This window comes from Rhinolophus sinicus, linkage group LG01 (genome assembly GCF_036562045.2).
Source record: "Rhinolophus sinicus isolate RSC01 linkage group LG01, ASM3656204v1, whole genome shotgun sequence".
Taxonomy (NCBI): Eukaryota; Metazoa; Chordata; class Mammalia; order Chiroptera; family Rhinolophidae; genus Rhinolophus; species Rhinolophus sinicus.
Window position 1 is genome coordinate 110,135,415 of NC_133751.1, and position 288,358 is coordinate 110,423,772.

At 42.6% G+C, this 288,358-nt stretch overlaps 2 protein-coding genes and 1 non-coding gene across 7 annotated transcripts; 2 read left to right on the top strand and 1 right to left on the bottom strand.

Annotated features, from left to right (window-relative positions):
* The first annotated feature begins 36,000 nt into the window (after positions 1-36,000).
* On the top strand, positions 36,001-36,105 carry LOC141568049 (U6 spliceosomal RNA). The gene has a single exon (XR_012491067.1). It is a non-coding gene; the product is annotated as a U6 spliceosomal RNA (small nuclear RNA).
* Positions 36,106-38,769: 2,664 nt separating this feature from the next.
* UGGT1 (UDP-glucose glycoprotein glucosyltransferase 1) lies at positions 38,770-163,656 on the top strand. 5 transcript variants are annotated; one of them, XM_019717989.2, is made up of 42 exons: positions 38,770-39,029; positions 41,900-41,974; positions 44,090-44,225; positions 51,155-51,237; positions 54,119-54,249; positions 60,575-60,687; positions 62,273-62,447; positions 63,535-63,631; positions 64,548-64,626; positions 66,892-66,992; positions 67,752-67,851; positions 68,924-68,984; positions 72,495-72,586; positions 73,889-74,039; positions 76,090-76,209; positions 79,344-79,429; positions 83,302-83,437; positions 86,552-86,683; positions 98,726-98,890; positions 110,797-110,917; positions 113,735-113,833; positions 116,964-116,987; positions 117,495-117,589; positions 120,101-120,307; positions 121,042-121,173; positions 121,954-122,084; positions 125,383-125,478; positions 131,725-131,827; positions 132,806-132,885; positions 134,238-134,427; positions 138,105-138,263; positions 138,780-138,865; positions 141,085-141,169; positions 142,427-142,515; positions 143,079-143,183; positions 144,409-144,493; positions 145,503-145,685; positions 146,345-146,505; positions 148,019-148,133; positions 157,199-157,315; positions 157,678-157,843; positions 159,385-163,656. In XM_019717989.2, the coding sequence occupies exons 3-42, from the start codon at positions 44,104-44,106 to the stop codon at positions 159,408-159,410; spliced, it is 4,599 nt and encodes a 1,532-aa protein (XP_019573548.2). In that variant the 5' UTR covers positions 38,770-39,029; positions 41,900-41,974; positions 44,090-44,103; the 3' UTR covers positions 159,411-163,656. The 5 variants fall into 5 exon arrangements, with proteins under 5 accessions (XP_019573548.2, XP_019573551.2, XP_019573550.2 ...); XM_019717990.2 differs by having other exon boundaries at positions 38,935-39,022; XM_019717992.2 differs by lacking the exon at positions 41,900-41,974 and having other exon boundaries at positions 38,809-39,029.
* A 52,436-nt stretch (positions 163,657-216,092) lies between these two features.
* On the bottom strand, positions 216,093-263,727 carry HS6ST1 (heparan sulfate 6-O-sulfotransferase 1). The gene is made up of 2 exons (XM_019718003.2): positions 262,888-263,727; positions 216,093-219,536 (listed from the first exon to the last, which is right to left on the bottom strand). The coding sequence occupies exons 1-2, from the start codon at positions 263,412-263,414 to the stop codon at positions 218,828-218,830; spliced, it is 1,236 nt and encodes a 411-aa protein (XP_019573562.1). The 5' UTR covers positions 263,415-263,727; the 3' UTR covers positions 216,093-218,827.
* Between the last annotated feature and the right edge of the window lie 24,631 nt (positions 263,728-288,358).

Here is a 288,358-nt window from a genome sequence, read left to right on the forward strand (position 1 = left end):
GAGGGTTGGGGTATATTTTGTACAAGTTGTTATTTGATTGGTTCTCTTGTGTGTGTGTGTGTGTGTGTGTGTGTGTGTGTGTGTGTTATGTGCCCTTGAGTCAGCTCAAACTCCTGGCAACACTATGAATGAGTGATGTCCACAATGTCCTGTCCTCTATGATGAGACAAGTAAAGACTTAACGGGAGTGGGCTTGTGAATTTGCAGGGTGGGACAGGCAAAGAATTAACAGGAGCGAGCTTGTGGGCTAACAAAAAAGAGCTTAAACATTAACTGCCCGGCTCTGAATTCCCTGGCTCGCACTGCACCTGCAGGCTGACAAGCACCTTACATCCATCATAGGTGAGAACAGAACAGTTCCCAATCGCAACAGCAACCCCCTACAAGCTGACATCCATCATAGATGGGAACAGGACAGTTCCCAGGAGAAGACAATTGTAATGGCAGGCCCTCCTTGCCCCAAGCCGACAAGCAACCTACATCCTGCTTAGAAAAATATAAAACTTGAGCTAAACAGAAACTCAGCGCAGCTCTCTCAGACTGCCCTGGCTAAACTCCTTTTGCCAGTTCCCAACAGAACTCTCTCTCTGCCTGACTTTCAATAAAGCTCTCTTGCTTTCCCACTTTGTAGAGTCTCATGAATGCTTTCACATTCTATGAATGACCAGGGGTTAATTCTAGGCCAATACACTCTACAGACCTGCTCAGCTCCTGTAGACTCATGCCTGTGTATCCTTTTCTGGAGTCAGTCCACCTCATATTTGGTATTCCTCTTTTCCGGCTGCCTTCCGTTTTTCCCAGCATTCTTGTCTTTTCCAAAGAACCCTGCTGTCTTATGATGTACCTGAAGGACAGCTTCATTCAGTATTGTCATTTTTGCCTCCACTGATGTTTAAGACTTAAGTTGCTCGAGGACCCACTTGTCTATCTTTCTAGTGGTCAAAGTTATCCACAGAGTTCTCCTTCGGAACTTGATTTCAAATGAATCAAGTTTTTTCCTATCAGCATTCACTGTTCAACTTTAGCATCTGTACATAGTAATTGGGAATATGAGGGTGTGGATGACCTTAGCCTTGGTTTCTAATGACACATCTTTGTTACTTTTACTAATTCTTCTTCTGTTGCTGCTCTTCTGAGTCTGAGCCTTCTCATGATTTCTTGGCTACAGTCTCCATTTGAATTGATGATGGAACCAAGATAAGCAAAATCTTTAACAATTTCAGTGTCTTCATTGTCTATGTTAAAGTTGTGTATTTTTTCTGTAGTCATGATTTTTGTCTTCTTGATGTTCAAATGCAGTCCTGTTTTGGCACTTTGTTCTTTCACTTTCATCAGAAATCATTTCAAATCATTGCTACTTTCTGCCGGTAAGATAATGTCATCTCCGTATCTTAAGTTACTGATATCATGTTTCCCCGAAAATAAGACCTAGCCAGACAATCAGCTCTAATGCGTCTTTTGGAGCAAAAATTAATATAAGATCCAGTATTTTATTATTTTGTTTCATTTTATCTTATCTTATTTTATTTTATTTTAAAGACTGGGTCCTATATTATGGTAAAACAAGACCGGGTCTGTCATGCAGGGGATCCTGCCGACTATGCCATGTGTCGTGTGGGGCGTCCGGTGGGGTCTCTGCTCCCGCTCCCCACATAAGAACGCAGGACATGGTGAGGCCAAAAAGGAACACCCACGGAGCCATAGGCAGGGGAATCATACCACTATATTCTCGCTGGCGGCATCCGCCTCTCTGCAATCCGCTCTTGCCAGCCAGCCACCATTGCCTTTGCTAGCCCCCTATTTTCTTGCTAGTGTAGCCACGGCAGTTATATTAGTGGCTAATGGCTCACTGGTTACAGCTGACGGCCAAGTAGCCACAGCTGATGGCCATGCAATCACAGTTGACGGCCATTTACTACCTGAGCCAGCACCTTTCTATGTGAGGCTGAGAGCCTGGAAACTGCTTTCTGGGGCTCTCTCCCCACACTCCACCCCTACAGGCTCTCACCTCACAATCTACATGACAAGCATCTTCCGACAGGGGCCCTGTGCGAGGAGCCTGGAGGTGAATGCAATATCCTGGACATAGCCAGGCTCTCTGGGCACAGCCAGGGTATCTCAGGCCACCACCAGTGCTTCTGGGCACAGCCAGACTTCCTGGGCTTCTTAGGGTACCACTAGTTTCCCCGGGTACAGCCAGGACTCTCAGGGCACTGCCACTCTCTCTCTGGACACAGCCAGCCTTCCTGGACTCAGCCAGGGCTCTCAGGGCATTGCCACTCTCTCTGGGCTCAGCCAGCCTTCCTGGACACAGCCAGGGCTCTCAGGGCACTGCTACCCTCTCTGGGCACAGCCAGACTTCCTGGACTCAGCCAGGACTCTCAGGGCACTGCCACTCTCTCTCTGGACACAGCCAGCCTTCCTGGACTCAGCCAGGGCTCTCAGGGCATTGCCACTCTCTCTGGGCTCAGCCAGCCTTCCTGGACACAGCCAGGGCTCTCAGGGCACTGCTACCCTCTCTGGGCACAGCCAGACTTCCTGGACTCAGCCAGGACTCTCAGGGCACTGCCACTCTCTCTCTGGACACAGCCAGCCTTCCTGGACTCAGCCAGGGCTCTCAGGGCATTGCCACTCTCTCTGGGCTCAGCCAGCCTTCCTGGACACAGCCAGGGCTCTCAGGGCACTGCTACCCTCTCTGGGCACAGCCAGACTTCCTGGACTCAGCCAGGACTCTCAGGGCACTGCCACTCTCTCTGGGCCTCTCAGGGTACCCTGCTCTGGAACAACAGCGATTCACAATCAAGGTGCTTACATATTCTCGATGGCGGCCGGTCAAGACACAAAAGCAAATATCCCCCAGTTCCACTACATGGTGGTATGTTCCCAAACAAACAGTCAAGCGGTCCATTAAATTAGGGATGGAAGGCAAGTCCCCATAATCCATAGTCATTCGCCAGGGCTGTCCTGGGGGTGAGGGATGACCTTGAGCTCACCCTCATCTCCCACGGAGGACTCAGCAAGTGTTTCCTCCTGGGACTACAAGTCTTCATCAGGCTGCCTCAGCAAGCACTTCCCAACCCACAGGGCCGCAACGACCTTTGCTTTCTCCGGCCTATGCTGGTTGGGGAACCGTCCACATCTTCCCACCTCTCCACGGGGTCCAGCTCTCTGGCAGCTGCTCCTCCTGGTCTTCCTGAGACTGAGTGTTCATACCCAGAAACTGCTCCACCGCACTTCGGAGAGCTTTGGCCGTCACCGTATCCTGCCGACTACGCCATGTGTTGTGCGGGGCGTCCGGCAGGATCTCTGCTCCCGCTCCCCACATAAGAACGCAGGACATGGTGAGGCCAAAAAGGAACACCCACGGAGCCATAGGCAGGGGAGTCATACCACTATATTCTCGCTGGCGGCATCCACCTCTCTGCAATCCGCTCTTGCCAGCCAGCCACCATTGTCTTTGCTAGCCCCCTATTTTCTTGCTAGCGTAGCCACGGCAGTTATATTAGTGGCCAATGGCTCACTGGTTACAGCTGACGGCCAACTAGTCACAGCTGATGGCCATACAATCACAGTTGTCGGCCATTTACTACCTGAGCCAACACCTTTCTATGTGAGGCCAAGAGCCTGGAAACTGCTGTCTGGGGCTCTGTCCCCACAGGGTCTTATACTAATTTGTGCTCCAAAAGATGCATTAGAGCTGATTGTCTGGCTAGGTCTTATTTTCGGGGAAACACATTACTTCTTCCACCAAGTTTCACTCCTTTGAGTCTAGCCCAGTTTTTCATATGATATGTTTTGCTCACAGATTAAATACATAGGGAGATAAAATGCACCCTCATCTGACACCTTCACCCATAGGAGACTGTTCTGTCCTGCATAACCTGTCCTGACAGTGACTTCATATCCACAACATGGGTTATGCATCAGGACAGTCAAGTGCGGAGGCGCGCCCTTTCCTTTCAGAGCAACCCATAGCTTTTTCATGTAGTCAAGGCTTTACTGTGGTCCATAAAACATAGACTAACCTTTTGAAATTTTCAGGAGGACTCTGGTATCCAGTTAATGTTTGCAATCAGATATCAAGTATCTCTTCCTTTGCTGAATTCAGACTGAACATCTGGCATTTCTTGCTCCACTTAAGGTAGACGCCTTTGTTGCATCACCTAGAACATCACTTTATTTGCACGGCAGAGTAGAGCAACGGTCCTATAGTTATAGCACTCCGTGGCATCTCCTTCCTTGAAAATTGGGATGGATATTGAATGTTCCTGCTCTGTAGGCTGCTTATTTTCCATATTTGTTGACAGATTCAGTCTCTGTGTCTTGAAATAATTCTGTTCGTATCCCATCTACCCCTGATGATTTATTTCTTCCTAATCCTTTCAGGGCAGCTTTCACTTTGCTTTCCTGAATTACAGGTTCTTCCTCATAGGAGTCTTCTTCAAAGGTTTCTGTCGTCCTTTTGCCTCTTCTGTATAGATTTTCAGTGTACTCTCTCCACCTTCCCTTTGTTTTCTCCTGGTCAGACAATGTGCTGCCTTGTTGGTTGTTCAGCATCTCTTGTTAGTCCTTTATTTTTGTTATATTGACTATTGTAATAGTCTTTTTTATAGCTATGTGATAGTCATTGAAAAACTGTGTCAGGATTCTAATACTACTTTTGTCACCTTTAACTTTGGCCTCTTGCCTGTCTTCAACAATTTTTTTTTTTTAATTTATTGGGGTGACAATTGTTAGTAAAATTACATAGATTTCAGGTGTACAATTCTGTATTACATCATCTATAAATCCCATTGTGTGTTCACCACGTAGAGTCACCTTCCATCACCATATATTCGATCCCCCTTACCCTCATCTCCCACCCCCCACCCCCCTTACCCTAGGCTAACCAATAAACTGTTGTCTGTGTCTATGAGTTTTTGTTTCTCACTTGTTTGTCTTGTTCTTTTGTTGTTTTTGGTTCATATACCACATATCCGTGAAATCATATGGTTCTCTGCTTTTTCTGTCTGACTTATTTCGCTTAGCATTATACTCTTAAGATCCATCCATGTTGTCACAAATGTTCCTATACCATCTTTTCTTACCACCGAATAGTATTCCATTGTGTATATATACCACAACTTCTTTATCCATTCATCTATCGAGGGACATTTTGGTTGTTTCCATGTCTTGGCCACCGTAAACAAAGCTGCAATGAACATTGGAGCACACGTGTCTTTATCTATAAATGTTTTCAGATTTTTTGGGTAGATACCCAGGAGAAGGATTGTTGGGTCATATGGTAATTCTATTTGTAATTTTTTGAGGAACCTCCACACTGCCTTCCATAGTGGCTGCACCAGTCTGCATTCCCACCAACAATGTATCAGGGTTCCTTTTTCTCCACAGCCTCTCCAACACTTGTTACTATTTGTCTTGTTGGTGATAGCCATTCTGATTGGGGTGAGGTGATAGCTCACTGTGGTTTTTATTTGCATTTCTCTGATGATTAGTGATGTTGAGCATTTTTTCATATGTCTGTTTGCCATTTGTATGTCCTCTTTGGAGAAATGTCTCTTCAGGTCCTCTGCCCATTTTTCAATTGGGTTGTTTGTTTTTTTGTTGTTGAATTGCATGAGTTCCTTGTATACTTTGGATATTAGCCCCTTATCGGAGGAACTGTTTGCAAAAATCTTCTCCCATTCAGTTGGTTGCCTCTTTATTAGGTCGATGGTTTCTTTTGCTGTGCAGAAGCTTTTAAGTTTGATATAGTCCCATTCATTTATTTTAGCTTTTACTTCCCTTGCCTTTGGAGTCAAATTCATAAAATGCTCTTTGAACCCAAGGTCCATAAGTTTAATACCCATGTTTTCTTTTATGCAGTTTATTGTTTCAGGTTTTATGCTTAAGTTTGATCCATTTTGAATTAATTTTGGTACATGGTGACAGAAAGCAGTCCAGTTTCATTCTTTTGCACGTGGCTATCCAATTCTCCCTGCACCATTTATTGAAGAGGCTTTCTTTCCTCCATTGTATGTTTTTAGCTTCTTTGTCAAAAATTATCTGTCCATATTTTTGTGGTTTTATTTCTGGGTTCTCAATTCTATTCCATTGGTCTATGTGTCTGTTTTTCTGCCAATACCATGCTGTTTTGATTATTGTAGCCCTGTAGTACAAGCTAAAGTCACGGAATGTGATACCTCCAGTATTGTTCTTTTTTTTAAAGATTGCTTTGGCTATTCGGGGTCTTTTGTGGATCCAAACAAATCTGATGATTTTTTGTTCCATTTCTTTAAAAAATGCCATTGGGATTTTGATGGGATTGCATTAAATCTGTATATTGCTTTGGGTAATATGGCCATTTTAACTATGTTGATTCTTGCGATCCATGAACACGGAATGTCTTTCCATTTCTGTGTGTCTTCTTCAATTTCTTTCAAAAATGTCTGATAGTTTTCAGCATATAGGTCCTTCACATCCTTGGTTAAGTTTATTCTTAGGTATTTTATTCTTTTTGCTGCAATTGCAAAAGGAATTGTTTTTTGTACTTCTTTTTCTGACATTTTATTGTTAGTATATAGGAAGGCAATGGACTTTTGTACTTTGATTTTGTAGCCAGCAACTTTATTGTATTTGTTGATTGTTTCTAATAGCTTCGGTGGAGTATTTAGGGTTTTCTATATATAGCATCATGTCATCGGCAAAGAGTGACAGTTTAACTTCTTCATTCCCAATTTGGATGCCTTTTATTTCTTTCTCTTGCCTGATTGCTCTGGCAAGGACTTCCTACACTATGTTGAAAAGCAGACGTGATAGGGGACAGCCCTGTCGTGTTCCTGAATGTAGAGCAAAGGGCTTCAATTTTTCACCATTAATTATGAGATTAGCTGAGGGCTTGTCATATATGGCCTTTATTATGTTAAGGTATTTTCCTTCTATACCCATTTTATTAAGTGTTTTAATCATAAATGGATGTTGTATCTTGTCAAATGCTTTTTCTGCATCAATTGATATAATCATATGATTTCTGTCCTTTATTTTGCTTATGTGATGTATCTCATTGATGGATTTGCAGATGTTGAACCATCCTTGTGCCACAGGGATGAACCCTACTTGGTCGTGATGAATAATCTTTTTAATGCATTGTTGTATTCGATTCGCTAGAATTTTGTTTAGGATTTTTGCATCTGTATTCATCAGAGATATTGGTCTGTAGTTTTCTTTTTTGTGTTGTCCTTACCAGGTTTTGGTATCAGGGTAATGTTGGCCTCATAAAAAGAGTTAGGGAGTACTGTCTCTTCTTCAATTTTTTGGAAGAGTTCGAGCAGGATTGGTATTAGATCCTCTTTGAAGGTTTGGTGGAATTCACTAGTGAAGCCATCTGGTCCCGGTCTTTTGCTTTTGGGAAGGTTTTGGATGACTGATTCAATTTCGTTACTGGTGATCGGTCTGTTCAGACCTTCCAGCTCGTCATGGCCCAGCCTTGGAAGGCTATATGTTTCTAAGAACTTGTCCATTACTTCTAGGTTATTGAATTTGGTGCCATATAGTCCTTCACAGCATTCTTGGATGATCCTTTGTATTTCTGTGGTGTCCGTGATAACTTCCCTTTTTTCATCTCTGATTTTGTTAATTAGTGTCTTCTCTCTTTTCATCTTAGTGAGTCTAGCCAAGGGTTTGTCAATTTTTTTAATCTTTTCAAAGAACCAGCTCTTTGTCACGTTAATTTTTTCTATTGTCTTTTTGTCTCTCTATTTTATTTAGTTCTGCTCTGATTTTTGTTATTTCCTTTCTTCTGCTGACCTTGGGTTTCACTTGTTCTTCTTTTTCTAGTTCTTTAAGATGTAACGTGAGGTTATTTATTTGGGAGTTTTCTTGTTTCTTGAGATAGGCCTGTAATGATATAAATTTCCCTCTTAAAACTGCTTTCACTGCATCCCCAAAATTTTGGTAGGATGTATTTTCATTGTCATTTGTTTCTATGTATCTTTTGATCTCTCCTCTAATTTCTTCTTTGACCAGGTCGTTCTTTAAAAGTATGTTGTTTAATCTCCATGTATTTGTGTTTTTTCCCACTTTCTTTTTGCAGTTGATATCCAATTTCAAAGCCTTGTGATCAGAGAATATGCTTGGTATGATTTCAATCTTCTTAAATTTGCTGAGGCTGATTTTATGTCCCAATATATGGTCTATCCTTGAGAATGTTCCGTGTACACTAGAAAAGAATGTATAGTCTGATGTTTTAGGATGAAGTGCTCTATGTATGTCAATTATGTCCATTTCATCTAATGTGTCATTTAGGGCTGCTATTTCGTTATTTATTTTCTGTTTGGATGATCTATCCATAGCTGTCAATGATGTATTTAAGTCCCCTAGTATAATTGTGTTTTGGTCAATTTCTCCCTTTAGTTCTGTTAGTAGTTGCTTGGTATTTCGGTGCTCCCTGATTGGGGGCATAAATATTGATGACTGTTATGTCTTCTTGTTGTACAGCCCCTTCACCATTAAGAAATGTCCATCTTTGTCTCTTGTTATCTTTTTCACCTTGAAGTCTGTTTCATCTGATATCATTATGGCTACACCTGATTTTCTCTGGGTACCATTTGCTTGGAGTGTCAATTTCCACCCTTTCACTTTGAGTCTCTGCTTGTCCTTGTAGCTGAGATGTGTCTCTTGGAGACAGCATATGGTTGGGTTTAGTTTTTTGATCCAATCTGCTACTCTGTGCCTTTTTATTGGTGAGTTCAGTCCATTTACATTTAGGGTGATTATTGATATGTGGGGATTTCCTGTCATTCTATCTTTACTTTTTTGATAAGGCTGTGTCTCCAGTGTTTCTTTGCCTTTTTTTGTTGTCTATTATTTCTGTGTGGTGGTATTCTATGATCTTTCCCTCTGTTTCTTCTTTTATTTAGTATATGTTTCAGTTCTGGATTTTTTTGAGTGGTTACCCTTAAGTTTATGTAAAAGAAAGTTTGATATTTAGAGTATTCCATTTTCTTCAGCACGCTTACTTTCTCCATTCCCATATTCCAATTCAGGCCTTTACTCTCCTCCCTTTTATGTTTTGTTGCCACAAATTATCCCTGTTGATGGTGGTCGAATAGCCTCCGTTAGTATTTCTTGTAGTGCAGGTCGTTAGAAAATTCCCTCAGCTTCTGTATGTCTGGAAAGGCCTTTATTGCTCTTTCATATCTAAAGGAAATCTTTGCTGGATATACTATTCTTGGCTCATAATTTCTCTCTTTCAATAGTTGAATATTGAGTTCCACTGCATCCTGGCTTGTAGAGTTTCTGCTGAAAAATCTGATGATAATCTAATAGGCTTTCCTTTGTAGGTTACCGTCTTCTTTTCCGTGGCTGCCTTGAGGATTCTTTCTTTGTCGTTGATTTTAGACAGTTTCAATACAGTGTGCCTTGGAGAAGGCCTGTTGGATTGAGGTAACTAGGTGTCCTATTTGCTTCTTGGATTCAAGGATCCAGTTCTGTCCACAAGTTTGGGACGTTCTCATCAACAATTTGTTTGAATATATTCTCTGTTCCCTTCTCTCTTTCTTCTCCTTCTGGTATTTCTGGTATGCCCATTATTCTTTTTTTTTTTTTTTTAATTAAATTTATTGCGGTGACAATTGTCAGTAAAATTACATAGATTTCAGGTGCACAATTCTACATCACATCATCTATAAATCCCATTGTGTGTTCTTCACCCAGATTCAGTTCTCCTTCCATCACCATATATTCGATCCCCCCCACCCTCATCTCCCACCCCCCACCCCCCACCCCCGTTACCCTCTGGCAACCACCAAACTATTGTCCGTGTCCACGAGTTTCTGTTTCCCATTTGTTTGTCCTGTTCCCTTGCTGCCTTTGGTTTATATACCACCTATCAGTGAAATCACACGGTTCTCTGCTTTTTCTGTCTGACTTGTTTCGCTCAGCATTACTCTCTCAAGATCCATCCATGTTGTCACAAATGTTCCTATATCATCTTTTCTTACCTGAATAGTATTCCATTGTGTATATATACCACAACTTCTTTATCCATTCATCTATCGAAGGACATTTTGGTTGTTTCCATGTCTTGGCCACCGTAAACAAAGCTGCAATGAACATTGGAGCACACGTGTCTTTATCTCTAAATGTTTTCAGATTTTTGGGTAGATACCCAGGAGAGGGATTGCTGGGTCATATGGCAATTCTATTCGTAATTCTTTGAGGAACCTCCACACTGCCTTCCATAACGGCTGCACCAGTCTGCATTCCCACCAACAGTGTATGAGGGTTCCTTTTTCTCCACAGCCTCTCCAACATTTGTTACTATTTGTCTTGTTGATGATAGCCATTCTGACTGGGGTGAGGTGATATCTCATTGTGGTTTTGATTTGCATTTCTCTGATGATTAGTGATGTTGAGCATTTTTCATATGTCTATTTGCCATTTGTATGTCCTCTTTGGAGAAATGTCTCTTCAAGTCCTCTGCCCATTTTTCAATTGGGTTGTTTGTTTTTTTGTTGTTGAGTTGCATGAGTTCCTTGTATATTCTGGATGCCTTATTGGAGGCACTGTTTGCAAAAATCTTCTCCCATTCCGTTGGTGGCCTCTTTATTTTGTCAATGGTTTCTTTTGCTGTGCAGAAGCTTTTAAGTTTCATATAGTCCCATTCGTTTATTTTAGCTTTTACTTCCATTGCCTTTGGAGTCAAGTTCATAAAATGCTCTTTGAACCCAAGGTCCATAAGTTTAGTACCTATGTTTTCTTCTATGCAGTTTATTGTGTCAGGTCTTATGCTTAAGTCTTTGATCCATTTTGAATTAACTTTGGTACATGGTGACAAATAGCAGTCCAGTTTCATTCTTTTGCACGTGGCTATCCAATTCTCCCAGCACCATTTATTGAAGAGGCTGTCTTTGCTCCATTGTATGTTTTTAGCTTCTTTGTCAACAATTATCTGTCCATATTTATGTGGTTTGATTTCTGGGTTCTCAATTCGATTCCATTGGTCTATGTGTCTGTTTTTCTGCCAATACCATGCTCTTTTGATTATTGTAGCACTGTAGTACAAGCCAAAGTCAGGAAGTGTGATACCTCCATTATAGTTCTTTTTCCTTAAGATTGCTTTGGCTATTGGGGTCTTTTGTGGTTCCAAACAAATCTGATGATTTTTTTGTTCTATTTCTTAAAAATATGCCATTGGGATTTTGATAGGGATTGCATTGAATCTGTATATTGCTTTGGGTAATATGGCCATTTTAACTATGTTCATTCTTCCAATCCATGAGCACGGAATGTCTTTCCATTTCTTTGTGTCTTCTTCAATTTCTTTCAAAAATGTCTTATAGTTTTCAGCATATAGGTCTTTCACATCCTTGGTTAAGTTTATTCCTAGGTATTTTATTCTTTTTGCTGCAATTGCAAAAGGAATTGTTTTTTGTATTTCTTTTTCTGAGATTTCATTGTTAGTATATAGGAAGGCAATGGACTTTTGTGCGTTGATTTTGTAGCCCGCAACTTTACTGTATTAGTTGATTGTTTCTAATAGCTTTTTGGTGGAGTCTTTAGGGTTTTCTATATATAGCATCATGTTATTTGCAAAGAGTGATAATTTAACTTCTTCATTCCCAATTTGGATGCCTTTTATTTCTTTCTCTTGCCTGATTGCTCTGGCAAGGACTTCCAACACTATGTTGAAAAGCAGAGGTGATAGGGGACATCCCTGTCATGTTCCTGAACGTAGAGCAAAGGGCTTCAATTTTTCTCCATTAATTGTGAGATTAGCAGAGGGCTTGTCATATATGGCCTTTATTATGTTAAGGTATTTTCCTTCTATACCCATTTTATTAAGTGTTTTAATCATAAATGGATGTTGTATCTTGTCAAATGCTTTTTCTGCATCAATTGATATAATCATATGATTTTTGTCCTTTATTTTGTTTATGTGATGTATCACATTGATGGATTTATGTTGAACCATCCTTGTGCCCGGGATGAACCCCACTTGGTCGTGATGAATAATCTTTTTAATGCATTGTTGTATTCGATTTGCTAGAATTTTATTTAGGATTTTTGCATCGGTATTCATCAGAGATATTGGTCTGTAGTTTTCTTTTTTGTGCTGTCCTTACCAGGTTTTGGTATCAGGGTAATGTTGGCCTCATAAAATGAGTTAGGGAGTACTGTCTCTTCTTCAATTTTTGGAAGAGTTTGTGCAGAATTGGTATTAGATCCTCTTTGAAGGTTTGGTAGAATTCACTAGTGAAGCCATCTGGTCCCGGACTTTTGCTTTTGGGAAGGTTTTGGATGACTGATTCAATTTAGTTACTGGTGATCGGTCTGTTTAGATTTTCCAGTTCTTCATGGTTCAGCCTTGGAAGGCTATATGTTTCTAAGAACTTGTCCATTTCTTCTAGGTTGTTGAATTTGGTGGCATATAGTCCTTCATAGTATTCTTGGATGATCCTTTGTATTTCTGTGGTGTCCGTGATAACTTCCCCTTTTACGTTTCTGATTTTGTTAATCAGTGTCTTCTCTCTTTTATCTTAGTAAGTCTAGCCAAGGGTTTGTCAATTTTGTTAATCTTTTCAAAGAACCAGCTCTTTGTCACATTAATTTTTTCTATTGTCTTTTTGTTCTCTATTTCATTTAGTTCTGCTCTAATTTTTATTATTTCCTTTCTTCTGCTGACCTTGGGTTTTACTTGTTCTTCTTTTTCTAGTTCTTTAAGGTGTAACATGAGGTTATTTATTTGGGAGTTTTCTTGTTTCTTGAGATAGGCCTGTAATGAGATAAATTTCCTCTTAAAACTGTTTTCGCTGCATCCCAAAAATTTTGGTAGGATGTATTTTCATTGTCATTTGTTTCTATGTATCTTTTGATCTCTCCTCTAATTTCTTCTTTGACCCAGTCCTTCTTTAAAAGTATGTTGTTTAATCTCCATGTATTTGTGTTTTTCCGCTTTCTTTTTACAGTTGATATCCAATTTCAAAGCCTTGTGATCAGAGAATATGCATGGTATGATTTCAATCTTCTTAAATTTGTTGAGACTGATTTTATGTCCCAATATATGGTCTATCCTTGAGAATGTTCCATGTACACTAGAAAAGAATGTATAGTCTGATGTTTTAGGATGAAGTGCTCTATAAATGTCAATTATGTCCATTTCATCTAATGTGTCATTTAGGGCTACTATTTCGTTATTTATTTTCTGTTTGGATGATCTATCCATAGCTGTCAATGATGTATTTAAGTCCCCTAGTATAATTGTGTTTTGGTCAATTTCTCCCTTTAGTTCTGTTAGTAGTTGCTTGGTATATTTTGGTGCTCCCTGATTGGGGGCATAAATATTGATGACTGTTATGTCTTCTTGTTGTACAGTCACCTTCACCATTATGAAATGTCCATCTTTGTCTCTTGTTATCTTTTTCACCTTGAAGTCTGTTTCATCTGATATCATTATGGCTACACCTGATTTTCTCTGGGTACCATTTGCTTGGAGTGTCAATTTCCACCCTTTCACTTTGAGTCTATGCTTGTCCTTGTAGCTGAGATGTGTCTCTTGCAGACAGCATATGGTTGGGTTTAGTTTTTTGATCCAATCTGCTACTCTGTGCCTTTTTATTGGTGAGTTCAGTCCATTTACATTTAGGGTGATTATTGATATGTGAGGATTTCCTGTCATTCTATCTTTAGTTTTCTGGTAAGGCTGTGTCTCCATTGTTTCTTTGCCTTTTTGTTGTTGTCTATTATTTCTGTGTGGTGGTATTCTATGATGTTTCCTCTGTTTCTTCTTTTATTTCAGTATATATTTCAGTTCTGGATTTTTTTGAGTGGTTACCCTTAAGTTTATGTAAAAGAAAGTTTGATATTTAGAGTATTCCATTTTCTTCAGCACGCTTACTTTCTCCATTCCCATATTCGGTTCAGGCCTTTACTCTCCCCTTTTTGAGTTTTGGTTGCCACAAATTGTCCCTGTTGATGGTGGTCGAATAGCCTCCTTTAGTATTTCTTGTAGTGCAGGTCGTGTATTAGAAAATTCCCTCAGCTTCTGTATGTCTGGAAAGGTCTTTATTCCTCCTTCATATCTAAAGGATATCTTTGCTGGATATATTATTCTTGGCTCATGATTTCTCTCTTTCAATAGTTTGAATATTTGGTTCCACTCCCTCCTGGCTTGTAGAGTTTCTGCTGAAAAATCTGATGATAATCTAATGGGCTTTCCTTTGTAAGTTACCGTCTTCTTTTCCCTGGCTGCCTTGAGGATTCTTTCTTTGTCGTTGATTTTAGACAGATTCAATACAATGTGCCTTGGAGAAGGCCTGTTGGGATTGAGGTAACTAGGTGTTCTATTTGCTTCTTGGATTCGAGGGTCCAGTTCTGTCCACAAATTTGGGAAGTTCTCATCGACAATTTGTTTGAATATATTCTCTGTTCCCTTCTCTTTCTTCTCCTTCTGGTATGCCCATTATTCTTATATTGCTCTTTCTGATGGAGTCAGAAAGTTCTTGTAGAGTTCTTTCATTTCTTTTAAGTCTCAAGTCTCTTTCTTCTTCTATCTGTGTCATTTCCAGGTTTCTATCTTCGATGTCACTGATTCTTTCCTCCATCTGGTCAACTCTACTACCTAAGCTGGTTATTTCATTCTTAATTTCTTCTATTGAGTTCTTAATCTCCAGAAATTCTCTTTGGTTCTTTTTTAAAATTTCAATCTCTTTCGTAAAATGCTCATGCTGTTCTTTGATTGAGTTTCTGAGTTCATTTAACTGCCTATCTGTGTTTTCTTGTATCTCGTTGAGTTTTTTCAGAACTGCAATCTTGAATTCTCTGTCATTTAAGTCACATATTTCTGTATCTTTAAGTGCCTTCTCTGGAGATTTTTCACTTTCTTTCTGAGCTATCTTGTTGCCTTGGTTATTCATGGCGATTACTGGTTTACTATTTCTCTTCCTAGACATCTACAGGAGTGACTTCTGCAACAGGTTGATAGGAAGAGGTCTTTCTTTTGTTTTCCAGTACTTGTTGGTAGAATATCTTATTATTTCTCCAACTGCAATTTATTTTTCTTCTCCCACACGGTAGTGCTGTTTTCTCTGCACTATTCCTGCTTCTCACACAATGGGGGGATTCCCTGGGAGACGGGCTTCTCCTCTGTTAATAGTTCGTCTAGGTCACAGGGCGCAGTGTCCCGGTGGGTATGCGGAGAGCTTTTGATGTTCCAAAGCTCTTCCAGCTCCTGATTCAGAGCCCGTATGTTTCAGCAGTTCTGTTTACTCCTGCAGGGATCTGCCCAGATAGGTGGGGCCAGGGGCAGGGTGAGCTGTGAGAGGTGGCCCAGAGCAATTGCGGCGACCACCACCACAGCTGGTCCTGCTTCCACAGATCTCTCCCCTTTGCCGGAACTAGTTGGGCTGTGAATTTGTGTTTGTGTGCCACAGTTCTCAAATATAGCAAATTTTCTGTTGTTTTGATCTGACACTGCTACTGTTTCGCTTCTAGCACCGGGCAGGTGGGGGCGGGGCGAGCTCTGGGAGGGGGGGGAAGGGGGCGGCTAGTCTCAGTGCCTAAGGCTCCGTTCTCTGCTCAGCAGTGTGGGCTTAAACCACCGTTTTCAGCCTTTTTCCCTCAGTCTTTTCTCCGAGGTCTCTGCCGTGAGCGTTGGGTTCAGCCGTGGTATATGCTGCCCCCTCAGCCCTATGGAGCCCTGGCGGAGCCCTAGCAGTCCGAGTTCTTCCCTCACTCGCAGCTGCGGTGGTTCCGGGAAGCAGCGAGCTCGGAGCACTGAGCTAGGTCTGCGTCCTGAGCCCGCGCGGCTCCGTCTCCGCGCGCTTCTCCCTTTCCTCCTCCCCCCGCTCTCGCGCGAATCTCCCACCTGTAGGTGATTTCAGTAGGTAGTGGGCCTCTTCGTGTTGCCTGTCTGCTGTGCAGGGAGTCCTTTGTGGAGTTTTTGTTGTTCGATTCGTTGTAAATTCCAGGGGAGCTTTACAGAGGCTCTCCTCACGCCGCCATTTTTCCGGAAGTCCCATTATTCTTATATTGCTCTTTCTGATGGAGTCAGAAAGTTCTTGTATGTTCTTTCATTTCTTTTAAGTCTCAAGTCTCTTTCTTCTTCCATCTGTGTCATTTCCAGGTTTCTATCTTCGATGTCACTGATTCTTTCCTCCATCTGGTCAACTCTACTACCTACGCTGATTATTTCATTCTTAATTTCTTCTATTGGGTGCTTAATCTCCAGAAATTCTATTTGGTTCTTTTTAAAAATTTCAATCTCTTTCGTAAAATGCTCATGTTGTTCTTTGATTGTGTTTGTGAGTTCATTAAACTGCCTTTCTGTGTTTTCTTGCATCTCGTTGAGTTTTTTCAGAACTGCAATCTTGAATTCTCTGTCATTTAAGTCACATATTTCCATATCTTTAAGTTCCTCTTCTGGAGACTTCTCACTTTCTTTCTGAGCTGTCTTGTTGCCTTGGTTATTCATGGCAATTACTGATTTATTATTTCTCTTCCTAGACATCTACAGGAGTGGCTTCTACAACAGGTTGATAGGAAGAGGTCTTTCTTTTGTTTTGTAGTACTTGGTAGAATGTTTTATATTCTCTCCGACTGCAGCCTTTTTTTCTCTCTCACATGGTAGTGCTATGTTTTCTCTGCACTATTCCAGCTTCTCACACAATTGGGGGATCCCTGGGAGATGGGCTTCTCCACTGTTAATAGTTCATCTAGGTCACAGGGCGCAGTGTCCCAGTGGGTATGCGGAGAGCTTTTGATGTTCCAAAGCTCTTCCAGCTCCAGATTCAGAGCCCATGTGTTTCAGCAGTTCTGTTTACTCCTGCAGGGATCCGCCCAGATAGGTGGGGTCAGGGGCGGGGTGAGTTATGAGAGGTGGCCCAGAGCAATGGTGGCGACCACCACCACAGCCGGTCCTGCTTCCACAGCTCCCTCCCCTTTCCCAGAACTACTTAGGCTGTGAATCTGTGTCTGCGGACCACAGTTCTCAGAACAGCAAATATACTGTTCTTTTGATCTGACACTGCTACTGTTTCGCTGCTAGCACCGGGCAGGTGGGGGCGGGGCGAGCTCTGGGAGGGTAGGGAGCAGGCGGCTAGTCTCAGTGCCTAAGGCTTCTGTTCTCTGCTCAGCAGTGAGGGCTTAAACCCCCATTTTCAGCCTTGTTCCCTCAGTCTTTTCTCCGAGGTTTCTGCCATGAGCATTGGGTTCAGCCATGTTATATGCTGTCCCCTCAGCCCTGTGGGCCATAAGCGGAGCCCTAGCAGTCCGAGTTCTTCCCTCTCCCGCAGCTGCGGTAGCTTCGGGAAGCAGCGAGCTCGGCGCAGTGAGCTAGGTCTGCGTCCTGCGCCCGCGCGGCTCTGTCCAGGCTTCTCCCTCCCCCACCCCCACGCTATTCGTCAACCTTTTGGTGAATTCAGTAGTGGGCCTGTTCGTCCTGCTTGTCTGCTGTGCAGGGAATTCTCTGTGGAGTTATTGGTGTTCGATTACTTATAAATTCCAGGGGAGCTTTACAGAGGCTCACCTCACGCCCCCATTTTGATCTGGATAATCAACAATTTTTAGTGTTTCTTCTGTCATCCACCTCAATTTTTCTTTCCCTTTTACTTTTGGCATCTTCTTTCCTTTTTTCCTTTGTAATATTTCTAGTTTCAGTCCACAGTTCTTCTGGTTCTCCACCAATTAAGTTTAACAGTGCAAATTATTTTTTTGTGTGAACTTCAAATTGCTAAGTCCGGGAATCTTTCACCCCTCAGAAAGACAGAGACACACACGATAAAGCAAGTCACACAGCGAGGTTTATTTCCAGCTAGCTGGGGTCCCCGTCTCTGCCCGACGCAGCGGGTTTTAACAAGGACCCCTAGCCTACAAAGCTAGGGGTTTTTATAGCAGTTCTAAGGCACTTAGTAATTTCTAAAGTCTTAGGGAGTACAGGTTGTGCTATGCTTCAAAGAGTTTACAATAGATACGAGTCAAAAGCTTCCATATCAGGAGATAAAACATCTGGTCTCTATGCCCACATCCTGGAACTAACAATTAGGCCATTAGGTTGTTTTAAGCTCAAGGCTGTTAATCTTACTCTGACTTTAAAGTAGCAGTTCTCATGCTAACTTGAGCCCAGGGCTGCCAGGGCTGTTAACCCTATCTTAACCGTAAAGTGGCAGTCCTTATGCTAACAGTCTCTTACAAAATGCATCAGGAATGTTATTTATATTATATTTTAACTTTCATTTACTTAAGTGTGTTTTCCCAGGACCCATAGCTCCAAGTCAAGTAGTTGCTTCAATCCAATTGTGGAGGGCACAGCCCGCAGTGGCCCACGTGAGGAATGAACCAGCAACATTGTTGTTAAAAGCACTGCACCGCGCTCTAACCAACTGAACTAACCGGCCGTCCCTTTGTATTATATTTTGGCACTGTGAATTTTTTTTTTTTAATTAAAAAAAATTTTTTTTTTATTGGGAACAGTGTTTTTCCAGGGCCCATCAGCTCCAAATCAAGTCGTTGTCCTTTAATCTAGTTGTGGAGGGCGCAGCTCAGCTCCAAGTCCTGTCACTGCTTTCAATCTTAGTTTTAGGGGTCGCAGCCCACCATCCCATGCGGGAAATGAACTGGCAACCTTATTGTTGAGAGCTCGCACTCTAACCAACTGAGCCATCCAGCCACCCCCTGGCACTGTGAATTTTTTAGTGCTCTTCTTCAGCTTTACTTTAACGTTCGATGTTTACAGTTTGTGGCCAGTACCACAATCTGCTTCTGGTCTTGTTTTGGCAGAGAGAACACAGTTTCTCCATCTCCTGCTTCCACTGCATAGTTTATTTGGTTTCTATATTGGCCATCTGGTGATGTCCATGTGTACAGTTGTCTGTTCAGCTATTTGAAGCATGTGCTTGCAAATGTACAAGTTGTTGGTTTTGCAGAAATCCATGACTGATTGCCTGCTTCATTTCTGACCCCTAGTCCAAACTGTCGAACCACATTTGATTCTGCTTTATTTCCAACTTTTGTATTGCAATCATCTATAGTTATCAGCATATCTTCTTTTGGTGTGTGATCAGTTTCTTCTTGCATACTTTCATAAAAACTTTCAATTTCCTATTCTTCAGCCTCGGTAGTTGGAGCACAGACTTCAATGAGGGTTATGTTAATAGGTTTTCCTGGAAGTCTGATTGATAGTATTTGGTCACACCTTGCAACGTAGCCCCTAATAGCCTGCCCTACATCTTGCCTCAGAATTAAAACCACTTGGTTTCTTATGAGTTTGTCATTTCCAAAGTAGCACACTCTGTAGTTGCCTCATAGGAAATGTCCCATTGCAGTCCATTTTAGTTCACTAACACTAAGCACAGTGATGTTTAGTGTTGCCACGCAACAGGTTAATCGTTTGTTTCCTTCTACTTGCCCCCAAAGAAAAGAGAGTCTGTAAGACGGATCCTTTCAGGGACTTTGCTAAACCTTTGGGTTTGCACCTTATGCCTCCCTGTTTGGTCCCAGAAAGATGACTGTACAGTCAATGACGAGGAAGATTCCTCACGGAAGGAACAACTCAAGCCAGATGCAGTCATGTGGGGACCAACAGGAGAACCCACGAGGTTCACAGAGGTGGGCACAGCCCCCCACCTTCCACAGGCTAAGGAGACCCTCAGCCTCTATGACTGCATTCCTTCCCAAAACCTGCAAGGGAAGAGATTCAATGATGTGCTCTCCATCTATTCATATGCATATAGGTTTTGTCCCTTGGGGCAGTACAAACGTCCTGAGACTTAAGGTCCAGGTGTCTGCAGGCAAGGGTGGTTGACTTAAATAGGTTTCCTATTATGATGTGTGGGATTCACAGATCTTGAGATTGACAATCTTTGTCTCCTTTACTTCCCCACCAAACTAATAAAAGGTGATGGGAAGCTCGATTCGGGGCTTCCAGTCCTTGAGATTGGGGGTTCCTTGGCCTCCGCAGTTAAACGCTATTCATGACTACTGTCTTTTCTTAACCCTGCGCAGCCCTCCTCGCTCCCCACAACTCTCGCTGCGTGGGACACGACAATTTAGTTGTTTCATTTCTTGCTTTATAATATCCAGTTTCCCATGGTTCATACTTCTTATGTTCCATGTTCCAATTACATGTGTTGTGCAACATTGTATATTCCTTTCACCTTTCTACACATCGGCCACTAGATGTCCTTCCGGCCTTGGTCTAGTTGCATCATTAGCAATGTTATTCATACCTTTTCTCTGCTCTTTGCAGTAACTGAGTGCTTCCCGATCTAGGAGTCTCATCTTTCAGCACTATCTTTTCTTAATTTATTATTTTTCAAAATAGTTTTTTTATTTTTCAATTGCAGTTGACATAGAATATTGTATTAGTTTCAGGTATACAATATAGTGGTTAGACATTTATATAACCTATGAAGTGATCAACCCAATAAATCTAGGACCCATCTAACACTATACATAGTTATTATAATATTATTGGTTATATTCCTTATGCTATACTTTACATAAACATGACAATTTTGAAACTACCAGTTTGTATTTCTTAATCCATTCCCCTTTTTCATCCATCCCCCCCCAAGCCCCGCTCTCATTTGGCAACCATCATAGTGTTCTCTGTATCTATGAGTTTGTTTCTGTTTTGTTCATTTTGTTCTTAGATTACACATGTAAGCTAAATCACATTGCATCTGTCTTTCTCTGTTTGACATAGTCCAGTCAGCACAGTACCCTCCAGGTCCTTCCGTGCCGCTGCAGATGGAAAGAACCCATTCCTTTTCATGGCCAAGCAGCATTCCATTGTATATATGTACCACCTCCTCTTTATCCATTCTTCCATAGACAGACACCCAGGCTGCCTCAAAATCTTGGCCATTGTAAACAATGCTGCAATGAACATATGGATGCTCACGTCCTTTCGAAGCAGTGCTTTGGGTTTCTTCTGAAGGGGGATTACTGGGTCCTTGTCTCTTTTTATAGCCTTTGTTTTCAGGTCTATTTTATCTGGTATAAGCATTGCTACAGCAGCTCTTTCTGTTTGTTTGGCTTTCAATTTAAGTGAGTCTCTTATAGGCAGCATATGTAAGGGTCTTGTTTTCATATGCATTCAGCCACCCTACCTTTTCTTTGGAACATTTAATCCATTTACATTGAAAATAATTGTTGATAGATATGTAGTTATTGTCACTTTATTATTAATATTTTTTAATCTTTTTTTTTTCTTCTTCTTAAAGAAGTCCCTTTAACATTTCTTATGATACTGGTTTGGAGGTGATGAACTCCTTTAGTTTTAAAGTGGCTAGATTTATACTATTGTTTATAGTTCGTAAAAATTTTGTTTTATTAACTATTACAAATTTCACAAACAGCTTTGCATGCCATACCTATTTTTATGCCTCTTTGTAATCTGAGTATGCTTGTACTACTTTTGTGGATGTAAATGGTACTTCTATTTCAACACTAGTTCAGTATAAAGCAAATAAACCCAGTTGTATAATTTTTAATAGTCATCAGTAGAAAACTTGTAAAAGCACCTAAAGCTATGGTCTTAGTTTTAGCTTCTAATTTCCTTCAGTCTCTTCCTTTTAACTCTTCTCAGAGGTAGCTGGATCTTGATCATTCCAAGATGATGGCAGGTAAAAATTTGAGATTAATATGGGAACAAATGCCTCCATGGAATTGTAAGCTCATGGTCTGGGCTTTCACTGCTTAGTTCGATATAAGACTGTGAAATTTAACTAGAACAATTAACAGAATAGCCATTCAGCCACTAGAATCATCAGAGCTCAACCAAGATCTTTAGATTCCCCAGCTTGATTAGATCTTGACACTAGCATTGACTTACATTATTTGCTTGTAGCCCAAGGAGGTGTTTGTACCATAGCCAATGTCTCCTGCTATACCTGGAGAAACACCTCTTCCTGGGTAAAATTAGAGACAACCAAACTCCTTAACTTGCAAGATCTCTTAAGGGTCATTCTAATTTCACCTCTAATATCACTGACTGGTTATGATTTAGGTTTTCTGATATTTTCAGCTAGCTCCCAGCTGGGCTTAGAGCTCTTTTAAGATCTGGATTACAAATTGTTCTACTCATTGCTCTTCTAATTTGTTTAATGTACCTTATTTTTAGGTTACTGATGTTCTGTCTGACCAAATGTTTAAGCCCCCTACAAAACTTGAGCAATGGTTGCATGAAAGCTATAAATGACCCACCAGGCCACTGCATTCCCTCCATGTTTGTAATCCACTTTAGTTAAAACTTTTACTTCTGATGCTAAATATCTTTTACCAATTACTCATGATTTTTCTTGATGTTACAAATTAAGTGCCTTTGTTTGCTCTCTATTGCTTCCTAAAATGTTTTGGCCATTTTACAGAAGAGCGTAAATTTATTTGAATTTGGCAGGTACCTAAAAGTCCTCTTGTAAGCAAATGTCTCTGGTAGCTCTATTGGCTGCTGCCCAACCACAGGAGTGCCACTGAGGGTCCAGACCGACCTGGAGCACGCAGCCAAACCACTCCGGCCTCAACATGGGATAAGCTGGTCTCATTGATCATCGACATTGTCTGCCAACAGGTTTTGACTGAAAAAAGGAAATGTTAATAACTATGTGTGGTGCTTACTGGGTACTAGATTTATTGGAGTGATAAGGTATTTAATGTCTAATCTCTATGTGTACACCTGGAACTGATATTATATTGTGTGTCAATTATAACTGAAAAATGAAAAAGGAAAGAAGAAAATGTTGAGCTTGAGAAGGCATATATCTATCCAAAGGGACTCCTTGTAGTTAACTGGGCCCAAATTTATAACCAGAGTCTAGCAGCCATTTTATAGGATATTTCTCACATGTGCTGCATTTCAGGGAAAAGCCACAGACTGGGCTGCAAAGGCTCCTGCACTGTGTTCCTGCTGTCTAACAAGGGTTTGCAAACTCTCCACTTGAATAAAGTCTCTCCTTTTTCTGCACCACAGACTAGGGACTCCTGTTGGCATTGGATTGGTGGCGGTGACCCTTTGTTGATTCTAGTCATAGAATTATGGGACACTTTCCCTCCCATCTACCATATCACCACATCAGTAGGGCTCTTGTATAATAATGTAGATTATAGCTAAAAGAAATAAATGAGGAGACTTCCGGAAAAATAGCGGTGTGAGGTGAGCCTCTGTAAAGCTCCCCTGGAATTTAGAAAGAATCGAACAACAAAAACTCCACAAATGACTCCCTGTACAGCAGACAGGCAAGACGAAGAGGCCCACTACCGAAATCACCTACAGGTGGGAGATTCGCGCGAGTGGAGGGAGGAGGAAAGGGAGAAGTGCGCGGAGACGGAGCCGCGCGGGCACAGGACGCAGACCTAGCTCAGTGCGCCGAGCTCGCTGCTTCCCGGAACCACCGCAGCTGCGGGAGAGGGAAGAACTCGGACTGCTAGGGCTCCGCCAGGGCTCCACAGGGCTGAGGGGACAGCATATAACACAGCTGAACCCAACGCTCACGGCAGAGACCTCGGAGAAAAGACTGAGGGAAAAAGGCTGAAAACGGTGGTTTAAGCCCGCACTGCCGAGCAGAGAACGGAGCCTTAGGCACTGAGACTAGCCGCCCCCTCCCTCCCCTCCCAGAGCTCGCCCCGCCCCCATCTGCCCGGTGCTAGAAGCGAAACAGTAGCATTGTCAGATCAAAGCAACAGAAAATTTGCTGTTTTGAGAACTGTGGAACGCAGACACAGATTCACAGCCCAACTAGTTCCGGCAAAGGGGAAGGAGCTGTGGAAGCAGGACCAGCTGTGGTGGTGGTGGCCGCCATTGCTCTGGGCCACCTCTCACACTCACCCCGCCCCTGGCCCCACCTATCTGGGTGGATCCCTGCAGGAGTAAACAGAACTGCTGAAACATACGGGCTCTGAATCAGGAGCTGGAAGAGCTTTGGAACATCAAAAGCTCTCCGCATACCCACCGGGACACTGTGCCCTGTGACCTAGATGAACTATTAACAGTGGAGAACCCATCTCCCAGGGATCCCCCAATTGTGTGAGAAGCTGGAATAGTGCAGAGAAAACATAGCACTACCGTGTGGGAGAAGAAAAATAAGCTGCAGTTGGAGAAAAAATAAAACATTCTACCAACAAGTACTGGAAAACAAAAGAAAGACCGCTTCCTATCAACCTGTTGGAGAAGTCACTCCTGTAGATGTCTAGGAAGAGAAATAGTAAACCAGTAATCGCCATGAATAACCAAGGCAACAAGATAGCTCAGAAAGAAAGTGAAAAATCTCCAGAAAAGGCACTTAAAGATACAGAAATATGTGACTTAAGTGACAGAGAATTCAAGATTGCAGTTCTGAAAAAACTCAACGAGATACAAGAAAACACAGATAGGCAGTTAAATGAACTCAGAAACTCAATCAAAGAACAGCATGAGCATTTTACGAAAGAGATTGAAATTTTAAAAAAGAACCAAATAGAATTTCTGGAGATTAAGAACTCAATAGAAGAAATTAAGAATGAAATAACCAGCTTAGGTAGTAGAGTTGACCAGATGGAGGAAAGAATCAGTGACATCGAAGATAGAAACCTGGAAATGACACAGATAGAAGAAGAAAGAGACTTGAGACTTAAAAGAAATGAAAGAACTCTACAAGAACTTTCTGACTCCATCAGAAAGAGCAATATAAGAATAATGGGCATACCAGAAGGAGAAGAAAGAGAGAAGGAACAGAGAATATATTCAAACAAATTGTCGATGAGAACTTCCCAAATTTGTGGACAGAACTGGACCCTCGAATCCAAGAAGCAAATAGAACACCTAGTTACCTCAATCCCAACAGGCCTTCTCCAAGGCACATTGTATTGAAGCTGTCTAAAATCAACGACAAAGAAAGAATCCTCAAGGCAGCCAGGGAAAAGAAGACGGTAACTTACAAAGGAAAGCCCATTAGATTATCATCAGATTTTTCAGCAGAAACTCTACAAGCCAGGAGGGAGGGGAACCAAATATTCAAACTATTGAAAGAGAGAAATCATGAGCCAAGAATAATATATCCAGCAAAGATATCCTTTAGATATGAAGGAGGAATAAAGACCTTTCCAGACATACAGAAGCTGAGGGAATTTTCTAATACACGACCTGCACTACAAGAAATACTAAAGGAGGCTATTCGACCACCATCAACAGGGACAATTTGTGGCAACCAAAACTCAAAAAGGGGGAGAGTAAAGGCCTGAATTGGAATATGGGAATGGAGAAAGTAAGCGTGCTGAAGAAAATGGAATACTCTAAATGTCAAACTTTCTTTTACATAAACTTAAGGGTAACCACTCAAAAAAAATCTAGAACAGAAATATATACTGAAATAAAGAAGAAACAGAGGGAAACTTCATAGAAGACCACCACACAGAAATAATAGACAACAACAAAAAGGCAAAGAAACAATGGAGACACAGGCTTACCAGAAAACTAAAGATAGAATGACAGGAAATCCTCACGTATCAATAATCTCCCTAAATGTAAATGGACTGAACTCACCAATAAAAAGGCACAGAGTAGTAGATTGGATCAAAAAACTAAACCCAACCATATGCTGTCTCCAAGAGACACATCTCAGCTACAAGGACAAGCATAGACTCAAAGTGAAAGGGTGGAAATTGACACTCCAAGCAAATGGTACCCAGAGAAAATCAGGTGTAGCCATAATGATATCAGATGAAACAGACTTCAAGGTGAAAAAGATAACAAGAGACAAAGATGGACATTTCATAATGGTGAAGGGGACTGTACAACAAGAAGACATAACAGTCATCAATATTTATGCCCCCAATCAGGGAGCACCGAAATATACCAAGCAACTACTAACAGAACTAAAGGGAGAAATTGACCAAAACACAATTATACTAGGGGACTTAAATACATCATTGACAGCTATGGATAGATCATCCAAACAGAAAATAAATAACGAAATAGTAGCCCTAAATGACACATTAGATGAAATGGACATAATTGACATTTATAGAGCACTTCATCCTAAAACATCAGACTATACATTCTTTTCTAGTGTACATGGAACATTCTCAAGGATAGACCATATATTGGGACATAAAATCAGTCTCAACAAATTTAAGAAGATTGAAATCATACCAAGCATATTCTCTGATCACAAGGCTTTGAAATTGGATATCAACTGTGAAAAGAAAGCAGGAAAAACCACAAATACATGGAGATTAAACAACATACTTTTAAAGAAGGACTGGGTCAAAGGAGAAATTAGAGAGATCAAAACATACATAGAAATAAATGACAATGAAATACATACTACCAAAATTTTGGGGATGCAGCGAAAGCAGTTTTAAGAGGGAAATTTATCTCATTACAGGCCTATCTCAAGAAACAAGAAAACTCCCAAATAAATAACCTCATGTTACACCTTAAAGAACTAGAAGAAGAAGAACAAGTAAAACCCAAGGTCAGCAGAAGAAAGGAAATAACAAAAATTAGAGCAGAACTAAATGAAATAGAGAACAAAAAGACAATAGACAAAATTAATGTGACAAAGAGCTGGTTCTTTGAAAAGATTAACAAAATTGACAAACCCTTGGCTAGACTTACTAAGATAAAAACAGAGAAGACACTAATTAACAAAATTAGAAACGAAAAAGGGGAAGTTATCACGGACACCACAGAAATACAAAGGATCATCCAAGAATACTATGAAGGACTATATGCCACCAAATTCAACAACCTAGAAGAAATGGACAAGTTCTTAGAAACATATAGCCTTCCAAGGCTGAACCATGAAAAACTGGAAAACTTAAACAGACCGATCACCAGTAAGGAAATTGAATCAGTCATCCAAAACCTTCCCAAAAGCAAACGTCCAGGACCAGATGGCTTCACTAGTGAATTCTACCAAACCTTCAAAGAGGATCTAATACCAATCCTGCTCAAACTCTTCAAAAAATTGAAGAAGAGACAGTACTCCCTAATTCATTTTATGAGGCCAACATTACCCTGATACCAAAACCTGGTAAGGACAGCACAAAAAAAGCAAACTACAGACCAATATCTCTGATGAATACCGATGCAAAAATCCTAAATAAAATTCTAGCAAATCGAATACAACAATGCATTAAAAAGATTATTCATCACGACCAAGTGGGGTTCATCCCCAGGGCACAAGGATGGTTCAACATCCGCAAATCCATCAATGTGATACATCACATAAACAAAATAAAGGACAAAAATCATATGATTATATCAATTGATGCAGAAAAAGCATTTGACAAGATACAACATCCATTTATGATTAAAACACTTAATAAAATGGGTATAGAAGGAAAATACCTTAACATAATAAAGGCCATATATGACAAGCCCTCTGCTAATCTCATAATTAATGGAGAAAAACTGAAGCCCTTTGCTCTACGTTCAGGAACACGACAGGGCTGTCCCCTATCACCTCTGCTTTTCAACATAGTGTTGGAAGTCCTTGCCAGAGCAATCAGGCAAGAGAAAGAAATAAAAGGCGTCCAAATTGGGAATGAAGAAGTTAAATTATCACTCTTTGCAGATGACATGATGCTATATATAGAAAACCCTAAAGACTCCACCAAAAAGCTATTAGAAACAATCAACGAATACAGTAAAGTTGCTGGCTACAAAATCAACGTACAAAAGTCCATTGCCTTCCTATATACTAACAATGAAATCTCAGAAAAAGAAATACAAAAAACAATTCCTTTTGCAATTGCAGCAAAAAGAATAAAATACCTAGGAATAAACTTAACCAAGGACGTGAAAGACCTATATGCTGAAAACTATAAGACATTTTTGAAAGAAATTGAAGAAGACACAAAGAAATGGAAAGACATTCCGTGCTCATGGATTGGAAGAATCAACATAGTTAAAATGGCCATATTACCGAAAGCAATATACAGATTCAATGCAATCCCCATCAAAATCCCAATGGCATATTTTAAAGAAATAGAACAAAAAATCATCAGATTTGTTTGGAACCACAAAAATCCCCGAATAGCAAAAGCAATCTTAAGAAAAAAGAACAATAATGGAGGTATCACACTTCCTGACTTTGGCTTGTACTACAGTGCCCCGACCAGCGGGGCATTCAACAGGGACCGAAGGAGACACCCTGAAAACAGAAAATAGGAGGCGCGAATAAATGGAGGCAAGACAAAGTTCTGATCAAGCCTCAAATTTTTTATTGCAGCTACAAGATTATATGGGTTTGGGTAAACTGGGCGGGGAGTGAATGAGGAAGGAGAGAGCGGAATGAGGAAGGGGCTTTACTTATCAGAGACGTGACCTTTTAAGGGCAAACTGACGGTTCCAGGAATTAGGTCATGTGCTGCCGGATAGCATAGTTTCTCTGAGTCAGGCTCCTACATCTCCTCTCTCTTTATCTTTTTAAGAGAGTGAGCCTTAACCGAGTCGGGAACTCAGGGGTCTCAGACTGCCCGAGTAACGCGCAAGGCGTAGCTTCTGGTGTCTCTTTTGGACCAGGTGTGAGGCAATTGTTTTGACTTAGGCACCAACCCCTATGTAGTCTGGACATGAGTTCAGGGAGAGTTGAAATTGGGTCAATCGGGACCCTCCCTTGCAGTACCCAGTCGCTGCAGCCGTCTGGTGCTCAAGCCCTTTAGATCGGGCCGACACGTTTTCAGCCACCGTGTCTGCTATATGTTTATATAGCTGGAGCCTGTTTGCAACTGGTTGTAATTACCTTCTGGATGGTCCATCGTGGCCAGGCGTTGATAATGAATATGGATAGGTTTGGCCAGAATGTTATCTATTTGTTGTTTGATGAATCCTGTCAGTTTATTAAATGCCCAAGGTCCGAGGGAGACAAGTAGGAGTAATCCTAGAATGGGGCCAAGGATGGGGAGGAGGACAGGCAAGAGACCATTAAAACTGGTTAGAAAGGGGTTGTCAAGAAGTTGTTTTTTGCGTTGAAGAAGATCTTCTTGGAGTCTCTTGACCTTGTCTCGCACTATGCCGGATTTGTTGGCATAGAAGCAGCATCGTTCCTGTAAAGCTAAACAGATCCCCCCTTGTTCCGCTGTTAGAAGATCAAGCCCTCGTCTGTTTTGGAGTACTACTTCTGCTAAGGAATCGACCTGGTCTTGAAGGTCATTAATAGTATCTGATAGTGTGGTAACATCATCAATAAGTTGGAGAGAAAGCCGTTGATAAGTGTCTACGGACACTCCTACCCCGGCAGCACCTGTGGCCATAGCGGCGGTTATACCTAGTCCTGCCATAAGGGGAATGAACGCGAGGGCCCGTTTTTGTCGCCCAGGGAAAAGATCAAGGGCTGGTATAGGAAGTGACTGATCTCCGGGTAGAATATCTATATCTGGTAAGAGAAAAGCCAGCGCACAGAGGCCAGTCCAATTGGTGGGGAGGGCCGTGAAGGCCAGGCCGTTGCCGCAGATGAAAACATGATTAGGAGCGGGGCAGGCAGGAGCAGTGGAATTAACAATAGCGGTGCAGTTTAAGGGGAAGAAGCCTACATCAAGGGCATTCCCGGACAAAATGACCAGGTTGTTTACAATTGTAACAGGATTTTTGATTGTCCTGTGTGAAGCTTTTTAGTGCAGCTCCAATGGGTAGACCGATGGCGTGAGACGCCCCGACACCAGAACAAAGTTTAATATAGTCTGAGAGGGAGCCATTGCGATGGGGGCGGATGGCGTTTTGGCATGTGGCATTGGCATTTTCAAATGCAAGATGTTTAATAAAGGCGCTATCTGACTCTTCTTTTCCAATTAAGCGCTCGGCAGCCTCAGTTAGGCGGCTGATGAAATCGCAATAGGATTCGTCAGGCCCTTGATGGATTTTGGCCAAGGAGGTGCTGGCGGGCCCTTTGGGTGGGAGTTTACGCCAGGCCTTGAGGCCGGCATTTTGGACTTGAGCTAATAAGCCTGGGGGGAAGGCGGCCTGAGTCTCATTGGTGTTATAGGGCGGTCGGCCGAGAAGGCGATCTCTAGTCCAGGAGCGGGAGGACTGGCTCTGAGTATTTCGTTCAGCCATTTTTTGTGCGTTCTCTGCATACTCTGTGCGCCATAAAACAAAATCACCGCCAGACAGGGCGGCGTGAGCTAAAGTGAACCAATCATTTGGCGTTAGCCAACGGTCGGTGAGGCTTTCCAGCAAGGCTACCGTGAAGGGAGCCACAGGGCCATAAGCGTGGACCGCAGCCTTTAAGTCTTTTAAATATTTAATGTTTAAAGGGCGGTAGCGCTGTCTGTCTCTTGGGGGTTCCGTTTCTTCCTCTGAGGGGGGGTTATCCTGTTCCTAAGCTTCATTATCGGATCCCTCCGCGGTATCCTCCTCTTGGGGGTCCTCAGGGGTCTGAGTATCGGGACCTACCTCTGCAGCCTGTCTGTGAGTGACCGGAAAAGCGAGGACAGGTTTTTGTTTGGGAGCTCGTTTTAGGGGTAGACGGGGGGAAAAGGGCAGCCCAGAGAGTGCAGCGAGTTCAGCCTCAAGGGCACGGAGTTCTTTGAGAAGACTAATGTGTTGGCCTTTTTCCTGGAGGGCCTCTCGAAGAGAGGCAATCTGTTGTGTTAGGGAAGCGGCTGTTTGAGTAGGGGGATTGGAGTGAGGAATAGTAGAAGGGGGACCATGGACGATGGGAGCGAGGAATGGAGGGTGTTGAGGGATGATATAAGGAGGTGGCCGGAAGGGTGGAGGAGACGATACAGAGGGGTCCTTCTGATGGTAATGAGCGGCCGCATCCTCAAGGGTAGCCTGGTCCTCAGGAGGGAGGGTTGTGTCTGAATCTTGGGGAAGGTTTTTAAGGCAGGGATAAAGTCTTAATGAGGGATGACTAGGGGGTTCAGCCGAATTTTGGGTAGGGCCTTCCTCGAGACAGGGCTTGGGCTTAGAGTCAGTAATAGGGATATCTATAGACATGGAGTTATTTTCAGACGGGGGATGGGACGATTCCTTTAAGAGGCTCTCCCCCTTTTTTATAACTTCTCTAACATCCGGGTCATGGGAGTGAACCCTGAGGACGTAATTTATGAGATTCCAGTAAGTTAAAGTAGAAACGGGGACCTTTTCAGGCCCAAAGGCTTTATAAAAATCTTGGAACGCATCGCCGACGCGCTTCCAAATTCTAATATCAATCGTTCCTTCTTGGGGGAACCAGGGACAAATATCTGTCAGAAACTCGAAAAATTCACGGAGATCCTTTTTTCTAGCCTTAATTCCACGCACCTTGAGGGAACTCTTTAACCCAGAAATGAACAGTTCATGAGAACTTAATGTCTGACCCATGGTCCCCTTCTCGGCCCTTCAATCAACAAGCGAAACAATCAGATGCCCATCTGGCCGTGACCCTCGCGGGACTAAATCTGTCTTAGCTAAGGCGCTTCGGTATAAACTCCCGAACTGGTGGACCGGAGTCCAGTCGCTGTTATGCCGTATGACAGAACCGGAACCGCAGATTAGGGCCCAAGCAAGCTCCGTGACAAGAAGTCGTGGAACTATCACTCATTCATACATTCAATCGACCGAGGGGTAATATTAAATCTAAAATCATCCCAAAACATCTATTTTCGTCTGTCTGCTTACCTCTATCAGATCAGGCTCATGGATAGGCTTGTATCCGCGGAGATCAGGAAACGAGTCAGGCTCGCGCGATAAAATCGCGCGGAGACTCAGCAACGCGTCCGGCTGGACTTAAGGCAGACAGTTTTTCAAGGGGTCTGGGATCTTCGAGCCCCACGTTGGGTGCCAGAAATGCCCCGACCAGCGGGGCATTCAACAGGGACCGAAGGGAGACACCCTGAAAACAGAAAATAGGAGGCGCGAAGAAATGGAGGCAAGACAAAGTTCTGATCAAGCCTCAAATTTTTTATTGCAGCTACAAGATTATATGGGTTAGGGTAAACTGGGCGGGGAGTGAATGAGGAAGGAGAGAGCGGAATGAGGAAGGGGCTTTACTTATCAGAGACGTGACCTTTTAAGGGCAAACTGACTGTTCCAGGAATTAGGTCATGTGCTGCCGGATAGCATAGTTTCTCTGAGTCAGGCTCCTACACTACAGGGCTGCAATAATCAAAAAAGCATGGTATTGGCAGAAAAACAGACACATAGACCAATGGAATAGAATTGAGAACCCAGAAATAAAACCACATAAATATGGACAGACAATTTTTGACAAAGAAGCTAAAAACATACAATGGAGCAAAGACAGCCTCTTCAATAAATGGTGCTGGGAGAATTGGATAGCCACGTGTAAAAGAATGAAACTGGACTGCTGTCTATCACCATGTACCAAAGTTAATTCAAAATGGATCAAAGACTTAAGCATAAGACCTGACACAATAAACTGCATAGAAGAAAACATAGGTACTAAACTTATGGACCTTGGGTTCAAAGAGCATTTTATGAATTTGACTCCAAAGGCAATGGAAGCAAAAGCTAAAATAAACGAATGGGACTATATGAAACTTAAAAGCTTCTGCACAGCAAAAGAAACCATCGACAAAATAAAGAGGCCACCAACTGAATGGGAGAAGATTTTTGCAAACAGTGCCTCCGATAAGGGGCTAATATCCAGAATATACAAGGAACTCATGCAACTCAACAACAACAACAACAAAAACAACCCAATTGAAAAATGGGCAGAGGACTTGAAGAGACATTTCTCCAAAGAGGACATACAAATGGCAAATAGACATATGAAAAAATGCTCAACATCACTAATCATCAGAGAAATGCAAATCAAAACCATAATGAGATATCACCTCACCCCAGTCAGAATGGCTATCATCAACAAGACAAATAGTAACAAATGTTGGAGAGGCTGTGGAGAAAAAGGAACCCTCATATACTGTTGGTGGGAATGCAGACTGGTGCAGCCGCTATGGAAGGCAGTGTGGAGGTTCCTCAAAAAATTACGAATAGAATTGCCATATGACCCAGCAATCCCTCTCCTGGGTATCTACCCAAAAAATCTGAAAACATTTAGAGATAAAGACACGTGTGCTCCAATGTTCATTGCAGCTTTGTTTACGGTGGCCAAGACATGGAAACAAGCAAAATGTCCTTCGATAGATGAATGGATAAAGAAGTTGTGGTATATATACACAATGGAATACTATTCGGCAGTAAGAAAAGATGATATAGGAACATTTGTGACAACATGGATGGATCTTGAGAGTGTAATGCTGAGCGAAATAAGTCAGACAGAAAAAGCAGAGAACCATGTGATTTCACTGATATGTGGTATATAAACCAAAAAGAACTAAAGAACAAGATAAACAAATGAGAAACAGAAACTCATAGACACAGACAATAGTTTAGTGGTTACCAGCGGGTAAGGGGGGAGGGGGTGGTAGATGAGGGTAAGGGGGATCAAATATATGGTGATGAAAGGAGAACTGACTCTGGGTGATGAACACACAATGGGATTTATAGATGATGTAATACAGAATTGTACACCTGAAATCTATGTAATTTTACTAACAATTGTCACCCCAATAAATTTAATAAAAAAACATTAAAAAAAATAAAAAATAAAAAATAAATAAATGATCTGGTTCTATTTAAGAAGCCAACAAAGGAGATAAAAACAAGGACACTAGAGGAAATTGAGGTCTTTGACACTTATAGCTATGGAAGAAAGTAAACGCAGACCAATTCCTGGCGAGGAAAACATAAAACTTCAAATGAAGGCATATTGATCTTAGTTCCTTTAACCCAGTACATCTACATCACGTTTGGCTTTAAGCAAAAATACAGCCATACTAAAAGGCAAGAAAAAAATACAATCTGAAGAGACAGACAAAGCATCAGAATCAGACTCAGATATGGCAGAGATTTTAGAATTATCAGACTGGGATTTTATCTTTTTTTTGCCTCCTCACCCCCAACTCTGAGTCAAGCCATTGTTCTCAGTCTAGTTGTGGAGTACGCAGCTCACTGGCCCATGTTGGTCTTATGAGCCTTGCACTCTACCCAGCTGAGCCAGTCCGTCACCAGCCATTGGCTCACGGCAGCCCAGCTCTAGGTTGAGTCATTGTTCTCAGTCTAGCTGTAGATGGCGCAGCTCACTGGCCCATGTGGGAATCGAACCAGTCACCTTGGTGTTAGGAGCCTGGCGCTACAACCACCTGAGCCACCCGGCCATCCCAAACTGGGATTTTAAAGTAACTTTCATTAACGTGCTACAAGCTCTAATGGAAAACATGGACAACATGCAAGAACAAAGGGGTAATCGTTTTGATGGAAACTAAGGAAATTAAAAGGTAATGCTAAAAATTACAAACACTGTAACAAAAATGAAGAATATCTTTGATGGGATCATCAGTAGATTGGATATAGATGAGGAAAGAATCAGTGAGCTTGAAGATATGTCAGTAGAAACTTCCCAAAATTAAATGTAAAGAGAAAAAAGAATTTAAAAACTAGAACAGAATATTCAAGAACTGTTGGATAATTACAAAGGTTTAACATTTGCATAATGGGAATACCAGAAGAAGCAGATAAAATATTTGAAGTAAGAATGGCTAAGAATTTTCCAACATTAATGAAAGAAACCAAGTCACAAATCCAGGATGCTCAGAGAACACCATGTAGGATAGAAAATAAAAAAATCTACACCTAGGTATATCCTATTCAAACTGCAGAAGCCAAAGAGAAAGAGAAAAATCTTGATCAAAGCCAGAGAGAGAAACAACTTTACCTATAGATGAACAATGATAAGAATTACATCATACTTCTTTTCACAAATTTTGCAGGCAGAAATAGTATGGAGTGAAATATTTAAAGTCTTGAAAGAAAATATTCAGTACCAGAGAATTTTGTATGCTGTGAAGTTATTTTTCAAAAGTGAAGGAGAAATAAAGATTTTCTCAAATAAAAATGGAGAGAATATTTCTCTAGCAGACCTGCCTTGAAATAAATATTCAAAGAAGTTCTTTAAAGAACAGGAAAATGATGTAGTTCAGAGGCTTGAATCTATAGAAATAAAGGAAGAACATCAGAGAAAGAATAAATGAAGGTAAAATAAAATTTTATATTTTCTATTGCTATCTAATCTAATAAATAACTGTCTCCAAAGTAATAACAGCAACAATACATTGGTTGGTTATAGCATACAGATGAGTGAAAGGAATGGCGGCAATGCAGTAATAGATAGGATGTAGAAATTGGTAATATTCTGTTGTAAATCAGTAGCACCCTGAGGTAGTATAGTGTTATTTGAAAGTGCATATGGACTAGTTGCAAATGTGTATTACAAACTCTAGGGAATCCACTAAAATTTTTTTTTTTTAAGTTTAGTTCATATGCTGAGAGGACATAAAATGGAATCATCAGAAGACATATGAGTATAATGCTCAATTCCATATATCATCACATTGGGCATTGGGTTTCAACATATCAATCTTGGGGAGGGAGACAAACATTTGGACTATGGCAGATGGTGAAAAGGTCACTTGCTAGGGATTTGGGGAAGAGATGAACAGTTGAAGCACTGGGTTTTGTTAGAGTGGTGAAACTATTCTGTATAAAACTGTAATGGTGGATACATGTTGTTATGTATTTGTGAAAATCCATAAAACTGTGCAATGCTAAGAGTAAACCCTGATGTAAACTATAGATTTTAGTTAATAATAATCTAACAATGTTATTTCCACAATATTGAGTTTTGAGAGTCCTTTATATATTTTAAATACAAGTCCTTTGTCAGATATGTGGTTTGGAAATTATTCCATTTGAAAATTATTTTAAATATTCCATAGTATGAATGTAACCTTAATGTACCACACTGATGCAAGATGTTAATAATAGAGGAAATGTTGTATTGGGGGTTAGGTGTTGGGCATACGAAACTGTATGTTCAATTATTCTGCAAAATTAAAACTGTACTAAAAATAAAGAATATTATTTATTTTTAAAGTGTGAGTCTCATTTTTCTTCATTTTACAGTGAGGATAGAGAATTAGGTTATCTTTATATTTCTTCCATCTTAACATTTATGATTTCCCCCTTTTCAATGTACTTTAGTGCTTACTTTGGCAGCACACATACTAAAAATTGGAATGATACAGAGTTTAGTGTGTCCTCTGCTCAAGGATGATATCCAAATTCATGAAGTGTTCCACATCTTAAAAGTGCACCTATACTTTATTTTTAGAACAGTTTTAGATTCATGGTAAAATGAGTTCTTTTCCATCCTCCCCGGCATATCTTCCCCCACTATCAACATCTCACACCAGAGAGATATATTTGTTACAATCGACGAACCTACATTGACACATCATCACCCAAAGTTCATAGTTTACATTAGGGTTTACTCTTTTAATTTCTATGGATTTGACAAATGTACAAATACATGTATCCACCACTAGAATTCCATACAGAATAGTTTCACTGTCCTAAAAATCCTCTGGACTCCACTTATTTGTCCCTTCTTCCCTCTAACCCAACGGAACTATTCCAGCACCACAAACGTCTGTATCTTGATTTTGGTTGTAGTTACACAAATCTACACATGTGATAAAATAACAGAACTACACAGACACTGTACCAATGTCAAATTTGTGATTTTGATATTGTACTATAGGTAAGATGTAGTCATCAGGGGAACTCGTTGAAGGAAACATGGGAACTCTTCACTATCTTTGCCACTTCCTTGTGATTCTATAATTATTTCAAAATAAAAAGCTTTAAAAATTGTATCTGTCTTTGTTCACAGTAAACAGCACTGAATTTTTTGAGAAGGATTTGGAAAAAGAGAAACCCAACTTTCTTGGGAGCTCTGCACTTAGTTTTATAAGTAAGCAAACTGGCATTGTTGACAAAAGTTCTCTGTCACTAATTCAGTGCCATCAGGAGTCCCCGACCTGGGGTTTGATGAAGAGAGACTTTACTTGAGTGATGCTGCTCAAATGTTGCAGCTCTGGTGTTACAGCTGAAGCTGGCGAAATGGAGCAGAAAGCACACTCCATTGAGACAAAGGGAAGGCTTACTGTCTTATATATGGAGAAGTTCCTTCCCCCAGTCCCTGATTGGTTCATTTCTAAGCAAAGTAGGACTCCAAATCCACATAGTTTGATCCAAATAGCACTGTCCTGATTGGCGGGCTCCACATGTTCTTATTGGTTGTTGTGGAGCCACTCCAATTGGTCATTAAAGATGCAAAAGAGGACATAGCTATGCAGCTCTGATTGGATGGGGAAGGTCTCACTCCTATTGGTCAAAATACTATTCCAGAAACTCCTTTATAAGGGTAGGCTCAGCAAGCAGGAGCACAATGCAGGAGGCTTGGCAGCCCTCCTCTGTCGGTTTTCACTGAAATGGAGCTCGCATGCGTGCGTGTACCTGTTAATAGCTTCTTGACCCTGATTATGAATTTCGGCTCAATTAACTGTAAGGAGTCCTTCTTAGCAGGTTCATTCTTTCTCAGAATCAACAGTGGTGTTCATGTATCACAGAACAAAAGACCAAGTGTCATGCAGGGTGTCACGCGGGGTCTCAGCTTCCGCTCCCCACATAAGAACGCAGGATATGGTGTGGCCACAAAGGAACACCAACGGAGCCATAGATAGGGGAGTCATACCACAATATTCCCGCTGGTGGCTGGGTTGGAGACACAAAGTAGGATCCACACAATCAGCAATCCCTGCCTGCCAACCAGCCAACCAACCAACGCAGTCACAGCAGTTATATCAGCAGCCAATTGGCCAACTGGCTACAGCCAACGGCCAACCACCACCCGAGCCGGCACCCTGCCACGTGAGGCTGAGAGCCTAGAAATTGCGCTCTGGGACTCTGTCCCCACACCAAGGTAAACCAAAAAAAAAGGAAAAAAAAAAAAGAGAAAAATCAACTCCGTAATGTGGTGAATTAAAAAACATTTCGTTTTTAATGGAAACTCCACCTGAAGTAATTTAAAGGGTGGTAGAAAACACAATGGAAATCCACTAACACAAACGTTTACTCAAGAAATGAATTTTAAAATGCTTATTTTCATTCCTTAAAGTTATTTTAACTCCATTTGTACTAGCAAGGAACAGAAAACCCAGTAGTCAGCTCTGAAGTTCTTAAGCACAGTATTTAGTTGTTGTTCTGGCATTCTCGGGGGAAGGGCTGTTTAAGTCAGTCAAAATTTTACACTTTTTATGTAATTTTTAATGCATTTTTGGTTTTCAGTTCACTTTCACATAAAAGTTAAAAATATACCCTCTAAACACATTCATTTCTGGATGGGTAAAATGATCTGCCCAGTGTCACATATTCAAAACAATTTTACATAATGATTTATAGTTGTCAATCAATCGATCAATCAAGTAATCCCAGCAGATTAAGTTGCCAGTGCCAGTATAAAATAAGAAAAATTCTCTCATAAAATTTAAAGTCTTGTTTTCCCCATGCTACCTAGAACGGATGCTACCACAGTTTATGGCTTCAAATAAAGCCTAAGATGCAAGAAACATTGTCATTTTGTTCTTTATTGTGTCAAAAGTGCTTTTTTTCTTTTTTTAACGGTGCTTTTAATAGAAGGATTTAAGGAAGCAGACTCTGAAATGCTCATAGTTCAAATGGGAAAGAAGGTTGAAACCCTCCACCTGGTAAAACTTTTGGGTCTCAGCCCACCGTCCCATCACACACCCTCTCCAGACCTGGCACACTTAGGCCTCCCTAACCACGCCAAACTGGAAAAAGCAAGCAGGGAGGCGGGGCCTCCGCCCAAATAAGATGGCGGCTCTCTCCGTGACGCTCTAGGCTGCCCAAGCCGTGACTCGGTAGCCGGAAGTCCTCCGGAGCTCGGCAATGGGAAGCGGAAGTAAAGGGCCGTTGGCAGCTGTGCTGTTGCTGCGCGAGGCCGGCTTATGAACTGAACCGCGGAAAGGCGCGTGTCGGCTGCTCACTGGCGCAGCAGCTGCCGCTACCGCCGCCGTCGCCGCTGCCCCCGCCCTTCCCCCTCCGCCCCGGCGTTGTCGCAAGCGCAGTCACGCACCGAGCGCGGCCCCGGCTTGGGCAGGAAAGGGGACACGAGTGGCGGGTGTCGCGGCTGCGCGGCAGGTGACAGGTACCCCTGGGGTGGTATGGGGTGGTATGGGGCGATCTCGTGGACTGGAAGAGGGTTCGAGGCGCGGGCGACCTTGTGCCTCGATCTCCTGAGCTTCCGGTTCTTCCCTGACTCAATTTCCCTTCCCGTGCCCCAGCCCTCACCTTTTTTGCGAGTGGCCGGATTGTCCCTCACTGGTCTTGTGTGCAAAGTACAGGTTCTGTGAAGGCGGCCGCGCGCTGTCTTTAGCTGTTTTGAGCTTTCATTGAAGAGCTTTGAGATCCATGTGCCCAAGTGCACTAACATGAATTTAGACCAAAGCTGACCTTACGTAGGTCGAGAACCTGCAGTTTGCGGGACTCTGGAGAACGACGTTATCTTTTTTTTATGGATTTCTGTTTTCCCTAACATGACTTGGGGTGATGCACACTGGCTGCCGTTTTCATTTAATACAAGGGTCTGTCGGCTGGAAATTAGATGATCCGGTTTCACTTTTAGTCTGGGAGCTGCCAGAAGAATAAGATCTGCGTATGCCAATAAGTTACGGATGTGAATTGTTCTTGTTCGTTAGTCTGAATCTCTAGATTGTTTTGCCTTTCTTGCCAGATTTGGTAACCGGCGCATTTTGTTCATTTGAAGTTCTAGGGTCTTATGCCTTACTGTGCTTCACTGTTTTGGAAACATTCATTGTGCACTTGCCAGCTAATTTTAGTGTGGGGTTTGGAGACATTTAAAACAGCTATTTAACAACACCGCGAAGTTTAGGATGATGGTAGCCTTTCTATTTGACTTGCTTTTAATAAACTTAGCTGAAACTCATTGTTATTAAAGGAAATGAACATTGCTTTGTACAGGAGCATGGTGCCTTCGCAGTGCACATTTAATTTGAGGCGAATAAATTGAACTGTGGAGAAAATTCTGTTAGATTTTTCTCTGCGGTTAACTGTGACCATTTTCATATTAGATGTATAGTAACTGCTTGTATCAGAAATTAGATGTATGTGGTTCACAACAAATGGTTTTGTAATAGGTGTAAATGTATATTAAGTTTAATTATTTGAGAAGTAAATTTATTTCACAAGAAGGGTACTTTCTAATATTTTTCCTCACTTTTATATATGTTGAAACTCAGATGGCTTTCTGTAAACTTGCAGCACGAAAGTTATTTTGTTTGTTAGCTATTAACGTCAGTTGAAAAATAGAAGAAAAAGTTGGTGATTACCTAGAATTTCATTCCTCTTCTGCTTTCCATAAAGTGAGAAGCATTTTCCATATTATAACTTTTTAATGTTTCCAATATCTTACTATAGATCAATAAGCAAGAAATAGGTGTATCAGTCATGCCACAAGCATCTTGCCTATAATCATGTAGTGCCACACTACAGAGTCTACAGATGTTATTTCTTAGACTATTCATTGTTACAAGCAACATTTAAAGGTTACTAATCAAAGTGATAAGGGATCTTGTAAAATGAAGGCATCCTCAAACAAAAGGCCACTTCACTGAGGTCTTTACCTTTGCTTCTCTGTACATCGTTTTCCTCTGGTGTTACCTCTGGAATCAAGGAAGTGGGCTCAGGGTGGAAAAGCTTTTTAATGTATACCTTTCCTCCCCTTCTCGTTTCTCACGGTGCTGTACCTTGCCCCAAGAACTCTCGCTGTTGCTGTTTTCTAAAAACAGTGCAAGAGGATCTCTGGTGTATCGCAGGATATAATTTTCATTTTTACCCTTTTTAAGTTCTAGGCTTTTTGTAGTGTCTTTCTCTTGGTGCCACACTCCTTTCTTTCTGGTTTCTTTCATTTATCCCTTAATGAATGAAGCCTGTATTTGTTTATTTTATTTTGAGAACCTCCTATGTTCCAGGCAGTAAGCTAGGCATATAATAGTGAAAGACACAACTCCCTGCTCTTGAGAGCCCACACTCAGTCCCTAAAGGCAGCCTAGGTATGGCTCTGTCAGGCTGGTTGGATGGTTTGCTTTGGTCCCAACTTCAGACCCGCCCCCTTGGTTTCAGGAGGAAACTGTTCCTCTCTCAGTCACCTGTGTCCCAAGGATTCTGCTCTCAGAAAATCCTTAGACTTGTCTTGGTTCTCACAAGAAAGCACCTTGCTTGGTCTGGGTTTGCACGGTTTGCATCTTTACCACTCTTAAAGCCAGAGAACCAGGGGAGCTAGCTTGGTACTGCAGAAATTTTAAAAGCAGGCAGATGTGGGTTCCAAGCATTGCAGTTTAGTCGGTGAAGCTACTCAGCCTGTCTGAGCTTCCATTTTCTTATTGTTAAGCAGGAATGATAGTGTTTCATCCATTATGTAGCATACTCATGGAGTATCTACTGTTTGCCAGGCACTGCTATTCGCTGTGCTGAGCAAAGTACACATGGCTGCCACCCGCCCTCAAGGAACTGCGGTCTCTTGTGTGGAAGGACTCAGTGACACGCATACACAGCGCCTGATGCAGTGCTGCTGGGAGTAATGGCTCAGCAAATGCTCGTGTTTCCTCAGGGCCCTGGCCAGTCTCAGTCCCTTAACTTCACTGTGCGGTGGTGCCCAACTTGTTCTCCGGAATCCTCACCTGGGGGATGACACATCTAGGCCCCTGCAGGAAAAACCGCAAACAGCCATAGCATAATACTGCTTCAGTATAGTTCATATACTCTCTGTCCAGTTTAGAAACTTAGTGAGTTTGGGGAGGGTTTATTTTTATTTTTTTCCCTAGCCAAGAGGATAGGTTTCTGAGGCATATTTTGAGGCTATGTAATAACAGTGATGTATTAGTCTATAATTTAAAAGATAGTTCTTATTTCTTTCCCCTTATGATGTATTTTACTAAAACAGTTAATGTATTTGGCACTTTATGAAGTGATTTTCATATTGCCTTTTCATTTTCACAGTGACCCGGTGTGGCACGCACTGGTGATGTTCCTGTTTTAGAGTCTGGGAGACAAAGGGGCCAGAGATATTATTAGGTAACGTGCTAATGATTAAAATGTTAGTAAGTAGCAAACTCCAGGAATTGATCATAGGTACCTGCTCCAAAAGGTTTTCTCTTTTCAATAACCATGTTTGTTCTATGGTGCAGGCAGGTTTCCGAGACTACAGTCCATGGACCTGTAGGGAAGGGTGTCTAAAGATACTCCTAGGAGAATTCTTGTGTGGTCCGAAATTTGTAAAAGTTTGGGTCCTTGCTTGTAAATCTGTAGGAAATGGTGGTAACTTCTGCTAGCTTCCAAAAGGGGTCTACATCGTCTACTCTGCATCCTTCCACCCGCCAGCAGTCCCCCACCACTGACCCCTAAGGCAGGACTCACCGCTTGCAGGTTTCATTGTCAAAAGTCTAGTTTGATTAGTCCTCGTCTTTACAAATGTTGATTTAAAAAATATTTATTTAAAAAAAAATTTTTTATTGGGGAACAGTGAGTTTTTCCAGGGCCCATCAGCTCCAAGTCAGGTTGTCCTTCAGTCTAGTTGTGGAGGGCGCAGCTCAGCTCCAAGTCCAGTCGCCCCTTTTCAGTCTTAGTTGCAGGGGGCGCAGCCCACCATCCCATGCAGGAATTGAACTGGCAACCTTGTTGTCAGGAGCTAGCGCTCTAACCAACGGAGCCATCCGGCCACCCCCCCAAAAAATATTCATATATGGAATGTTCATATGAATTTTTTGTTTCCAAAGAAGCTGGCAGAGCCTGAGCTTAAAACTCATCTAAAAGCAATTTTTCTATTTGGTATAATTTATTTTGCTTTTGACCATTGTCCTTTAGAGATGTTGTGTGTTATATGAACAGAATGTTGGCATAAATGATAATGCTTTTATAAAAAGACAATACTGACTGGTTCCCCGCAATATGGACTGTCCCCCAACAATAGATTTTATAGCCAGTGTTGACAAATTGGGGTGAGCCTTTCCAGATGTTAACGTCCAGAAGCACAAGTTTGGTTTAGTGTTTCCTACATATTCACATCCTCTTTGGGTTCCCATTCAAACGGGTGGGACTTGGATGTTGATTTTTATTTAGCCTGGAGTAAGTCTGGTTAGGGTTCTTCATGTTAGACTTCTGGGATGAAAAACCAGATAAAGAAGTCGGCAGCTAGAGAAACTTTTATGGAATGATCTGGACACTGTGAGATCATTGTGCTTGGGGAGGCTGTCGCTGAGAGCTCGGGAGCCCTGCATTCTATGGTCACACAAATTTACCAGGAACCCCAGCTTCTCTAGTGTGTATATGGGGACCCTTTGGGTTCTTAACCTTTCCTCATTCCAGGACCTATCTTTGGGTTTATGTTGGAGAACCATCATATTAGCTTCCTAGGGCTCCCAAGACAAAGTGCCACAACCCAGGAAGCTTAGAACAACCACAATTTATTGTCTTACAGTTTTGGAGGCTACAGGTTCTAAATGAAGGTGTCACAATACCTTTTTCATGCCTGTTTGTAGAGGAGGGTCTTTCCTGGCCTCTTCCTGCTTCTGGTCACAGCCGACATTCCTCGGCCTGCAGTAGAATCCCAGTATCTGCCTGTCTTTACCTGGTATTCTGTCTGTGTCTCCTCATAGAGCCTTCCCTCTGTGCTTGCCTGTCTCTGGGTCCAAGTTACCCCTTTCCCATAAAACCAGTCATATTGGATGAGGGCCCACCCTCATGACCTCATTTTAGGTTGATCACCTCTGTAGAGACCTGATTTCCAAATAAGCTCCCATTCTGAGGTACTGGGGCTTAGGACTGCAAGGTAACACCCATCATTTATGTGTTTTCTGTCTCAGGTTTATTTACTCTCTCGCTTGGTGAGGGATGATTGTGTGCAACCTGCTGTGCACCAACACTGACTTGTATCCCTCCGTATAGGATAGATGCCCCAGGAAGTGAACTGGAGCCTTTGTGGGAAAGAGTGGGCATAATGGGCTCCACACGTCTCCGTAGGTGTCCATTAGTCAGGAAATAGCTGTTCAACTCTCTAGGTATTAGATGCTGCCACGGTTTGGAAGCATTTCTAGTTCTGTAATGTTCATGTTGTTTTGTGTCTCTAAGTATTAAGAAACAGGTTTCAACATTTCTCTGTAGCAGAACCTTTTTTTCTTTTTCCTTTTTTAGGGGTTTGCTGTAAAATGGGACTTCTGATTGTAGTCACTGGACTCTGGCTCTTTTCCTCAGTAAAGGCAGATTCAAAAGCCATCACAACCTCTCTTACGACAAAATGGTTTTCTACTCCGTTGTTGTTAGAAGCCAGGTAAGAAGACATTTTTTTCTTTCACATGTTTGAGCAAAAATGTAGGGTCTGCTAGTGAATATTCAGGCACTTTTTAGGAAGTGAGAGTCTCATCATTAAATGCATTTAGTGAGAGCCTCTTTCAGTGTGCACTGAGCTGTTAGAATCTGTCAGTAGGATAGGATTCATAGGGATACTTGGGGACTTCTTTAGACAAATATATTGAACTGGTTAAATTATTCTGCTATCTTCCAGGAAAAGTATAAATGTGGTAATAAGGGAAGAGAGAGAAGTACTTAAAGGAAATTTTTTCTTTATTTAGAAGGAAGACAAGAGAGCTTGGCTAGATGGGGTAAATAGGACATGTTGCTCTTAAGAACATGGACTAAGACCCCCAAGATAAGAGAGCACAAGGAGGCAGCTGAGTAAATGTCTAGATTTTATCTGTCCTAAGATGTACACGTTCTATATTTTAACATCTGCAAAAATCAGGATGCATTCTAATTAAATCAAGATGTTGTCTTACAATTAGAATAGGTAGCATCTTTCATTCTTAGTGTTTCATAAATTATGTCTTAAAATCCATAGTATCTTAAAAATCAATAAAGTACAGTATAGTCAATGATTTCTTGGGAAGTTTGTCTTCCAAGTACACTTATTACTTATATTTATAATATAAATATAACCAGATACCTCTCTTTTAGTCAGTTTTTTAATGTTTATAGATGGAAACTTACTGTGTCTCAAACAATTTTTAGCTAGGACTTGCAGAGAATCTTCGTAAAGTGTAAATTAGGTGGATTGAATGTCAAATGCTTGGTAAATCTGAGAATTTGATAGTGTTAGAAATTTGAACTTTTGGGTTCTTCAGTTAACTTTTTGGTCTTCAACTTAGAATTTCATCTTCTAACATTTTCTGTTTAATGCCTAGAAAAATGGGAACGAAGAGGTTATTTCTGTAGACTGTGTATGTGAATAGTTGCATCTCCTAAGGGAAAAGCCTCACTTGGCCTTGGTGAGAGGACAGGTAGGCAAGTGGGACAAGTGGGAGCCGGTCTCGACTTGCTGAGGAGCAGATTCTGCGGAACAGACTTCCTTCCGTTTCTTCTCTGGATCTCCCTTCTCTCAGCAATAAAATGGCAAAAAACAAAACGAAACAAAACAAAACAAAAACAAACAAACCCAACCCAAACCAAATCAAACCAAACACTAAGTGTACTTCATCGTGATGTGACAATAACTAATTTGATAAATAGGATGAGTTCCTCAAATCTTAGAACTTTATTAGATATAGGGTAGTTGTGAAAGTGAAATGACCGAAGGTCTTTTGATTAGAGACTGCCTGAGCCAGGACTCTAATAACTGAACTTTGTTTTCTCTTTTTGCTAATCTGATTTTTGATGATTTGGCTGGTGTAAATCTAGGTCATTGAGATTTATTATCACTTTCAAGAATGTTGTACAATGAACTGTAATGGATGTTTTATGATATCCTACTTAACATTCTTAACTGAGTTATATTCCATTACTCTTACTTACACTAACTAACTCCTTAGTTTTGCATTGTCGTAGAAGATTCTTATGGCATATAGCTATGGACTTCTGAGAAAGTATGCTAAAATTGTTAGCCTCGATTTACCAATTTTTCCAGTTTCTTAGCTGTCTGTGAAGTGAGTATTGGATATTTCACCAACTTGCGCATGTCAAACATCTCCCCTTTTTATGGTATCCTGGCCACATGCCATTCTGGTGCAGTTTTTAGTCCTCTTCTGTGACTATTTGCAGATAATTTGCCAAAGTTATTGGCATGCAGGCAACTCACAAGTGAGCTGTGGTTGTTTGAAACCACTCCCTCCATAGTCACTTCCAGAGCTGGCTGAGGCCACCGTTCTTCCCTCCTGGATTCCTGATGAACATTCTTGGTGGGTTGTGGCGTGGTCCGTGTGTGGCTGAGGGGAAAGGGTAGGTGAAGGGCACACTCTGTCCCCAAAAACCGACACATGCAGCTCCAACAGGCCATTTGCCTTCCTTGCATCTAGCCCTTGGGGATTAAAACTATTCCCGTGTGTATTTTCAGATCAATCCTGATGCTGCTGGAGGGGTTGTAGCTTTGTGCTTATGCATGAAGTGATATATATTTAATTGAAGTAAAACTCTGGGTGTGGTTTGGGCAGCTATAAACAGAAATATGTGTAAGTAAAGTACTAGTATTAAAACAAAACTGATAGTCATTTATTGAGTGCTAGATATTATAAAGCCCAAGAGTGCAGCACGATGGAGACGTAAATCAAACAGATTGGAGTTTACATTCCAGATTTTTCACTTAACTAACCTCACCTTGAAGCAAGTTAATAGCCCCTCTGAATTGCAGTTTCTTTATTCTAAAAATGGTTGTAACTCAGAGTTGCTGTGAGGATTTGGGGATGTGGGTGAATATGCTGAGCGGAGTGTCTGTCACACAGTAGACCTTTTTTAAATACTCATTTTCCTTCCAGTCTAGTTCTGTATAGGAGGGAGACAATTCTTTTTTTTTTTTTTAACATTTTTAAAATTAGTTTCAGGTGCACAAAACAAAGTAATACTTAGACATTTATCATTTATATCCCTCACAGTATGTGAACCCCCCTCCCCCCATCCACTACCACTCTGACATCGCATACAGCTATTACATTTCCACTGTCTCTATTCCTAATGCTGTACTCCGCTTCTTGTAACTATATATATAAAGTTGTAGTTGACATTCCTTATTGTTCAGCTTCAGCTTCAGGTGCACAGTGCAGTGATCAGGCATCCACATCATCCCTGAGGTGGTCTCCCTAATGAGACAAGTGTCCATCGGATACCCTACAGAATCTTTACAACATTATTGATTACATTCCGCAAATTGACTTTCGTAACCCCGTGGAAATCTTGTTACCAACTGTGCTTTCTAATCCCCTCACCTTCCCCCTTATCCCATCTAGCAGCCCTCAGTTTTTCCTCTGTGTCTCTGAGACTGTTTCTGATTGGTTCATTCATTTGTTCTTTTCTTTAGATTCCACGTATAAGTGAGGCCATATGGTATTTGTCTTTCTCTGTCTGACTTATTTCACTAAGCGTAATACTCTCTATGTCCATCCATATTGTTGCAAATGGCAAGATTTCATTCTTTATGGCTGTGTAATACTCCATTGTATAAATGTATCACAGTTTCTTAATCCAGTCGTCTACCGATGGGCATTTCGGTTGTTTCCATGTCTTGGCTATTGTGTATAGTGCTGCAATAAACATAGGGGTGCATAAATTTTTTTGAATTAGAGTTTTGGATTTCTCTGGATAAATACCTAGGAGTGGAATTGCTGGGTCATAAGGTAGTTCCGTTTTCAGACTTTTGAGATACCTCCATACTGTTTTCCATAGTGGCTGCACCAGTCTGCAATCTGACCAACAGTGCATGAGGGTTCCCTTTTCTCCACATCCTCGCCAGCACTTGTTGTTTGTTGATTTATCGATGATAGCCATTTTGACTGGGGTGACGTGATATCTCACTGTCGTTTTTATTTGCATTTCTCTAATGATTAGTGAGGTTGAGCATTTCTTCATATGTCTGTTTGCCATCTGTATGTCCTCTTTAGAAAAATGTCTCTTCATGTTCTCTGCCCATTTTTTAATTGGATTGTTTGTTTTTTTTTGGAGTTGAGTTGAGTGAGTTTTGTATACATTTTGGATATTAACCCCTTATTGGATATATCATTGGCAAATATGTTCTCCCATTCAGTAGGATCCCTTTTTGTTTTATTGATAGTTTCCTTTGTTGTGAAAAAACTTTTTATTTTGATGTAATGCCACATGTTTATTTTTTTCTCTTACTGCCCTTGCCCGAGGGGATATATCAGTAAAAATCTTATTCTGGGTAATGTCTGTAAAGTTTCTTCCTATATTTTCTTCTAGGAGTTTTAGGGTTTCAGATCTTACGTTTAAGTCTTTAATCCATTTTGAATTTATTCTTGTATATGGTATAAGGAGGTGGTCCAGCTTCATTTTTTTGCATGTGTCTATCCAGGTTTCCCAGCACATTTATTGAATAGATTGTCTTTACCTGACTGTAATGTTCTTGCTTCCATTGTCGTAGACTAAATATAGGCATGGATTTATTTCTGGGCTGTCTATTCTGTTCCATTGATTTATGTGTCTGTTTTTATGTCAGTACCATGCTGTTTTGATTACTGTAGCCTTGTAGTATAATTTGATGTCAGGTATCGTTATACCTCCTACTTTGTTCTTATTTCTCAAGATTGCCGAGGTTATCCGTAGTCTTTCATGGTTCCATATAAATTTTAGAATTATATGTTCTATTTCTGTGAAAAGTGTCCTTGGTAGTTTGGTAGGAAATGCATTGAATCTTTATATTGCCTTAGGCAGTATGGACATTTTAACTATATTAATTCTTCCTATCCATGAGCATGGTATGTGTTTCCATCTATTTGTATTTTCTTTAATTTTTCTCCTCAGTGTCTTATAATTTTCTAGTACAGATCTTTTACTCCTTTCGTTAAATTTATTCCCAGATATTTTATAGTCTTGGAAGCAATTGTAAATGGGATTGTTTTCTTAATTTCTCCTTCTGATATTTTGTTATTGGTATATACAAATGCAACTGATTTCTGAATTTTAATTTTGTATCCTGATACTTTACTAACTTCATCTATCAGTTCTAATAGTTTTTTGGTGGAGTCTTTAGGGTTCTCTCTATGTAATATTATCTGCATATAGTGACAGTTTTACTTCCTCCTTACCGATTTGGATGCCTTTTATTTCTTTTCCTTGTCTGATTGCTGTGGCTAGAACTTCCAGCACTATGTTGAATAGAAGTGGAGAAAGTGGGCAACCTTGCCTTGTTCCTGATCTTAAGGGGAATGGTTTTAGCATCTATTGATATGACCATATGATTTTTATTTTTCATTTTGTTAATGTGGTGTATCACATTCATTGATTTGTGGATGTTGAACCACCCTTGCATACCAGGAATGAATCCCACTTGATCATGGTGTATAATCTTTTTAATGTATTGCTGAATTCTGTTCACTAATATTTTGTTGAGGAGTTTTGCATCTATGTTCATTAGGGATATCGGCCTGTAGTGTTCTTTTTTTGTAATGTCTGTCTGATTTTGGGATCAGGGTGATAGTGGCCTCGTAAAAAGTGTTTGGGAGCCTTCCCTCCTTCTGGATTTTTTGGAATAGTTTGAGGAGAATAGGTGATAATTCTTTTTTTTGAATGTTTTGTAAAATTCACTTGTAAAGCCATCTGGTGGAGGGAGACGAATTCTGATCTCCCACAATAACTTTGGGAGTCAGGTCCAGTAACCAGCACCACTACACCCTCCTCCTTTCCCCTGCTGGAATATTTTAAAGCAAATCCCAGACATCGAATAATTTCATCTGTAAAATTATAGTTTGTCTACTCAGTGGAATAGGTATAAGCTGAAAAACAATTCAGGACAGAAAGCAAACAAACTAAAAAAAAAAAGCAAACAAACAAGTATACTGTGAACAAATGGTTAGCACTCTTTTGCATAGTATCTTGTGTTGTTCTTACCTTCCCTGGATTAGTTCAATGATCCATAATTAATTTTCTTAAGACTGTTTGAAAGTTAGACATTGTAGGACTTATGTATGCAGTGGGATGAAAAAGAATGTGTGTTCCAAGAAGTTTTCCTGTTTGTAACTGAAAAGCATGTATTTTTGCATACGGCCTTTCGAGGAGGGTCTGAGCCTCAGTGAATCCTTGTTCTTACCACTGCAACTGATGATTTGCTTATCTGTGAATGAAGCTTTAACTCGTGATCTTCGTGTTTATTTGCATATCATAATCTGTCTTAGTACCTGCCTATAAACTATTGTAAGGTTGGTATGAAGTCTGTATCAGTTCCAGAAAGCCTAGAAAAATGCCACACTCCAGGGGGCTCCATATAATTTAATTATGATAGTGGGTATTTTCAGAAACCTGTTTTTAGAGAAGCTGTGCATTACCAGGAAATGTTTCTTATTTTCCCCATATTCCTGTGTCGAGCTGTGGAGTAGAGTGAGAATTGTGCACCTGGTTGTTGACAAGGGGAGAGTCTTCCCGAGGCTAGGGAAGCTGAGGTCTAGGTCTGTGGTGCACTTGAGGACAGGGAAAGGTCACCACTGCGTTAGTGTCATGGCTGAGAGAAGAGAATCAATTTGCGTTAAACGTTCATTTAGTACATGCATTTTCTGTTAGGGATAAATGACTCTTGAATGAAGGGGAATTTAGCATAGCCATTATTTTAGGTCAGTAGTGTAAAGTCAAGGAAAAATAATTAAGACAGCATTAAGGTCTTAAGACCTTAATGGTCAGTGTTATTTTATTAGGTCAGTGTTAACTTTTTAGTTAACTTTAAACTAAAATTTGGTGATTTTGAAATTTTGGATTTATGGATATTAAACGATTACAACATGCTGCCTTTTATCTCCTAGAAATTTTTCTAGGGTTCATGTTTTCCTTGGAAGACCCTTAGTCGACGCATATTGTTTTTGTTCTTTGTAAGGTCTTTCAGAAAATAAGTGAGCAGAGCTAGTGCTAGAATGATCAATTTCTAATTCTGCTGCCACTACGGAGGGCATTTCCACATCCTGGGGTTTCATAGCCTTCTTGATATTGGCACTTTTCTATTGTTACAACATTTCTATTCTAGATTTTTAAAGAAATACCCATTAAGCTATTAAGTGAATCATCTAAGCTAATTAGTTATTAAGCGCTAATGGGCTAGTAAGACTTTCTTATCATTAAAAATATATGTTATGCATGTTTGTGTAATGTATACTTAAATTAAAAGTCAGACTACGGACATTTGGAAACTTAAAAACCTATTTTATTATCTTTAGTAATAGCGTTTATATTAGATTTTATTAAGTTGTTGTATTCTGATATTTCCCCCTTTTTTCCCAGTGAGTTTTTAGCAGAAGACAGTCCAGAGAAGTTTTGGAATTTTGTAGAATCCAGCCAAAATATTGGATCATCAGATCATCACGGTAAAATTGAAGCAAACGCTTCTTTGACTTTGGTGTCTGGGAAAATAGTAGAAAAAATGGTTTCTTTCAGAGCATGTGTGGCATGGCAGCTAATGGGAAACATTTTTATCTTAATGATTAGAGTTATGACAATAGCTAGCAGAGCCAATACAGGCTAATAATTATTTTTGAAGCAGTTTATAACTTTGGCTATAAGCAGTATCCTTGACTCCCCCACCCTGTGTGTGTGTGTGTGTGTGTGTGTGTGTGTGTGTGCTTTTATTACAAGTGTTGTTTGAATATTTTGTGGCAGTAAGACTCATTTAAAATCATTTAGTATTAACTTAATAACTATCAGGTTTGACTCACTCTTTTTTTTGTTATGAAGTAATTACATAACTGATCTATTACCCATTAAGTTTGTCATCATTAAGTTAGTGCCATCCAAAATGTTTTCCATGATGCCTGCCAGCCACCCACAGCTTGAGTGGCAAGGTATCAAATTAATTACAGTGTAAATTCTAGCATTTGTTTATAGTTGATGATGTGCTTTCATAAACATTTTCTAATTCAATGTAAGCTATATAGAGTATAAACATTAGTTGTCAAAGATGCTGATACATAGCATCTAAAAACCTTGATAATACATTGACATGCGTTTAAGTCTTGTTGCAGAGGAAATGGGTGAAAATTTTGTGACTGCTGTTAATATTGAACCAAACTGATGTCTAACTCTGATTTTTATTAATATTATACATATTTTAAAAGTTAAGTCTGAATTTCTTTTGCCGTGTAAATAAATACATAAAGATTTTTAACAAGCGTTTGTTTTAGTTATACATGTAATTTGGCATCAACTAGAATTGTTTGAGTTATCAAACGAATCATTTTACTTTTAGTTTATGATTTCATAAAACACATTTATTTATTTTTTTACATTTTTTTTATTAGTTTGAGTTGTACAAAACATAATGATTAAACATTTACACACCTCACAAAGTGATAACCCCAACAAAAATAAATTTATTCAAGTGGGTTTCATAATGAATTTGCACTCTGACATTTAAAATGAGATTTCTTCAGTATAAATGATAATGTGTTGTTGGTTAGAATTAGAGGCATATGGATTCTTGGAAGTGATCATAAGTATGTTAAACATTTGATTTGAAATGTTATTTGTAGTCCCACCATCCAAAGATATTCACCATTAACATTCTGGTAACATTTTGAGGTATTTCTTTCTGATCTCTTTTTCTACTTAGAAGATGTTTATGCAATGTAGAACCTTTTATATTTTGCTTTTTAGAATGTTAATATTTTCTTTAAAAATAATTTTTGATAATATGTGATTTAAAAGTCAAAGATAGGGCAGATGGGTGGCTCAGTTGGTTGGAGCGTGTCCTCTCAACCACAAGGTTGCCGGTTCGACTCCCGCAAGGGATGGTGTGCTGTGCCCCCTGCTACTAAGATTGAACAACAGCAACTGGACTTAGAGCTGAGCTGCGCCTTCCACACTTTAAAGATTGAAAGGACAACAACTTGACTTGGAGCTGATGGCTCCTGGGAAAAACACAGTGTTCCCCAGTAAAGTCCTGGAAGTACACACTGTTCCCTAATAAAGTCCTGTTCCCCTTCCCCAATAAAATCTTAGAAAAAAACCCCAAAAAACCAAAGGTATATAAAAGTCTATACTTACACAGAAAAATCTTATTGTCTCCCTGTCTCTGTTTTTCCCCTGCTTTTTATAACCATTTAAATTAATTTGTTTAGCCTTCAATGTCTTTTTTTTAAACAACAAATACATAGATGTGTATTCTTATTTCTCATTCTTTCTTATGGTAAAAAAAGATAGCATACTATATATACATTGTTTTCTATCTTGTGCTTTTTACTTACTATTTCCTGGGGATTTTTTTCATACTGGCACATGTGTTTTTTTCCCTCAGATAATTTTTTTCTCTCTCCTTTCTTCTGCCTCCCCCCGCCATTCCAGTTCAAGCCATTGTTTCTCAGTCTAGTTCTGTAGGACACAGCTCCCTGGCCCATGCTGGTATTATGAGCCTTGCGCTCTCCCGGCTGAGGTAGTTGGTCACCAGTCGTCGGTCAGCCGCTCACAGCAGCTCACGCCAACCTCCAGCTATTCACAGCAGCCCAGCTCCAGGCCATTGTTCACAATTTTAGCTGTAGAGGGTGCAGCTCACTGGCCCATGTGGGAATCGAACCGGTGACCTCGACGTTAGGAGTATGGCGCTACAACCACCTGAGTCGGCCTCCCTCAGATAATTTGTTCTAATTATTTGATTAAATGCTTTGCCCCAAACTACAATTTCATGAGTATCCTTTAATACCTTGTACTTCCTTATCACACTGCTCAGTTTTGTTGGATTATTTGAGGAGATAATGTGCTAAGCACTGGGGAATACAAAGATAAATAAGTCATAGCTTCTACTTGTGGGGACTCAGAGACTATTTGGGGAGGGATAGATAGTGAATACATGATTTAATAAATGATGTGATAAGTGAAAGAGGAAAGCAAAGAAATATTATGAGAACAAAGAAGAGATGTGCTTGGTCCAGTGAGGCATGGGGTAGGGTTGGGCTGCCTCCCTGCAGTGGTGGTCTCACAGCTGAATTCTTGCTCAGGAAGTCAGAAGGAGTTAGTCATCCTGGGAAGTGAGAAAGTAGCAGCCTAGGGGGAAGGAAGAGCTGACAAAGGGAAGAAGAGGAAAAGTCCAATTGCAATGTGTACTCCTGGGAGTTCTAAGCATTTGACAAGACAGTATGGTGTTACTATTTTGTGATCATATGCCTTTGTAACACACAGCTTTACACTTCTGGAACTGTCTTATTTGGATATATCTAGTCATATATGATTATTTTGGTTACTGTTCTTCCTTGACAGGTACTGATTATTCCTATTATCATGCAATATTGGAAGTTGCATTTCAGTTTCTGTCACCTCTACAGCAGAATTTGTTGAAATTCTGTCTGTCGCTTCATTCGTACTCAGCTACAATTCAAGCCTTTCAGCAGGTGAGTTCAGTGCTTGCATGTAACAGTATGTTTTAGGGGTTTATAACATGATTGGTTTATAACATGATTGGTTTATAACCCTGGCATTGGGTTACAGAGCTGTAACTTTTCTGCCTGAAATTTCCTAGGATTTATGTTTTTTTAATAAATAACAGGCACAGTTGATGTTAAATCTTCAAACCATGGATTATAAAAAAAATAATTTGCACTTATTTTCATTTACGAAATTCAAAAAGTATGCACACACAAAAGAGGCTACGAGACCTCATTTACAAAACAGCCTAGGAGGTGGTCTTGTTAAGCTAGTTGAGCCTGAATCTGATCACAGCTTATAAATCTCAAAGCAGCTCATAGGAAACACAGGAGATGGGAAGCATGAAGCTGTATGACGGGACACAGTCAGGTAAATCCAGAATGCAAGAAACTTTGTAGTAAAGTGATGTGATTTCTTCAACAAGTAAGTTAAAAGGAAAAGGAAAGAGGGAGGGAGGAACTCCAAGAGAAACTTTAAAAATGTGTCAGTTTAATGCAATTTGTTGATCTTGTTCAATTTTGAGTTGAACAAACTCCTATTATACAAAAAAGACCGAGAAACCTGTGTACACTGATGGCATATTTGATATAAAAGAAATATTAATTTTAAACCCATGTTTCAATTATGAAATAAAACAGGTATAGAAAACCATTCACAAGAAGTAGGAATTATGATAAAGTGAACAGTCTTGTAATTTTCAGTCAGGTCAAGAACTAGAACTTATCCAGCCACACTGCAGGGTTGCCAGTACTGTGGCCGCATCGCAGATTACTCTTGCCCTCCAAAGGAACCACTTTCCCGATTTTTTGTAGGAGTCAAGGAATCACTTGCTGTGGTTGTTATTTTATTGCCCAAGAGTATGTCTCCATACAGTAGAGTTTAGTCTTGCCCATTTAAAAAATTTTGATAATTTTTTTGTTTTTGGGTATGTGTGTGTGTGTGTGGGGGGGGGCGGTCTCTTAATTTACAGGTTCTTTCTTTATCCCTTTCTTTTCTGTTGAGTAACTTGGGCTGTTTGCCCTATACATTATTTCACAATCTACATTTGGTTGATCACATACTCATGATGCAGTTCAGCGTATTTCTCTGTCTTCTGTTCCCTGCAACTCGGCTGCTGGATCCCAGGGCTTGATCATAATAGTGTTTCATCCCTCTGGCAAGTCTGTAGGTAGTGTTCTCTTCTTCCATTAGGAGGCACCTACTGCTGAGTTCCTCTTTTTGATTTAGCTGCCTTTACTGCTCTATGCTTAATCCATTCATTCTTGGGGATTAGAAAGTGGTGACTGATTCTGTTGTTTCTCTTTCATTTGTTCTTGGAACTTGGATATAAAGAAGTACGTATTCTCCCCCTCTGGCACTATTTCATGGTACTGTTCACATAGAGTAGGCAGAATACCTGTTTGATTCTTGCTTTTTATACCAGGTTTCTGAATGAGTTTGATTCACTATTCTTTTTGACCATTTAGGTCTTTTTTCCATTTTGTTTTTATTGTGCTAAAATATACATAAAATTAATTTATTTTCCTGTCCTTTTCTGAGTTTACAGTTTAGAGATATTTAGTTCATTCATATTGTTGTGCAGTCATCACTGCCATCCATCTTCAGAACTTCTTTCATCTTGCAGAACTGAACCCATCAAATAATAGCTCCTCACCCCCTTTCCTTCCCACCAACCCCTGGCAACCACCATTTTACTTACTATCTATGAATTTGCCCATTCTAGAAACCTCACATAAGTGGGATGATGAGTGTTTATCCTTTTATGTGTGGCTTATTTCATATAGCATGATGTTTTTAAGGTTCATCCATGTTGTAGCTTGCATCAGGATTTCATTTCTTTTTATGGCTGAATAATGATGCGTCGGCTGCATACACCACATTCTGTTCATCTACTCATATGTTGATGGACACTTGGATTGTTTCTGCATTTTGGCCGTTGTGAAGAATGTTGCTATGAACATTGGTGTGTAAGTATCTGGTGACATCCTTGCTTTCAGTTCTTTTGGGCATGTACATAGGAGTGTTATTCATGGATCATGTGGTGATTCAATGTTTAACATTTTGAGGAATGGCCAAACTCTTTCACATAGCAGCTGCACCAGTAATGCACCAGGATTCCACTTTCTCCACATTCTTGCTGACAATTGCTGTTCTGTTTTTTTACTTTTTTATTATTTTTTAAATAATGGCTGTCCTAATGGGTGGGAAGTGGTATCTTGTGGTTTAGAATCTCAGTTCTCATTTTCCTAATGACAAATGATGATGAACATCTTTTCATGTGCTTATTGGCCATCTGTGTATCTTCTTTTGTAGATATGTCTATGTAAGACGTTTACCCATTTTTGATTTGGACTGTTCCGTGTTTTTGTTGTTGAGTTGTAGGAGTTCTTTATACACTTTGGATATTAATCACTTGTTGGACATATACTTTACAAATATTCTCTCCCATCTTGTGGATAGCCTTTTCACTCTGTTGATAGTATCCATTTATGTATAGAAGGTTTTAATTTTGATGAAGTCCATTTTATTTTTCTTTTGTTGCCTGTGCTTCTGGTGTTATATCCAAGTACTCATCACCAAATCCAATGTCATGAATCTTTTGCCCTGGTTTCTTCATGAAGCTTTCCCCTATGTTTTCTCCCTAGAGTTCTATAATTATAGCATTAGCTCTTAAATTTAGGTCTTTTATCCACTTTGAATTAGAGTAAGAGTCCAACTTCATTCTTTTACGTGTAGATAACCAATTTTCCCAGCGCCATTTTCGAAAAGAATATCCTTTCTCCATTGAATGGTTTTGGCATCCTTGTTGAAAAACCTGTTGACCGTATGTATATTTACAAATGCTGGTTTACATGTTTGCACTTATGACAGTAGCACACTGTTTTGATTGTTGTAGCCTTGTACTACTTTGGGAAATCATAAAGTGTGAGTCTTCTGCTGAGTTCTTTTGTTGCTACCCTAGTAGTCTTTGGTTGCTTTCTTGCTATCTGGTATGATAAGAAGTTTCACATTCATTTTGTACATCTCTGGCCCTAGATTTGTGATCAGCTGTTTTCTAAGAGGCTCGTTAAAGAGTTTTTTTTAAAAGGGTGTATGTGGAAGGTGGTATTTTAAGAGCACAGTCTAGGCACTGGGGATAGTGTTCTCAGGCCTCTTAAGTGGGCAGAGATAGGAAATAACTGCACATATATCTAGAGACCAAATACATAAAGCCATGTAAAAATGAAATACTTTGTGAGTTCATATGTATATTTTCAATTTAAATTAAGGACTACTTTGTTACATGTATATCTGTTTTCCTCTGCATTAGAATCTCAGTTCTCAAGGGTATAACAGATGATAGAATTAGACTATTTCTTAATGACTTATTTGTTTTACCCATGTTATATACACAGTAGTATTAATAACAATAGTCATTCTGTTGCCACAATTACATTTACTGAAAATAGTCAGAAAATTTTCTTTTGGCCTAGTGATTCCCATTCTCCATCCCTCCATTTAAAAAATGAGTACAGTCTATGTAGAACATAGATATTTCATATTATACTGTCTCCCCGTTAGTCCCCATTTAGTCTAGTTTCTACGGATAATTTATATTTTTAATGCTCACCACCAGTCCCTTTGCCAAACGTCTCTACTCAGTTGACTTTTCTGACATGTGCTGACTGGTAGGTTCTTCAAGAAGGGCTCACGGGAACAGTATTTCCTTGATTTTTGCATGTTTATATAACAATCTAGCTATAAAATACTTAGTTTATATTTTTCTCCCTTGACTATATTAAACATATTATTTCATTTACTTTCAGTATAAAGTTTTACTGCAGAAAGTGTGATGATAATACAATGATTTTTCCCTTAAAAGTCTCTTGCTCTTTTTATCTGGAGACCTAGGGGTTTTTTTCTTTTTATTTAAAGTCATAATGTACTAGAATATAACTTAGCAGTGATTGTTCTGGGTCAGTATTTTCAGGTATATAGTATGTTGTTTTAATATAGAATTTCAAATAATATTTTATTTCAAGAAAGTTCTCTTAAAAACTTACTGTTCTGTTCTCTTGTTTTGGAATTCATATCATCTATATGCTGAATTTTCTTTGCCTAACTTCATTTTTTTGTCACTTTCTCTTGGATCTCCCTTTTCTTTCTTTTTGATTTAAAAGATTTTTGTTCTTTCATCTTCTGTTTAATCATTACTTACTGTGTTTGTTTTTGTGCTCATTCTGGTTTAGTCTTCATTTCTAAAATGATTTACTTATAAGTTTTGCTTCAGTCTGTCACCTCATTTCAGTTTTTCTCTAATTCTGATTTAGATTATTCTTTATATTTTATGTAGTTTTCTTCATGTATTTTTACTTGAAATAGTAGGTTACATTTTTATCTGTTTTCTGGCTATGTATTTCTGACATGGTTTTATTGACTATAGCTCTGCTGTCCAATATGGTAGCCACTAGCCACATGTGGCTACTTAAATTTAAGTCAATTAAAATTAAATGAAGTAAAACTTTTCGCTCTTCAGCGGCACTGGCCACATTTTCAGTGGCTACCATATTGGACTGTGCAGATATAGATTTCTGTCATCGCAGCAGTTTTTCTTGTGTAGCGCTCATCTGGGAGAGGAAGAGCTATTCTGTCCCTCGCCCCTTTTCTTACAGTAGCTTTGGATGGGATCAGACATCGAGACTTTTCTGCTCATTTTGATGTGGAATTAGTTTTCTTTAACTTGTAGAGGTTGGCATGGCTCCCCCTTCTGTTGTTTAATGTAAATGTTAAACAATAATGGTGGCTTAAAAAAAGGTGGCTTGCTTTTTGAAATTTTCTGACTCTGTTCCCCTTCTACACTTTTATTTGTACTTTGTCTTTCATTGTCTCTATATCTCTGTCCTCTTCAAGTTTCATTGTACCTTCAGCAGTTTCTCCTTAGAGTGGGGCCCTTTCCTAGAAGGGCATCCTCGCTTGTGAGTCTGAGGGGTCAGAGTGGCAGAACTGCCTGAACCCTTTTAAACTTTACCATGGATCCCTGTGCTCACCTGATATTAGCACATTGACCCACCATACTTTCCAGTGAAGCCTGTTGACTGTTTGGGGTTTTCTTGCTCTCAGGAGCATCAGAATTTCGTTTCCCTCTGTGTCCTTCTCCACGGCATTCTGATAACTGCAGGTCTCGTTTGTGTTCTGTATCGTGGGGATTGCCTTCCAACTAGTTTTGTCAGAAATGTGATCCATTGGTGTTTGCTATCTAGTTGCTCTATTTTTATGGGGAAGGTTGAAAAACTGTGCTGTCAGTTGCCATTTATGCAGAATTTTATTACTTTTATTTAGAATTCATGTGGAAACGATTCAATAGAGTGTGGTAGAAAGGTAGATGAAATAAGATTGGCTATGAGTTGATAATTATTGAAGCTGACCCATGGGTATGGGCCATGGGGGTTTATGGTACTATTCTTTGTTCTTTTCTTGTGTTTGTAAGTTTTATAATTAACAGAAAAATAAAGAACGTAATGAAAAGTTTTAGTATCAGTTTTTCATAGCAAGCTTTCTGTTTCTTCTTTTATTATTTTTTTGGATTCCATCTATGGAAAAGGACATCTTAATATTAATATGTTACATAAAAGACATTAGTTCATACACCAGTGCTTGTCATTGTATCCTTTCCTTTACTCATCACACTCGCTCTCCTCAGTGTGCCTCTCATTAAAGGTGCAGATTGACTTGTCTCATTATGTGTTGGCATTAATGCGTTTCGCTCTAAACATAAATTCACGTCTCATTCAGCCTTTCTTTGAATATCTTACTATGCCTGTTAGATAATTTTACCTTTCCAGCAATAATCTTTTCTTAGGCACAGTTGTTTTTTTAGATTCTATGTCATTCTTTCTATTTCAGTGAGGGGCTTCATGTTAATTTGCATATTATACTTAACCCTTAATACTATAAGACTGCATCCTTATACTTTAGCATTTAAAACTTAAAATCGACATTTGTAAGCTTAGTTTTCTACAAGGTATATATTGTATTCCCTGGCTATCTTTTGATATAGTCTGAGAGAATTTCAAGGTCCTGTTTTGGGGATAATAATAACATCTTTCTCATGGGATGATACTGGGAGGAACTAGAAAAAGATGACACGTAAAGTTCTTACTTCCTGTCACATAATGGGTATTCAGTAGATGTTAATTTTTGCTTTACGGATGTTGTTTTATTATCATTTTATTACCTATTTGGAATATTTATGTCTTTAGCTTGTTTTTGGTTAGAAGTTATTTAAAAAAAATCTTGTGTCTTAAATGACAGATAGCAGCTGATGAACCTCCACCAGAAGGATGTAATTCATTTTTTTCAGTGCATGGAAAGAAGACTTGTGATTTTGATGCCCTTGAGACTCTTCTACTTACAGCGCCTGAAAGGTAGACTCTGTGTTTCTCTTTATAGTTGTCATGTATGCATTGTGCTTTCTGTATCAAGTCCACCTGCTGATTTCTTTTTTTTAATGGGTCTATAGGTGTGGATTCTGGAACCAAACTGACTAGATTTGAATTCCAGCTCCATCACTTAAAATGTTTTGTGAACTTAGGCAATTTATTTAATCTTTCTTTCCTCATCTCATTTTAAAATGGAGATAAGAGTATTTAATATTACTGTTATTATTTAGCAATGACTGTATCTTAGAAATTATATAGACTTTGTCATCAGTTTAGTAAAGAATACTCTGTGTATTAAAGCCGTTGCCTGAGTGAATTATGTTAATGATCTCTCAGGATATTACTGGTTTCAGACAAAGTAGACTATTTAAAAGATAATCGCAAGCTTAATTTCAACATTAAATTGGCAGTTAATGGGCTGGCTTTCTGCTGACAGTTCAGTTTCCTTTGTGGACAAATATAATAAATAGTACCTCTTGCTGTCTGGTTGGGCAGTACCCATTGTCCTTCCTGCTCTGGTGGCCTTATAAATAGGATACTAGTTATCTCTCTGCTGTGTTGATCTGCTCTATCAGAAGTGCTAAGGGTGCTGTAGGTGGGGGTAGTTCTTCTTCAGTGAGGTTACCTGCCCAGCACTGTTCTCTGCCCACCAAATGGCATGAGTGCTTCTTACTCGGGGTGACACCCAAAAACTCAGCGTGCATTTCAGCCAGCTCAGGGTCAAGGTGGCTGCACGGTAAAGTGGTGGTCCTTTGGGGAAAACAAAGTGCTTAATTCTTTGGTTAATTTTTTACAATATGCAATCTTTGTAAAGAAAAGAGTGATAGTGTATCCTCTTCTGAAAGGTCATAGCTATTTTTAATGGTTTAGCAGGTATCCTTTTTGACTTTTTTTCTGTGGTTATAAATTTATACAGGTAGGTAGGCTTGTTTTAACAAGAGTCATCTTCCTTTTAGTGCATATAGGTGTACCTCATTAAGAGGAGTTGGTAGGTCATAAAGTCTATGTTAATATCTGTTAACATCTGGATGCCATTCTTAGAGAATTTTTGAGGTGGCAAGTTTTAAAATTTATGAGGAAAATTCAAATGCTAAACCTATTAATAGGAAGATCATAGTAGTAAAGATGACAGAGAAGGGAAATGCTATGCATAACTGGCAAGTTACATGCTTAAAGTAGTCCTGTACTTTTTTGTATTATTTGTACTTATGTTTTCAGATAAAAGGATAATTATTTGCTATTTGTGGGGTGGAATAATTTATTAAAGTTTTAGTACTGTAAGATCTGGATATACATCCTTTTTCTGGTTTTTCCCCCCTTCTCTACGAATTGGTTCACAATTATTAATCAAAGTCTGTATTTCAAGTTAGTATTTATGTAATGTACTTTTATTACTATTTTTAATGATGAACAAATAAGACTTATACCTGATAGCATTCTTACTTACTGAAAATGATTTAAAAATTTGATACCTTTTATATTAAGATGCTTATAATCTTACATCATCAAGCTGCATTTTGTTTAAAAACTTTGTTAAGTTTAGATTTAAGCTTTTAATATTTGTTTTCAGACCCAAACCCTTATTGTTCAAAGGCGATCACAGATACCCCTCACCTAATCCTCAAAGTCCAGTGGTGATTTTCTACTCTGAGATCGGCTGTGAGGCATTTTATAATTTCCACCGCCAGCTTGTATCAAAAAGTGATGCAGGCGAGATCAATTACATATTCAGACATTATATATCTGTAAGTATTGACTTATTTTATAATGTTTTAAATATTAATTTGCCCAGCATGACCTTAGCACATAAGCTAATAATTTCCCCCTTTATGAAAGTATTTGTATTTTTTTGAGAAGTGTAATACTTTCATCAAATCTATTATTTGCACACAGGAGGCACTTCGCTTGCCTTTCTCAGGAAATGTAAAATGGTTATGCTTAAAAAATAGTTTAATTTTCCAGTCTATTTAAAAAATGAACCATGTAGATCGTATTTAATTTGGTCCAGATATGGTCATTATACTATGAACTGATTCTTGAATTCAGTTCCTTTTCAAACCTTTTTTTTTCTTTTTGTAATCTTTTCATTAGATGTAAAAGGAAGGGTTTCTAAAGAGGTGAAATTAAGCTTTTAAAACCTTGTGTAATATTTAGCATTTAAAGTATTTATATGTAAAGATTGTTAGCCCTAGAGTTTCTGTGTCATAATAAGTTCAATAAATATTGGATACTAAGTCCATGCACGTAAAATAAAAGTTTTAAATGAAAATTTGTGTGAGCAGCAACGGATTTATTAATATTTAATTTTGACAACTGCTCTCCTTTCCAGTGTCCCCCAAGCTCTGTGGCTGGTATCCAAGATTTAAAATGTCTAAAGGGTCACCCTCATTCAGGATGGTGGTGAGCCGGTGACGTTTGCTCAGCCCAAACCCTGATTACAGACATTTAAATTCAATAAAAAACATACACGCACACATTTACACACATGCTCCGCACAGAGCACTTCTGGTGAGGTTTGAAACCTCACCAGTTTCAACCCTGCTGCATAGGTCTGGAACTCTTTTTCTTTCTCCATTTCTTTACACGGTTTGGTTATCTTTCCCTTTCTATTTTCCCTTCCTCTGGTTTTGCTTCTGTCTTGGAATCCTTGTGCTCACACTAGTGGCATGATGCAAAATCTAGAGGAGGCTGGGAGTCCCGTGGCAGTTGAAGGGTATTTGAGCATATAATCCTAGGTGACGGCTACGCAGCATTAGCATAGTCACGTTGTGTGTACACCGTGACATGTGAAGGCCTCGGTGGTCATGCTGGAATCGCTTGCTCTGCCTGCAGAATCCTAAGCGGGAGCCTGTTTATCTCTCCGGCTATGGTGTGGAACTGGCCATGAAGAGCACCGAGTACAAGGCCAAGGATGATACTCAGGTGAAAGGTGAATTTGTAAATTAGACCAATGTGTTTTCTTTTTCTTAAACATAAAGGGGAACTCATTTCTTTAATGAAAAAGAATAGATTTAGGAATATGATGAACCTGTGAATCCTGGTTCTCTGACATCCAAGTTGGGTGACATTAAGGAAATTCTCTACGTCCTAATTTTTTGCTTTGTGAAGTACAGATAATGATATATGCCTCTTAAAGTATTTGTGAGGAGAAAATAAGATGTATAGGTAAAGGCATTAGTACAGTTTTTTGCACAAAAATGTTCAGTAAGTAGTAACGATTGTTACTGATGACATGTAGTTCACAAATAGCTGTTAATTTGTGGCCCAATGTGAAATCTTAAACTCTCCTATAATTAATGAATTATTTAATGGTTTTTATTATTTTCTGCTCTTGGAACAGTTTGCTATGGATATGTGCGTTGACTCTAGGGTTTTGAATTCATTATTTCAATTAAAACAAGTTTCATGTACTGTGTCTTTTGAGATTATTTTAAAGATACAAATGATTGGCTTGAGTACATGGAAGATAACCTAGTAAATCATCATTATGGTCTCAATAATTCTACTTAGGATTAAGTTGCCTGGTTACATAGTGTTCAGAATTTTCATATTGAAAACTCCATTTATAATTTTAAAGGCATTAATTTTGAAAGTTTTAACATGTAGTTTCCCCAAGTTTAAGGGAAAAATGCTTTCTTTATCCAGGAATATAGGATATATTAAAAACACATTTATTCTGTTTGTCACCATGCAAAATGTTATTGAAGTGTTCAACAATTTCAGTGGTATCACAATTTCAGGTGTTCCTAAATTTTTTCACATTATTCAGACTTCATCAGGTTAGTAGTAGTATATTTTCATTTCTAATCTGAGTGATTATACATGTATTTGCTGTGCTTTTGTAGGAACTGAAGTAAACACCACAGTGATTGGTGAAAATGATCCTATTGATGAAGTTCAAGGATTCCTTTTTGGAAAATTAAGGTATATATATTTTTTGGGGAAATGGTTTTATTCTCTTTAAACCTCCAGGCATAGGAGCGCTGAATTCTGCTTTTTTTAAAAAAAGATTTTATTGGGGAAGGGGAACAGGACTTTATTGGGGTATAGTGTGTACTTTCAGGACTTTTTTTGCAAGTCAAGTTGTCCTTTCAGTCTTAGTTGTGGAGGTTGCTGTTCAGCTTCAAGTTGTTGTCCTTTCAGTCTTAGTTGTGGAGGGCGCAGCTCAGCTCCAGGTCCAGTTGCCGTTGCTAGTTGCAGGGCGCAGTCCACCATCCCTTGCGGGAGTCGAACCGGCAACCTTGTGGTTGAGAGCCCACTGGCCCATGTGGGAATTGAACCGGCAGCCTTCGGAGTTAGGAGCATGGAGCTCCAACCACCTGAGCCACTGGGCCGGCCCCTGAATTCTACTTTATCTGGAAATCTTAATTAGGACATCTGTGTGCTTATCTTTCCTTTTCTTTTTTTTTTTTTTTTTTAAGGAAGGGCTCATATAGAAATAATATGTGTAGGTTCAGTTTCATATACTCAGCTTTAACATTTGGCTGAGTGAAGAATTTAGTAGGGATGACTGAATTCATGTTGAGTCACTGTGGGCATGTTGAGTTCATCCCAGGCACATGTACATTTCTGAGTGTTTCACGTCAGTTTTGGCCTAGTTACTAGGTAATCAGGTTCCATTTTTTATTGGCCCCAGGTTTCCAGAATCTCTTCAAATATTCATGTTTTTTGTGTTTGTCGTTTTGAAGAGCATTATGATTTTATGTTTTTATAGCACAAGGTAGACAATTGAAGAATTTGGACATTCAGAATAGTTATTTAGCTAAAGTAATGGGACTGTAATTTTGGTCTTTTTATTATGAAGAGGAGTTTGTAGCAGCTGATAGGAAGTGGATTTGTTGGCAGGTGAAGAATATGAGTAAATATTTCACTTTCTGCATGTTGTATTTATGAAATTTTGAGTTTCTATCATTTAAAAGAACATAATGACTCTTACCACCCATCTGTCTGTCTGATCTAAATGATACATCCCTGCTTCTGATAACTTCTGTTATACTAGCTTTAAATAGAATGCACTATACAGTGGTATCTCGGTTTTCGAACATAATCTGTTCCAGAAGACTGTTCGAGTTCTGAAACGTTCAAAAATTGAGGTGCGGTTTCCCCATAGAAAGTAATGCAAAATGGATGAATCCATTCTAGACCTTTAAAATCAACCCCTAGAACTGCAAATTTAGCATGCATTTTACTATCTCATGATACCATAGATTCATAAAATTTATGGCGTTCGTAAACCGAAAAGTTCGTCAACAGAGACTTTTGAAAACCACGGTACCACTGTATTTCAAGATAAAACTAAACAAAACCCAGTAATCTTGGTTAGATATAATCTTGAATTATATTCATGTGACCAAAGGATTTATGAGCATGTTGCTGAAAGAAATTCATTTTGGGATCAGTAGCAATATATATCCAATTTTTTTTTTAAATTAAAATTTGGGGTGACAATTGTTAGTAAAGTTACATAGGTTTCAGGTGTACAATTCTGTAATACATCATCTATATATCCAATTTTATTTTGAGAAATTATAAAGATACAGGAAAGTATGGAGAATAATACAACATACCCATATACTCACCACGCAGAATTGATTATTGCTATTGTACTTGCTGTTCTCTACCAAAGAGCCATTTATCAAGGTTTTTTTCCCCGAATGTACTTCTCCTTTTAATTTAAAAAAGAAAGAAAGAAACAAGGTGAGTAAAACACTGCAGGTAGAGTTGAAGTTCCCTTTGTTCCCTACTTCCAGTGTCATTCCTCTCCCTCCCTGAAACATAGAGAATCACTGTTATAGTGATTCATTATTTATCTGTAAATATTATGGTTTTTAAATTAACCTTTACTCACAGGATTTAATGTACAACATAGGGAATATAGTCAATATAGTATTGTAATAGCTATATACGATGTCAGGGGGTAGTAGATTGCAGGGGGAGTTATCACTTTGTGAGGGGTATAAATGTCTATTATGTTTTGTATACCTGAAACTAGTAAAAAAAAAATTGATCTTTTCTATATTAACTGATCTTTTCAGAAACATAATTCTACTTTAAGTTTTTCCCCTATATTGTAGGAATTTTCCCAATGATTAGAGGGGAAAATCATGAATATAAAATTGAAGCCAACTTCTAAGTGTGCTTTGAGAAAGAAAAGACACATGAAAAGGACTGATTTTATGTTTCTTTCAGAGATCTGCATCCTGACCTGAAGGAACATTTGAAAGAACTTAGAAAGCATCTTGTGGAGAGCACCAATGAAATGGCACCTTTAAAAGTTTGGCAATTGCAAGGTAATAAAAATAAAAAGCATAGAGGAATCACTGGCCTACTTTTTGAGTAAATTTTGTGGTACTAAAAAAATGTAGAATTTAGATAATTGCATTTATTCACGTGATTCTAAGGGTACCATAGATTTTAAAAACAGAATGATGTATTATGATTAATCAGAAAAGAAAGGCAAATCCTTTTGTAGACAGATAACACTATGCAGAAGTAATGTATGTAAATGAGTGCCAGATCTTTCTTTGTGTGACCAGATACATAAGGTAGATACAAGCTTATGTATCTGGTTACACAAATACTAGAAACATATTTGCCTTGGTCTTTATTGTCCATATGTACACATTTATTAAACAGTGTATCTACGGAATGTTCGAGGCATGTCAATATGGGAGAATGCATCCGTGCTTTTCTGGTCCAAAGGACTATTTATCAGGTTTTACCCAACATAATTTATAGTCTTTTGTTATACTTTGTGATTTGTTGTAAATTCAGAAGAGGGAAAAGGACTTGGGATGGATTTATCTTGTGCTAAATGTTTTAATATATGCATTAATGTTTTATGCAGGTAGATCAAGAAACTGTTAAAATAAATATTCTAGGGACCTATAAAGAAAATAAAACGAGAAATTAAACCATGGGCACTCTCTGAAATGGTTGCCTCATGAGGCATTCTTAATTACCAAGAAAATGGTGGGAAATAAATGTTTTTTCCTATTTCTCATTGCATTAGATTAATACATTTTATATTATATTTGATGATGTTGCAGATCTAAGCTTCCAGACTGCTGCCCGAATCTTGGCTGCTCCTATTGAATTAGCTTTGGTGGTTATGAAGGATCTTAGTCAAAATTTTCCTACCAAAGCCAGGTAATTAGAGTAATAAAGCTTTGAGGCGTTCTTCTTCTTGACATATACCTAGTACTTCATGTTTAGATGCAAAATTAAACAATTAAAATATGGAAATGCTTAGAAAATGAGAGTTCTCTTACTACCAGCACTATACTGCTAATGGTACTCTCTTTCTGAGAAGGTGGCAAGACTGCATTGTGTGGTTGTGTGAACTTTGTAAATAAACACTTTCCTCAGCACTGAAATGCAAATAACAACACCAGCCTTTCAGAATTGGTTGAGTTAACAAAATGTAACGTACGCAGGTATAACCGATCTGGGGTCTCACAGGGATAATAGTGTTTTTCTCCCTGAGGAGTTTCATGTACATCATATTTAACCTTTATGAAGAAAATGTTCATCCTGACAGAATAAGGTTTTGAGTGCAGCTTTTCTGATACTGCTTTCAATTATATAACGACCCTTTACATCACATAAATGCAAGGCAAAATTGCTTTAAAAACCAAAGTTTTAGAGACTAATGACTTAAATGAGTGTCAGTCTTTCTTGAGTCACTGAGTCAGGTGTTTTGACTTCTGATGTGAGATGTTTTGTAAATAAATTTGTTTATTTGATTAGTCTTGAAAATGCTTTCTAGACAGGACTTACATATCATACATAGTACAGTTTCCTTTAGTTCAGTGTGCTATTGATGATGCACATGTAGGATTCCGCCTCCACTGTAAGTGCTTAAGTAGGACGAGCAGTCTGTTGCCTTATTTCATTTATATTATCCTTTAGCCTGTGAGCTGTGGACATCATATATAGGAATGGAGCTACATCTGTTTAACTAAGATCTTGGAAATAACTGCACTTGCGTTAAAATGCTGCCATTACTGCTACTTTTCCTTAGTATTGTATCTTGTAAAAATGGAAATATATTTCAGTTGTAAAGATTTAAGGTTTTTTTCCATTTAGTTTGTGTGTGTGTGTGTGTGTGTGTGTGTGTGTGTAGTTTATTAAACAATTTGTTGTTTCGTACTTAAATATAGCGAAATTGAAGACATATCAAATGTTAAACTAAGCATTGACCATATTTTTATTTCCTTAGAGCAATAACAAAAACAGCTGTGAGTTCAGAACTTAGAACTGAAGTGGAAGAGAATCAGAAGGTATTAACCAATGGAAAATAGTGGCCTTTCTGTTTTGTATTATGTCTTTAAAGATAAAGAATTGTAAGTTAAATCAGTGACATTAATGGTTTTAATCTCTTTTTATCAAAGATGGTGGTATTTGGATTTATTTCTGTAATCTTTTTTTGTATTTTTAGTTTTTTAAAAAAATATTTTATAAGCATTCATTTATTCATTTTTATACTATTAAAATGTTTAATGTCATATTTTTAGTTTTTAATCAAAGTTGAATATCAATATAATTCAGAGCACCAGTCGTGCCACCAATTTACTTGGAAAAATAGCACCTCCCAACACATCTCACTCCCTGTTATGTTCCCCTTCCCAGAAATATCTGCTTGCAAATCTTAGCTGACTCTTTTGATATTTGTCTCCAGACTTCTAGCAAGCTTAGATTGGTACTTTAGTTTTCAGTGTCAGCCCTCATGTATTGGCCTCCTATTACAAGGATGAGGTTTCCCTTTCTTTCACTGACTCTTTCCCCCCATGTCTACCAGAACTCCATATTGGCATTTTCCCCATCTCTTCACTTTCCCTGTAGTTTTATGTCATGATTTTATCAATTCTTGATTTGCTCCACTATGGATGGTTGTGCTTTATGTCTAGTGCATAGCAGTTATCCTGGGGACCTTCCTTTAACTTCTTTTGTTGCATCTCCTATTTCTTGGATTCCAAGTCTTTGTTTTGGGTTTATTCACTTATTTTGGTACAGCAAATCATTCTTCATGAGAAAAGTTGCATGCAAGGTAAATTTCAGACTCTGAGAAATCAGTTTTCCATTTCTGTTTTTATTCGTAGCTTGGGTGGGTATAGAATTTTAGATTGGAAGTCATTTAGAAGTTTAAAGGCACGATCCTTGTAATTTTGGTTTCCATTGTAGCTATTGAGAAGTCTGAAGTTTTTGTATGAGATCTGATTTTTCTTTCTGGAGTCATCTAGGATCTTTCCTTTGACCCTAATCATTTGAAATTTCACAGTGATATGCAATTTTAAAAATTCTCTGTATTGATGGGTGGTTGGTGTGCCCTTTAAATCTGGAAAATTGTTTTCTCTAGTTTGGAGAAATTTTCTTGAGTTATTTATTTGCATTTCTTCCATCTGGTTTCTCTTTTCTGTTTTCCTAAAACTCTATTTATTTTTAAGATTTCACACCTTCTTGACTAGCATGGCCTTATTTAAAAACATCTTTTCTTTCCTATTTTCCAATTCTTTTGTCTTTTATTTTTAAGTTTTCTAGGAGGGATTTTCAACCCCTTTGTTGAGATTTTTGCTGTAGTTCTCAAATTTTTAATTTCCTAGGGTTATTTTTGTTCTTGGATTCTTTTTATAGTCTTCTCATTTGTTTCTGAAGGTATAAGTGGTGCATGTGTATGTTTTATTCTCTTTGCACAGTCTGTTTCCACTTAAGTTGTCTTCCTTTTTGTCTTGATCTCTTGTCTTTTATATTAGAGGCTTTCCAAGATGTTTAGTGATCTGTGGCTAGCTGTTCATATTGAAGAATGAGACAGTCTAAAGCTGATTGAACAAAAAAAAGCTGATTGGGAACCCTAACGATGAGACCTTTTCACTTTAGGCTATCTTGGAATGGCTATTTCTTAGGAACCCCAGAGACAGTATCTTTAAACCGTTCCTCTTGAGTCTTTCAATCTTCAGAAAAGGATCTAGTCTTCTGTCTGGAGGGTGAAGTCTGGTGGTCAGAGTTGTAGAAGCCAAGTAGGGAAGAGCACTCAGAAACTTCTACTCAGTCCCCTATTTTCAATGTGGGATCCTCATACTCAGTTGTGCTTCACTTCCCACAGTTCCCAGATTCTCTGTTTTACTCTTTCCAGGGATGAGCCTCCATTGTTTTGGAGTAGTGGGAGTTGTGACAGCAGCTACCTGCTGTATGAAATCAAGGGGGTCTGCAGGCTATTATCTTAAAAAGGCCCTCTATCAGAACTAATTTTTTAAACTCATAGTTAGCCCAAAGTCCCCTCATACATGTGTTCCTTGTGCTGCCAGTTCCCGGGGTCCTTGTTGGCTTTCTCCTCTGTCAGCCTAGCATTCAGCTTTCTCAGGATTGCTAAGACAGTTGCTGCTCACACATCTCCTTTTCAGGTTGCAAAATTAGTTACCTTTCTTCTTTTCTGGTCTCCTTGTCATTGTGGATTTATAACTTTAAGAGAGTCCATTTTAAAAAAAACTGACATTTCAAGAGAATTTCAAAAGGGAACAAAAAATGCTTGTGTTCATAATCTTTATGTATATTAGTTACTTAAATAGACTTGACGAATAAGTAAACCAAATATATCTCAAATATTTGCTAAATTGAAGAAACCTATGACAGTTTTTATTTACTTAATTTTTAACTTCCAGGTTAACAATATCAAATATTACCTTAATTTTAGGGCTTCCCCCCACCCCTACGAAGAAAAAACATTAAATTATACAGGTTATATATTGGTACTTCCTGAGTTCTTCATTTTTTGGAGTGAAATATTTTATTAAAGTATAAAATACAAAAATATAAAACAAATACAAAAACAAAAAATATTTTAGTGTGATGAATTTGCAGAAGCCAAACCAACCTGTGTAGCCTACGTAGATCTAGAAATATGATCTGTGTTTACCAGTTGAGACTCCAATTTTCCTAGAGTCAAAGGGTGCTGTACTTGCAGTCTGGGAGTGAGTGGACATGGAGATTTTTCTCTCCCATGTAAAGAATTCTGATTCTCATTGATGCAGCTTTCCATTGTCCACTTAGCTTGCTTGCCATTTAATCCTAGTAGGGCAAAGAAGCAGAAGCTGTGGCTTCCTTGTCGTTTTTTTACCCCCATGCAATCCTAGATCTTAGAGTGTATTTCTGTGAATCCACTGACTACTGGGAAATGAAAGGAGCAGAGCAGTCCCTGTCCTTCCTCCCCCAGCCCTGGGAGAACCAGGGGGCCACTGTCTCATGGAGCAGCAGCCAGGTTTTGGAGAGCTAGGTTGCATGTAGGTGCTGTCCTTAGCACAGCAACTCAGAGTTTCTTGGTGGACCTTAGCTTGAAGGTTTAAGGGAGTGTGGGGTTTTGAAACCCTTTTAGATTAGGTCTATGAACTTCATCACGAAGGCCAAGCTGTTGTGACTGCTGTCACAATCTCGGTTGGCATCACAAACAGGGAAAAGAAACAGGACTCCTCTTTTATGAAAAGTGTCCCTCAGCACTTGGCTTACTTGACACCCACCCCACCACCACCATTATAGGAAACAGTCATATTAATTATTGTTGGAAGGACAGAGGAAAGGAGGAAAGGTGTGTGCCACATAAACCAGCAGTGTCATTACAGTGTAGTGAATGCTAAGAAGGGTATGTGGGAATACACAGAAGGAAATCTTAACCCAGCCTTAGGCTTTCCTATGGTACATAAGAGGATGTCAACATTAAAATATAATAAAGTCAGAAATGTGGAAATTTCAATTAAGCATTCTTTTCCTGCTCTTTAATAATTTTTTTTTTAACATTTCAGTATTTCAAGGGAACGTTAGGATTACAGCCTGGAGATTCAGCATTGTTCATCAATGGACTTCATATTGATTTAGACACGCAGGATATATTCAGGTATAGGTAATCTTTTTCATTCTCTGAAAAGTTTTTACACCTGGTAGCTCTTTGGGATGCATTCAGATTGTCCTCCTTGCTGTGGCATGTTGGGAAGCCTGATGGCTCACTAGCCCCATTGCGTGCGTTTGGGTACGACCGTGTTCTGACCGAGATGGGTATGATGACACTTGGCCATTTTTTATCATAATGTACATTGAAGGCCTTGGACACTTAAGGCCCAAGTGTCTTTTCAGGATGCCCTTTTAGAAGCTGTAGTTTTCCTGTTAACCAGGGAAACAAATGAGCAGCTTCTTTTGCTTTTGGGAACATTCTGAAGTAGGTTTGTTTATTCAAAATGCTGCCTCTAGTTTCTCAGAACGTGTTCTGTCTTACATATGTTATTTGCATGCCTACCTTTTTGTTTGTTAAAATGTGATTCAGGGCTGAATTGCTCTAAATTGTCCTTGTGAATTTTTGGAGTGGGGTAGTAGACAGTCAGGTGGAATTCACATTTAATCCTTGGAATTAACATTGGCACAGATGACACTATGGCTTCGTAACAGTAAAAACAAAAGCTATTGCTAATGCTTCGGAAGAGGTGGTTTCCACAGTAAGATTATTGTAATTGAGCTTATGTTTACATTACTGCTTTATAGAGCTAGTAAAAAATTAATGAAGGACACTTTAAAAGGTTTTGTTTTGTTTTTTATTAAAAAAACATATATACCTCATTGTAAAGAGTTTTAAATAATACAGAGATAAAGGAACTGAAAAGTAAAGTCTTCATCCTGTCTTATTTCTTCCTCCTCCCCAGCAAACGTCTCTGTTGGGTGTGACTTCTCCAGACCTTTTTCTGTGGTCATATGTGTGTGTAAATTGTAAATTGATTTACAATCTATGTAAATTGATACTGAAGCATATATTAGACATATGGAATCTAGTAGTTCTTTTTGGTGTTTTTTAAATAAATCCTTTATTTTGAGATGATTGTAGATTCATGTGCAGTTGTGAGAAGTAACACAGAGTACTGTAGTGTTTTTAAAAACGTGTGATGTAAAATCCACATTTAGGATTATTTCATCCTCAATATGTCTATATTTAGAGATAATTTCTGTATACAATATGTTGATAAATATGAACAAACATGAACAAGAAGCAGATCCCACCTGCTTTGTCCTACATACTTTTACAGGATGAAGCAGAGGAAAGTGCTCCCTTTTTTGATTTCTCAGCAGGCTTGATGGGGATTTGAGTTTCAAGTGATATATTTTTTTTCATGGCAGGGATTCTTTTTAAAGCTTTTTCTACCATTTTTTTCAGTCTGTTTGATGTCTTGAGGAATGAAGCTCGGGTCATGGAGGGTCTGCATAGACTGGGGATAGAAGGCCTTTCTCTGCATAATATTTTGAAGCTGAACATCCAGCCCTCTGAGGCTGACTATGCTGTTGACATCAGGAGTCCCGCTATTTCTGTAGGTATTCTGTGAGTGCATCCGGGGCATCTGCCAGGCATTTTGTTATGATGTCCTCACTTGGTTTTTATGAGAGGTAAGGTATTCCTGCCATCTCTCTTGTTGGCATCAAAAATGGACCACACCTGCTTACATGGGGCTATGTGTGTATAATAAAGTAGGCTCTTGGATGCTCCAAAAGCTGAGTTACTACGTTTGATATGGTTAAGGCAGTGATTTTCCCACTTTTGTATCCTCCAAGGATTCAGCTGAGCATCTGTTGGGAAAGAGTGTTTAGTTTTTTTTTTTTCTGTTGCATACAAGTCTTGTGTGATTTTGTTTAAAAACATCAATTTTTAGCCAATAAGCTTCTTTACAAGGCATTTGAGATTTTATATGTGAAGGATTTATATAGATTAATATCTGCTCTGGTGTCTGGGTCTTTGTCTTCTCATCTGTGAAAGAGGATGGAAGGAACAGAGCTAACCTGGGCAGTCATAGTGAACCTGAGACCAGTGGTAGAACTGTGCCTGGCACACCCTTGGCATGCCAGGTTTCTGTAGAGTAAAATTTTTCTGTAGTGTAAAATTTTTTTGAAAGAGAGATCATGTAGAATCTAGATAGTCATCACTTGGTGATATAATGGCTATTTTGGTTAATACTGTTGTGTTTGTTTTTCTGTTAAAATTACAAAGAGTAAAGACACATCATTAGCAACATGTGCCCCATCACCATACTTACTAAGTGTTAACATTGAGTCATTTAGTGTCAGATGTATTGTTTTCTTGGAAGAAAGTATGTTTCAGTTAAAGCCCTCCTTGCATCTCTTCCCAGTACCACCTCTCCCTCCCTGAGGGTGATTCCTCTTCAGGAGTTGGTGTGTGTTCCTCCTGTCCCTTATTTTATTTATTTTTTAATTAAAGTTTATTGGAGTGACAATTGTTAGTAAAGTTACATAGGTTTCAAGTGTACAATTCTGTAATACATCATCAATATATTATGCTGTGTGTTCACCTGTCCCTTATTTTTTATCATTTGATTCCCTACTGTATGTTCTAAAATTTTGAAAAATGCCATATCAGTATCCTTAATCAGTTTCCTTTATTATTCAATAATTTTTTTCAAGACATATGTAGGTTGATACCTATAGATCTAATTTTATCATATTATATTTTATATTTTACTTATTTTTAAAAAATCTCTTATACATTCATAGTTGTTAAGATATACAAGAATATGTATTGAAATCTCATCACCCAGCTGTCCAGTTTTTCTTCTCTATTATTTGTATTCCAGAAATACTCTGTGTTTACATGAGCAAGGTAATACACTCAGATTCCCTCCCTGCCCTTTTCCTATGAATGGTACGTATGTTTATGTACCTATTACTCTCTTTATGGGCATTAAGCTGGGCATCTAATTTTTGGCTGTTAGAAGCAGTATGCTAATGGCTCTTTCTGTACCTCTGTCTTCGTGCACACATGTAGACTTTATTTGGTGTAGAGCTAGAATGGCAGGACTTAGTGGTGAGGTAGAAATGAAGTCTTACCTATATTCGGTCTTCTCTAAAATGACTGCTCCAGACACCAGCAGTGGGTGCAAATTCCCAGTGCTCTGTATCTGCCTCCTCTTGGATAGTGACAGACTTTAAAGTTTTTTCAGTTAAATGAATATGGAATTTTATTGTGGCTTTAGTTTATATTTCTCAGATGACTAGTGCCGATGTACATCTTTCTTTGTGTTAATTGCCTATTTGAATTTCTTCTGTAAGTTTCTTATTCATATTCTTGATTCAATTTCACTTCTCATTTGTTGCTTGCCTTTTTTTATTGATACGTTAGATTTCTATACATATTCTTGACACTAGTCCTTTATTGCTTTTGTAGGTTGCAAATATCTTCCATTCTGTGGCTTATGTTTTAGTCACTCATTTTTCTACTTGATCTTTATATTTTTGAAAATGGTCTTTTCCTGTGTAATTTTTCTTAAAATATTGAAAGTCTTATTATTTCTGCAAATTTCACTAACGGTGACTAAACTGTATGCACAATGTTGTTTTATTTTTTTCTAGTGGATCAACAACCTGGAAGTCGATAGCAGATATAATTCATGGCCTTCTAGTCTACAGGAGTTGCTTCGACCCACCTTTCCTGGTGTTATCCGGCAGATCAGGAAAAATCTGCATAATATGGTAAGTAAAACTTATTGTCTGGCCATAAATTCCATTTCTGCCTTGCCTTCTCTCATATGACCCCTTTGTCATATCTAGAATGTTCACTTCTCTCCTTTACTAGCCGCTTCTCCCCACCACTACCACTACTAAATAGACTCTTTTTCTAACTCCATATCCAAACTGAAAGGGTTTTGAAATGTATCGATCGTTTGTAGAGCTGTGAGGTGTCAGTGTGTGTGGAAACGCTCCTCATCCTTCACCTGAAGATTCAGACTGTGTTAGTTCTAATACCCCTTTTTTTACTCAGAAGATGAATACATTGCTACTATTTTTCTTGACTATCTTTTCCCTCCCCCTTTATTCTCACCTTCCCCCCCACCCCCCCGCACTCCGATTCAAGCTGTTGTTTCTCAGTCTATTTGTGTAGGACACAGCTCCTTGGCCCATCCAGGTATTATGAGCCTTGCGCTCCCCCGGCTTGGTCTGCCGCTCTCAGCGGCTCATGGCAGCTCTCGCCGGCTGCTGGCCGCTCACGATGGCTGCCAGCCACTCATGCTGGCTACTGGCCACTCATGCTGGCCACCGGCCACTCATGGCAGCACACGGTAGCCCACGGCAGCACACAGCAGCTCACACTGGCTGCCGGGTACTCCCACCTGGTCACCAGCCACTCATGGCGGCACAGGGTAGCCCACAGCAGCACACACAAGCCCACGGCAGCACACACAAGCCCACGGCAGCACATGCCAACCTCCGGCTCCTCACGGCAGCCCGCTCCAGGGAGAGCTGTTGTTCACAATCTTAGCTGTAGAGGGCGCTGCTCACTGGCCCATGTGGGAATTGAACCAGTGACCTTGGCGTTAGGAGCACAGCCCTCCAACCGCCTGAGCCACCGGGCCGGCCCTTTCTTGAATATCTTAATCCCTAAAATTTAATAGTCCAATTATTCCCTTAAATAAGTCTTCCTGTCATCTCCTGCTCATTATTCCTTATTTCACTGCTATAGGAGATAGAGGAAGAGGGTTCTTAGCTGGCCCTCTTTTCCCCTCTCATTTTTGTCTCTTTCCTTATGTAGCTCCTAAAGAGACAGGGGGCCAGTTAGTGCCAAGGTCAGCTTCTGCAGAATGTGCAAGGGAAACTGTCCTTTGTACTTTCTTGGCTCTTGAAACCAACTTTTTTTGCCTTCCCAGTCAAAATTGCAGTCTGGTTCTCTCCTACCTCATGTCTGAAGTTTACTGAATGAGATATATATACATATATATATATATATATATATATATATATATATATATATATTTTTTTTTTTAATTAAAGTTTATTGGGGTGACAATTGTTAGTAAAGTTACATCGATTTCTGGTGTATAATTCTGTATTATATCATCTATAAATCCCATTGTCAGTTCTCCTTCCATCACCATATATACTTGATCCCCTTTACCCTCATCTACCACCCCCCCTCCCCCTTACCCTCTGGTAACCACTAAACTATTGTCTGTGTCTATAAATTTTTGTTTCTCATTTGTTTGTCTTGTTCTTTTGTTGTTTTTGGTTTATATACCACATATCAGTGAAATCATACAGTTCTCGGCTTTTTCTGTCTGACTTATTTCGCTTAACATTATAGTCTCAAGATCCATCCATGTTGTCACAAATGGTCCTATTTCATCTTACAGCCGAATAGTATTCCATTGTGTATATATACCACGACTTCTTTATCCATTCATCTATCGAAGGACATTTTGGTTGTTTCCATGTCTTGGCCACCGTAAATAAAGCTGCAATGAACATTGGAGCACATGTGTCTTTATAAATAAATGTTCTCAGATTTTTTGGGTAGATACCCAGGAGAGGGATTGCTGGGTCATATGGTAATTCTGTCCGTAATTTTTTGAGGAACGTCCATACTGCCTTCCATAACGGCTGCATCAGTCTGCATTCCCACCAACAGTGTATGAGGGATCCTTTTCTCCACAGCCTCTCCAACACTTGTTACTATTTGTCTTGTTGATGATAGCCATTCTAACTGGGGTGAGGTGATAGATATCTCATTGAGGTTTTTATTTGCATTTCTCTGATGATTAGTGATGTTGAGCATTTTTTTCATATGTCTATTTGCCATTTGTATGTCCTCTTTGGAGAAATGTCTCTTCAGGTCCTCTGCCCATTTTTCAATTGGGTTGTTTGTTTTTTTGTTGTTGAGTTTCATGAGTTCCTTGTATATTTTGGATATTAGCCCCTTATCGGAGGAACTGTTTGCAAAAATCTTCTCCCATTCAGTTGGTTGCCTCTTTATTAGGTCGATGGTTTCTTTTGCTGTGCAGATGCTTTTAAGTTTGATATAGTCCCATTCATTTATTTTAACTTTTACTTCCCTTGCCTTTGGAGTCAAATTCATAAAACGCTCTTTGAACCCAAGGTCCATAAGTTTAATACCCATATTTTCTTTTATGCAGTTTATTGTTTCAGGTCGTATGCTTAAGTTTGATCCATTTTGAATTAATTTTGGTACATGGTGACAGATAGCAGTCCAGTTTCATTCTTTTGCACGTGGCTTTCCTGTTCTCCCAGCACCATTTATTGAAGAGGCTGTCTTTTCTCCATTATATGTTTTTTGCTTCTTTGTCACAAATTATCTGTCCATATTTATGTGGTTTTATTTCTGGGTTCTCAATTCTATTCCATTGGTCTATGTGTCTGTTTTTCTGCCAATACCATGCTGTTTTGATTATTGTGGCCCTGTAGTACAAGCCAAAGTCAGGAAGTGTGATACCTCCATTATTGTTCTTTTTTCTTAAGATTGCTTTGGCTATTCAGGGTCTTTTGTGGTTCCAAACAAATCTGATGATTTTTTGTTCTATTTCTTTAAAAAATGCCATTGGGATTTTGATGGGGATTGCATTAAATCTGTATATTGCTTTGTATAATATGGCCCTGTTAACTAGCATAAGACCACGAGAACATCACTCGTCCTTTCAGTTCCATATTCTTTGGACGTAGGGGAGAGTAACTGCTATTTGTGTATCTCCTCTCTTACGTGATTCAAGAGTAGCTGGGAAATATTGCCTTCAAGTGTAAAGACTAAGGGCATTTTTATTGGCCCAGTGGCATTTTGATGAATGTCATTTCAAGTGTTCCTTTCCCTCTCCCTGCAGATTTTCATAGTTGATCCTGCTCATGAGAGCACAGCAGACCTGATGAGCACCGCTGAGATGTTCCTCAGTAATCACATCCCACTAAGGTAACACCAATACAGGTTTGAGGATGTGTCTAATTTAGTCCAGGTTTGTGTGTCATCTTAAATGCAGTTCTGGTGCCACTGAATTGTATGGTAATTAGTAATGGGGATCGTAATGGTAGTTTTATCTTTTGCTCAGTAGAAAACCAGTATCTTTTGGGATAAATAATTTGATTCTCAAGGAATAGAAGCTTGCCACCACTGGATTATTAATAAATAGCTCATGTGAAATACAGAGGGTGCCAGCAAAATGTATACACATTTTAAGAAAGGAAAAAACCTGTATTAAAATTGTAATACAATTGTAAAATTGTAACATATGCTGATAACAAAAGATGAATACAAGTTATATGTTTTCATTTTTTGGCTCCCCCGGTAGTTTGTGGTGTGAGCTCCTTCCCAACGAAAGGGAGTTTTTCCAAGTTGAGTGTCCACATCCCTAAGCCTATCTCCACTTCCAGTGGAGATAAAGAGCTTTGCTGGCATCTTTGGTTAGAGTGTCAAGGACTAAATGTCTATGTACACCTATATAGATGCAGACAGACACATTGATTTCATTTGTGCTGCCAGTTATGCCAACAGGGTACTTGAATGGCTGGCTTTCCATTGTGCGTTTGAAAAACAATATTTTAAGGTTTTTGCATATAAGTGTTGAGATATTCTCATTTACCTTCTGAATAATATCTGGTAATTTTACATGTTGACAAAATTTAAATTCTTAGAAAAAATGAGAATAAAAAAGAAAATAACTCTTTAGCTAACAAATGTTATTGTGTATTCCGTACCTAGCACTGAGCTAAATATTGTGAAGTATATAAATCACATTTCTACCTTCTTCGAAAAAATACTGTGCATACTTTTAGACAGTTTAAGAAGAAAGTTTATCAAGTGTTAGGTTATGTCCTATTAGTTACAAGTGCTTTAGAACTTCAGGGAAACAAAAGCTTATAGACAGATATTTGGGAGGACAAAAGTTTCATGGAAAAATTGGATTTTAGATAGACTTTGAAGAAAATAGAGGGTTTTTATTAATGGAAAAGCAGAGATTTTGAGTTGAATGAACTTTTTCCTGTAAAACATGCATACCACCTGGTTAGATGGAGTGATAAACTACTGGATTACAGCCAAAGCTATGTTTTGGTTAAGAGGGAAATAAAGGACACAGAAGAAGGTGGCTCATGATACACAGTGGACACTAATGAAATATTTATTGACGTGCGCTGCGGGACAGGAAGAAGGAATGCAGGCTGAGGCTGTGTTGGTAGGTGAGAGGAAGGCGGTAGACAGGATGCTGTGAGCAGTGGGAGGAGCCTACGGCAGGCAGCTGTTGCTTCACCCTTTGTTTGGGTTGATGTGTGCAGCAGATGTTGATGGGGTCAAGGAGAGGAGGGGACAAATCTGAGAGGCTCCTCAGTGATTTGGTGAAGGGCTGGGAGAAACACAAGTCAGAGTTTGGGTGCTTTGCTAACAAAAACTGATGTTCTTTCTAGAAATTGAAATCTTAGGAAGAGGAATTACTTCGTGAGAAGATAATTAGGCTCTAGCCATTATTTTAGTTTTTGTGGGAATAATATTTAGGTTATTTCTGCCTGGAGTCTACTCATGATTTCTGTCATTAGTGGGATTTTAACAAACAAAGCCAATTTTCATCTGAAAACAAACCCTCTCGCTAACCCCATCCATGTATACACACCTTGTACACATACATCCTGAGAACTTGAAGTTTGATATTTCTATTTTTAGGCTATACCTTTCTAAAAAAATTAATAGACTTTGTATTTTTTAGAGTAATGTTAATTAATTAACTGGTATTTATAATTGTTATTTAAAGTCCATAGTTTACTATTTGAGCTATACATTCTGTGGGTCTTGACAAATGTATTATGATGTTTCCACCATTATAGATTCATACACATGAGTTTCCCTGCCTTAAAAGTCCCTGTGCTCCACTGATTTGTTCTGCCCTCCTTGCTGCCCCTGGCAACCACTGGTCTTTTTATAGTCTCCATAGTTTTGTCTTTCCCAGAATCCTGACCTATGTAACTTTTTCATATTGGCTTCTTTCACTTAGCAGGATGCTTTTAAGGTTTGTCCATGTCTTTCTGTGGCTTGATAGCTCATTTCTTTTATCACTGAATAATACTCCATTATATGGATGTACCATAGTTGTTGTTTTTTTTTTTTTTTTTTTTTAATCCATTCACCTGTTGACAAACATCTTGGTTGCTTCTAAGTTTGAGCAATTATGAGTAAAGCTGCTATAAACATCTGTATGTATGTTTTTGTGTGCATGTAAGTTTTCAGCTCATTTGGATAAATACCAACTAGCATGATGGCTTTATCTTATGATAACATGTGTTTGGTTTTATAAGAAACTGCTGAACTGTCTTCCAAAGTGGTTGTACCAGTTCACATTCTCATCAGCAATGAGTGACAGTCCCTGTTGCTCCAGAATTTGGTGGTGTCAGTGTTTTGGATTTTAGCCATTCTAATTGGTATATCTCATTGTGGTTTTAATTTGAAATTCCTTAATGATATGTGATGTTGAGCATCTTTTTATGTACTTATTAAACAAGACAAGCTGTATGTCTTGTTTGGTGAGGTGCCTATTCAGACTTTTTGCCCATTTCTAACTTTTTTTTAAATTGCGCTTTAAGAGTTCTTTGTATGTTTTGGATATCAGTCCTTTATCGGATACGTGTTTTATATAGGTTTTTCTGCCAATTTGTGGCTTGTCTTTATTCTCTTAATAGTTTCTTTTGCAGAGCAGAAGTTCTTAATTTAAATGAAGTCCACTTTATCAATTCTTTTTGTTATGGGTCGAGCTTTTGATGTTAGATCTAACAAGTCATTAACAAACAGAAGATCACCTAAATTTTCTCCTATTGCATTTTCTAGGAGTTTTATAGTTTTGTAATTTGCATTTATGTCTGTGATCCATTTTGAGTTCATTTTTGTGAAGGTTATAAGGTCTCTGTCTAGATGCATTGCTTTGCATATGGGTGTCCAGTTGTTCCAGCACCATTTGTTAAAAAGACTATCCTTTCTCCATTGAATGGCTTTCACTCCAATATGGAGGATAGTGGCCTCTGTTGGCCAGTGCAAGGGTTTTGTTTTTTGCGTCTGTAGATGTGTAATGGTATCTCTTTGTGGTTTATTCCTTTATTTAAATTTTTAAAATGTAATTAACTTTAACCTTGGTTGTAGCTTTTTGCTCAAGGACAATAATACATGTTTTTATGCTTTCCATTCATCTATGATTGTCATTGCCTGTTAAATCGCAAAATCCTCCCCCCCATATAGTTTCACATTGTGAAATTTTTCACTTACCCTAATTTTTGTTGAAAAACAGAACAAAATCTTTATATAAAACTATAGCAATACCCTTCATGTAAGTAAAGGCCTAATTTCACAAGGTGGAAATGGCTTCCTTGAACAGTTGAAAGCCTAAGCCCCTTTGGGGACTTGCTTTTCTTTAAAAAAATTTTTTTTTAAATTGGGGAATATTGAGGAACAGTGTGTTTTTCCAGGACCCATCAGCTCCAAATCAAGTCGTTGTTTTCACTCTAGTTGTGGAGGGCGCAGCTCACTGGCTCATGTGGAAATTGAACCAGCGCCCTTCGTGTTATGAGCACTGTGCTCTAACCAATTGAGGCAACTGGCTGCCCCGGGAACTTGTTTTCTTATTCTGTAACTGATGAAAGCGTTTGCAAACCATCTCAGACTTAAGTGTGAGCCGTGCTTTTCAATAGAGGATCATTTTCCTCTATCAGCTACTGTATTTGTGTGGGGTACGAGGATGCCATTCCTTTTAACCAGTTGTATTCTTTGAGATAAGTTTCTTTTTCTTCTTTTCCCTTCCTCCTCTGCCTCAGACTTGGTTTAATCTTTGTGGTTAATGATTCTGAAGATGTGGATGGGCTGCAGGATGCCGGAGTGGCTGTACTGAGAGCGTATAATTACGTTGCCCAAGAAGTGGATGACTATCACGCCTTCCAAATTCTGACGCATGTATGTGTTCATTCCAAATGTTGAATAACTTTTAAAAGTCAAGCTTACTGTAAGTATGTGGTAAGGGGATTCGATATTTCTGTACAAAGAAAAAGTAAGAAATTGTTCATACAACCTTTATGTGTTTGATATTTTAGGAGTTGTCTCTATTTTTATTATTTTTTTACATTAAAATCTTTAATGATTTTTTTTTCTTTTTTAAAGATTTTTATTGGGGAAGAGGAACAGAACTTTATTAGGCAACAGTGTGTACTTCCGGGACTTTTCCAAGTCAAGTTGTCCTTTCAATCTTAGTTGTGGAGGGCACAGCTCAGCTCCAGGTCCAGTTGCCGTTGTTGGTTGCAGGGGGCACAGCCCACTATCCCTTGAGGAAGTCGAGGAGTTGAACCGGCAACCTTGTGGTTGAGAACCCGCGCTCCAACCAGCTGAGCCATCTGGCTACCTGGGAGCTGAGCGGTAGCTCATTAATTTCATTCTAGTTGTGGAGGGCGCAGCTCGCTGGCTCATGTGGGAATCGAACTGGCAGCCCCGTTGCCCAGAGCTCGTGCTCTAACCAACTAAGTCACCCATCCGTCCCTGTCTCTACTTTATGGATTCACCAGTGTTAATAAAGATTGCTGTGGTTTCAGCCAAGATAATCTTCCTTCCGTTAGGAGCCACACTAACGTCCGTTAGCCTCTGTCTTCTTATGGTTTGAAATCACTCATTCATGCCTTTTGGTAAATGTGATGTTCTCTACTTGTTTAAAAAAATGTTTGCTCCCCCTCCTTTAATACCATCATAATCTTTTCATTAGGATTCAGTTTACTATTGAAGTCAAAATTCTTAATTATTTGTTTTCTCCATATTAACTGGAGATTTTGAAATGCCCTGATTTTTATATATATTTGAAATACTGCTCAAATTCAAAGAACTCTCCTTGTTTTCCTTTTTTTTCTATGTTTGAATATAAAAAACTTCATTTTCAATACATTCAAAAAAGTTCAATTCAGAAGTAACAATTCTTTTGTTTACAGATTAGTGGTAATTATTGAATTTTACCTATAAACATGTCAGTCTGCTGTTTATTATGTTTGTTATGTTCATTGTTTAGAGATTCAGTCAGGGGCATTTTTTATTAGTTAAAATGTGCATTTATATATTCGGCTAACATTCACCAAGGACCTACCACTTATCAGACCTGGTCCTATCTGTGAGGGATACAAAGAAGAGTAAGACATCACCTCTGTTTTCAAAGACTTTACAGTCTAGTGGGGACACCTCCACACAGAGGATCTAATAGTGTGGGGAGCACAGCTGGCTATGATAGCACCAGGCCCTCCCTCCACTAGAGGTGGCTATGGGCATTTTTGTGGAGTAGGACATTGTCCCAGCTGAGTGTAGGAGGAAAAACAGGAGTTGGATGAACAGTGGCTTTAAGTCACAGGTGCTGATTCCAAGTTGTTAGTGTAACTTGAGCAGAGTATTGTGAGAGCAGAGTGGAGAAGGGAACCTGGTCGTTGAAGCCTTGAGGGGAGGTAACAGGTGTCTAATCACAGAGTTGAACTGTAATTTAAAAGATCATTCCGATGCGTGTGTGGAGATGGATCTGAAGCAGGGCAAAGACCGTGGCAGGGTACTAACTGATTAGCCGTTGCTGTGACCGCTGAGCAGTGATGGTGATGGGAGTTACTAGCAAGAACTTTACGGGGAATGAAATTAGTTCAGAAGTTGCTAAGCTAAGAAGTATTTTAAAGTCTGCTTTTTAAAGTTTTTCCCCCTCATAGCCATGAAGGAAAGGATAATGTGAGTTTTAATTTTTTTGTTTTTGAAAAAGTAAAAAAAATTTCACTGTAAAAAATTTTCAAATAATATTAAAGTGTGTCAATTTAAAATTTCTCTGTCCCTTACCCTCCCTAATACTGCTCCTTGAAGGTAGCCACTATTAAAAGATTGCTGTTATCCTTCTAGATATTTAACTGTACATGTATAGACATGGTGGTGGTGTTTGTTTTATGTCTCCTTTTTCAATTAGCAATAATTACATCTTGGATAAACCTTGTTGGCTATGATATTGCCACTGTGTAAAGCTATGTCTGCTTTTTAAAAACGGAATTATACCATACATGTTTTGCAACCTGTTTCCCCTAAATATCAGGGACATGAATTCTTTTTTTTTTTTTTTTTTTTTTTGGAATTTTTAATTTTTTATTTATTTTTTTTTGTTATTGGGGAAGGGGAACAGGACTTTATTGGGGGAGCAATGGTCAAATTGTTGTTCTTTCAATGGTCAAATTGTTGTTCTTTCAATCTTAGTTGTAGGGGGTTCTGTTCAGCTTCAAGTTGTTGTTCTTTCAGTCTTCGTTGTGGAGGGCGCAGCTCAGCTCCAGGTCCAGTTGCCGTTGCTAGTTGCAGGGGGCACAGCCCACCATCCCTTGCGGGAGTCGAACCGGCAACCGTGTGGTTGAGAGGACAGGCTCCAACCAACTGAGCCATCCGGGAGCTCAGCGGCAGCTCAGCTCAAGGTGCCCTGTTCAATTTTAGTTGCAGGGGGCGCTGCCCACCATCCCTTGCGGGAGTCGAGGAATTGAACTGGCAACCTTGTGGTTGAGAGCCCGCGCTCCAACCAACAACTGAGCCATCCGGGAGGCAGCTCAGCTCAAGGTGCCGTGTTCAATCTTAGTTGCAGGGGGCAGAGCCCACCATCCCTTGCGGGACTCGAGGAATTGAACTGGCAACCTGGTTGAGAGCCCACTGGCCCATGTGGGAATCGAACCGGCAGCCTTCGGAGTTAGGAGCACGGAGCTCTAACCGCCTGAGCCACCGGGCCGGCCCCCAGGGACATGAATTCTTATTTCAAGGATTACTTGTAAATATTGAGATTTTAAAAAATTAACATATTTTTGCATTTGGTACTTAATATGAGCATGAACTGATTGTGTCATTTTAAAAGTATATATAGTTTCTAATGTAAGAAGGCATGTTGAGGTATATGGAAAAGGGAGAATTGCTAGTCCCATTGGACCTTTTAAGAAAAATAGCCATGTTTTCCTCTACATTCAGAAATCTTTTTAATAAACACTCTCAAATTTGAATTTAAAAGTGTAGTTGGTTACCTGATTTTCCTTTCTTCAGATATACAACAAAGTAAGGACTGGAGAAAAGGTGAAGGTTGAGCATGTGGTCAGTGTCCTGGAGAAGAAGTACCCGTATGTGGAAGTGAACAGCATTTTGGGGATTGATTCTGCTTATGATCAGAATCGGAAGGTAACACATTCTTTCTTTGGCACTTCTCGTGTGACTGCAACACTGCACTCTCCTCACCTCCCTTTTTAGGTTGTCATTAACAAAGGTGGTCATGGTTCAAGTATTTAGGTACTTAGCATTTATAAATTCAGAAACCTGATCACTTTTCTTTGTTTACAAATGTAGTTTATATTTCAGTTTTGTGAATATATCATTGATAGTTAGCTGGCATGTTAAATATTAAAATGTAAACCCATTTCTTTTTCACAATGCCCTGGTAGTACTTGTATGACATATATTCTGTATGAAATCTATTGGACATATGATGTGTGGTTGTCAGGATATGAGGTATAGCTTAATATCTGTCACTTATAGTTCAGGTTAAAGATGGGAATGTATTAAGAAATGTAATAAATAGAATGGTAAAATGTGGTAGTAAGGATATAGAGAAACACTTAAAATATTTATTTAAAAATAATAGTGTTTCTTGTGAGATATTAAGTGCAGTAAAGGTCTCTTATCTATTGCAAACAGGAATGAGGTAGTAAGTTTATTGAAAATAAATGTTAAAACAATGAATCAAAATACATTCCCAAAACATTTTAATTTAAAACAAAAATGTATTTGTTTACCAACTTTTTTCTTTTTTTCAAATGAAGGATAAGGCCTTTGGTTATTCTGTTTGGAGATTGGAGCTATTATTCCTTTAGAAACCATACTCATAATAAATTGTTTATAATTTCTTTTTCATCTGAGTGCTGAATCCTTTGAGATTTTTGTAATCTCCCTCCCGTGTTTTATAGTTGTCTTACCCACATCTCATTAAGAAAAATAGTTGGTTTGGAAACAGACACAGCTAGTCTTTGATAAACATACAGCTCAAACGAGGAGAGCAAAAGTGTGTGCATTCTAGAGAGTAGCTCACCAGTGTAAGAGCTTGACATGCTTTAATGGCAAGTGTTTGTTGCTATTAACTTGGTTAATTTAGATTGGTTAAGAGATCTGTTACTGTAAATTGATCCATTTTTTACGGGCTTAAACAAAACACTATTTAGTGAGAACAAAACACAAGAACTTAACTAGAGACACTCCTGAAATACTTTGAAATAAGGAATAAAGTTTTAATTTTAAACACATATGGTAGTACTTGATAACTTCTCTGTGCCAGCCCTGGTACTAGAAAGTTGAACAAGAGAGTGTGCCTGTACTTGGGGCGTCACACAGCCTGTTGGCAGGTGATACAATAAAAGCAGTGAGGTTTTGGTGATTGTGAGGTAGTAGGGTTTGCTTTGTAGGTGACAGGCCTAGAGGAGGGAGGGGTGGGCGGGCCTGCCAGTTTAGGACAAGGTGACTGTTGAAGGCTTCCTAGAGGTGGTGACACCTGCCTACCCTGCAATGAAAGTTTTTAGGGAGATGAATGTAAAATCAAAACAAAACACAAACTCACAGGTTATTATCTATGTAAATTGATAGTGAGTTCAGCACTGATTAAAATACTGGCTCTCTACCAATACTTTTGTAAAGGTAAGTTCATACCAGGAGCTAGTGGATCTGTGAGAGTGAGCCGGTTTGCCTTTTTCCTCATTACTGTTTTTGATTATGTGCTTTAGTGTTTTTTATTTTTTTAACAGCCAATGATAAGGATTTCCCCCCAGCATTATCGAGATATTATTGACATGTCACATTGTATAAGTTTGAGATGTACAGCGTGTTGATCTGATGCATAGTTACCACAGGAGGGTTAGTTAACACCTCCATCACCTCACATACTTGCCATTGCTTTTGTGGTGAGACTATTTAAGATCTACTCTCTTAGTTTTCAAGTGTACAGTACAGTATTGTTAACTAAAGTCACCATGCTGTACATTAGATCCCCAGAACTTATTCATCTTATAACTGGACATTTGTGCTCTTTGACCAACATCTCCTCATTTCCCCCATGCCCCAGCACTTGACAATCATCACTCGACTCTCTTTTTATGAGTTTGGCTCTTTTAAATTCCACATACAGGTATCTGTCTTTTTTTTTCTGACATATTTAAATTAATTAGCATGCCCTCAAGGTCCATTCGTGTTGCTGCAAATGGCAGGAGTTACATCTTTCTCATTGCTGAATAATATTCTGCTGTACAAGTGTGTGTGTGTGTGTGTGTGTGTGTGTGTGTGTTTGTGTGTTTGTGTGTGTGTATACACACCTTATCTTCTGTATCCATTCAATTGCTGACACACACTTAGGTTGTTTCCTTATCACTGCAATAAACATGGGAGTGCAGATATCTCTGAGATCCTGACTTCATTTCCTTTAGATACATACCCAGAACTGAGATGCTGAATCATATCACAGTTTAACTTTAAAATTTTTGCGGAACCTCCATACTGTTTTCCATAATGGCTGTACCAATATACATTCCCACCAACAGTGCACAAGGGTTCCTTTTTCTCCACACCCTCACCAACATTTGTTATCTCTTATCTTTTTGATGATAGCCATTCTAACAGGTATGAGATGATATCTCATTGTGGTTTTGATTTGCATTTCTCTGATAATTAGTGATATTGAGCGTCTTTTCATGTACTTGTTAGCCATCTGTATGTCTTCTTTGCAACAATCTCTTTTCAGTTCCTATGCCCATTTTTTTTTTTTTTTTAAAGATTTTATTGGGGAAGGGGAACAGGACTTTATTGGGGAACAGTGTGTACTTCCAGGACTTCTTTTTTCCAAGTCAAGTTGTTGTCCTTTCAATCTTAGTTGTGGAGGGTGCTGTTCATATTCAAGTTGTTGTCTTTCAGTCTTAGTTGTGGAGGGCGCAGCTCAGCTCCAGGTCCAGTTGCCGTTGCTAGTTCCTATGCCCATTTTTTAAGCAGAGGTTTTTTCCTTACATATTTTAGATATTAACCCCTTATCAGATATATGAAATGCAAATATTTTCTTTTATACCATAGATTGCCTTTTTGTTTTGTTGATTGTTTCTTTTGCTGTATAGAAGCTTTTAATTTTTCATGTAGTCCCATTTGTTTATTTTTGCTTTTGTTGCTTATGTTTTTGTTGTCTTATCTAAAAAAATCATTGCCAAGACCCGTGTCAAGGAGCTTTTTACATAGGTTGTCTTCTAGGAAGTTTACGGTTTCAGGCCTGTTTCAGTCTTTAATCTATTTTGAGTTAATTTTTGTGAGTGGTGTAAGACAGGGGTCCAGTTTCATTCTGCATGTATTTCTCTAGTTTTCCCAGCACCATTTATTGAAAAGACTGTCCTTTCCCCATTGAGTATTCTTGGCTCCCTTGTCAAACATTTATTGACTGTATATGCAAAGGTTTATTTCTGAGTTCTTGATTTTGTTCCTTTGGTCTCTGTGTTTATTTTTATTCCAGTACCATGCTGTTTTGATTACTATAATATTATAGTATAGTTTGAAATCAGGAAGTATGCCTCCAGCTTTGTTCTTTCTCAGGATTGCTTTGGCTATTTGGGGTCTGTTTGAATTTTAGGGTTGTTTTTTCTTTATTTCTGTGAAAGACAGCATTGGAATTTTTATGAGGATTGCATTGAATCTATAGGTGACTTTGGGTAGTGTGGATATTTTAATTAATCCTTCTGAATCATGAGCATGGGATAGCGTTTTTGTTTTGTTTTTTTAAATTCAAAGCCGTATAGTTTTCAGTATACAAATATTTTGCCTCCTTGGTTAAATTTATTTGTAAGTATTTTATTGTTTTTGATGCTATCGTGAGTAGGGTTTCCCCCTGCCCCCACCCCCCAGATATTTTGTTGTTGGTGTATAGAAAGGCAAATGATTTCTGTATGTTGATTTTGTTTCCTGCAACTTAACTAATTTTTTCGATTATTTCTAGTAGTTTTTTTATGGAGTCTGTAGGATTTTCTACATATAAGAGCATATCATCTGAAAACAAGGGCAATATTACTTCTTTCTTTCTGATGTGGATGTCTTTTGTTTCTTGTTCTTGCCTGATGGCTTTTGTGAGGACTTCCAGTACTATGTTAAATAGGAGTGGTGAGAGTGGGCACACTTGTGTTCTTCCTGATCTTAGAGGAAAAGCTTTCATTCTTTACCTCTGAGTATAATGTTACCTGCGGGCTTGTTATATACAAGCCTTAATTATGTTTAGGTATGTTCCTTCTATATCCAATTTGTTGATTATTTTTTATCATGAAAGGGTATTATATTTTGTCAAATGTTTTTTCTGCATCTATTGAGATGATATGACTTTTATCTTTCATGCTATTGTTATAGTATATCACATTTATTGGTTTGCATATGTTGAACTATCCTTGCATCTTAGGGATAAATCACACTTGGTTATAGTGTATGATCCTTTTAATGTGTTGATAAATTTGGTTGGCTAATATTTTGTTGAGAATTTTTGCATCTGTGTTCAGGGATATTGGTCTGTAGTTTTCTTTTAGTGCCCTTATCTGTCTTTGGTATTAGGATAGTGCTGTCCTCATTAAATGTTTCTGGAGTGTTCTGTCTTCTTCAATTTTTGGAAGAGTTTGAGAAAGATTGGTTTTAACTCTTCTTTAAACATTTGGCAGAATTCACCAGGAAAACAATTTGGTCCTGGGCTTTTCTTTATTGGGAAGTTTATGATTACTGATTGTTACTCGTTATTCATTGGTCTGTTCAGATTTTCTATTTCTTCATGAGTCAGTGTTGGTTGATTTTATGTTTCTAGAAATTTATCCATTTATTCTAAGTTGTCCAGTTTGTTGGTGTGTAATTATTCATAGTAGTTTCTTTATTTCTGTGGTATCAGTTGTAATGCTTCTTCTTTCATTTTAAATTTTATTTACTTGAGCTTTTTTCTCTCTTTTTTCTTGGTCTAGCTAAAGGTTTGTCAATTTTATTTTTTAAAAAACCAGCTATTAGTTTTGTTTATCTATTTTATTGCTTTTCTGGTTTCCATTTTTATTGTTTTTTGCTCTGATGTTTATTTTCTGCTGATTTTATAATCTTTATTTCTGCTAACTTTGGGCTTAGTTTGTTTTTTTCCTACTGCCTGGAAGTGTAAAAGTTGATTGTTTGAGATCTTTCTTTTTAAAAAATATTTTTATTAAAAAATATAGCTAACATACAATATTATATTAGTTTCAGGGCTACACCATAGTTAGTCAACTTTTACATACCTAAAGAAGCGATCACTACGATAAGTCCAGCAACCGTCTGACACCATACCATGCTGTCACAATATTATTGACTATATTCCCTATGCTGTACATTACATCCCCATGACTTATTTGTTTTATACCTGGAACTTTGGACCTCTTATTCCCCTTCACCTTCCCCCTCTTTTTAAAATTTTCAGTTACAGTTGAAATTCAGTATTAGTTTATATTAATTTCAGGCATACAGCACAGTGGTTAGACATTTGTATAATTTAAGAAGTGATCCCCCTGATTAGTACCCACTTGGCACTATGCATAGTTATTATCATATTATTGACTGTATTCCCTATGCTTTACTTTACATCTCCATGACTGTTTTGTAATTACCAAAGTGTACTTTTGTTTTTTTTAAACTTTTATGTATTTTAAGTGTGTTTTTCCAGGACCCATAAGTTCCAAGTCAAGTAATTGCTTCAATCTAGTTGTGGAGAGTGCAGCTCACAGTGGCCCATGTGGGGATCGAACCAGCAACCTTGTTAAGAGTACCGTGCTCTAACCAACTGAGCTAACCAGCTGCCCCCCAGTGTGTACTTCTTAATCTTTTTCACCATTTATACCCTGCTCCCCAACCCCCACTTCTATCACCGTAATAAATTGAGTACCCATCTGACACCATATATAGTTATTACATTATTATTGACTATATTCCTTATGCTATACCTTACATCCCCGTGACTACTTTTTAACAACCAATTTGTACTTCTTAATTCCTTCCCTTTTGTGACTCACACCCTTGCACCCCACTTACTGGCAACCATCAAAATGTTTTCTGTGCCTATGAGTTTGTTTCTATTCTTTTTGTTTATTTTGTTCTTTAGATTGCATGTGTAAGTGAAATCACATTGCATCTGTCTTTCTCTATCTGACATACTCCACACAGCATAGTACCTTCCAGATACATCCATGCTGCTGCAGGTGGCAAAAACTCATTCCTTTCCATGGCCAAGCAGTATTCCATTGTATATATGTACCACCTCCTCTTTATCCATTCATTCATCGATGGGCACCCAGGCTGACTCCACATCTTGGCCACTGTAAACAATGTTGCAATGAACATATGGATGCCCATGTCCCCTCGAAGTAGTGTTTTAGGTTTCCTTGGATAAATACCCAGAAGTGGGATTACTGGATCCTTCTTTGTCTTTTATTATAGCCTTTGTTTTAAAGTCTATTTTGTGTGGTATAAGTATTGCTACCCCAGATTTTTTTTTGTTTTTTTCATTTCCATTTTCATTAAATAACTTTTTCCATCCCTTTACTTTCCATCTGTGTGTGTTTTTCAATCTGAAGTGAATCTTTTGTAGGCAGCATATGTAAGTGTTTTGTTTTCTTATCCATTCAGCTCTCCTGTGTTGTTTGATTGGAGCATTTAATCCGTTTACATTGAAAGTAATTATTGATAGATATGTAGCTATTGCCATTTTATTATTCATTTTTTTGTATCTTTTTTTTTCTTCGAAAAGAAGTCCCTCTAACATTCCTTGTAATACTGGTTTGGTGGTGATGAACTCCTTTAGCTTTTTCTTGTCTGGGAAGTTCTTTATCTGTCCTTCGATTTTAAATGCTAGCCTTTGCTGGGTAGTGTAGGTTGTAGGTCCTTGTTTTTCATCACTGAATGTTTTCTGCCAATCCTTTCCGGCCTGCAAAGTTTCTGTTGAGAAATCAGCTAACAATCTTATGGGGGTTCCCTTATAAGTTACCAGTTGCCTTTCTCTTGCTGCTTTTAGGATTCTCTTTGTGTCTTTAACCTTTGCCATTTTAACTGTAATGTGTCTTGGTGTGGGCGTGTTTGGTTTCATTTTGTTTGGGACTCTCTGTGCTTCCTGGCCTTGTATGTCTATTTCCTTTGCCAGGTTAGGAAACTTTTCAGTCATTATTTCTTCAAGTAGATTTTCAATCCCTTGCTTGCTTTCTCTCTTTTCCTTCTGGTGCCCCTATGATTTGAATGTTGTTGTGCTTGATATTGTCCCAGAGGTCTCTTAAACTAGCCTAATTTTTTTTGATTCCTTTTTCTTTTTGGTGTTTCCTGCTACTTTGTCTTCCCAGTTGCTGACCTGATCCTCTGCTTCATCTAGTCTGCTGGTGATTCCCTCTAGTGTATTCTTCATTTCAGTTATTGTATTCTTCAGTTCTCACTTTTTTTTTTATTATGGTTTTAATGTCCATTTTTATGCTTGCTGTCTCTCTGTTGAAGATCTCACTGAGTTCCTTGAGCATCCTTATAATCATTGTTTTGAACTCTGTCTCTGGTAGGTTGTTTACTTCCATTTCTTGTAGTTCTTTTTCTGGAGTTTTCTCTTGTTCTTTCATTTGGGATGTATTTCTTTGTTTCCTCATTTTGGCTGCCTCTCTGTGTTTGTTTCCATGTATTAGGTAGATTTGCCATGTCTCCCAGTCTTAGCCAGGTGGCCTTATGTAGTAGGTACCCTGTGGGGCCCAGTGGTCACCTGCTCTGATTGCTCCAGGGGTGTTCTATGTGTGTGTTGTGTGTCTCCTGTTATAGTTGAGCTTTGATTGCTATTGGCATGCCAGTGGGTGGGATTCAACTTTAGGCTGATTGGCTGTGGGGTTTGGTCATGTCCACAGCTTGCAGGCTGTTGGGTGGGTGGGGGGGCTTACTCTGCCATGTGGGATTCACCCTACCAAGTTGGGTGCCTATTGAGACTGCGCTTTGTGTGAGCCACTTGTGGGGCTAATTGGGCAGAGCTCTGCTGGGGTCTGAAGCCAACCTCTAACTATGTGGTTCTGGGGCCTCTTGGAAGGGGCTCTGTTACAGGCCCAACTGCCCCACTGCCTGTGAGTGGCCAGGGACCACCTGGTAGGAGCTCTGGTTGTTTGCACCTGTGCTAAAGTTGGAGGCATGTAGGAGAGGACACACTGCAAACCGAAGACAGCTACCACCAGTACCAGGCCAGGGATAGCTCTGCAAAAAGCCAGGACACCCTGATGCCTGCTGCCACCTGCTGGCCTCCTTAATGGTCAGGCACTAATAAAGCCTCGTATGGTACGCGAGTTGGGTCCCACGGAGTCACTAGAGTGGGAAGAGTTGTAATCACCAGGTTAATGTGGACTGGTTTGCTGCCCGTGCTGAGCCTGGAGCAATCAGCAAAAGTCGCCGAGCACACCAAGGCCAGTCACTGCTCACCTGGGGCCTGTAAACTCTGATAGTTTTCCAAGAATGAGTGCAGTGTGAGTGGGGCTGGCTGCAGGAGGTGTAAGGAGGGGTCCCAGTGAGTCAGCAGCAGCAGAGCTCACCAGGCCAATCAGATTCAGATCTGGGTGTGGTGGGGATAGGCTGTAACAAAGGAAAGATGGCACCTGCCTGCAGGATGAATGGGAGAAGGACCCCACACAGGGACAATGGTGACTGTCCTCCAGCCCTGTCCCAAAGACACACAACTCAGTTTGTCCCCCGTATGCCTCCCATGCCTCCAGAGTCATCGTCCCTCCACTGGAGCCCAGGGAGAGTGCCTGCGAATGAGTGAGTCTGTTCAGGCCATTTAAGAGGGCATCTGGATTTCCCGCAACTTTTCATCCCACCTGGATGGTCGTAATCCCCACTGTGTTTCACAGCCAGATGTAGTGAGGGCTCCTCGGCACCAGCACTCTGGGTCGGGGAGTCTGGTGTGGGGGGCTGGAGTCCCTCGCTTCTTTGTGGGGAACCTCTGTGGCCAGGATGTCCCTCCCAGTTCTCAACTGCCACATGGAGGTTTGGGGCCAGTCCATTTCACGTCTCCATCCCTCCTACCAGTCTCGACGTGGCTTCTTCTTTTATCTTGAGTTATAAAACTTCTGTTCAGCCAGACTTCAGATGGTTCTGTAGGTTGATTTTCTTATACTTTAGTTGTAATTTTAATGTGTTCACGGAGGGAGCAGGCACAATGTAAACTACTCCGCCATCTTGGGTCTCCTTTCTTTTTTCTTTATGTAGGTATGTATCTCTTAGAACTCATTTGCTGCATTTCATAAGTTTTAGTATGTTGTATTTCAATTTTTGTTTGTTTCAAGATATTTTTTATTTTCCTTTTGATTTCTTCTTGATCCATTGATCGGTAAGATGTGTGTTGTTTAATTTCCGCATACTTGTGAATTTTCCAGGTTTCCTCCTGCTATTGATTTTTAGAATGTTACTTGGGTGCTTGAGAAGAATGTTATTCTGCTGCTGTTGGATTAAATGCTATGTAATGGCTGTTAGGTCCTTTGATCTAAAGTATAGTTCAGTCCAACGTTTCCTTATTGGTGTTCTGTCAGGATTATTTATCCATTGTTGACAGTGAGGTGTTGATCTCCCCTACTAGTATTGTATTTTTGTCTATTTCTCTTTTGAGATCTGTTAGTATTTGCTTAATATATTTAGGTGTTTCGATGTTGGGTGCATATATATTTTTGATTGTTACATCTTCTGTTTATCATTATATAACGACCTTTTTTCTCCTTACAGTGTTTGTCTTAAACTCTTGTTTTGTCTGATACAAGTATAGTTATCCCGGGCTGCCCAGTGGCTCAGGTGGTTGGAGCTCCTAACGCCAAGGTCGCCAGTTTGATTCCTACATGGGCCAGTGAGCTGCGCCCTCTACAGCTAAGATTGTGAACAACAGCTCTCCCTGGAGCTGGGCTGCTGTGAGCAGCTGGAGGTTGGCGTGGGCTGCTGTGGGCTGCTGTGAGTGGCCGACCAACGACTGGTGACTGACTCCCTCAGCCGGGGGAAGCGCAAGGCTCATAATACCAGCATGGGCCAGGGAGCTGTCTTACACAACTAGACTAAGACACAGCGACTTGAACCGGAGTTGGGGGCGGGGGCAAGGGGAGGGGCGGAAGAAGGGGGGGAAAAAGTGTAGCTATCCCTCCTCCCTTTAGTTTCCTGTTGCATAGACTATCTTTTTTTTAAATCTCTTTACTTTGAGCTTGTGTGTGTCCATAAAGCTGCAATGACTCCAATGCTGGGAGTCTAATCTCTTGCGAGCTCATATAGTTGGATCTTGTTTTTTTAATTCATCCTGTTAGTCTTTGCCTTTTGATTGGAATATTTAATAGTTACATTTAGAGTAATTATCGGTATACTAATGCCATCTTATTAGTTAATTTGTGGAACTGTTTTATAGTTCTCTTATTTCTTTCTTCTGCTCTTGTTTTCTCCCTGGGTGAATTGATGATTTTCCGTGGTGGTATGCTTTGATTCCTTTATCTGTAGTGAATCTACTGTAGATTTTTGCTTTGTGGTTACTGTGAAGCTTATATAAAACATCTTATAGATAGAACGGTCTGTTTCACACTGGTAAAATCTTAGTTGTCATTTGTGAGTGGCTCATTCATAGATTTTTGAGTATAATTAATGTTTTTAAATTGTTTATAATTAGCATTTTTAGTGATCAGTTGATAGAAATTCTCACATGTAATTTTTAAACTTCGCTCTTTGATAATTGGGCTATTCTGTTATTTGGTCTGGTAAACTGTTTACAAGTTGTAAAAATGAAAGCTATAGTCAAAACATATCCCTCCCACTCCTGACTTTCACTTAGTTGCTATTTCTAGAGACAACCATTGTTACTTACCTCTTATTGTCACCTTGAGTTAGAATATGGGCTTTATAACTCTTAAAGTTTTGTTGGGCAAATGAGTTTTCAAAGGTCAAAATATATTAAAATTGAGTTTTTATGAACTTCTTTGAAACAGTTAAGATGTCAAAGAACAGAACTAACATGGTTAAAATTTTGGGAGTGCAAATTTTAAAAGTTTAAACAATGATATAGAGAAATGGCAGAAATCAACGTAGAAGGCACTTCTGTCTGTGCTCTATTTAGTCCCTCAGATAGGTTTGTACCATCAGTTAGTGCTGTGGCTGGATCTGATTAGAAACTAAGCAGTCTATGGCTGATGACTGGTCTTAGTTACCCAGTTGAAGAACTTCTCTATTTGTGCTATCTAAAAAGATTACATGTAAAAAAATTTCTGCTATTTTCAGAAAATATCTGTTATAAGATGTCTAATAAGAAAGTTTTAAGGAACTCTTTTTAATATCTTACATAGTAATACAGTTTTTACTCTGAAAACTTAGTCTTGGGGCTGTGGTTGATATTTGAGGAATGGACCTATGTTGCAGGGAAAAATGACAGGAAAAAAATGTATTCATCTCAGATATATTTGCCATTTTGTTGGCCTAGCATTTCCCTGCCAAAGAATCTCTTTTGTCCTGGAGAAGGAAAAAGATTGAACTCAGCATATTGTAGAACAGTGTTTGAACACTGTTTCCTCACTAATCTTGTTTTGTTTTCTGTAGGTGCAAAATTTTTTTTGTTTTTTTTTTTTTTTTTTTTAGTGATATGGATGGACCCTTTTACATTTAGAATTGGGTGTAAATATTTCTTCTCAGGATATCTGCCCAGGAGCACGAATAATCAGTCTGTTGTTGTGCTGCCCATTATGGGGAGCTTCTAGCCACATGCGACTTTTAAAATGGAAATTCATTTCACGTGTTTAATAGCCACGTGGTTAGTGGCTACTGCATTGGACAGCAAAAATAAAATGTCTCCATCACTGCAGAAAGGTGTGTTGTATAGTTTGGGTTATAGTATATGTAATTTAGGTTTGGTAGTTTGGCTGCTTAAAATTACCCCAACCTCTACCTCCAAACCACTTCCTAATTTGCATGGTTTTGTGTTTTTATAAAAACTCTGTAACTTAACTTCACACTTGCCCAGTAGGATATTAACTATGATGTCACCTTGGGTATTTTAAAAAAGAAATTTGTTTAAGTATTTCTTGGCAACTATATTTCTGTTGATTTTTTTTCGTGTTGGAAAAAAATACGTATGTTTGAAAAATATGCTTCATTCCATTTTGAAGGACCAAAATGTGCTGTTTGTGGTCCCTTGTGTTTTAGGAAGCAAGAGCCTACTATGAGCAGACCGGAGTTGGCCTACTGCCTGTTGTTCTGTTCAATGGGATGCCCTTGGAAAAGGACCAGCTAGATCCTGATGAGTTGGAAACCATCACAATGCACAAAATCCTGGAGACCACAACCTTCTTCCAGAGAGCAGTGTACTTGGTGAGTGGTTTTTGAAGGCTGATTTTGAAAGAGAAGGTTTACTTACATTTTTGTAGTCTCTGTAGTAGGCAATGAAATTCATTAAATATCACTGTTTTCTATAAACCACTTGTAATTGATTTGCAGACTCCCAGCAGCTTCTGCTGTAATGAAAATAGTCATTAGACTTTCTCTACATTGTTTTTGAAATAACTAATTTTATTGGTTTCAGGATTACATTTTATTTTAAAAATACTTGAGAAGTTAGCCATTCTAGGACACATTTGTTCTACTTGTAAGGAATTTTGACTTAGAAAAGGTTAAATTATTATATACATGTATAGTTATTGTTGAGACAATAACTCAAACTTTTAAAATGGACTATTCAGTGGGTTTTAGTAAATACAGAGGTATGCAGTTATCACCTCTAATTTCAGAATGTTATCATCACCCCCCGCAAATAAACCCGACACCCAGTAGCAGTTGCTCTCCATTTTTCCGTACCCTACCCCCTGGCAACCATGAATCTGTTTTCTCTCTCTATGGGTTTGCCTGGTTTGGGCATTTTGTATAAATAGACTCATACAATATGTGGTCTCTGTGACTGATTTCTTTCACTCACCATAACATTTTCAAGGTTTATCCTTGTCGGAGTATGTGTCAGTACGTACTTCATTCCTTTTCATGGCCAAATAATAGTCTCTTGAATGGATATAACATATTTTGTTTATCCATTCATTGTTTTTTTCCACTTTTTTTGCTACTAGGAATAATGCTGCTATAAACATTTTATGTACAAGTTGTACTGGGTATATATCCAGTAATAGAATTGCCTGCTTATTTGAATAGCTTGATGAACTACCAGACTGTTTTCCAAAGCAGCTGCACCATTAAACGTAATGCATCCAGTTTCCACTTTCTTGGCATTCTAGTCAGCACTCGATCTTGTCTGTCTCCTTAAGTATAGCTAGTGGGGTGGTGTGTGTCTCACTGTGTTTGGATTTGTATTACTCTAACAGGAATGCTGTTGAGCATTGTTTCCTGTGCGTATTGACCATTTATATCTTCTTTGGAGAAATATCTATTCAAATTACTTGCCCATGTTTCATTGGGTTACTTGTTTTGTTACTGTTGAGTTGTAAGAGTTATTTATGTATTCTGGATACCAATCGCTTATTATATGTATTATTTTCAAATATTTTCTCGCCTTTTGTGATTTTTCTTTTCACTATTTGGTGGGGTCCTTTAAAGCTCAAAATGTTTTGAATTTTAAGTCCAATTTACTTCTTTTTCTTTTGTTGCTTATGCTATTTGTATCATATGTAAGAAACTATTGCTTAATTCTAGGTCATGAAGATTTATACCTATGCTTTCTTCTGAGCATTTTTAGTTTTTCGTCTTAACATTTAGTTCTTTGATCCATTTTTAGTTAGTTTTTGTATATGGTGTGAAGTAGGAGTCCATCTTTTTTTCCATATCGAATTTGGCATACAACCGGGTATATTTTGGGATAATCAGTTGTTTCAGCACCATTTATTGAAAAAAATGCTCTTTCTTCATTAAATTGTCATGGCACCCTTATTAAAAATAAATTGCCTCTTAATGTATAGGCTTACTTTGGGACTGTCTGTTGTCTGTTGTTCTCCAATGACCACTGTATCTTTTCTTAGGTAAGTTCCTCATAGCCTTGTTTATTGTTGTAATCTTTCTTTCTGTCTTTCTTTCTTTTTTTTAGATTTTATTGGGGAAGGGGGAACAGGACTTTATTGGGGAACAGTGTGTACTTCCAGGACTTTTTTCCAAGTCAAGTTGTTGTCCTTTCAGTCTTAGTTGTGGAGGGCGCAGCTCAGTTCCAGGTCCAGTTGCCGTTGCTCATTGTAGGGGGCGCAGCCCACCATCCCTTGTGGAAGTCGAACCGGCAACCTTGTGGTTGAGAGGATGCACTCCAACCAACTGAGCCATCCGGGAGCTCAGCGGCAGCTCAGCTCAAGGTGCTGTGTTCAATTTTAGTTGCAGGGGGTGCTGCTCACCATCCCTTGCGGGAGTCAAGGAATCGAACTGGCAACCTTGTGGTTGAGAGCCCGTGCTCCAACCAACTGAGCCATCCGGGAGGCAGCTCAGCTCAAGGTGCTGTGATCAATCTTAGTTGCAGGGGGCAGAGCCCACCATCCCTTGTAGGACTTGAGGAATTGAACTGGCAACCTTGTGGTTGAGAGCCCACTGGCCCATGTGGAATTGAACCAGCAGCCTTTGGAGTTAGGAGCATGGAGCTCTAACCACCTGAGCCACCGGGCCAGCCTTTGCTTTCTTTTTTTAAAAAGAATTGTTTGAATCTTCAATGTCCTTTTCATTGTCATATGAATCTAAAGATCAGCTTGTCAGTGTCTGCAAAAAAAGGGCTATTGTGATTTTGATAGGAATTGCTTAAAAATCTGTGAATCAATTTGGGCAATAGTGACATCTTTTAACAATACTGAATCTTCCAACCCATGAACAGGATATGTTTCTGTTTATTTTGGTCTTGTTACTTTCTTTCACCAATATTTTGTTGTTTTGAATGACGAAGTCTTACACTTCTTTCCTTAAATGTATTCCTTAATATAGTTATTTTTTATGCTATGTAAATGGAATTGTTTTTTAAATTTAATTTTTGGATAGTTCATTGATAGTGAATAGAAGTACAGTTTGTATATTGATCTTATATGTTGCAACAATGTTGAACTTTTTTGTTAGCTCTAATAATAGTATTTTGTGGATTCTTTACCACTTCCTATGTAGAAAATATTGCCATCATGTGAGTACTTCTTCGGCAAAAAGAGATAGTGTTGATTCTTCCTTTTTAATCAGATGCTTTTTAACCTCTTTATATTTCTTCTGTTCTTGTCTAATTGTCTAATTGCTGCACTATGCTGAATAGAAGTAGTATTGAGTGAACATCTTTGTTTTGTTGCTGATCTTGGGGCTGGGGCAAGAAGGGTTGGGGGGTGAAGCTTTCAGTCTTTCACCAGTAAGTATGATGTTAGCTGTTGGTTTTTTTTGCAGATTCCCTTTATTGATTTATGAAAGTTTCCTTCTATTCTTAGTTTGTTGAGTGTGTTTTATCATCAAAATGTGTTAGAATTTGTCAAATACTTTTTCAGTGTTTATTGATATGATCATGTGGTTTTTGTCTTTTATCTATTAATGTGGTATATTATATTTGTTTGGGGGTATTTTTTTGAGAGTGTGTATGTTTTTCTATAAGTTTCAGGTGTACAAAACAACATAATAATTAGACATTTACACACCTCACAAAGTGATAACCCCACCAAAGTTCCCTACCCCTCTAGCATCATATATAGTTGTTACTATGCCATTGACTATATTCCCTGTGCTGTACTTTACATCCTGTGACCATATATATATTTAATTACAGTTGACATTCAATATTATTCTACATCAGCTTCAGACATGCTGTTGTGTGGGTTTTTTTTTAAGTTTATTGGGGTGAAAATTGTTAGTAAAATTACATAGATTTCAGGTGTACAATTCTGTATTACATCATCTATAAATCCCATTGTGTGTTCACCACCCAGAGTCAGTTCTCCTTCCATCACCATATATTTATCCCCCTTACCCTCATCTCCCACCCCCCACCCCCTTACCCTCTGGTAACCACTAAACTATTGTCTGTGTCTATGAGTTTTTGTTTCTCATTTGTTTGTCTTGTTCTTTTGTTGTTTTTGGTTCATATACCACATATCAGTGAAATCATATAGTTCTCTGCTTTTTCATGTCTGACTTATTTCACTTAGCATTATACTTTCAAGATCCATCCATGTTGTAACAAATGGTCCTTTTTAATCTTTTCTTACCACTGAATAGTATTCCATTGTGTATATATACCAAAACTTCTTTGTGCACTCATCTATTGAAGGACATTTTAGTTGTTTTCATGTCTTGGCCACTGTAAATAAAGCTGCAATGAACACTGGAGCACACGTGTCTTTATGGATAAATGTTTTCAGATTTTTTGGGTAGATACCCAGGAGAGGGATTGCTGGGTCATACGGTAATTCTATCCGTAAGTTTTTGAGGAACCTCCACACTGCCTTCCATAGCGGCTGCACCAGTCTGCATTCCCACCAACAGTGTATGAGGGTTCCTTTTTCTCCACAGCCTCTCCAACACTTGTTACTATTTGTCTTGTTGATGATAGCCATTCTGACTGGGGTGAGGTGATATCTCATTGTGGTTTTTATTTGCATTTCTCTGATGATTAGTGATGTTGAGCATTTATTCATATGTCTATTGGCCATTTGTATGTCTTCTTTGGAGAAATGTCTCTTCAGGTCGTCTGCCCATTTTTCAATTGGGTTGTTTGTTTTTTTTGTTGTTGAGTTGCATGAGTTCCTTGTATACTTTGGATATTAGCCCTTTATCGGAGGCACTGTTTGCAAAAATCTTCTCCCATTCAGTTGGTTGCCTCTTTATTTTGTCGATGGTTTCTTTTGCTGTGCAGAAGCTTTTAAGTTTCATATAGTCCCATTCATTTATTTTAACTTTTACTTCCCTTGCCTTTGGAGTCAAATTCATAAAATGCTCTTTGAACCCAAGGTCCATAAGTTTAGTACCTATGTTTTCTTCTATGCAGTTTATTGTGTCAGGTCTTATGCTTAAGTCTTTGATCCATTTTGAATTAATTTTGGTACATGGTGACAGATAGCAGTCCAGTTTCATTCTTTTGCACGTGGCTTTCCTGTTCTCCCAGCACCACTTATTGAAGAGGCTGTCTTTTCTCCATTGTATATTTTTTGCTTCTTTGTCACAAATTATCTGTCCATATTAATGTGGTTTTATTTCTGGGTTCTCAATTCTATTCCATTGGTCTATGTGTCTGTTTTTCTGCCAATACCATGCTGTTTTGATTATTGCAGCCCTGTAGTACAAGCTAAAGTCACGGAATGTGATACCTCCAGTATTGTTCTTTTTTTTAAAGATTGCTTTGGCTATTCGGGGTCTTTTGTGGATCCAAACAAATCTGATGATTTTTTGTTCTATTTTTTTAAAAAATGCCATTGGGATTTTGATGGGATGGCATTAAATCTGTATATTGCTTTGGGTAATATGGCCATTTTAACTATGTTGATTCTTCCGATCCATGACCACGGACTGTCTTTCCATTTCTTTGTGTCTTCTTCAATTTCTTTTAAAAATGTCTTGTAGTTTTCAGCATGTAGGTGTTTCACATCCTTGGTTAAGTTTATTCCTAGGTATTTTATTCTTTTTGCTGCAATTGCAAAAGGAATTGTTTTTTGTATGTCTTTTTCTGAGATTTCATTGTTAGTATATAGGAAAGCAATGGACTTTTGTACGTTGATTTTGTAGCCAGCAAGTTTATTGTATCCGTTGATTGTTTCTAATAACTTTTTGGTGGAGTCTTTAGGGTTTTCTATATATAGCATCATGTCATCTGCAAAGAGTGACAGTTTAACTTCTTCATTCCCAATTCGGATGCCTTTTATTTCTTTCTTTTGCCTGTTTTCTCTGGCAAGGACTTCCAACACTATGTTGAAAAGCAGAGGTGATAGGGGAGAGCCCTGTCGTGTTCCTGAACATAGAGCAAAGGGTTTCAGTTTTTCACTGTTAATTATGAGATTAGCTGAGGGTTTGTCATATATTGCCTTTGTTATGTTAAGGCATTTTCCTTCTATACCTATTTTATTAAGTGTTTTAATCATAAATGGATGTTGTATCTTGTCAAATGCTTTTTCTGCATCAATTGATATAATCATATGATTTTTGTCCTTTATTTTGTTTATGTGATGTAGCACATTGATGGATTTGCAGATGTTGAACCATCCTTGTGTCCCAGGGATCAACCCCACTTGGTCGTGATGAATAATCTTTTTAATGCATTGTTGTATTCGATTCGCTAGAATTTTGTTTAGGATTTTTGCATCTGTATTCAACAGAGATATTGGTCTGTAGTTTTCTCTTTTTGTGTTGTCCTCACCAGGTTTTGGTATCAGGGTAATGTTCACCTCAGAAAATGAGTTGGGGAGTACTGTCTCTTCAATTTTTTGGAAGAGTTTGAGCAGGATTGGTATCAGATCCTCTTTGAAGGTTTGGTAGAATTCACTAGTGAAACCATCTGGTCCCGGATTTTTCCTTTTGGGAAGGTTTTGGATGACTGATTCAATTTGTTACTGGTGTTTAGATTTTCCAGTTCTTCATGGTTCAGCCTAGGAAGGCTATACGTTTCTAAGAACTTGTCCATTTCTTCTAGGTTATTGAATTTGATGGCATATAGTCCTTCATAGTATTTTTGGATGGTCCTTTGTTATTCTGTGGCTTCCATGTTAACTTCCCCTTTTTCATTTCTGATTTTGTTAATTAGTGTCTTCTCTCTTTTTAATCTTAGTAAGTCTAGCCAAGGGTTTGTCAATTTTGTTAATCTTTTCAAAGAACTAGCTCTTTGTCACGTTTTTTTCTGTTGTCTTTTTTTCCCTCTATTTCTTTTATTTCTGCTGTGATTTTTATTATTTCCTTTCTTCTGCTGACCTTGGGTTTCATTTATTGTTCTTTTTGTAGCTCCTTAAGGTGTAATGTGAGGTTATTTATTTGGGATTTTTCTTGTTTCTTGAGATAGGCCTGTAATGATATAAATTTCCCTCTTAAAACTGCTTTCACTGCATCCCAAAAATTTTGGTAGGATGTATTTTCATTGTCATTTGTTTCTATGTATCTTTTGATCTCTCCTCTAATTTCTTCTTTGACCCGGTCATTCTTTAAAAGTATGTTGTTTAATCTCCATGTATTTGTGTTTTTTCCTGCTTTCTTTTTGCAGTTGATATCCAATTTCAAAGCCTTGTGATCAGAGAATATGCTTGGTATGATTTCAATCTTCTTAAATTTGCTGAGGCTGATTTTATGTCCTAATATATGGTCTATCCTTGAGAATGTTCCATGTACACTAGAAAAGAATGTATAGTCTGATGTTTTAGGATGAAGTGCTCTATGTATGTCAATTATGTCCATTTCATCTAATGTGTCATTTAGGGCTGCTATTTCGTTATTTATTTTCTGTTTGGATGATCTACCCATAGCTGTCAATGATGTATTTACGTCAAACTTTCCGCAGGTCAAACTTTCTTGACTTTGGATTTGGCAATGATTTCATGGATATGACATCAAAAGCACAGGTGACAAAAGAAAAACAGACATAAAGTGGACTTTATAGAAACTGAAAGCTTTTGTGAATCAGACAATACTATCAAGACTGTGAACAGACAGCTCACAAAATAGGAGAAAATATTTCCAAAGTGTGTACTCCTAAGGGATTAATATTCGTCCCCTAGTATAATTGTGTTTTGGTCAATTTCTCCCTTTAGTTCTGTTAGTAGTTGCTTGGTATATTTCAGTGCTCCCTGATTGGGGGCATAAATATTGATGACTGTTATGTCTTCTTGTTGTATAGTCCCCTTTATAATTATGAAATGTCCATCTTTGTCTCTTGTTACCTTTTTCACCCTGAAGTCTATTTCATCTGTTATCAGTATGGCTACACCTGATTTTCTCTGGATACCATTTGTTTGGAGTGTCAATTTCCACCCTTTCACTTTGAGTCTATGCTTGTCCTTGTAGCTGAGATGTGTCTCTTGGAGACAACATATGGTTGGGTTTAGTTTTTTGATCCAATCTGCTACTCTGTGCTTTTTTGTTAAGTGAGTTCAGTCTATATACATTAGGGTGATTATTGATATGTGAGGATTTCCTGTCTTTCTATCTTTAGTTTTCTGGTAAGGCTGTATCGCCATTGTTTCTTTGCCTTTTTGTTGTTGTCTGTTATTTCTGTGTGGTGGTATTCTATGCTGTTTCCCTCCGTTTCTTCTTTTATTACAGTATATATTTGAGTTCTGGATTTTTTTTGAGTGGTTACCCTTAAGTTTATGTAAAAGAAAGTTTGACATTTAGAGTATTCATTTTTCTTCAGCATCTCCATTCCCATATCCCGGTTCAGGCCTTTACTCTCCCCCTTTTTATGTTTCGGTTGCCACAAATTGTCCCTGTTGATGGTGGTCGAATAGCCTCCTTTAGTATTTCTTGTAGTGCAGATCATGTATTAGAATATTCCCTCAGCTTCTGTATGTCTGGAAAAGTCTTTATTCCTCCTTCATGTCTAAAGGATGTCTTTGCTGGATATATTATCCTTGGCTCATAATTTCTCTCTTTCAGTCGTTTGAATATTTCGTTCCACTCCCTCCTGGCTTGTAGAGTTTCTGCTGAAAAATCTGATGATAATCTAATGGGCTTTCCTTTGTAGGTTACCGTCTTCTTTTCCCTGGCTGCCTTGAGGATTCTTTCTTTGTCGTTGATTTTTAGACAGCTTCAATAGAATGTGCCTTGGAGAAGGCCTGTTGGGATTGAGGTGATTAGGTGTTCTATTTGCTTCTTGGATTCGGGGATCCAGTTCTGTCCACAAGTTTGGGAAGTTCTCATCGACTATTTGTTTGAATATATTCTCTGTTCTCTTCTCTCTGTCTTCTCCTTCTGGTATGCCCATTATTCTTATATTGCTCTTTCTGATGGAGTCAGGAAGTTCTTATAGAGTTCTTTCATTTCTTTTAAGTCTCAAGTCTCTTTCTTATTCCATCTGTGTCATTTCCAGGTTTCTATCTTCGATGTAACTGATTCTTTCTTCCATCTGGTCAACTCTACTACCTAAGCTGGTTATTTCATTCTTAATTTCTTCTATTGAGTTCTTAATCTCCAGAAGTTCTATTTGGTTCTTTTTCAAAATTTCAATCTCTTTCGTAAAATACTCATGTTGTTCTTTGATTGTGTTTGTGAGTTCATTAAACTGCCTTTCTGTGTTTTCTTGCATCTCGTTGAGTTTTTTCAGAACTGCAATCTTGAATTCTCTGTCATTTAAGTCACATATTTCCATATCTTTAAGTTACTTTTCTGGAGACTTTTCACTTTCTGTCTGATCTGTCTTGTTGCCTTGGTTATTGATGGAAATTGCTGATTTATTTCTTCTCTTCCTAGACATCTACAAGAGTGGGTTCTGCAACAGGTTGATAGGAAGAGGTCTTTCTTTTGTTTTCCAGTACTTGTTGGTAGAATGTTTTATTTTCTCTCCGACTGCAGCTTTTTTTCCTCTCTCACCCAGGAGTCCTATGTTTTCTCTGGACTATTCCAGCTTCTCACACAATGGGGGGATTCCCTGGGAGACGGGTTTCTCCTCTGTTAATAGTTTGCCTGGGTCAGAGGGCTCAGAGCCTGTGTGGGTGTGCGGAGAGCTTTTGAAGTTCCAAAGCTCTTCCTGCACCAGATTCAGAGCCCTTATGTTTCAGCAGTTCAGTTTACTCCTGCAGGGATCCTCCCAGATAGGTGGGGCCAGGTGCAGGGTGAGTTGTGAGAGGTGGCCCAAAGCAATGGTGGCGACCACCACAGCCAGTCCTGCTTCCACAGCTGTCTCCCCATTGCTGGAACTAGCTGGGCTGTGAATCAGTGTCTGCGGACCACAGTTCTCAGAACAGCAAATATTCTGTTCTTTTGGTGTGACACTACTACTTTCCGCTTCTAGCACCGGGTAGGTGGGGGCGGGGCGAGCTCTAGGAGCGTAGGGAGGGGGCGGCTAGTCTCAGTGCCTAAGGCTTTCGTTCTCTGCTCGGCAGTGAGGGCTTAAACCACCGTTTTCAGCCTTCTTCCATCAGTGTTTTCTCCGAGGTCTTCTGTGAGCGTTGGGTTCAGCCGTGTTGTATGCTGTCCCCTCAGCCCTGTGGGCCATAAGGGGAGCCCTAGCAGTCCGAGTTCTTCCCTCTCCCACAGCTGCAGTAGTTCTGGGATGCAGGGAGCTTGGAGCACTGAGCTGGGTCTGTGTCCTGCGCCCGTGCGGATCCCTCTCCATGCATCTCTGTTCCCTCCTTCCCCGCTTGCGCGATTCGCCCACCTTTAGATCAATTCAGTGGTGAGACTCTTCATCTTGCCTGTCTGCTGTGTAGGGAGTCCTTTGTGGAGTTATAGTTGTTCCGTTTGTTGTAAATTCCATGGGAGATTTACAGAGGCTCACCTCACGCCTCTGTTTGATGACATCTTCAGTTGTTTGGTTTTATATGTTGACTTAACTTTGAATTCCTGGGGTAAACCCCACTTTGTTATGGTATATAATCCTTTTTATATAGCATTTATTTAGTTGTTAAGTTTCTTACACCAACTTAATTTCAATAGTAGAGAAAAACTTTGCTCTTCTATAGCTCTAGCCCCTCCTTTACGTTGTTATTGTCATATAGATTACACCTTTCCCTATAATATGTCTATCAGCTTCGATTTATAACTGTTACCTTATTTTATAGTTGTTTTTTAAGTGAAGTAGATAAAGAGTCACAGACAAAAATATATGTTTATACTCTTTATATTTACCTGTGTGGTTACCTTTACTCGTGCTCTTAACTTTTTGTGTAGATTCGAGTTATTGTCTTGTGTCCTTTCATTTTAGCCTAAAGGAATCCCCTTAGTATTCATAGGTTAGACCTGCAAGTGAAAAATTCCCTCTGTTTTTGTTTATCTGGGAATGTATTCATTTACCCTTCATTTTTGAATGGTTGTTTGCCTGGGTATGGAATTCTTGGTTGGCAGTCCTTTCAGCACTTTGCATATATAATTCCACTGCCTTTTGATTTCTGATTTGTTTTGAGTATCGGGTCTATAAGATTGGGTAATATGTCTCTTCTCTTTCTGTTTTCATGATCCTCTCTTTGGTTGATTTCAGGATCTTTCAGGATCCTCTTTCATTTTTGACACTTCATAATTATGGCTAGGTGTGGAACTGTGAGTTTTTCCTCGTTGGAATACGTTTCCTCTTTCCTTCCTTCCTTCCTTCCTTCCTTCCTTCCTTCCTTCCTTCCTTCCTTCCTTCCTTCCTTCTTGCCTGCCTGCCTGCCTGCCTGCCTGCCTTCTATTCTTTCACAATAAACTACAGTTAACCTATGAGCAATGCAGGTGTTAGTGATGCTGACCATTCTACACAGTAAAAAATCCACATACAACTTTTGATTCCCCAAAACTTACTACCAATAGCCTGTTGTTGACTGGAAGCTTTAATAGTAACATAAACAGTTGGTTAACACGTATTTTGTATGTTGTATGTATTATTTACTGTATTCTTATAATAAAGTAAGCTAGAGAAAAAAGGTTATTAAGAAAATCATAAGTACAAGAAAATGCATTTACAGTATTTATTGAAAAAAAAAATCCACATATAAGTGGACCTGTATATTTCAAACCTGTGTTATTCAGGGTTAACTATACACATGTTTTTATAATATGAGAAGTACAAAAGGGAAGAATAAGTGGTAAATGATTTCTCATCCCCCCAATGTAATTGTGACTCTGGAAATGTAGGGTTGCTTGAATTCCTGAGGCTGAAAAAAGCTTGGGGTGATTTTTATAACAAAGTGTAGTAACTGCTTGACAGAATGCATTTGGCTTTCTTTGGAGAGAAGCGAATAATAATAAACAGATTCAGAGTGGATTTCTGCTTACATTAACTCTTAACTAGTTTGTAGAGCTTGCTTATTTCTGGGGAAGCACAATGGTATGTGGAGAGATCACATACACCTGGATTTACATTTGTTTCTCACTTCTTATCAGCTCTGTGACTTTGAGTCAGCTGTTTAACCTTTCTGTGCCACAGCTTCTCATCTTTAAACTGGATGTTAGTAACATCTGCCTCACGTTGTTGAAAGAGTTAGCGATACTATTCATACAGCGCCAAGCTGTGCTTGGCAATGGTGGGACCTGCAATGTGGTAACTCTTGTTTTTAGCTGTTACCAGGACATAAGAAGATATTATAAAGTTAATGATTTCTTAGATTCTCATAAATTATTTTTGATCACATTTGTTTAACACTCATTTACCTCTGTCCTGTTTCTTTTTTTAGGGTGAACTGTCCCATGACCAAGATGTGGTAGAGTATATTATGAATCAGCCAAATGTTGTTCCACGAATCAATTCTAGGATTTTGACAGCCGAGCGAGAATACCTGGACTTAACAGCAACCAGTAAGGAGCGTTTCAGGAACAACTTTGAGTTGTTTTTGGTTTGTCCTTCAGAATCTTTGCATTTACTGGGTTTTCAAATTCAGAAAATAATCTGAGATTGTGATACAATTTTATGTTTAAACTCATTGCACTTTGAGTTTATAATACATGCTTCTAAATTCACAGAAGTTTCCTCCAAAAGGAGAGAAATTCTTCCTGGATAAATCCTTGTAAACTTTGAAAAATACTCAGTGCCTTTTAAATACCAACTAAACAGACATTAGATGATAAAACGTACCTGTATTGTTGACTTTCTTAGTCATAAAGGTCTTAAGCAATTATCTTTTCTTCATCTTCCTTCTGGAATCAGGCTGCAATAACGTCGACAAATATCTTAAGTAGTTTTACTCTGAGAACATAAGAATGCCTTTCTAAAAAATAAAGCTTAATTAAGAAATAGTGCCATGCCATAAAACAATCAATTAAAAGTGTGCACTTTTACAGTGTGTATTTTAGTATATTTTTAAAGTTGTACGATCATTACCACTATCTAATTTTAGAACATTATCATCACCCCAAAAGGAATGATGTACCCATTAGTAGTCATTTTCCCCTTTTCCTATCCTCCATGAACCACTAATGTAGTTTTGTTTCTGTGGATTTTTCTGTCCTGCATATGGTAGTGTTTGTGCCTGGCTTCTTTCACTTAGCAGAATATTTTTCAGGTTCATCCATGTTGTAGCCTGTTCCAGCACTTCACGCCTCTTTGTGGCTGATAGTATTCCACTGTATAGATATTCCACAGTTGCTTATCCTCAATTGATATTCCTCAGTTGGTGGAAGTCGGGGTTGTTTCTACAGAAATACCATTTAAGAGGTAGCTATGGTAAACCCAGGTGCAGTTTGTTCCTTTTGCCTTTAGTGAGATTCTGAAGGCCACTTTAGCAAACAGATGGAAATAAGGTAGAACTATCATCACTTGCCCAAGAAAATCTCACTGGAGGAGAAAAGATAACGTGTACTGGTGAAGTCAAAACCAAGTGGATTCATTATTGTAGTTGAGAATGATGAATATATAGGTCTGTTTATGGATGTTACTTTATGGTAACTATCTCTAACTTGAAACTGAATTCCTTTTCTTGTAGGTACGTATATGCTTACACTTGAAACGTTTATATGCTTATATATATGCTTATACTTGAAAAAGAAAGTAGTTAGAATGTGAGCTGCAGTCTTTGTTCACAGCTAGGTTTTAGCTTTTCTCCAGTTTTTCCCCCCAATTCTTTTATTTATTTATTTATTTATTTATTTATTTATTTATTAGTTTCAGGTGCACAAAACAGCATTTTTTTTTTTTTTTTTAAGAACTGGTCCCAAGTTTTTTTTTGTGTTTTTTTTTTTTTTTCAATTTTTGTTGTGGAGTATTGGGAAAGAGTATGTTTTTCCAGAATCCGTCAGCTCCAGGTCAAATCATTTTCATTCTATTTGTGGAGGGCGCAGCTCACTGGCCCACATGGGAATTGAACTGTCGACCTTGGTATTATGAGCACTGCGCTCTAACCAACTGAGCCAACCAGCAGCCCTTCTCCAGGAGTTTTAATACAGCAAGGCAGAGTCAGTGTCATGAGTCTGTGTCCTAACTTTTTGTTGTTTTCATCATTTAAATTAAACTGAATGGTTATCTTCAGATTGCGCATGAATAAGGAGCACACGAACAGTTCTGTGTGTTGGATACTTTGTCCTTTGGGCACCGTGGTCATCACTGAAATGTGCTAGGCCATGGTAGCAAAGCTGCAGCCTCTGCTGAGCATTGGGAGCCTCAGGGAGGGAGCAGTGGGCAACCTCCCGGCCCAGTGGTCACAGCTCTACCCCCACGCTGCCCTGGCCCTTACTGTCCTGGGGCCTTTTTAGACAGTACTGTTTTAAGGCCATCGTGCGTCCTCCCCTCCCACGCATGATGGCCTGGCCGGGTCTGTCTGATTTACTATTGTTGTCCTTTACTAGACTATTGACAGAAAGGAGAGTAGGCCCTTCGTGTGCCTTGGTGAATGAAAGGCTAGGTGGGTGAGTGGGTGAACAGACAGATAAATGGGGGGTGGGCAACAAGCTGAGCTGGGAGGACAGAGAAGAATGGCTTCTGGGTTGGGGTGTAATAATCCGTAAGACTGGAGACCTTACTGGAGATAGAGCACTTATGGCACCAGGCTGGAGACATTTTGTAGGTGGGAAGAAATTACTGGGGAGTTTAGAGCAAGGGGGTAACTTGATGAACTGGAATTTTGGCAAGAATAACCTGAGGGGGAACATTGCCCAAGGGCACTAATCAGAGAAGATATGGATCTGAAAATGACCTTTTGTTTCTGCAAGGGCTAAACTTATATTGTGGCACATGAAAAAGCTAAAATGATAGTTTTCGTATATTTTTTACCTCCCAATTGTTCTCTCCCCCTTCCCTCTCCCATAGGATAGGGAAGAGCTTACTGTGGTGGATGAACAATGGGAGGGAGAGATGAAGTCAAGGGCATCCCTTTGAGAGATCATTCTGTACTTGTACAGTGATAGAAGTGGGAATAGGAAAAATTTAAACAATTAAAGTGACACACACGTATATGAGAGTTACATGAGATACGTATATTTTTATTAACTTAGTGTCTTACAATGTGATTAATGGGATGGGGTCAGTGGAGTTGTAAAGTTGTGCAGTAAACATGAAACTATATTTCACTCACGCATTTTTATAAAACTTGTGTTATGGTCATATCAGATTACCAGTTGAATATTAACATTAGGTTGAATTTAGGCATATTAATTACAAATCTACTTCAATTTGTTTTCCAGATAACTTTTTTGTGGATGATTATGCTAGATTTACTGCGTTGGATTTCCAAGGCAAGACTGCTGCGATAGCCAATAGTATGAACTATCTATCAAAGAAAGGTAATAAATGCATTCCAGGCTTATTTTGGATTCAACTTTTTGTTTTTTTAGTATTTGCAAAAAGTTTAATTGTTAGTGTCTGTTGGGAGAGAGGCTCCATAATTTATTAATTATTTCTTATAATGATTTGAGTGTAGAAAATACCTGTTTAAAATTTAATTCTTTATATATTTTTGAAAATTAAATGTTGTCTTCATAAATTTTATATTAAATATTAAAGTCAAAGGGAAAAATTTTTCATGGTTCAAAATGGGAAAACATTTATGATGTAAAAATGGGTCAGTGGATTGAAAATTGGTTTGACTTGCCTCTTCAGTGACAACATCGGTTAGTGTTTTCAAGATAAACTTGATTCTAGAAACACTTGTGTAAATTTTAAAATTTATTTTCATGTAGAGTTCTTTATTTAGACTAAGATTGTGTGAAATGATATTGTGTTAATGACAGACAGATGCTTTTCCCCTCTGGTCGCACATACTACCCTTTCAAAGCACTGATTGTCATTTAAGGTAGCTGTTTTCATTCCCACTGTAATCTCTCAGAGAGAATTTCTGGTTTCTCATATCCAGAGGGTGTCAAAAAAATGTATACATCATTACTTTAATTTTTTTTAATTAAAATTTATTGGGGTGACAGTTGTTAGTAAAGTTACATAGGTTTCAGGTGTACAATTCTGTAATACATCATCTATATATCATGTTGTATGTTTACCATCCAGAGTCAGTTCTCTTTCTGTCACCATATATTAGATTGCCTTTACCCTCATCTACCACCCCCTTTCCCCCCTACCCTCTGGTAACCGCTAAACTATTGTCTGTGTCTATGAGTTTTTGTTTCTTCATTTGTTTGTCTTATTCTTTTGTTGTTTTCAGTTTTATAACATATCAGTGAAATCATATGGTTCTCGACTTTTTCTGTCTGACTTATTTCGCTTAGCATTATAATCTCAAGATCCATCCATGTTGCCGCAAATGGTCCTATTTCATGTTTTCTTACCGCCGAATAGTATTCCATTGTGTATATATACCACAACATCTTTATCCAATCATCTGTTGACGGACCCTTTGCTTGTTTCCATGTCTTGGCCACCGTAAATAAAGCTGCAATAAACACTGGAGCACATTTATCTTTACCGATAAATGTTTTCAGAGGTTTTGAGTAGATACCCAGGAGAGGGAATGCTGGGTCATATGGTAATTCTATTCGTAATTTTTTGAGGAGCTTCCACACTGCCTTCCATAACGGCTGCACCAGTCTGCATTCCCACCAACAGTGTAAGAGGGTTCCTTTTTCTCCACAGCCTCTCCAACATTTGATACTATTTGTCTTGATGATAGCCATTCTGACTGGGGTGATGTGATATCTCATTATGGTTTTTATTTGCATTTCTCTGATGATTAGCAATGTTGAACATTTTTTCATGTGTCTGTTGCCCATTTGTATGCCCTCTTTGGAGAAATGTCTGTTCAGGTCCTCTGCCCATTTTTAAATTGGGTTGTTTGTTTTTTTGTTGTTGAGTTGTATGAGTTCCTTATATATTTTGGATATTAGCCCCTTATTGGAGGTGTTGTTTGCAAAAATCTTCTCCTGTTCGGTTGGTGGCCTCTTTATTTTGTTGATGGTTTCTTTCGCTGTGTAGAAGCTTTTTAGTTTGATATAGTCCCATTCATTTATTTTAGCTTTTCCTTCACTTGCCTTTGGAGTCAAATTCATAAACTACTTTTTGAACCCAAGGTCCATAGTTTAGTAACTATGGGAATGAAGAAGTTAAATTGTCTCTATACAGTTTGTTTCAGGTCTTATGCTTAGGTCTTTGATCCATTTTGAATTAATTTTAGTACATGGTGACAGATAATCTAGTTTCATTCTTTTGCATGTGGCTTTCCAATTCTCCCAGCACCGTTTATTGAAGAGGCTGTCTTTTCTGTATTGTATTTTTTTGGCTTCTTTGTCAAAAATTATCTGTCCCTATCTGTGTGGGTTTATTTCTGGGTTCTCAGTTCTATTCCATTGGTCTGTGTGTCTGTTTTTCTGCCAATACCATGCTGTTTTGATTATTGTAGCACTGTGGTACAAGCTGAAGTCAGGGAGTGTGATATCTCCAGCATTGTTCTTTTTTCTTAGGATTGCTTTAGCTATTTGGGGTCTTTTGTGGTTCCATACAAATCTGATGAGTTTTTGTTCTATTTCTTTAAAAAATGCCATTGGGATTTTTATGGGGATTGCACTAAATCAGTATATTGCTTTGGGTAATACAGCCATTTTAACTATGTTGATTCTTCCAATCCGTGAACACGGAATATTTTTCCATTTCTTTGTGTCTTCTTCAATTTCTTTTAAAAATGGCTTATAGTTTTCAGTATTTAAGTTTTTCACATCCTTGGTTAAGTTTATTCCTAGGTATTTTATTCTTTTTGCTGCAATTGCAAAAGGAATTATTTCTTTTATTTCTTTTTCTGAGATTTCATTGTTAGTATATAGGAATGCAATGGACTTTTGTACGTTGATTTTGTAGCCGGCAGCTTTACTGTATTTGGTTATTGTTTCTAATAGCTTTTTGGTGGAGTTGTTAGGGTTTTCTGTATATAGCATCATGTCATCTGCAGAAAGAGACAATTTAACTTCTTCATTCCCAATTTGGATGCCTTTATTTCTTTCTCTTGCCTGATTGCTCTGGCTAGGACTTCCAACACTATGTTGAAAAGCAGAGGTGATAGGAAACAGCGCTGTCGTGTTGTTTACACATTTTAAGAAAGGAAAAACTGTATTAAAATTACACTGATGGTAACCATTTTGAGCAGAAGTCTAGTAGTTGCAGAAGTCGAACATGACTTGTATTCATCTTTTGTTATCAGTATATATTATTACAATTTTAATACAGTTTTTTCCATTCTTAAAATGTGTATGCATTTTTTTGGCACCCTCTGTAGATATAAATACAGGCAATTGATCCATTAGATTCCTCAAAGAAATGGGTCGTGAGGGGTGTTGGGACAGTGCTAATACTAGTGGGCCAAGGAGCTCGCAGGAGCTCTGTTAGGCGTTGTTTGAATCTGGCTCTGATAGTAGACAGTAATTACAGTAGTGACATTTTCTTTTCCTCTACTCTTTTTCCTTTGCCTTTGTCCAGGAATGTCTTCCAAGGAAATCTATGGTAACTTTAAATTTCAGAATATTCTGTTTCTTTTCTTAATTATCTTATTTCAGGCACCATTATAATTCAGAATTTATTGACCCTTTATTGGGATGTGTCTGGAACCTGTCGGTAACAATAGATAATTTATCCATGCAGATAAATTTTGTGTAAGGCTTTGCAAAGAATTATATTTCAGAAAGTTACAAATTAATATAATTAAAGACTATAATATGTTACCCACACGTTCAGAGACTCTTTTTCATTTTACATGCTAACAGATGCCCAAACTATAATAGAATTAATACATGTGCATGTTCCTGGCTTATAATTAAGCAGGGAAGGTTACCCTGCTTTCGTGCTAGTATCGAAGTTTCACTACTTCTGCTTTGTATCCTTCCTAAACTTTTCATTTTTTATTTTTTGCATGGTTTTCAGAAATTATTTAGCTTAATAACAGTATTGAAACATAGTCGTAGAATGTGCTTCTTCCCTCCTACTCAGATATGTTGTTTTGTTTTTCTACAGATGATTCATTTATTAGGCCAGTAACTTTTTGGATTGTTGGGGATTTTGATAGCCCTTCTGGAAGGCAGTTATTGTATGATGCTATTAAACATCAGGTAAGTGTTTACAGCTTCATTCCGTTATCTTTGTTTGAGCCTGCCATTGTGCACGAACACCTGTGTGCCGACACTCTTATTCTGGTGTGGAGGCACGAGTCCTGCTGTCTTAGTGCCTGAGGGAAGAGTGTTGTTTTTTCAGAGGTGTGCAGCTAGTATATAAACAGAGAAGACTGCAATATTCTGCCTTTATTTGAGGGAGTAGATTATTTTAGAGGAACAGATAGGAGATGTTCATCAGAGACAGGTTTTTATTGTATCACTGCTCGTGTTCTTACTGTAGAGATGCTGTGAAGATCATGTTGGCATTATATGGGAGAGACGGGTGCCTTATGCTGAGGGATCAGGTGTGGTGGCACTGTGTAGGCACGTGAGTCCGCACACGGTAGCAGGAGATCTGGGCACGCAGGGATGCACACATAGGTGGTCTGATAGATGTGCGGCACAGATTGTGGAATTTGAGTGAATGACAATGCTGAATGGTTGACAAGACACTGTCTCCTTTAGAGAGTGCCATTGTCAGAGAATGAGCTGTTCCATTCCTTTTCCTGAGCAGTTCCGTATTTCACACCCCTCTCATGTCCCCTTGGCACCTTGTGTCCCAGGGAGGCTTTCTGAAATATCCAGGCGATTTCAACTTTACCAATATGCTGCGTGCCTTGTCACTTGAGGAAACAGCCTAGATGTTGTGGTTAAGTCAAAGTTAAATCCAGGGTAGACTGTAGGTATATGTACCAGGCACTGTAAAATTGAGCAGTACGCAAGCTGTGAGAGAGTGGTAGGACAAGAGAGGGAGAATTGAATACTTTAAGTAAATATTTTTTTGTTTTTTTTTTTTTGTTTAAAGATTTTATTGGGGAAGGGGAACAGGACTTTATTGGGGAACAGTGTGCACTTTCAGGACTTTTTCTCCAAGTCAAGTTGTTGTCCTTTCAATCTTAGTTGTGGAGGGTTCTGTTCAGCTTCAAGTTGTTGTTCTTTCAGTCTTAGTTGTGGAGGGCGCAGCTCAGTTCCAGGTCCAGTTGCTGTTGCTAGTTGCAGGGGGTACAGCCTACCATCCCTTGCGGGAGTCGAACCGGCAACCTTGTGGTTGAGAAGACATGCTCCAACCAACTGAGCCATCCGGGAGCTCAGCGGCAGCTCAGCTCAAGGTGCCATGTTCAATTTTAGTTGCAGGGGGCGCTGCCCACCATCCCTTGTGGGAGTCGAGGAATTGAACTGGCAACCTTGTGGTTGAGAGCCCGCGCTCCAACCAACAACTGAGCCATCTGGGAGGCAGCTCAGCTCAAGGTGCTGTGTTCAATCTTAGTTGCAGGGGGCAGAGCCCACCATCCCTTGCGGGACTCGAGGGATTGAACTGGCAACCTTGTGGTTGAGAGCCCACTGGCCCATGTGGGAATCGAACCGGCAGCCTTCGGAGTTAGCAGCACGGAGCTCTAACCGCCTGAGCCACCGGGCCAGCCCTTTAAGTAAATATTTTAATGGAAGTAAAATATAGGTACAGAAGAAGTGCACAGATCACAAGGTACACAGTGTCGCAAATGAACATACCCATGTGACCACCCCCTAGGTAAAGGAGAAGTCTCAGATTCCTGAAAGCCCTCCCCTTTTTGTGGCCCCATTACCACCCCTGCCTTTTTCCTCTTTGCATATCATAGAATATGCCTGTTTATTATGTTATTTAAATGGAATCTGATAATATATATTTGTTTGTGTTTAGTTTCCTTGCTCAACATTTTTGGGACTTATTCATGATATTACAAGTAGTGATAGGTAGTCCTTTTTCATTGTGTGGTATTGTATCATATGGTTATACCACAAAGTTCTGGTTGTTTGTTTAGCGTATTTGATGGTCAATTGGGTTGTTTCTAGTTTGGGGCTATTTTAAGAATATTCTGGCTATGAATATTCTTGTACATGTCTTGAGATATATATATAAGTATGAATTTCTGTGATGCTCTTGATATGAGCCCTTTTTTGGTTTTATGGGTCCCACATATCTTCTCCCACATAGACTCTTGTCTTTTTACCCAGGAAGAGATTAATTGTTACTAGAAATCTAGAAAGGTCATGTGAATGAAAAAGGGTTTGAGCAGAGCCCTGAAGAGTGGTTGAGACTTAAGGAAGCAAAGATGGGTGTACGTGATGTTCACATGCCAATGTGAGGCATGATGTGTATTAGAAGAACACAAAATGTGGGGGACGGGAGGAGGAGTTTAGGACTCTGATGGTGTATTTACAGGGATGGTAAGAAATGAAATTGGAAAGGAAGGCTGGGGATCAATTCATGTAGGGGTTTGAATGCCTGCTTATAGCATTTTAATTTCATTCTGTATGCAGAGGAGAACTAAAGACTTTTTTAAAATATTCACATTTATAATACTCTTTATCATCATAAAGACTTTTTAAGGGAGGTATTACTTGCTATTTATGGAATATGACTGATATTAATGCTGCTTTTTAAGGTCAAAACATCTACCATATAACCCTTATTTTCCGTTTTGTAACTAGAAATCCAGTAACAATGTTAGAATAAGCGTGATCAATAATCCTAGTGAAGACTTAAGTTATGAGAACACTCAGATCTCCAGAGCAATCTGGGCAGCTCTCCAAACGCAGACCTCCAACTCTGCTAAGAACTTCATCACCAAAATGGCCAAGGAGGAGACCGCGGAGGCCCTGGCAGCAGGCGCGGATATGGGGCAGTTCTCTGTCGGGGTGAGTGTGCGTCTGGGCGAGGCACATCCCTGTTACCTACCACAGAAGTCTGCTCCTGGGGTGACTCCCTGTTCGTGATCCAGGACTTCTGGTATTACACTAGTTGGAGTCTCAGGGTTTCTCTCTTTTATTTGGAAGAATCTTTCCAAGAAATAACAATTCTGCCACATTCCCTCTATTGCTTTTAAATTTGCTAGGTTTCAAGACGTGCGTGATATAAGTTCATGTATGCTTTAAGCACAAAGCCATTTGTTTTGTATAGTTTTTAAAAGACAGACAATATTTGTTTATAGAGAAAAAACCCGAGATGTAAGCCACTTAATGAGTTAGAGGCTTACGTCTTCTTGATGTGTTTCCAATATAAGTCCATGTTTATTCATTTATATGTTGCTTTTTACTGTTTTGTAGTTTTAAAATTTCTTATAAAATTATGAGTATGCTTGATGTTTCAGTTAGAAAAAAGGCTCTCACTTGAAATTAGCAAGCTTTTAAAATGCAGAATAAAACACTAGCTTGCCAGTTGATCAGTCACATACAAGAACAGGAAAAAGAAATAAGCATTACTTGACAAGTGGGCGGGTAGGAAATTGGGAGGGAAAATGGAGACATCATAATGTTAATTATTCAAATTAGTTATTACTTTCCATTAAATGAGCATTTTATGATTTATTCATTATGATTATTCATTTTTATGAAATAATAATTACTTTTCCTACTAACAATTACTTTCCCAGGGCATGGATTTCAGTCTTTTTAAAGAGGTCTTTGAGTCTTCCAAAATGGATTTCATTTTGTCTCATGCCATGTACTGCAGGGATGTCCTGAAGCTGAAGAAGGGACAGAGGGCAGTCATCAGCAATGGAAGGGTGAGGATTTTGTCCTGAGACAAGCTGGACTTCAAATTAGATAAGTGAACAGTCTTGGCAGCATTCTCCTGGGAAGCTAGTAAGCTCTTCCAGCAGAGCCACTCTTTTTCCATAGGAGATTAGGGCTTATGCAGTGTGATGATATTTCTGCTTCCTTATTTTAAGGAAGGTTGCTGATTTTGACCTGAACATCCTTGTGTGGAAACTTCTTGCTGGTTAATTTTGTCTCACCATTGTGCACGGTGGTGAGACTGTGGTGGCTGTTAGAACATAAACCAGTGAGGCCTTTGATACATTAAGTATTCATTTCTGCAGGGACCATATTTATACTTTGTGCAGTCCATAGGAATTTAATTGGTCTAGGCTTAGACCATTTCATGAGATCCGCAGCCACTGAAATGAGACTCTGGTGAACGTACCAAACTTTAAACTCTCAGCGTGGAGGGTGAAGTCTCTGGCATCTACACTACATCTCATTCTGGCTTCGTTATTTATACTCTGTGAGAATTAATGAAAGCGGTATTATCTTACTTCCGAGTTTGCTTACTGTAAAAATATTGTAAAGTATACAAGTCCACACTCTATGTAGTTGAGGAATTGATACGTAAATAACTGTATGAGTTGATTGGGGTTTGTTTTTACTTTTGTTCATTGATGTTGTTCAGATGGAAACATTCTGGGGTCTTTCATGTGATTTGGTTTGTAAGATAGCCTGAGGATGACAAAGACTTCTTTGTAGCTCATGGATTCCTGCACTGACCACCCTGCTTTTCTTCACAGATCATTGGGCCACTGGGGAATAGTGAACTCTTTAATCAAGATGATTTCCACCTCCTAGAAAATATCATCTTAAAAACTTCAGGACAGAAAATCAAATCTCATATTCAGCAGCTTCGGGTAGAAGAAGATGTGTAAGTTTTCATAGAAGTTAATTTGTTCATGTGGTAGGGGCTATATTAATTGGACTTTCCTCATGCTACCCATTCCAAGATATTTTATTTCCACTTTACAATGTAATAATGCTTTCTTTCTTTGCTTTTCTTCCTTTTCTTTAAAATAAATTTTATTGGGGAATATTAGGGGACAGTGTGTTTCTCCAGGGCCCATCAGCTCCAAGTTGTTGTCCTTCAATCTAGTTGTCCAATGGCCATTTTCAATCTTTAGTTGCAGGGGCCACAGCCCACCATCCCATGTGGGAATTGAACCGGCAACCTTGTTGTTGAGAGCTCAGGCTCTAATCAACTGAGCCATCAGGCCGCCCCTGTAATAATGCTTTCAATTCAGGTTTTTGTTTATGCATCTGTTGAAACAAGTTTATTTTGTAGCCAGCTATTTAAAGAACTGAAAGAGTTCTCTCCATTTTTAATTTTAAATCCTTGATGGTGGAAAATTTCAAACATATGCAAAAGTAGAGTGGTAAGTTTATTTATTACCTTGGAATATTTATGTATAGAAATGCTTTCCTTATTATTTCTTTAATTACCTGTCAGTTTTATTTTGTTCAGGAAGGGGCAGGTTAAATGCTTCTTTTCCTGTATTTACCATTATGGACTAATGACTTGTTTCTCTTGAATCCTCCAAAGGTGATGATGAGTTGGTTATTGTTGGTTGGTTTTTAATTTAATTCTTCCAGTATTATTATTAACTAATGCATTTTAATGAGTTATTTCTCAATGGAAGAAAATAAATTATTTAACTGGTCCATGTATGTGCTGTATAACTGGAGCCTCTAGTCACATACACATGGTTCCTGCATTAAATATAAAATGAGTATGTAGTTGGGGATATATTTTTATGTTTAATTTTTTGAGAAACCTTCATACCTTTTTCACAGAGGCTGTACGATTTTACTTCTCACCAGTAAGGCATTAGGGTTTCAATTTCTCCACATCCTTACCAACACTTGTTATTTTCTGTATTTAAAAAAAAAAAATATCCATTCTAATGGGTATGAAGCTCTTTATGGTTTGACTTGTACTTCCCTAATGATTAGTTATGTTGAACATCTTTTCATGTGCTTATTGGCCATTTGTATATCTTTGGAAAAATATCTGTCCAAGTCCTCTGCTTATTTTTAATTGTTTATTTCGTTGAGTTGTTTTTTTTAATATATATTCTTGATAGCAATCCCTCACACATACATTATATGCAAATATTTTCTCCCACTCTGTGGGTTGGTTTTTCACTGTCTTGTTAGTGTTCTTTCATGCATAGTGGAGGATATAAAATTTAAAAGTTCTTAGGGTTTTTTCTTCATCTTTTTCATTTGCCATCATGCTGCAGAGTTTAAGATGCTTGTCTTAGTGAAGTTCTGACATCAGTAGCTGCCAAAGTAGTCCCTTTGCAGTCTTGCGTGATATGGGAAAGAATCTTTTCTCCTTATAGATAAGAGGTTCCCTCTTACCTCAGTGGCTCTTGAGATGCCCCTTGTTCAGGCCTGTGAAACACTTCCCTGAGGCAGGCCAGGAGGTAGCCCATAACTTGAAGCCACCATGTCACGAGCACAGCCTTGGAGTTGTGTACCCTTGGATCACTCTCTCCCTCTGTGGAGGTTTGGGGGGTGGGTGCTTGAGTCTTTGTGGACTAGTATGTGATTGCCAGACTATGCACAAAAGACTTGCTTTCTATCAACTAGAGATGGCTCTGGGTCTGTCCTGGGTGAATTTAGGGAAATAAGGTAGTCATGGGGCTGCCAAACGATTGATTCTAAAACTGTTATGTTCTCAGAATCACCTTGCCTGCCTAGGGGTTTCACTAATGCCGGCTGCTGCACCGTGGAGTGCACTCCCTCCCTCGTCCCAACCACAGCTTTCAACATGACCCACACCGCAGCCACGAGGCTGGCCTCAGCTTTCTGAAGCTCCGTTCTGGGCTCTTTGGTTGTGGTGCTTCCTGAACATTTAGAAAGTTTCATGTTGGCCTGATTAGCTCAGTTCATATAACCAAGTGTCACTTGACAAGTTTTGTGACAATGTTGACATATCACAAGAAACAAATGGCCTATATTCTGTGTTTTAAGAGTTAGTATTGAAAAGTACCAAAAGACTATAGGCTTTATTCTAGTTCAAATATTATTCACGAGTGCTCTTTTAGAATTCTTAGAATTTAGTCCTTTGTTCAACAGATTAGGGCTTTTGTTTTTTTCTTTAATCTCGTGATTTAGTTCAAGATCTTCCTTGGTTAAAAATCAACTTTAGAAGGGGTGGTAACCACAGTGTTGATTGATTATAATAGTGAAATAAGAACCTAGATGTTCAATAGCTGGTTGGTTTAATAGCTTATGATGTATCCATAAATATATTATGCAGTCAATGAAAATATTGATGGGCCCCTGTATTTCTTAACCAACAAAAGATGTTTATAATCTATTGTTAAATGAAAAAACAGGTTACTAGATAATATAATCCCACTTTTGTGTGTGTGTGTGTGTATGTGTGTGTGTATTATGTACATAATATATATATCTTTATATCGGGGGTGCCAAAAACATATACAAGTGGACACTTTGGTCAGTGTTACTCAAGTAGTAGTTCACTGTAATCAGAAGAGTCTGGACGTTGATAGTAACCACTTTGAGCACGTCTTGTAATTGCAGAAGTCAAATGTGACTTGTATTCATCTTTTGTTATCGGTATATATTGAGTATTACAATTTTAATGCAGTTTTCCTTTCTTAAAATGTGTATACACTGTTTTGGCACCCTTTGTGTATTTATTTATTTATAGCTCTTAAATATGTATGTATATTTATTTAAAATATAGAGAAATTATGAATCAAAATGTCTCAATGATAAGTTCTTGATAAAGGTATTGTTTACTCGTATATCTCAGTTTCTCCTTATATTTTTTCCTGAAATTTTTCCAGTGAATTATCACTCTAATAATTATAAAAAGTAATAAAGTTATTAAGAAGAGGATGAAGGAGGATGTAAATAACATTAACTGACAGTTTGTTATGGGCTGGGCAGTCTGTTTAGCCAGTGCAGTATTTATGAGAGCTGTGGAAAGCAGGCATTATCTCCATTCGCAGATGGAAAGGTCAGTACCTTCCCCAAAGTTATAAAACTAATCACTCACAAAATCAGTACTTTTTTCATGCCTCTTGGTACAAAGTTTATACTTTCTTCAGACTGTCTTGTGGGTGTTCGCAATAACTGGAAGAACCTTCATTTTAAAGAGATGCTAGATTTTCACCAATTACATCTTTCAGGGCAAGTGACTTGGTAATGAAGGTGGATGCTCTCCTGTCAGCTCAACCAAAAGGAGATGCAAGAATCGAGTACCAGTTTTTTGAAGACAGACACAGGTATAGAAATAATGTTGAATTTGTGTGTATTCATGAATATAAGACTTTTTTTAATGAAGAAGTTCAATGTATTATTATTAAACTGTTTCTTGTTTTCCCGCAAGGGTGTTGCTTCACTGTATAAAAGCAGCACCAGCACATGCAGTATGTTGCAAAATTCAGATAGTAGGGTCCAACATCTGACACTATACAGCTAACAAAAACTCTTCTCCACTGCCGGTTAGTTCTGGTGGGAAGATCATTATGTATTTTGACTCAATTCCAGAGATGGGTGTAAAAAAGTTACAATATTATATAGGGCTTAAGGTAACAGTGTTATCCTTGAATTACCTAATTCTTATAACTAGATTTTACCACAGATAATTTCAGGAATTCTGAATATTACAACTGTCGCCTAGTCTAAAAGTCACAGGGTATTGAGAAAAAGATGCATATTGTGTTTGTCTTCAAATATTAGAAAGTTAAGGGGTATTTTCTTCCAGTAGCATTGTTGTAAGTACCATATTTTGCCGTGTATAATGTGCACTTTTTTGCCCAAAATAGTGAGGGAAAAATAAGGGTGCGCATTATACATGGGTAGTACTAATTCTGTACCTATATAAATGTTTATAATTATTTTATTTATGCTTATGAATTAAAAGTGTAACTCTAGAAATCAATATGATATCTGTATGCAAAATAATACCCTGGAATATAATAATCGGTTTTGTTGAACTTAGGACGAACTTGTGAAGATGAAAAGTTCTTGGCCTCTATGGTGCATAAATATCATAAATTTGTACATAAAATTTCTTGTACCATAATATGTTAAAAAATAAATCCTAAAATTCCTTTGTAATACAAAAAGCAAGTACCTAAATGGAAACAAATGAAAATTTGAATTAGAAAATTAAAGTGAAATATTTTTTTTCCCCTGAAAGTTTGGGCCCAAAACGTGGGTGTACATTATACGTGGGAGTGCGTTATACAGTGGAAAGTACAGTAGTTTGTTTTTACATTGGTATTACTAAAAGTTGCTTTTTTTTTTTTTTAATTGGGGAAGAGGTATAGGACTTTATTGGGGACATTAATGTACTTCCAGGACATTTTTCCAAGTCAAGTTGTTGTCCTTTCAATCTTAGTTGTGGAGGGTGCCGTTCAGCTTCAAGTTGTTGTCCTTTCAGTCTTAGTTGTGGAGGGTGCAGCTCAGCTCCAGGTCCAATTGCTGTTGCTAGTTGTAGGGGGCGCAGCCCACCATCCCTTGTGGGAGTCGAACCGGCAACCTTGTGGTTGAGAGGACACGCTCCAACCAACTGAGCCATCCGGGAGCTCAGCGGCAGCTCAGCTCAAGGTGCAGTGTTCAATCGTGGTAGCAGGGGGCGCTCCCCACCATCCCTTGCAGGACTCGAGGAATCAAACTGGCAACCTTGTGGTTGAGAGCCCACTGGCCCATGTGGGAATTGAACCGGCAGCCTTCGGAGTTAGGAGCACGGAGCTCTAACCGCCTGAGCCACTGGGCCGGCCCAAAAGTTGCTATTTTAAATCTTCTATTCACCACTAATTTAAGACAACTATGCTAGATTAAGTTGTTTCATACTATTTTATTCAGGGGGTTCCATTTTCACTCCTTGGTAGAGTTGATGTATTTCTCACACGCTTCTTCACTCATTATCTCTTCTAGTTCTGAAGGGTTACTCAGAGTCATTTTGAGCAGCCAGCCATCTTCATAAGAAGATCTGTTGACAAGTCCTGGGTTTTCTGCAAGAGCTTCATTAATTTCAGTTACTTCTGATAGAGGAGAATAGAGTTCGCTAGTGGCTTTCACACTTTCCAAAGCACGAAACTCATCCTGTTTGTTCGATTTTGTCCCAGCCTCAGGCAGACTACAGTAAACAACATCTCCCAAAACTTCCTGTGCAAAATTGCTGAGTCCCACTGTTTCAAAACCATGTTTTGTTATCCATTCATGTTTCTCTCTGAATTTACACACCAAGAGGAGAGTGGGGCCAGGGCTCAGCGTCTTGGCAGTGCCCACCCTCAGCCTTCAGGGCCATGGTGGGCATGTGGCGCGCACTGAGGTGGCACAGACCCACACCCTCACCCCACATCTGCACCCCATACACACCCCCTGCGCCCCAACCCTGCACCAGCACCCACACTCCACACCCTATACCCACACTCCTGTACCCTCACACCCTGTACCCCACACTTCATACCCACACCCCCTGCACCCCACACCTCTCACTCACACCCCACACCACACCCCACACCCCAGACTTGTGCCATCTTGAATATTAAGCTTTTAAGGTTGTCTTTACCTCAGATTCTTTATTTTTTCATATAAAGTGTGAATGTAAGTTCTCCTATGAATGGAAAATGTGACTGGTGTGTGCAGTTTTCATATATATTCATGTTCATATGTAAAATTCATATACAGATCTAAGTTACATAAAAGTTGACATGTATTTCTAAATCTGAGATAGTTCTGAGTGCACTATTTTAGAAAGAAAAGTGTTTAAATGAAGCGGATCAGTTGTAATTTTCTGATACTCCGCAATAAACAGAATTTGTTAGAGTACTTGTCTCATTCATCTTATATTGAAAACTGTTTTGTTTTCAATAAAATAAAACTAAGTTTAGCATTATGAGGAAGTACTTGCCATATGTTTTCCAATTTTTATTTTGAGAAGTAAATAAAATTCTCAAACCTAGAGAATAGTTGAAAGACTATTACAGAGAACACCCAAATATGTTTAACCCAGATTCACCAATTGTTAATGAATGCCATATTTATTTGTCACCTGTGTGTGTGTGTGTGTGTGTGTGTGTGTGTGTAGTCTATGTAATGTATATAGTGCATATAAAAAACATAACATGCACTCACATACTTTGTGAACCATTAGAAACTACATTGGGACGTCATCACACATTATGTCTGACTTCTTGAGCATATGTCTCCCCAGTGTGAGGAGTTTCTCCACAGTACCTGTTAGCATACCTCAGCAATTTAACCTTGACACAGTAATACTAAATAATGCCAGTTCATATTCAAATTTCTAGTAATGACCTTTTACAGCTATTTTTCAGTTATTTTGTTTTGGTCCAGATCACAAATTGCAGTTAGTAATTATATTTCTTTAGTCTCCTTTTATGTAGGTAGAACAGTTCCCTGCTTTTCTATTCTGTCTTGTCTTTTATGAGATTGACTTTTAAGAGTCCAGGCCAACTGTATTGTAGAGTGCTTCACAGTCTGGGTTGTTTCCTTATGATTGGACTTAATATTGCCTTGTCTTTAGGAATAACCCCTACGGTTGAGGTATGTAGCCCTAGTCTGACCAGGTAAGTAGACATCTTTATTGCGCCTCAGAATCACCAGGGAGGCTTTAGACACAGAAGCCTGCATCCTGCTCCTCTGTGATTCTGGTTTAATTCATCTGGGGCAGATTGGACTTTGGTTTAGTTGACTTGTGCTTTCTCACACCACCCCTTGTGGAGATCAAATTGGACAGACTATTTAACAATTTTAGGCTAGAATGGAGACCCTCTCCTTTCTCACTGGCTGTGTCTCCTAATGTCTATGTTGCCAGTGAGTGAAAACTTCTGAGGCTCCTTGCTAATAACCCTACTTGGATTTTGCCCATTAGCACCCATCTTCTCATCACTTTGCATATTTTCAGGAAGTAATTCATTATCTAGTTACTGCCGCAGGAAGCATTTCCTAATTGATCTGACATTTTGTATGCCTTTCGTGGTCAAGATAGTGAATCCTGAGCAAGAACTCTTCCCTTTCTAGAATGTCATTTTCTCCATGAGTCTTATATAGTTAAACTATCTTAATTACAAATTCTATTATGATAAAAGTTATAATTAGAGAAGCTCTTATTGGGGTTGTGTTAGTTGAGTGTTTGCTTTATTTAAATCAGAAATTTCTTATTTTTGCAAGACACGAAAAGATCTTAATTATCAGTTATGTGTACTCTTGCCCTAAAAGAGTGGTCCCTGGAACAGCAGTGGGGCACTGCCTGGGAGATGGTTGGAAATGCAGTGTCTGGCCGAACCCAGACTTCCTGAGTCAGCATCTCCATTGCAATGGGGTCCCCTCCCCCAAGGTGATTCCTGTATGTCAAGATTGGTGAAGCTCTATATTCTTGGACATTTGCTGTACTCACCTCACAAAAATGTCTACGAGCCCCAAATCCTGTTCCTTTGTCTTTCACTCTTGACCCTATTCTGGTCTTTTCTCTGACCAATACGACGAGTACATTTAAACATGATACTATTAGTTTATGTTGTTCTCCATTTCCTTACCAGTATTCCTCTTTTCTTGGTTTTTGTCTTGCCCTCTTTTTTCTGTCATAGAGATTGGGGTGGTTAAAAGCCCTGACAGGGTCAGTTTCTGGGTGTGCTTGCTGTGGATCATCGAGAACGCCGGCTTAGAACACGACATGTCAAACAGAACTCGATCCCATACTGCCAGGATCCTGGAGTTTGGCCTGGGCAGGCCTGACTCGGGCGCTGTGCCCTAGAGGACTGTGGGGACTTCATTTCTTGTTTCCAAGCCTTGTGAGACTCTGTGATGCTATTGTCTAATGAGCTTTGCCTTCTAGAATTCTAGAGTCACACAGAGGTCCAAATTATCTGAGGGCAGTGGTTCTCATATTTTTACTTACAGAGTTTGTTAAAATGCAGATTGCTGGACCTTCCCCCAGAGTTTCTGTTTCATTCGGTCTGGGTTGGGGCCTGACAATTTGCTTTTAGAAACTCCCAGGTAAAGCTGGTGCTGCTGGTCTGGGGCCACACTTTGAGAAGAGCTGTATCAGTAAAAACATTTTCTTGTATTGCAATAATTATTGGTAGCTGAAGTTGTTACTATAAAAAATTGAGAGCATCTGCTACAGTACAGTCATAAAGCTATTCCGATGTTTATTTCCAAAGCAGTTAAGATTTAACATCATCATTTAAACTATAGTTACCCAATTTTATTAGTTACGTTCTGTTTTATACTTTGTTTTCATCCCGCTGAGCAGATTTTCTTGCATAAAAGTCGTGGTTAGCATTGAAGCCACATTGAAATATTGTTCAGAGCAAACAAAGATAAACAATTATTTAAACAATTCATGTTTGGGGAAAATTGGATGTATTTTTTAAATTCCTTAATGTGTATTCCTTTAAAAATGTATCAGAGGCTCCGCTCCTCCTAAGTCACCTAAGTCAATATAACTTTAGAAGGAAGCAATGCAACTGGAAACTGCATATGGGAAAATGCACTCTCTTCCCAGAAATCCTACCAGAACAAGATGAAACCTAACCAGCTGCCATTTTTCACTTATTAAGAACAGACATAATCTGTGTAACTTAATGCTGACAAGATGTGGTGAGGTTCATTCCTTGGCCTTGTAAATTTGTATAGTTCTTCAGGAAATGTGCTTGTCAGTATATATTAGCCACAGAAATGTTTGTATCCTGTGACTCAGTAATCTCATATCTAGAACGTCGTTGACTCTAAGGACATTTCCAAGTATGATAAAAGCTGGATGGACCAAGTTATTTTACAGATTGAAAGCCATCTAAATGCCCAGCAATAAGGCAGCTGCTTAAGTAAACTATGGCAGACTCACTTGGTCACCAGATGATTACTTCTTACTCAGTATATTTGATGTGTAACAACATGGAAAAGAAAAACATGCTTTTTGTGGTGGGGAAAGAAGAAAATTGAATATTCTGTGGGTACAACTGGTCTTTACACAGACATTTAAGGACTGCATGGACTATGTCACACAATGGTTGGGTTGGGATGGTGAGATTTTATGATTATGTAGTTTCTTCTTTTTCTCTTTTTTGAAAATCTTCTGTAGTGTTCTTGAATTCCTTTTCTTATGTAAAAAAATTTATTTTTTCTCTCCTCATACCCTTCTTGCCAAGAAATAAAAATTGGTATAATGTTCTGTAATTGTCAAAAACAGGTAGAAGCTTTTAGCAGTTTTTGGCTACATACAATTTCAAGCTGGTTGTCCTCTTTTAACACACACCTTTCAGTCCATTTTGTGTGGACCTGAGTCACTGGAGGGTTTTGTAAACTCTGAGGTAGACATAATCATGTAGTTGACCACCATGTAACCTTGTTGTTCTAATCTAAAATTTTTATTGAAATGCTGAGAGGGCTGATAGGCTATGTTGGACACCCCCGACCCCCCACAAAAAACAAACCAAAACACCTTTGTTGCCTGTTTACCTACAGATTAATGTTTTATCTTTTGATCTCTGTAGTGCAATTAAGCTGAGGCCGAAAGAAGGGGAGACGTACTTCAATGTCATGGCCGTCATTGACCCCGTCACCAGAGAATCACAGAGACTTGCCCCACTGCTCTTGGTAGGGACAGCTGCAGAGGCAGTTCTCAGCTGTATCTGAAGTGGTCACATGCCCCCGTGACTCTTGAGAGCATCACTGTTTGCTTAGTTTTCTTCAAAGGGCTTGGAAACTGTGGTAGGGAACCTTGGGTGGCACATGTCTTGTCTCCATAAAGATTGGTCATGGCTCTGAAAACAGCTTCATAACCTTAGCTGGTACAGGTTTGGTTGGTTAGCTCATATAAGTAAGAAAAAAAATTACCCTATTTAGAGCAAAATGTCTGAATTAAATCTGTTTATGCCATATTTTAATTTGTAATGGTGAAGAGGTAAAAAAGTAAAAGAATTCTGCTTTATCATTTTTCTGTTTTGTAACTAGCATGTTTTGGTAGCATGTCTTTTAGATATATATAAGATACTACAATTTTAAGAAAATTTCAAGAGCTCTGCCTAAAACAGTTGATCCAACTTTTCTTTTTTTTTTTTTGGTTTTATTTTTTTAAAGACAGTTTTAATGAAGTATGATCAACTTTTTTTGTGGAGATACATATACATATATCTATATCTATAGATCTAACCTATATCTATATATATATGCACACACATATATATTCTCCCCCCCCCCCCATGCCGTAGTATGTATCCTGCACTGATGAATCTTTTGAATTTCCCTGTGCAGACAGCTCTGCATTACCTGTCTGTTGCTTCACACACACGGGGACAGTGATTTTAGTAACCCACTTCCCATGTTTTTGGTCATGTGATCCATATGTGTGATTTAGATTGTACACTAGAGTTGTAATTTTCCATAAGTGCCATTGCAGACTTTATGGCACTTACTATATTTGTATCTTTTCTTGAGATATTAAGAAATATTCTCTCTGTTAACTCAGCATCATGCGGTAAATTTCTGAAGAGAAAATGTAAATATTTTGTCTCAAATATCAGTCATTTTCTGTATAGGAAAAAATTTGTTTTGTCATTTGGTTTGCTCTTTCAGGTTTTAACTCAGCTGATCAACATGAATCTAAGAGTATTTATGAACTGCCAGTCTAAACTTTCTGACATGCCTTTGAAAAGGTAAAACAAAAGTTGTTTAAGAAATCAACAGTTGAAAAAGTGTATTAAATCTGAAAGCTGATATTCAGTGTTAAGGATTAAATGGGTTTATAGGTGGATGTTGCATTTGAAAAGACCATTTACTGAGTATTTCGTTTTGCTAAATTTTGCTCTCATCAGAAGTTCTGCGAACTTAATATGCGCCTGGGAGTGTTTCGGTGGGATTAACCCAAGATCCGTGCCCTTGTGCTTTTCTTCTTTCTTTTCTTGGGTCAGAATTACACGGTTCTCTAAGTTTAGAACATTTGGACCAATATAGCTGTTAAAGGTACCTAGTCAGCTGTGCTGAGGAAAGATCTTTTACTTTTTCATCTTAGAAGAAGAGCAGTTATTTCAATTTGGAATATGTTTGTCAGAAGAAGCTTGCTGAGGCTCATTTGTGCATATCTTGAAAAGGAGGGCAGGCTTAGATGAATATTCTCTGAGCTTTGAAATGGTCATTTATGGAAAAAGTTATATAAAAACAGTTAAATTAATAGTGTAGCACATGTTGGGGCTTGGCAAATTCCTAATTTACAAATGTGCCTGTATTCTGTACGTTACATCCTAAGTGAACTGAAACAGGTTTGGAAGTGACAAGAGGGTTCCCAAGTTCCACCGTCGTCCCTGAGCAGGAGCAGAGTTCAGACTTGCATGTAGTGTTTCTAGGGCTTGCTTGAGAACCCATCACTATTTAGGATTTTGTTTTTAAGCGAAAAATGAGCTTTTGTCAGTGAAGGGAGGCAAGCGCCCAGGATATGTTTGCGGTCCCAACAGCAGCACCCATGACAGTACAGGAAGGAGGAACCTCCATCTCAGTCCTGTCCCTCCTGCTCTTCTCCTGCATCTTCAACAACCACAGGACGGCTTATCATTTAGGAGATGTTTGCAAACACTTCCCCAGTCTGGAAGGATACTCTTCCAAATCTGGTTTGTTGTAAGCCGGTTGTTTACCTGTGTGGATGCCTGGAATCTCAAGGACTGTGATTGTATTCGAAAAAGAACATTTTTCTTTTTCTTATTATTAGTAATTTCCGGTGTACAAAACAACATAGTGATTAAACATTTATACACTTCACAATGTAATAACCCCACCAAGTCTACTACTCTGACACCGTATATAGATATCACAATACCATTGACTATATTCTCTATGCTGTACTTTACATCCCATGACTATCTATATTTATTTTTTTAATTACAGTTAACATTCAGTATTATTTTAAATTATTATCAGGTGTACAGCACAGTGGTTAGACATTTATGTAATTTATGAAGTAATCTCCCTGATACATCTAGTACCCATCTGCTAACATTTTTCTTTTTAATTTCAGCTTTTATCGTTACGTCTTAGAACCAGAGGTTTTGTTTACTTCAGATAATAGCTTTGCTAAGGGTCCAATAGCGAAATTTTTGGATATGCCACAATCTCCTCTGTTCACTCTGAATCTGAACACACCTGAGAGTTGGATGGTAGAGTCTGTCAGAACGCCGTATGATTTGGATAATATTTATTTAGAAGAGGTAAGATCATTGCTTCCAACTATCTAATCATGTGTAAAACCTATTTAAAATGTAGTCATGATAGTTTCTGACTGGATAGACTAGATCATAGTCTAGGCAGGCTTTTCAGACATCAATGTTCGGGCATAATTGTATTTTTAAAAATAACAGTTTCATTGAGATCTAATCCACATACCATAAAATTCACCCTTTTAGAATGCACAGTTTTGTAGTTTTAATATATTTACAGAGTTGTGCAGCCATCATCACTGTGTAATTTTAGAATGCTTCCATCACCCTGAAAGAAACTCGGTACCCATGAGCAGTCACTCCCCTTCCTCCTGGCAGCCACAATCTATTATCTGTCTCTATGATTTCATCTAAGTAGAATCACATAGTTTTATGACTGCCTTCTTTCACTTAACAAATTTTCAAGATTCATCCATATTGTAGCATGTATTAGTATTTAATTCCTTTTTTCTTGCCAGATTTTTCCCTAGTATAGATATACCACATTCCATTTATCCGTTCGAGACAGTTGGGTTGTTTCTACTTTTGGCTGTTATGCATATTGTTGCTGTGAACATTCATGTACAGGGTTTAGGAGATATACTTTTATTTCTCTTGGGTATATACTTAGGAGTGGGATTGCTAGATCATATGGTAATTCTCTGACATTTTGAGGGATCGCTGAGGTATTTTCCAAAGTGTGCCATTTTGCATTCGCCCTTATGACAAATGATGTTAAGCATTTTTTCATGTGTTTATTGGCCATCTGAATACCATCTTTGGAGAAATGTCTGTTTAAATCATTTGCGTATTTTTAAAATTTGCTTGTTTTTTTGTTGAATTATAAGAGTTCTTTATATATTCTGCGTACAAGTCCCTAATCATGTATATTATTGGCAAATAGTCTCTTTCATTCCATGGGTTGTCTTTTCACTTTCTGGATAACGTCCTTTGAAGCACAAACATTTCAAATTTGGTGAAGTCTAATTTACCTATTTTATTCTTTTGTTTCATGTGCTTTTAGTGTTCTACCTAAGAAACCATTATTTAATCTCAAGTCACAAAGATTTGCTTCTATGTTTTCTTCTAAGACTTTCACAATTTTAAACTCTTACATTTAAGTCTTTAATTCATTTTGAGTTAATTTTTGTATATGACGTGAGACAGAGTTCCAGCTTTATTCTTTGAGTGGATATCCAGCTGTCCCAGCACCATTTGTTGAAAAGACTTGTTCTTTCCCCATTAAATGGCCTTGGCACTTTTGTTGATCAGTTAACGCTAATTATGAATGTTTAATTCTAGGCTGTCAATTCTGTCCCCTTGAGCTCTGTGTCTGTCCTTAGGCCAGCACCACACTGTCTTGTCAAAGCTCCCTACTGTAGCTTTGTAGGGAGTTTTGAAATTGGTATGTGTGACTTTTCCAGTTTCATTTTTCTTTTTCAAGATCGTTTTGGCTATTCTGGGTTCTTTGCATTTTGAAACCAGTTTCTTAGTATCTGCATCAAAGGCTGATGGGATTTTACAGGAATTTCATTTAATCCCTAGTCAATTTGGAGAGTTACCATCAATAATATATATAGAGTTCTGATTCATGAATATGGGATGTCTTTCCATTTATTTAGGTCTTTAATTTCTTTCAACAGTGTTTTGTAGTTCTTAGTATACAAGCCTATATACAATATCATGTCATCTGTAAACAGAGGTAGTTCTTTCTTTTCAAACTGGGTATCTTTAATTTTCTTGCCTAATTGGGAAATTTAAAAAAGTGCTAATTCAATCTCTTGTTATAGGTCTATTTAGATATTCTGTTTCATTTTAAGTGAATTTCCAGAGTTTTTTGTATCTTAGGAATTTATCTATTCCATGTAGGTTTTCTAATTTGTTGACATACAGTAATTTATAGCATTTTCTTATAGTCTAAGTTCAGTAGTAATGTCTTCTTTTTCCTTGCTGATTTCAGTAACTTAGCTCTTCTTTCTTTTTTCCTGGTCATCTACCTAAAAGCTTGTCAATTTGTTGATATGTTTGAAGAACCAGTTTTTCGCTCATTGATTTTTCTCCATCTTGTCTATATTTCATTAATTTCCATATAACTGTATTCTGAGTCATTAAGGTAAGTGATCCTTTTTTCCTAATCCGTTTTCAAAGATAGAGAGCTCACAAGTGTAATTTCACTGACGTCTCTTCACAGCCCTCACTCTCTTGTACGTAGCTCAGAGTGTATTAACAAAGGAATTAAAAGACATGGTCTTTACTTTCAAGGAGCTTAAAGCTTCTCAGAGCCTCCTTCTTTTTTAAGACATTTGTCTCTGTGTCTACCCTAAATATCTCTTGCTACACTTGAAGCTTGTTTCCTGATTCTGTTGTTTTGGGAATTGGGAAACCAGGAACTTAAAAATAGTTACCAAAGGATTTCTCAGCATTCTTTTTATTAAGTTAAATAACTCTAGTTTCTTTAAGGACCCTTTAAGTACTAAGTTAGGGGAGTATATTTGTGTGTGTGTGTGTGTGTGTGTGTGTGTGTTCACGCTTACCTTACTCCCCACCCTAGTCCTGTCCACCATATTTTTAGGAAATACAATCGTTGCCCTTGAGGAACCAACTTTTGTTGAAAAGATTATAAAATGGCTACAAAAAACACTAAAGAACAGTGCAAGGAAGTCCAGAATCAGATGCAAAGCAGGGTGCTTTCTATATCTTGAGAGCTTTTGCTGCTCTTTCTTAGGTCCCTTCCAGTTTCTCTGCAGTCCACTGTAAATACAGAGCCCGAGGCTTGGAGAACAGGTGGAGGCTACCTCTTAGCTCTTATTATTCATTATACTTGTGGAATCTAGCATTGCAGTACCATATGCAGTTCCAAATAGTGCATAATTAGCAGTAGCTAGAGTCACAAACCAAGTCTGAACTAGGCTTTAATTAGCTAAATCTAAGCTCCCCCAAGAATTGTAGTTATAGCGTATTTTCTACAAAGAATCAGTAATAATTTGGGCAGTTGTTGTAAAACATGAGTGGTTTTATGCCATGTGAAGCCATTAAGTACATTTTAAACATTGACATTTAGAACAGCAATATTTTCAGCTATATTCTAAAGACCAAAATGAATTTGCATTTTCCTTTGATGTTTCTTGGGTCTTTCTCATTGTTTCTCTGTTGTCTCATGGAAAGTAATCCTTGTAGGACTGTCTTTTCTATCTTTTCCATTATTTAGCTTTTAGATCTATTCATTCATTACGCAGTTTATTTTATATGCTTTTCCCAATGCTACCTTCCTAGATGAGAGTCTTATCTTCTCATCTGTACTTTTGGAATAACTTCCTTATTGTTTTCTATGTGTCCTTTTTTTCCTGACTCTCTTTTCAACCCACCTGAGTTTTAAAAATTGTATACAGTTGTTAATCACCAGCGCAATTAAGATACAGAGCATTCCATCACCCCCAAAAGTTCTCTATGCCCCTTTGCAGGCATCATCCTTCCCCACTTGTGGCCTCAGGCAACTGCTGATCTTCCCTCTGTCACTATACTTTTGCCTTTTCTTGAATTTCTTACAAATGTGATCATGCAGTATGTAGCCCTTTATGTCTGGTTTCATTCACTTTGCATAATGTGTGAAATTCATCCATGTGGTTGCATATAGTTTGTTTCTTTTTATTGCTGAGTAGTCTTCAAGTGACTTAATTGTGGTGTTGCAGGTGGACGGCGTTGTGGCTGCTGAGTATGAGCTGGAGTACCTCTTACTGGAAGGTCACTGCTATGACGTCACCACTGGCCAGCCCCCGCGAGGACTGCAGTTTACATTAGGAACTTCAGCCAACCCAGTCATCGTGGACACCATTGTTATGGCCAATCTGGTAAATCACCAGGGCTTCTGATGGTGATACTGAGTTGTGTTGCTGTGGGCGCTCCCATTTGTGATGGAGCAGCTGGCATTCTGCACACGAGCGAGATGAAAATGCATGAGGGACTGAATTGGGTCAATATAAAGGTCCTCAGTTTAGTTAAACTTACAATTGTAATTACATGTCACCTTAAAAGAAAACATGCTAGAATATTCTGCTCTGAACTAACTGGCCCCTGGAAGTGCATTGCATGTGAGATACAGCACTGTTCTTTTTGTTGGTTTGCAGCTCACTCACATCACGTGCTGATTCTTCCCTTAAGTATAGCTGGCGGGCAGGATTCTCGGCTCGACTGGCATATTTTGCTAGTGTTTCTAATGTGTAGATTTTTTTAAAGAGTTGCACTGATTTGTTAACTTATTTAGAATGTAGGTAACTGATATTTCAGAAAAAGAAGTAACTGCCTCTTAGAAATAGCATTTTGATATTTCAAAGAAAACTAAAATTTGTCTTTTCTTCTTATCCTAGGGTTACTTTCAGTTAAAAGCCAACCCAGGAGCTTGGATTCTCAGACTAAGGAAGGGACGTTCTGAAGATATTTATAGGATCTACAGGTAGGATTAGGTGATGCAGGTGCATTTTTTTCAGAACATTTTGCTCTGAAAATCAGCTCAAATTGACTACTACACTGGCAGTGGGCCAGGGAATAAGAATTTAATTTGTAAATGTATGTGTGATGAAACAATGCTTTTCCAGGAAATTAAACATGGAAGAATGGGCAGGGTGTAATTGGGTAATAAGCACTAAAATACTAGTAAGTATAGTGAAGTTTCACTTTTTAATCATCCCTTTCTGCTACCAGTATCCTAGAATCAAATCATCTGTCACTGTGATGAAAACCATAGGCAGATGAGAAGCTGAGTCATTTTAAGAAAGGAGGAAGGAAATGAAGGACAGTCCGACTTTTCTCCCCGGACGATACATTTCCCGCCTCGGAGTGCACTGCAGGTGTACAGTGCCTGTGAATTTCAGTCGTGACACTTTGGTACTCATGCTGGTCCTTCCTGGCCTGTGTCACTCCCAGAGCATGTCATCAGAGGTCAGGGTTTTGTTTCAAGGTTTGCTACAAATGACTATTATTAATAGGTAAAAAAATTACACTACCCTTTAAAAAGGTGTGGTCTAAATTCTGTCTAATGCAGTTTAAATTAGCTTTAGGCTACGTGAAAAGACTTCATGTGATGTATTTAGGGAATGATTTCCATTAGGGTTTGGTTAAACACCCTCTGTTGTATCCTCTTCTTAGCTCTGACATAGGTGAAAGCAGTATGAATTCTTGCATGTTTTTCTTTCTTTTTAATTAAAGTTTAGTGGGGTGACAATGGTTAGTAAAGTTACATGGGTTTCAAGTGTACAATTCCGTATTACATCATCTATATATCACATTGTGTGTTCACCACCCAGAGTCAGTTCTCCTTCCATCACCATGTATTTGATCCCTTCTATCCTCATCTACCACCCCCCTCCGCACTTACCCTCTGGTAACCACTAAACTATTGTCTGTGTCTGTTAGTTTTTGTTTCTTTATTTGTTTGTCTTGTTCCTTTGTTGTTTTCAGTTTTATATCCCACATACCAGTGAAATCATATGGCTCTTGACTTTTTCTGTTTGACTTATTTCACTTAGCATAATAATCTCAAGTTCTGTCTATGTTGTTACAAATGGCCCTATTTCATCTTTTCTTATGGCAGAATAGTATTCCATTGTGTATACATACCACAACTTCTTTATCCAGTCATCTATCGAAGGACACTTTGTTTTTTTCCATGTATATTTCTTACTCAGGAAATAGAGGACGCTTGTATTATAATGATATCTTTATTGTAAGCAGTTGGTTCTCCTCTAAGTAATGCTCTCCCCAAATAGGGTTTACAGAATTTTAACTATCATAAGCAGTGTATCTGTTGTCCTTTTAAACCCTGTTCCTTCTGTGTGCCTGTTCCCTGGCCATTGTCCCCACTCCCTAGGAGTGTGGGACTCTCCTCTCTTCCTGCTCTCTAGAGCTCCCTGCCTCCTGTGCTTCCCACTGGGTACTCCCAGCCTTTGGAGTGTCTCATGGGCTTCCCCATCAGAATCTTCCCTTTGCCGGAGAACTGTGCTCTCTGTGAGATGACAGTGAATTCATATTTTGTCATGTCTTTCTGCAGTCAACACCTTGAAAATTGGTGGATGGAAATTGTAAGCATTGCAGTTAGTTGGTAGGGAACTGCTTTCCCTCCTCTGCCCCGTCTGCCTGCCGGTAGAACTTGTTAGCTCTCTTCTGCCGGAGCATGGGTGCGTGGCTAGTCAAGTGCGTCTGGGCAGAAGGACAGAGCAGGTGTCCTTATGAGCCTGAAGTAGAGCCATGCTGTGCTGCTCATTCAACAGGGAGTAGAAGGGATGTGCTTTCCATGACTGCAGAGCGGCCCGTGGCCCAGGCTCTCCTTTACTCACAGTGCTGGGCTGGGCTTAGACCTCGTGATTACAGATGCTGGGCAAGTGCTCGGCCTGCGCTTCAGCACCGTGACCCTCTCACGCTATGAAGGTCTTTTCAGAGGGACTCAGACGGGAAGTTTGGACTGTGGCTGACTGGAAGGATCAGTGTTTAAAGCGTAGAGATTTTGGCCAGTGCTTTTGCGTAGCTTGAAGGGGTTTCTTCCAGGTCGTGGAAAAATAATTTGTTCTGAAAAACACCTCTGTGATAAAATGATGAACCGATATGGTGGATTGATTTCAGATCATTTACTGTGATTTGTAGTATCTGCCTTACAGACTCCCTTTCTTTTCCTCTCAGCCATGACGGTACAGATTCTCCACCTGAGGCTGATGAAGTTGTTGTTGTCCTCAATAACTTCAAGAGCAAAATTATTAAAGTGAAGGTGAGTTTGGGATGTTAAAGCAGCCACTCTTTTCTAGCTGGTAAAAGTGGCAGTATTCTGGTATTTGGTAGCTATTATCCAAAAATATGTATCTTGAAACCAGCCCCAAACTATAATATGTGAGTTGATGGATATGTTTCCTTCCGTCATCATGCCTTATTGTAATATTCATTTCACAATACATTTGTACACAAAGTCAACACATCGTATATCTTAAATTTATACACTGTTATTTGTCAGTTACATCTCAGTAAAGCTGAGGGGCCAGAAACAAATCCAAGACTTCAATTCACCTTTGGAATTTTACTCTGGTGCTTATAGGAATGCTGCTTTAAATGCAAAATGTCTTCTGTAAATATGCATTTGTGGCTTTCTTCAACTGAGGGTGAGCACCTTTTAGATAATCTCAGCAGTACAAGTCTCATTTTAGATAGAATGTTCTCATAGATAACGTGCTGCTTGTATAGCCACAATTCCACTATTAGCAATGACTTTATTCTCAGACAATTGGAGAGCATGCCAATGGAGATTTCAGCAACAATGGTGAATGGTAGCCCTGTTTAATTTCTTCTCACTTCTATTTCCTAGTCTCAGAATTTTAAAGTTCTTGTTGCCTTAAATTCAAGTGAAAGTTGTTACGGTGTAAGTGCAGGCACTCCTTTTTATTGCACTTCAAATTGAAGGAAAGACTCTGCACCAGCAAAAGGATGCCATCTAGCTTCATTGAGCTGCTTGCTTTATTGCAGTGTCTGGAACTGAACCCCGTGTCTCTGAGTCTGCCTGTAATCTGTACACAGTAAAATCTAAAGCAGGCCACACATGGTGGAGCAGGGAAATGGTCCCTATGCTGTAGAGAAAAAGCACCCTGTCTTTGTCTTAGTAAATCCTGAAAAAGGCTATGACATTAAATGACTCCTTCCTGCGCTTTTTACCTAGAACTAGCTGTTAGCTTGGTGAACTGTTGTTCTATTTTTACTCAGACTACATTTCCTACACAGTTGAATTTGAGGTTCTTTGCCCATTTTTAAAACTGAAAACAGCTATTGTCTGATTAAAGGAGGTTGGTGTCTTCTCACTTAAGGTTTTATGTGATATGATAAAGATGCTTCTATGCAGATGTCCAGCCTCCGGGTGGGTCGTACCTGCTGGTGTGAGAATTGACCCTCCAGTGTTGGCAGTACTCACAGGGGACATCTGATTAGGTCAGTTTAACGCCTAGCCCAGTGGGAGGAATAAGCTGATCCCATACGATGGCAGGTTCAGAAGAAAGCGGACATGGTGAATGAAGACCTGCTGAGCGACGGAACCAATGAGAATGAATCTGGATTTTGGGACTCCTTCAAATGGTAAATAGGCTTCAAAAAAAAAAGTAATATTTTTGGGAAAAACGGAGATACAAGCACTATCCCTCCCTTCTTTTCAGTATAGTAATTCTGTCCTGTGCCTTTCAGATTCTGCTCTGTGCAGCCAAAAGATGCACTTACACTTAGCACAAATGAGTATTTACCACTGACGGACTAAAAGAAGTTAATGTCTCCTCAGTGTGGTTACTTCTGTTCCATACTTCTTGGCTTTTGTTGGCTCGTGCCTGCCCTTCGGAGGGCTGACTGGTGATGGCCCAGTTACTTTCCTTTGGACGGACTGCGTTCTGTGGACTAGCTAGCCTATGTTCAGTCTGTTCCCAGAGCTGCACGGTGCCCTGCTGGCAGCATCCTTGCATTGTCCCATGGGTGGTTGTGCTGGGCTTGTGCTCTCCCCAGGTTTCAGGGAGGCTCTGTGGCAGCTGCCCCTGCATCGCCCTCCAGGGGAGGAAGGGGAGTGGGGAAACATCATCTCTGCTTCTCTTAAAGGGCCATGTGTCTGCATCAGCATTTCACATGTGCTTATGTTTCCCTTGATTATTATTTAGGGGCTTCACTGGAGGACAGAACACTGAGGAAGTGAAACAAGATAAAGATGACATAATTAATATCTTCTCTGTTGCATCTGGTCATCTCTATGAACGATTTCTTCGGTTAGTCGCATTGATTATTTCAATATATATGAATGAATTTGTCACAGTATTCTTATTTCGAGAGTAAATGTTTTATGGGATTCTGCCCATTATACTTGTGTCTATTTGAAGCACTCTGAGGGTTGTGAGTGGATTACCACATATAATTGTATTTGTTTTAATCTGGCCGACAGCATGAAGTTAAGCTTGTATTAAATGCATCTGTGGTTATTCCAAGACTATAAAGCTTTACTATCACTGTGCACACATTATACATAGTGGTGTTTATTTAGACCACAGATTAGGTTACCACAGAGAACAGAAGTAGAATAGGGCCATAGACCTGCCTTCTAAAGACTCAGGATTTTAGAGCCGGGGACATCTTAATTCTCATAGAAAAACACCTCTGTTCGGGGTGAAGGGACTCCCGGGAGGTCACACAGTCGGTCCAGAAGAGGCCACAGGGGTGCACTGGTGCCATAATGATCCCAGGGAGAGGCCTCGGGCCCTGTGGTCAGTGATCAGGACGGTGCCCGGACCTGGTAGTGACGTTCCCAGTGCCAGGTTCCAGTTACTTTTCATTTCCCACTACAAATCAGGAGTGTAGCAAATAATTCAGAATGTCATTTTACTTATGTTTTAGACCTCGTATTTCCAAGAAATAATATCTGATCTAAAATAGCAATGTCAGAGGTTAGTAACAACTGAACTCAATTAAATTCCTTGACCCAAAATGTGTTTTTGTTGTTTTCAAAGTAAGGAATCCTGAAACTGTAACTACCTGCTGCCCCCTTACCAGTCCCCGCTCTTCTCCTTGGCAGGGGTCTCCAGTACAGGTTGGGGGGGCTGGGCAGTTCTACGGAGTGGCTGTGGCTTTCCAGGTTTTCTTTTTAGCGTGATGTTAACCACAACCAGTTAACCACAACCTCTGTTATTCATTTGTATAATAATTAATCAGTTCATGAAGCAGTTTATTTAAACATGTGACATAATTAAAACATTTGCCTTTATCAGTAGGTATATTTTTACAGGTGAGAAATACTCCTTCTTTCTCATTCAGTGATAACGTTGTAAGAAGGAATAAGTACAGTTTTCATTTTCCATTACTGAGGGTCTCTGCCTAATTGAGCCATGAGTATGCTCTGCGGTGACAAACATTTAGCAGTCTCGTAATTGACTCTACTTAATTTTGTTGAGGTTGAAGAGCTTTGGAAGATTATTATTATTATTTGCTTTTCTTTGACAGCATAATGATGTTATCAGTACTGAAGAATACCAAGACTCCTGTGAAATTCTGGTTCTTGAAGAATTATTTGTCCCCCACATTTAAGGTTTGTTCCTCAGGGAAGAGGAAAACCTTCTTATTAAGGAGATATGTGTAGTATAATATACTTTTTATAATTCTATGTTATCTGTATAATTTAAAAACCTTCCTTTTATTAAATTACCCTGATTCAGTTGCATAGTTCTATGTCAGTTACTCTTCCAGGCTGTTCTATTTTGGGGGAGCAGTTGTTACAAGATTGAACACAAAGTTATGTCCTGTTTGAAGCTTGGCTAACAGAGGAGGAGAGTCTGTATCTTCTGCTTTGATGAAATACCACTGTTTTCCTTTGAGTGGCATGTCCTGTCTACTTAGAAAGCTCCGTGCTGGTTTGCAGGGAGATGATTACTACTCAGTAATCTATGGAAGGAATGCTTCATCTCTGTAAAACAAAAATCACACTTGGAAAGTTTTCTGCTTTATTTACATCAGTTAGTATTTGTCATCTAAATTGATTTATTTGCATCTTTTTGTTGTTCTGTAGAATTTACTATTACAAACCATTTTTCATGTATTCAGTAGTATCTGTGCTGGATAAGTAATTCACTTCTGCTCCCCTAAAGGTACTTGTATTTAGAATTTGAAAGACTTACTGGCAGCAGATCTGTTCAGAGTGTTTGGGTTTGTCATGTCATTCCCTGGCTTAGACCTCTCAGAGAGAAAGGCTTGAAATCAAGTTGAAACAATGTTTTACTGGTCAAGTTTAGACAAATTAACTTAAAGTTCATTTCCCTTAAACACACACACACACGTAAATTAGTTATGTAAAAGCCTTCACTTAAAGATTTATGTCACATTTCATGTCGTGCTCAGAAGTCATAAAGAAATTTGACAAAAGTTTCTGTGTATTTTATGTAGTCACAAGTGAGTCAGGGTCAGTTTTTTTTTACTAGACCACTGTTACGGTAAATGTTTTACTTGTCATAATCATGTTGGTTTACTTATATTAACTAGTCAGTTTTCTTAATCAAAGTAAATGATTGTGTGTTGTTCCTTGTGTGTGTGTCTAAAAATAGGAGTTTATACCTTATATGGCAAACAAATACAATTTCCAATATGAGCTTGTTCAGTACAAATGGCCCCGGTGGCTTCATCAACAGACTGAAAAGCAACGCATCATCTGGGGTTACAAGATCCTCTTCCTGGATGTGCTCTTCCCACTAGTCGTTGACAAGTTCTTGTTTGTGGATGCTGATCAGGTAAGCTCTTCCAGGGCACTTTCAATAGTTTGTGTTAAAGGCGTGAGGCTTCCTTTTCCTTTTGGAATGGTTTTATTTTTCCAGTTATGGAAAAGTATATGCTCATTTTCCATTATTTAGAATATATGGAAAGGTATCACCCAGATGTGATCACTTTTAAATTTTGCATTTGACATAACTCCTTTTCATATTTTTTCTATGCCTCTTTTACAGATGTCGTTATATCATGTATGCAGTTTTGCATCTTACTTAATTCATTTCACATACAAACTAAAAATAGACATTGTTTCACATTTGTCCATATATTAATTCACGTAAACCTCCCAACAACCCTGTGAGATCTCCATATTACAGATGAGGAAACTGAGTCACGAAGATGCTAAGCAATGTAAATTTGTTTTATTTCTGCTCTTTTCGAATATTTAGACTACTGTGTGCCAAGCACTAGGCTAAGTGTCTCACGTGTTAGTCAGCAGGCACTCAGCTAATCGGTGGAAGAACCTAGAATTCAGGTGGGAATTGGCCTCCTGCATCACCTCTGCCCCGAACCACAGAGCCGCACTCCCTGATGCCCTCCCTCAGAGAGGTGCTCTATGTGTTAAGGAAACTGCTGTCTGCATGCTTGTCTAACAACAGATGTGTGATCTTCTTTTCTCCAGATTGTCCGAACAGATCTGAAAGAGTTAAGAGATTTCAATTTGGACGGTGCCCCTTATGGTTATACTCCTTTCTGTGATAGCCGAAGGGAAATGGATGGCTACAGGTTCTGGAAATCAGGGTACTGGGCCAGCCACTTAGCTGGGCGAAAGTATCATATCAGGTACTGAAAAAGCTAACACTGGTTTTTTATTTTCTTTTAAATTAATGTGTAATAAAACTGTGAATAGTAATCATTAATATGGTTCATAAATAAAAATTATAAAACATACAAAGTCAAAAAAATCTTCCCAACTCTGTCTCTCTTCCACCTAGTTCCCATCCCACAACAGATAACCTCCGCTATTAATTTACGTACTGTATCTGTCCTTCCAGAGTTTCCTTTTTTTTTCTAAAATTTTATTGGGGAAGGGGAACAGAACTTCATTGGGGAAGAGTGTGTACTTCCAGGACTTTTTTCCAAGTCAAGTTGTCCTTTCAATCTTAGTTGTGGAGGGCGCAGCTCAGCTCCAGCTTCAGTCCAGTTGCCAGTTGTTAGTTGCAGGGGGCACAGCCCTATCCCTTGCGGGAGTTGAACCGGCAACCTTGTGGTTGAGAGGACGCGCTCCAACCAACTGAGCCATCCGGGAGCTCAGCGGCAGCTCAGCTCAAGGTGCCTGTGTTCAATTTTAGTTGCAGGGGGCGCTGCCCACCATCCCTTGCGGGACTCGAGGAATTGAACTTGCAACCTTGTGATTCGAGAGCCCACTGGCCCATGTGGGAATTGAACCGGCAGCCTTCAGAGTTAGGAGCACGGAGCTCTAACTGCCTGAGCCACTGGGCCGGCCCCCTTCCAGAGTTTCTTGATTCTTACATAAACAACTATGAATTCTTTTTTACACAGAAGATGAATTCTCTTTTATATAAAATATACCATCCTATTTACAGTTTTGTGCCTTGCATTTTTTTGTTTTTTTTTTACTTAATATTTCTACTGGATCTTACTATATCAATACGAAAGACCTTATTCCTTTTTACATTTACATATCAGTGTTGTAACAGTATGTATGTTATTACATTTATGATCTTTGGCTTGACATACAATGTTGCCATAAGTAATTAAATGCATTATTTTGTATATTTCAGTATTGCTACAGGATAAATTTTCCTATATGCATTTGTTGCTTTTCTAATGAGCACTACATTACCTCTCTGGTCAAAGTGTTATTTGGAAGATTTGGAGGGTGAGGGGACCGGTAGGAAGCAGTACGTACAAAGATAAATGTTGGGGTGTGGTTAATTTCAAGTACTGCACTCTATGTTTATGGTCAAAAAGAATGGTAATACTGTGTGGGCTTTTTTTTCCCCCCTGCAACATTGAAGACGTCAGAATATCTTTGACTAACTATTATTTAGCGGTTACTATAGCTTTTATTATCTAATATGCTGACATTTTGCTAGAAATCTTTTGTCAGAGATTATTACCTCTGGAAGGCAATTAAATAAGGAACAGTGACAAACTGAGTTTGTGGTGGCAAAACCTGGGATTTGTAATGACTTTCTTAGCCATCTTCGAAGTAGTACATACCCCTTTTCAAAAAGAAGCCAGAATTTTTGCCTAGTGGCCTGTTCCATTATTCAATAGTTACTTTTTCTGCTGTAATCCATAGTCATAACAAATGATCTTCTTTCTCCAGTGCACTGTATGTTGTTGATCTGAAGAAATTTAGGAAAATAGCTGCTGGTGACAGACTCAGGGGACAGTACCAAGGTCTGAGTCAGGATCCTAACAGCCTTTCAAATCTTGATCAAGTAAGTGGCTATTTTTTTTTTGGTTAACGCTTTCAGTGATGGGTATACAATGTCGTGTCAGAAAAATGAAGTATTATTTGCTTCTCAGTTCTTTCTTTTGGGATAGTGTTTTATTTCTTTATTGAAAGGAATTTTGTATATATGTGTGTGACATTTTTATCTGTCCTCAAGAGAAGACACGCTAGTGAAGAATGTCATAGGCCTGGTGTTCGCTTGGGAAGGGAGATGGAGGGAGGGTGCTGCCTCTCGGAACCATTACTGTCTTTTTATTTTATACCCAAGCTAGTCTGATACATTTGTTTTTCTGCCTGCTGGGGTCAATTTGTTTCTCTTCTTTAGGCACTAACCAGCTCAGGATTCACAGTATAGAATACAGTGAGTGTCACAATATCCCTTTTTTCTATGTCAGAAACTATAGTGTTTTTTAAGAAGTTTAGCTGAACCACAGTTTGTTAATGCTAAACATTTTCCAGAGGTGAGATTACAATTTAAATGTTTTAGATAGTTTCACATATTTTGTTTTGCTTAAGTCTACCTTAAACATTTTTAAACCTTTGTTGTGAAATATAGCATCCATAAAGAAAGGTGTTCAAAACAAAAATATACAAATATTTACATATTTATATGCATCAATGAATTACCACAAAGCAATTTTCTATGTACCACCACCCAGTTCAAGAAACAAAACCTAACTATTATCCCAGAAGCTATCCTTCTTTAACAAAAGTATCCAGCATCCTGACTTCTGTGGTAATGATCCCGTTGCTTTTCTGTGTATAATTACTACTTAAATGTGTATTCTTAAAAATTTTAGTTATTTTTGTCTGTATTTTTCCTTTCTCAGTGGCATCATAAAAGATGTACTCTTTTGAAACTGACTTCTTTTGTTCAGAGTTTATGTTTGTGAAGTTCATCCATGTTATGTATAGTCACACTGGTTTTTTTTTCTATTCTGCATTTGGGTAATTTTCCATTTGTGTCTTCCACGGGGGATGCTGCTGTGGTCATTCATGCACATGTACACGTATTTCTGTCATGTGTACAACTACAAGTAGAATTGCTGGGTCATTAGATTTGTGTATCTTTTTCTTTACTAGATAATTCCAAACAGTATTCCAAAGTATTTTTAATTTATACTCCCATCCGTCATGTAAGAATTCCTGTTGTTTTATGTTTTAACCAATACTTATTGTCAGTCTGTTAATTTGGTAGGTGTGAGCTGGCATCCCATGTGGCTTTCAATTGGAGAGTTTAATGCATTTACATTTAATGTAATTATTAGTGAGGTAGGATTTACATCTGCCATTTCCTATTTGTTTTCTTTATGTCCTCTTGTTTTTTTGTGTTCCTCATATGTTATATAGACATTTTAATTCCCTTGTTTCTTTTACTCTACATTTTTTGGTTATTTTCTTAGTGATTGTCTTGATGATTATCATTAACACTTTAATTTATGACAATCTAGTTTAGATTAATAACAACTTAATTTCAGTTGTATACAAAAACTTTGTTCCTCTATAGCCTTGTCCCTTCCCATACTGTTATTGTCATACAATGTATGTGTTTACACATTATATGCCTTCAACACAGATTTCTGCTTGCTTTTTGTAGTTGTTTTTTAAATCAGATGGGGGAAAAAGGAGTTCCAAACAAGAAACACGTTGATATGTCTTTTTATATTTACCTGCATACCTTTACTAGTGCTCTTTAATTCTTCATGTGGATTTGAATTACTGTCTAGTGTCCTTTCATTTCAGCCAGAAGAACTCCCTTTAGTATTTCTGGTAGGGTGGCTCTGGAGCTATCAACTCTTGGGGAATGTCTAAATTTCTTCATTTTTTGATGGATATAAAATTCCTGCTTGACTGTTTTTTCTTTCAGTAGCTTGAATATATTGTCCCACAGCCTTCTGGCCTCCATGGTTTCTGATGAGAAATAGCTGTTAACTTTGAAAATCCCTTGTCTGTGACAACTCTTATCTTTCTTGCTCGTTTTTAGGTACAGAATACTGTCTTTTGACAGTTTGATTATGATGTATCTAGGTGTAGGTCTCTTTGAATTTATCCTACTTGGAGTTCATTGAGTTTCTTGGATGTTGTAGATTAATGTTTTTATCAAATTTGGGAAGTTTTCTTTATTTCTTCAAATATGTCTGCCCCTTTCTCTGGGGACTCCCATTATGTGTACGTTGGTATATTTGATGGTGTCCTATAGGTCTCGGAGGTTATACTTATTTTTCTTCATCCTTCTTTCTGCTCTTGAGACTGGATAGATCTCAGTTGATCTGATTCTTTTTTTCTGGTAGCTCAAATCTGTGGTTGAACACTTCCAGTGAATGTTCATTCCGGTTATTGTATTTTTCAACTTCAGGTTTTTTGTTTGGTTCTTTTATATAATTTCTATTGCTTTGTTAATATTATCTAATTTTTCAAACATTATCCTCATACTTCTTTTAGTTCTGTTAGACATGGTTTCCTTTTGTTATTTGAACATATTTAAAATACGTCACTTAAAGTCTTTGTCCTATAAGTCCAATGTTTGTGCCTCTGAAAGTATAGTTTCTATTACTTGTTTTTTCTCCTCTATATGGGCCATTCTTTCTTGGGTTTTTTGCATGTCTCTTCATTTTTGTTGAAAACTAAACATTTCAAATAATACAGTGTGGCAACTCTGGAAATCAGACTCCCCCCTCCCCCTCACCAGGGTTTGTTGTTGCTGCTTGTACTAATTGTTTGTTTGTGGCTTCTAAACTAGTTCTGTGAAGTCTGAATTTTTTGTCTGTCTGATTTGCTTAGTGGTTAACTAAAATTGGACCGAGATTTCCTAAGGCTCAGAATCCCTACAACTGCTCCCAGTTTTTGCCCAATGCCTCTAGGTACATGTAGGGGCACATCCTCAGCAGTCAGCCAGGCAGGTTACAGCTCTACCTTAGCATCAGCTTTCCCTTACAAAGAGCTCTGAGACCAGCCAGAGCCAGAGCTTGGCCCATCTGAGGTCCTTCTTAATTATGCGCACAGCCCTGAGCATGTAGAGCCTCACATGTATGTTGCCTTCTGTATTCCCAGGAGCATGTCTTTTCTTTTCAAAGTCTCTATGGATATCTTATTGTTCAGCTTTTCCTTTAAAGATTTTTGGTTCGTTTGTTCTTTGCTTTACCTCAGGCAGCCTCAGGAAGCTTAATATATTCAAGAAGTGCTGCTAAGGAGAAGCTTTTGGCATTGGGCAAGTTCAAGTGAGATTGAGTAGAAATAAGCTTTTACAGTACAGTCTTCCAGGGAATGACCAGTCAGGTCAAATAATGACTGTGCTTTAGGAATGAAGCTTTGAAAGACCTTCAGCCTTCTTCCTCCAGTATGGAAATGCAGGCGGTTAATTTCTGCTGCTGAAGGAGAGGAGGAGAATGGGAGTAGGGTGCAAGTTAAAACACCACAAAGTTCACTATTCTTACCAACATGCAGCCATTTTTCTTGAGTTTCCAATGCTCGTTTGGTTGCTGCAAGTCTTTGGTTAATTTCCAAAGTTCTGAAGAAGTTATTCTTACTATTTTTGCCAGATTTTGAGTTGCCAATTTTGGGTGAATTGTCAGAGCTCCATGCTCTGCCATTTTTGCTGATGTTGCTTCCCATTGTGGTTTTATTTTACATTTCCATAATTAATAATGAAGTTGAATACCATTTTGTATGTTTACATCTGTTTAGATACTGTCTTTTGTGACATGCTTATTTAAGTATTTGGGTTGTTTAGTGCTTTTCTTGATTTACGGGCATTCTTTATATGTGCTGATAGTATATCCTTTGTTAGCTATCAATTTTAGAAAATTTCCCACTTTGACTCTCTTACTGATATCTTCTGTAGTCAGCTGGTCAGTATTTTCCTTTATGGTTAATGCTTTTTGACTGTTGTTAAGGTTATGAAGATGTTCTGTATATGAACTTTATTGTTTTTCTTTCACATTTAGAGTCTATATTCTAACAGGAATTTGTTTTATGTATGGTGTGAGATAAGAGTTCAGCTTTCATTCTTATGTACATATGTACGTACAGTTTTATCAGCATGATTTCCTCCCTCCCCCACTCCCCCCCTCCCCCACTCCCCCCCTCCCCTCTCCCCCCACCCTCCTTCCTTCCCCCTGCCCTCCCCCCTTCCGCGCGCACACACACACACACACACACACACACACACACACACACTCAGGTTCAAGCCATTGTTTCTCAGTGTAGTTGTGTAAGACAGAGCTCCATGGCCCATGCTGATATTATGAGCCTGCGCTCCCCCGGGGCTGAGGCAGTTGGTCGCCAGTCATGGGTCGTCTGCTTACAGCAGCTCACTGCATTTCTCGCTAGCTGCCGCCCACTCATACTGGCCACTGCCGCTCCTGGCAGTACACGGTAGTCTGTGGCAGCACTCAGCAGCCCGCGGCAGCCCATGCCGACCTCCGCCTGCTCACGGCAGCCCAGCTCCAGGGAGAGCTGTTGTCCACAATCTTAGCTGTAGAGGGCGCAGCTCCCTGGCCCATGTGGGAATCGAACTGGCGACCTCGGCATTAGGAGCGCGGCATTCCAAACACCTGAGCCGCTGGGCCGGCCCATGATTTTTTAAAAATAAAACACATTGCTCTACAGTGCCACCTTTGTCAGATATGAAGTACCCATATGTGCATGGATTTGTTTCTGGTCCTTTATTTTATTCCATTGGTCTCTTTGTCTCACAACCATAACTGCAAATATCTCAATTACTGTAGCTGGTAAATCAAATCCTCCCACCTCATTCTTCTTCAAGAGTGTCTTAGAGTATTCTTTATCCTTTATTTTCCCGTGTACATTTTAGAATCAGTTTGTCAAGTTCAGGAGGAAAAAACACTTGCTAGGATTTTATTTTTGGGTTGTGTTTAATTTCGCTCAATAATGTAGATGACTTTCTTTATAGAGATCTTGTACATCTTTGTTAGAGTTATTTTTTAAAAATTTGGTTTTTGTTGCTGGTATCTAGAATTGCAGTTGAGTTTTGTTCATTGGTGTATTCAGCTACCTTGCCAATCTGTATGTACTTTTGGGTTTTCTACATACATACTCATGTTATCTACAAATAATGACAATTTTACTTTTTTTTCCCAATGTTACATTTTCAAAGATTCTTGCTTTCTCCATTGGTTATGACTTACATATTGTTGAACAGAAATAGTGGTTGTGGACATTCTTGAATCAAAAGAAAATATTTCAGCATTTCACTACCAAGTATTATGTTTGCTGTGGTTGTTTTGTAGCTACCTCACACTCAGATTAAGGAAGTTCCTTTAATTCCTAGTTTGCTGCTCTTTTTTCTCTTTAATTTAGTGTGTTAAATGTTATGTTTTCGACATCTGCTGAGATAATACGATTTTTCTCTCTTATTCTGTAATATAGTTAATTATATACTTAATATAATTTTTGAAATATAATATATTACAACTTGATCATGACTTACTATCCTCTTTTATATATTCCTGGATTCTTTTTGCTAGTATTTGTGTATGAATTTTGCATTTATGTTTTTGTGTGACATTGGCTTGTGATATCCCTGTTAGGTTTTGGTGTCAAGGCAATGTTAGCTTAATAAAATAAGTTAGGTTTTGTCCTTTTTCATTTACTTGTAATTGGTTTGTGTACAATTGGCCTTGTTTCTTAAATGTTTGGTAGAATTCACTAGTGCAGCCACATAGAGATTTCTTTGTGTTTAAATTATGACTCCAATTTCTTTAAGAGTTATGGGACTTTTGACATTGTGGGGGGTGGGGGGTGGGAGATATGGGTAAGGGGGATCGAATATATGGTGATGGAAGGAGAACTGACTCTGGGTGATGAACACACAATGGGATTTATAGATGATGTAATACAGAATTGTACACCTGAAATCTATGTAATTTTACTAACAATTGTCACCTCAATAAATTTAATTAAAAAAAAAAGACATTTTCTATTACTTCATTTATCACTATTTTTGTTAAGTTGTATCTAAATTTCCTAACGTATTGTCACTAAGCTATTTCTTACAAATAGCTGTGTACAGTGACATGCTTAAGTACATGTCAGATCTTAAGTGTACTATTTAATCAGTTTTGAAAAATGTCTATCAGGAACTAGAATGTTTCCATCATACCAGTAATCTCTTTAAAGTCTGTAGAAACTGTACTGATTTCTTATCTCTTTCTCTCCCTCTCGCTCATTCTCTCTCTCTCTCTCTCTCTCTCTCTCTGTCTCTCTCTCTGTCTCTCTCTCTGTCTCTCAATTCCTGGCCTTGTTTATTTGTGCTTTCCCTTTTTTTCCCTTGGTCAACTCCCTAGGAATTATCAGTTTTATTAGTCTTTTCAAAGAACCAGCTTTTAATTTTTTTCATTTTGTCTACAGTGTTTCTTTCCTATTTTACTAATTTTTGTTTATTGTTTATCTTTTACTTTCTTTAATTTGTTGATTTTTTTCTAATTTCTTGATATAGATATTTAAGTTCATTTGAAATTTTCAAATTCTATCTCAGCAAGACTTTGGTTACATTCCATGCTCTATGTGTAGAATTTCCTTGTTAGGTTCAATGTGTTTCTAGTTTCCATTGTGACTTCTTTTTAAACTCATGAGTGATTTAAAAATGATGGCAAATACATGGGGATTTTCCAGTTACATTTTTGTTATTCTAGCTCATTTATTCTATGATCTGAGAATGTATTCTGTGTGCTCTCAGGCATTTGAAATTTGAGATTTACTTTTTGACCCAGATATGGTCAGTTTTGGTAAACATTTTGTCTGTTTTTATATTATACGGTTGTTAAGTGTAATATTTTTCTATGTTCATTAGGTCAAGTTTAGCAATATCCTGTTATGTATCTTTTGTCTGTCCTTTTTCTATTAGTTGCTGGGATAATTGTGATAAAATTTTTTTTTCTATACTGTGAAATCTTGTTTTTTGGCTTTGTTAAATTTTGCTTTACATATTTTGAGACTATGTTATTAAATGGCTAAAAACTTAGAAGGCTTATATATAATTCAGACTGGTAACACCTTTTATTTTTATTTTTGGGCCTTAAAAGTGTGCTTCATTTAATATTAGTGCAGCTGCACGAGTTTTCCTTTCAGTTAGTGCTACATGGTATTTTTAAAAAATTGTTCTATTTTCAATCTTTATCCCTATGTTTTAGTTTTACTTCTTACAAATAACTTGTATCTGTTTGTTTTTCGTTTCATGTGACAGTCAATTAATTTGAACACTTAGTCCATTTATAGTTAATGTAATCACCAATGAGTTTGGCTTTTCTATAGTACTCCTACTTACTCCATGTATTCTGTTTCTTTTTTTCTCCTTACTCCATTTCTTTCAGATTGATTGAGAGTTTTTTATACTTTCATTTTCCCTCTATTAGCTTACACTATACACTTTTTTTGCAATTCTTTTAATGATTATCCTAGCAATTATAGTATACATTTCTGACTTTTCAAAGGCTAATATTAATTGGTGCATTTTATCCATCTACCACCCAGTGCAAAAAACAGAACAGTGTTTCTCAAATTTCAGCATATATAAAAGAATAACCTGGAGGACTTACTAAAGCATTCATTCCTGGGTCCCATTCGCCCAAGCTGATTCAGTATGTATACGGCGGGGCCTAACAATCTGCATTCCTAGCAGGCTTCTTGCTGTCAGTCCGCATACTACATTTTGAGTAGCTCCATCTTAGGACTCATTAACTCCATTTATCTTCATCTCACCATAAATGCCTTGTTGCTGTGTATTTTATATCTCTCTCTATTTTAAACCCCAGAAAAAGTTATTATTCTCGTGTAGTACAGTCATTATCTAGATTCAGACTTACTCACATAATTACCTTTTTAGTTACTCTACCTTCTTCCCTGCATTTCTGGGCTTCCACGTAGGGTCATTTTCCATCTGCCTGAAGAATATCCTTTAATTTCCCTTAATGTGAGTTCAGTAATAATAAATTTTTTTTAGTTTTGTTGCTGAAAGTGTCTTTATTTTACCTTTCTTATCATTTTTAATTGTGGTAAAATATACATAACATAAAATTAATCATTTTTAGTTGTACAATTCAGTGGTATTAAGTACATTTACAGTGTTGTGTAATTGTCCATCTCTAGAAATTTGTTATCATCCCAAAGAGAAACCCTGTATCCATTAAACATTAACCTCTCCTTTGCTCCCCCCTCCCCCCGTCCCTGGTAACCTCTGTTCTATTTTCTGTTTGTGTGAATTTGCCTATTCTAAGTACTTTTGGAATCATACAATATTTTTCCTTTTGTGTGTGACTTACTTCACTTAGCATGTTTTCAAGGTTCATCCATGTTGTAGCATGTATCAGAATTTTCTTCCTGTTAAGATCCAGTAATATTCCAGTATATGAGTATACCATATTTTGCTTATCCATTTATCTGTTGATGGAAATTTGGCATATTTCCACCTTTTGGCTGTTGTGAATAATGCCTCTATGAACATTGGTGTAAGTATCTATTTGAGTTCCTGCTTTCAATTCTTTTGTGTATATACTCAGAAGTGGAATTGCTAGGTCATACTGGTTGTTTTAGGACAATGGAATATTTTATGTCAAACTCAAAAGGTTTTCTGAGAAAAAGCTTCAAAGCGTAGAGTATATAGTTGGCTAGAAAACATGTGGGCTTCATCCATTTGGGATCAGGCATCAGTAGACAAGATGGATTCAGAGCCTCCTTTAGGCAAAACTGTGAAATATAAGAACTATACTCTATTTTTATTGACTTTCAAAGGCCTGAGTATTTTTCTTAGAATTGCCCTCTGGTGGGAAGTCTAGCTGCAGGCTAGTTGTGAGTTTTAAGCTTACGGTTTTCAAGTAAGGTAAGTATGGGTAAGTCCTCTAAATTTTGTGGATTTTAAAAGCACCATAAATATTTTAGCTTCTCTAAGGTTTTTGGTAAGGACCCTTTCAGCTGTAAAACTTTGTGATTGGCGTGTGTTGTGTAATGAGCAGCTAACATCACTAATTTGCTATGCATTTATTTAAATTTCCCCACAACTTTAGATTGTTGTGTTTTATTTTCTTTACCTAACAGGATTTGCCCAATAACATGATCCACCAGGTGCCAATTAAATCGCTCCCTCAAGAATGGCTTTGGTGTGAAACGTGGTGTGATGACGCCTCTAAGAAAAGGGCAAAAACAATTGATTTGGTAAGCGTTCTGCGGCTCTTTTCTGTATCTTAGTCCAAGGTGATGACTAGATCATTCTTAATGCAGATTCTTCTTTACTTTTTCTCTGCTGTTGTATAGTTGAGGGACTGCACAACAACTCACAGTAAGCAGATCTCTTTTCTGCTTGAGGCAGAAAGTCACCTCCTCTAGTGTCTGATGGGGCTGTGTTCACTGTTTACAGTCAGTGAAGGTACTACTAATGCTAATGTATCATTTGGTTCCTCCATATTGTCCTTTTCGTCCAGTTAGCACTTGTAATGCAGGAACAGAAACACCTTTGCATTCTGTATCATGTATCCTTTCTACACTCAGTGGAAGGATGTTATTTTGCTTTTTCACAGTGTAATAATCCAATGACCAAAGAGCCCAAGCTGGAAGCAGCTGTTCGAATTGTCCCAGAGTGGCAGGACTACGATCAAGAAATCAAACAACTACAGATCCGCTTTCAGAAGGAGAAGGAAACAGGAGCGCTATATGAGGAGAAGACAAAAGACCCACGCCAAGAAGGTAGGAAAACCTTGTCTTTGGGCAAATGCTCCTTTGCAGTTCTCATTTCTGTTTACTGCAAAAACAACAGAATCATAAATAAAAGGAAAAGAAGAATTACTTATTAATCCTTTCATTCTGACATCACCAGTGTGTATTTTTCATTTTCCTATTTCAGTTGGCCTTCTAAACAGTGGTTTTATTAATGCAACTTTTGCCTCTTTCTTTCCTCCCTCCCCCCTCCTGCTTTTTTTTGAGAAACGATGCTTTAATTATGGATATTTAGGTTCATGAGTTGTGATACATAAGCCAAACCTGACATTATTTGGGGGATCTCTTGTCAGATTCCTTGGTTTTTCATTAAATCTGTCCGAGCACTGGTGAATGAACACATTTAGGATCAAGACAAAGTACATATTGATTTGAAAAAAAGGAATTCTTTCAGACAAGAATATTGGGGTGGGGATGGAGTGTTTGTACTTAACTTAGGCTAAGAATTGAAAGGACTGTTTTCCTATTTAATGCTTTCCCTGTTTCATGTGTATCTCTAATGGTAGCCAGTTGAAAAAAATCATTAGAATACAAAAGTGACCTTTTGTAAACTATTAATAAGCTGAGCTCTGGATTTTAACATTTATTCAACTCAAAACTAATTTTACAAAAGCAATTCAAGAACATGGATCTTGAATGATTCACCTAAACATCCTGAAGACTGTATCATAATATTAAATATCATAGCTAAAAGGTTGGGTATTTACCATAAAAATAATTAATTCAGGTATATCAATAAAACCTCAAGGATTTCCACAGATAAATGGGCAAAGAATGTAGACTACTGCTCAAATAAGAGGAAAACACAAATAATAAATGAATTTGAGGAAACAGCAATCAGATTAAATATCTACTACATAGATAAAAATTACATACTGATAATGCCATTTGTTGGGGAGATGGTGATGGAACTGTTGTGGGTCCACCGTGCTGAAGCTTTGTGTCTGAGAACAGTCCTTGTTACAAAGCAGTGAGTCTTCTGTCGCCAGGAGCCATTACAATGTGTGTTCCCTCAGTAATTCCTCTCCAGAATTTACCTTAAAGAAATAATTCAACGGAAGAAAAAGGTTATATACATGGGGAAATTTATTTTACTAATATTTATAAACAAAAAGCGTTAAAAACAGTTAAACTTCCAAAAATAGAGAATGGTAAATGAGCTACACTGCTACATAGGAAAGTATTTATGTATTATTAAGTGGAACAAGAAAGACTTGACTAAAAATTTACATTTTATTGGAAGTAGATACTCTACCCTGAAAACTGTTCACGTTGAGTAGGGATATGCTGGTAATTTCAATGTTTGTAAAAATAAAACTGTCGTTTTTATTTTGTTTTTGCTTTCAAAATATAACACAAACACACCAAACTAAAGTTCCTAAAAAATTTTAAAAAGAGATAAATTGGAGGCTTGGGCACAAATGACAGGTTGTAATATAGAAAATGCCCCGTCTGTATTTTTATACTTGAGGACAGTCCCTTTTCTTTTTAATTGTTCTCTTTTTCCATAGGACCTCAGAAACGTGAAGAATTATGATCTCCAGAGAAGGATGGGAAATGACACGGTGTGAAAAACACTTTTATATTGAGCACTAGTGATTTCTGATTTGTCTGTACAACTGCTGATGAACGGGCTGGGCAGGCTGCGTGCCTTTGATTCTGAGCTTTCCTTTGACTCCTGCACACCGACGGGCTCCGCCTCTGCAGAGCTAAGGCTCCCTTGGATTTGTACCTCAGAGAAAGACCAGTGGCCGAGCTGTGGGGACTCTGCAAAGAGCAGTCTTGTAACTGCTCTAGAAGGGAAATTGGCAAAAGCAACGGGAGTACACTAGCACCGGTGCTCCCACCCAGAGCGCACAGGTGCCGACCCGCTGTGTGAGCACCTGTGTGGGAGCCCAGCTGCGGGAACCCTGTGGGAGCCGAGCATCCCTCACCGCTGCGTCCTTCCTCACTTCCGCTGATGGCAGGCAGCGGGGTGCAGTCGCCGCCCGGGCCGCAGGCAGGAGCTCTCTGTCCAAGGTCTACACCTCGCACCTCGAGGTTTAGGCCAGGGCGCTCCTGTGTCTTGCCTGCGTTTTCTCCCCAGCATTAGTTCATCGTTGAATTGAGACCCAACCAACAATTGTGTGTCTTCAGGGTTAGCTCGGGGCAAATTAACTTGGGGACAGGATGGGGGTGGGTTGGGGTGCGGGTAGGAGTAGGGCTCCGGGGTGTGGGAGCAGGTGAGGAAGACTGGAAATTGGCCGCTGTCTTTATAAACCATCAATACCATTGTGACTAATTGGAAATGAAAACATTGTCCTTATTCCCAACCCAACCTCAGCGAACTTTTTAGGTAATTATTTTGTAAACAATTTTTGTATTTGTGAAAATACTCACTTTTTCTTTCCACTTTCTAAAGAAATGTCGTTAATGATTTCCTTACTGGATACAGCCATAGTGAGCCTGCGTGAAGGCTCGGGCTCCCTCAGGAAGGTCACTCTGTCCCTGCCCTCTCCTCCTGTGTAGGAGTTTCCTCTGCCAGACCCAGGGGCAGTTGGCTCTGACTTTTCTCTACAAAAGACTCCCAGATCTGAGAGCAGGAGGGTTTGACTGTGTATCTCCTGGTTTTCTTACACACTTTTTCATAGTCCCTTCAGTTTAGTGCTGTGGGTCACCTTTGGCTTGTAGTTGCCAGCGCTGCACCTGTTCTGACTCCACACAGTTGCATCTTGAAACCACAGAAGCCCCTTAAGCCGATGCTTTTTATGTCTGTTCAGCAGCCCAGGGTGGCCTGGAGCAGCCTGTCCTGGTGAGTGGGCCGGGCTGGGAGACCCCCATGAGGGGTCCTCTGGGGTGCTGTTGGCCCATGTGGGGTGGGGCTCCGGGTCCTTCCCTCTGCCTCCCAGGCTGCAGGGCACAGCACGAGCACGCGGTGCACGGCGCCCCCTCCCATGCAAGCACGCTTATACTGCCTGCTTTTTAGAAACACGAGGTGGGTGCGAATGGATAGCTAAGGCCTCACTCTTCTATGCCAGGTCACATACTGATTTGCAGTCTTTTTAAAAAAATCAAAGTCTTATGATAAATATCAGGTAATTTATATTTTCCATATTCACATTATCTTAGGAGTTTCTTAGGTAGTCTGAAGGAGCTTTTGAGTTTGCTTCTATAATTCCATTAAAATTGGGGAGGAGGAGCTCAAAACATTTTTAGATAAATTGATCCAACACTGAAAAGGACCCTCAGAATCATTGCTGGTGACAAAGGCTGTAGCATGAGTTCCTGCTGCCCTGTCCCTCACCAGGTCAGAGCAGCTGAAGGGCTAGAACAAGTGAGGGTAAAAAACGTTTGTTCAGCAGGAGAGGCTTCTGCTGCTGTGGACAGAATTGTGCATTTTCCCAGTTTCTTTTCTGGGAGATTGTGCCGGAAGTGCTAAAGTCACTGGGATAGGCTTTTTAAATGCCAGTTCCCTTGGGACATGACCCAGACCACCTTTCTCTGTGTCTTTGTTCCAGGTCTCTGTGCATATTTCATTTGAGGAAGGTACAGTGTCACATCTGTTCCTGTACTGTGTGTCCTCATTGCCCTCACCTGTCACCACCCTGTTAATAGTTGAATCGAAATATGCAAGACCCAGCTTGCTTCTGAAATGATCTGGGGCCTTCCTTCTCTTGCCAGTAACTCTTGGTTCAGGTGCCATAAGCATCTTTCAAAATGAACCTCTAATGCCCTAAGAAACGATGTTACCACTGAAATTTGGTCTTGGTCAGCTTTGTCGTCTTTACTGTATGAAAGCAAATTGTCACTAGAAAGACAGGAGAGTTTTTTTTCCAAGAAGTGAGGATTGATTGCATTGGAACATTCTAGCTTCTGGAAACTGTTCACAGTGTATTGTTTTTAACCACCATTTGTGTGTAATGGATTTTTCCCCTCCTCTCATCATGCCGTAATGGAAAATTTTTCTGAATCAGTGCCAAAATGATGTGAAATAATGTGACATGTCAGAATGACATGCAGCAGTGTGACTATTTATGTTCTATGAACAGTGGTATTGGACTGAGACCAGCACCTGTACACACAGCCTGCTGCTAGGGCTGTGGGGACATGCCTGTGTTTTGTTTTAACATTGTACTCAATACTACCACGCTGAGAATGATGGCATGTTCTCTTTCCATAAGACTGATGAAGTATTGAATCTGTCAAACATGGCATTTCAAGTTGAAACAAACAGGTGTTTGCCTACCTACTAAGTGCATGCATCGTGGTAGGCGTCTTGTGTGAACCCACCTCTTGGGAGAGCAAAGATTTTACATTGACTCAGCGTTTCCAAGAATGGAGCTTCATCTGCTCTGCTGTCCTGTAAGTGCTCATGGTATGAACCCTGGTAAGGCTCTGCCTGAACAAACAGCCTTGATGTGGTGCAAGATGAAGGCTGAAAGCTAGGGAAGGCTGTGTGGTGTTTGGAGGAGACTGGCCAGGTGATAGGGAGGAAGGAAACCCCAGGTTCCTGTAGCTGGGAATTTTGCTTTACTGATGCTGTAACTTGGGACATGTCAGACCCCACCCTCACTGCGTATAAAATGGCTCCTCTTAGCACACACCTCCCCTATGAGTAAATGTGGGTACTTGAAAGCAATCGTTTTCTGAAATTGCCCTGAATGATTAAAATAAATAATTCAACTCAAGAGTTACAGGGAATATCTAGTATAGTACATTTTTTTCTGAATAAAATATTAGACTGCTATCAAATTTCATGGAACTGTACATGTTTTGGTAAAGCCACCTAAGGGAAACTTCCTCTTGGTAACACAAATGGCGGGTGCATTGTATGCAAAGTTATTTATATATTCCACTGTTGTGTAATTTTAATAATTAGTTTTTTTAAATATTTGATTTTATGGGGACATTTTTGTGGGATGATTGGAATTAATCAACTTAAATATAAATGTATCTAGTTTAATGAGATAACATTTTTTAATTTAAGCTCATGTTTGCCTTGCCTTGGTGTAGTGAGGAAAGATCTTAATCAGGACTTTGGTAATTATATGATTGAATTCAAGCAAATTAGGCTCATTAACTCAGGTCGTTACTGATAGTTCAAAGTCTCTGGAGGATACCAATGTCTCTTTTATTATGTGGTCTTTGACCTCTTGATCTAACACAGAAAGGACATTCCTAGGTGGCAGTGAGTCAGTGGACTGAGTAGAAGATCTTTCCGCTCAGGGTATGCTGACAATTTAGAAAAACAAACCACAAAATCAGCTTTAAGCAGCGACGTGCTCTCCATAAAGTTTAAACTCCGGTCACTCTTTGGCAAGCAGGAGGCTGTCTCCCGAGTCTACCCCAATTACCTAGCAACACAGACGCCAAACGTGGAAGATTGAAGTAAAACACAAGTGAGTGAAGGCCTTCATCCCATCTGTAATTTATGCCTCGCCTTACTTGTCACAATTTATCCCTCTCCAGAATGAAAGTATCAGAATACATTAACCTAAGGGCAACAATTTGAGTAAAAGTTTGTCAAGTACATGCTTTCCAACCACTTATCCTTGGTACAAGGTAAACAGAAAAATATTAGACTTTTAAAGAAATGATGTACTTAAAAAAAACTTTCTTTATAAAAACGATTGTATTTTACTGTAATTCTGTTCCATTAAATGCAACAGAGGTCCAGGTGCTTGGGAAAAAGGGCTCTAAGTGTCTCCAGAGCCGTCTACACCCGGACTGAATTGAATGAATTTCCTGGTACTGTAATGAAAATAAGGTCTGCTCTACACAATAAACTTCCTCTCTCCTTCCAAGCTGCTTGGTCAGTCATTCAACTTTTATGTTTAGTAAGGGCAGATTGTTAGAGCTCAAAGTTCTCCCCCCAGCATCTGACAGAAGAAGTGGGCAAGGACAGGAAGGAGGGCTCTCCTTACCTGTCTTACCTGGGGACGGAGCTAGGGCCGGTTCTCTGGAATCTGGATAGCACGCCTGCCTCTTCTGGGTCCCCAGCCTTCGTAAACTGCCGAGGCAGGATCTGGCAGCAAGCTGCCCCATCAGCACTAACACTACCAGGAAGGATAGCATGCATTTTGTTCATTTGCAAATTCTCTGAGCTCTTGCTCGGACTAGGTTTGGAGCTGGAGGTGTGGTTCCTGCTGTTCAGGTTGTCACTGGACACTGCAAGCTAGTGTAATGAATGCTTGTTAAGGTGGCGGCTGGGGAGGGAACTTAGGGCTGTGAGAACACAATAAAGGGCACCTCAAGTGTAGTAGAAGAAACATTTATTTGGTGGTCAGGAAAAGCTTCTACAAGGAGATGGTGCTTAAATTGAAGCCCGAGGGACAAGTAGGAGTTATCCCTGTCGGGTGACGGAGGTGGGGATAGAGGGAGGAACAAGAGCTAGTGTATTTCATTTAGGGATCCGCAAGGGAGCTTTTGTAGCCAGAGTTGTGGCCAGGAGAGAGGTCCCAGAGAGGGGGGTTCTCAGTTTGATCCTGGGGCCACAAGAAAGCCCCTGAGAGGTTTTAAACTGGGTGCCAACATGAAATTGGTTTTTTCTTGTAATAAACTTTTTATGGACTTACAGCACATGTAGACACAAGTATATAACCGTGAACCTTCATAGATTTTTAGGTGAACACAGTGGTGTAACCATCACCCAGATAAAGAAATGAAGTTGGATCTTGTTTAATCTTAAATAACGTGGAGACATCTGATCACAGTCTGGCTCCAGCAATGACAAGAGCATCTTGTATCAGACCCTCTGACCAATAATTATATACTCTGTTGAAATGCACTGGAGAGTAACCGGAGACATGCAAAACCTGGAGGGGGTTCAAGCACTGAAGAGAAAAATATTGGATAAAATCATATTTAAGTGACTTCCTCATGTGGCCCACAGGGAATAAAACAAAAAGTGGCAGTCTTACTGGGCTGAGAGGCTAAGGCAGACTGTGGCTGTCTGAGCAGCTGAAACGAAAGGGGAAATCCCAGAACGGAAGAAACCACAGAGCCCTGAGTTTGCCTTACAAGTTCCCGTGAAATCCTTGACTGACTCCTCTTGGTGTGGGTCTCTCTGGGCATATTATTTGGGGGACTCTGTGCTTCCTGAGCTTGTATGTCTATTTCCTTCACCGGGTTAGGGAAGTTTTCTGTCATTATTTCTTCAAATAGTTTTTCAATCCGTTGCTCTCTTCTCCTTCTGGTACCCCAATGATGCGAATAAGGGTTATACTTGGTGTTGTCCCAGAAGCCCCTTAAACTATCCTCATGTTTTTGGATTCTTTTTTCTTTTTGCTGTTCTGTTTGTGTGTTTTCTGTTACCTTGTTTTCTAAATTGCTGGTTTGATCCTCCGCTTCATCTAATATATTGTTGATTCTCTCTAATGTATTCTTCATTGCAGTTATTGTATTCTTCATTTCTGACTGGTTCTTTCTTACATTTTCTATCTCCATTTTGATGTTTCCTCTCTCTTGGTTGAAGTTCTCCCTGAGATCACTGAACATCCTTATAACTAGTGTTTGGAACTCTGCATCTGGTAGATTGTTTATCTCCATTTTGTTTAGTTCTTTTTCTGGAGTTTTGTCCTGTTCTTTCATTTCAGACATATATTTTTTTTGTCTCTCTCTCCCCATTTTGGCTGCCTCCCTGTGTTTCTATGTATTAGGTAGGGCTGTATGCCTCCTGGTCTTAGTCAAGTGGGCTTATGTAGTAAATGTCCTGTGGGGCCCAGTGGCACAGTCTCCCTGGTCAGTAGATTCAGGTGGTCCAGGTTTGTCCCTTGTGGGTTGTGTGTGTCCTCCTGTTGTAGTTTAACCTTGATTGCTGTTGGCACATCATTGAGAGAAATTGACCCTCTGACTGATTGGTTGTGAGGACGGGCTGTGACTACAGTGGAGGAGCTGCTGTGCAGGGGCTGAGCCCCATAGGGCAGGAGTCACTTAGCAGGGCTCTGGTACCTGCCCCGTCTGCCCTTGGGGTGTGTTGTCCTTGGAAGTGGCCAGGTGATTCCCCGGCTTGGTCTGAAGTTAACAACCAGGCATGTGTTCCCCAGGGCCTCCTAGCAGTGGACTCCCTGCAGGCCAGGTTCAGCTACAGCCTGTGCTCTGCCCGGGGCCACCTAGCATGAGCCCCAAAGCAATCCACAGATGGCTGCTCCCTGCACTAGGCTTGGAGATGCCTCAAGAGACTGAGCCATGAACCGAGGTTGGCTGTTGCTAGTGCTGGGATTAAGGCTACTAAATCAGAGGTACAGGACAATGCTACAGCTAGATGCTGCTTGTTTGGGTTTTGTGAACGTTTGAGAGATTTGGAGTTTTCTAACATGAGCCAAGTCAGGCCGTTTGTATAGAAAAGCTGCTGGAAGCGACTTTGGTGGTCTTGCAGGTTGGGTGGTATGGGGTCTCAGAATCACTATCGTGGGGCGATCCATGTTAGCTAGGCTGATGAAGACTCAGATATGGTGACGTCTGTCTGCTGGGGGAGGGCTCTACAAAGGAACAATGGCTTCTGCCAGCACTTCTGTCTGGAAGAAAATTTCCCCTTCAACCCTTGTCCTGAAGCCAGAAGACTCAGTTCCTCCCCGTATGTCCCCAGAACCTTTCAAGCTGCTGCCCCAGCACTGTAGCTCAGAGCGAGTGAGTCTGTCAGCAAGTAAGTCCATGGAAGGTCTCTTAAAGAGGAGCGCCTGGGATTGCAGCCACCCTCCTCTCACTCAGGCACAATCTCCACTGGTTTTCACAGCCAGAATTTATGGGGACCTCTCTGCCTGGCATTGGAACACTGGGCTGGGGAGCCTGGTGTGGGTTTGGGACTCCTCATTCCTCCGGGGGTGGGGGGAAGTTCCTCTGCAGCTGAGCTATCCCTCCAAATTTTTAATGGTCACATTGAGGGTGTGGGACCAGTCCATTCTGCATCTCTGCCTTTCCTACTAGTCTCGAGGTGGCTTCTTCTGTATGTCCTTAGTTGTGGGGCTTCAGTTCAGCTAGACTTCAGGCAATTCTCAATAATGGTTGTTCTGTAGCTTAGTTGTAATTTTGATGTCATGAGAGGAGGTAAACACAGCATTTACTTACTCTGCCATCTTGACTGAGCCAAGATGAAAGAGAAAAAATTTCTATTGTAATATAAAATGCATTTATAAAATGTCCACAAAAGGCATGTAATTCTTCATTGCTATATAAATTTTTTTGGAATACTTTATTCACCTATTGTTATGATAATGTCACCTAAAACATACTGTAAATGATGATTATACTCTATAAAAATGCATCACTGATTTTCAACAATCATTGGTTTAATAATTAGTCAACGACTAAGCTGTTGCTTTTTTACTGAAGTAAAATATACATAAAATTTACCTTTTTAAGTGTACAGTTCAGTGGCATTACGTATGTTTACAATGTTATGTAACCATCACCACTGTTCATCTCCAGAACTTTCTCATCATCCCATACCAATATTGTATCTATTAAACAACTCCCCATTCCCCACTCCCACTAACCCCTAGTAACCTCTATCCTACTTTCTGTCTATGAATTTTTCTTTTTTAGGTACTTTATATAAGTGAAATCACACAATATTCACCCTTTTGTATATGACATATGAGGTGTGATAAAAAAATACAGTTAATGTTTAAATAAAAAAATTTATTACAGTAAAAGTCACATTGTCATTAATTCCCCTCAAAATACTCCCCCTCGCTTCGAACACACTTATCCCATTGTTCTTGACGCTTTCTGAAGCAGTTCTGGAAGTCCTCTTTCGTGAGTTTCTTTAGTTGTGCTGTCATGGCTGCATCAATATCCTGAATCGATTCAAAACATTTATGTTTCATGGTCATTTTGACTTTGGGGAGGAGCCAGAAGTCACACAGTGCCAGCTCTGGTGAATAAGGTGGATGAGGACACACCATGATGTTTTTATTTTACAGAAATTGCTGTACCAGAAGTGATGTGTGACACAGAGCAATGTCATGATGGAGGATGATTTATGGCACACCTTAGAACACACCTTCTCTCAACTGTGGCTCACACCCGACTGGCTGCACCAAACAAGTTGAAACTTGTCACACACTGTTACTAAGGTTCAAAGCGCTGCTTCCCATATTGAAGATTCCTGCCTTTCCATTGGATGGCACTTGGCAGCAGCATTCACTATATTTTGATCACACCTCGTATTTTGCTTAGCATAATGTCCTCACTGTTCATCCGTGTTGTAGCATGTCATAGTCAATGCAAGCTGTCATGACTGAATACCATAGCCTGGGTGGCTCAAACAACAAATTTATTTCTCACAATTCTGGAGGCTAGAAGTCTGAGATCAGAGTGTCTGCATAGTCAGGTTCTAGTGAGGGATTTCTTCTTGGTTTGCAGATGGCCACCCTCTTGCTGCATCCTCACACGACAGAGAGAGAACTCTTGTGTTTTGTTCTCTTATGAAGGCATTAATCTCATCATGAGTTCCCCATCCTCATAACCTCATCTAAACCTAATTATATACAGAAGGTTTCATCCCCACATAGGATCACTTTGGGTGTTAGGGCTTCAACTTATGAATTTGGGCAGGTGGGGATACAATTCGGTCCATAGCATAGCACACATCAGAATTTAATACATTTTTAAGACTACATAACATTCCATTGGATGTATATACATTTTGTTTTTCCATTCATATGTCAATGGACTTTTGAGTTGTTTCTGTCTTTTGGCTATTATGAATAATGCTGTTATGAACATTGGTGTACAGGTATCAGCTTGAGTCCCTGCTTTCAATTCTTTGGGGTAAATATCACAGAGTGGAATTGCTGCATCATATTGTTAATCTGTATTTAACATTTTAAGGAACAGCCATACAATTTTCCACAGTAGTTACACCAATTTACATTCCCACTAGCAATGCACGAGAGTTCCAATTTCTCCACATCTTCACCAACATTTGTCATTTTCCTTTTAAATAGCCATCCTAATTGGGGTGAAATAGTATCTCATTTGGTTTTGATTTGTATTTTCTTAATGATGTATAATGTTGAGTATCTTTCCATGTACATATTATTGGCCATTTGTCTTCCTTGGGAAAATGCCTTTGTCCATTTTTTTTAATTTGTGGATTTTATAAATTATTGAATTGAAAGAGTTCTAGATACATTCTAGATAAAAAGCTTTTGTTAGATACATGATATGAAAGTATTTTCTTCCATTCTGTGGGATGTCCTTTTACTTTTGACAGTGTCTTTTGAAGGAAAAAATTTTAATTTTGATGTCAAATTTATTATTATTTTTTCATTGCTCACACATTTTGTCATATCTAAAAATCCATTGCCAAATTAGAGGACATACTCACTTCTATGCTTTCTTCTAGGAATTTTATTGTTTTTGTTCTTATAGTAAGGTCTTTTATCCATTTTGAGTTAATTTTTGTTTTATGGTGTGAGGTAAGGGTTTAAGTTTATCATTTTCCATGTGGCTTTGAGTTGTCCCAGCACCATTTGTTGAGAACTCTATTCTTTCTCCCTTTGACTAGTTTTTGACACATTTTTCAAGATCAGTTGATAGTTTATACGTGATGGTTTATTTCTGAACTCTCTGTTCTATTCCTTTGGTCTATACATCTGTCTTTATAGCAGAACCACACTATTTCAATTACTGTAGCTTTATAATAAGTTTTGAAAAGAAGTGTTAGTCCTGCTTTGTTCTTCTTTTCTCAAGGTTGTTTCAGCTATCCTAAGTCTCATAAAATTCCATATAAATTTTTGAATTAATTTTTCAATTTCTGTCCCCCCAAAATACAACTGGAATTCTGGTAAGAATTGTGTTGAATCTGTAGACCAATTTGTAGCATATTGTAATCTTAAAAATATTAGTTCATATCTATGAACATAGGGCATATTTCCATTTATCTAGATCTTTAATTTCTTTTAACAATGTTTTACAGTTTTCAGAGTGTAATGTATTCCTAAGTATTTTATTCTTTTGGATGCTATTGTAAATTAAATTATTTTATTAATTTCTTTTCAAATTGTTCATTGCAAATGTCTAGAAATACAATTGATTTTGTATATTGAGCTTGTATCTTGCAACTTTGCTGAACTCGTTCAGTAGTTTAATAGTTTTTAGTGGATTTCTTTAGGATTTTCTATACATAAGATTATGTCATCTGTGAATAAATACAATTTTACTTTTTCCTTTCTAATCTGGATGTCTTTATTTGTTATTGTTGCCTAATTTTCCTGGCTAGAACTTCCAGTACAATTTTGAATAGAATTGGTTGTAGTAGACATCCTTGTCTTTTTCCTGATCTTAGTGGGGAAAGTATTCTGTCATTCAACATTAAATATAATGTTAGCTGTTGGTTTTCCATAGATGCCCTTTATCAAGTTGAAGAAGTTCCCTTATCTTCCTAGTTTAAGTGTTTTTGTCCTGAAATTTGTTGGATTTTGTCAAATGTTTTTCTATGTCTGTTGAGATAATCCTGTGGTTTTTGTTTTTTATTCTATTGGTAATGGTATACTTGAATTGATTTTTAGATGTCAAAACAACATAGTATTTCTGAGAGAAATCCCACTTTGTCAACTTTGTCATGGAGTATATTTTTTTTTTTATACATTGCTGGATTTGATTTGTTATCATTTTGTAGGATTTTTTCATCTATATTTATAAAAATATTAGTCTGTTGTTTTTTTCTCTTGGAATGTGTTTTGTTGGTTTTAATATAAGGGCCTCATAGTGAATGAATGTTAGCAGTATTTCTTATGAGTAAATAAATCCACATTTACAATGCCCTTACGAAATAATATGAAATCTATTTTTAACATATTTAAACCTAAAACAAAAGAAGTTTGACCATGAACAAAGCAAAGCAAGATTATGACAAAATTATCCAGTTACATAAGTAATACCTGTTATTCTATAAAAACCTGATGGATACAGAAAAGGAAAAGGAAAACAAATTCTACTACCAGAGATTACTACCTCAGGCATACCTCACTTTATTGCACTTCACAGATAATGCTTCTTTTTTTTTTCTTTCTACAAATTGTAGGTTTGTGGTAACTCTGTGTTTAGCAAGCCTAGCAGTACCATTTTACAAATAGCATTTGCTTACATCATTTCTTTGTGCTTCATTCTGGTAATTTTTGCAAAATTTCAGACTTTTTCATTGTTATATTTGTTATGGTGACCTGTGGTCAGTGATATTTGATGTTACTATTATAATTGTTTTGAAGCACCACAAACTGTCCCCATATAAGATGGTGAACTTAATAGATAAATGTTGTGTTTTTGATTGCTTTCCTGACAGGCCATTCCCTCATCTTTCTCCTTCTCCTTGGCCTCTCTATTTGCTGAGACACAACAATATTGAAATTAGGCCAGTTACTTACTCTATAATGGCCTATGATAAGTGTTCAAGTGAAAGGAAGAGTTGCCTCTTTCACTTTAAATCAAAAGTTAGGAACAATTAACCTTTAGTGAAGAAGGCATGTTGAAAGTTGAAATAGGCCAAAAGCTAGCCTCTTACAGAAAACAGGTGGCCAAGTTGTGAATGCAAAGGAAAAGTTCTTGAAGGAAATCAAAAGTGCTACTTCAGTATACATGAATTATAAGAAAGTGAAAGCCTTTTTGATGATATGAAGAAAGTTTTAGATAGAATATCTAAAGGTCTGGATAGAATATCAAATCAGCCACAACATTCCCTTAAGCCAAAACTTAATCCAGAGCAAGGCCCCACTCTCTTCAATTCTATGAGGGCTGAGAGAGGTGAGGAAGCTGCAGAAGAAAAGTTTGAAGCTGGCAGAAGTTGGTTCATGAGTTTTAATGAAAGAAGCCATCTCCGTAACATAAAAGTGCAGGATGAAGCAGCAAATCCTGATGCAGAAGCTGCAGCAAGTTATCCAGAAGATCTAGCTACGATGGAGAATGAAGGTGGCTGCACTACACAACAGATTTGCAATGTAGGTGAAACAGCCTTCTTTCAGAAGAAAATGCCATTCAGGACTTTCATAGCCAGATTGGAGAAGTCAATGCCTGGCTTCAACATTGCAAAGGGTAGGTTGACTGTCTTGTTAGGGCCTAATGCAGCTGGTGACTTTAAGCTGAAGCCAATGCTCACTTACCATTCTGAAAATCCTAGGGCCCTTAAAAATTATGCTAAATCTACTCTGCCTGTGCTCTATAAATGGAACAACAAAGCCTGGATGACAGCACATCTCTTTACAGCATTGTTTACTGAATATTGTAAGCCCACTGTTTAGACTTACTGCTCAGAAAAAAATTTTTATTTCAAAATATTGCTGCTCATTGCCAATGTACCTGTTCACCCAAGAGCTCTGATGGAGATGGACGAGATTAATGTTGTTTTCATGCCTGCTAACACAACATCCATTCTGCAGCCCATGGATCAAGGAGTAATTTCAACTGTCAAGTCTTATTTAAGAAATACGTTTCGTAAGGCTATGGATGCCATGGTGATTCCTCTGACAGATCTGGGCAAAGTGAATTGAAAACCGTCTGGAAAAGATTCACCATTCCAGATGCCATTAAGCTCATTTGTGATTCATGGGCAGAGGCCAAATATCAACATTAACAAATTTGGGAGAAGTGGATTCTCCTTATGGATGACTGTGAAGGGTCCAAGACTTCAGTGGAGGAAGTCACTGCAGATGTGGAAATACCCAGAAAACTAGAACTAGAAGTGGAGCCTGAAGATGTAACTGAATTGCTGCCATCTCATGATAAAACTTGAAGGATGAGGAGAAGCTACTCCTTATCGATGAGCAAAGAAAGTGGTTTCTTGAGATGAAATCTACTCCTGGTGAAGATGCAATGATGATTGTTAAAATGACAACAAAGGATTTAGAATATTACATAAATTTATTATAAAGCATCAGCAGGGTTTGAAAAGATTAACTTTAATTTTGAAAGAAGTTCTACTGTGGGTAAAATGCTATCAAACAGCTTGCATGTTACAGAGAAATCATCCGTGAAAAGAAGAGCCAATCAACGAAACAACCCTCATTGTCTTATTTTAAGAAATTGCCGCAGCCACCCAAACCTTCAGCAACCACCACGCTGGTAGGCAGCAGCCATCAGCATTGAGGCCAGACCCCCCACCCAGCCAGGAAAAAGGTTACAATTTGCTGAAGGCTCAGATGATAGTTAGCATTTAACACTAACGGATTTTTAAATTAAGATATATAAATTTTTTTAGACATAATGCTATTGCACATTTAATAGACTACTGTATAGTATAAACATAACTTTTTTATGCACTGGGAAACCAATAAATTCATGTGACTTGCTTTATTGTGATATTTGCTTTATTGCGGTGGTCTGGAACCAAACCTGCAATATCTCTGCGTTATACCTGTATTAACATTTTCACATATTTGCATGTATAGTCACAATATACATAATATCTAAAGTAGGGCCAAATGTATGTACAACTTTTTAAAATACAGTTTTACTTTTAGCCATTTTATACATGAATGGAGTTGTATCTCTTAGGATGCTTTAAGGTGCATATAAGAAGAATCCTCCTCAGGCTGGCATACCTGATAAAACGTTAGTTCACACATTAGGACTCAGCAGGAGGGTAGTTTTCCACCTGAGTGATTCAGGTTTTCAAAGATGTCATTAAGGCCTAGGTTCTTCCCATCTCTCCACTCTTCCAGCCACAGCACCAGCTCTGTACTAAGATAACGACCCATAGCATTTGGTGCTGCAGGTTTGCTTGTCCGCGCAATGAGAGAACAATGCCAGGAGGGCCTTTCCAGAAGACTGGGCAAGGCGCTGCTGTTCTGGAGCCAGTCACTGGGTATCAGTCAAGCCCACCTTTCAAGCTGAGGTCAATGAGCTTCCACCAACTGAGTGGTGAGGTGGGGAGTGGCTTTTGGCAAGTCCATTAAAGTGTCCACCATGAAAGTGTAAAAAATGAAACAGTGCTTAAAAACATGTGTGAAAAATTAGCAGGTTGCTGAACCATTCTCCATTCAGAGGCAAATAATTTTCAGTTTTAAGCTATTTTTTCCAGTATTCCCCTTCAATTTTTTCAAGAATGTCCATATGTGTTCTGCAGAGCTACTTGAGGTAATTGAGGAGTTAACTCCCCTGCAGCCACATCTCCGGCCCACTCTGCCCTCACATCACTGAGTATAGTAGCTGTTATGGACTAAATTGTGTCCCCCCCATTCACATGTTGAAACGCTAACCCTCAGTGTGACTGTATTTGGAGATAGGGATTTAAAGACATAATTAAGGTTAAATGAGGTCATAAGAGTGGGCTGTGGTCCACAAATAGGAAAGGCCACATGAGGACACAGCAAGGAGGCAGCTGTCTGCAGCCAGGACGAGGGCTCTCACCACACCTCCATGAGGCCACTGTCTTGATCTTGGACTTCTAGCCTCCAGAAATGTGAGAAAATAAGTTTCTATGGTGTAAGCCACCCAGCCTATGGTAGCCTATGGAGCAGATGAATACAGTAGCTTAGCCATTTTAAATCAATAGTGATTTAATCATTGTGACTACATCAATGTTGTTTACTGCTCGAACAAGTTATGTATTAAAACTTTTTTCCTTGTTGCAATAACTTATTTAACTAGAGGTAACTCTCTCTGTTTCTGTATCACTCTCATTTGTTTAGTTTTGCATTAGCTTTTTTCTCCAGGTGGTCCAACAGGTCTGTCAAATGTCTTTCATGCATCTTTCTGAATAGACACTCACCTAAATCGTCTGGACATGTGGCCCCGCAGCCCTCCATGCTCACACCTTGTCTTCATGGTGACAGAGGAGACATACTCAAGCCCAGAGCCACCCCCAGGCCCTGTCACCTTACACCCCCTCTGCCTCTCTGCTGATGGAGCCTGTGTCCTGGATTCCAGGTCTTCCTCTCTCGGGTTCCCACCTTGTTTTGCCAAAAGACATCCTTCCTAAGACACAATACGTAGGAAGTAGTTTTGAGTCCTTACATGCCTGAAGATATTTTAATTCTACTCTGACACTTGATATTTGGCTGAATATGGAATTTGAAGCTGGGAGTAATTTTCCTACATTTTGTGAACCTTTTTTATACATTCCTCTTTTTTTTTTTTTAATTAAAGTTTACTGGGGTGACAATTGTTAGTAAAGTTACATAGATTTCAGGTGTACAATTCTGTATTACATCATCTATAAATCCCATTGTGTGTTCACCACCCAGAGTCAGTTCTCCTTCCATCACCATATATTTGATCCCCTTTACCCTCATCTCCCACCCCACCCCCCTTACCCTCTGGTATCCACCAAACTATTGTCTGTGTCTATGAGTTTTTGTTTCTCATTTGTTTGTCTTGTTCTTTTGTTGTTTTTGGTTTATATACCACATATCAGTGAAATCATATGGTTCTCTGCTTTTTCTGTCTGACTTATTTCGCTCAGCATTATAATCTCAAGATCCATCCATGTTGTCACAAATGGTCCTATTTCATCTTTTCTTACCACCAAATAGTATTCCATTGTGTATATATACCACAACGTCTTTATTCATTCATCTATCGAAGGAAATTTTGGTTGTTTCCATATCTTGGCCACCATAAATAAAGCTGCAATGAACATTGGAGCACACGTGATTTTATGGATAAATGTTTTCAGTTTTTTTGGGGTAGATACCCAGGAGTGGGATTGCTGGGTCATACGATAATTCTATTTTTAATTTTTTGAGGAACCACCACACTGCCTTCCATAGTGGCTGCACCAGTCTGCATTCTCACCAACAGTGTATGAGGGTTCCTTTTTCTCCACAGCCTCTCCAACACTTGTTATTATTTGTCTTGTTGATGACAGCCATTCTAACTGGGGTAAGGTGATATCTCATTGTGGTCTTTATTTGCATTTCTCTGATGATTAGTTGAGCATTTTTTCATATGTCTATTTGCCATTTTATGTCCTCTTTGGAGAAATATCTCTTCAGGTCCTCTGCCCATTTTTCAATTGGGTTGTTTGTTTTTTTGTTGTTGATTTGCATGAGTTCCTTGTATATTTTGGATATTAGCCCCTTATCAGGAGCACTGTTCGCAAAAATCTTCTCCCATTCAGTTGGTTGCCTCTTTACTTTGGCGATGGTTTCTTTTGCTGTGCAGAAGCTTTTAAGTTTGATATAGTCCCATTCATTTATTTTAGCTTTTACTTCCCTTGCCTTTGGAGTCAAATTCATAAAATGCTCTTTGAACCCAAGATGCATAAGTTTAGTACCTATGTTTTCTTCTATGCAGTTTATTGTTTCAGGTCTTATGCTTAAGTCTTTGATCCATTTTGAATTAATTTTGGTACATGGTGTCAGATAGCAGTCCAGTTTCATTCTTTTGCATGTGGCTTTCCAATTCTCCCAGCACCATTTATTGAAGAGGCTGTCTTGTCTGCATTGTATGTTTTTAGCTTTGTCAAAAATTATCCGTCCATATTTATGGGGGTTTTATTTCTGGGTTCTCAATTCTATTCCATTGGTCTATGTGTCTGTTTTTCTGCCAATACCATGCTGTTTTTATTATTGTAGCCCTGTAGTACACGCTAAAGTCAGGGAGTGTGATACCTCCAGAATTGTTCTCTTTTCTTAATATTGCTTTGGCTATTCAGGGTCTTTTGTGGTTCCAGACAAATCTGATGATTTTTTGTTCCATTTCTTTAAAAAATGCCATTGGGATTTTGATGGGGATTGCATTAAATCTGTATATTGCTTTGGGTAATATGGCCATTTTAACTATGTTGATTCTTCCAATCCATGAGCACAGAATGTTTTTCCATTTCTTTGTGTCTTCTTCAATTTCTTTTTAAAATATCTTGTAGTTTTCAGCATATAAGTCTTTCACATCCTTGGTTAAGTTTTCTCTTAGGTATTTTATTCTTTTTGCTGCAATTGCAAAATGAATTTTTTTTTTTTTTTTAATTTCTTTTTCTGAAATTTCATTGTTAGTATACAGGAATGCAATGGACTTTTGTACATTGATTTTGTAGCCGGCTACATTACTCTATTCGTTGATTGTTTCTAACAGCTTTTCGGTGGACTCTTTAGGGTTTTCTATATATAGCATCATGTCATCTGCAAAGAGTGACAATTTAACTCCTTCATTCCCAATTTGGATGCCTTTTATTTCTTTCTTTTGTCTGATTGCTCTGGTGAGGACTTCCAACACTGTGTTGAAAAGCAGAGGTGATAGGGGACAGCCCTGTCGTGTTCCTGAACGTAGAGCAAAGGGCTTAAGTTTTTCACTGTTAATTATGAGATTAGCTGAGGGTTTGTCATATATGGCCTTTATTATGTTAAGGTATTTTCCTTCTATACCTATTTTATTAAGTGTTTTAATCATAAATGGATGTTGTATCTTGTCAAATGCTTTTTCTGCATCAATTGATATAACCATATGATTTTTGTCCTTTATTTTGTTTATGTGATGTATCACATTGATGGATTTGCAGATGTTGAACCATCCTTGTGCCACAGGGATGAACCCCACTTGGTCGTGATGAATAATCTTTTTAATGGGGGTTCCTTTTTCTTGTTGCATTTGATTTGCTAGAATTTTGTTTAGGATTTTTGCATCTGTATTCATCAGAGATATTGTTCTGTAGGTCTCTTTTTTTGTGTTGTCCCTGCCAGGTTTTGGTATCAGGGTAATGTTGGCCTCATAAAATGAGTTGGGGAGTACTGTCTCTTCTTCAATTTTTTGGAAGAGTTTTAGCAGGATTGGTATTAAATCCTCTTTGAAGGTTTGGTAGAATTCACTAGTGAAGCCATCCGTTCCTGGACTTTTGCTTTTGGGAAAGTTTTGGGTGACTGATTCAATTTCCTTACTGGTGATCGGTCTGTTTAGATTTTCCAGTTCTTCATGGTTCAGCCTAGGAAGGTTATATGTTTCTAAGAAGTTGTCCATTTCTTCTAGGTTATTGAATTTGGTGGCATATAGTCCTTCATAGTATTCTTGGATGATCCTTTGTATTTCTGTGGCATCTGTGATAACTTCCCCTTTTTCATTTCTGATTTTGTTTATTCACTAATAAACAAATTTGTTTATTCACTAATAAACAAATTTGTTTATTCACTTCTCTCTTTTTATCTTAGTGAGCCTAGCCAAGGGTTTGTCAACTTTGTTAATCTTTTCAAAGAACCAAGTCTTTGTCACATTAATTTTTTCTATTGTCTTTTTGTTCTCTATTTCATTTAGTTTTGCTCTGATTTTTATTATTTCATTTCTTCTTCTGAGCTTAGGTTTCATTTGTTCTTCTTTTTCTGGTTCTTTAAGGTGTAACATGAGGTTATTTATTTGGGAGTTTTCTTGTTTCTTGAGATAGGCCTGTAATGATATAAATTTCCCTCTTAAAACTGCTTTCGCTGCATCCCAAAAATTTTGGTAGGATGTATTTTCATTATCATTTGTTTCTATGTATCTTTTGATCTCTCCTCTAATTTCTTCTTTGACCCAGTCGTTCTTTAGAAGTATGTTGTTTAATCTCCATGTATTTGTGTTTTTTCCCCGCTTTCTTTTTGCAGTTGATATCCAATTTCAAAGCCTTGTGATCAGAGAATATGCTTGGTATGATTTCAATCTTCTTAAATTTGCTGAGGCTGATTTTATGTCCCAATATATGGTCTATCCTTGAGAATGTTCCATGTACACTAGAAAAGAATGTATAGTCTGATGTTTTAGGATGAAGTGCTCTATAAATGTCAATTATGTCCATTTCATCTAATGTGTCATTTAGGGCTGCTATTTCGTTATTTATTTTCTGTTTGGATGATCTATCCATAGCTGTCAATGATGTATTTAAGTCCCCTAGTATAATTGTGTTTCGGTCAATTTCTCCACTTAGTTCTGTTAGTAGTTGCTTGGTATATTTCAGTGCTCCCTGATTGGGGGCATAAATATTGATGACTGTTATGTCTTCTTGTTGTATAGTCCCCTTTACCATTACGAAATGTCCAACTTTGTCTCTTATTACCTTTTTCACACTGAAGTCTGTTTCATCTGATATCATTATGGATACATCTGATTTTCTCTGGGTACCATTTGCTTGGAGTGTCAATTTCCACCTTTTCACTCTGAGTCTATGCTTGTCCTTGTAGCTGAGATGTGTCTCTTGGAGACAGCATATGGTTGGGTTTAGTTTTTGATCCAATCTGCTACTCTGTGCCTTTTTATTAGTGAGTTCACTCCATTTACATTAGGGTGATTATTGAAATGTGAGGATTTCCTGTCATTCTATCTTTAGTTTTCTGGTAAGGCTGTGTCTCCATTGTTTCTTTACCTTTTTGTTGTTGTCTATTATTTCTGTGTGGTGGTATTCTATGATGTTTCCCTCTGTTTCTTCTTTTATTATAGTATATATTCGAGTTCTGGATTTTTTTTGAGTGGTTACCCTTAAGTGTATGTAAAAGAAAGTTTGATATATTAAGTATTTCATTTTCTTCAGCATGCTTACTTTCTCCATTCCCATATTCCGGTTCAGGCCTTTACTCTCCCCCTTTTTGAGTTTTGGTTGCCACAAATTGTCCCTGTTGATGGTGGTCGAATAGCCTCCTTAACTATTTCTTGTAGTGCAGTTCGTGTATTAGAAAATTCCCTCAGCTTCTGTATGTCTGGAAAGGTCTTTATTCCTCCTTCATATTTAAAGGATATCTTTGCTGGATATATTATTCTTGGCTCATAATTTCTCTCTTTCAATAGTTTGAATATTTGGTTCCACTCCCTCCTGGCTTGTAGAGTTTCTGTGAAAAATCTGATGATAATCTAATGGGCTTTCCTTTGTAGGTTACCGTCTTCTTTTCCCTGGCTGCCTTGAGGATTCTTTCTTTGTTGTTGATTTTAGACAGCTTCAATAGAATGTGCCTTGGAGATGGCCTGTTGGGATTGAGGTAACTAGGTGTTCTATTTGCTTCTTGGATTCGAGGATCCAGTTCTGTCCACAAGTTTGGGAACTTCTCATTGACTATTTGTTTGAATGTATTCTCTGTTCCCTTCTCTCTTTCTCCTTCTGGTATGCCCATTATTCTTATATTGCTCTTTCTGATGGAGTCAGAAAGTTCTTGTAGAGTTCTTTCATTTCTTTTAAGTCTCAAGTCTCTTTCTTCTTCCATCCGTGTCATTTCCAGGTTTCTATCTTAGATGTCACTGATTCTTTCCTCCATCTGGTCAACTCTACTACCAAAGCTGGCTATTTCATTCTTAATTTCTTCTATTGAGTTCTTAATCTCCAGAAGTTCTATTTGGTTCTTTTTCAAAATTTCAATCTCTTTCGTAAAATGCTCATGTTGTTCTTTGATTGTGTTTCTGAGTTCATTAAACTGCCTTTCTGTGTTTTCTTGCATGCCATTGAGTTTTTTCAGAACTGCAATCTTGAATTCTCTGTCATGTAAGTCACATATTTCCATATCTTTAAGTTCCTTTTCTGCTTTTCTGGAGACTTTTCACTTTCTTTCTGAGCTGTCTTGCTGCCTTGGTTATTCATGGCAATTATTGATTTACTATTTGTCTTCCCAGACATATACAGTAGTGGCTTCTGCAACAGGTTGATAGGAAGCAGTCTTTTTGTTTTCCAGTACTTGTTGGTAGAATGTTTTGTTTTCTCTCCGACTGCAGCCTTTTTTTCTCTCTCACATGGTAGTGCTATGTGTTCTCTGCACTATTCCAGCTTCTCACACAATGGGGGGATTCCCTGGGAGACGGGTTTCTCCTCTGTTAATAGTTTGCCTGGGTTACAGTGCGCAGTGTCTGTGTGGGTAAGCAGAGAACTTTTGATGTTCCAAAGCTCTTCCTGCACCAGATTCAGAGCACATATATTTCAGCAGTTCTGTTTACTCCTGCAGGGATCCGCCCAGATAGGTGGGGTCAGGGGCAGGGTGAGTTGTGAGAGGTGGCCCAAAGCAATGGTGGCAACCACCACCACAGCCGGTCCTGCTTCCACAGCTCTCTCCCCTTTGCTGGAACTAGTTGGTCTGTGAATCTGTGTCTGCGGTCCACAGTTCTCAGAACAGCAAATATTCTGTTCTTTTGATCTGACACTGCTACTGTTCTGCTCCTAGCACCGGGAAAGTGGGGGTGGAGCGAGCTCTGGGAGGGGAGGGAGGTGGCGGCTAGTCTCAGTGCCTAATGCTCCGTTCTCTGCTCGGCAGTGTGGGCTTAAACCACGGTTTTCAGCCTTTTTCCCTCAGTCTTTTCTCCGAGGTCTCTGCCGTGAGCGTTGGGTTCAGCTGTGTTATATGCTGCCCCCTCAGCCCTGTGGGCCATAAGCGGAGCCCTAGCAGTCCGAGTTCTTCCCTCTCCCGCAGTTGCGGTAGCTCCGGGAAGCAGCGAGCTCGGAGCACTGAACTAGGTCTGCGTCCTGCGCCTGCGCGGCTCCGTCTCCGCACTTCTCCCTTCCCTCCTCCCCTGCTCGCGGGATTCGCCCACCTTTATGTGAATTCAGTAGTGAGACTCTTGTCTCGCCTGTCTACTGTGCAGGGAGTCCTTTGTGCAGTTATAGTTGTTCCATTTGTTGTAAATTCCAGGGGAGATTTACAGAGGCTCACCTCTGTCATTTTGATGACATCTCTGCGTCATCTGTGGATTTTGTTGATGTCTGCTTGCTGTGTTGAATTTTAAGAGTTATTTGTATATGCTAGTTATAAGACTTCGCAGGATGTGTTGTTTGCAAATGTTTTCTCACAGTCTGTAGTTTGTCTTTTCACTCTCTTAATAGCTTCTTTCAGGAGCAAAAGTTTTAATTTTGATGAAGTTTTATTTATCCAGTTTTCATTTTTACTTTAAAAAAATTTATTTATTTTTAAAATAGTTTCAGGTGTACTAAACAATGTAGTAGTTAAAGATTTATCATTTATATCCCTCACACAGTGATAACCCCTCTCGCTCTATCTACTACCCCTCTGACATCGGATACAGCCATTACATTTCCACTGTGTCTATTCCTAATGCTGTACTCCACGTCTTGTAACTGTATATATATTCATTATTGTAGTTGACATTCATTATTGTTCAGCTTCAGCTTCAGTGTACAGTGCAGTGATCAGGCATCTACATCATCTCTGAGGCGGTCTCCCTAATGAGACAAGTGTCCATTGGATACCCTACAAAATATTTACAACATTATTGATTACATTCCCCAAATTGACTTTCGTAACCCTGTGGCAATCGTGTGGTTACTGATGGTGCTTTCTAATCCCCTCACCTTCCACCTTATCCCACCACCCCATCTAGCAACCCTCAGTATTTCCTCTATGTCTCTGAGACTGTTTCTGATTAGTTCATTCATTTGTTCCTTTCTTTAGATTCCATGTATAAGTGAGATCATATGGTATTTGTCTTTCTCTGTCTGACTTATTTCACTTAACATAATGCTCTCTATGTCCATCCATATTGTTGCAAATGGTAAGATTTCATTCTTCTTTATGGCTGTGTAATACTCCATTGTATAAATGTACCAGTTTCTTAATCCAGTCATTTACCGATGGGTATTTCGATTGTTTCCATGTCTTGGCTACTGTACATAGTGCTGCAATAAACAGGGGTGGTAAAATTTTTTCGAATTAGAGTTTTGGATTTCTTTGGATAGATCCCTAGGAGTGGAATTGCTGGATCATAAGATAGTTCCATTTTCAGTTTTTTGAGATACCTCCACACTGTTTTCCATAGTGGCTGCACCAATCTGCAATCCCACCAACAGTGCACGAGGGTTCCCTTTTCTCCACATCCTTGCCAGCACTTGTTGTTTGTTGAATTATTGATGATAGCCATTTTGACCGGGGTGAGGTGATATCTCACTTTCGTTTTTATTTGCATTTCTCTAATGATTAGTGAGGTTGAGCATTTCTTCATATGTCTGTTTGCCTACTGTATGTCCTCTTTAGAAAAAAGTCTCTTCATGTTCTCTGCCCATTTTTTAATTGTGTTGTTTGTTTTTTTTTTGGAGCTGAGTTGAGTGAGTTTTTTATATATTTTGGGTATTAACCCTTTATCAGATATATCATTGGCAAATATGTTCTTCCATTAAGTAGGATCCCTTTTTGTTTTATTGATAGTTTCCTTTGCTGTGAAAAACATTTTTAGTTTGATGTAATCCCACATGTTTATTTTTTCTCTTACTTCCCTTGCCCGAAGGGATATATCAATTAAAATCTTACTCCGGATAATGTCTGTAAACTTTCTTCCTGTATTTTCTTCTAGGAGTTTTATGGTTTCAGATCTTACATTTAAGTCTTTAATCCATTTTGAATTTATTTTTGTATATGGTGTAAGGAGGTGGTCCAGCTTCATTTTTTTGCATGTGTCTGTTCAGGTTTCCCAGCACCATTTATTGAATAGACTGTCTTTACCCCACCGTAAATTCTTGCATCCATTGTTGTAGATTAAATGACCATATAGGCATGGATTTATTTCTGGGGTCTCTGTTCTGTCCCATTGGTCTATGTGTCTGTTTTTATGCCAGTACCATGCTGTTTTGATTACTGTAGCCTTGTAGTATAATTTGATGTCAGGTATCATTATACCTCCCACTTTGTTCTTATTTCTCAAGATTGCCATGGCTATCCGGGGACTTTTATGGTTCCATATACATTTTAGGATTATATGTTCTATTTCTGTGAAAAATGTCCTTGGTCATTTGGTAGGAATTGCGTTGAATATGTATATTGCCTTAGGCAGTATGGACATTTTAACTATATTAATTCTTCCTATCCATGAGTATGGTATGTGTTTCCATCTATTTATATCTTCTTTAATTTCTCTCTTCCATGTCTTATAATTTTCTGAGTACAGATCTTTTACTTCTTTGGTTAAATTTATTCCCAGATATTTTATAGTCTTTAAAGCAATTGTAAATGGGATTGTTTTCTTAATTTCTCCTTCTGATATTTTGTTATTGGTATATACAAATGCAACTGATTTCTGAATATTAATTTTGTATCCTGCCACTTTACTAAATTTATTTATCAGTTCTAATAATTTTTTCGTGGAGTGTTTGGGGTTCTCTCTATATAGTATCATATCATCTGCATATAGTGAAAATTTTACTTCCTCCTTACCAATTTGGATGCCTTTTATTTCTTTTTCTTGTCTGATTGCTGTGGCTAGAACTTCCAGCACTATGTTGAATAGAACTGGAGAAAGTGGGCAACCTTGCCTTGTTCCTGATCTTAAGGGGGATGGTTTTAGCTTTTCCCCATTGAGTATGATGTTAGCTGTGGGTTTATCATATATGGCCTTTATTATGTTGAGATATGGTCCCTCTATTCCCACTTTCTAATGGTTTTTATCATAAATGGCTGCTGGATTTTGTCAAATGCTTTCTCTGCATGTATTGATATGATGATATGATTTTTATTTTTAATTTTTTTAATGTGGTGTATCACATTAATTGATTTGCGGATGTTGAACCACCCTTGCATACCAGGGATGAATCCCACTTGATCATGGTGTATGATCTTTTTAATGTATTGCTGAATTCTGTTCGCTAATATTTTGTTGAGGATTTTTGCATCTATGTTCATTAGGAATATTGGCCTGTAGTTTTCTTTTTTTGTAATGTTTTTATCTGATTTTGGGATCAGAGTGATAGTGGCCTCGTAAAAAGTATTTGGGAGGCCTTCTTTCCTTTTGGATTTTTTGGAATAGTTAGAGGAGAATAGGTGATAATTCTTTTTTGAATGTTTTATAAAATTCACCTGTAAACCCAACTGGTCCAGGGCTTTGTTTGTTGGGAGCTTGTTGATTATTGATTCAATTTCCCTGGTGGTAATCAGTGTATTCAGGTTTTCCATTTCTTCTTGAGTTAGCCTTGGAATGTTGTATGCGTCTAGAAAATTGTCCATTTCTCCCAGATTGTCTAATTTGTTGGCATATAGTTGTTCATAGTAATTAAATTTTTTTTGTATATCTGTGGTGTGTGTTGTCACTTCTCCTCTTTCGTTTCAGATTTTATTAATTTGGGTCCTCTCTCTCTCTCTCTCTCTCTTTCTTTTTTTTTTTTTTTGGATGAGTCTGGCTAAAGGTTTGTCAATTTTCTTTATCTTCTCTAAAGACCAACTCTTGGATTCATTGATTTTCTGTATTGTTTTTCTGATCTCTATTTCATTTATTTCTGTTCTGATCTTTATTATCTCCTTTGTTGTACTCTCTTTGGGCTTATTTTGCTGTTCTTTTTCCAGATCCCTTAAATGTGAAGATAAACTGTTGATTAGTGGTTTTTCTTGTTTCTTTAGGTAGGCCTGCATTGCTGTGAATTTCCCTCTTAGGACTGCTTTTGCTGCATCCCATAGATTTTGAGTCATCGTGTTTTCATTTTCGTTTGTCTCGAGATACCTTTTGATTTCTTCCTGATTTCATGGTTGACCCATTCATTATTTAGTAACATGTTATTCAGCCTCCATGAAATTGTGTGTCTTCCAGTTTTCTTCCTATAGTTGATTTCTAATTTCATAGCACTTTGATCAGAGAAGACAATTGGTATGATTTCAATTTTCTTAAATTTATCAAGACTTGCTTTGTGTCCTGACATGTGGTCTATCTTGGAAAATGTTCCATGTGCGCTTGAGAAGAACGTGTATTCTGCAGCTTTGGGGTGAAATGCTCTGAAAATATCGATTAAATCCAACTTGTCCAGAGTGTCATTTAAGGCTGCTGTTTCCATTTTGATTTTCTGTCTGGAAGACTTGCCCCTTGTTGTCAGAGGTAAGTTGAAGTCCCTTACTATGATAGTGTTACTGTTGATCTCTGTCTTTATGTCAGTCAATATCTGTTCTATATATTTAGGTGCTCCTATGTTGGGTGCATAGATGTTTACTAGGGTTATGTCCTCTTGTCTGATCAATCCCTTCATTATTATGTAGTGCTTATCTTTGTCTTTTAATATATTCTTCATTTTAAAGTCTATTTTGTCAGATATAAGTATTGCGACTCCAGCTTTTTTCTCATTTCCATTTGCATGGAATATCTTACTCCAACCCTTCAATTTCAGCCTTTGTGTGTCTTTTGATCTGAGATGAGTCTCTTGTGTACAGTGTATGCAAGGGTCTTGCTTTCTTATCCACTCAGCCACCATATCTCTTTTGATTGGAGCATTTAAAGTGATTATTGCTAGGTACATAGTTATTGCCATTTTTTTATTTTTAGTTAGATTGTTTTCATCTTTCTTTTGTTTACAGAAGCCCTTTTAATATTTCCTGCAATACTGGCTTGGTGGTAATAAATTCCTTTAGCTTATTCGTTTCTGGGAATCTCTTTATCTCTCCTTTGCTTTTAAATGATAGCCTTGCTGGATAAAGCAATCTAGGTTGTAGGCCTTTGTTTTTCATCACTTTCAGTACCTCCTGCCACTCCCTCCTGGCCTGCAACGTTTCTGTAGAAAAGTCATTTGATAGTCTTATGGGAGTTCCCTTGTATGTAACCCGCTGTGTTTCTCTTGCTACTTTTAGTATTGTCTCTTTGTCTTTAACCTTTGCCATTTTAACTATTGTGTGTCTTGGTGTAGACCTGTTTGGATTTATCCTGGTTGGAACTCTCTGCACTTCCTGGGCTGTATGTTGGTTTCCTTCACCAGGTTAGGGAAGTTTTCGGACATTATTACTTCAAATATGTTCTCGATCCCTTGCTTCCTCTCTTCACCTTCTGGTATTCCTATGATGCGCATGTTGTTTGCTTGATGTGATCCCAGAGGTCTCTTAAACCATCTTCATTGTTTTTTATTCTTTTTTTCTTTTTGCTGTTCTGTTTGGGTGATCTCTGCTAACTTGTCTTCTAAGTCGCTGATTCAATCCTCTGCCTCATCTAACCTGCTGGTAATTCCTTCAAGTGTGTTCTGTATTTCAGTTACTGTATTCTTTAGTTCTAACTGGTTGTTCATTATGATTTCTCTATCCTTCTTTATATCCTTCACTAAGCTCCTTAAACATTCTTATCATCAGTGTTCGAACTCTGTCTCTGATAGGTTGGTTACCTCTATTTCATTTGGTTCCATTTCTGGAGGTTTCTTCTGTTCTTTTTTGGGGGACATGTTTCTTTGTTTCCCCTTTCTGGCTGACTCTCTGTGTTTGTTTCAATGTGTTAGGTAGATCCCCTAGAGTTCTTAGTTCTTGCTGGGTTATCTTATGTAGTATGTGTCCTTTATATCTGACTTGTACCACTTTTCTATTCTCCTGTGCATGTGCTCCAAAGGTGACCCTTGTGTTGTGTATATTGTCCTGTTAAAGTTGGTCTTTAATTGCTTTTGGATTGTCAGTAGGTGGGATTGACTCCTAGGCTGACTAGTTGTGAGACTTGGCTGTGCCCACAGTGGATGATCTGCTCTGTGAGGGTTGATCGCTCAAATGAGGCTGACCCCTATGGGCTCTTGTGTTTGGTAGAGCATTTCCTCTGGGTGTGTCACTTGTAGGTCAAACCTAGTAATACTCTGGTTTGGTCTGGAGTTGGTCTCTGGCTGTGCTGAATCTTGTGCCTCTTGGACTGGGCCCTAGTATAGGGCAATTTCAGAACAAAATAAGTCAACAAGCACATCAACAGCAACAACAACAGCAACAAAGAAAAAACCAAATACACTCACATGTAAAAACAACCGATAACCCACACTCAACAGGCAAAAATATCAAAAATACAAAAACAAAACAAAACAAAAAAAGCAGCACCAGTCTTGGCTTAAGCCCACCAAGTAATCTCCAGCTTGTCCTCTGCTGTACCAAAGAGTCCTCTGCGTCTTGTGCAGGCAGAGCTGGTCACCTGGTGCCCAGAGTGACCCTGGGACTGCAGATTTAGATGAGTGGGGCTAAGGGGTCTGGATGGTAGTTTTTACAAAGTCCATGCAGTTTCTGCTCTTGTCTGCACATCTGCTCACTGAGAGTAACACAGCCAGCCCTGTGCCCAGGTCTCCTGAGTCTTAGGACACTTCTTCCGTGTGTGTGTGTGTGTGTGTGTGTGTGTGTGTGTCTGTGGAGGGTGCGAGATTTCTGAGTTGCTGAAAACCTGGAACTATCTCTGCCACCTGCTGCTGCTATCCCCTAGGTGTGTCTCCACAGTTGTAATTGCCCTGCCCTAGGCAGGCCAGAATGGGTGGGGGCTGGGGGTGGAGCAGTCTTCTCTCTCCCAGCTCAGCAGTGTCACACTCTTCCCAGCTTCTTCCCTGGGTCACAGCTGCAAACGGGATCCTCCCAGATCCTGAGTGCTGGGGCTCCTCTGTAATCTGACACTAGTTCTCAGTTCAGGCGCCAGCTTGAGTCTCTGGAAGGGCTGGGGTAGGATTGGGAGAGTGGGGGGAGGGGCCCAGGTATGGTGTTTATGTCCTTTGTCCTACATAGGGCCCAGCTGGAGGTCTCAACTGAGGATACTGCCTCAAACACTGGATAGCTGTTCTCTCGGCAGGAGAGATCAGCTGTGGGATGCAGGGAAAGAGCCCACCTCCTAGCTTTTGTGGTGTCTGTTCTGTTCTGGGACCCCCTGCGTCTCCGCAGCCATGGATGTGGGCCACATTTCCACTCTGCTCCCTTCTCTCTTCCCCTGCTCGCCCAGTTTGCCCACCTTCAAGTAATCCTCGTATGAGTCTCTTAGCTGTTGTGTGTGATGAGCAGAGAGTCCTTTGATGGGTTATAGATGTTCAATTTGTGGTAAGTTCCAGAGGAAAACTCAAGAAGACCACCTTGCTGCCGCCATTCCTATGACATCCTTATTTGTACTTTTAATGTCATATCTAAGAACTCTTTGCTTATCTCTAAGTCCTGAGGATTTTGTCTTATGTTTCTTCCTAAAACTTTTAGTAATTTTATATCTTATTTTTAAATCCATAATCCAGTTCGAATTAATTTTTATAAGATGTGAGACTTAGGTTGAAGCTCATGTTTTTGCTGATGGATGTCCAATTGTTCCAACACCGTTTGTAAAAGACTATCCTTCGTCCATTGAGTTGCTTTTCTACTTTGTCAAATATCACTTGGGTGAATTTGTGTGAATCTATGAGTATTTGTGGGTTCCATCCTTCTGGACCAGTCTCTGCTGTTCCACTGCTCTTTGTGTCTATCCTTCTGCTAAGGTATTGATTTCCGTAGCTCTACAGTTAGTTTTAATATCATGTAGGTGGTTCCTCCTTCTTTATTTTTCTTTTTCAAAATCCTTTTAGCTATTCTAGTTCTATTAACTTTCCATATACATTTTAAAATAATCTCTCCTAGAGCTACAAAAGTATCTTTCTGGCATTTTTACAGAACTGAGTTAATCCTGTATATCAGTTTGGGGAGAATCGGCCTCTTTGCTACGTGAGTCTTCTAATCCATGAACATGGAATGTCTCTCCTTTTATTTAAAGCTTTTTTTTGACTTCTATCATCAATGTTTTGTAATTTTCAGCATACAAATCCTACATGTATTTTGTTGCATTTATAGGTAAATATTTAATTTTTTGAAGGGCTTGTAAATAGTTTTATGTTTTTAACATTGGTTTTCACCTGTTTGTTGCTAGTATATAGAAATACAATTGATGTATGTATGTTCATCTTGTATCCTGTAACCTTGTTAAACCCACATTAGTTCTAGGAATTTTATTTTTAATAGATGCCTTAAGATTGTCTATGAAGTTAACCATGTTGTCTGCAAACTATGGCAGTTTTATTTCCTCCTTTCCAATATGCATGCCTTTTATTTCCTCCCTTGCTTTACTGTTTTGGCCAGGACTTCCAGCATTGTGTTGCAAAAGATTTGTGAGAGCGATATCCTTGCCACGTTCCTTATCTGAAAGGGAAAGTATTCAGTTTTTTACTGTTAAATATGATGTTAGCCATTGGGTTTTTCATAGGATACTTTTTATGAAGTTGACAAAGTTTCCCTTTATTTCTAGTTTTCTGAGAATTTTTATCATGAATGTGTGTTGAATTTTGTAAAATTCTTTTTCGCATCATTTGATATGATCATGTGGGTTTTCTAGCCTTTTGATATGGTAGATTACGCTGATTGATTTTCAAATATTGAACTAGCCTTGATTCCCTGAAATAAATTCTACTTGGTCATAATGCATAATTATTTTTAAACATTGCTCAATTCAATTTGCTAATATTTTGTTGAGGAATTTTGTATCTAAGTTCATGAGAGATATTGGTCTATAGTTTTCTTTTATAGTATGATCTTGTCTGTTTTGTGTTTCAGGGCCTCATAAAATGAGTTGGAAAATGTTCCCTCTTCTATTTTTTGTGGAAGAGATTGTATAGAATTGTGTTAATTCTTTAAATGTTTGATAAACTTCTCCAGGGAAATTATCAAGTCATGAAAATTTCTTTTTTGTAAACTTTTAAATTATAGATTCATTTTTAAAAATAGTTGTATGATTTGTTAAGCTTATCTATTTCATTTCAGGTGTGTTTTATAGTTTGTGACTCTCTGGGAATTGGTGCATTTCATCTAAGTTGTTGAATTTATATACATGGAGGTTTCATAATATTCCCTTTATATCCTTTTAATGGCTACCGAATCTGCATTGATATCCATGCTTTCATTCCTGATATTGGTGTATTTTCTCTTTTTTGTGTATTTTCTCTTTTTATTTTTATCAATGTTACTCAAGATTTATCAATCTTATCTTTTCAAGACCTTTTTAAATTGTTTTTTTCCATTTTTTCCTATTGTCAGTTTCATTGATTTCTGCTTATTTTTATTATTTATTCTCTTTTTCTTACTTTGGGTTTATTTTCCTAGTTTCTTGAAGTGGGACTTAGATTATTGATCTGAACCTTTCCTTTTCTAATGTAAGCATTTAGTACTATAAATTTTCCTGTCTGCACTGCTTTAGCCATGTTCCACTAATTTTAATATGTTGTGTTTTTATTTTCATTCAGTTCTATGTGTTTTTTTTACTTCATTTGAGGCTTCCTCTTTGACTTGTGGATTATTTAAAAGTGTGTAGTTTAGTTCCCAAGTGTTTGGAGATTTTCCTTTTGTCTTTCTGTTATTGATTTCTAATTTAATTCCATTATGGTCTGGGAATACACTCTATATGATTTCAATTCTTTTAAATTTGTTAAGGTTTGCTTTATGACCCAGGATATGTCTATCTTGGTGAATATTCCATGGACTTAATAATGTATGTTCTGTTATTGTTGCTAGAATGTTCTATAAATGTTATTTAAATCCTGCTTGATATGTTGCTTAGTTCTTCCATGTCTTTACTGGGTTTCTGTCTAGGTGTTCTATCAGTTTCTGAGTAGGGTGTTGAAGTCCCCAACTGTGGTTGTGGATTTGTGTACTTCTTTCAGCTTCAAGTATTTCGAGGCTTTGTTGTTTGGTGCATACCTATTTAGGATCATTATGTTTTCCTGGTGAATTGATTCTTCTATCATATACAGTACTCCTCTTTGTCTCTAGTAATTTTTTTCTCTAAAGACTACTTTGTGTGATACTAATAAAAGTCTCTCCTGCTTTTCTTTAAAAAAAGTTAACATTGGCATGATATATCTTTTTTCCATCCTTTAACTTTCAACCTACCTGTGATATATGTTTGAAATGAATGTCTTGTTGACATTCATTAGTCATATAGTGGGTTTTAGTTTTTCTAATCTACTTTGCCAATCTCAGTCATTTAATTGGTGTATTTAAACCATTTCCATTTAAAGTAATTATTGATATGTTAGGGTTTAAGTTTGCCATGTTATTATTTGTTTTGTATTTATTTCCTGTGTTACTTATTACATTATTTCTGTTTTCTTACCTTCCTGTAGGTTACCTGAGAATTTTTAAGGATTCCATCTTGATTTATTTATATGAGTACGATTTTAAAGCTTAGTTTAGTAATCAAGAGGCTTGACTCAAAGGAGGTGGTTATGATGTACATACATATCCAAATAAGAGATTTAGGGATCATCAATATTTCCAATATTCCAACATTTGCAATATTTTTCTGTTTGTTTCTTGTTCCTCTGCTCCTTTTTTATGCTTTACTCTGGGTTAATTGAACACTTTTGTGGGGCCTACATGATTATTTCTCTATAGTTTTTTATGTCTCTATGTATACTTTTTTTTAGTAGGTGCTCTAGGTATGACAATATACATACACAGCCTACCACAAGAAAAGTAAAGAAAACTTATTTCCATTTGGGTCCTTTTACCTTTCCCACCTTTAAAATATAGTTGTCGTAAACATTTTCTCTACATATACTGATTCACATCAGATCATGTTATAAGTTTTACTTCAACCATCAAGTACAGTTTTAAAAAATTTATAAGGAGAAGAACACATTATATTTACCCCTACTTTTTCCTTCTGTTATCATTTCCGTTCTGTTTGGAGAATGTCTTTAGCCATTTTTCAGGAGATCTGCTGGTGACAAATTCTCTTAGTGTTTCTCTGCCTAAGAATGACTTCATTTCTCCTAATTTCTAAAGGATATTTTCACTGGGTATATTTGGTGTTGACAGTTCTTTTCTTTCAGTATTTGGAAAATGCTGTGCTGCTTCCTTTGGCTTCCTTGGATTCATGTAAGAAATCTGCTGTCATTTGAATTGTTTCTTTATAGGCAAGGCATTATTTCTCTCTAGCTGCTTTCAGCATTTTTTTCTTTGTCTTCAGTTTTCAGAAGTTTGATTATAATATGTCTTGAAGTGGATTTCTTTAGGTTTAGCCTATTTAGGGTTTACTCAACTTCTTGAATGAGTAGGTTTATGCTTTTCACCAAATTCTGGAAATATTTGTCCATTTTTTCTTCAAATATTTTTTTCTGTTCCACAATTTCTCCTTTCCTTCTGGGACATCAGTGACACAAGTGTTATATCTCCTGTTATTTTCCCACTGATCTCTGAGGCTTTGTTCATTTTATTACCATCTATTTTCTCTTTGTTGATCATATTGGATAAATTCCATAGATCTGTCTTCAATATTCTTTCATCTCTCTAATCTATTATTGAGCCCATCCAGTGAATTTTTAACTTTGATTATTTAACTTTTTACTTCTATAATTCCCACTTGGTTCTTTTTATATCTTCTATTTCTTTACTGATATTTTATATTTTTATGTGTTGCAAGAGTATTTGTAATTGCTCTTTGAAGCATTTTTATGATGGCCACTTTAAAGTCTTTAACCGATAATTCCAACATCAGAATCATCTCGGTGTTACCATTTGTTATTTGTCCTTCCCCTTCCAGTTGTGATTTCCCTGGTCCTTTGTATAATGAGTGATTTTTTTCTTTTGTATCCTGGACATTGTGCGTATGATGTTATGACAGTCTGGATCCTATGTAAATAATCTATTTTAGCAAACAGTCATCCTGTTTAGGTTAGTATGCTGGCCCTGGCCTACTTTTGTGGGCTACAGGTCCAATGACAATTTAATTTCTGAGTCCTTCCAATGCTATTCTGGTGTGGGATATTCAAAAGCTGGTGTGAAAATCTGGGTCTCAAACTTTTTGATGTATTCTTTCTGGCCAGTTTCTCATGTGAGTCAATCAACTGTCTGCCTAGAGTATCCTGTACCAGTTTAGAGGATTCCTTTATCCAGTTCTTTTCTCTCCAAAATCGTCTCCCTAGTCCCTAGTTTGGAGCATTAGGGGAGCTGTCTGCCACTGCTGGGCCAGGAGAAATCCAAACACTGTATTCTCTGCTGATGCTTCCCACAGGGGAGGGAAGCTCTGGGGCCTCAGCTGCTGCTGGTGGGTGGTGGGAAGTCCATACTCCTGCCTTGGCTAACAAAGCAGGCAGTGGGGAAGGGAGTGCTCCCAGGTCACCTGCTGTTGCTGCACTGCCACAGGCTGTCCTACTATTGGGGGCGGGGGGGCTACAGTCCAGAATCACCACTTGGTCTCTGTTGTGCCACACTTGGAGGGAAAGAAAACACTCCACCCTGGGCCACTGGTTGCTACCAGGTGGGGGGAAGTCTCTATTCCTTCTCCACTGATCAAGTATTGGCAGGATAGAACAGTGTTGTCTCCTGGCTGCCCTGGCTATCTGCCACCACGGAGTAGCTAGGCTGCCTTCCATCTGTCGTAGCCCTTATTTTGGACTGAATGTTTGTGTCCTCCCAACATTCATAAGTTGAGGTCCTAATCCCCAATGTGATGATGGTATTTGGAGGTGGGGCCTCTGGGAGGTGCTTATGTTTAGATGAGGTCATGAGGGTGGAACCTCATAATGGGATTAGTGCCCAGAGCTCAGCCCCCCACCTCTCGAGTGGGAACATGTACCAAGGAAAGACAGCAACCTAGGAAGCAGGCCCTCACCAGGAAGCAGGCCCTCACCAGACACTGAATCTGCTGGCACCTTGATCGTGGACTTCCATCCTCCAGAATTATGAGAAGTAAATGTCTGTTGTTTAAGCCACCAGGCTACAGTATTGTGTTATGGCGGCCCAGCTGACTAATACAATCCAGTGATTGTCAGTTGTGTTATGTCCAAGGTTTTAGTTGTACTTAGTGGAAGGAACAGGGAGCAATGGTGTCTACATCATCTTATTTTGCAACTTCTTTGAAAGAAGTTTTTGACTTTGTTTTTCTTAAAAGATTTTTATTGGGGAAGGGGAACAGGACTTTACTGGGGAACAGAGTGTACTTCCAAGACTTTTTTCCAAGTCAAGTTGTTGTCTTTTCAGTCTTAGTTGTGGAGGGTACCGTTCAGCTTCAAGTTGTTGTCCTTTCAGTCTTAGTTGTGGAGGGTGCAGCTCAGCTCCAGGTTCAATTGCTGTTGCTAGTTGCAGGGGGCGCAGCCCACCATCCCTTGCGGGACTCAAGGAATTGAACTGGCAACCTTGTGGTTGAGAGCCCACTGGCCCATGTGGGAATTGAACCAGCAGCCTTCAGAGTTAGGAGCACGGAGCTCCAACCGCCTGAGCCACTGGGCCAGCCTGGAAGTTTTTTATTTTTATAAAATCTAATTTATGGATATTTTTCTTGTTATAGTTCATGCTCTTTGTGTTATAGTTAAGGCATTTTTTTCCCAAACCCAACATCACTGTATTAGTTATCTATTGCTGCATAATAAATTATTCCCAACTTAGCAGCTTAAAACAGGAAACATTTCTTATTTTCAATGGGTCAGGAATTTGGAAGCAGGTTGGCTAAGTAGTTCCAGCTCAGTCTTTCATGAGGCTAAAGTCTGCTGTCAGTTGTGAGTCAAGCTGCCATCATTTTTTTTCATATCCATGAATGTAATAGCGTATCTTTTTATTTTTTAAAAGATTTTTATTAAAAACATAGCTAACAAAATATTTATTAGTTTCAGGGGTACACCATAGTTATTCATACCTGAATAACTGAATAACCTGAATACCAACATTTACATACCTGAAGAAGTGATCACCATGATAAGTCGAGCAACCATCTGACTCTGTACCACACTATCACAATATTATTGACTATATTCCCCGTGCTGTACATTACATCCCCATGACTCATTTGTTTTATACCTGGAACTTTGAATCTCTTGTTCCTCTTTACCTTCTCCCTGTGCCTTTTAATTTTTCAATTAAAGTTGACGTTCAATATTATTTTATATTAACTTCAAGTGTATAGTATAGTGGTTAGACATTAATATAACTTAAGAAGTGATCCCCTTGACCAGTCTAGTACCCACCTGGCACTATACATAGTTATTACCATATTATTGACTATATCCCCTATGCTTTACTTTACATCCCCATGACTACTTTGTAACAACCAATTTATACTTCTTAATCCCTTTTCCCTTTTTCACCCACAGCCCCAACCACCCTCCCATCTGGCAACAATCAAAATGTTCTCTGTATCAATGAGTCTGTTTCTGTTTTGTTTGTTTGTTCATTTTGTTCTTTAGATTCCACATATATGTGAAATCACATTGCATCTGTCTTTCTCTGCATAGTACCCTCCAAGTCCATTCATGCTTCTGCAGATGGCAGGACCCATTCCCTTCCTTGGCTGAACAATATTCCATTGTATCTATGTACCACCTCCTCTTTATCCATTCTTCCATCGATGGACACCCAGGTTGCCTCCACATCTTGGCCATTGTAAGCAATGCTACAATGAACATATGGATGCATGGGTCCCCTTGAAGTAGCATTTTGGATTTCTTCGGATAAATACCCAGAAGTGGGATTACTAGGTCCTTCTTTGTCTCTTGTTATAGCTTTTGTTTTAAAGTCTATTTTGTGTGGTATGAATATTGCTATCAAGCTTTTGTTTGTTTCCATTTTCATGAAATAACTTTTCCATCTCTTTATTTTCTATCTGTGTGTGTCTTTCAATCTGAAGTGAGTTTCTTGTAGGCAGCATATGCAAGAGTCTTGTTTTCTTATCCATTCAGCCCTCCTATGTCTTTTTTTTTTAAATTATTGGGGTGACAATTGTTAGTAAAATTACATAGATTTCAGGTGTACAATTCTGTATTACATCATCTATAAATCTCATTGTGTGTTCACCACCCAGTGTCAGTTCTCCTTCCATCACCATATATTTGATCCCCCTTACCCTCATCTCCCACTCCCCACCCCCCTAACCTTTTGGTAACACCTCCTATGTCTTTTGATTAGAGCATTTAATCCATTTACATTGAAAGTACTTGTTGATATGTAGTGACTGCCATTTTATTATTCATAATTTTGGTCTTTTTCCCCCCTGTCTTAAAAAAGTTCCTCTAAGATTCCTTGTAATACTAGTTTGGTGGTGGTGAGCTCCTCTAGCTTTTTCCTGTCTGGAAGCTCTTTATCTCTCCTTCAATTTTAAACAATACACTTGCTGGGTAGAGTAATCTTGGTTCTAGGTCCTTATTTTCCATCATTTTGAATATTTCATGCCAATCTCTTCTGGCCTGCAAAGTGTCTGTTGAGAAGTCAGCTGACAGTCTTATGGGGGCTCCCTTATAAGATACTAGTTGCCTTTCTCTTGCTGTTTTTAGGATTCTCTCTTTGTCTTTAACCTTTGCCATTTTAATTGTAATGTGTCTAAGTGTGGGCCTTTTGGGATTTATCGTTTTTGAGACTCTCTGTGTTTCCTTGACTTGTATGTCTATTTCCTTTGCAAGGTTAGGAAAGTTTTCAGTCATTTTTTTCTTCAAAAATGTTCTCAATCCGTTGCTCTCTCTCTCTTCTCCTTCTGGTAATACTACAATGCAAATGTTGTTATGCTTGCTGTTGTCCCAGAGGTCTCTTAAACTATTCTTGTTTTTGTTTTTTTGTGGTTCTGATTGGGTGTTTTCTGTTACCTTGTCTTCCAAATTTGGATCCTCTACTTCATCTAGTCTGCTGGTGATTTCTTCTAGTGCATTCTTCATTTCATTTCTTGTATTTTTCGCTTATGACTGATTCTTTTTTATGGTTTCTATGTTCTTTTTTTATGCTTCCTAGCTCTCTGTTGAAGTTCTCCCTAAGTTCCTTGAGCATCCTTATAACCATTGTTTTGGAGTCTGTCTCTCATAGGTTGTTTGCCTCCATTTAGTTTAGTTTTTTTTATTTTTCCTGGAGTTTTCTCCTATTCTTTTATTTGGGATGTATTGCTTTGTTTCCTCATGTTGTCTGCCTCTCTGTGTTTGTTTCTATATATTAGGTAGATATGCTATGTCCACCAGTCTTGGCCTGGTGGCCTTATGTAATAGGTGCCCTATGGTGCCCAGTGGCACAGTGTCCCAGGTCACCTGCACCGGGTGCTCCAGGAGTGTCCCTTGTGTGGGTTGTGTGCCCTCCTGTTGTATTTGAGCCTTGATTGATATTGGCATGTCAGTGGGTGGGAATGACCCTCAGTCTGATTGGCTGTGGTGTTTGGCCACGTCCACAGCTTACAGAATGCTGTACAGGAGGCTTACCCCACTGAGTGGGATTCGCCCCAGTGGGTTTGGGTGCTGTTGAGACTGCTCTTTGTGTGTGCCACTTGTGGGGCTAATTGGGTAGAGCTCTGCTGTGGTCTGAAGCCAACCTCCAAGTATGTTGGTGCTGGGGCCTCTTGGGAGGCACTCTGGTGCAGGCCCAGGTCACCCACTGCCTGTGACCTTATACTTATGTCTATGATTGATTCCAAGTTAAATTTTGTATATAGTGTGAGGTTAAGATCAAGATCCTTCTCCCTCTTCTTCTTTTGCATATGGCTATTTATTGAAAAGATTATCTTTTCTCTATTGAATTGCCTTATTGGTAATTAATTGACTACATATATATGAGTCTATTTCTGTATTATCTATTTTGTTCCGTTTAACTGTATGTCTATCTTCACATTCATATCACACTGTGTTGATTTCTGCTGCTTTCTAATAATTCTTGAAATCAAGTGTAAGTTCTCTTTCACCATTATTTTGGCAATTTTAGGTCCTTTACATTTTCATATAAATTTTAGCATCTACTTGTCAATTTCTACAAAAAAGCTTGCTGCCATGTTAATTAGGATTGCATTGCTCTTTGATCAATTTGGGGAGAACTGACCTCTTAACAATATTGAACCTTCCAACTAGTGAACACAGTTTCTCTCTCCATTTGTTTAGGTCTTTTAAAATTTATCTCAGCAATATTTTATAACTTATAGTGTATGGGTCTCATACATCTTTTGTCATATCAGTAGAGGCTAGAGGCACCAAAGAGCCAGGACTAGAGAGCCAGGCATATCTTGCTAGGATAAAGGTTCAATAGTACAGCCAGGTGGTTGAAAGAGCGATAGAATGAACAAACCAGTATATTTCTGGGGCCAAAGTTCACAAGTTCATTTCTGATGATCCCTTTAGCTTGGATTGGTAGAATAATCCTTAGCCACGGTTAGCAGCCTGGATCTCCAAGTGGGTTCCGATATATGTTCATATTGATTGCTAGTTAGCAGGGAGTGGGGGAATCTCAACTGCTGAGCTCTGTGAGATCACAGAGCTTTCCCTCACCTGATTTTCCAGAGCTGAGGTCTGTGAAGTCCTTAGGGAACTCATCTTCTTATGGCTCTAGCCCAGGTCAGTGTGGCAAGCACCTTACAGGTGTTGAATTCACTTTTCATGACAAACTTCTTATGTAGATGTGATTTTTGTCCCCATTTTTGACAAAAGGGGAATCTGAGACATGGAGATTAAGGAGCTTGCTCCCAATTACACAACTGATAGGAGCCACTGTTTAACAAATGTTTGTTGCACCTGGATATGAATAAAAACTACCAAAATTTAGAAAATGTACCAAAGTCCACATCTGTGTGGTGTTTTACACTACATTCTTTTTTAAATTTGAAATATCTTATACTAAGAAGACTATATAAAGCACATGTGTTCAGTTTAAAGGTTCGTAATAAAAAAATAGACTCCACTGAGACTGAGAAGGAGAACATTATAGGCTCTCGTTTAGAAGCGACTCCTCTCCTCCCACTGTGCCCCCTCTGATCACATACCCCTCTCTCCCTACTAGAGGTTATCATATTTCTAAACTTTGGGTTAATCATTCCCTTGCTTTATAGTTTTCTCTCCTGCATATATAATTTAAAGCAATGTATTAGGTCAAACCTTATGAAATTGAATATAGGAAATTTCATATGGTTTAACCCATGCATTTTCAGTGGAAGCAATATTGTTCCAAGAGGGTGAAAATTGGTTCTTGGTTGGGATAGAGCAAAAAAACCCAAAAAAAACAACAACAACCCAAAACCCTGAGATATCACAGTGGTTTGTGGTGCCCCACCGAGCCATAATATATGGACAGACATACAGTATATCATGGAATTAAAATTTCATGGGAGGTTGGCATTTTAGGGAAAAAAATATAAGGTGTGACAATTAAGTTTGCAAATTTGTTGCAACAATATTACTAACCTTTTTTTCATATCAGAGGGATTATTCATTATGAATTTTACCAACTGGACAAACACTTAACCAAGGTTACTATTTGGGAGTGCTGAAAAGGCTGCGTGAAAAAGTTAGATGACCTGCACATTTCGCCAACAATTCATGCCTCTTGCATCATGACAACGTACCAGCTCACATGGCATTGTTTGTGAGGGAGTTTTTAGCCAGTAAACAAATAACTGTATTGGAACACCCTCCCTACTCACTTGATCTGGGCTCCAGTGATTTCTTCCTTTCCGCAAAGATAAAGGAAATATTGAAAGGAAGACATTTTGATGACATTCAGGACATCAAAGGTAATAACGACGACAGCTCTGATGGCCATTCCAGAAAAAAAGTTTCAAAATTGCTTTGAAAGGTGGACTAGGCACTGGCATCGGTGCATAACTTCCTAAGAGGAGTACTTCGAAGGTGACCATAGTGATACTCAGCAATGAGGTATGTAGCACTTCTTCTAGGATGAGTTTGCAAAATTAATTGCCCAACCTCGTATGTCTGAATAGGCTTCTTTGGGAGATATAATGAAAAAATAGGTTGAGAAACACTGGTTTAACCTAATATTATTTAGTATTACCTGGTTTTTGAACTTCATATAAATGGAATCCTATGCATGTTAGGTACGTAGACATCAGGTTTGGGGCTAGTACCTGGGCGTGCAGCCTTTCCTGGCTGTCTCCCAGTCACCACAGCGACATACCAGTTTGCTCACTCACTCCCTCTCCAGTAAATGACCTTTGGGTTGTGTTCAGGTTTTTTGCCGTTACAAACAAGGCTGCTCCAAACATTCTTTCCCAGGGTTGTGGTGTGCATGTGGTGGTATTTCTGTTGGGAACCTACATGGAGTGCGGTCTCGGGCCACTGGGAGGCAGGTGTGTTCGATGTACCCCATTATTAGATTCCAAGCTGTGTTCCAAAGTGATTGCTCCATCTTATATTTCCACTAGCTGGAGATGAAGCTCTTCTTTTTCTAAACCTATTTTGACAGACTTTAATTTTTGCTAATCTTGTGAGTATGGAATTGGATATCATTGCTTTAATTTGTTTTCTTGAAAACAAATGAAGTTGGCCATCTTTTCACACATTTACTGGCCCTCCTGTTTCCTTTCCTAGGAAGTAGGAAGTTCTAGGTTTTAAGCTGTTGAGTTGTATCTTTTTTTTCTTTGTTCATAGACTTACTTTTGTTTGTTTTTAAAATATATTCTGGATATGAATCATTTCTCAAGTATATGTATTGCAGATACCTTCTTTTGTTGTTGCTCTCTTTTTATGTTCTTTATGGTGTCTAAATTTTAAAAACCAGAACTTCTTAATTTTAATGTAAACAATTTAAAAATAGCAATGTTTCCTTTTTGGTTTACGCTGTTTTTTTGTCTTACTTAAGAAATCTTTTCCTACCCCTAGGTAGTAAAGATTTTCTATTGTATGCCTTTTTGTGTCACTGGTATGCTTTCCATATTGATGCTTGGATATTTTCACACCCTCCAAGTGTCTTCACCACCCCTCATCCCCACTGTCCCCCAGGAACGCTTCTGGGCAGCCGGCTTCACTGCGTGTGTGAAACAAGGCGGTGGGTTGGGGAGGTGCAACTACAGCGGGCGGGAGCCGCCCGGGCAGGAACCCGCAGCGGTCGGCAGGTGGCGTCACCGCCCCGCGCCCCTACGCACCTGGCCTGCCGCTTCCTCCAGCGCCCAGCAGCGGCTGCTTGCTATGTCATGTTGGTTTCTTCCTCCCCTGGTCCTGTCTCCAAAATGGGCCTGCTCTCTGGGCTTTCAGGATGATTAAGGATTATCAAGGCAACGGCTAGAGCTGGAGGGGCAGCTTCCTTCAGAGCAGCCGTTCTCTGCAGTCCATACCACTCTTGCCTGAAGCTCCGCTCTCGCTCAGCTCGCTAGGCACCTGGAGACATCTGTGATTGAGATGCCCTTTTCGGACTTGAGTCCTCTTCCATGGAGAGGAACGGGGGGCTTCGTGAGTCAACCATTGCTTTAAAAGGTTAACTCCGATGATTACCTAAATAGTTTAGAAAATCTGAAAGGTGCAGAAAAACAAGAAAAAATAGCTTATATTTTCACTTCAAAAATAAATACAGTATATATTGTTTTATACTTTATCTTGTCTTCTTTTTGTGTAGTCCGTTCTTTTAAACGCCTTTAGAGAGCATGTGCTGTGTTCTCAGCTGTATTCCAGGCCTGGAGCCTCCCTGGGACTACAGGGGCGACAGACAGACCTGGGCTGGCCCTGGCATGGGGACTGCAAGGTGCACGGCGCCTGCCCAGTTGCTGGACTGAGTCTGTTCTTGGTTTCTGCATCAAGTGGCCCAGGACAGGGCTGCCCGCTGCCCTGCAGTCTGCCAGGGTCCGCTGAGGCAGTGACCCAGGAGAGCAGAGGTAGGGTAGGCGGCCAGCTTTCCTCCTTCCTTCCTGCGCTGCTGTCCTGCTCTCCTGTGGGGCGACAGCCATGGGTCGTCAGGGGGTATTGCCATGTAAATATGGGGTCGCGGGGCCAAGGACCCTGGCGCCAGTGCTCTACACTAGAGGGGGACCCTAGGGCGGAGTTCCTGCCTAGGTAGCCCATCCCCGGCCCGGGACGCCTCTGCTTGCAGACCTTCCCTGATTCTTACGGGCTCTGCCGCTGGGTGACAGGGCCAGGCGGATGAGACAGTGGCGGGATGGAGGGGCTACTGGGAGAGCACTGCGCGTCGCCCAGAGGAGACACAGCCCTCTGTTGGCCACGTGGTCTTGACATTCTCCACGCTAGACAACACTACCCGTTTTGATGACCTTACCTTCCAAAGGTGGGTTTTAATACCACATGGAAATCTCCGAGGGGCAGGCGGCATTCAACCTGACTGCGAGGTTTGAGAAGCTGTGCGGCCCCCAACAAGTCCACATATCCCATTAGTAATAACGGCAGTTATTAAAGAATGAAATAAAAATAATTCTTTCAATTTATGTGTATGGCTTTCAAACAGCTACTAATTATTAGCATATACATACTTGTTAAATGGTTTGGACCTAACTGCTGAATAAATGGATCCTTTAGGCCGTTTCTGAGACAACAAGGGCTCTGATCAGAGAGTTTGGAAACTCTGGCTTAGGTGGTTCTGCCGCTGAAAATTAACATCTGCCCTTAGGAGGAACAGCCGCAGGTAGTTCCACAGCTGGTTTGGTAGTTCCCTTTGGACAAGCAGGACCCCAGGGAGGCCTGGATATCAGGGGAAGGAGAGGGTGGAGGCCGAAGCTGCCCTTGTCCCCTGGACCACTGGGTAGTGTTCTTTCTCCAAAAGCAAAACTCTACAGGGGACTTTGGGTGTGACTTTTATTTACACCCACTGGTGCTGACCAGCTGATGACATTTAACTGTGCCCGAGAAAAGCTGGAGAAGCAATGGGATGTGGACTAGTCAAAGGCTTCGCACAGAGCTGTGTTGAACAAATGGGGAACTGGGGCCTGTTGGCCCCTGGACAACTAGTGACAGCCCTGCATACTTGGGGGCCCTGTGGCCACAGCAAGAAAAAACTCAGGTCTTTCCAGGGTTGGGCATCAGGCTACCTGAAAAACAGTTGGGCAGCATTTGTTAAAACTAGAAATATATCTGTTTTTACGCCTGCCCAGCAGCCACTCTGGTCCATCATATCAGAAATACAGTGCAGTGGGTGAAGCTGTGTGCACAGCGACAGGACCCCTGCCCCCGACGCGGGAGCAACAGGACTGTTCAGCTACGAGGAGGGCTGAGCAGATCACAGCCATGCACACGTGGAACGTGAGGCAGCCACAGGAAGACGCAGTGAACACCAGGGCAGAAGATTTCACAGGGGTTTCACAGGATATCACTGAGAAAATCGAGATGCAGAAAAGTGTGAAACAGGATCCCACTTTGTAAAGCAAATGAATCAAACCCTCTACCTACACACATATATAGGTGTGCATATGTATTAATACGCACATATATGCTTGATTATTATTACATATGAGTATGGAAGGAAATGTGGAAAGTGTATGCAATAAAAATTAGGTTATTAGTATAGAATATGAAGAAACAAGATGCAGACAGGAAAGAAGTTGATGTGGAGCCAAACAAAGAAGGAAAAGAGAAAGGATTAAAATCAGTGAAAACAAACCCCTCCTTATGTGTTTCTATAAAGTGTTACACACCCATATATTTACACACATGCATACAGACGTTTCTATGTAGCTAACAGTGTTTACCATATGAACAGGCAGAAACGGATCACCAGCACTTCTGTTCAAACGCATAAAACAACTATCCATTATGCTCATAGAGTCTGTGGGTCAGGCACTTTTGGGAAGGCTCAGCCGGGCACTTGGTGTCACATATCAGCTGGGGTCAGAGTCATTTGAAGGCTCCCTACTGGAGGGTCCTGATCCACTGGCACGGCTGGCAGTGTGAAACAGCTGTTGGCTGGGTCCTTGGTTGCCCTCTAAGTGGGCCTGTCCCTGGGGTCACTGGAGTATCTTCATGGCAATGTCTGGGGTGCCCCATGTGAAGCGTTGTAGTAGGAAAGCAGCCATAGACACAGGGAATGAACACATGGGTCTGTGTTCCAGTGAACGGTAGGTACAGAAATAGGCTGTGGGACATGAGTGCTTGTGGGCTGTAATCTGCTGACCGCGACATGCAATACATCCTTGTAGGCCATGCTTAATACTTTGGCTTTTCCCCTGAGAGGCATAAAGAGCAGAGAAAGAATGGGCATGGCTCAGTTTTGACAGGGCCACTCTGGCTGCTGTGTGGAGGACATTTAAAAGGTCCAGAAGGAGGCCAGACCTGGGGAGGAGGCTCTTGCCATGATCTAGGGGACCAGGGTGCTCGGGACGGGAGTCAGAGGGATTTGCTGTGCTTTGAAGCTAGACAGACATTGGTGGGTTGATTCACTGAGAAAGAAAACAAATCCAGACACCTCGTGAGCCCTCAGCTGTGTGGCTGTCCTGAGCACAGGGCTGATGGCCACGAAGCTGGGCAGGGGGTGAGTTTTGAGTTGGCCAATCCTGAGTGTGATGTGGCAGCTGTGCCTGGAGATAGAGTGAGCTCCTCCTACAAGAGTGAAGGCCAGTCTCCCCAAGAGGCAGGCTGAGTGCCTGGGGCCAGGGTGCCTGAGCACTGGGACCGGCCTCCCAGGAAGCTACACACAGCTTTCAGTCCAGTGTGTGGGGATACGTCGGATCCCAGAGGCAGGGTGGCCACCCCTGCCGGGGCTGGCAGCAGGGCTGTCCGACTGGGATGGACCACACCTGGCTGAGCCCTGACCTTCAGGCCCTGCTCTGTAAAAAGAAATATGTAAACCTGTAAATAAAAATGATGTTGTGGGGTTTTCGATTCAAGCTAGTGATTCATGTTCTGCAAATGCCGATGTTTCCCACCCTCCCCAGCTGTGCAGAGTGAGCCTCAGGCTGCACAGGCCCTGTCTCACTTTGCTGGGGCTACCATAACAAAATGCCACAGGCTGGGTGGCTTAAACAACAGAAATTTCTAATGGTTCTGGAGGCTGGAAGTCCAAGATCAAGGTGTGGGCAGGTTCAGTTTCTCCTCAGGCCTGTCGCCTTGGCGTATAGATGGATGCCCTCTCACTGTGTCTTCACATGAGCTTTCCTCTGTGTATATGCATCTCTGGTGTCTCTTCCTCTTCTTATAGGGACACCAGTCACGTTGGGTCAGGGCCCCACCTTTACGACCTTAATTACCTCCTTAAAGACCCTACGTCCAAATATAGTCACAGTGGGGGTTAGGTTTCCAACATATGGTTATTGAAGGGACACAATTTGGTTTCTTTCTCTCTCTTTCCCTCTCTTTCTCTCTTTTTTCCTTCCTTCCTCCCTCCTTTGTCCCTCCCTCCCTTCCTTCCTCCCTCTTTCCTTCCCTTCCTTCCTTCCTTCCTTCCTTCCTTCCTTCCTTCCTTCCTTCCTTCCTTCCTTCCTTCCTCCCTCTCTTTCTTCATTCCTTCCTCCTACCCTCCCTCCCTTTCAAGGGTAGAGCACTGCCTCCTGTTTGGGGTGAGTGTCAGGGCCACGGGCCTCAAGTTGTCTACGAGCACACTCATTTTGGAGGACTTACCACTTAGTTTTATTCTCTACTACACCCTAGTTAACAGGGGGTCCCATTGCATGCAGTGGCTGCTGTCTGTGGTCCTGAATGGAGGTGACACAGCGTGGAACAGGAGTTCTCACTTTCAGTTTCTGGTGAACTCTGAGGTCGTGTGCATGTTTTCTGGGTATGTGTCTGGGCCTTTGTGTTTTCCAGATAGAACATCAATAGTTTTCACTTGATTCCTGAGGCGTCTGGTCTAAAAGATGATATAGACAGTTGCTTAGGTGGCTGGGGTCCTGGGCCTTGGTCTCGTGGCTCAGGGCCAATCTCTGAAGGACTCAGGGCTGAGCATGTGACCCCTCAGAGCGCTGTGCAATGGGACGGTCTTTTCAGGCCTGTGATGCAGAGACGGGAAACTTGCCTGGAAGTGACATACCAGACCATTCGAAATCCATTATCTTATTTGATCCTCAGCAACTCGGGGCCAGGCAGGTGTTATTGCTAATAGAACTCCTATTTCAGAGGAGGACTGAGGATCACAGAGGTTTGGGCCCAGGGCCATTCCTCTGGGAGCTGACCCCTCCGGCCCCTGGGCCTGGGCGCTGCTGTGTGCCCCACACCATGTGTGGGCACGGAAGAAGCTAACTCGCTTGTTTTGCTGGCTGGCAGGTGTTCCTTATATTTCCAGGCATGAGTTAGAACTCATGAGGTTACTTCTATTTGTATCTCATAAGTCTATCTTGTTGGTCCATTTCATCACTAAAGGCCAAAGCTCAGGCACCTAGACCATTATGGCCACACTTTCAGGTCAAGAGTAAAGTGTTAATTTGAAGCACCCATTCTCAACCTTGACAGCCCACGGGGCATCTCCTGGGGGGACTACATGCTATCTGAAAAAATGGTGTGCCTGGGCCTCCCACCAGGCCCTACCGAAATCATGGGCATCCCAGTTTTTATAAGCTCACTAAGTAACTCTGATGGACAATGAGAATTACAACCTGCTGACTTAGAAACTGAAGTGAGAACAGAAGGGAATTAGTGAGTTTGCTAACTGATCTTTCTTCATATATCGGTTTTGATTAGGTTCATCTATGAGGAGCCAAGTCATAAACAATAGAAGCTGATACAAGATAGACTTTTGTTTCTGTCTCATAGAAAAGAAGTCTGGAAGCAGACAGTTTTAGGGCCAGTATGGAGTCCTCATGATGTTTCAGGCTCTTTCTATCTACCTTCTGGCTCCCTTCCCAAGATCACCTCATTGCCTAAGATGTGTGTTACTGTACCAACCATCACATTTGTGTTCTAGGCAGCAGGATAGAGAAAAGAAAGGTGAAAGGCATGCCCTATACTTTTAAGGAGGCTTCCTGCGAATCTTATGTATGATTTATGCTTACATTTATTTGGCCGAAAAGACATAAAAAACACTAACCACAAAACAAACAAAAAATAGTAATTTAGACTTTATTAAAATTGAGAACCTGTCTTCATCAAAGAAGTTCATCAAGAGAGTGAAGCCAAAGACTGGGAGAAGGTATTCATAATACATACATTTGACAAAGGGTTCTTACAAAGAGTATATAAAGAATTCATACAAAGTAATAAAAAGACAAACAACCCAATTTAAAAAAAATAAGCAAAAGGCACATTTCACAAAAGAAGATAGTCACAAGCATATGAAAAGATATTCAACATCATTACTTATCTGGGTAATAAGAATTAAAAATCACATGCGATACAGTAAGTGCTCACTTAACGTTACCAATAGGTTCTTGGAAACTGTAACTTTAAGCAAAACGACATCTAACAAAACCAATTTCACTAATCGTATAAACAAAAGTTCCTCTAGCATATTTCTGGTCACAAAAACCAAGCTTTTCAGTAAAGACCAAAAACACTTCTAATATTAAACATTGAAACAAATGTGAGTACATTTAAGAAAAATTAAAAAAAAACTATCAAATAGTAAGTTAATGACTTTCCAACCCACTTTCCAATCAAGTTCAGAGTCGCAAGTGGCTGGAGCCTCTCATGGCCGCTCAAGGTGCAAAGCAGGAATCCCGCCCATTGCAGGGACACACACACACACACTCACACATACTCAGTCACACACACACACACTCACATGCACAGACTCCCACATACATACACATACACACACCCCCACTCAAACTGGAATAATATGGACACTTCAGTTCACTTACTGTGCACATCTTTGGGATGTGGGAGGAAACCGGAATTCCTGGAGAAAAGCACACAGAGCTGGGGAAAATGTGCAAACTCCACACAGACAGTGGCCCTGGCTGGGAACTGATTTTTTTCTTCTCATCAACGTTATAATGAAACAACATCTAATGAGACAACGTTATTCAAGGACCTGCTGTATCACTATTCAACCACTGGAATGTCTAAGACGGAAAAGATTGATATCAACAAAGTTTGGCAAAGATATGGAGCAATGGAAACTGTCACCCACTGCCTGTTGGGGTAGATTAGTTCAAACACTTTGGAGAACTGGAAGTCTGTTATAATGTTAAAATATACTTTTATATGGCCCAGAAATTCCACTCTTTGGTATTTACCCAGTAAAAATAAAAATATATGTCCATGTAAATAGTTTGAGAACAACTGCATTCATAACTAGCTACAAATTGGAAACAACCCAATGTCTAACAAAAGGAGGATGGGGAGAGAAATTGCATACATTAGTATAACACAGATGTAAAAAAGCACAAAGGCCCTCACTGCAGCCACATGTGCAATAAGCCCAGCTACTAGCACAAGCTGCCCCCCACAAAGGCTCTGGGCTGGGCCTGGGACCCTCTGTAACAACTGCAGAAGGAGGTACAGGGAGCTGAGAACTGGAGAGGGCACAGCCTGCCCCCCCACTGGCACCTTCTCCTGGGGACTGGACTCCAATGGCCAATGTCTGCGAGGAGTTGCATGGAACCCCATGGCGTATAACATGTATAGCACAGACCACAACATGTGACACACAGTGTAGGAGATGCACAACATGCAATATAGCATGTGTACAAACACAGCATATGCATATAACATGCAACACACATAGGTGTGACATGTATGATGTGTAATGCAGAGCATGTAGCACACAGTGAATATTATGTGTAACATGCAGCACATCATATGTATAACATGTAACATATACAGCATACAATGCATTACATACAACACAGATAGCATGTAACACATAATATGGTACATGCTACAGGTACATAGTGTATAACATGCATAGCACATAACACACGTTAGTCATACGTGTACACCATGTAACATACAACATTTAATGTAGCATGTAACACAGTACATAATATGCATGGTATATAACATATAGGGTATGAAGCACAAAGCATATAACATGCATAGCATGTAATAGATACAGCATGTGCACATGTATAGCACGTAACACACATAACATGAACACACAGCTGTGGTTTGCCCGTCCACAAGGCACGTCTCTCCTGTTATCTCTAGCAAGTACAACCAGACTTGTTTTGCCCCACCCCACCCCCCTCTACCTATATTTTTTTTCTTGGGGCCTGGCCTGAATGAGCTGGTCTAAAGAAGGGGGTTTTGTGATGTGGCTATGAGCAGGGAACAGCCCGGGACACTTTTCTGTAGTAGCCCCGGAACTGCATGAGGTGGTCACTCTTGGCAGTGCCAGACTTCTGGCTCCTTGTAGGCCTGAGCCTCAGGCTGGGGGTGTGAGGAAGCTGGCTTTCCTCCCCTCAGCCCTCCTGTGGCTCCATCAAGGGAGAAGCAACATGGAAAGAGGACTTCTGGAGGCTGCTCTGGAGTCAGGATCTCTAGGTTTGTGTTCCCCCAGAGGTGGACCCAAGTAAGAATTCAACAGCAAGCAGTGTATTCAGGAGCTGATTCTAGGAAGCGCCAGTATGTACATGAGGGTATGAAGGACAGTGAAGGGCGGCTTATTCTCAGGTCCCACCGGGCCACTGGGCGTCAATGCCCTTGGGATTCCAGGAGACAGCTCCTCTTCCAGCCTGGAGCCACTAATCCTCCAGCTACAGATGCCGTCTCACAGGGAGGTCCAGGCAGCTGTGACCTACTTGCATCTCAAATCTCATCTGACTGCTCATTTTACGATAGAAACACATATCAAGGAGAGGAAGCATTTTTGCCCCAAAGCTGGCATGTGGAGGGGCTGGAGGTAGAGTTTCACACCAGTTCCCAGGCTGGTAAGTTCAGGACCAGAGTGACAGTCAAGGGTGAGTGTGAAAGGAGAGCCTGTGAGGACTGGCCAAAGGGAAGTGGGGGCATCACGGAACCCCCTTCCTTCCTGAGACATTAAAACATGAGCAGAGTTGGGGCTGAGGCAGGAGCCCATGGGGCCCCCGTCCTGGCTCAGTGCCCCTCCTGTTACTCAACTTCATGTGACAAGGTCCCACAGTGAGCCCAGCTCTGAAGGGAGGCCAGACCCCGTGCAGGAAAAGCCAGCCGCGTAGAGCTCATAGTGGCCTTCCATGGAGTGGGTCCCCTAAATGAGCTAAAAAAGAACCAAAGAGGTAATTGCAGAGAAAAGCATGGCAGTCGTCCTACTGCTTGCCTGGGCCTCAAACAGACAGCACTGGTCTTGTGAACGATGTCGGTCCTTCCTCTTGCTGGGGAAACTCAGAAAGAGCCTGTCAGGAGGAGTGATCTGAGTCGGGCTTTGCTGGCAGAAGGTGGGAGCATCGGGACTTGATACAGTTATGTTTTCCTCATATCAACTTTCTCAACACTGTGCCTGAGGTCCTTCCTCACGGAGCCTCCTTTAAATTGATCGAAGGAAATGTTGGTGCCTGTGCTGGGGTAAGAATAACCATGTCCAGAGGCAGCTTCATTGAAATAAAAATAAAATTCTTCTGGTGAGGAAGCTTTTGCTGGGAATGTGGAGTGGACATACTTTTCTCTAGTGCTCCTGCTAAGTACTACGGAAAACACTGCATATTTCGTAGAGATAGAGATACAGATATATATATGTATATATAGTGTGTGTGTACCATATATATGATAGATATTATATTATACAACATATTATCTCTATCTATCTATCTATCTATCTATCTATCTATCTATCTATCTATCATCTATCTATCTATGATCTATCTATCTAGACCCTAAAATGTAGATAAAAGAAGACAGAACAATGAGGGACCTTGAGGCCCAAGGAATGACATGATATGGGTTACTGGGTTTTCTTTTTGCCTCATGTGTCCCAGAATTGGAGCAGAAGCAGCCAGCAACCCAGAGATGCCAATGGGCATAGACAGAAAAGCCCCAAGAACACCCGCTCTCTTAGCCAAGACCAAACAGAAAATTCTTAGGCAATAACCACTCACTCTAGGCAAATGCCACAGGAAGTTCTGTGCCCCCCCCCCACTCCCACTGGCAAAAGCCAAGTGGTGACCCTGGATTCTACAAGCCCAGCGCCCCTCTGGGCGGTGTCAGAGCGGGCCCAGGAGGGGGCGAGGACTCCCAATCCCACTAAGCCTCCAACGAGTGTCAATAGTGAGGCACCCACATCAGAGGGGTCAAATGAGGACCCTACCTATACTTGGGGCTCTGCTGAAGGGTCAAACGGTTGTGTGAGGGAGACTGGGCTCACAGTGGGGAGCAGCATGATCACACTACAATTCATGCAGCAAAACGACATAAATGAATGCTCAAAGCCACGTCCCTCAGCCCCACAGCTCAGCCTGGAAGTTCCTGGGCCAGGCTGTGTGTTGGGCTCCCTTCCTGTTTCAGGAGCCTGAAGCCTGAGCTGCAGCCTGAGCGCCTGCACTGCTTCACGTGTCAGCTTGTCACACGGGTGGCTTTATTTTGAGGAACATGAAACCATAAAGAGAAGTACAAAGAATAATACTACAACAACCCCCCCCATAGACACCCAGCAGTGACAGCTGTTACTCTTTTATTTGCCTGTTTTCTAACTGTAACACGTAAAATGTTACAGATAAAGTTGGAGTTCCTTTATTCCTCCAACCTGAGTACCTCCCTGTTCTTTGAATTCTGAGAAAATCATGAATTTAGCAGTTATCTTCCATTTTGCTTTTGTTTTTATTTTCAGCTGCCTATTTCATTCACATGTTTCAAAATTCAAAAAGTGCAAATGGGTATTCTGCATCGTAGCACGTCCATGTGTATGACGCCAGGAGCCTCAGGTGGGTAAACCTGAAGCAGACCGTCCCCAGCAGCTGGCGGAATGAGCTGTTGTCACTTGAGCTGCTGCTTCCAGCTGTTTCCTTTGCAGAAACACCACCTTTGGTGTCCATGCCATGGTGCCCATCATTGTGAGGATTAGGTTTAGTTGAGAGTGACAGAAACCCTAACCAGCAGCAGCTTAACTAAGATACATATTTACTGCTCTCCTACGTGAATGAAATGTCTAGGTCGGCAGCCCAAAGCTGGTGGGGTGGTTCCCTAGTCATCAGGGACCTATCTTGTTGCTCTGCCGTCCTCAACACAGGCTTCTGCTTTGTGACTCAGGATGGCTGCTTTACTTCCAGCCATCACACCCTCATCTAGCCATTAGGTAGGAGGATGGAAGGGAGAAGGGCGCACTGCTTCTCTTTCAGGATTGTTTCCCGAAGCTGTGAGTGTCATCTCCTCTTGCACAGTTGGCCAGAATTTAGTGCTATAGCCACATCTCACTGTGAGGGACTGGTAAATGTGGTCTTGACCCTGGCTGGCTGTGTTCCCACTGACATGTAAGGAAGGAGGGGAAGACAAATATCAAGGGACAAGTAGCAGGCTCTGCTGTGATGCCTGAGTTTTAAATCCTTTGGAGTGGAAAAATCCACTCCTGCGTGGAGTGCCAGCTGAGAATGGGCAGAGACTCCAGGCCGGTCCTGGGCAGTACCTCTCGGCCCACTCTGGAAGCACAGGCTGGGCTGCGCTTTAAGCTGCTTCCTAAAGAACAATGTGTGAGTTATTCAACTGGAAGCCCTCTTGCTGGAGCTCAGGGCCCTTTGTAGCAAGCACCCGCAGTGTGTGCAGCTGTCACACCATGGGCCCTCCCTTGAGATGGCCCTGTGAAAGCACTGAACTAATGTGTTCAACAACTCGCCAACAAGCCTGCTTGGAGCTCCCGGAGCCCTGCATCCAGCCTTGTGCCTCCCAGGAAGGGCAGCACCATTCAGAACAAAGCTGCGCTGCTAACCAGCTGAGCCTTGAGGAGCCAGGCTGGCTCCTAAACTCTTGGAGAGGTCAAGTCTTGAATGCTTAGCTTTTGTTTAAGAAAGAAGTGTTTCCCACAGTCCCTACAATTCCTTTCCCAGAGAAATCCCAGAGTTCCCATGAGCGAGAGAGCAGGGCAGGAGAAGGGGTCTGGTGAGGAGGGGCCCATCGGAGAAGACCGTGAGAAGCTCCAGGGGCACTGGAGGTGGGGAGCCCTCAGGCAGACAGGAAGGGGAGGCACCCTGGGCCTCAGTTCTCAGCCCATGGCCTTTGCCAGGGCCTCTCAGCGTGGACGGGCGAAGGAAGCAGAAAGGGGGGATAACACCCAGCCCAGTTGCAGGAAGGTCAGCTGCAGTGGCGTGGAAATGGCAGTGTGGTAAATTTAGACAGAGAGCGGGCCCCCCGTGGCTGGTGGGTAGGTGGAGTGGGGGTTTGTCGGGGGGAGGTTAAGAACCCCATACCCATGGTGGTGGGGGAAGTAACCTGTGGCAGGGGGAGGGGTTGGAGAGAAGGGCAACAAGGACAAGAGAGCTGAGGTGGAGGCTTTTCATTAGAGCATCAGAGGGGACAGACTGGACCTAGGAGGGACCTCTCTGCCTCACCCAAGCCACGAGGGTGACACTGAGTTCTGACTGCCCTGGACACTGTGCAGTGGAGCCATGAGCACATACTGGTGGTCATGGCCAAGGGCAGATGGCTGTCTTGACAAAGTGGCAGGGGGATGGCAGAGGGGGCCATGTGTGAGCACCCTGCCACCCATCACTGGGGGACAGGAATGTCCCCTGGGCCCCAATGCCACCCAGAGAGGACAGGGGGAACCACAACACTCTGGTTCTAACCAGGAGAGACTGTTAAGTAAAATGGACAAATTTTAAAAAATCAAATCACACTTCAGAAGGAAAGGAAACAAAGTCAGGGTGTGAGCTATTTCTATAAAAAGGGCATGTTTGGGGGCAAGTCTGGGCAGTGCTGTGTGAGTTTAGACACCACCACTTGGCCTACCCTGGAACCCAGGTCCTACCTGAAGCCTGAGGCCTGGGTGGGCTGGGCTGGGAATGGAGTGGGGTGGGAGGCCCAGCAACGTCTGGCCAAGGTGGTCTTTTGTATCTGTTTGGCGGGACAGAAGGCTGAGTGACCCATCCACCTCCTAGGGGCAGAAAACAAGATGGTGCTGACCAGGGGGGATAGATGGGGCTGGCCGGTGGAGGACCTGAAAATTGTCAAGGTCATTTGAGGGAAAAAAAAGGAAAAACAGGATAGTCCTTAGGTGTGCCCATGGGAAGTTGAATCCCAGGTGGCTTTGCTCTGCTGGTGGGCAGAGCAGTGGATGTGACTGAGCTGGTCGTGGGGAGGGTCAGGACATTGCTTCTAACAAGTGCCCTCCAAGCAGCCTGTCCCTGGTCAGGGCTGGAGACAGATGAGGGATAGCACAAGGTCTGCCTCTTCAAGGCCTGGTTCTTTCTCCAGAAGCAGGTGGATCCTTACAGCAGTTTCTCATTTCACAGAGCAGGGCAAACAGCAGGCAGTGCCCCAGCCGGAATCCAAACTCCGATCTGACGACAAAGCTGTCCTCCTTAAGTTTTCTCTGTGCTGTAGCACGGAGGGGAGCCAAGACCAGGCTCCCCACAGCAAGACGTCTCCTGGGACCACAAGGTGTAGCCCTCCAAGCCAGGTCTTGTCAAGGGAGCTGGGTGCCTACCCTGGTCCACTAGGGCAGGAGTTTGTGGGGAGGGGACCTGGTCCACCAGAAAGGGTCTGCGCAAAGTGTCCCTATGACATCCATGCAACCAGTGCCCTCCTGAGGGCTCCGAGTCTTGGAGGTCCCAGAGACCAAGTGCGTGCCCCTGGAGAGGGCTGTGGGCTTCCCTGCCCTCGGGGTTGGCCAACAGCCCCCAGGGAGCCTGAGTGCTCTGGGCGCCAGAGGGCCGGCTCCTCTCTATGCCACCACAAAGGGGACCAAGCCCAGGCGGGGCAGGACATCCCCTAGGAAGAGAGAAGTGAACCAGGCAGCGCGCCATGTGAGGGTAAGTGCTTGGCGGTGTAGATCCAGGGAAAGCATGTAGGTGGCAGGCCCACCCCAGGAAGTGGCAGCTCCTGGTCACAGCTGGAGTCTCGGGTGTGAAGAAGGGACAGCAAGGGAAGTAGGAGGTGCAGTGGATGGGGCAGGGCAGCAGCTGGACACGAGGGGAGGGGGAACTGTCAGAACCAGAGACCCAAGGCACAAGCAGGCTTGCCGGGAAGTGTGGGAGGCCAGAGGGCCATGGGTGCAGGGACACAGGGAGGCTACGTTGAGTGCAGGCCTGGGCAAGGGCTGCGCAGGGACGAGAGCCGCCTGGGCCTCAGGCTCAGGGGACTTTGAAGTGCCTCCCCTTTAATACAGGTAGGAGGATGAAAAGCCCCACCTGCGGGGGGATGTTCTTAGGACATCTTGCACCTCTGTGTGATCACACACTGGCCCTGCAGAGCGGAATGGAGCTCCCCGAGAGTGGAGGGTCCTTCCATCATGGGTTCCTGAGGACTGGGCTGAGGGAAGCAAATGAGATGTTCTCGGAGTGGTCTCTGTGTAGGTCTGTCCACACTGGGTCCTCTTTGGAGTTTGTCTCTGCTCTTCCCTTGCTCTGTATTTGGATCTGAGTGTGAGGTATAAGGGGCAGCCACGTGTGCCTGTCTCCCCCATGTAAGAGACACAGCTTTGGTGACCAGAAAGTGGGGCTGCGTGGGTACTGGCTGTGATACTACTTCCAGGGTTTCTGCTCTGCCCTTTATTTGCTTGGGAGGCCTGCCCTTCCCTTTCTCTGCAGGCAGCGTGGGTCGGAAGCTTGACACACCTGGTTCCTTCCCCCAATTCTTTGTCCCACGTGGACTTTATGGGGTCAGATTCCAGGTAGAGATACTAGGAAGGTGGAGAAGGAGGGACCCCTTCAGGCCTTGCGGTCTGAACTACTCTGAACCACTGGAGGGAGAGGTCACTGAGAAAGCAAGTAGATGGTGTCTGCATGTGTCACCCCGCCTTTCAGCTGAGTTCATCTTCTCAAGTTCTGCAGGTAACAATTAGTAAATTGTTCTTTGTGGTGATGACAATCGCATCTTTTACTTTCACAAAGCACTACCTAGTGAAACAGTGCTAACTTGTCCCTCACGGCCTGAGGGAACCTCCCTCTGTCCCTGCATCCCGTCCTGTGCTCACAGATCATTTTGAAAATCAAACCAGAAGGTCCCTGCTGCGCCACGCCGGGCGGACTATGTCACCACAGACCACAGCACACCAGTGGCTCCTTTTCAGGGTTTATTTCATCTGCTAACATTCACTCTTGCCCTAGACAAAAACAATTAGATGATTATGACTTGCTTTTCCATCAACTCATTTTTTGTATGAATAAGCAAAAGATTTCTTCTCAACACTTTTTTTGTTTTGTTTTTTTTAAGAAGCTATAAATAAATAAAGCTTTAAACGCTCCTGGGTTCAAGTTAAACACTTCCAGTTCCCCAAAAGTTCAGACTCATTGCTCGCACAATTCTGTCATCCCTGGTTCCTCGTCCAGGAGGGGACATTGCAGGCCTGTGTGGGGAATGAGTGGTTCGCTCACTGCGTGTTTCTTCTGTCTTTTCAGCCCTGGGAAGGGCCCTGGGTGGGGCTGCCCCATGCTGTTTGTGGAGCCCAGCCCTGGCATTGGAGATGTTGTAGGCACAAGGAACCTTCACCCCAAAGCAGGTGGCCTAGTGGAAAGTGCCAGACTGGAGCCCAGAAGGGCCGAGGGGCACTGCATCTCTGGGCAGCTCAGCCTGGGTGCTGCCCGGAGGACTGTTTTCTAGATGCAGCAAAGCAACTGAGGAGAGACCCATGTTTCCGTGTGAATGGAGACAACAGGCCACATGTTAAAACATTCCAGTATGTACAGAACAGAGCCTATGCTCGGGCCCGCAGTAAGGAGAGCCATCTTCTCGGCCAGGCCTCAGGCAGAAAGGGCCTGAACTCTCCACTTATACCCTGGAGTCGGCCACTTCCTGATGGGAGGCCAAAGCCCCCAGAGCTCTCGTGAACACGCCCCCTCCTCCCTGGAGCTGCCTGCCCCAAATGCTGAGCATCGGAGCAGATCTCCACCCCCACGCTGTCCTTCACTTTCTTCTGAAACAGTCAGTAAGTCACCTGGGTGCTGCCTCCTTAGCACGATGTGCCCATTCCTGGGGGTGGTCCTGGGCTGGGCTGGCACGGTGCTCATCACGGCCTGCTGACTGCTTTGTCCTTCAACTATAAGATGAAGTGGCCAGTGTAGGAAGCTGCAAGGCGGGGCCTCATGCCACACGAGCAAAGACTAAAGCCAGTTCCTCCTAGGCAGCCACCTCATCTGACACCAAGATGGCTTTTCCTGAGCTACGGAAGGTTCCTTGCTCCCTCCCTCCTCACCCCCTGGTGGGAAAGCTGGGGTGGCAGAAGGAACCGGGGGCAGGGAGCTGCTGGTGGGATCTGCCTATGAAGTTTCTGCCCTTGCCGGCCCGTTGCCAGGTGGCCTGTGGCACTTGGGGCACGTGTGCTTCCTTTTCTGGAGATGGGGCACCTGTCACCATCAGTGTTGGGCTCACACCCAGCACCCCAGAACACAGGTCTTGGGCCTCATTCGGGGAGGGCACCCCCAGATAAGGCCCTGGCCTGGCCTTCTTGAGCATAGGACAGAATGGACATGGGGAAAGTGTAACATGGCTTCTCCACTCTGCAGGGCTGCTGGAAACAGTGCATGACAGGCTTGGGGGTGGGTGGTGGTGGGGAGAGGCTAGGGCAGGGAGATGCAGGGAGAGCTCAGGGTGGGCAGGGCTGTGAATCTGCATATCAGAGAGCCACCCAGAGCCATTCCTTCCCACCCTACTGAGAATCTGAAAGCCCAAGTCCTTTCTCTTGGCCATCCAGAGCCACCACGCTTGAGGTGTGGCTCATGGCAGCAGCTGTGGTCTGTGTGCTCCTGCCAGCGGGGGCTCACCTGGACTTTTGTACACCAGGTGGTGGGAGCCGTGGGGTACGAGCCCTGAATAAACGTCCAAGTGATGGCTTGGGGCTGGGGCTTTCCACTAACAAGTCCCAGGGGTCAGACAAGAGAATGGGGTAAGGGGGCCCTCGGTTTCCATCCCCCTTCCTGTCTGAGCTGGTCTAACTGGGTGGTTACCCCAAAGGCCAGCTCGGACATAACCTTTCCACTCCTGGATGCTCTCTGCCTGCCTATGGAAGGGGGCAAGGGGCAGTGCAGTGTGAGGCCCGTTCCCTGCCCCACCCCCCAGCCTCCCCAGCCTCCTCAGTCTGAGGACAGTGGAAAGTGGAAGGGGACAGGCCAGGAGGTGTCCTCTAATCTCCTGACCCAAAGCAGGAAGCCAGAGAGGGGAGGGGCTACCCATGGGCTGGACTAGTCTTCTTGGCTTCAGACGGTTGGCCCTGACATTGAAGGTGGGCAAGCGTGGAGCTCCATTCCTGACAATATCTCAAATGGCTGCCTGTGTTCCTGGGGAAGGGGCTTCATAAACGCCTGGGGCAAGGGGGCCACTGGAGGCTGAGGGGCTGCTGGGACGGCCTGAGCCTGGGGAATTCCTACCAGTGAGTGCCTGGAGAGGGGGGATGTGCAGAGCAGGCGTGGGACACACTCCTGGTCTTGCAGGGCCACTCCCCACTCTCGGCTTCACTGCCTTTCCTTGTCTTCAAACTCTCGGCTGTTGTGACAGTGAGGTGGGGGCCTGGAGAGCAGGGACGCCCCTTGCCCCCAGTCTGTGCAGGCCTGACTGGGGCGTCCTTCAAGCGTGCTTTCCTCTGAGCCAGTGGGTGGCACAGGTTGGTTTCGCCGACCCCGGGTTGGGGAGAAACGGTGAGAACCAACTCGGCTGGGCCACCAGTTCCACTCCCAGGTCTTTGTTCAGGACGCATCTGCCTGTGGCGAGCGGATCTGGGACTCTCTTTCTGTAGAGTTCTGGGCAGGCCCGCGTACGCCCGTCTGTCTGATTCCACCTCCCTGTGCCGAGCGGGGCCGCCACTACCACTTCTCGATGATGTGGCTCATGTAGTCCTCGGTGGGCACGCGGCCGGGCTCCTCGGCGTCCTCGCGAGGCGGTGCCTCTTTGGCGCGGTGCAGCAGGCGCTCCTCGCGGCTGCGCAGGCGCTGCTCCCTGCGCTCCAGCTGCCGCTTGTACTGGTAGCGCTGCTGGAAGAGGTCCCTGGCGTAGTCATAGAGCTGCATGTCCAGGTCGTTCAGCTCCTCGATACGCCGGATCGTATCCTCGTCCACCTCCACGCCTCCCGCCCTCGTGCTATTGTACTGCATGAAGGGCCGGATGAACTTGAGGTTGAACGTCCGCTCGAACAGGTACTGTGTCTTGCGCTGGAACTCCGTCAGGCCGAAGAAGGCCATGCCCCGCAGGTTCTTCTTGGCACTGTCCAGCAGCAGCTGGGCCCGCTTGCCCTCGGGGATGAAGGACAGGTTGTAGCAGCCCACCAGGCTCAGGTCAGCCAGCATGCGTACCTGGCGGTTGTTGGCCAGGTTGTAGGGGCAGTCCATGAACTCCTGCAGCGTGCAGCCCGACCAGTCCGTGCCCTCGTAGCAGGGCGGCAGCTCCTCGGGTGTGGGCGTGCGCCCGTCACACATGTGCAGAGACGTCTTCCACGTGGCACCCCGCTGCACGTGCCGCCACTCACTCAGGTAGCGGGACACCGGGTCTCGCAGCAGGGTGATATAGTAGAACTTCCTGCAATGAGATGGGGACAGGGGGTAAGGTCAGGGTGCAAGGCTGCTGGCTGTGCAGGGATCGTTATGGGGTGAAGGAGTGAGGGGGCTGGAACCCCAAGTCTGACTGCCTGGAGTCTATACTCTGGGAACACAGACAAGTGACTTCCCCTCTGATGTTTAGATCTCAAAATGGCCACTTCTGAATGAGAAACCTAGCCACCATCATGGTTGCAGTGTGACCATCATAGTGTCCTGCAGTGCCTGGCCTCAGTGCCCTCCCAAAAGCCCAGGAGCTTCCCTGGAGGCCTTTCCCCGAGCCCCAGGCATACCCTCCTGTCTGCTCACACCTCAGGAGGGACAACCTGGCTTTACCCTGATGCTGGTGGAGCAAGGTGGCCCCAGAGCCCACACGGCCTGGAACCAGTGGTTTAAAAAGTTGTTCAGTAGCAAGGCTCAGTGCTGCCCAAACGCTACTCAGCAGAAGTCACACATAGTCCCAGGCTGCATGGGCAGGCCTGGGTCAGGGCCTCCCACTAGACACACCTTCCTACCCCAGGTTTCCAGGAGGCCCAGTGGGGGAGGACCAGCAGACCCGCAGCCCAGGACCCCAGGGTGAGCTATAATCTGTAATTTGTATTGTCTCCCCAAAACTGTTCCAGTCCCACAGAGCTGGGCATCCCTCAAGATGTCACCTCCCCACCATAAGGGAGTAGCATCCGTACCATGGAAAAAAGGACTCAAGGAAGCCTCTACCCAACCCCCCTCCCGTGACAGGAGCCAAGTATGATTCATGTCCCTGCAGGGCATGCTATGACTGGCCCCACGGCACCATGACACTGTGAGCCATGGGGCGGACGCCAGATGTTCCTGTGACAGGCCTGGTGTATGTGGGTCCACCTGGAAGGGTCTACAGCTATTCTTGGAGGCCCATACTCCAGAGCTGGCTGAGCTGGCTGACTGCATGGTGGTAGGCCTCAGGCCAAGGAGAATGAGGGCCTGGGGTGGGCAGCCTGTAATGTCCTTGATTGAAAGCAGGCAGCAGAAGCCCACTGGGCTCCACACACCACTCTCGGGGGGAGAAGATCCAGGCTGGACCTCCCCCACCCCCTGCATGTCCCGGATGGCAACATGGAAGTGTACCCACACTGCCCCCTCCTCGTTGAGGCCAAACAAGAGTGCCCAACTCATTCACTCCTCACACTGCCCTCTGGGAGAGCCTAGGGGCACAATGTCTGCTGGCATTGCCTTGACCTGACCAGGGGTAAGGGGGCCCTGGTGGGTGGGTGAAGTAACTGGCAAGAGCAAAGGTGGCAGGGCACCAGCGGAGGTCACCCCAGCCTAAGGGGAGCACAACCAGAAAACCGCAGGCTAGCTGCTCTGAAACACCTCCTTTAGAAGGCTTGGGCTCCTGAACAGGAGAGGCAGCTAGCTGACGGCTCCAGGCGGCAGGTGGAAAGACTGGTCTGGCTATGCTCAGATTGCTGAGAAGAGACAGGGCAGCTACTGGCCACTGGACAGTCTCCACGGCACCCATAGGGGCAGAGCCACTCGGGGCTGGGCAAGGCAGAGCCAGGCTCTACCACTGATGGTCTCCAACAGACAGTGGGGCCAAGGCTTGGACAGAAGGCACACCAGGGGCTGAGGGCCCACCAAAGGCTGGGGGGAGGAAGTCAGAGCTTCTTTCTTAGCAAGGACTAAAGAGCAAGATGGGTATGTTGACTCCCGCCCCTGCCCCGAAGCCTGAGTTCTGTCTGCACTCTGCCTCAGGTCTGGGCTCCACCTCACCAGCTGCTGTCTGGGCCAGGCCGAGGGGTGAGCCCGACAGGCCCCCATCTGCTCTAGAGCATCCTCCCCATGTTCCGTGCTCCAGTCCAGGCAGAGGCCACTTGTTCTGGCTTCTGCAAGTAGCTCATGTTCCAGCCCCTCCAGAGAGAGTAACTTGTGGCCCAAATATGAACCCCGCCAAGCTTGTGTGGCACACACTTCAGGGGCTCTTGTCACCCTTGGTAGAAGAACAAAGTCCCACCTGTGCCGTCCCAGTCCCTCTGCAACGACTGGGACTTCCTCTTGGCCCTCTCCCTGGCTCCTGAAGACACCCCAGGGCCTTTGCACGGGCTGTGTCCTCTTCCTTCTCTACTTCATCTGCTGGCTCTGGCTCATCCTCTAGACCTTAGCCAATGCCACCTCCCAGGGAAGCCTTGTGTTGGAGACACGGCTCCCTCTTGGGCGTTTGTCACAGCAATGACGTCACATTGACCGCTGAGCTCATCCTGGGGTAGGGAGTAGAAAGGCATGGACCTGGCTCCTGTGTCTGCACTAAGCAGGGCCATGGTGCCTCCCTGGGGACAAGACTGAGAGGGGTAAGAGGGTCCAAGAGAGAGATAAGGTGTCTCAGGGTGGTCACCTCACACAGAACCTTCAGTCGCCGAGAGGTTAAGCAGCTGCCTAGAAGCCCCAAACAGCTTCAGCGCTGGTGTGGGGCGGGTGGTCAGGCTCCTCTCTGCAGATGCTGGTTTGGTGGCCTCTGGCCAGTGAGAAAGCCCTTAAGTGTGGCCAGGACAAGGAAGATGAATTCATTGAAGGGCCAATTTCCTAGAGACCAAGTGTAAGACATTTATAAATCCTGCCACGACCACCACTTCTAGAGGCCACTACAGACAGGCAGACACAGAGTAACAGATGTAGGCCATGCCTAGAAAGACACAAACGAATCCCAAGAGCAAGATGAAGGCACACACGTGTCTGCTGCCATGCCCAGCTGGCTCCTGTGTCCTGCCCTCAGGCCCCACAGGGAGGCCGGGGCTACACAATCCTGTGAGGCCCTGACCTCTCCCACAGAAACAAGCTAGTGTGACTGTTTCTCCTGGACACAGAAAATCAAAGTGACATATCAACTGACAGAGAGGTTTGTCTACCTGGCCCCATCCAAGGCCACATGGGATCAAGGACACAGCGTACACAGTGGCGCTCCCTCCCCAGAGTGTGCTGGCAGCTGGCAGTGTGGTGCCTGAGGCCCCAAGGAGGCCAGGTTAGATCTCCCAGAAGCCCTTGGCTGTGAGGCATTCCTGTTGTAGGGTGTCAGCTCACAGAGGTAAAGGTTGCCCAGTGACCTACCTACAGCTAGGACCTGGACAGCCAAGACGGAGGGGAGCCCTGCCTGAGGGGGCAAGGCCACCTGTATTCCAGGTGCCTCTGTTCACAGCCCAGAGATGGCATGTGATTTGCTCTGCATCACACAGTGAGTTATATGTGAGGCGGGCTGGATGGAGTCCATGCTGGCTGACTTGAAGCCCCACAGGCAGCTGTGCCTGGTTAGACAATCGGACTGATTATGTCAGTGTTTGAGGGCTTGAGGCCCCACCCCATGGATGGGGTCGCTGAGGACGCTGTCTGCGCTGATGTATATGGAAGGTTCCAGGAGAGGCGTATGACCCTCTGGTCCCTGTGTGGACTCTGGTAGAGCCAGACAGGCTGACTGCGCCCCCTGGGCCTCACGCTGACCCCACAGCTGCTTGTGTGACCATGGGTGCTGAGTGAGGTGGCTTCCCTCCTTGCTGCATTCCCGGATACTAGCCCAGCTGGACAGGAGCAGGGGTTTGCCCACAGCTGGAGTGCCTAGGACAGGTGTTAGGATGGGGCGTGCCATGCCTTCTCTGCTCACGACCTTGTCATGCCCTGGGCCCCTGATTCTGTCCCCCAGACATGGCCTGTGGTGGAGACAAAGGGCCCAGGCAGATTCTAGAACCCCAGGTCACTGCCCACTTCCCGCCCTGCACCTGCCTGGTTGGGGTTGGAGCCCTTGTCGGGCACATACACCTGTACTCTTCCAGCCTGCTCAGGAGCTCACGCGCCCGACCTCCACATGCCTCGTCCACCCTTACCTCATGCACTCTGCCACCATGACACTGCAGGCTGTGCCCTGGCTACCCTCTGCCCAGAAGCCCCCACTCCCATCTCTCTCTTGGCTCTTTTGCCCATTAGACAGATCACCAGACACACTGGCTATTCATGTGCCGGTTTGTTGTCTGCCAAAAGGGGGAACGAGGTCCCAGTGTGGTGTGGGGAAGACCCCCTGATGGCAGACCCCCACATCTGGCAGCTTTCTGCCCCAGATAAGACCTGATGCACTCTCTGGAGGCACTCACAGCTCAGAGATGAGGAACTGAACACGGGGCAAAGCAGGTGTCCCCAGCCAAGCCACCAGGCCAACCTAATCCTGCCCTATCCCCACCCACAGGAAACTGGATGGACTCTGCCCCAGAGCAAATTTCCTCTTCTACTGACACCTGGGGTTTCCCACAAAACAGGGGGCTTTCTGCCTATCACTCTCCCACGGATCTGTTCATCCAGGTGGACCAAGTGCTAGCCAATGTTTCCAAAAAGAGAGAGGGAAGGAGCTGATGAAAGAAACAAGAACTGCATGAAATAATTCATTTAGAGTGAAATGGCCCACCAAGCGCCCAGCAAATGAATGTGGGATCAGACCCAGGATGAAAGCGATGACCCGGGAAGCTTCTGGACAGAAAGACAGACTATGTGAAGAGGACTGGTTGTCAGACTGGGACTAAACTTCGTGACAGTAACACCATGCGCTAAAAATCAACGGGTAATGGCTCCAAAATGCTCAGGGAAAATGACCAACTAGATGTCATACCAGCCAAACTATCGACCAAGTGTGACGGGAGAGTAGAAACATTTTCAGACATGCAAAGAAAGGCTTAGGAAATTTATTTCCCAAGAATCCTGCTTTAGGAAGATAATGGAGTATGTATCTCATTTAGTAAACAAGGAAAAAACAAATGTGGGAGCCAGGAGCTTCAACCTAGGAGAGAGAGCCAGGATGTCACCTGTCATCCTGCTGGGCCTGTCAAGAGCAGAGGGACACGGGTTCCAGGAAAAGGGGACATGGAATTTATTCCTCACACAACAGAGCATTTGTGGAAAAGAATGAATGGTAGGTACAAGGCAGGTCTTTGGAATCACTTGGAAAAAATCAAGACCACGAAGACAGAAAACAAAGCAAGTGAAAAAAAATAGGGCGATCATTAATTCCAGGAAAAACAAAATGTTATATAAAAAATGAAGTATACTATTAGGCTCAGAAGTAAACAACGGTTTTAGGGACATCATAATGTAAGCAGTGATTACCGACTTAGTGAAAACTTGAGCTTTAACTCTACTTGGAGGATGAGTGGGGTATGGAGAAGGATGTATAAGGCATAAGAACACTTAATCTTCATTTACCCAAACAGAAAATAAATGGTAACGTTTAAATCAATAAAGCAAGAGATAGCACTGTGCATTATTTAGAAATAAGGAGGTAAGTGCAAGTGGGTCTTTGGGAAGGTTTCAAGGCAGATCTGTTGGTTTTTACCATAAGCCTCTTGGAACTATTTTTGGTTTTTTTCAGTGTTTATATATATATTTTTAAGATTTTTATTAAAATATAGCTAACATACATTATATCAGTTTCAGGGGTACACCACATCTACATACCTAAAGAAATGATCACCATTATAAGTCCAGCAACCGTCTGACACTGTACCACGCTATCACAATATTATTGACTATATTCCCCGTGCTGTACATCACATCCCCAGGACTTACTTGTTTTATATCTGGAAATTTGGACCTCTTATTCCCCTTCACCTTCCCCCTTTTTAAATTTTTCAATTGCAGTTGACATTCAATATTACTTTATATCAATTTCAGGTGTACAGCACAGTGGCTAGACATTTATATAATTTAAGAAGTGATCCCCCTGACTAGTCCAGTACTCACCTGGCACCATGCATAGTTACTGTGTTTACCTAAAAATAAGACCTAGCCGGACCATCAGCTCTAATGCATCTTTTGGAGCAAAAATTAATATAAGACCCGGTCTTATTTTACTATAATGTAAGGCTGGGTCTTATATAATATAGATAAGACCAGGTCTTATATTAATTTTTGCTCCAAAAGATGCATTAGAGCTGATGGTCAGGCTAGGTCTTATTTTTGGGGAAATAAGGTATTACCATATTATCAACTATATTCTCTATGCTGTACTTTACATCCCCATGACTGTTTTGTAACTACCAATCTGTACTTAATCCCTTCACCCTTTTCACCGTCCCCCAACCCTCCTCCCATCTGGGATAAATCGAGTACCCATATGATCCCACATAATTATTACAATATTGACTATATTCCTTATGCTATACCCTACACCCCCATGATTACTGTGTAACAACCAATTTGTACTTCTTAATCTCTTCCCCCTTTTCACTCACCCCCTCAACCCTCTCCCAGCTGGTAACCATCAAAATGTTCTCTGTATCTATGAGTTTGTTTCTGTTTTGTTTTTTGTTCTTTAGATTCTGCATATAAAGGAAATCACATTGCATGTGTCTTTGTCTGTCTGACACACTCCACTCAGCAAACACCCTCCCCCCAGGTCCATCCATGCCGCCGCAGATGGCAAGAGCCCATTCCCATCTATGGCCGAGCAGTATTCCATTGTACGTGTGTACCACTTACTCATTATCCGTTCTTCTATTGACAGACACCCAGGCTGCCTCCACATCTTGGCCATTCTAAACAATGCTGCAATGAACATATGGAACTATTTGTCTTTAAGTATAAATTATTTTAACTTAAAAAGTAAAAGTAACAGAAGACAATAAAAAAACTGGCTAAAACAACCATATGGGAAGATGGTCCACTTCATCAGTCACTGAGAAAATGGCATCTTAGGCCCCGGTGTGACACCTACTAGAGTGGCGAAACAGAAGGGAACACTGCCAAGTTTTGAGAGGTGCTCATGGAACGTGAACTGGGGACAGCCATTACGGAGCGTCTTCGCTGGGGAGCTGAGGGCCTGCGTCCAGGCTTGTCAGTGTGCGTCCACGGCGAGATGTGGACGAGACTGCCCGCAGGACTGCTGACAGCCCCAGCGCATGTGCGTGCTGACAGTGTTCATCTGCTCAGCAACAGAAATGAACCAACTACGGCTACTCACAACTCGTGTCAATCTGAACGAGATGTTGCAGGAAAAAAAAAAATTAGGAAAATTTAAGAGTACAACGATACTGTTTATCAAGTTACCAAAAATAAACAAAACCAAAGAAATACTATTTAGTGATACATACATATATATGAAATTATTTTTTTAAAAGGTGATACATGTGAACATTCAAGTCAGAGGGTCGCCCTGGTGTGTTTGGGGGTGGGAGGCCAGAGTGGCACTAGGTCATGGTGGCTTCTTATTCTTACGGCAGGCAGTGAGGGCACATGTGTCTACTTTTATATTTCTTATGTACACTACGCAAGTTCTTTTATGTGTCCCACTCTGTGCAGCCCATCTGGGGCTGAGCCGTGCACAGAGCACAGGGCGGGGGTGTCACGCTTTCCGTCCCTCTGCCTCCAGTACCAAAGCTGCATACAGAACTCAGGGGGCCAGGCAGGTGTCCCCCAGAACCCAGTCAGGTAGGGGGAAACGGGGTGAGGGAGGGAGGAGGGAGCTAGTGGCTGGCACTCAGGAGGCCCAGCAGCACACCACCAATGCTCAGGAAACATGAAGCAGCAGTGCCGTCAGGCCCCGCACAAGGGACAGTGGCCATGGTCACGCCAGGCACAGCCACGGAGGCCTCCCTCCCCTTTCAGAGGATGAGCCTCGGCCTCATAGGCAGAGAACAGCTCTCAGTCACCCCATTTCCAAGAGCTCAGGGCCGGGTGGGCTGGGACCAACAAGGGCAATAGGACGTGATGGAGGGCGGAGGGCGGAGGGCGGGGTCAGGGAGGCTTCTCAGGGACATGGAGAAGGGGGTTAGTGCAAGCACAAGGTGCACGCAGGGCCAGACTGGAAGGGGTCTTGTTCCTTTTACAGAAAAACAAGCTTCGATGGGTCATGGCACAGAGTGCAAAATTCACATAGGTTTCAAAGTTAAACGTGGGACTTCAAAGAAATTTCATGTTATAAAATGAATAATTCTAGTCTGCACGGGCTGCAGCCCTTTCCGCCCTCCCCGAGGACTCGTGGACTGGATCATGCATTCTCACAGGAGTTGTGCTTGGTATAAGCGTTCTCTGGTGTGACCTCAGCTGTTCAGAGTTTGTGTGCACGGGTTTAGTGCGGCCCACAGTCATGTAAGAGCCTAGTGGACAGGAATGTGTTTCGTTCTTGGGTGCAAACACTGCTGCCAGGGAAGGGCCAGCCCTGAAGTTTTATGATCCGAGTTCTTATGGGACCACTTGAGTGCTGGCCCCGGAGGCCGCTCCAGCGGCCACACACACAGCCAACCTCTGGGAGGGTTCTGCCAGAGGCAGCAGCTGAGCCTGCTGCTTCGTCCTTGGGAGGAGGGTGGGGGCAAGTGGGCAACAGCCGAGCCATGGGGACTGCACGGCCGGCTCAGATCCAGGGTTGGGACCAGGGAGATGCCACCCTCCCTCCTGCCCCCTGCCTGTGGGCACCATGCAAGCCGAAGCCCATAATCTTGACTGACAGCTTCACTGCATCACTCACATTGGATCAGTGATGTGGAAACCGGGTTCGCAGAGGCCAGGCGATTGGTCCCAGGTCACCTGCACTGTAAAGTGGGAGCTGCCGCCCACGAGCACGGGACCCCGTCCTCGCACAGGACACACGAGCGGCTGGAGGGGCTTCCTGTTCCTTTTCTGCCCCAAGGGTGTGCGTATGACCTACATGCCCAACACACCAACTCCTGACCTCCTGCTGAGCCCAGGACTCTGCTCAGAAACCAGACTAGGAGCTGGCTCACGCCATGGGAGGCCCAGGCCCGTGACAGGGGAGCAGCCTGATCAGCTTTCTGTTCCATTCTGGGAGGGAGTCTGCTCCAAGGAAAAGGGCCGAGATATGGCAAAGCCCTTAGGTTGTTCATTTTGTGCTTCACAGGATGCTGGCTGAGTGTGAGCTCTCACAGGCTGATGAAATAAAACGAGGTGGATCATAGACACACACAGCAGACCGTCCTGCAGCCAAGCGCAGAGACACTTGCAAGACTGAAGACAGAACAAGGCTCTGCGCCCACCTACCAGTGACAAATGCTGTGACCACCACCCAGGATGGGAATGTACTATTAAAGGCTATCTAGGATGGCAGAATTATGGATTTTTTCCAGCATTATAAAAAATTTCAAGCTTAGAGAAAAGTTGGAAGTTCACTGAATACCCAATGTGTCCAAATGGGTGATTTTAACATTTTCTTCTTTAAATATTTCCGTATTGTCTGCAATGAGCATGCATTATTTAAATAACTGAAACAGAGTGAGAAACGTTATAAAACATCTCTGTTGCCTAGAATGGGGTGTTGGGTGCAAAGAGGCCACCAGACGGGGCCAGCTTTGCAAGGTTTGTGTTCATTTGTCCTCTGTGACAAAATGCCATAAGGCTGGCACACTTCCCCCTCAATTCCTCTCCCAGACCACAGGCTGCACCCTTCTTCTCCTGGGCCACGGGCTGCCCCCTCGCCCCCTCTGCTGGGCCACGGGTTCAGAGGACAGGGATTTTGTGAACAAGAGTCTAACTCACAATTCTCTGAACTCAGACCCCAAAACAAAGGTGAATTTTTCTACCAGTGCCCTCAGCACTGCAGCTCCTGAATTGCTGGGGAGGACACAGTTATTTAGAAGCAGAATTACAGTCTTTTTTCTTTTTAAAGAAATACTATTGTATTACTTCTGGATACACAGTCACTGGGAGAAAACTAATGCCATGTGTCACAAGAGTCCTAGTCAGGGTCCATGGAGACCAGCTTCAAGCAGCAACAGAATACGTGGCCACTTTCTCCCCCAGGGTGAGCTCTGGGGGTCCCAGAGTGGCGAGGGGAGCTCTGTGAGGGGTACATGGGCCTCCTTCTACCCTCACTGTGTCCTTTGGTCTCCCAGGGCCCAGGAGTCCCTTCATGAGGACAAAGCCCACACTGTGACACCAGGACGCAAATGATTATTTAAATGCCAGACTCTGAGAAGAATCTGTGTATTCAGAGGGGGACACGGAGGACTAGCCATGGGGCGCCCCCATGTGCAGGACCACAGGGGCTGGCAGGGCTCACATGCGGGCACCCTGCCTCCCCGAACCCTTGCTCTGATTACTGTCCCACCACAGGAACCATGGGGCACCTCAGGGTAGGGGAGCCAGGACCCTCGCCTAGGCTAGCGTCTACCTCAGAGGAAGGAAACGACAACCTCAGTGGTGGCCCAAGCCAGGAGCCCACGGCAGACCTGCCTTGGTTAGCTTACTGAGAAGAGCCTGGTAAGTGCTGCCTGCTGCCCACCCCGAGCCCCTGGCCCCTTATGGGGGCCCAGAACGCTGCATGTGGGTCAGGCCAGCTCTAGAGAGTGCGGTTCATGTGCGAAACAACTCAGCAGAGTCCAGATGGGGATTCAGTGCCTTAGAAGGCACGCAAGTCTGACTTTAGCTTGATTCCCACCACTTGTATGTGGCTGGCTGCTTCCTTTTCCTTCCTGTGACAGGAAGGGGCCTGCAGGCATAGGTCCCAGGGTGAGGGCCAGGCTGGCTGTCAGCTGTGTCACCTCCCCTCTATGAACCAGGACCCTCTGTGCATCATGGAGAGAGCACAGCTGAGGGAACAGGGCAGGCAAAGGAGGACGCAGGAGAGACAGGCACCCAACAGAGTGAAGACCCCACGGCGCTGGTGGTCACCCCACCCTGTGGGGGCAGCGCTGCTCTCAGCCCCAAGCACAGTGCCCCCTAGTGCCTGCAAGGAAAACCCGGATCATCAGGTGTGGAGCTGGCAGTGCAGGCAGGGGAGCCCCTCCCCAAACGCAGTGCAGAAAATGTAGCTGTAAGGCTGCCTCTTCCTGGGCAACAGACTGCAGAGCAGCTCTGAACTCAGTCATTATTCTTGATTAATTGACTCTGCTTCCAAATATGCCTGGTTGGGAGAGCAGCCCCACCCCGTGGTCAGGTGCTGTGTGCCCGCAGGCGTGCAGCTCCACCCCTCCCCCAGAGCACCCTGCTTTGGGCTTTCCAGAGCAGGAGAGCCTAAAGCTGCCACTTCCTTGGCAGGACCCCAGAATGGAAGTTCTGGGGTGGCCCCACACTTATCCTGCCAACTGGAGAAGTGGGAGGCTGACACCCAGAGAAGCAAACGGCCGGCTCAACCATGGGGGGTGTGCTTGGAGCCAGTGCAGAAGCTCGTGCCCCAGGGCACCACCCCTTCTTCAGGGACGAGCTGCAGGGTTGGGCACGTGGGCGCTGTCATCTTCCTCCAGCAAGGCCTGCACTCGCAGGTACCTGGACCCAGGCAGGGCTGGCGGCTGCTGCTTGGCCGACCTGCCCTTCCTCCCTCCCGCAGAGCAGGGACAGCCTCCTTGGCTCCCCCAGGGAGCTGCTGTCACAGCGGGAAGAGTCCAGCTACAGGGAGCAGAACTCAGGGCGCCCCAGGTGACACCACAGGCTTAGGAATCAGCACGGAAGCCCCTGAGGAGGAGGAGCCGGGGAAATGTTGTGCAGCCAGGTGTGGCTGAGTGACACATCAGGGCATCAGGGTGTTCTTACACACACCCTTCCCTGTCCTCCTGCTGCCTGGAATGACGATGTGACCGCAGAGCGTCAGAAGTTATTCTGACCGTGAGGCAGAAGCCCTGCTTGTTGGGGTGGTGGGGCAAGAGCCTGGGTTCCTGGGGCTTCCTGTGGCCGCATCACCAGCCTGCCTATGCTGAGTCCTGTTCAAAGGGAGGGGAATAAACTGCATCCTGTTTTGGCCTCTGAACCCAATCCATCTGTTCAGGGCTGACACACTCAGGACCTGGGCATGACAAGAGGAGTTCCCAGGGTGGGCCAGCCAGGTCTGGGTGAGGCCTGGGTATCAGGGCCTCAGCATTAACAGGATTAGTTAATTTAGCGAATGCTCAGTCCTTTACCCTGGTCATCCTTGACACTCAGACACCCTGTAGGATGGAAATACTCCCATTTGCAGACGAGGTTATGCCCAGAGAGGTTAAACATCAACCCTGGCCACAGAGCCGCCGGTGGCCATGCTGGGGTGGGAGCCCAGGCCTGCCTGGACCGAGACTAACTGCCTGATGAGACCTGCTCACCTGCTGAGCCACAGTCCCCAGAAGGCACAGAAGCATGTCATCTGGCAAGGCCGGCCCCCACTACCTGCTGACCACATGCCAAACCACTAACTATGAACACAGTTTACACTCCATTTTCTTTAAAGTACAGTGAGTTAGTTAAGAGTCAGAGGAGTCTGCATACAGAAAAATACACGTCCAGACCTGCAGTGAGGACAGAGCAGCACTGAGCTGAACCACTGCACCCAAAGCCGCCCTACCATGGTGGCCATCACAGGGAGGGGAAGCCCTGGGCTTGGACCCGACTTGGGCAGAACCTTGGGGGGATGCCGGGTGGGCCTCCCCTGCGCCCGCCCGGCAGGCTCCTGGTCTGGTCACGCGTGCTGCCCCAGCCCCCATCTCCTGATGGCAAGTGGCTGATGCCACCTCATAGCCTAGAGCTTGGGAGCAGTGCTAACAGCACTCCTGACCCTGCTGGGAAGCCAGATGGACGGAGACCCCAAAGCAAGAGACAAGGGGCGGGGCACGACTGATCCTCACGGGGCTCTCAGTCTTGCAAAGGCAGGGGTCATGCGATCTTGAGCAGGGCTGCTGTGATCCCATCAGTGTCTCAGCAGCTCTGCCGTAACCCCTTCCCCACCCCTGTTCCACAGTCCAGCTCCCAGGGAGAAGCCTGCGCCCCCCAGAGCTGCGACCTGGAGGATGAGGGCTAGGCCAGAGGCCTACGTGTGTCCAGGGTGTACAGGCCACATGGGCCCACAGCTCCAGACACAGGCCTCTCTGACCACCCCCTTTCCAGGGCCTCTGGATTCAAGGTCTCTAGGGACTGGCAGGGTCTGCAGGGGAATGGTGGTGTGGCCCCAGCATGCAGGGTACCCCCTTCCTGCCCTGGGTGCTGAGCTATCGCTGTTGGGAGGGGGCTGTGTGACCAGGGGCCACAGGAGGTGGGACGGGACTTCCAGCAAGCTCCCATCAGCAGAAGGCCGCCCCCCACCCCCCAGGTCTCCCTGCCTGCATATCTCCCACCAGACTAGATCCTGCTTTGAGGTTTGGCTGTGTCAGTTATTGCCCAGTGCTGGCTCAGCCTGGGCCCTTCTCCACAGAGGGGGTGGTACTGGGAGCTGAGGCCCAACCCCTTCACCGGGCCAGCATGGAAGTACTGTTTGTCCCCAGGAGCCATCATGGTAAGGAGCTGAGAATGTAAAGGAGACAGTGGGGGGAAGGTCCAGAGTCAGACTCTGCCAGGAACCCCTGCTCCCACGCGGCCCCCCTAAGCCTGTTACCACCTCCTGGACCTCCCGGGTTCCTGCAGGATATGGTAAAGGGTGTATGTACCAGGCACCACAGCTAGAGGATGCACAAAGGTGACAACCTCACAGCTGGGCAGAGGCAAAGAGGTGTGGGCAGGTACAGAAGGTGTGAGCGGGTGACCTCCCCTGCCTCAAGGCTCAGCTCAGGCTGACTTACCCTTTCCTCCTTCACAGGAGCACTGGCCCACATGCAGGAAAGGTACAGCCCTGCCCTCCTGCGGCATCTGGAAGGGCTGGGAATGTGGCCAGAAACACCCAGATGAGCAAGTGCCAGGAAGCAGAGTGTGCCTAATTCTGACTCAGGGTGAGGCAGGGCCTCTGAGGTGTGACAGCTGAGCTGAGCTGAGAAGGTGAGGGAAGGGGTGTGTGAGTATGTTGTGGGGGAGGGGCAGCATTCCTGACAAACCTCCAGAGGACGAGAAGGGGGGACCCCAGACTGCAGTTCATGTAAGAGCAAGGTCGGTGAGTAGGGGAAAGGAGCTTGTGGTTTCATGTTGTTGGACGGTGGGAAATAACGAAATTTCTGTCCTCATTTCAAACTTCCAAGTTGTGGAGAAAATATGAAGAAAAACAAGTCTTGTGAGTTTCGGCTTAGGAAATAGCTCCACCGTTGTCTTCCTCCGCCCCTGACAACATATATGGTTATGTGGGCAGATGAAAATCTTCCCGCGACTTACAAACAAGGTTAGCAAAGTTTTAGGAAAACAGAGCAGGCTACCTCACCTCTGGCTCCACCTCCCAGAGAATCTGGGGCACTACTAGGGTCCCTGCTGGTCTGGGGGATGGCAGAGGGGTCCCCAAGGCAGGCAGCCTCTTTGAATGCATTGCAAGGGGCTGAAGCCCCCACCTTCCTCCTCAGGCAAGTGACCAGGACTTGGAGCCCCACACTGGGAGGTTTTTCCCCAAGCCCCACACTTTGTGATTTCATCAATCCTCACAAGGCCCCCTGGTGACCCATGGGGCAGGGAGCAACTTAACCATTAGGGCATCATGCACTGCAGGGTGCTGTACAGGCCTCATCCCTCTGCACGCAGGCACATGGGGAAGGCCCAGCCTAGGGCTGCGGTGCCATGAGGCACAAGAGTGTTTGGACGTAGCCGCAGACTGGCCCTGCCAGGACCTCCTGCCCGCTCCTCTGGTTGCAGGCTGGGTGCCAGTCACCCTCCCTTCTTACCAAGGTGACCCCTGTAACAGCATCTCAGTGGACACGTCCAGGACCTGGGGCTTGTAGCATTCCGCCCACGAAGATGCACGTGAGGTCACCTTCTCCAGAAATTCACTTCCCAGCTACGTGCTGGGACTGGTACCACTGTGCACTTCCAGAGACATCCTCTCCAACGGGCACAGGACTGGCTGAGGTTTTCTGTGAGCCTGCCCGCTGTCCTCACACCCACCATGTCCAGGGTCAGCCCCAGCCCGGGATTTCAGGGCAAACGTCAGAAGCCGCGCTCTGTGTGGGCCTTTGGAGAGAGGTGGGGAGAGAGGCATCTCCTCACACGCCCAGGGGCTCTTCCTCACCTGCCCCCCCCCGCCTTCCCCCCCCCCAACGCCTCCTCACAGTTTCCCTACACCCTCCAACTGCACCAAGCTCCTGCCTGCGGCTAGGGGTTAAGCCAGCGCTGTGCAGGCGGACCCAGCCAGGCCCCACGCTGCTTACCCATGCACACAGCAGCCCATTCATGCTCCACATCCGACCGCCCGGCACTTTCTGGCTCCTGACACCCAGCAGGGGCGACTTCACTTCCACCGGAACACACAGACTCCTACCCCAGGCTGAAGTGAAGGGCTGTGCCCTGCGGCTTCCCTAGGAGGGGCCATGTGCCTGCAGACTCAGGAGACCTGCCTCCAGAGCCTCGGTTTCCTCGTCATCAGCTTGAGTCCTGGCCAACAGCTCTCAGACTCACTCTTTCTGCTTCCTGGCCTTTGAGGCTCTTCCCACAGGTCCTCACAGCCGGGAACTGCAGACTGTCATGGCTGCCAGGGCCCCAGCAGGGAAGTGGCCTGTGAGAGAAGCTGGGGGCAGTGTCAGGCCTGCCAGGGCTCGACCTGCTAATCCATCTCCACGCAAAGCCAGCCTCGGTCTCTGCCAAGGACATACTGTACGCGTAGCCAGGACTGAGCCCCGGAGGCCACGCAGCACGACATCTTAGTGGACTCTGTCCTGCAGGGTACAAACAGCCCAGGACCTAACGTGAGCTCAGGGGCCCACGACCTGATCCCTATGCCTGGCAACTCCATCCCCACTGGGGGACACAGCCCTTTGGGAACTGTAGTGACACAGGAGCGCACTAAGCGCCACATCACAGCCTGTGTTACAACTTGATGCCAGTTTTGGAAAATACATGGACTGGGCACAGAGAAAAGGTGGGAAATGCAACAAATGCCACAAGCCTTCAAAGGGGGCTTTTCCCCCAGGCCTGGAACCCCAGGCAACTTGTTCTTCTGATTCTCATTTTTTTGTACTTGAGATGTGAAGCCAGAGCCTGGGAGCTCTGGGCCTCCCCAGAAGCCACTCGAATGTCTCCAAAGCCATGAGACCACCAGCTATGTGCATTTCTACAGATGAGGAAGGCCAGAGCCTGTCTGAGGGCCACTAGGGGTATCCCAGGCTCAACTGGCTAACCCCACAACACGTGGCTGGCTCTGTGCCCCACAACACCCCTCCTGGCAGGATGCTAGGTTGATTCTCCTTTCTCTCCCATGCAACCCCATGGAGCCTGTGAACAGAGAGGAGGGGCTGACACAGCCCCGTCCCAGGCACACGCCTCAGCCCGTACATGCCTCAGCCTACACCCGCACAGTGAGCCAGGGAGCGATGGCTTCACATGCTCTTGGAACATAAACTATTTTCCCCACGACAGAGAAATTTAGAGTCTAAACAGCACACTCCGGACAGAAGCCATTCGAGACCCAAACTAATGGCACCATCCCACTTGCTGTCCTATGGTCCCTGCTGACCCAACCCTGCTCTCCCGCCTGGGGGGTGACCACCTCTGGCTGATGAACTGGAAAACTAGTCACCTCAGCAGTGACCCTTGGTCCTGGGGACTGGGATAACAGGCCTTTCTGGAACCAGGAACACCAAGGCCACTTCTGTGGTCAGGGGTGGAAGAAGGAGGTCTGCGGCTTGGTGCGGGGAGTGGGGCCCAGCAAGCATTCACTTCGTTATATTCCTACAGCCTCTGGGGTGGGTATCACCGTTACACCCCCACCGCAGGTGGGCCAGAATCTCCCAGTTATCAAGGGCATCCACGTCTGGTTTGTGTCTGCCACGGACTGACCAATCCTGGACTTAAGGCCTCAGAGGAGCTGGGGCAGGGTGCCTATAGGTACTGAGTGTGCTGTCGTGGGCATCAGGAAACGGCCTCCCCGCTTGCCATGGGCTCTGCCACTCAATGACTGTGTGGCCCTGACACGTAACTTGAGGAGTGTTTCCAACATGTTTCCTCACTGCATGATACAGACACCTGGCTTCCTAGAGTCCATAGCACAGCACCCCACATGGGGTGGGGGGGCATCCCAGGGAGCCCAAAGCCAGCCATGAAGGAACAAGAAGAGTGCTAGGAGAGAAGGGGAAGAATGGACTCTCACTTGTTCTCACCAACCGTGGGTGGAGGGGCCCCAGGAGAATATGTGGGGGGGGGGGGGGAGAGGTAGAGAAGCCGTCAACCAAAAATACATAAGTAGCCCTATAATCTTAAAAAAAATCGAAGTCGTTAAAAATCTTCCTACAAGTATCCAAGTACTGAGGAATGCCTGCAGCCTAATTTCAAACAGTTCTGCCAAAAAGGAAAAAAAAAAGGTGCACACACAGAAGTCCATCTCCCCAGAAACACACGGACATGCAGCCAGCAAGAGCTAGCACGCACGGGCACGCGTGCCGAAACATGAACAAGCAGCATGTCTGGGGGAAAGGGACACATTTACTACTCTTTCACTACTTTGTAAGCCTGACATGTTTCAAAATAAAAAGTGTGTGTGTGAGGGGGAAATTCCTACACAGAAAATGCCAGGCTATTTTTACCAAAGAACAAATTATCCAACTTTATGCAAACTCTTCTAAACAACAATAACGAAACGAACTCCCCATCCCCCCAAAAAAAAACTCATTCTGGGGCCAACATAACCCCAATATCGAAATCAGACAAACACATGAGGAGAAAGTAAAATTACAGCCCTTTTCATTCCCAATGGAGATGTAAAAAAATCCCAAATGAAAATCTTATCAAATCAAATCCAGTAGAGTCTATAAAAGATATGACACTGTGACCACATCAGGCTATCCCCGGTACGCAAGGATGATTTAATGCGAGAAAATCCAGACAGGTGATTTATCACTCCCAACAAATACAGATCTCAGCAGGTGTGTAAGAAGCATTTGCTGGAGTGAAATACAGTGGTACCTCGGTTTTTGAACATAATCCACGAGCTCTGAAACATTCGAAAACAGTGACAGCGAGGCCTCAGCATCTCGCACTCAGTGGAAGCTGTGTGACATGTTCGACTTCTGAGGCGTGTTCGAAAACCGAAGCATTTACTTCCGGGTTTACGGCGTTCGTAAACCGAAATGTTCGTTAATGGAGACGTTCGAAAACTGAGGTACTACTGTACCTAGTCACGATAAAAACTCAGTAAAGCAGGAAAAGGAGAGGGTTCCCTTAACCTGATAAAAGTATCCAAAATAACCTAGAACAAACACGGTCCATACAAGGAAGAGTCAGATGCACTGGCTCTAAGAACAGGGCAAAGACGCCCACTCTCCCTGCTGCGAACCTGCATTGTACCAGGGTCTCTGCTCTCGACAAGGAGCCTGTCTATCACCTGTGCTGAGCACCTGTGTGCAGGCACTGGTTGGGGGCTTTGCCCTTCGAACCTCAGCCAAGGGAGGGAGCTGCTTCGCACATCCTGTGCCCTGGTGGGGGGTCCTAGCATGCCACACAGTTAAGGGTGCAGGCTGCTCTCAGACAGCGGGCTTCTGGAGGTTTGAAGCAGCCACGCCACCAGAGCAGCAGGAAGCGCTGCCTCCATCAGCTACATCTTCCTGTGCCAGCCTCTCGGGGTGCCGGATGAGCTCAGCAGGTGCCTCTGTGGGAGCCTACAGCTCTGTGGCCCCAGGGAGAACCCCTGGTTGTATGACCCAGGGTCTCCAGAGGCTGAGCCCTTCCTGGAGCAAGGTGGACCTGGAGGGCACCCATGGAGGCCACATGCGGGGCCAGGGCGTCTCCAAGCCTGTTTCCTTGCTCCATGGCCCAGTCCTGGCTGCCTTCCATCAGCTGGCCCCTTGTCTGTCTGTGGGAGGTATGGGAGTGCTGAGAACAGGCAGCAAGCAGGGTCCTGAGGGTGGGTTCTGGACAGACCTAGAGGAGGAAGAGCCCAGCCAGCACGGTGTTAACAGCTCTGCCCAGGCCCTGAGTGCACAGGGTCCTGCAGTCTGCTCACATGTCATGTGATTTTGCCAGGGGCCCACCGGTGTTTCCCTGAGCACGCGCGTGCACACACACTGCTCCCTTTCCTCCATCTAACTCTCTCACTGCTCAGGATCTGTCCAATGCACACTTCCCTGGGCCCACCTCAGTGAACCCCAGCCAAGTTCCCTGATTCTAAGTTGGCTGCAGTTGAGGGGTCTGGCTCAGAAGGCCCCTGCAGGCCAGCAGAGGAGCCCAGGGTTGTCTGGAGAGGAGGGAGCTGGCTGGGGAGGTTGACTGGGCAGGGAGAGCAGGAGCAGGAGGCCAGTGGAGTGAAACCGAGCAGTCCCCAGGCCCAGCTTGGATGAAAGGGGTGGGACCTGAGAGGGACTATCCCCAGCTGCCCTGCCTGTCTTTCTGTGGAGTCTGAGCCTGGCAGGACACTGGGTCGGACAGGCTCCTGAGGTGGTAGGCGGGGTGGAGGTTCCTGGTACATCTCTCCACCATGCACTCAGGCTGGACGTTAGAGTGATACCCACCCCACGTGCAGAATCAGCAGCAACAGCAGCGGTGAGCCCAGCTCCATACCAGCCTGGACGCCCCAGCTCGGGACTTGTACTAGAGGGTAAAGTGTGCTCTATGCTAGGAGCTCAGGGACCTGCCTCCCAGGAGGAGCAGGCAGCAAGTGCCCATCTGCGGGGCTTTCCAGGCCCTGGGGATGGGGGGGCGACCGGGCAGGATGATGGAGGGCTTGGGTCTAGCAACCTGCCCTGGGGGGACACTGATGGTGTAATGGGGAAGCACTGGCATGGGGTGGGGAGACACCTGTGTGATGGGGGTGGTGGCGCAATGGAGACAGAGCCCTCCTGGCTGTGGGCGCCCAGCAGAGGCCTGGGTCGAGCAGTAGGGGACAGAGGCTGACACTAGGTTGGGGACAGTGGTGCCCTGAGGCAGAAGCAGCAGCATCTGAGGAAGTGAGCAGGGCCCGAGATTTGGGGTGCTGAGTGCTGTCGTCCAGGGTATGAGGGGGAGGGCAGTGACTCACCAGGCATGGGGCGGAGGCAGGCTCAGGGGGCAGGTGGGGTGCCGTCGGGTGACAGGCTCCGGATGGAAAAGAGGGCCTGAGTCACACAGGAGGGCTCCGAGATGGGGGCTTCTGAAAAGGTCAGCTTGAGGGACCAGAGCTGCGGCTGGGTCTCTGTGTGCCCACACCCACACTGCGGGCCAGCCGTGTTCCTCCTCTGTGAGGGCTCGCCCCAGCACAGACAGGCGGCCGTCCCTGGCTCAAAGATGGGGTGCGGAGCCAGTGTGCAGCCACCGCGGGGAAGGAGGGCTGTAGGCTGGGCTTGGAGTGCAGAGCACCATGGGGTCTGACTGCGGAGCGCCAAACGCTCAGGGCATCCACAGACAAGACCAAGGCCGCAGCACAGGGTTGCCCCACCAGACAGCGGGCCGCATTATACCCTCCCCCAGCCACACAGTCATGTCAAGCCTCCCAATGGACGCGTCCGTCTGCCCAAGTGTCAGGTGGGCAAAGCCCATGGCCCGGCCCGCTGGGGAGTTCAGAGGGGCCTGGAGCGAGACTGACCAAGGAGCATGCTGTCTGCTCCATGGAACCAGGAGCAAAAGCAGTCAGTGGTGGTAGCACACAGAGCGGGAGGACGTCCAGGAAACGTCCATGCTCCTCCAACCCCTAGAAAGGCGGGGCCTGTCCAGGTTGAAGTAGCAGCAGCAGATGACTACAGGCCCAAGGGAGCTGGGGAAGGACCCTCCCTGCTTGCTGAGTCCACAGCCTCACGGTGTGTACAGCTCGGGGGCGAAGCAGGGTGGGCCTGGGTGTGGATGGGGAAGGCACTGCAAGATGGAGAATGAGACAATGTGCCCTGGAGGGCAACACGGAGGCCCCACCACATGTCCTCCTGGTGCGTACTGCTTCAGCTTCGGTACTCCATGGCCAGTCCTGCCTGGGGCTCTGGAGTGAGGCGGGGGTGCCCACAAGGGAGGGAAGGTGCACTGCCCAGCAAGCTTGCCAGACCCCAGGAGGTCTCAGAGTGGACACACACACACACACACACACACACACACACTTAAAAACCTCACAAGGGGGAATAAAAACGTGGCCCAGACTGTCTGCAGGATGAGCCAGGGCTGTGGCATCCAGCCCTGCAGGGCATTGCCAAGGCCCTTCCTGCCAGCCGAGAAAGGCCTCTGCTACTGGTGGCCTGGGACGCCACGGCCCCTGCACCGTCCCCAAGATGTGGGAAGCAGGAAACAGGCATGTGAAGGCTACAGGCCTGCAGTGGCGACACCTGGATGACGAACACTCCGCCTGGAGGGCGGAGCCCCGCGCCCAGGGGAGGAGCACTATGTCTGTTATAGCCCCAGACCCAGGAAAGTACAGAGCCACCCACAAATGACCCTGTGCAGGGACCCCTCATAAATCCAGGGCCCCGGACATCTTGAGAGCTTGACACACACTCCCAGCCTCCCCCCACCCCCTGACACAGTGGCCTGCTTGGGGTCCTCAGGGACAAACAGGCAGAGGACATCTGCATGGCCCGGCACAGGGTGGCCATGCGTGCACAGCCTTAGGCCAGGGGCAAAGCAGAGCAGGTCATACAGCTGAGCACAAAGACAGTTCTTCCCGACTACCCAAGGAGGCTGAGGGATTCACATCCACCCTCAGAGGTGGCAGGAAGCTGCAGGAGGCCAGTGCCATGAGCAGGCATCTGTGGCCACCACAGGGCCCAGTTGGCCCCATGGTTGGCCTCAGACCATGAGCCAAGCAGAAGTTGAACTGACCATGAGGAAATCACTGGGGATGGGGCCTGGGCCCATCTGGGGCTCTGCAGTGACAAGGATACCATGAGGTGCAAGCGGGTAGGCGTGAGCTCTGTGCCTCCTGAAGGCAAGGACCTGACATTCCTCTCTGTCCTGCCCCCACCTCCACAAAGTGCGGTCCTGGGCCCCCGCCTGGGCCCACTGAGTCTGAACCTGGTCTTGCCAGACTCCCCCAAGGCCCCACACTTACGAGGTCTGACAATCCCGGCCGTGAACTTGCCACCGTGCACTAACATTGGCAGCCCTGTACAAACAGCTCGATAAGGTTTCCTAACCTTGGTCTATCAGTGTCTCACAGCTGTGTTCATGTCGACGTGTGGTGGTGTCTTGCTGAGTGGCGTTCATTATTGTTGTTGGTGTTTTTCTGTGCCATCATGAGAATGTCTGAGGTTGAGTTAGAGCAACGAATAAACATTAAATTTCTTGTTAAACTTGGCAAGAGTGGAAGTAAAATCAGGAACATGTTAGTCCAAGTTTATGGCGATAATGCCATGAAGAAAGTGGCAGTGTACAAATAGATTAAATGTTTTTCTGAGGGGAGAGAATGCGTCACTGATGAAGAGAGGTCAGGGTGGCCAGTAACGAACAAAACTGACGAAAACATTGAAAAAATTCATCGAACTGTGTATGAAAATCATCGGCTGCCTATGAGAAGCATAGCAGATCAAGCAAACATCGATAGAGAAAAATCTTGGCATGAGAAAGGTGTGTGCAAAAACAGTCCTAGGGGCGGCTGGATGGCTCAGTTGGTTAGAGTGCGAGCTGTAAACAACAGGGTTGCCGGTTCGATTCCCACATGGGCCAGTGAGCTGCGTCCTCCACAACTAGACTGAAGACAATGAGCGGCCGCTGAGCTGCCAGAGTGGCGGCCGGATCGCTCAGTTGGTTAGAGCGCGAGCTCTCAACTACAAGGTTGCCGGTTCAATTCCCACATGGAATGGTGGGCTGCACACCCCGCAACTAAAGATTGAAAAACAGCGACTGGAGCTGAGCTGTGCCCTCTGCAACTAGCTTGAAGGACAATGACTTGGAGCTGATGGGCCCTGGAGAAGCACACTGGTCCCCAATATTCCCCAATAAAAAAAAAAAAAGATTTATCCTGAAGGAGCTCACCGATGAACAAAAGCAAAGGAGAGTCGAAGTTTGCCAGCACCTTTTGGAGAAGCAAGACGATGTTTTGGGCCATGTTATCACTGGTGATGAAACATGGGTGTGCCAATACGACCCTGAAACAAAGCATCAAAGTGCACAATGGAATTCAGCCAATTCTTCATGACCAGAAAAGTTATATCAGTCCAAACCAAGAGTTAAAATGATGTTGCTAACCTTTTTTGGTATCAGAGGGATTATTCATTATGAATTTGTACCAACTGGACAAACACTTAACCAAGTTTATTATTTGGAAGTTCTGGAAAGGCTGTGTGAAAAAGTTAGACAAAAACAAGCTGAACTTTTCACCAACAATTTGTGGCTCTTGCATCACGACAGTGCACCAGCTCACACGGCACTGTCTATGAGGGAGTTTTTAGCCAGTAGACAAATAACTGTATTGGAACACCTCCCTACTCACCTGATTTGGCCCCAATGACTTCTTTCTTTACTCGAAGATAAAGGAAATACTGAAGCAAGACGTTTTGATGGCATTCAGGACATCAAAGGTAATAGGACAACAGCTCTGATGGCCATTCCAGAAAAAGAGTTCCAAAATTGCTTTGGAGGGTGGACTGGGCACAGGCATCGGTGCAGAGCTTCCCAAGGGGAGTACTTCAAAGGTGACCTTAGTGATATTCAGCAATGAGGTATGTAGCACTCTTTCTGGGATGAGTGCGCGAACTTAATTGTCAGAGTGCATAGTGCGTTCTTGACTGTCCTGCTCTAGGCAGTGACACATCATTAATCAGAAAATAAGAAATGTTGGTAGAGATGTAGAGAAACCGAAACCCTGATGCATTCCTGGTGGGAATGTAAAGTAGGATGGTGGTTCCTCAAAAAATTAGACATGACTGTCACATGACCCAGCAATCCCACTTTTAGATGCACACCCAAAAGAAGTGGGAGCAGCAGCCTGAACAGCATTTGGGGGCAGGTGTTCATAGCAGCAGGAGGCGGAAGCCACGCAAGCGCCTTTCTGTGGATGAACGGATAAACACAACGTGGTCCAGACACACAACGTAACGTTGTTCAGCCTTAGGCAGGAAGGGTGTGTCTGCGGCACACGTACTATGTGGGTACATCTTGAGGACCTTATGCTGTGAAATAAGCTGATCACAAAAACACAAATACTGTATAGATTCCACTTATGTGAGGCACCTAGAATGGTTAAAGTCACAGAGAGTAGAATGGTGGTGGCAGGGGCTGGGGAGGACAGCGGGGAGTTAGTGCTTACTGGGTATGGAGGTTCATTGGAGAAAAATGGAAAAGTTCTGCAGATGATGGTGGTGACAGTTCCACAACAATATGAATGTATTTAATGCCACTGAACTGTACAATTAAGCACACCTAAATGGGAGCTAGTTTTATGTTACACATATATTATCACAATTTAAAAACAAGGCTCTTCTACAATGGAGTGTTTGCAGCCAGCCCTGGCTGGGTGAGTCCTCAAGAGCAAAATGACAGGCTTCCCATGAAAGAAGGACCTTCATTGGGTACAGCCACCCCAATGAACCGTCAGTGACAGGGTGACAAATGGAGTCCACCCAGTCTACACCTGCCCCCTACTCAGGTAGGCAGGGCTCTGCCTCAGCTCCCTCAGGGAAGGACTAAACCAAGGAGAAGACTTGAGGGCACCAGATGGGCCTCAGGCAGGGTGGAAAGGCATGTCGACATGGCCCAGGGCTCAGGGGTGACGCGAATGAGAACCCCGCTCATGTTCCGGACAGAGCGGGGGCCCAGCCAGCAGCCCCTCCCACTGCGGGGACAGGGAACACACAGCAGCCTCCTTGCCCGCCCCCACACCATGCCTCACCCCACGCAGCCTTGCTGAGGGGGCCTCACTCCATTAGCAGCCCATTAGGTGGTGCTGCCCCCCAGCCTCGGAATGAACAAACTGGGGCTCCGAGAGGCTCGGCCACAGGACCACAAGCAGGAGCAAGTCCTGGGTCCCTCGCTGCAAGAAGTCAACAGGACACACATGGTGAATTCAAGCTACAGCAACAGGGAAGCGACTGGCTGCCCTTCAGGCTCCACTAATCTCAAACTTGTGACATGCGGGTGGACGGAACAGACAGCAGGTGGTACCTTCTCCTCCAGGCCCCGTCACCTGGGCACCAGGCACCCCAGGAGGCCACATTTCCCATCCCCAAGTGAGTTTGAGAAACCAACACCAGCCCCGTTTAACAGATGAAAAAACTGAGGCAGAGAGGTCAAACATGCCCAAGGTCACACTAGTGAGGAGCACAATGAGCTGGGCTCTGATTGAAGGTCATGACCTACTTAGCAAAGCTAGGACCCACAGGTGAAAGCTGGTGGCCCAAGCCTGTCTTGAGAGACCCCAGCTGCTGATGGGATAGAGGCCAGCAGGGCAGGGGCTGTGGTAGACAGGCTCATGGCCCCTCACCCACTCCCGGCCATGCACGCACGGCCCACCTGCAGGCAGAGTGTGGGGGCTCCAGGGTGGTAGAGGAGTGAAGTCTGCAGCAGCACAAACACCTGCCCCTGACCCCTTCCTAACTACACCTGACACCCAGGTTTCTCTACAGCCAGCTCCCCGCACCCCCACTTGCGAGCGCTATGCTGCCTCTGTCAGCGTCACCAAAGCACTCCTGGGCTCCCTCCTTCTGCACCTTCAGCAAACTTCACACACACAAAAATCTGCACCCAGATCTTGACCCCGAGGTTCCCACAGCCAGAATCACAGCCTATCTCTAACACCCAATATGAGCTGAGGGCAGGGCTGGCATAGGCAAGATGACACTGGGAGGCTCCTGGGCAGGGAGGCTGGGACATCGGTGACCGAACAGCCTCAGTGGTTCCCCAAGTCACTCAACTCCCTGAGGTGGCAGATGAGCTTAGAGTGAGGGTGGCTGCCGAGAGTGCAGGCAACCTCAGAGCCCAGCCCACTACCCACCCACACGCTGACGGGACTGGCTGGATGAGACCATGTCACCTTCCCCCAGAACCTCACACAGGACCTTTCCCATCACAACAGGCAATTCCCAGGAGGGGTGGTGTCCACAGGTGTGCCTGTCCCCTTGCTCCTGCACCTCTGGTCTACCTGAGGGTTGTGTGTGTGTGTGTGTGTGTGTGTGTGTATGTGTACCTGAGGGGTCTGTTAGCTGCAAGAAAGACTGTACCTGTCAAGAAGGACTCCATGTGGTTAACTGGGCCCAAACCCATAACCACAGGTCCTTCAAGCACACTACACATCAGGGAAAAGCTGCACACTGAGCTGCCAGCCTCCTGCACTGTGTTCCTGCCATCTCAGTTCACCCTTACAAAAAGAACTTCTAGGATAGAAATTTGACCCATGGGCTGAAGACCTGTCCGGTTCAATCAGAGCTGCGCAAATACCAGAACTGACAACTAAGTTCGCAAACTTGTTGCAACAATGTTGCTAACCTTTGCTGATACCAGAGGGATTATTCATTATGAATTTGTACCAACTGGACAGTTAACCAAGTTTAGTATTTGGAAGTGCTGAAAAGGCTGCGTGAAAAAGTTAGACAACCTGAACTTTTTGCCAACAATTCACGGCTCTTGCATCACGACAATGCACCAGCTCACATGACACTGTCTGTGGGGGAGTTTTCAGTTGGTAAATAAATAACTACTGTATCGGAACACCCTTCCTACTCACCTGATCTGGCCCCCAGTGACTTCTTTCTTTACCCGAAGATAAAGGAAATATTGAAAGGAAGACATTTTGGATGACATTCAGGACATCCAGTGTAATACGCTGGCAGCTCTGATGGCCATTCCAGAAAAAGTTCCAAAATTGCTTTGAAAGGGTGGACTAGGCACTGGCGTCAGTGCATAGCTTCCCAAGGGGAGTACTTCAAAGGTGACCGTAGTGATATTCAGCGATGAGATATGTAGCACCTTTTCTAGGATGAGTTCGCGAACTTAACTGTGCGACCTCATATACCCTCACATTTGCATCTTTGCTGACCAATCACAACAGTGTTATTTGGACCAATCAAACTGTGCAGATATGGATTCCTTATTTGCAAGAAAATGGACCATCAAAAACCAGGGGGTAGGAACTTTATATAAGCCAGGCACCCCTCTCTATCTGTGGGGCATTCCCTGGCCTTGAACTGTTAGCACTAGAGCTGTTAATACTTGCACGGCTGAGCCCTCGTGCCTGAGCTGCCTCACAATTGAGTTGTTTACTGCATAAGTCTCCCTCTTCACTGCCCCCCAAATTGGGGACTCCTGTTGATGCTGAAATTGGTGGCAACAACCTTCAACCTTCAGTTGACAGGTGTATCTACCTGGGGGGGGGGGGGGCGTGTGTGTGTGTGTGTGTGTGTGTGTGTGTGTGTATGTGTGTCTACCTGGGGGGGGTGTCATAGGGGTGGTGTGTGTGTATGTCAGGGGAGGTGCTGTGCTCATGGGGGTGTCTCAGCCACTGAGTAGCTTCTGTGGCTAGAGTTCTCCAGCCCCTCCCCCAGGCCTGTCCCCAAGACCTCTCCCCCGTGGGAAGGAGGGGCAGCTGAGCCTCTAAACCCCACTATCTGTCAGTAGGCCATCTGTAACTAATCTCTTCAGGCAGGCCTGAAAAACAACTGGGGAAGGATAAGCACACATACCCCACAGCCGTACGTGTACTCCCAGGCCACCTGGGGCCCTCAGTGCCAGGTGCCTCAGTCACTGTGAGGCCATCCCAAGGATTAACCTGAGGTGGCAAGTGCAGAACTAGCTTTGCTGTCCAGAGCAGCACAGCCCCCGAGCCTGCCTGTGCTCAGGTACTTCCTTCCTGTGGGAGCCCTGCCACCATGTCTCACTCAGGTGTAGTGAGGAGAGCCATGATGGCACACATAGGGAACACCCAGCATACCCACTGCAATGCCTACTTAGGACCCGAGGACTGCTGTCACTGTCTTCAGCCAGGTCCCTTCTCCTGGGAGAACAGCAGGGGGAGGGAGCCCCTGAGGTCCAGCTGTGTGAGGAGTATGGTCTCTCAGCCCTGTGCAGCCTCCCCCAAAGCCCAGCAGCGGTGCTCCCACCCTCTGTGTGGGCAGGGCACCCAAGGAGCAACAGGCTGGCTCCAGGTTGCCCCTTCCCTGCTTCTGCAGTGACAGAAAATCTCCCATGAAAACACACTTCCCTTATACCCTGGACAGTCCTGGGGGACAGGGACAGAGCAGTGGCCCAGCCACAGAATGGAAAATTGCTCAGCTCTTAAAGGGGGTTTGTGGGAAGGAATTTCAAAAGGGAGGAAATGTCCCAAAGTGCCAACCACTTGTAAGAAAAAAAGGAATTCTTGTTTCAGGATATTTCTGAGTCACTGCACGCTGCTGGGAGGGAGTAGGCGAAGAAGCGGTGGGGTGGGGGGGTAGGAGGGGAGGGGGAGAGAGAGAGAGAGAGAGCGCAGGCTCTAAGACTGGGGGTGGAGGGTCCTGTGTAGCCTGTGTCTGGTCAGCTCCGGGAGCCCCAGCCCCTTACCCTCTGGGAGGAGGGGCCGATGTGCCGAGGCCCACATAAGGTCCAGTCATACCCTGAGGCCACTGCTCTGTGAGGCAGAGGATAGCCTGTGGTTGGTTGGTGACAAGGAGCACAGATTACACACTAAATACGGGTGTGTGCCACGTGGCCGGCCCCAGACGGACCGTGGACCCTCCCCCAGCATCAGTGCCTATTATCTCTTATCCTGGGTTGTGTGCATAGCCGCATGGAGTGGGAGGGGCTGGGAGCCAGCAGAGACCCAGAGGTTATCAGATGTGTGCATAACCTGTGCACAGGGTGGAGGCAGAGGTGCTTGTCCCAACCTAAGGGACACGTGTGTGCAGGTTCGAGGACTGTGGCTCTGCCTGCTGGAGCCCGGCCCCCATGGGATCCCTGGTACCTGGGAAACCATGGCTGAGTTTGTCCTCAGGGCTTGGCTGGCCCAAATGGCCTGTTCCTCCACCAGCCCACATGGTTGGGGGCCGATAAGCAGTTGGGGACAGCATGCCTCCACTGCCAAAACCACTTGGAGGTACCAGCTCGGCCAGAGGGCAGAGGCAGGCCAGAGTCAAGTCCCCACCAGAAAGCATTCCCGCCTGAGCAAGAGTCAGTCCTGGCCCTCAGAACACCTGGTAGCACCTGGAAACCTGGTGGGGATCAGGAGCACGGATGGCCCGGCCTCCCTGACCGCTCGCTGTGCAGTGTGACCACAGGCCCTGAGCTCTCAGCTGGCGTCACAGGCGTCTGAGGCCCGGGGTGCAGCAAGGAGGGCTGGGGGTCCGGTCTCGGGCCCGATTCCCTGGCTGGCTGCGGAGCTACGGCAGTTGTTACTGTCAGAGGAAGAACTGAAGACATTTACAACGGGATGTTCAGGTCTAGCAGTAAATTTCCACGGCCCTGAGTGTCCTCTTTGCCACACGTGGGACAGACGGGGCTGCCTCTGGGCGACCCTGGCCTGGCCCAGGATGTTGGCTGTGCTCCTGCGACCGCCTCTCTCAGTCACGATGCTTTGGGACAGGACAGGGGCCCATCCTGCGCATCACCCCTCTATGAAAACTGGCTCCTGAACAACAGCTGCCAAGTGGCTGCAGCCAGGGGAGTGGACAGGGCCAGACAGGGCTCCAGAATGCCTGGGTTCAAGTCCCGAGTCTGCTGCCTCAGCCATGTGACCTTTGGCAAGTCCCTGACCTCTCTGTGCCCATTCTCCCATCTGTAACAGGAGCAGTGGAGACCCCTTCACAGCCTGTACCCAGGCCCAAGGATGAGTCCCAGCAGAGGCCAGCTGAGTGAGCAGGGGTCCAGGGTGCACCCAGAGCGAGATGAGAGCAAAATGTGCATGAAGGGACCCTGACATGATGTCACGTGGAGAAGACCAGCATCTGGCCTGGAAGATGGACAGCAGAGACGCCACCAGAGGGCACTAGGGCTCTCCGATTAGCCCTGTAAACTCAAGGGGTCCACCAGCACAACCTAAGGGAGGTGCCAAAGATCCCCAGGCCCTCCCAAACCTGGGCTGCCCACCAGACATAGCTGGGGAGTCCTGGCAGGGAGGGCAGGCTGGAGCCTATGTCAGCGTCCCTCTCAGGACTGCAGAGAGTGAAAGCTCAGTGAAAACCTGCTAAAGAAATTAAAATGACTCAGAAGGCTCCATGACAGAGCCCAGGCTGGTTGAGGCTGGGTTCTTATTAGCTCAGCAGTCAATAGCCACTAGCTGGCCTGCAGGGTTGGGCTCCTCTGCCAGGTGACTGCATGGCTCGGCCAGGGCTCCGAGCTGGGCGGGCCAGGGAAGCCAGTGACCAGTACCCACACACAGCTGCAGGCCCATCTCCCCCAGACTCTGGGGTAACCACTGACACCCTGGAGAGCATTTCCTCTGGAAATGACCTGCAACAGCTCATGGGATGGTTGACTGTCCAGCAGGAGGTGGCTGGGCTGCAACACCACCCAGCCCTGCCACCCACCTGGGGCACTGTGCAGCCTGTGCACTGCAACCACCCCACCCCACACCTGGCACCACCTGAGGCCGCCTCTGGCCTGGCCGGCAGAGGGACACAGTGACCAGATGGCAGGGCTGGGGGGGCTGGGGGGCAGTGCAGAGAATGAGGGTGGGTGAGGCATGGGAGGGTGTTGTCACACAGCAGCCTAGCAGACTGTCCCCCCATGTCTTTCCTTAAGGAAAGAAGAGTCTGTGAGACTGTGCATCTCTGGAACTGTATATTTCTCTCTAGTTAGTCTCCAAAAGAGGGTTTGCAGCCAATGACGAGTAAGATTCCCCACGGGGGTGGGGGGGTGGGGGGGACGGGATGGACAACTCAAGCCAGGCGGAACCCCATGGAGACCCCCGATGAGCGGCCTTAGAAGGATGTGGGAAGGGGCCTTGTCTCCCCTGCCCCCTGCCCAGTTAAAGTGGCTGCTGGCTCTGACTTTTCCCTCTCACCTAATTTGGAGAAAAGTCTTGAGAGTGATAAGATTAAGCTCTCTCTGCTCGGCTCTGTGAAATAATTTCAACATGTGACATATATCCCTTAAAAGAGTTGTATACCTCACCTCAAGGACTTTCTGCTTCAGCTGTTTAAAGATCAACATAACTGGTTTGGGTTGTTTCTATAACGTGGTAAGTGAGTCTCGCAGACCGTGCCCAAAACACTGCTACTCCCTTGTACACTTATCAATAAAAACCTCCAGTCGGCTCTATTCTGGGCTCCAGTCTTTCATGACTGTGAGAGCCCTGGTCTTCTGAGATTTAACTGCATTAAGTCTCCGTATGTTTCTTTCTTAAAACTTAACCCAAAGCCGCCCCTTCTCACACCCTCACTGCCCGTGTTGTGCTGGACGTGACAGGAGGGGCCCACCCCCCGGCAGGGGTTCCTTGGTCTGTGAGAAGCCCCTGCAAACTCAAATCTGCTCTGCTGCTCAGAGAGGGCCTCGTGGCAAGTGCTGGCCCTCAGACAGGTGCTGTGGTGTGTGAAGGGGCCCAAGGCACTGGCCGCTGGCCTCTGCTTCTCGTCTTCTGTGCACATGAAAGGCCGAGTCAGGGCTTGGTGAGGCAGGAGGGGTCACGCATGGAACAAGTCAGAAGGACACGTCAGAACGGCAGGGCCCAAAGCCCTCACACTCGGACTCAGCTGGCCTGCAGTGCAGTCTGTGCCCCTGAGCCAGCTGCCTGAGGTCTGCTGGGACCCTTTCGACCCAGTTGCCTGAGGACAGGGTCTTTTCCTGCTCTGGGACACTCCACACCAATCCCATCACCCCCCTTCCACCCGCTTGGCTGAAACCTGACTGCCTTCTACTTGATAAGAACGGTGTTTTCCGCTGGGCACAGTGCCAGCCCAGTGTCCAGGAAAGAAAAGAAACAAACCTCTCCTACAGGGCTGGGCTTTGTGAGTGCCTATGCCTGATGGTTTTAAAGCAGGACTCATTAGGCCCCGAGCTTTCACGGGGTTCAGATGGTGCGCCAGAAAGCAGCCGTCTGTGTGAACTTACGTGAGCAAAACAAACTGCCCACATCTGCCTGCCCAGCCACCTGACTGCCACTAGGGAGCAGAGGAGAGAAGGAGGGGGCTGTACCTGGAGCTGAGGTCTGTCCTCTGCAGGATGGGGGCCCTGGGGTGCTGCCATGGGCTGGGCGGGAAGGAGGGCTGTGGGAAGGGTCTGAGGTTGCAGAGGAGAGGCCTTAGTTCTCCAGAGAGGGTAGGAACTGTGGTCTCATGCCATGGCCCACTTGTTCCCTCTCCTTACAGGTGACACCAGACGCCTTCCTCCCCCGCAGGAGACCACCTGCTCTGCCTCTCCGGGAAGCTACACATCAGACCTAAAGACTTGGCTGTTTCCAGCGGGCAGCCAGCCACTCATTCAGCTGGGCCTCAAGGAGGGTGAGCTGACACTCAGTGCCCACCCCCCCAGTACCCCTGCACCATCTTGGGCTCCTGGAAAAGCCCATCCTTGAAGCGGTCACGCTGCCCTCGCCCACAGGCAGGCAGTGTAGCCAGTTGGTGCCTGGCACTCGCTCCTAGTTGGGGACCTCTCCTACTCCTTGTCACCCTGGGGCCACAGGCCTGGGTGTGAGCCCCAGCTCTGCCACTTGTGACGTTGGGTGACCGGTTATTTTGGCTCTGTGAGCCTCAGTTTCCTTATCCATACTGTGGGGCACCTTAACAGTGAGGCAAGAATGAGGAAGGCCTGGCACTGAGTGAGTGCAGAGCGTGTCACAGCCACGCTCTGCCCCAGACTGTACCCCACGCCCCCAAGTACAATATACGCCCTGTAAGTGGCGTGCCTGGGGAATAGCAGTGCACTGCGCAGACAGCACCTTCCCCAAGATCCCCACTCCGTGAGCTGTGGTCTGGCTGGAGGACTTCTTCTTGCTGTTGCCGTTTTCTCTGACAAGAACATGATGCAGGATTCCAGAGAAGACGCAGTGCTACACGTTATACCCTGACTCACTGCCTGCCTTTGCTGCAGTGATGCAAATGAAAAACCTCAGTGTGGCAGGTCAGGTCCTCAGTTCCCCAGGACATGGAGGCTCCAAGGAGGTAAATATTTACATGTGAGCCTTTAAAACTCCTAACTCAGAGGGGTGCTGCTCATGGCCGTCCTTGGGCCACAGACATGCCCACGATTGTCTCTGGGACCCTGCAAGTCCTGTGGTGGCAGAGCTGTCTAATTCTCCATGGATGGTGACTTACGGGCCACCACTCCCAGGCCAGTGAGAGAAGTGGGCTAGGAGCAAATGCCGCAGATACGGGGTTGGGGTCAAGTGGGGCTGGTGGGGTGCATGCCAAGGTTGATGGAACGATGAGGGAGCCCTGCCCTCATGCCCCTCTACGGAAGGGGGCAGGACGCTCGGTCTACAGAGGGCCATACAGGGGCAGCCCTGGGGTGTGGCTGAGACAGGGTACAGGGCACCAGGCAGGAGAAAAAGGGACACAGGCAGCCCTACCCAGATTTCCATCGGGAGGGGCAGGAGGTCCTGTGACTTCAGAGCAGTGGGCTCCAGGCTCTGGTTTTGGTTGCAGGATCCTTTCTTCCAACCCAACCTCACAGAGACCCCAACAAACCAGAGGCAGCGGGCGTGAGATGCCAGCCAGAAGGCCCACCCACTCATCTGGCCTCTGGGCTCAGCTCCTGCAGTGGCCACCCCGGGAGCTGCTGAGGACTTCATAGGACGGCCCTGGGGATGTCCCTGCTGCAGGGAGGATGGCTGGTTTTAGTGGCCATCTGTCTACCCACTCAGCCTCCCGGGCTTCTGGCTGAGACCCCACAGGGGGCCCCAGAAAGGTACAGAGGTCCCCTTCTTCTGCTGCATGCACACTTGGTGCTGTTGGCTGGGGGATGGGTGTGCTGGCCCCCAGCCCCTAGGGTGCAGGTGCTGGTAAAGCAAACGCCCAGGACACCTGCAGTGTGGGAGGACAGCCGTGAGGAGCCTGGTATGTACATTCCCCGCAGAACTTCATCGTAGGACATGTAAGGGGACAAACCACCTCTCAGGGGAGAAAGCAGCCCAGAGACACCAAAGCTAAGAGGTGGGAGGAGACTGCAGAGTCCAGTAACCACACAATAGTATGCCCGTCTCAGCCGTCAGAAGAAAAATGTGCTAAGACCACGACTACTGGCAACGTCTGACAGGCCAAGTGGTGAGGAACAGCTGGACAGCGTGTGGGGGTCGGAGGCAGTCTGGAACGTTCTGGTCCTGTCCAGTAGAGCTGGGGACAGACCACCCACCCTGCTGCCCACGCTGGGGACGAGAGGAAGGGGGCAAGCCCGTCCCCATCACCTGTCTGTGAAATACTCCTCCCGTGTGCTCTCAGAACAAAGCATAGGGAAACAAGAGATGTGTCTAGACAAACAATGTTAAATCTAGCAGTCAATGAATTAAATATTCATGTCATGGACCAATATGGATAATTCTCAACAAGGCCGAGTGAAGAAAGCAAGTTGCAGAAGGTCAAGTACACTCTGGTGCAAGTTCTAGAAAGTTTGTAACACCTAAACAGTGCTGTGCACTGTTTATGGGATACACATCTGCCATGAGAGCATAAAAGGATGCAGGAAAAACGCACAGTGCAGATAGAGGTGATGGGGGCGGGCAAAGGGGAGGCCACAGCGGGCTTCCTGTGCCCTCTCCTGGAGCTCTGAGTCTGCAGCAGGGACAGAAGTACAGGCAACAGAGGTCATGGCAAACACCAAGTGAAAACACGAGCCTGCCCCCTCACACACTTGTGGGTGGGTGACTACAGCAGCCCAGGGCACACCCCTAGGTTTCTGCAAAGCTAGCCTCTCTGTGCCCAGCCGAGGTCACCCACTTTTCACCTCTTCCTCCCCTCGCCACTGAGCTCTTCCTGGTTGCGTTCTCAGAGGGACAGTTGCTGCTGACACAGGCCACAGACAGCAGGACCAACTGGACATCCCCACAGGTGCTGGTTACTGTGCTCCTTTCATCTGGGCTGCCGGCCAGGGGGATGGGGGTCTGCCGGGAATCCCAGGGGCAAACACAGCAAAGCCCTTTGGCTGAGTGGGCACAGAGAGGAAGGAACAGGCTGGTCCCCGGTGCCACAGCTGTGGGGTGAGCAGACCCTCACAGCTGAAGCACGGCATAGCCCAGGTCACCATGTAGGAAAGTCAGTGATGCTTGGTGCATGTCCCAGACAATGGTGCCCTAGCTGCCTGGACTTCAGCTGCTGTAAGGGAAGTACCCTGCTGGCCCCTGAGCTGACCAATTCAGAGTAGGGTTAGGAGCCAAACTCCTCGCTGGCTCTGAAGGGCCCTGCCCTGTCCCCAGAGAGAGGAAACGCATTGCAGCCACGTGTAAAGAGTCCCCAGCACCACGCACAATTCCAAGTACCATTCTATGAGGCAGGCACTGTCAGTATGCCCATTTTACAGGTGGGAAACTGAGGCACCGAAGTCACAGAGCTTGTGAGTGGCAGAACTGGGATCCGACCCATTGGTCTGGCTGTACGCCTGCACCCCCACACTTGCTCTATGGCCCCCTCTTCCCCCAGCTATGGTCATGGGTTTCCTGCTCTTGCTCTCCCATCTGTTGCGGGCTATTTTCTTCTGGCTGGCTTCCTTGCTGCTGGGCTGCCCATGGACCACCTCTGTCCTGAATTACTGTGGAGGGCGGACACACATTTCAGGAGCCGAGTGTGTCGTCCGGTCCTCCCACCACTCCACAAGGTGGGGAAGGGACACAAGGCTGAGGGAGCTCTAAGCACACCCAGGTGTGCAGCCAGGCCAGGGCTGCTGCGATGGGCGCTTTCCCGAGACACCTGGGTCCCCAGCTCCTGCTGTGACCAATGCAGCTGGGTCTGCACAGACACTGACCCCCTTCAACCCCATAGCTTTATAAACAATTAATGGTGGAGTTTTCATCTCTTCACTGTCTTCCCAGACGACTACTCATTTGCTCTGACGCCCGTTCACCGTGTAAACAAACAGGACAGCAGTGCCGCTCACAAGTGGCCCTCAGACAGGCCACGCTCAGCCATCTGAGAACTGCCTGCCTCTCACCAAGCGCCCCAGCCCTGGGCACCAGGCCCCATCCCCTGCCACCATGGCCAGCCTCCCACAGAGCCACGGGAAGCAAAGCCCCACTCCTGGGCAGCGAGGCCTGTGCTCCACGTCTGGACTGTAGAATTCTAAGGGGTTATGAGTGGCCACAGCTCCAACGAGACATGCACAAGACAAGCTGAGGCTGGAGGGACCTTGAGGTCACAGGAGGTAACAGGTCACTGGCTCCTCTATAGAACGAGACGACAAACGCCACCATTTCAGAGATGGGGACTGAGGCTCAGACAGACGGCTGCCCTGTGCCCATGACAACCCTGGCTCCAGACACAAGGTAAGAGACGCTGCCCAGGGGCCTCTGCTTTCCTCCTCCAGTTTCCCGCTGGGCCTGCTGAAGCCCAGAACTGCTGCCTGGCTGCCCGGAAGAAGCTGAGGGACTGAATCCCCACATGCCTCAGCCCTCCTCTGGAGCCTCAGAGAGGGCCCAAGAGCCCTGTGGTGGTCTTGCGGGACTTGGGGTGACAGTCCCTGCAGGTAGCCCTTGGTAAGCTGGGGCCCCAGACCCAGCGTGCTTGGCTGGGTGAATAAACAAACCAATAGCTGGGTGAGGAGGGGCCCCAAGCAGTCCAGCCACCCTGGAGACTGCCTCAAAAGGGGTGCAAGCAGACAGCACTGCAGGGTGGTGGTGTGGGGGCGCTGCGCATTCTCAGCTGGCGAGGAGCCTGGTCACAGGCCGCTGGTGGCAGTGGGAGGGAAAGGCTGCCCTAGCTGGTTTCTGTCCTTCCATCAAGGCCCCAGGCCCAAGCCAGGGCTGGGCAGGATATGTGTGGGCTCCAGCTGCCGGACGGCCTCCTTCCCTGCCTGCTCAGCTGACCCTGATGTCCTCTAAAAGTGTCCACCCAGGTTGGGCAGTCTGCAATCAGCATTTTACCTCTGTCTGGGTGTGGAGGTGTGCATGCTACACTCTTCCAAAACAATAGGCCCTGGAAACTGGGGACTTGGGACAATGCCATACCAGAAGGGTGCATTTCACCCAGGGAGGGACACAGATTAGGCCGTAAGTCCCACAGCTGGAAAGTGACAGACCTGCACTCAGGGCAGACTGGACACCAACACCTGGGCCTCTGCCCGCCCCCCTGGTAGGGCCCTGCTCTGCTCACTGTCCCGCATGCCCACTCCCCTTTTTTGCTCTGCCTGTCCCTGTGACTGGCTGTGTCTCAGAGGACGCATCTGGAACCTAACAGTGTTTGCAGAGCACCACTTCCTGTCCACACTTGTACTCATTCTGCAAACCCAGTGTGTAGGCAGCTTCTCCAAGCCCCCAGATGCTACAGGTCATACCTCCTGCTGTCACCACTCACATGCCTGCCCATTTTTGTGGCTGGGCAGCATGTCATCCCATGTGGCCTTGACCAAGCTGAGGACCTTTTTTCTGCATAACACTTCCCACCCCCACCAAAAAAAAAAAAAAAAAAAAAAAAAAGACCCAAATAGCAAAAATTTAGTGGGAAGAGAAAGAACCAACTAAGTTCTAGAAGAGGTAAGTACAAGACTCTTGAGAGATGAAAACCTTACAAACATGTCTCCCTACCTGTGAGTGCTGGCCAGGAAGGAAGGCCACGGTACGGGCCTCAGGGAGGAGGAGAGCATGGCTGCCAAAGAGAAACATCCCTGTGGTTGTAAGGAGAAGCAGTCAGACAACATGCTGTCAGGAGAGGGCTGAGCCCTAGCCGCTGGGCGTGCTCTCCACAGACCAGCTGAGTGCCCACCTGGCCTGAGTCACAACCTCCCGACGGGGCCAGGTGGTGTGGCTGGCGGCTCTGTCCGCAGGACCACTTGAGCACGGCCTACTGCACAGGACAGGCAGGAGGCGGCACTGGCCTTGCCACCATGGTGGTCTAAGCTGCCAGCAGTGCCGACGCCATCAGCAAACCTCACCCAGGTACCATGCCAGAGCCAAGAGGATGTGGCCTAATTAGGGTCTTGCTGCTATTGCAGTGAAGGCTGCCAGATGTTTCCCAGTAAACTGAACGACACAGTCTGCCTGCGGAATTGGCCGTGTCTGCCCAGGGTCTTGGAAGCCCACACACGCTGAGCCTGGCCTATCTGCCCTAATGGCTGCCTACTGTTCTCGCCTACAGTCTCCCAGCTGGGGGACAGCGCGGGGCGGCAGCCACAGGCTGGGCGGGCACACAGGCTACAGGAGAGACAGATAGCCGAATGTCAGCTCCTGGCTCTCCAGACTGATGGACTCTGCCAGTTCCCCAAATTTTCTGGACCCTGATTTTCTTGTGTGGAAAATGGGGACAATTGTCACACACCTGCCTTGAGGAGGGGGGAACCAAATGAGACCCATTCCAAATACCTACTGACCACTCAGGGAACAAGTGCCAGCCTCCTGCATACAGTCTTCCCTCTCTGACCCCTGGCTCCCCTCACAGCCCAGTCACCCCTCACCGGACTCCAGATGGCAGAGGTGCACCCCTCTCTGAGCAGGGGTGACATGCACACATCTGTAACAAGATGGGCTGGCATTTGGGGTGACTGGGTATGGCCCCTGCCATACCCACAAAAGTGATGGGCTAAACTCAAGGGTATACTCATCAGGCAGAATTATTTCATAAAAACCACAGACAGATCCATTTTGATGATTTAAGAAAGTAAACCCTTTTTAAACCCACAACAATATTTAGTACAAAGAAGCTGCTGCTGAGATGGGCACTCAAATACCACAGGTGGCAACATTACGGGTGTAGACTTTATGAAAAGTAATTTAACAGGTATATGGAGAGCATTTAAGCATTCAGACCATTCAACTCTCAAATTCCCCTCCTAGGAATTTTCCGAGGAAATCAGAGATACGCCAAATATTTACACACACTGCAGCACTGCATGGGGTCAGAGACAGCATCTGCAAACCAATGCGGGGTCATCTGCAGGCCCTGAAGTATCGTGCTTTTAATGACGAGGAACAACCTTAACAGAGAATTTTTATTATGGTTTCAATTCCAGAAAAAAAGGATGCAGGGAGTATAGGGTGACTTCTTTTATACCTTCCCCCCAAGTATCCATCACACTCATTACTTTACAACAACAACAAAAACAGAGGATGTGAGAGACTCAGGGCCCCTTAAGCACAACAAAGTCAGGTCCCCTCCAACTGCCTGCCACTCCCCAACTGCAGCTGCTAAATCTCTCAGACCTCCTACAAAGAAAGAAACCGCTATTGATGGCGCTTCAGCGGCCACTGGGCCCCAGGGCCACAGGGGAAGCCTCTCTGACCCAGGAGCAGACAAGCCCCCAGACAAGAGGCAGCGCCACAGAACAGGGTCCAATGGCCTCTGCATGGCCCCAGGCTCCACAAGGGCAGTGCCTACAAGGACAGGCAGCCCTGGCCGTGCAAGCCCCCGTGATTTAGAGCAACTTGGCAACTTCACAAGCCAGAGCACCATTTAAAATGACTATCAGTAAGCCATTTGAAAGTTTGCTTAAAAAGAAAGTTGTCATGCATTTGCTCAAAAGTTTTGTTTTGTTTTAAATGAAAAATCTAATTCTGAACATCTTGACTTCAGATTCTTTTTGGCTTAACCCAAGCACTCTTCAGGAGATTCAGGCCATGGGAACACCCCACTCAGGTCCTTGAGGTGGCAGGGCCCTGTTCATTGGTCCCAGTCACATGCTCTGGGTGACATCTGCTCCACTGAAGGCAAATGTGGGTTTTATCCCTTCACGGCGCATAAGAAAGTGATTGTAAAGGCAAGTGGGGAATTGCTAAGTGCCATAGAAAAAAAACTGTGCCAGAACGACTCCAACCTAAGTGCCTCGGTGGTCGGGCCCACCGAGGAGATCTTGAGGTGCTCTGGGACCAGCACTGCACTCAGGGCCGACTCCCTAAACCCGACTTATTCTGGGAAAGCCAGCTGAGCGCAGCTCCTGGAGAGGCTGTGGGTCCAGGAGGAGAACATTCCCACTGGTGCCCACATGCGGGAAGCACCCACTGGCACCCAGCCTGTGCCAACATGCCACGAACATGCCAAGATGGAGAGTGGCCAGAGGGACCTATGGCAACAGAGTCCTGCCAGGGAAACAATCCTGGATGAAGGTGCAGCAGAGCAGAGGCAGGAAGGAGGTGGAGCCCGCAGAGGAGTGAGAGGAGATGAGGGCAAGCCGGGCAGAGCGCAGCACAGGCATATTTCTGCAACCAGAGGGGACTTCAGGATGGTGGAGAGAGGATGCATGACCAGAGATGAGGCTGCAGGACCGAGAAGGCACACTCATCGATGCCAGGCTTCTTGGCTCCTTACAGGAGGCACAGTCTCTGAGGGCAACATCATAGGTGCTAGGAGCCCAGCAGGGGCTCCGGGGGGCCCTGCCACAGGGAGGATGTAGTCAGCCCAGGACCCCAAGAAGGTGGCCCAGAAGCCACATTCAGGTCCCAAATGCCCTTATTGGCTCCAAACAAAGCCTAATGATTTCAGGGACATTTCCAGGGCAACCCAGGGAAGACCCTGACTGTGTCTTCTATCCCCTTCAGGCAGATGGGAAGAGAAAAGAGGAACATTCTGGCAGCTTAGGAGCACCATTCCAACCCTATGAGGCGACCCGGGAGACACTCTAACCAAAGTGGTTCTTGGCAGCAAAGTGGCCCCTGGGCAGCCACACCTCTCAAGGCCAGGTCTTCCTGGGAGGGGGCCTTACAAGCTCTCCTGGATAATGTCAGCAGGTGTGGCAGCCCCCTCGATGGGCACAGGACAAAAGAGGGACCTGCCAATGCTTCGCTCGCACACCTATCTTTCTTTTCCAAGTCAGGAAGCACTAAGAGCTGCTAGAATTTTTAAACCATATTCCAGCAAGATGCTGAAAACCTGTCCAGCTCCACTTGTCACCTCAACACGTGCCCAGTTAAGATGACCCAGGCTGACCCATGGGATGAAAGGTGTAGCTGGGAATACCCTCACTTCTTGCACGAGGCCCACTTCTCCTAGGCCTCAAAATACCGCAGATGCTGGCACCAAGAGCTGGGAGCTCGGAAGAGAGGTTCTAGAAGCGCCCCTCATGGCAGAAAGGCATCTGTCTGAACCCTGCAATGTGCTTGGCCCTGGGACCAGAGAGGAGGAAGAAAGGGTTCTCATTCCAGGCCCAGGCCCCAGCAGCACCCACTGGTCCACAGGGAGGGTGGGACCTGGCCCTGCTGGAAGGAGGGCAAGGGTGACATCTGAGACTCGTGAAACCAGGCACCACCAACCCCAGGCACCCCATGGAGGCTGGGCACTGCCAACATCCTGAGAGGGGCTGGGTGCCTGCACAGATGAGAGAATTGCACCCCAACCTCCACAGACTAGGGGAGCACTGGCAGGTAAACCTCAGTGCAGATGGGCTTATAAACGCACAAACCCAACGTTACCTCGGCCTCTCAAGGAAGCTAATTAAAAAAGCCATCTACTTAGCGCCTGGAAAGAAATGAGGAGGGGGAGGAGAGCGACGTGGAAGGCGAATCTGTTACCTGCCTGCTGGCACAGAGAGCTCCCAGAGTGGAAGGCAGAGCAAGGGCCTCCTGAGGACCCTAGAAACCCCTCCTCCACCAGGCCTGCTGCTGCTGCTGAGTTCAGCAACTTCCAGGTGGGCAGGGGGGCGGGGGGCTGGTAGCCCATGCAGCCAGAGGTGGCTGGCTGAACAGGCAGGCATTTCCTGTTCTTGCTATATACACCCCCCTTGGATGGGACACTGGGCAGGGCGGGAAGGGGGCCAGTCAGTTCCATGTGATCCTCCCACTTCTGTCTGTGAGGGCAGCTGGCCTCCTATTCTGATGGACAAACTGCAGAAAAGGGAGGCCAGGGGCCCTTCACCCTACTGACCCAAGCGGAAAATCAATCTTAGGAGGTGGGGCTACAGGAGTGTCCTCGTTGCAAACTAGGCCCGCGGCCACGTGTACTGGGCAAGCTTGATTCAGGCCTTGCGGCAGGCCCCAAACCACATTCTGCACACTCTCCCTAAAGGGGCTTTCCTGCGCTAATTCCCTCTGGCAGACAGGACAGTGTATGTCCCCATCCCCCACTTCTGCAGGCAGGGATGTGCCCACCTGGGCCTATCTGAGTTCGGCAGTGCCCAATTCCCAGGAGCCCACAGTCCTGGTTGGGGGTGGTGGTAGTGGTGGTGGCTGCAAGCCCCCGGGTCAAGTTCAATCTAGCACAGAGTGGCTGAACCATGGGGGGCAGAGGCCAGAGGGTGGGTGTGACCCCAGGAAAGTGCATCCAGGCAGACGCAGGCCAAGGGTGGGCAGGAAGCAATGCTTCATGGGCCCAGGACGGGCAGATGTGTAAGCACTGGCCTTTAGGGGTGGGGAACATCACCTCTCAGGCTAGGAGCTGTTGGGGGAAGGAGGGGGGAGGGGGGCAGGTTGGGGAGGAGACAACACAGCCAAGGGAAAGTGGGAAGACACCCCCACCTCCTGCCAGTTCTAGAGCCCCAATGTCCTGACAGTCTGGGAAAGACCCCAGGAAAAGGACTGAGGGCTGAGCAGGGAGAGCAATGCATGGGCGTCACTCAGCACTGGACTGGCCAGATGCCCAACTTTCATCTCCAATGTCACCAGAGACCCTACACCTTCCTGACAACCAGTGCCCATGAACAGGACGGCCACACAGCTCCCCACCCCACCCATCCGAGAATGCAGTCATAAGGCAAATACAGAAGGTAAACAAAAAGCAACAAGACCTCACTCCTGGCCTTTCCCAACAGACATCCTGGGGAGAAGGCTCCACAGGGCACCAACACCAACAGAAAGGAAAAAATCCCAACGCTAACCAGCTGAAACCCAGCACTGCCCCCACACTGCCTTGGGGTTCTGGCTGCAAAGTGCTTCTCAGGAGAGATGCCCCCCACCACAGGCAGCCCTGTGCGCCCAACCTCCACAGTAGGGGGCCTACAGGAAAGGTGTCTGGCTGCATAGGTACCCCCGACCAGCTCAGCTTCCCCAAACCTAGCTGTTGGACCGCTTTTGTTCCTTTCAGAGCAAGATCACACCCGGTTCTGACCCAACTTAGAGGGCGGGCAGCCCTACGGTACTACCTCCTCCCCGCCCCCAGCCCCAGGTCACACTCGGGCCTTTGTTCTACCTGCACACACGGGCGGGCGGAGCCGATTCCCTTCCCTGGCAGCTCCTCCCCAGCCCCTCAAGGCACGATGACGGGCTGGGGCACCATAGGTGCAGGGGGAGAGACCCTCCACTGTTCACTTACGCTCTAGATATGAACAGCGCAGGATAGCAAACACTCCAGGTGGGCTACGCACGCACAGGAACCCACTTTCCCACCGGACGACCCAAGGCCAGCCTGGGCCTATAGCTGGCGCCGGCCCGGTGGAAGCGCAGGCACTGCGCAGCCCGGGGGAGGTGGGGAAAAGTAGAGGGGCGCGAAACAGGAGAGGAGAGCGATATTAGACCGCAAGGTGACAGCGGCCGCAGCAGACCACCTGGGGGCTTCGGGCGCCTGGCAGGCGGGAGGGGTTCCAGAAGGGCTGTGGCTACTGGGGGCCCCCAGAGGGCAAGAGAAGAGAGCAGGGAGGGAGAGCGGGTCCAGGGGCACAGCCCCGGGAGCCGCCGCAAGCCGGGTCCGGCGCTACGGTCCCGACAGCGTGGCCCCGCAGCGGGCGGGCCTCACCTGGGCGTGCGCAGAGCGGCGGGGTCGCGGCGGTCCAGCACGCCGGGCACGCAGTTGGTGAGCTCCGTCCAGTCGGCGTGCAGCCCGCAGCTCCAGCCCGTAGAGAACCGGGAAAAGAGCCAGGTCTCGCGGCGGTTGGGCCGGTAGCAGGTGCACTTCTTCTGGCCTGGCCGGCAGTCGCAGGGCACTTCCAGGCGCACGTTCTGCACGAGGTGGCGGCCAAAGGTGGTGCCGCCTGTCTTCTGGATGTGCAGGAAGACGATCACGTCGTCGCCTTTCATGTCGAAACGCAGCGAGCGCTCCAGCTCGCGCACCGGGAAGTAGTACTTCTTCTCGTAGTGCGGGTCGGGCGTCGGGAAGAGGTCCAGGTCGTCAGGCGGCGCGCGGCCGCCGGGCGCGCCCAGGCTCAGCCCCGGGCCCGCGTACTGGTACAGGATAAGCATGAAGCACGCCGAGCCCGCCACCACCAGCACGAACTTGCTGGCGCGCTCAACCATGGTCCTGCCGCCGGCGCGCCGCCGCCACATGTGTCACCATCGCCGGCGGCCGGGGCGCGGGGCGGTGGGCCTGCGAGGGCGGGGGGCGCGAGTGCAGCTGCCTCCGCCCGCGATCCGGCCTGCCTACTCGGCGCCCAGGCTGCTCGCAGCGGATCGGGCCCTGGCCCTGAGCGGCGCCATGGCTGCCCTCCGCCCGTCCCGGCTCCCCGGCCCGATCCCGGGCTCGACTCCGGCTCGGCACCCGCCCGCACCCCCGCACCCACACAGCACCGCTGCACTCGGCGAGGAGAAGGCTCTGCGCCGCCCCGCACGCCGCCGCGTCTCCGCAGTCCGCCTGCTCCGCCTCCGCCCCGCCCCCGCGGCGCCTCTTACCGTCGCCGCCCGCGCCGGTCCTCGGCTCCGCCCCCAGAGTGCGCTGAGCAGCAGGCCCCGGCTGGGCGTTCACACCCGGTCTCTGGCTGCGGAAGGCCTCTCCGACGCGGGATGCCACCCGCTGGGGACCGATTCCCGTGCGCCGAGGCGTGGGGAGCGACTGGAGGACGTGGAGCCGGGGCGCGGAGGCCCTTCTGGGCGGGAGGGGCACGCAGCGGCCGGCGCCTCTTGGGTCCGGACTGCGATTGGACTAGGCCCTTCCCCACTTCTCGGGAGAAGAGGCATTGACCTCGCACACTGGGTGCTCTGAAGTTCCGAACGCCAAAAGGCGGCCTACATTTGGAGGGACTTGAGGGCGGTGGGGGCCAGGAGCACCTCGTTAGGAACAAGAGCCGGGGAGGGAAAGGAGGGTTGCAGAGGAGGAGCCTGGGCGGGCGGCCGCGATAGGCCACCCCCTCCCCCACCCGCCGTGTCTTTGGGACAATGAGTCGAAGCCCCACGTGTAGAGATGCTTAAGTGTCCGCAGAGGCCTTCCGGCCAATTTTATGAAGTTCGTCTGCAGGGTGCATTTTTTCCTCAATGTTTATTACAACCCAATGAAAAAGTTGTAAAAAGTTGAGCCAGTATTTAAAAATTGTGAGTCCATGAAAAAATTTCCAGTTTCCAGTTTTGGTGGGTTGTTGGGAGGGTCTGGCTGCCCTGGGCCTGACTGGTCTGCGGTGGTGCCCTGGCGTGCCCGGCTTCCAGCTGGGGCCCTGCGTAGGGCTCTGGACCCCTGCCGGCAGGCATCTAGAGTGAGCCAAGCTCAAACCCACAAGGGTGGCACATGTACGGATAAGGAGGTGGGCTGGGGTGTGAAATGACTAGCGTGGAATTTCAGCGCGGGTCAGCTGGGATTTTACTCAGGACAGACTGGCCTTGGGCAGGGAGTACAGCTACCAGGCCTGGGTACAAGTGCCCACACCAACCCCTGCCATGGGGTCCTTGGTTTCCTTCTGTTGGGGGTCATGAAAGCATGGGGAGGGGTTTGTGAGGCTTTATTATGTCAATTATACCTCGGTAAAACTTTATATTAAATTATACCAGAAGACTGCTGGAAGCAAACCCAGGGAGATGGAAAAATCACCACCAACACCCCAAAACCCACTAAGGGGAAGGAACATGCAATTGTCAAAAGGATCTGAAAGAACAGCCACTCTGGACAGAAGGGTGCAGTGTCCTGAACACAATGCAGAGTGACAGAGCTGCTGGGGGTTGGGGTGGTGAGACATTGGGTCCCAAAGCCCCCACCCATCCTTAGCTGTTTTAAAACCATCCCTGGCCTAGGGAAGCTTGGGGTGACCTGATCAGACTTCCCCAGGAATAATTCCTTCTTGCCAGGAGTGGGGCTGGCACCAGGTGTGCTTTGAGATGCCCGCCTCTGCGTGCAGTCACTTGACCACTCTTTAGGCTGAGTCCTGGGGAGTCTTACTTCATTGGCCTAGAGGCTGAACCGCAGGCCTGGAAGGCAGAGATGCCATGGGTCAACCACAAGGCATTCTTACCCAGATGACACTCTTCTACCAAGTGGTAAGTCACAGTTGAGGCTGCTATTCATCCAGAATTACTGTTAGTGTGTCATTCCTAATCCCATTAGCAAACTATTTTACAGAAAACAGGCTCAGAGGGGGTGAAGGAAGGCCCTGGCCAAGGTCACGTGGCTGGCTGGTACTTCTGTAAGGTTGACAGTATTTTGCAAGATGCAACAATCTAGTTTATTTTTCTTCTTTGTTTCCTTCCCCTCTTCCCTGATTCAGTTACTCAGTTACATGCATACCTAGTTAACCTGGTTAATTGCCAGAGAACATGGACTTAAAAGAAACTGTTTCAGCCCTTAGACCTCTGGACTCCAATAACCAGGCTGCAACTCCCTTGCAATTTCCCACCAGATGATGCATGAATTGCCCCTATGACCGGGTCTGAGATTACATTATTTTGAACCAGACCCTAGGATGTGTTTTTCTGGATGTAAGCATTCAAGAATTGCTTGCCTAACTCCCCCTTTCCTTTGTTCTGCCTCTTACATGCCTATAAAACCTTCTGGCCATTCTAGGAATGGGGAGATGGCCTTTGAGACAGGAGTCCGCCATCTTCCTGGAATGCCAGTATTTTGAATAAACTTCCTTTTCTGTCTACCAACAGTTGTTTCCTGGACTTTAGTTTTCCTGTGGCAAGCAGCTGAACCTGGTTTTTCAGTAACACTTCCTCTTCCTGACCGAGGAGAGCAGGCTGAAGCCTCCTGCATGGGCACCCTACCCTCTGCCCTGGTGTCTGGGCCCAGCCTGGAGTCCTGACCCTTACCAGGGTCAGCCAAGCTCCTCTCTTGTGAGAGAGTCAGCCTAGCTGGGATTCTGATCTTGGGCAATCTGGCTCCAGAGACTGGCCCTTTTCCACCCCTGCACTCACATCAGCTCCCCCATGCTAGGGGCCAAGGCTAGGGTGGGGGGCTGTGAGAAGGTCTAGAGGGGCTACTTCTTAGCTCCTGACAACTGTCTCTGCTGCCAGATAGGAATGTGGGTCCAGAGTGTTCAGCAGAAAGCTAGAGTGTTATCCAAAGGCCACCAAAACCATCTGCTTGGCCGGTGGCTCCGTCTTGTGACGATCTCACTGTCCCAATGGAGAAACTGAGGCCCGGATTGGGAAGGTCTAATAAAGGGTCCCCAGTGGGTGGCTGCCCCTCCCATGAGCAGCCTGACCCACAGATAAACAGCCTCACACCCTCCCCTCTCCCGCAGAAGCTGTTTAATCCAACTTCGTACCTACTGGAATGGCTGATAGGGAACCCCCTACTTAGCCAGGGAGCCTTAGAGTTCTCTTAGGAGGAAGAAAATTTCCTACTCTATTTTCCCCTTTGGTCTAAGCACTGCACATGCACTGAGGCCCCAAGGCTGCAGGTCAGTTTCTCACATTCAAGTCAAGCCAGATGAGCCACTAACCCGAGGGAAGTTGCTCCAGTCAATCAGTGAACAAGCCGGAGCAGGATGGAATGCAAACTACACCTCATTGCCTGGCTGGGAAGCTTTCATCAAGCTATTCTGCATTGAGCCTTAAGTGTCACCCCCTGAAAAACTACCAGAGACGTGCACATTAAAGGGCAGTCGTAGATTTGAAGTGACATCACAGAGCACAGCCAACTCCTCGCACTCAGTAGGTCCCCTTCACTTGGCAATCTGGCTCGATTTACGTGGCAGCCAAGTTTCCCCTTGGTCTTATGGTTGTATATGAATATGAGGCGGTCTAATAGTTTACTGGAGGCAGCGTCCAGCCCGAGTGTTTTCAGAGTTCAAGCATAAACATTTGCAACTCTTCTGCTCTGTGACTATCTTTGAACCCTGAATATCCACTTCACAAATTCTTTAAAGTATGATCTCTGACTTAGTGTCAAAGAAAAAGAAAAGAACATGGCTAGTGGTGGGAAGTGATGATGAGATAAAAACAAGTCATTGTAGTACTGCTCCGGGAAAGCGCAAGCTGCGATGAAATTTCGGCTTTAGGAGTTGAAATGCAATATTCTGTGAACCTGAAAGAGCCTCAGAACACAAATGCAAGCTTTCCCACCCTACCGGACAATACGTCCTCAAAATCTGAGAACCAGGAGATCAACCCTCTCTCCCCTCCCTCCCGGGCTGCAGTCCCGCGGGAGGGCGTGCGGGGGCAGCACCGCCGCCGCAGGCCAGTCCCGGCGCCCCGCAGTAGGCGTTGCGGGATAGGCGGATTTTCCACACTCGGTTCCCTCTTCTTTTTCTGCCTCTTCCCGTAGTGGTTTCCGAAGGGGAGGAGGACAGCCACGTTTGTTCTCAGAGCTTTCTCCGGGGGTGGCCCCGATTCCCACGGCGGGGCAAGAGAGGGGTTTGATTTGTGGACAAACTTTTAAAGGGGACTCTGGATCGCGGTGGAATCGGCGCAGCCATTAGACCCGCTGGAGAGGGGGGGCCCTGGGGCAGCGAGGGGCGGCCCAGACCCCAGTGGCTGACCCAGCTGGACCGAGAGGGTGGGGCGCCAGGGCGGAGCCGGCAACCCCTGGCAACTCCGGTTTCACCTATGCGTCCTCCCCTCTGTGGAGGCCCACCTCTCCTGGGGTCTCCATGCTCACCCCCTTTGTGCCCCCTGCCTGTGCCCTCACTACTCTGCCCCGGTCTCTCGCGGAGGCCGGCCCGCCTGTGTAAGGCCACCTCCTCCTCCAGGGAGCCCTCTCACCGGCTCCGTCCCACCGCAGTGCTGTCCCCGTGGCCAGGTCCCCTCCAGCTGGACTATTGGCTTGCACTCAGGCTCTGCGAGGTAGCCCGCCCTTCCTGCCCCAGCCCCGCACAGGGATCGGCACAGTGTCATCCCAGGGTAGCTGTTTTGTGGGTTGAAGGACACAGGCTTTAGGAGGCCGCCAGGGCCACTGGGGAGCCTGCAGTCACACTTCTACCTGAATGAACTTTGAAGGGCCTGGAATGCCAGACATGGGGGAGGGGCGCTCAGAGCAGCCCTCTTGAGTTCTCTCTGCCTGTCCTGACCATTCGTGGAGAGTGGGCAGTGGCTGAAGGGCATAGCAGAGCCAGCTGAGCAGCACGGGGCTGGTGTCCTGAGCAGCCTGGGCCTCCTTTGATCTGCTTCTCACTTTTCTTTGTGCTTTCTCCTGCTGGATTTTAGGCCCCCTGAAATCCTTTTGGGAAGAAAGTGGGAGTGTAAATAAATTAATGAGAATCAGAGTAATTCAGATGGAAACAACATGGCCATGATCTTCCCCCACCCTCAAGAGCCGAGGTTTGTGACCTAGTTGTGGCTGCAGGAGAAACTAGTGTGGCCTTCACGGCCCCTGCCCTGCAGAGCCTGGGTGACTGTTCACCCTGGCTGAGCAGGGGCACTTGGGAAGTTGGCCCTGCCCTCCCCTTGGGTGGTTGGGCAGGAACCTGCTTTACCTGCTGCCGGGTGTGGACTCTGTCCTGCAGTGGAGGCCCTGTTTGGGTGTCCCTCCCCACCTGGAAGCCCACCCTCCCCGCTGCTTGTTTCCCTGCTGGCAGGGTCGTTGATGGGACAGGGGCAGGTTCTGCCAGCTTGGTGAGGCGTAGACAGGCATAATGTTATCCTGAGGGCATTGTCCTCTTTCTTATACTTGGAACCTCTCCTAAAGGGACACGCCTTTAGAAATTCCAGGGCAAAGTCAGGCTCCAAAAGTCTGTGTGGCAGGGAGAGGTAAATAGAGAGGTTGAGAGGTGTCTGTGTGGAGTGTCCAGCTCCCAGCAGGACCTAATCTCAGATTTATATCATTGTTTTTCCTTCCCAGAAGGGACCCCAACCGAGCAGAGATGGGTGGGGAGGTAGCTACCAGGGAGGACAGGGGTACTTTGGAAAGAGGCACCGATGAGAATATACCTTGGGGGCATAGTGACTCTTTTAAGGGTTAAATGGAAGAGACTGAGAAAAGCCACTGACCCCCACCCAGGGTTGAAGCCTATTGGGGCTGGGCATGGGGGTGCAGGCAATGAAAGAGTTCCTGTGCAGGGGCCCTGATGCTTTTGCAGGGCTGGGGGGTGGTCAGTGCCCTCTGGCAGGACTCTTTGTTTCGGTTTGTGACCAGCTCATGCCTCTTTCTGTGTTTCCTGGGCTCAGCTGTTCACCCCTCACTGAGGCAGCTTGCCCTCTACAGCTACTTCTCTGTAGAACACATTTGGGGGGTGTTTCCCCCTCTCACCAGCTCCCCTCACCAGATGATGGCCTGCCCCCTCCCTTATCTGGCCTGGCTTCATCTCGAATGTTTTTTACAGTCACCCTCCTCATAGATTAAAATCTGCATGACAACTTAGCTGATTTTTCTAACGGAAGCTTCTTTCTGGGGCAGGGCTACGGGGCCTCTCATGGGGTCTGGCCCTGGGTGGGCACACAGGGCAGAGAGCACTGGCAGCTCCAAGGACAGAACCAGATTTCAGAGAGGCTGTCTGCTTGTCTGCCATGCCTGCCCCAGCAGCACTGTGGGGAAGGGCCCCCTCTATCCTGGAGACCAGGCCCTAGCAGGCAACCCCCACTCTGTCCCCAGGGCCAGCAGCTGTGAACCTGGCTGGCCATGACACTATCTCCCAGCTCTGCAGTGACCACCTTTCTTTTGCTCCAAATGAGAATGTTCTTGCCATTCATTTCTCCCTTCCCCCCTTTAACCTCTTCTGTTAAAGAGGAACGTTTTATGGTAATGACACAGCCTGGTCCAAGGGTTCTGAGCAGCCAGCGGAAGGAGGAAGCAGCACCCCTCTCGGTATCACAAGAGGGGTCGTGGCAGGTAGGGAGCCTAGCCTGCAGCCAGAGCATCTATGGGATGTGATAAAAAAAATACGGTGAATGCCACTGCTGAGTGCCATCCAATGGAAAGGCAGGGATCTTCAATATGGGAAGCCATGTTTCGAACCTTAGTAACAGTGGGTGAAAAGTTTCAACTTGTTCAGTGCGGTGTGAGCTACAGTTAAGAGAAGGTGTGTTGTAAAGTGTGCCCTAAATCATCCTCCATCATGACAACGCTCGGTGTCACACACTGCTTCTGGTATACAGCAATTTGTCACATAAAAATATTGCAGTGTGTCCTCATCCACCTTATTCACCGGATCTGGCACCGTGAGACTTCTGGATCTTCCCCAAAGTCAAAATGATTCAGGATATCGAGGCAGCCACAACAGCACAACTAATGATGCTCATGGAAGAGAACTTCCAGAAGTGTTTCAGAAAGTGGCAAGAACGATGGGATAAGAGAGTTCGAAGCGAGAAGGAGTATTTTGAGGGGGATTAATGGCAATGCATCTTTTACTGTAATATATATTTTTAATTTAAATATTCACTGTATGTTTTGGTCACATCTGTGTTGGTTGTGGAGCCTCTTTGAAGGGGTTCTGGCACAAGCCCAGGTCAGCCGCTGCCTCTGCCCAGCCATGGGCTACCTGGTAGGAGCTACAGAGTCATCTGCAGTTGGAATACCTCATCTACAGGCATGCCTCATTTTATTGCACTTCACTTTATTGTGCTTTGCAGATGCTACATTTTTTACACATGGAAGTTTTGTGGCAACCAACCTGCGAATCAACCAAGTAAGTCTATTGGCACCATTTTTCCAACTTTGTGTCTTTGTCACATTTTGATAATTCTCATAATATTTCAAACTTTTCAATGTATTTGTTATGGTGATCTGTGATCTTTAAAAAAATAAAAAAAATTAAATTACAGTTGATGTTGAATATTATATTACTTTCCGGTGTACAACATAGCGGTTAGACACTTATATAACTTATAAAGTGGTTCCCCCAAAAGTCTAGTACCCACCTGACACCATACATAGTTATTACAATATTATTAACTATATTCCCTAGGCTGTATTTCACACCCCTGTGACTATTTTGTCACTACCAATTTGTACTTCTTATTCACTTCACCTTTTACTCATCCACCCACCCACCCTGCCTACCTGGTAACTATCAGTTCTCTGTATCTATGAGTTTGTTTCTGTTTTGTTGGTTCATTTATTTTGACTTTTGATTCCAAGTATAAGTGAAATCGTATGATATTTGTCTTTCTCAGTCTGACTTATTTCACTTAGCATAATAGGTCCACTGCAAATGGTAAGATTTCATTCTTTTTTATGGCTGAATAATATATATATATATTAATGCCACCTCTTTATCCAATCATCTATTGATGAACATTGCTTTCATATCTTGGCTATAGTAAATAATGCTGCAAAGAACATAGGTATGCATATGTCTTTTCAAATTAGTGTTTTGTATTTCTTTTAATAAATACTCAGAAGTAGGATTGTTGTGTCATAAGATAGTTCTATTTTTAATTTTGTAAGTAACCTCCATACTATTTCCCATAGTGGCTGCACCAATTTGCAATCCCACCAACAGTGTACAAGGGTTCCCTTTTCTCCACATCCTCTCCAATGCTGTTTGTTTGTTAATTTTTTCATGATAGCCATTCTGACAGGTGTGAGGTGATATCTCATTGTGGTTTTGATTTGCATTTCCCTGATCATTAGTGATATTAAGCATCTTTTCATATGTCTATTGACCATCTGTATGTCCACTTTGGAGAAATGTCTCTTCAGGTCCTCTGCCCACTTTTAAATCAGATTGTTTGTCTTTTTGGTGTTAAGTTGTATGAGTTCCTTATATACTTTGGATATTAACCCATTATCAGAGGTATCATTGGTGGATACCTTCTCCCATTCAGTAGGTTTTCTTTTTGTGTTGTTGATAGTTTCCTTTGCTGTGCAAAAACTTACTAGTTTGACGTAGATCCATTTGTTTATTTTTTCTTTTGTCTTGATGAAGATGTAAAGGTTGTTACACTTGATGTTGTCCCAGAGGTCCCTTAAACAATCCTCATTTTTAAAATTCTTTTTTTTTTTTTTTTTTTTTGCTGTTTCTGTTATGGGTGTTTTCTGCTACCTGGTGTTCCAAATCACTGATTTGATCCTCTGCTTCATCTAATCTGCTGTTGATTCCCTCTAATATATTCTTCATTTCAGTTACGTATTTTTCATTTTTGACTGGTTCTTTTTTATGGTTTTTGTCTTCTTTTGTGTTTACTATCTCTTTGTGTAAGTTCTCACTGAATTCATCTATTCTTCCCCTAAGTTCATTGAGCATCCTTATAACCAGTGTTTTGAACTCTGTATCTGATAGATTGCTTGCCTCCTTTTCATTTAGTTTTTTTTTTTTTTTCTCCTGGAGTTTTGTCTTGTTCTTTCATTTGGGACATGTTTCCTTGTCTCCCTAACTTGGCTGCCTTCCTGTGTTTGTTTCTATATATTAGGTAGATCTGCTACATCTCCCAGTCTTGGTACAGTGGCCTTATGTTATAGGTGTCCTGTAGGGCCCAGTGGTGCACTCTCTCCGATTACCTGCTCCAGGTGCTCCAGGAGGTATCCCTTGTGTGGGTTGTCTGTGCCCTCCTGTTGTAGTTGAGCTTTGACTGCTATTGGCATGTCAGTGGGTGGAATTGACTCTCAGGCTGACTGGCTTTGAGGACTAGCCATGACTATAGTGGATTAGCTGTTGTGTGGGGGCTGACCCCATGGAGTGGGATTCGCTTTAGTGAGGCTCTGGTGCCTGCTGAGTTTACCCTTTGAGTGTTTTGTTTGTGGAGCTAATTGAGTGGTGCTATAGAGAGGTCTGAAACTGATTACAAGGTGTATTGGTTCTGGGGCCTCTTTGAAGGGGCTCCGGTATGAGACCAAGTCAGCTGCTGCCTGTGCGAAGCCAGGGGCTACCTGGTAGGAGTTACAGAGTCATCTGCAGTTGGTAGTTGCCTGTGCTAGGTTGGAGGTACCTAGGAGAGACTATGCTGCAAACTGAGCTGCCACTAGTACTGTTGGGGGCCACTTAGCAAGAGGTACAAGACATGTGAAGGCCAGGCACAGCTTGTTTGGGGTTTGTGGACCTTTCATAGGTCTTAGGTAAGTCCATAGTGTGGGCCCATGCCAGCTGCTTGTAATTAACAGCTACTGAAAGAATTTCCGGCCAGGGTGGGAGTTTGGTGGGGTGGATTCTCAGGGAATTGCCAGGGTGGGTTGTTTGATGGAGACATAGATTTGGTGCCCTCCTGCCAGTGCCTACAGACTGGGTTAAGGTCAGGGAACAATGGTGCCAACCTGGTGGCTTTGTGAGGGGAGGGCTCAACAAGGAACAAAATGGCAGAGAGAGCTGCCCTTCAGCTCTTGTTCTGAAGCCAGACAATTCAATCCTCCCTGTATTTCCCTGATGCTTTTTGAGATGCTTCACAGTTTTGGCGCTTAGAACAAGTGCATCCATCAGCAAGTAAGTCCATGCATGGGCTCTGTCTCATCCATCTGGATGAGACAGAGGGACTCCAGCAGCCCTCTGTCTCATCCAGATAAAATTCCTGCTGATTTTCACAGCCAGATGTGGGAACTCTCCTTTCCTGCACTGGTGGTTGGAGCTGGAGCTGCCTGGTGTGTGGCTGGACCCTCGCTTGTCGGGAGGACTCCACAGCTGAGGTATCCCTCCTGATTCTTAACTGCCACACATGGATGTGGGACCAGCCTGTTTCCCACCTCTGCCCCTCCTACCAGTCTTAGTGCTGCTTCTTTATATCCTTAGTTATAAAACTTTTGTTCAGCCAGTCTTCAGGTCGTGCTCAAGGATGGTTCTTCTATAATTTAGTTGTAATTTTGATGTGGTGTGGGAAGAGACAAGCACAGAGATTACCTATTTTGCTATCTTGACTGCAAGTGTGATCAGTGATTTTTGTTGTCACTATTTTATTGGTTTTTGGGGTACCATGAACCATGTCCATATAAGAGAGCAAACTTAATTGATAAATGTTATGTGTATTTGACTGCTCTGCCAACTGGCCCTCTTCATCTTGTCAAGTCTCCCTATTCCCAGAGACACATCAATATTGAAATTAGGCCAGTTAATTTCCCTACAATGGCCTCTAAGTGCTCAAGTGAAAGGAAGAGTCACACATCTCTCACTTTAAATCAAAAGCTAGAAACAATTAAATTTGTGAAGAAGGCATTTTAAAAGCCAAGATAGGCTGAAAACTAGGCCTCTTGCACCAGTTTGTGAATGTAAAGGAAAAGTTCTTGAAGGAAATTAAAAGTGCTGTTCTAGTGAGATCATGAATGATGAGAAAATAAAACAACCTTATTGCTGATATAGTACAAGTTTGAGTGGTCTGGATAGAAGATCAAACCAGCTACAACACAACATTCCCTTAAAGCAAAGCCTAATTCAGAGCAAGGCCCTAACTCTCTTCAATTCTGTGAAGGCTGAGAGAGGTGAGGAAACTGCAGAAGAAAAGTTTGAAGCTAGCACAGGTTGGTTCATGAGGTTTAAGGAGAGAAGCCATCTCTATAGCATAAAATGCAAAGTGAAGCAGCAAATCCTGATGTAGAAGATGCAGCAAGCTATCCAGAAGGTCAAGCAAGACAATTAATGAAGGTGCTACACTAAACAACAGATTTTCAATGTAGATGAAAGTGTGTCATGCAGGGTCTCAGCTCCCACTCCCCGCACAAGAACACAGGATATATGAGGCCCAAAAGGAACAACAGAGCCATAGATAGGGGGTTCATACCACTATATTCTCGCTGGTGGCTGGTCAAGACACAAAAGCAAACATCCGCCAGTACCCCAACAGGGGGTCTTCCTGCACCCCCCTCTCGCTGGCAGCCGGGCAAGACACAGGAAGTAGGATCCACATGATCCGCAATCCGTCATCCGCTTGCTAACTGCAATTGCCAGCCGCAACCCGCTATCCACTTCTGTGCCAACCCACCCAACTTGCTCGCTGCAATCCATTGTCCACTTCTCTGCCAACCAACCAATGCCCTAGCATAGCCACGGCAGCTATATTAGTGGCTAATGGCTAACCAGTAACAGGTGATGGCCACCCAGCCACAGCAGATGGCCATCTGATACAGCTGATGGCCATCTAATAACCGAGCCAGCACCTTTCCATGTGAGGCCAAGAGCCTGGAAACTGCTCTCTGGGACTCTGTTCCCACAAAGTGCCTTATATTGAAAGAAGATGCCATCCAGGACTTTCATAGCCAGAGAGAAGTCAGTGCCTGGCTTCAAAGCTTCAAAGGACAGGGTGACACTCCTGTTAGGGGCTCATGCAGCTGGGGACTTTAAGTTGAAGCCAATGCTCATTTACCATTCTGAAAATCCTTGGGCCCTTAAGAATTATGGTAACCCTACTCTGTCTGTGCTCCATAAATGGAAGAACAAAGCCTGGATGACAGCATATCTGTTTGCAATACGGTCTAATGAACATTTTAAGTTCACCTTTGAGACTTACTGCTTAGAAAAAAAGAGATTTCTTTCAAAACTTTGCTGCTTATTGACAATACACCTGGTCACCCAAGAGCTGTGATGGAGATGCACAGTGAGATTAATGTTGTTTTCATTCCTGCTAACACAACATCCATTTTTCAGCCCATGGATCAAGGAGTAATTTCAACTTCCAAATTTTATTATTTAAAAAATACATTCCAGATATCAGAGGAAACAGACTTCAAGGTGAAAAAGATAACAAGAGACAAAGATGGACATTTCATAATGGTGAAGGAGACTGTACAACAAGAAGACATAACAGTCATCAATATTTATGCCCCCAATCAGGGAGCACCGAAATACACCAAGCAACTACTAACAGAACTAAAGGGAGAAATTGACCAAAACACAATTATACTAGGGGACTTAAATACATCATTGACAGCTATGGATAGATCATCCAAACAGAAAATAAATAACGAAATAGTAGCCCTAAATGACACATTAGATGAAATGGACATAATTGACATTTATAGAGCACTTCATCCTAAAACATCAGACTATACATTCTTTTCTAGTGTACATGGAACATTCTCAAGGATAGACCATATATTGGGACATAAAATCAGTCTCAACAAATTTAAGAAGATTGAAATCATACCATGCATATTCTCTGATCACAAGGCTTTGAAATTGGATATCAACTGTAAAAAGAAAGCGGAAAAACACAAATACATGGAGATTAAACAACATACTTTTAAAGAAGGACTGGGTCAAAGAAGAAATTAGAGGAGAGATCAAAAGATACATAGAAACAAATGACAATGAAAATACATCCTACCAAAATTTTTGGGATGCAGCGAAAGCAGTTTTAAGAGGGAAATTTATCTCATTACAGGCCTATCTCAAGAAACAAGAAAACTCCCAAATAAATAACCTCATGTTACACCTTAAAGAACTAGAAAAAGAAGAACAAGTAAAACCCAAGGTCAGCAGAAGAAAGGAAATAACAAAAATTAGAGCAGAACTAAATGAAATAGAGAACAAAAAGACAATAGAAAAATTAATGTGACAAAGAGCTGGTTCTTTGAAAAGATTAACAAAATTGACAAACCCTTGGCTAGACTTACTAAGATAAAAGAGAGAAGACACTGATTAACAAAATCAGAAACGTAAAAGGGAAGTTATCACGGACACCACAGAAATACAAAGGATCATCCAAGAATACTATGAAGGACTATATGCCACCAAATTGAACAACCTAGAAGAAATGGACAAGTTCTTAGAAACATATAGCCTTCCAAGGCTGAACCATGAAGAACTGGAAAATCTAAACAGACCGATCACCAGTAACGAAATTGAATCAGTCATCCAAAACCTTCCCAAAAGCAAAAGTCCGGGACCAGATGGCTTCACTAGTGAATTCTACCAAACCTTCAAAGAGGATCTAATACCAATCCTGCTCAAACTCTTCCAAAAAATTGAAGAACAGACAGTACTCCCTAACTCATTTTATGAGGCCAACATTACCCTGATACCAAAACCTGGTAAGGACAGCACAAAAAAAGAAAACTACAGACCAATATCTCTGATGAATACCGATGCAAAAATCCTAAATAAAATTCTAGCAAATCGAATACAACAATGCATTAAAAAGATTATTCATCACGACCAAGTGGGGTTCATCCCCGGGCACAAGGATGGTTCAACATACGCAAATCCATCAATGTGATACATCACATAAACAAAATAAAGGACAAAAATCATATGATTATATCAATTGATGCAGAAAAAGCATTTGACAAGATACAACATCCATTTATGATTAAAACACTTAATAAAATGGGTATAGAAGGAAAATACCTTAACATAATAAAGGCCGTATATGACAAGCCCTCTGCTAATCTCATAATTAATGGAGAAAAACTGAAGCCCTTTGCTCTACATTCAGGAACATGACAGGGATGTCCCCTATCACCTCTGCTTTTCAACATAGTGTTGGAAGTCCTTGCCAGAGCAATCAGGCAAGAGGAAGAAATAAAAGGCATCCAAATTGGGAATGAAGAAGTTAAATTATCACTCTTTGCAGATGACATGATGCTATATATAGAAAACCCTAAAGACTCCACCAAAAAGCTATTAGAAACAATCAACGAAGACAGTAAAGTTGCAGGCTACAAAATCAACGCACAAAAGTCCATTGCCTTCCTATATACTAACAATGAAATCTCAGAAAAAGAAATACAAAAAATAATTCCTTTTGCAATTGCAGCAAAAAGAATAAAATACCTAGGAATAAACTTAACCAAGATGTGAAAGACCTATATGCTGAAAACTATAAGACATTTTTGAAAGAAATTGAAGAAGACACAAAGAAATGGAAAGACATTCCGTGCTCATGGATTGGAAGAATCAACATAGTTAAAATGGCCATATTACCCAAAGCAATATACAGATTCAATGCAATCCCCATCAAAATCCCAATGGCATATTTTAAAGAAATAGAACAAAAAATCATCAGATTTGTTTGGAACCACAAAAGACCCCAAATAGCAAAAGCAATCTTAAGAAAAAAGAACAATAATGGAGGTATCACACTTCCTGACTTTGACTTGTACTACAGGGCCACAATAATCAAAACAGCATGGTATTGGCAGAAAAACAGACACATAGACCAATGGAATAGAATTGAGAACCCAGAAATAAAACCACATAAATATGGACAGATAATTTTCACAAAGAAGCTAAAAACATACAATGGAGCAAAGACAGCCTCTTCAATAAATGGTGCTGGGAGAATTGGATAGCCACGTGCAAAAGAATGAAACTGGACTGCTATTTGTCACCATGTACCAAAGTTAATTCAAAATGGATCAAAGACTTAAGCATAAGACCTGACACAATAAACTGCATAGAAGAAAACATAGGTACTAAACTTATGGACCTTGGGTTCAAAGAGCATTTTATGAACTTGACTCCAAAGGCAATGGAAGTAAAAGCTAAAATAAACGAATGGGACTATATGAAACTTAAAAGCTTCTGCACAGCAAAAGAAACCATTGACAAAATAAAGAGGCCACCAACTGAATGGGAGAAGATTTTTGCAAACAGTGCCTCCGATAAGGGGCTAGTATCCAGAATATACAAGGAACTCATGCAACTCAACAACAAAAAAACAAACAACTCAATTGAAAAATGGGCAGAGGACTTGAAGAGACATTTCTCCAAAGAGGACATACAAATGGCAAATAGACATATGAAAAAATGCTCAACATCACTAATCATCAGACAAATGCAAATCAAAACCACAATGAGATATCACCTCACCCCAATCAGAATGGCTATCATCAACAAGACAAATAGTAACAAATGTTGGAGAGGCTGTGGAGAAAAAGGAACCCTCATACACTGTTGGTGGAAATGCAGACTGGTGCAGCCGTTATGGAAGGCAGTGTGGAGGTTCCTCAAAGAATTACGAATAGAATTGCCATATGACCCAGCAATCCCTCTCCTGGGTATCTACCCAAAAAATCTGAAAACATTTAGAGATAAAGACACGTGTGCTCCAATGTTCATTGCAGCTTTGTTTACGGTGGCCAAGACATGGAAACAACCAAAATGTCCTTCGATAGATGAATGGATAAAGAAGTTGTGGTATATATACACAATGGAATACTATTCGGCGGTAAGAAAAGATGATATAGGAACATTTGTGACAACATGGATGGATCTTGAGAGAGTAATGCTGAGCGAAATAAGTCAGACAGAAAAAGCAGAGAACCATGTGATTTCACTGATATGTGGTATATAAACCAAAAACAACAAAAGAACAAGACAAACAAATGAGAAACAGAAACTCATAGACACAGATAATAGTTTAGTGGTTGCCAGAGGGTAAGCGGGGTAGGGGGTGGGGGGTGGGAGATGAGGGTAAGGGGGATCAAATATATGGTGATGGAAGGAGAACTGACTCTGGGTGAGGAACACAGAATGGGATTTATAGATGATGTAATACAGAATTGTACACCTGAAATCTATGTAATTTTACTAACAATTGTCACCCCAATAAATTTAATAAAAAAAAAAAAAAATACATTTCATAAGGCTATAGCTGCCATAGAAAATAATTTGCCTAATGCATGTGCAGAAAGTAAATCATTCTGGAAATGATTCACCATTTTAGATGTCATTAAGAACATTCATGATTCATGGGAAGCGGTCAAAATACCAACAATATGAGTTCGTAAAATGTTGATTCCAGCTTTCATGGATGACTTTGAGGGGTCCAGAACTTAGTGGATGAAGTAACTGCAGATGTTGTGGAAACAACAAGAGAAGTAGAACTAGAAATGGAGCCTGAATATGTGACTGAATTGCTGCAACCTCATCATAAAAGTTTAAAGGATGAAGAGTTGCTTCTTATCAATGAGCAAAGAAAGTGGTGTTTTTCAAAGATGGAATCTACTCCCGGTGAAGATGCTATGAAGATTGTTGAAATGAAAACAAAGCATTTAAAGTATTACATAAACTTAGTTGAGAAGCAATATCAGGGTTTGAGAGGATTTACTCTAATTCTGAAAGAAGTTCTACTGTGGGTAAAATGCTATCAGAAAGCATCTAGTGCTACAGAGAAATCATTCGTGAAAGTGATAATCAATCCATGTGGCAAACTTCACTGTTGCTCTGTTTTAAGAAATTGCCGCAGCCACTTCAACCTCAGCAACCACCACCCTGGCAGTCAGCGCCATCAGCATTGACCCTCCACCAGCAAAAAGATTATGACTTGCTGAAGGCTCAATGATAGCATTTTTTTATCATAAAAAAGTTTTTAATTAAGGTATGACCATTGTTTTTTTTAGACATACTGCAGTATAGTATAATTAATTTTTATATGTACTGGGAAACCAAAAAACTTGTGTGACTTGCTTTATTGCGATATTTGCTTTACTGTGGTGGACTGGAACCAAACCAGCACTGTCTCTGAGGTCTGCCTGTACCTTGGTCCCACAGCTACCAGAGGTCAGGGTCACACCACATGTGTGGGGGATACCAGGGCATCCTCCTGGCTGGGGGCTGGGGCTGAGGACAAGGCCTTGCTGAGGCTATGCCCACAATGGCGACAGGCTGGAGGCAGGCTTCCAGCACAAAGAGTAACAGGCATAGGCTCCCCTGGGCAGTAGGGATTGCAGACACACTTAGCCCTGCTTGTGCAGGACAGCCAACCTAGAGCCCCAGGCCTATCTGGGACAGGAACTAACCCTACTTACTGGAGAGGCACTAAGTACTTCTCATTTAATCATTTGTGGGCACAGCAACTCTGTCATCAGGCCTGTGATTCACACCTCTTTACAGAGGAGGAACCTGAGACTCGGGGATGCTAGGCCACTCACCAAGACCACAACCAAGAAAAGGCAGGGGGTGACCTGAAGCCTGTACCTCCAGAGCTGTGGCCTACAGGGCAGGGAGAGACTGCACCTCAGGTGAGGAATGGGGCCTGCACTGCGAAGCCTGCTTTCCAGGTCCTGGCCCACCCTGGGCTGGGTGAGGGCCTCCTTGTGGGTGTTTGTCTCCTGATTTTGGCTGTTGGGTGACCAGGCTGGGTATTCCTTTCCTCCTCAGGCTGATCCCAGGAGGCCCACCTGGGCTGGAGGCCCAAGGAGTAGGGTCTTGGCCTCAGCCTTATGAAAACAAAGTCAAGTGGGGCTCTTAGGAGCAAGGGTGCTGTGTTCATTTCCCAGTTCCATCTACTTAGCTGTGTGACCTGGGGCAAATTACTTAACCTCTCTGAGTGTTGGTTTCCTCATTTGTAAAATGAGGATAATGTTAGGACTACTTCATAGGGTCACTGTAAGGAATAAGTGAGTCAACATATGTAAAGCACTAAATATACTGCTGGTCTATAATAATCACTATATTAACATCAGTGTATAAAATAACAGCTTCTCTCATGTACCAGGCTCTGTGCTGGTCTCCTCTGTGCATTATTTCCTTTGGTTCTCTTTGCAGCCCTCTGGGCATCATAACCTATTTCACAAATGAGGAAGTTGAGGATGAGCAAGTGTAAGTGACTTGGTTAAGGTTATACTGTCCCTGCCTGGAGAGAGCCTTGGCTTTGGGTCCTCTCCACTTTCCCCCTTCCAGGCAGCTCAGTGTTGGGAAAACCAAGAACCAGGTTCTGGGGCAGAGCCCAGCCCCCCGCTATGCCTGGGTTGGTCCGACTCTCCTTGGCCTGGAGGTTTGGGACTTCCATGTTTCCCTCCTGGGACCCTCCTGAGAGTGACTCTAGATCCCTTGTTTCCCTCACATAGCCTTCGTCACATTTTTATGGGAATAACATTTTTGAAACATGTTAATACACCCATCTCATTTTCATCTCCTGGTCCTGACATCTCCCTCTTCTGCTGGATGCATCCATTTGCCTCAGGTACGTTGGGCTTGCAAGAGTGAATATTCAGATTCAGAACTGCAAAATGAGGCTTCTGAGTTTGCACTTGGCCAGTAGGCAGATTTTTGAGAGGCAGACTTTGCTGACAGACAAAGATTTCCTAAATCTTTTCACTTAACATTTCAAGATGGAAGTAGGTATTCTTGAATACAGAGGTGCCTATGAAGGGCCCAGTCCCTTTGAAGCTGCTGAAGGCGGTCTGTTCTGGAGGGTGGCCTGCCTCAACAGGGGGAGCCCCCAGCAGTATACACATGGGGGGCTGCACAGTCAGGAGGATAGATAGGCTGAGTTTGTTCTCCCAAGTGAGGATGCAGAATTTGGATGCATCCTGGGGCAGGGTGGCTCCCTGTGGATGACCCGGACCAGGCCATTCCCATGACCACCAGCTCAGGGGACTGCAGCAAGGCATGTGTCCGTGCATGGTGGGCAGGCCTGAGCAACCTCCTCACACAGGACAGTGGCTGGCTCATACCCAGCAGCTAGCAAGCTCCCTGTGAATTTCACCTGCCCTCTTGCTCTGCGCCCTCTTGAACTGCTAAAGAATTCAGAATTCTGAAAGACCAAACATTTACTTGAGCCATGCAAATAGAGACTGCGCTGTCCAAAGAAAGAGTCTGAGGATCACTCTCAGTTAGAGACGCAATTTGAAGTACTTTTGGAATTTGCTTTAAAATGTTCCAGTGGGGAGGGGGTACATATGAAACATGGTGGGTGAGGGATGTTAATTATAGATGCTGGGGAACAGCAGGTGTGGTTTCACTGTGCTACCTTCTCTATTTCTGTGTGAATTTTAACTTTTCAGAAACAAAAGCTAAGAAACAAAAAAAGCATTAACAATTATTGAATGAGGCCGGAATGGCCGGATGGGACTAAATCAAATGTTGCCTGTTGTAATACTGGGATGGGGTTGTCAAGCAGATCAGAGCCGGGAGAGAAATAAAAAGCAATGTTTCAACTTCCGGTCTGGACAAAGTGACATAGACACATTCCTCCCTGCTCATCCCTGCTAAGTACAGCGACAAACCCTGGAAATGGCACCAGAGACAACCAGAGAAGGACTCTGGGAGGTAGAAGAGGAAGGCCAGCTGGTTTGAGGCTCCAGGATGGCAGGAACAGCAAAGAGGGAAGGCTGCTTACAAACCTCACCCACAGAAGAAAGGGTCCAGACCTGCTGCTTCCTGATCCCCAATCTAGCAACATAAGGAGGCCCAGTGGGCTCATTCCTCCCTCAGTGGACCAGCAGTGACACTAAAAACATAGGTGAGCCAGGTAGGGTCAGGGGGAGATCTGATGACAATAGGTGGCCAGGGCAAACACTCTCTTTCCCTGCTGGGTCTGACACTCCCCCTCAGTCCACCCAGAGACAATGGCACCAGCAAGGGGGACGCCACATCCACATGTGTCCCCGCACAAGAAGCCTCTTTGTCCCTCTACCAACCTAGAGGCACCAGGTAGCTGGGCCTGGGGAAATCCCATCAGCTCCTTAGGCAACAGCAGGGACTTGTGGGAGCCCCAGCAACACCGGACAAACCAATCAGACCAAAATTGTGATGTAAGGCTCTGAAAATTAGATTCTCATTGGAAAAATAGACCACAAAAGTAGGCCAGACATGCATACTAAACCCAAACTGGCAATTGACTGATAAAACAAAACATATAACCATAGACACAGTCTACAAATATAGTAGAGAAATTGTCAAGGATACAATAAAAATCACCCATTATGCAATGAGCCAGGAAAATCACAACTTAAATATGAAAAGAAAATCAATTAATGCCATCCTAGAGAGGAACCAGATGTTTTAACAATCTAGCATTAAAATGCTTCAACAAGCAATGACAAATTAAAAAATAGAAAACTCTTAAAAAAGAAAAAGTAGAAGTGATAAAACTATATCTGAAAAATGCCATAACAGGAATTTTTAAATAAAGTCCAGTGGATGGGCTCAATAATAGAGTGGAGATTACAGAGAATAGAATACCAGTGAACTTGAGGACAGAACAATATAATTCACTTAATCTGAGCAACAGACAGAAAATAGACTGAAAACAAAAATGAAAACAGAACCTCAGGATCTTGTAGAACAATAACAAAAGATCCAACATTTGTGTCATGTATCATCGGAGTCCAGTGGAAAACGAGAGTGGGAATGAAAAAGTATCTGGAGAAATCATGACTGAAAATATCTTGTATTTGGCAAAACACATAAGCCTAGAAATTCAAGAAGCTGAGTGAACCCCAAATAGGATAAGCCCCCAAAATTCATGTCAACACACATCATAATTAAACTTGTAAAAATGAAAGACAAAGAAAATTCTTAATAACCATCAAAGAGAAATGTGCTTTTTTTTTTCTTTGCATTTTCTTGAGACTCACCATTTAAAAACAGTTACCCTTATCATTTTGGTATGTCATTTGATTTTAAAAACATTATTTCTAGGTTACATAAGTAATACATGGTGAATGTGAGAAAATTAGCACATTATTCATTAAAAAGATAAAAATTACTGCAATCCCACCACATAGCAAACACTACCATTAATATTTTGATATTTGTATTTTCAGACTTTTTTCTATGTATACAAATGCATATTAGCTAAAATGGAATCATAGAATACATATCATTCCATAATCTACTTGTTTTATTTTACAACATGTTGTGAACATCTTTTCTTGTCAAGAAATGTACATCATTGTTCTTGATGACTATATAGAATTCCATTGTATGAATATACCACAATTTAAATAATTACAAATGTTAAAAATTTAGGTTACCTTGTTTCCAATTATAAATAGTACTGTGATGAACATTTTTGAGTGTATATTTTTGTGCACTCATCTGATTATTGCCTCAAGACAAATTCAGAAAATTTGAATTTGGAGTCAAAGGATATGTGTGATTTAAGGCTTTTGGTCAATATTGTCAAGTTTTCCTTCAAAAAGATTTGATAATAAATACTTCTGCCAGCAGTGTATGAGAATACAAGGTCTCTGACTCCTTATTATGTGCTCCACCTGGTTCCAGACAAGATGGCTTCTCTACTGTTATCTTGAGTGTGCCTAGCATGTTTATCCTTCAGGCATCTTTGGCTTACTGATCCCTCTACCTGAAATATTTTCCTCAGACATCCAAATGGTCCTCACTTTCTTTAAGTCCCTGCTCAGATACCATTTGATTAGAATTGCCTTTTCTGTTCATCTTATCTAAAAGAACCATTCCCCTTTCCCCATATTTCCATAGTCCTCTTACTGTTTCTCATCACCTTGTCTCTCTCACACTAGCTCCTAAGGTAGTAAAAAGAGAGACTGTCATTCACTTCTGGATTTCAGTTCCCTGAGTATATACACATGCTACATGTAAAAGATGCTAATCAAATATTTATGATATTAATGAAGGACTATATTTATTTTTTAAATTGTATTAGTTTGATAGGCGAAAAATGGTATCTTTATGTTGTTTCAATTTGCATTTATTCAATTACCAATTAAAGTGAACTTTTTTCATTTTTTGCCCATTTATTTTTCTTCCTTTGCAAACTATCCATTTATTTCCTTAGTTTGTATTTTCATTGAGGTTTGTATCTTTTTGTTTTTAATAATTCTTTAAGTATTAATAGTATTAACTCCCTATCATAGATTTTAGAAATAATTTGTCGCAGATTTTCATTTATTTTTAAATTCATTTTTTCCATCTGATGTTTTTGTTTAGTCAAATCCATCCATTTTGCTTTATATTTTCTTATATTGGTGCTGTGTTTAGACTATCTCTCTATACTACTAGACTATATGAAAATCATCTTATAAGTTCTTTTAGAGCCTTTATTATATCTCTTTTAACATTTTTAAAATTTTAAATCTATCTGGAACTTATTTTGCTTTAATATATGAGATAGAGATAACTTTTTTGAAATTATGAGTCAATTTTCTCAATAACATTTATTGAGTAATTTATCCTAACAGTGAGAAAAAGCTGATAAGCTACAAAAAATCATAGTTTTTAAAACCTACCAGAGAACTAAGGTTACAGAGAGACTTAAATGTACCAAAGTCCAGAAAGTGGAAGAGGCCATGGCTGCTTTTATTTCTGGTGGAGTGGGGAGTGGGGCGAAACCTGTTGTAAATGGGGGTAAGAAACAAATAGCCAAATAAATAGAAACATAGAATACAACACTAAACAGCAAGTCTGCACCAACCTGTCAACTAAAGCTTCACTAAAGCCCAAACCTAGTTCCACCCTCCACAATAGTGGCCTGAAAGAATAAGGGAATGTCTTTTACTAGGAGTAAATGCCATTAACTTCAGTTTCAACAACTGTTTTATAAAGTCTAATATACCAAAAAACAAACAAACAAAAAGTGATGAGTTGTAAAAAGAAACAATGTAATTCATGGGCAAGACAGGATATAATCAACAGAAGCAGACCCAAAAAGGGCCAGATGTTGGAATTATCAGAAAGAAAATTTAATATAGCTAGAACACATATGTTAGAGAATCCACCAGAAAAGATAGATAACTTGTGAACACACATGGGCAGTTTCAAGAGAGGTGTTAAAACTATATTGAAGAACCTAGTGAAAATTCTAGAAATGAAAAATACCCTATCAGAAACACAAAAATTCTTTGCTGAGCTCATTAACAGCAGAGAAACCAATCAGTGAACTTGAAGATTGGCTAAGAAAAAAATCTCTGAAATGAAATACAAAGAGAAAGAATATGAAAAAACAGGAGAGAGTATCCAAGATCTGTGGGACAATATCAAGTGGTCCAATATATGGGTGAGTGGAGCACAGAATGAGAGGTGAAAGGGATTGGGGAAGAAGAAATATTTAGCAGAGATAATAGTAGAGAATTTAACAAGATTGATGAAAGACACTAAGCCACTGATACAAGAAACTCAGAGAAACTCAAGAAGTATAAACGCAAATAAAACCATACCTTGGCACATCATAATCAAACTATTGAAACCCAAAGATAAAGATGAAATCTTAAAAGCAGCCAGAGGAAAAAAAGACATATGCAGAGGAATGATGAAAAGTACGTACAATAATTTTTTTATTTTTATTTTTATTTTTTTATTCTATTTTTATTTTTTATTAAATTTATTGGGGTGACAATTGTTAGTAAAATTACATAGATTTCAGGTGTACAATTCTGTATTACATCATCTATAAATCCCATTGTGTGTTCATCACCCAGAGTCAGTTCTCCTTCCATCACCATATATTCGATCCCCCTTACCCTCATCTCCCACACCCCACCCCCCGCCCCCCTTACCCTCTGGCAACCACTAAACTATTGTCTGTGTCTATGAGTTTCTGTTTCTCATTTGTTTGTCTTGTTCTCTTGTTGTTTTTGGTTTATATACCACATATCAGTGAAATCACATGGTTCTCTGCTTTTTCTGTCTGACTTGTTTCTCTCAGCATTACTCTCTCAAGATCCATCCATGTTGTCACAAATGTTCCTATATCATCTTTTCTTACCGCCGAATAGTATTCCATTGTGTATATATACCACAACTTCTTTATCCATTCATCTATCGAAGGACATTTTGGTTGTTTCCATGTCTTGGCCACCGTAAACAAAGCTGCAATGAACATTGGAGCACACGTGTCTTTATCTCTAAATGTTTTCAGATTTTTTGGGTAGATACCCAGGAGAGGGATTGCTGGGTCATATGGCAATTCTATTTGTAATTTTTTGAGGAACCTCCACACTGCCTTCCATAACGGCTGCACCAGTCTGCATTCCCACCAACAGTGTATGAGGTTTCCTGTTTCTCCACAGCCTCTCCAACATTTGTTACTATTTGTCTTGTTGATGATAGTCATTCTGACTGGGGTGAGGTGATATCTCATTGTGGTTTTGATTTGCATTTCTCTGATGATTAGTGATGTTGAGCATTTTTTCATATGTCTATTTGCCATTTGTATGTCCTCTTTGGAGAAATGTCTCTTCAAGTCCTCTGCCCATTTTTCAATTGGGTTGTTTGTTTTTTGTTGTTGAGTTGCATGAGTTCCTTGTATATTCTGGATACTAGCCCCTTATCGGAGGCACTGTTTGCAAAAATCTTCTCCCATTCAGTTGGTGGCCTCTTTATTTTGTCAATGGTTTCTTTTGCTGTGCAGAAGCTTTTAAGTTTCATATAGTCCCATTCGTTTATTTTAGCTTTTACTTCCATTGCCTTTGGAGTCAAGTTCATAAAATGCTCTTTGAACCCAAGGTCCATAAGTTTAGTACCTATGTTTTCTTCTATGCAGTTTATTGTGTCAGGTCTTATGCTTAAGTCTTTGATCCATTTTGAATTAACTTTGGTACATGGTGACAAATAGCAGTCCAGTTTCAT

Coding starts and splice junctions, on each gene's coding strand:
- UGGT1 (XM_019717989.2), top strand. CDS start 44,104: ATGGGACTTCTGATTGTAGTCACTGGACTCTGGCTCTTTTCCTCAGTA. Junction 44,226..51,154: donor CCGTTGTTGTTAGAAGCCAG/GTAAGAAGACAT, acceptor CTTTTTTCCCAG/TGAGTTTTTAGCAGAAGACA. Junction 142,516..143,078: donor TTTTGGGACTCCTTCAAATG/GTAAATAGGCTT, acceptor ATTATTATTTAG/GGGCTTCACTGGAGGACAGA.
- HS6ST1 (XM_019718003.2), bottom strand. CDS start 263,414: ATGTGGCGGCGGCGCGCCGGCGGCAGGACCATGGTTGAGCGCGCCAGC. Junction 219,537..262,887: donor GCCGCTCTGCGCACGCCCAG/GTGAGGCCCGCC, acceptor ATCTCATTGCAG/GAAGTTCTACTATATCACCC.